This window comes from Acinonyx jubatus, chromosome B4 (genome assembly GCF_027475565.1).
Source record: "Acinonyx jubatus isolate Ajub_Pintada_27869175 chromosome B4, VMU_Ajub_asm_v1.0, whole genome shotgun sequence".
In the NCBI taxonomy this organism is placed as follows: Eukaryota; Metazoa; Chordata; class Mammalia; order Carnivora; family Felidae; genus Acinonyx; species Acinonyx jubatus.
The window spans coordinates 90,529,975-90,818,332 of NC_069387.1; the positions used below are offsets into that span (position 1 = coordinate 90,529,975).

At 41.8% G+C, this 288,358-nt stretch overlaps 1 protein-coding gene, 2 long non-coding RNA genes, 1 other non-coding gene and 1 pseudogene across 11 annotated transcripts; 3 read left to right on the forward strand and 2 right to left on the reverse strand.

The window, feature by feature from the left end:
* Positions 1-616: 616 nt before the first annotated feature.
* On the forward strand, positions 617-42,905 carry CAND1 (cullin associated and neddylation dissociated 1). Of its 2 annotated transcripts, XM_015062449.3 has the most exons (15): positions 617-1,120; positions 12,147-12,290; positions 22,062-22,216; positions 23,990-24,113; positions 25,704-25,960; positions 26,040-26,145; positions 27,979-28,124; positions 31,257-31,549; positions 33,298-33,439; positions 33,773-35,266; positions 35,982-36,077; positions 39,235-39,404; positions 39,485-39,649; positions 41,260-41,367; positions 42,336-42,905. In XM_015062449.3, exons 1-15 carry the CDS (start codon positions 1,053-1,055, stop codon positions 42,558-42,560), a joined length of 3,693 nt encoding a protein of 1,230 aa, XP_014917935.1. In that variant the 5' UTR covers positions 617-1,052; the 3' UTR covers positions 42,561-42,905. The 2 variants fall into 2 exon arrangements, with proteins under 2 accessions (XP_014917935.1, XP_014917937.1); XM_015062451.3 differs by lacking the exons at positions 617-1,120; positions 22,062-22,216 and having other exon boundaries at positions 12,161-12,290.
* Positions 42,906-60,903: 17,998 nt separating this feature from the next.
* LOC106966353 (myelin-associated neurite-outgrowth inhibitor-like) lies at positions 60,904-61,485 on the forward strand (annotated as a pseudogene).
* Positions 61,486-109,565: 48,080 nt separating this feature from the next.
* Positions 109,566-211,827, reverse strand: LOC113602829 (uncharacterized). 7 transcript variants are annotated; one of them, XR_008300326.1, is made up of 11 exons: positions 211,507-211,826; positions 211,182-211,263; positions 202,856-202,938; positions 171,897-172,035; positions 160,898-170,166; positions 153,288-153,393; positions 148,647-149,942; positions 141,462-141,517; positions 136,920-137,137; positions 114,494-114,698; positions 109,566-113,164 (listed from the first exon to the last, which is right to left on the reverse strand). It is a non-coding gene; the product is annotated as an uncharacterized LOC113602829 (long non-coding RNA). The 7 variants fall into 7 exon arrangements; XR_008300322.1 differs by having other exon boundaries at positions 136,920-137,133; positions 160,751-170,166; positions 211,507-211,825; XR_008300321.1 differs by having other exon boundaries at positions 160,751-170,166; positions 211,507-211,825.
* LOC128316424 (uncharacterized) lies at positions 210,142-217,044 on the forward strand. The gene is made up of 3 exons (XR_008300327.1): positions 210,142-210,307; positions 213,200-213,316; positions 215,606-217,044. It is a non-coding gene; the product is annotated as an uncharacterized LOC128316424 (long non-coding RNA).
* Positions 217,045-244,557: 27,513 nt separating this feature from the next.
* LOC113602904 (U6 spliceosomal RNA) lies at positions 244,558-244,669 on the reverse strand. The gene has a single exon (XR_003424434.1). It is a non-coding gene; the product is annotated as a U6 spliceosomal RNA (small nuclear RNA).
* Positions 244,670-288,358: the final 43,689 nt, after the last annotated feature.

The window sequence follows — 288,358 nt, forward strand, 5'->3', positions numbered from 1 at the left end:
CCGCAGACACCCCACAACAGCAAAAAGACCTGCAAGAGGAAATCCGAACCCGCGGCAGAAACCAAGGGCGCGGGGAGCTAAACGTTTTATCCACCACAACTGCCTCGCTAGACTACAAATCCCGGCATCCACTCCTCTCACGGAAGCCAATGAGGAAGCTACAAGTTCCTTCAGCCAATCACATCCTGACTCAGTGTAACAACCCCGACTGCATTCTGGGATTTGTGGTTTTCACGTGGCAACACTATTCCCCCGTGGTGGAGGCGAAGTAGGCCACGCGTCCGATTCGAAATGAAAGCTCCTTTTAATAATTCTTATGTTGGTTGCCACGCTGCACCTTAATTATCAGTACTCTATGGCCTTATACTCCTTAAGAATCGTAAACCTTCCCCAGTACTGTCGTACAGGAAAAAAAAAAAAAATCAAGTTATTCTCCGATTACAGCATGCTCTTCCCCCTCACCCCCCCGTCCTTTAACCGTCGCTTTCAAGTCTCGCGAGAACAGCCCCTTTTGGTCGTTGTCATGCTTTCTGAAAGGCGGGTCACGCGAAGACTGACGGAGTCTTCAGCCAACAGGATTGCCTTTTAACTAGCGTCTCTACAGCGTGCGTGGGGAGACCTTCGTGAACCCTGACCTCAGCTCTCCGTGGCGTCCCGCGTTCGCCGCCCCCGCCCCTGGAGCGAAGGAGGCGGGTTTTGGCCTCTTGCCCTAGGGAGCGAGTGCGGAGAGAGTGGGAGCGAGACGGATCCGAGTAGAGGCGTCTAGCTCCCCGGAGAGGCCCTGCTGTATTCCTCGCTGCCCATGAGCTCGTTCTCCTGCGAGCAGCGCCGTCGTTAGGCCGGCCCCGAAGCCTCTGCTTTCTCCGGGACAGGCCCGCTCCTCGCCGAGGAGGAGGCAGCCTGTCGAGGCGCCTCCCTAGTCCGCGTCGGCGTCGCTCTGCGACCCTGGAAGCGGGAGCCGCCGCAAGCGAGAGGAGGAGCCCCAGCTACAGCGGCGCCGGCAGCGGGCAGCAGCACCAGCAACGCCAGCGGGCGGGATCGAGGCCGTCAACATGGCGAGCGCCTCGTACCACATTTCCAATTTGCTGGAAAAAATGACATCCAGCGACAAGGACTTCAGGTGAGGCCGAAATCCGACCCTGCGCCCACCTTGGGGTGCCCCATCCGCGGCCCTGGCCCTCACACAGGCCTTGCCCCACCCCTTTGGCCTTGGCGGGTCCCTCTGCCTTCCCGAGGTCTCCGGCCCACCACCCCGCTCCCGCAGGCTCCTGTGCGCTCCCACCTTCCAGCCCCCTCCCCCCATTCTTTACTCTAGGCGGTTGCCCGCCGCTGGTCTGAGGCCCCTTCTGCGTCCCCAGACGCCGCCACTGCATTCCCTGCCCCCACCCCCAATCCCGAGACATGATTCTCGCGTCCCAGGTGGCATGAAGGGGCAAAATCACCCGCCGTTGTGGGGAAGGGAGTTGCTCTAGGCTTGGGGACCGGGAGGCCGGGCCTACCGGTCCGCCCGCCTCAGGCACTAGGCCGCCCTGCTCGCTGGGGCTCTGGCTGCTGCCCACTCCGGGCCCCAGGTGCCGCCTCTTTTCCCGCAGCTGGGAGTGGGCCTAGGTGCATTCAGCATCATTGATGTGCTTGTTTTGGGGTGGCTGTTCCTGGATTGGGTTATAAACTTTTTCTTTGGACCATTCCTTTCGGGAAGGTGGGAAGAAGGGGGTGGGGTGGAGGGGAGCCAGGCTGGGGAAACTTGACTCGCAGGGTTTTCCCGCCAGCGTCTCTTGTCATTTTTCCTTGTCAGGTAAAAACTAAGCAGGAATTGGGGATTCCAGTCTCGTTTGCTTATATCCAGAATTACTGCCAGAAAGGTGAATTCCTGAACCTTAAACAGAAGAGTAAAATGAGCAAATGGATCTTACTGATAGAAGTTTTCAAATACGAGGGTGGTGAATATGAAGCCTCATTCATTAGCAGTTCTGTTCCAGAAGACTTGTACAACCGTTTCCAAACCTTGTAGCATGCATATTGAAGAAATATTATATTTTAACGGGTTATCTTGGTTTCTCTCTCTCTCTCTCTTTTATTTTTATTTTTTGCATTACAGTAATTGTTGGATTTCTTCCTTCCTACCTCCTATCCTTACTTATCACAGAATAAATAAGCTCCTGGTCTAAAAACAAGCTTTATATTTCTTTGATACCTGTTTTGTTCTCTAAGGCTCGTTGATTGTGTTTTGTGTGCATTTTAAAGAAAAGAACAGATAGTCTTCTATTAAAATCGTGGCTGAAATCAAAGTCTTAAGGCTATAAGTTATAAGTCTACACAAGTTTTATGTAGATATGAACAGTACCCTTTAACACCTGAAAGCCCATCCAGACCTTACCTGCCAGGAAGAAATTTCCCCATTTGTGAAAAGAGAACCATGAAAAATGTAATGATCACGTTCCTAATTAAATTGATGTGCTGGCGTATTCAGATGGACAGTGAAATCCAGTTCTGGTTCTGTGACTTCAAAGCCAGAAATGATTTTTTAAAGTTTTGCTACCTAAGGAGTTAAGTGTTGCATTTGAAACTTTTTAAACCTGGTTTGCTAATACCGAAGATTTTAGTGTTGTGACTTTTTGGAAGAGACGTGTTTGTTTTGGGTAGTGTAGATCAAAATCAAGATTATTGGAGAAAATAAAAGGTTTTTTTTTGCTTTTTTTAGAGTTAGAATTCTGTTTACTTCCCTTTGGACCTTTGCTTGCTCCCAGTGCAAGACACTGAAATTGAAATACATATTTGGGTGATACGTACACACACACATTTAAGTGTGTGTGTGTGTGTGTGTGTATTCATACTTCCGGCCGTGTAGAGTGTGTGGTGAGATTTGCCCCCTTCCCATTTCTGTCAGTTTGGCTCATTCTGTAAAAGTACTCAATATCATTCTGATTGTATGCAATTTCATACTAGAGGTAGGTAGCACTTTCCTATAATGGCACTGTTTTGGTCAGCCAGTGAGACTTGTGTATGGGTAATATGTTTGGTATAAACAAATCAAGTCATGTGAATGTTGCATATGTGATTTTTGACTGAAGATACTTAAATTTCTTATAAAGATAATACATGCTTTCATGTTTTCTTTTTTAAATAAACTATATGAAAGAAATATTGCTCTGATGTTAAGTTATAGTCAGTGTTGAACTTGATAAGGATTATCTGCCAGTTTCAGCCAGAGTAAATCAAAACACTGCTTGGTGGATTATTTTTCTAAAAGTGTAATATTGATATATTTCTAATAGTTGGTGAACATTATAGAAAGATAAGTGTGGAAACCGTGACTTGAGCAATTTGACATTAAGATTTTTAAAAAAAATTTTTTAATGTTTATTTTCGAGAGAGAAAGCGAGACACACACACACAGAATGTGAGTGGGGGAGGGGTAGAGAGAGAGGGAGACACCGAATCTGAGGCAGGCTCCAGGCTCTGAGCTGTCATCACAGAGCCCGACGTGGAGCTCAAACTCACAGAGTGTGAGATCATGACCTGAGCTGAAGTCGGACGCTCAACCGACTGAGCCACCCAGGTGCCCCTTGACATTAAGATTATTAACTCTGTTCTAAAGACATGTCTTATGTTCAAGCCATCTAGTTAACAGACAAGTCTTTGGAACTAAAGCACTGTGTATATTAAATTACAGATATTTAACAGATTGATTAAAATAGTGAGCACTTGAAGTCAAGTATTTTGAACATTTTTCTGTATAATTGCAGTACAGACATTTGAATGTATGTGTTCTATTTTAAAATTATGCCTTTTAACTTCTCACTTGAAATTTATTTTGGTATAAATATCATACTTTGTTGCTACATGTTTTAAAATATCTACCAACAGAAAGATCTTGAGGACAAAGTTAAAAGTCTGGAATATCAAACATGTGCAAGGGCACTTAGCACTACTTGTGCCAAGGGCAGAAGTAAACAATGCTATATCTAAAAAGAAAAAAAAGATTATTATTCTCATGGTGGAATCCATAGAGAATATGACCTGCTGGTCACAAAATATGGGTTCTAGTCATGGGTTCTAAGGAGTCTTTTCTGTGAACCATCTGTGAAATCTTGGGCAGGCTACTTTATTTAGGATTAAATTTTCACTTTGTACATGAGTGATTACAAAAGGTCCCTAATAGGCCTGAAATTTTAGGTCTCTGGATAACTACATAGTCCGTTCATGTAAAGAAATGGGTATAGGCTTCAAAATTTTCAGATGTCAGCATTTTTAAAGAATCATTTTGTAAGATTTAAATCATGGGTTCAATTGGGGGGGGGTCTGATGTCCTTTTCTTTCGTGTTTTAGTATTCTGTATTCTTTGAAGGTGGTATCTTTTTTTTTTAATGTTTGTTTTTGAGAGAGAGAGAGCGAGCGCACGAGCACGAGCTTGAGAGGGGAGGGGCCAGAGAGAGAGGGAGACACAGAATCCGAAGCAGGCTCCAGGCTCTGAGCTGTCAGCACAGAGCTCCATGTCGGGCTCGAACTCACAAACTGGGAGATCATGATCTGAGCCGAAGTTGGACGCTTAACCAACTGAGCCACCCAGGCGTCCCTGAAGGTGGTATGTTAAGGTTTAGTGCCAGTAGTTAGGTAATTCTGTAGATAACAAAATGAAAACTTTAGTGTTCACGAATCATGTGAATGCTCCACTTATGAATGTTGAAAATTCAGTGAGTTGAGGTAACTAAAGTTTTGCTTTTATTTTCATATGCTTCACCACTAACTGAATTATGGTATTACGAGGAATCAAGAGCTAAAGAAAATTTACCATTATTTTATTTTTTTCTACATAATAGTTAACATTAATGCTTACTGTCGACTTTGTACACTTGATCCTAATTATCTTTATTATGATACTAGTAAAGTGAATACTAACAGTCTCTCTTCCAGTTGAGGAATCTTAGATGTGGTGATATTAATTAAGTACTTGCGCAAGGTGGGTTAGACATTAGATCTGGGATTTCCAGACACCCCCAGAGCATGAACTCTTAGCTACCATGTTATGTTACTTCTCCAGAATTTTGACTAGGGCACATTTAAGACTAAGAACTTAAATTTCAGTTCCTTCTCAGGCTTATGGAATATTTTGTGCTAGAAGATGCTTTTAGTAATTCCCTGAGAAGGACTACAAAATGTTTAAGATCTAGTGCTTGCCCTCAGTAATACTCCATGCTTGTGGAATGGTTAAGACATTTTTATAAAAAGGTGAAGAACCCAGGGCAGTACGCAGTTATTAGGCTTAAGTGGCAGAGAAGATGAAAGCAAGGAGGTTGATGTTCATAGAGTGATCTGAGCTAGGCCTTGAAATTGTAGGTAGAGAAAATGAGTATAAGTATGAAAGCACACTGTACAAAACTCCATTGGGGGAGAGGGAGTAGGTAATTTTGACTGGAGCTGGGGGTCAGTATTGTGTAGGGAACTGATTGAGGGTGGGGACCTTGTTTCACTGAACTGAATCCTGTACTGTTTTGGCCTTGCGGGTTCTTAATAGGTGCTTGTTTTAGTTGAATTGGATTTTAATTCCAGAGTTGAGAGAAAAGCATGTAAGGATTTTGGGAAATGTCTTCCAGAAACCACTGTAAAATCTCCCAATCTTTTTTTTTTTTTAATATCATTTGATACAATTTAAAATAATTTTTTAGTGCATTGCAGAATTTCCTAGCTTGATAATGGTTTATGTTACCAAATTTATTTATTTATGTGTTGTTTTGGACATTAGAAGGTATTTTCTCTTGGAAACTTTAAAATGCTAATTAATAAAAACCTCAGGTCTGGTATGGAATCATAGCCTTTCAGAGCTGGAAGGGACTGTAGAGGTCTTACAGCTGAAAGTACTACATGGGCATTTACAATAATGTAACAATAAATACTAGCTAAGTTCTCTGGACAACTTGTACATGTAGAAAAGTAAGTTTAATCAGAAGAAGTAGATTTGTAGAGGTTAAGAAGGTGATGTCTGGGCACTTTTTACGTACTTTGCTGGTTGATGGCAGTAAGCTACTGGATTTCACTTACGTGATTTTTCTTGATAAAGGTGTACTGCTAACGCTGATTATCAGCAATGATTAAGGCTCACCACTGAAAAATAGAAGAAAGACCTCATTGAGGAAACTGGGAAGAAGAAAGAGTACTAAAAATTAGTCTTATTTACATGAACAATACTAAGACTGTCCTAAATTCATGTTCTAAGGGAATAAATAAGAAAAAATGAGATAGTGGTAAGTTCTTTGAAAGATAATTGGTTCGCTACATGATGCACTTGGCCGGTATTATTTAGCTTTCTTTTGGTAACAAGGGTAAAATTGTGTTGGCCGGTATTATTTAGCTTTCTTTTGGTAACAAGGGTAAAATTGTGTTTGTACATGAGGGGAGGGTTGTGAGAGCTGCTCATTGTGCAATACAAGGGGTCTATTTCTACCGCTGTTTCTACATCTCTACCTTGGATTTACTAGAGATGAATAACTCACCTCAAGGAACTTTCAGTTCAGTAGAATAAGCCAGGTGTTCCTAACTGTTTGCAGAGCCTGGCACGGTTCCTAATGATGGTACCCCCCAACTGCTTATTGAATAATGAATGAAATGGCACTGCCTGTAGGTTACATCCACCTAGGACTCCTGTAGAAGCCTGGAAGTTAACGTTCTAACTTCCCTGTCTCCCGTCTTAAGCCATTTTTATTCTTATTTTGTCCTGTTAGATTACCATCGACCAGATGGCCCAATTTGGAAAACCTTGATGTCACCCTTCTACCTTTCTCTGTCTCATTTAGTTCCCTGATGAGTATTTCTCAAATTAGTCTTCCTGTCTCAGGCCTCTTTTTAATCCAGTCTGTTGGTAACTCTTCCATTGGAGTTTTCTTTCCAAATGTCACAGCTGATCATTGCCTACCCCACTAATTCCCGTTGACTGCAAGACAAACTCTAAACTCCTTAGCTGTTGCCCACCTAAGATCACTGATGCACTTTTCCCCAAATTTCTAACAAGCTCTATGTAACTAATTCAGTGGATATTTTCTTTGTTTATCTACCTGATAGACAAGGACTGTTTACCACTTGTTACTCCTTGAAATTCTCTTGTAGAGTCATCCCTGACACAGGTTGGGTTTATTACCATTACAGTGAGGGAGAACACACACTATGCGAAGTCTCAGTAAAAAGATGTTGGGTCCTATTCATTTGGGTAATTTTGGGAAGGGTCTGAGGAAGTGGAGTTTCACATTAGATTGGATTGTTGGAAAGTGGGGCAATTCCATCATTGGACATCCTAATACACGGAGGGCAAGACTAAAGCAGAGGCAAAACTAATTGAAGAAGAAGCAGCAATGAGTTAGAAAGGGGATGTTCCATATTTTGTGGTAAGTGAACTTGTCTGAGATGGATGTTCTATGAGGTTGTTTATGTACAGGAAAACAATATGTTTTAGCTATAAGCATCAGATTGGTTTGAAATAACATTGAGATAGAGGTATAAGCCTCAGATCAGTTCCTGAAGTGCAGAGCTACAGTTTTTTTCCTTCTCAGTCCTCACTTTTGGCTGCAGGGCATTGATTTATGGTGTGCACACCTTCACTCTTGCCGAGATTTTGTTGATTAGGATTCTGAGGAATGGACATTCAGTGTAGTCTGTAGTTGAGCCAGGTTTCTTAATCCTTTCTCCTGTTGTAAGATGAGTGGTTGAACCATCAAACGTGGCAGTGGCTGTTAAATCACAGTAAGACTCCTGAAGGGGTACATACCTGACTGTAACACCCAAGTCCTGTGGTTTTCCTCCTCCTCCTTTGTCCATTTTCTAACTCATCCCTTACCATCCCCATATCTAATCATTTCAAAGACTTACTTTAACCTTTTAAATCTCAAATGATTGGTTCTTATTATTCTCAGTAGTTAGTACTATAAAGTTACTAGAATGTTGAATTAGTGATTCTAAGCCTTCTAGAAGTACAGTGGTAGGTTCCTGTGAGCCTCTAGTCACAACATTTTCATAGTTGGTTAGCTCATAACCTTGTTTTGTGTATTCCTGTTTAAAGACACCTTATTTAAACTACGTTGTTGATTCATTCACACATGCTCATGACCAGCAGCACTAACTTCATGCTTGAAAGAAGCTTATCTAATATATGTATTTTTTTCTGGAAGATACATCACAGCCTTCTTGTAGTTTGGTAACACTAGACAGTACTTCACTATGCTTGGGGTTCATTTTAAACAGCAAAATTACTAACAGAAAGCACAAACATGCAAAAGATGTGGCAATACATAGAGAAGAGGATACTCTACAGTGTGTGAGCTGAAACAAGAATGCATTTACTCTGCTAATAATGAGGATCGATTGTCCAATTTTCTTCCTCCATTGATTGTCATAACCCTGATTCTGGCTACCATCATTTCTCACTTAGACTGCTGCACGAACTCTCCTAACTGTTCTCCATTCAATTTGGCTGAAGGAAGCTTGGTTCTCTCCAAACTCTTACCATAGTGTATGTAGCTGGAGTAATGTTTCTGAAATGCACATTTAATCATTTCCATAGTCTCCCCATCTCTACCTCAGATGCCTTTCAGTAGCTTCCCATTGCTTTTAAAATAAAGACTAAAATCCTAATAAGACCCCCAAATCTCTTTAACCTCCTGGTCCTTGCTTACTTGGCCATCTCCCTGCTCCCTGCCCAAAAAAAAAAAAAATTCCTGCTCATGCTTCAGGTCTCACTCTTCCCTGGTGCACAACCCCCAATGCAGTCTACATCAGGTTGTTTTGTTATACCATTGAGTTCTCTTTGTGCCATATTCCTTTCCTTCCCTTCTTAGCATTTATCTCTGTTCATAATTACATATATAATTAACCCATATATGTAGTTTTTTTTAATTAAAATGTCTCTATTTGTGTTGTAAGCTTCAAGACTGCAGAACTGTGTGCTTTTACCATCTCTTGTTTATACAGAGCCTAGCATAGTACTTGATACATAATAGGTTCTCACTACATAGTCAATGAGTATATAAATATAAGACCTTTCTTATCCTGACCTCAACCTACATTTCCGTCTTCTTCTTGTTAGATTTCTTTCTATTTGTGTCCCAGCCATTCTTAACTGCTTCTTGGCCCTTCACTCTGAAGCATTACATCCCTTAGCATTGCTGTTGGTGCTACCAACCCCACCCCACACTAACACAGACAAAAAGGAAAATTTTAAATCCCAAACCAGCTTTCCCCATGCAGATTAACACTCAAAGGTGTTAATCCTTTGAGATCCAAACCAATAGTCTGTTCTTTGGTGGGATGATTGTCAAATGTCCTTGAGTATTTTTCAAAATCTGTAAGATTGGGATTTGTACATTTACCTGTCTGCCATATTAGATGAAAAGGTTAAGAGGAAGGGACTGAGTCTATTTTATCATCTTCGTTCTTAGTACCTAAAATAGTAAATGCTTAAGAGACATTTTACAAATTGTCTTTTGAATCTGCCATGGACAGATTTTAAGCTCGTCAAACAACTTTCTTATAAGATGATTTATAGTGCAAATTTTTATATCAAATTAACAGAAGGAAGAAATTCTTAGAACCTTCTGGTTTTGGGATCACCATAAAAAGTAACTTTTGGTATAACTTAATACTATTTCAATCTGTTTTTTCTCATTTGTAAAAATACCTGTTGCTAATTTTACTGGTGCTTATTTCAACTTTAAAAAAAATGTTTAACCATTAATCATAGGTTTAAATTAAAAAATACTTCTATTGAAGTATAGTTGACATACAGTGTTATATTTCAGGTGTATGACATAACGATTTGACAGTTTTAATTTTGTACATTACACAGTCGTCACCATAAGTATAGTCACTATCTGTCATCATACTAAATTATTACAATATTGACTATATTCCCTATGCTTTACTTTTTATCCCTGCCATTTAGTTCATAACTAGAGTTTGTGCCTCTGAATCCCCTTTAATGCCCTCTAGGTCCATATATGCTGTTGAAAATGACAAGATTTGATTCTTTTTTATGGCTGAGTAATATTCCATCATTCTTTATCAATGAGTGGACAGTTAGGTTGCTTCCGTATCTTGGCTATTATAAATAATGGTGCAATGAAGATAGGGGTGCATATATCTTTTTTTTTAAATTTGTTTAATGTTCATTTATTTTTGAGAGAGACAGAGAGAGAGAGGGAGACACAGAATCTGAAGCAGGCTCCAGGCTCTGAGCTGTCAGCACAGAGCCAACACAGGGCTCGAATTCACAGAGTCTGAGATCATGACCTGAGCTGAAGTCAAACGCTCAGCCAACTGAGCTACCCAGGTGCTCCGTGTATATATCTTTTTGAATTAGTGCTTTTGTTTTTGGGGGGCAGATACCCATTAGTGGAATTGCTGCGTCCTATGGTATTTCTATTTTCAATTTTTTGAGGAACCTCCATACTGTTTTTCCTAGTGACTGTACCAGTTTGCATCTTAACCATCAGGGCATGAGGGTTCCCTTTTTTCCACATCCTTGCCAATACTTGTTTTTTCTTGTATTTTTAATATTGGCCAATCTGACTGGTGTGAGGTGATACCTTATGGTTTTGGATTAATCATAGGTTTTTGAAAATGAGTAGACTCCTCTGAGGTCAGGAGCCAAGGTTTATTTACTTTTTGTCCTTTGCTCATAGTCCAGCCTTTGTAGCATAATAGGCAGTGAATAAATAAGTGGTAAATAAAGGAAAGAACCTGTGTACCAGTAGACTCCCTTCAGAACCATAAAACAACTTTTTGCCTTTAGATTATTTGCTTTTTTACCTAAGTTGAAGATTGCCATATTCTCTTCAACCAGATAATAAGCGTTTCAGGGGTCTTTAGAGCGCCTAACTACTAACTACTGACGTTTTATTTCATGGATTTTATGTAAGTTGAATGGCTAAGATGTTAAATGGCTTAAGGTGTGTAAAGTGCCTGCATTAGTATGCTGCTCATTTCGGTTTTTTATTTTCTAGAATATCGTGTGGTTTTAATTTCATTTGTCATCATATAAAATGGAGAGGAGCTTCCAATTAGAACTGTGTTCATTTAAAAAATGCATGCTTACTTTACCTTGTATAATGCCAATTTGAACACAGGCTTTTCTTTATAAGCTGTTTGATAAAACTTGGTAAGAATTGTGCTTGCATTATAGTTTAAAACTTTGTCAAATCAGCATTAAGTGAATGAACATACTAACTCCTTAAATTCCTAAATAAGTTGTTTTGCTAGTCCTTATCCCATAGTTTATTGCCTATATTGCCAGACTATCTGTGTAGTTATTTATCGTTTCAGCTCCAATAGTTGTGTTTTTTAATTGATCTAAACATGGATTTGACATTTCTGAACGTAACATAAAATAACTACACTTTTCCTCAAACTGGATCTGGTTCAAATACAGGAGAAAAGCATTAAGTAATTGTTATTTAAGTAAGGTTATTTCAATAAGTAGAGAAGAACCAAGAACTATGGGAAAAATTCATTTGGCCCTTAAACAGATTTGAGAGGCTTTATTTCAATGTGATTATATATTACTACGAGAAATTACTTTTAAGACCGTTGTTTGGTGAGGTGTATGAGGAAAAAATCTGAACATCTGTTTACCTTATTTTTGTCTCCTGTTAACCCTTTACTTTAAAGCTGAGATTAGACAGTTGATCAATCTGGGTTTTTTGTCAGACTATTCAGTATTAAACTTGTCTGTGGAAGTGGTTTTTGAGGGGTCTGGATGTCAGATGGAATGATGTTCTAGAATCACCTCTTTATCATTTTGAAAATACACCTGATACCTTGTGATGGGAGTTGGGGTAGAGGTGAGAATTTGGATTTTGGAAGTTTCCCAGTAATTTTGTAATGTGTGACCCACCCCCCGTGCCCCAACACACACAATAGTAAACAAGAAGGTATTCTTAATGTTTGTAGTTAAAGGCTTCCTAGATAAAATTCAAACTGCATGCAAAGAAAAAATAAAGGCACCTTTCTCCTCCTGGAAGCAATGATGCTATTAATTAGAATGAAAGAGCATTCACTGTAGGTCCTGTCAGTAACTTAAAACAGGACTAACCTGGAGGAGAATCTTTTTTTTTAAATTAATGCTTAAAAATGTTTAATTACCAATCAATTTAATTTTTTGATAGGTTTATGGCTACAAATGATTTGATGACAGAACTGCAGAAAGATTCCATCAAGTTGGATGATGATAGTGAAAGGAAAGTAGTGAAAATGATTTTGAAGTTACTGGAAGATAAAAACGGAGAGGTACAGAATTTAGCTGTCAAATGGTAAGTGTTTTTTACTTGCTTCCCACCTCCACCACCCCATTAAAAAATTTAGTGTAATAGTTGGTAAATTATCTTAGTCTTGTGCTGTGTCTTTCTGTAGTTTTCTTTAGGGTTTGCAGGTGAGTCGTGGGTGTTTAATGTTTGTAAGTGGTACATACACACTTCTTAAAGTTTCTATATTGACTAGATGTGGCTTTTTTATGGTATTTATTATTTAAAAAAATTTTTAATGTTCATTTATTTTTGAGAGAGAGACACACAAAGTGTGAGTGGAGGAGGGGCAGAGAGAGAGAGGGAGACACAGAATCTGAGGCAGGCTCCAGGCTCTGAGCTGTGTCAGCACAGAGCCCAACGTGGAGGGAGCCTCGACTCTTATACCTAGAGATCATGAAGTTGGACACTTAACCGACCGAGCCACCCAGATGCCCCTATTTATTTATTTTTAAAGTTTTGAGAGAGGGAGGGAGGGAGGGGAGGGGGAGAGAGAGTGGGAGAGAGAGAATTCTAAGCAGGCTCTGCACTGTTGGCATGGAGCCCAATGTGGGGCTCAAACTCATGAACCCTGAGATCATGACCTAAGCTGAAGTTGGATGCTAAACCGGCTGAGCCACCCAAGTGCACCTATGGTATTTTAATTTGCGTGAAATATATATATGAAACTTCAGAAAGAGCGGTTCTTTCACTTGTTTGACTTGATTTTTTTTTTAGCTGGGTTACAAGGCCTCCCTGCCTCTATTCATCTCTGTATGAAAATTTAAGAACCAATGATCAAGGGAAGTAAAAAATAAGAAGACTTCGTAAACAATAGCAGCAGTTAAAGCCATAGTTAGTCCAAATTAACAGTGATGACACAGCAGTTACAAAGAATTGTTCCTAAAAATTGTGGGAATTCCAATTGTCTTTGTGTACAGTGCAGTAGGAGCATCTAATTGGGCATGATATTGACAGTTTGCCTCTTACTTTTAGTAATCAGGTACAGAATTTGAGTTCTCAGTAAATTCCATTAACAAATAGTTTAATTTATGCATATCAAATACTAGAAAACCTTAACAATTTACATAGTAAGTTATTAGAAAGTATAACGTTTAGTTTCATATGACAGATTAGGGAATTTTGTCATTTTGTATGCCCTATGATAATTAGGCATCAGTTTAAATAAAGCATTGTCTCATGATTACTTTTTTATTGCATTTTATTTATAAAGGTTTTAAGTTTGTTTTAGGCTTAGCTTTTACATACTTGCTGTAAAAAACAGGCAAAAATGTGAGAAATCATTGGTCATCATAGAATTTCTAGACCTGCGGTACAATTTTCTTTAACTTGGGACATTTGCAAGTTTAAAATAAAATGTGTCTTCAGAAGATAAGATGCAGAATAATGCAAATGAGTATAATTTACTTTAATCATGATTTTTTATCTTTTATTATTTTTGCCTGTGCTTAATAAAATTAAGTTCTGTTCAAAATATATGCTGAGCATTTACCAGCTTTTGAAAGTAGTGTTTGTCCCAGGTTGAGAGTTGAGAGGTACATAGCTCTTACTTGGATGTATCATTAGGAACCTGAGCTTTTGATGTTTTGAAGACCTTTTATACTTAAAATTAACAGGTTGGGGGAAGAAATGACATATGTTCAGGAAAAAAGAAAGGAATTAAGATGTAAACAAAAGTAATACAGTAGGAGATAAAACCCAAGAGTGATTCTTGGAGGAGGGAAAATCACAGTAGATAAATTACTAAGTAGCCTTATTGAGAAATTGGGAAAATTGTTAAAGAACCTATCACCCAAAAGAAACTCAGGCCCAGAAATCTTTCACACAAGTCTTTGAAAGCTCAAAGAACAGATAACTCCAGTACAGAGAGTTCTAGGACTATTTCAGAACATAAAGTTTGAAAACTTCCCTGTCTTTTATTTAAACCCAACTACTGATAACAAATCCTGACTGAAGATAATACTAAAAAAGAAAAGTACAAACCATTTAAATGTTAAAAGTATAATCCAACAATATAGCAAGTGTAATAGACCACGATCAAGTGAGATCAATCCCAGGAATATGAGGACAATTCAGTATTATGTGCTTGATCAGTATATCTCATCATGTTAACAGATAAGAGGAAGAAAAAACAGTTGTCAATGCACTGGTAAGATTCAGCATTGACAATTAAAAAATAACAACACAAAACACAACACTTAGGTCAACAACAACAACACAAAACAGAACACTTAGTTAGGTTACTTAGTGTAATTAGAGGAGTGAAACACCTTCCAAAGACCAATATCCTACTTAATATGTCATTGGAGTGAAGAACAGGTCAGGTCAGGGATGCTTTATCTGACTAGGGAAAATTCGCTACCTGTTTCAAGGGAAACATTTAATAACATGGAGTTGACGAGACCTTTTTTAGCATTACAAGTACACAAACATATACATTCATACCTCAGCCCAAAAGCCAATAAATTACCAGATACCTTTACACTAAAATCAGCTACAAAGCAAAGATGGTCTCTATCTCCACTAGATTCTCTTTGAAGGTATTAGTCACTGTAGGACAAGTGGGTAATAAAACTGGACACGTAAGAATTGGAAGAGGTTCATGGGAACGTGGGAATAATCAAGTCAGTCAAAAAAATTTAACGCAAATAGGAAGAATTCAGTGAAGTAGTACGATGTGAAAGTAATGAACAAAAATCTGTAGCTTTCATATAAGCAAGCAGTAACCAGTTGGAATATCTCATGAAATCAAATGTTCATTTATTACAGCAACAGAAAGACAAAATGCCTAGGAATGAAATGTAACAAGAAATGTGAAGTGGTGACCTTGAGTAAGGGTATTGTATGGTGTATGTAAGGTTATAGTTTTATCTTTTTCAAAACTTAAGGAAAACTTTAAAATATTTTTGACCGCTAACAAAAATGTACTTGGAATAAATGGAAAGACATTCCATGCCTTTGGATAGGATAACTCAACAAAGTTGTTGGTTCTCTCCAAGCTTAGTGCTAACTTACTTGTAAAAATCAGTTATTTCCACAAGCTAGACAAGTTGATTCTAAAGTATATTTTAATAAGTATTTTTAAATTTTCTTTTAATGTTTATTTATTTTTGAGAGAGTGAGCACGAGATGGGGAGGGGCAGAGAGAGGGAGATGATGAATCTGAAGCAGGATCCAGGCTCTGAGCTGGCAGCATAGAGCCCGATGTGGAGCTTGAACTCATGAACTCTGTGAGATGATGACCTGAGCCGAAGTTGGATGCTTAACCAACTGAGCCACCTAGGCGCCCCATTTTAAAGTATATTTTGATGGGAGAGGGAAGGAGGCAGGTGTTTGCCAAGAAAAGTCTGAAAAAGTATATCAATTGCTGAAGTTGGAGAGGTATTGCTCAGCCCTACTAGATATGAAGAGACTATTATGTTTCTCTAATCACAGTAGTGAGGCATTAATGGACAAATGGAGTAAAATAGAATAGAAACTACGTGATGGGAAGTTGAACTTTTTTTTTTTTAAAGACTGGTTAACCATTTGAAAAAGATAAAATTGTATCCTTATCTCACATACAACATTCCTACTTAAGGTCACCATTGTTTTGTTTACCTTAAAGTAGTTTTGCCTGTTTTAGAACTTCATATAAATGGAGTTATACAGTATGTCCTCTTTTGTGTCAGCTGTTCTCACTCACCATATCTGTGAGATTCATCCATGTTGAGTGTATTAGTATTTCTTGACTTTTTATTACTGATTAGTAGTCCATTGATATCTATTTATGTATTTGGTTTCTTTCTTGGGTTTGGCTATTTTGAATAGAGATAAAATGAACATTCTTGTATGAGTCCTCTTTAGGATATAGGTCTTTCCTTATGGATAAATACCTAAGAATGAAATTGCTGTTGTCCATTTAGATTTTTAAGAAACTGCCCAGTTGTTTCCCAAAGTATTTTATCATTTTACACGAATGTCCCAGTTGTCTCCACATTCTCCTCAGCGTTTGGTTTTGTCACTTTTTAATTTTAGCCATTCCAATAAGTGTATAGGTGTAGTTTTTTTGTTTTTGTTTTTGTATAGGTGTAGTTTTAATTACATGTCCATGATGACAGTGCTGTTTTGTGTTTGTTAGACTTTTTTTTTTTTTTGCTGGACTTTTCCCAGTTGAGGCGGGAAAATATATGCAATTCATATTATAAGCATATATTTTATATTTTCTCCCAACTTGATAAGCTTAAGTTTTTAATTTTAGTTTTAAATTCAGTTTTGTTTGATTTAATTTATAAATTAATTTTAACTTTCATGGTAATTGTTTTCCCTATCATAAGAAACCTTAGTTTTACCTTTTGTTGCAACAATTTTCTCGTTTTTTTCTAAAAGCCTAGGAGTTTCAGCTTTTACTTTTAGTCCTGTGATCTGTCTTGAATTTTTTGTGAAGTAAGAATTGAGGTTTTTTTTTAATTTAATTTTTTTAATGTTTATTTAGAGAGAGAGCACGTGTGCAAGTGGGGGAGGGAGAGAGGGATACGCAGAATTGAAGCAGGCTCCAGGCTCCGAGTTGTCAGCACAGAGCCTGATGTGGGGCTAGAACGCAGGAAATGCAGTATCATGACCTGAGCCAAAGTCGGATGCTTAAGCAACTGAGCTACCCCAAGTTCATTTTTTTCACATAAATTTCCAGTTGCTGAAGCAACATTTCTTGAAACACCTTCTTTTCTCTATTGAATTGCATTGATATCTTTGTCAAAAATCATTGACTATTAAAATGTGGGTTTATTCCGAGGCTCTGTTGTGTCTCTGTGTATTCTTTTGCCAGTACAAAACTGTTACATTAGTGTAGTGTATTAGTCAGCCTTGCCACTATTGACTTTTTGGGCAGATAATTCTTTGTTGTGAAGAGCTATCCTGTGCCTCCTGTGTATTGTAGGATGTTTAGTAGCATCGTGGCCATTAGCCACTATTTGCTAGTACCATTCATTCCTTCTTCCCCCGGGAGTGACAAGCAAAAATGTCTCCAGACATTGGTAGCTGTCTGTTGGAGGGTAAAAATTGCCCTTTGTGCAAAAATGCTGGTATAGATCTGTAGAAGCCTGATGTAAGGTAGTGTAAGTTCTGTAGCTTCATTCTTCCTTTCCCAAGAGAACTTTGATTTTTACTTGTTGGTTTTTGTTTTTGTTGTTTTGAATTTCCATGTAAATTTTAGAATCAGTTTGTCAATTTCTCTTCTTCAAATAAGTTTGCTCAAATTTTGATGGGGATTGTGTTGAAGCGATATAGATTTCTGAAGAGAATCAACATCTTAACAATACTGAGTGTTTTCACAGGGAACCATAGTATCTCATACTTTCCTGGTTAATAGTAGTTTTTGTTAATTCCTTGGGATTTTCTACCTAAACAGGGGTCATCAGTGTCATCGGTGAATATCTTTCAGTTCTGATTTTGATAATTTGTGTTTTCTCTTTTTTTCCCTCAATTCATCTAATTAGGGATTTACCAACTTTACTTACTAAAGAACCAAGTTTTGTTAATTTTCTCTATTGTTTGTTGCCTATTTCATAGATTGCTTCTCTTTTACTATTTTCTTTTCATCTTCTTCCTTTCACATTTTTAAGCATTTAAAGACATATATGTGCCTCTAATTACTTCTTGAGCTACATTCTACAAATTCTGGTGGAAATCTATTTTTTAAGATTTTAATTTTATTTTTAATTTTTTTTAATGTTTATTTATTTATTTTTGAGAGCGAGAGACAGAGCACGAGCAGGGGAGGAGCAGAGAGAGAGGGAGACACAGAATCCGAAACAGGCTCCAAGCTGTCAGCCCAGAGCCCGACGTGGGGCTCGAACTCAAAAACCATGAGATCATGACCTGAGCTGAAGCCGGACGGACGCTCAACCGACTGAGCCACCCAGGCACCCCAAGATTTTATTTTTAAATAATCTCCATATCCAATGTGGAGCTTAAACTCACAGCCCTGAGAACAAGCGTTGCATGCTCTACTGAGCCAGCCAGTGCCCCTAGTCTGAAACATTTTTAATTCAGCGTGATTTTTCTTTGATCCATGGGTTATTAGAAGCGACTGTCAAATGTTTGGAGGTTATCTAGATGTTTATTTTTACTGGTATCTAATTTAATTCCATTTTGGTCAGAGAACCATACTCTTTAAAATTTCAGGATGTTTGTTTTGTCTTCTTGGGTTTCTTTTATGGTTCAGCGTGTGGTACGCCTTGGTGAATGTCCCATCTATACTTGGAAGAAAGTATATTCTGCACTAGTTGGGTATAATTTGTTTTAGAAAGGTCAGGGTAGTTGATAAGGTTCAGATTTATATCCTTTGTGATTTTTTTGTTGTTGTTGGTATTAAATACCGAGGAGTGTTTAAGATTTCCAACTATGATAGTTTATCTTTGATAATCAGTTTTTGCTCCCATGTATTTTAAAGCTATATGACTTAAGTGCATATACATTTATAATTATGTCTTCTTGATGTTTGACCTTTATGGGCATAGAATGTTTCTCTTTAAATATACCTTATTGTGAAATATATTTTCTCTTATGTTATATGGAAAAGCCACCCTAGCTTTTTTTCAAAGCTTTTTAAAAAATGTATTTACTTTAGAGAGAGAATAAAAACAGGTAGGTAGGGGAGGGGCAGAGAGAGGGAGGTGCCGAGGATCTGAAGCAGGGTCCGCACTGAGAGTAGTAAGCCGGATGTGGGGCTCAAACTCAGAAACCATGAGATCATGACCTAAGCCGAAGTTGGACACTCAACTGACTGAGCCACCCAGGCGCCCCCACCCCAGCTTTTTTAAGATTAGTGTTTGCATAATGTATCTTTTTTTTATTTTTCAGTTTAATCTGAATCTGTGTTTTTATCTTTAAATGATGTGTCTTGTAGACAGCAGATAGTTAATTCTTGCTTTTTTTTCTGATTGTTTCATGTTTTTTGCCCTTTAATAGGAGTGCCTATGTAGTCCATTGACATTTATTGTAAATATTTGATTTGTTTGGATTTAGGTGTGTGTCATTCTTCTTATTTTGTATTTTGTTGTTGTTCTGGGTTCTTTTTTTTTTTTTTTTCCCCTGCCTTCTTTTGGGTTAATCAAATATATTTTTAAAAAATGTTTATTTACTTTTGAGACAGAGACAGAGACAAAGAAAGAACAGGAGTGGGGGAGCAGAGAGAGGGAGACAGAATCCCAAGCAGGCTATGCACTGTCAGCTCAAAGCCTGACTGGGCGATCTCAGGACTGCAAGATCATGACCTGAACTGATAGGAAGGGTTGACACTCAACTGACTGAGCCACCCAGGGGCCCCTGGATTAATCAAATATTTTATAGCAACAGTTCTTAAAGTTTGATTCAGGGGACCTCGGAACATCCCATGACCCTGGAAGTGTCAAAATTATCATGTGAATAATTCTGAGGTGTTATTTTCCCCTTGGCTCTCCATTTTCTTTTAAGTGCATGGTTTAATTTTCCAGAGGCCACATGACATGTGATATCACAACAGACTGAATGCAAAATCAGATAATGAGATCCATTTTTTTAAGCGCAAACATATAAAACAGTGCTATTATTCTCACCTTTTTTGAGAGTATAGTTTATTTTCATTACTTGTAATTTTTAATATGGTATAAACATCGACAGATACAGTGCACATAAAGAAAAGCTCTTTGGGATCTTGATTGGTTTTCAAAGTGTCAAAACCACAAAGTTGAGAATTGTCACTCTAGGGGTTATAAATTGCATCTTAAATTTATGGCAATCTATTAAAAGTTAATATTGTACTAGTTGATATAAATTGTATAAAAAGCTTGAAACATTTTTCATTTACTTTCTTCCTTGTATTTGTGCTTTTTTTAAAAATATATGTATGTGTGTCTATAATACAATATTATAGTTTGAAGAAAAACTATATAGTCTTTTTAAATTTTAAATTTATTTACTTGTTTTTTAGTACTCTATACCCAGTGGGAGGGCTTGAGATCAAGAGTTGCATGCCCTACCACTGAGCCAGCCAGGTGCCCCATATAGTCTTCTAAATATAGCCTTTTATTTTTACGCACATTTACATTTCTGATGATCTTTGTAAATCTGAGTAACTATCTGGTTTAATTTTTCTTCAGCCTAAAGAACTTTTCTTTGGCAATTCTTGTAGTATAGGTTTGGTGGTGATAAATTTTCAGCTTGTGATAATAAATTATCTTTACAGTTTAAAGAATAATTTCATTGGATTTGGAGTTCTAGGTAGATCTTTCTCTGGTTTTAGTTACATCATTATCTGGCATTCAAGTTGTTGTTTTCAAAAATACAGTTTTAGAGAGTTGACAGACATTATTGCAGAAGGGTTAGTCCAACAAAACTATTTTGCTATTGTCAGAAGCTAAACTCTTTAAATTCCTTTTTGGAATCCCTTTTATTTTCACTCTCAATGTTTTCATTGTTTCACCTGGGTCTCTACATATATGCCATGTCTCTTTTGTCATTGCCATCATTTTGGATTGGACTGTTGTTGGAGAAATCCAATCTTCCTGATTTTTTTTCGTCCTTCTCCTGATTCTCCAAATTGCACTGCCTTTGACTTCTCTAGTCAAGTAGTTGACAGCTAATTGAGCATCTGTATATGATCTGATATTTATCAAATTAAACTATTTTTATCATGTCACGTGTGCTTGACAAAGTGCATTGGCTCCCAATTTTACCACATCACATTTAAATTTGCTGGCCTGACTTTAAAGGTTTCCATAATGTCTCAGGGGCCTACCTTTCCTGTTTTCTTTTATGTGTATTTTGTATCAAACAGTTCTTTTCACCCCTCATTTCTTTCAGTATGCATTCCACTCATTCTGTTCTCTGATCTTTCCATTTGAAATGCTCTTCTTTTTTTTAACAATATTCCATCAAAGTCCAGTACCTAAAAATCTGTCCCTAAGTTTCAGTCTCCTGTCCTGTAAATGCTAATAACATTGAATTTAAAAGTTTTTTTTTTTATTTTTTTTTAAGAAATTGTGCAGAGTAGTGAATGCCTTCATTTCTCAAGTAGTTGTGTGAATTCCTTACCTTATCAACCAGTGGTAAATGTATGGAGATAGGAGCCATACTTTTCTTATTCAGTATAGTCTTTAATACAATGGCTCTTCAGTGAAAATTCATGCACCAAACAACTACTATCTTAAATTCTATGGGAAGCATGCAAAGGAAGAACTTTTCTTCATCCTCAAACAGTTGACCTGCATGCAAACCTATAATAATAGTGTAAGATACTAATATGGAAGGAATATACAAGGTTCTTTGGGAAGACAGAGTAGTACTAACTTTTTGCAGCAGATTATTTAGTGCTTTAAAAATTTAAACAAGAAAATAAGAGGGATGTAAATTTTTTTGGTTCACAAGATAGAGTTGGTGATGATAGGAGGAAGGAAGGGTTAAAATTGGCAAAGTGAAATATTGGATGGCATTGCTATTTCATTTAAACCGTAGAATCCCTGTTAGGAGCAGACTCCTAATTAGCCTTTTTATTACTAAAAAAATGTGTTGTGTATTTGAAGGGTTGGGGGGGTGGTAAGCATCTTGTTTCATGATACCATGGTAGAAATCAGTGGGGAGATGTGGGAAACCCATCAATCAAATTTGTTTTAAACCCTTATTCATATACTATCTGTGATTCAGGCATAGTGTATTTGCTTTGTGCCGGTAGTTGCTAGGCAGAAGAAATTCTTTTACTTGTCTATTTTTCTGTTTTTGTATTTAATGTAAATTAAAAACTTTATTTTCTATTTTATATTACAGTCTTGGCCCCTTAGTGAGTAAAGTGAAAGAATACCAAGTAGAGACAATTGTAGATACCCTCTGCACTAACATGCTTTCTGATAAAGAACAACTTCGAGATATTTCAAGTATTGGCCTTAAAACAGTAATTGGAGAACTTCCTCCAGCTTCCAGTGGTAAGCAAGAGCACCATTTTCTTCCTAGTTCCTTTTTACTTGGAGGTATTTGCCCTCCACCTTTTTTTCTCCTGGTCAGGGAGGGAGAGCAGTGCCTGTCAAAAGGTCTTTGTAAAGATCCCATTGAACAATCAAGGGAAAAAAAAGCCTGAAGTCCTATTTTTGCTTAAAAATAAATTCAATTTTCAGTTTTAAATGAATATCTTTTGATTGAAGTATCTTGTAGGAATACCAAGATTTTATATTGTTGTTTGTACCATAACTACAGAATAGAGTTAATGCCAACCTATGCAATGAGGGAAAAGATAACCAAAATTTTGAGTTATTTCTGATTAGTTCTCTATTTTCAGTATTAATTTTGCTTTGTATCAAAATTTATGATGTGTAATACTTAACACCATTAAAACAGCTGTGAAATAGTTGAGTTTACTAGTATCTTTAAGGCTGAATCTACAGCTACCTTGGTAATTTAAAACTACAATTAATGAATTTGTCTATTAATTAGATTTTGGTCTCTGGCACAAATATTTAGGTAATGCAGATTTTAGAATTGGTTTTGACTACTAAGCTATCAGCTAAAATCAGCAGGCTAAGGTTTTTGATGGTCTGATTCACAGATGGGGTGAAATTATTACCTCCCTATTTCGTGGAAAGATGGAGACTGGTGGTAATGTAGTCTAAGTGTGTAGGTTTTACTCCTTTACTTAACAAGTATTGATTAATCATTTGCTCTACTAGCTACCATGCTAGATGATTCACGTGTATTATTTCAGTTAGTCTAAAGATCAGCCATATGGGAGGTCTTAATATTTCCAGTTTATTGTTGAGGGAACTGAAAGAAAGACGAGGTTAATTCACCCAAAGTTTTGATTACCTGTTTGGGTAAAGATTCAAATCCTCCATTATCTTTTAATCCAAAGCTGATGCTTTTTCTACTGTATCTTACCAGTTTGTCCTTACTCTTATTAATTATTTCAATAAAATATCTCTTATATTATTACATTAATTATGTCAATAAAATATCTCTTGTATTAGTTAACACTGATAATCATCCTTAGTTCTTTTCTCTCATTGAAACATGTTTTAGTTGGTTTCTGGTTCTAACAAGAATTCTAACCATTTAGATTATTTCTTGTTCCTTTTTTTCTTCCACTTGCCAGTAACAATACGAATCTACTTCAGAATAGTAATAACCTTGATTTATGAGTTCTTTGGAACAGCATTTCTACTTCATAATGAAGTTTTGGGATCTTTGGATTGGAGTATGAAGGATCTTATTTTAGGTTACAGCTCTCTCTCTCTTTTTTTTTAAGAGACCATGTTAGGTATTGGAGATTAGAATATATTTGGTTTTTAGTTCACAGAAATTTTAAAATATCTAGGTTACTAGTAATAAGAGTATTCAAGTAGAAGAATAATCATTTCTGCTTTCCAGTCTAGAGGTGCAAACACTATAGCCATCACTGGCTCCACAGGCGAGTCATTTCTGTATATAGAAGTAGTTGTCCAGGAGAGTCTGTTGAATTGGGTTTTTTTTGCCTATGTCGTGTACTCCTTCTGCAGTTATTATCTCTTATTGTTTATGTCTAATAAATTATTTTATTGGAAAACAATCTGTTTTGAAATACATATTTTTCTGACATGAATCTCTTGAGTCAGTCTTGATTATTATCAAGTTTTGAGTTGTTGAATATCTGGTAACCACCATAAATACAAGGTGGAATCAACATACTTACTTGCCTTGAAATTATAATTGGTTTATTATTTATGCAGGCTCTGCATTAGCTGCTAATGTATGTAAAAAGATTACTGGACGTCTTACCAGTGCAATAGCAAAGCAGGAAGATGTCTCTGTTCAGCTAGAAGCTTTGGATATTATGGCTGATATGTTGAGCAGGTAAACATGCCTGTGATTTATATTACTTGTAATACAAAAACTGTGCATTTATTAAAACGCCTTTTGATAAAAATAAAATTTGGCCTAAAATTGTTCATGTTTGTTTATTTTTAATATTGTTATTTTTTAATTGTTCATATTTAAATTGTGGCTGTTTTATAGATATGTGGTTAGAGGTAAGAGGAGAAATAAGCTAATTATTTATCATGTAATCCTGCACAGCAAGCATTTTTTGTAGTTTTGAAAAGTAATAAAATTTGTCATTTGAATGTTTCATCACAGTTTTTATATTTAGTTTTTTACTCTTATATTTTGAATATAATGATCTATTTAGATAAGAGTTGTGTGGGTAGAAGTAACAAATTTTCCAGTTAAAATAATGCTGGTATACATTTTAGCACCCATGATTATACTGCATGTTTTGAGAGGAGGGAGCTTGACTTTGTACATTTGTTCCGTGTTTGCTTTCATCTGGAGGTCAAACTTGGGAAGATAGGAAGATCTAAGCAACTCTTAGGGGGAATATACCTTAAAAGACCTGTCAATTTCATTTTGTCCCTAATTCTCCAAATCATTATGTCTTCATTGTATATTGTTTTTGCCTAATCCACTGCAACTTGAAAATAATCAAATGCCTTCGTCTGGTACATACTTATAGTGAAAGGTAAGAGCAGTCATCCTGGCACACACAAGAGCTTATATGGTACTATAGGAGATAAGGACAAAAATGACTACAATGTAAGATTGAATGAGACTAAATACTGAAACTATTAAGTGTATTTTTGGGTTTAAAATGGACGATTCCAAGATTCCAAGAAAGACTGGCATTTGAATTTAATTTTGAAGAATGGATAGGACACTGGTGTATGTGCCCAGGCTTAGAATATATTAGCATTAAGTAATCTTGGAGTTGGGAAACATTGTATTCTTGTTTTCCATCATATATGAAATGAATAGAAGAGTAGTAGGAAATCATTTTCATAGGTTGTGGTTATGTTGAAGAGGGTGAGGGATTTATACTTAATTTGGTTAAGTAGGAACTATTCAGTTAGACTTCTTGTCCTGTGACTGGATCAGTTGCAGTGCCCTGGCACATAGATGCTTAACTGCTATTGACTCCCTGAACTGCCCATGTGAAATGATTTAGAAGAGAGGGTTGAATCAACAAGATCAATGCAACTTCGTATATAGATGTGTTGAGGAAGGCCGCAGGGATAGTCAAGAGATGCTGAGATTTTGAGTGTTGTGAACTCCCAAAAAGCTATAATAGAGAAAAAGCTATTAATAGAGAAAACAATTAGAAATCTGGGAGGGGGAGAAAGGGACAAGACCATTGGTTTTTTCATGTATTCTCAAGCTTGTTGGTTGGATAGGGATACAGTTCTAGATTGCAGAAGGGAATTTTGGGATACAAATTTCAAAACTGTGTTTACTTAACTTTTTAGTTGGGTTGGTAGTTACTTGAATTCTGAATTTGAATTAGTGCCTTCTAACATTTTTACTCTTTGACTACATTGGGGTCAGAGGCCAGATATTTAAGTAGTGCTCAAACATTTTGAATTTATTTATTGTTTTCTTTTTTATTTTAAGGCAAGGAGGACTTCTTGTTAATTTCCATCCTTCAATTCTGACCTGTCTGCTCCCCCAGTTGACCAGCCCTAGACTTGCAGTGAGGAAAAGAACCATTATTGCTCTTGGCCATCTGGTTATGAGCTGTGGAAATATAGTTTTTGTAGATCTTATTGAACATCTGTTGTCAGAATTGTCCAAAAATGATTCCATGTCAACAACAAGGACCTACATACAATGTATTGCCGCAATTAGTAGGCAAGCTGGTCATAGAATAGGTAAGAAATATTTAAATACTTTAAAATTTTCTTTAAAGAAAAAAATGAATATTTTTAAGAACCAATATGCTTTTCTTAGGTGAATACCTTGAGAAGATAATTCCTTTGGTGGTAAAATTTTGTAATGTAGATGACGATGAACTAAGAGAGTATTGCATTCAAGCCTTTGAGTCATTTGTGAGAAGGTAAGTCTTAAGATCTCTATTTTTCAAATAAAAATGTTCCCTTAGAGTAATAATTACACTCTAGGTTAGGTGGGTGTGGAGAAATGGATTGTTTTGACAGTCAAGATTTGAGTTTTGGATTTCAGATGTATCTTGATTAAATTATTAAGCTGATCATACAGTATTTGAAGTGGATATCATCTTATATTTCAGAATACAGTCTTTATTTTGAAATGTTTCCATTTCATTCTTAGGACTTGAACTTATAAAGTCATTTATCGTTGTCTTTTGGTTTAATTTGATAATGTGGTTACTATCCTAAAGGGCATTAGGGTAAATTAATTATCTGGCCAAAAATCAATAGTGAATTTTATATCTTTTCAGCAATTGTTGAGGTTTATCACCTCCATTTTGCTAGGACAGTGGATCTCAATTTGGAAACCTTGGTTCTAATAATAAAATCTGCATTTATGTGCTAGAAGGCCATACTGGCTAAGTAGCAGATTTTTTTTTTTTTTTTTTTGCCTTTGGTGAGAATTAAGTTTGGTAGCACAGTGTCTTGAGACTTCACTTGTTATCTGCAATAATCCTTTGTCCCACTCATGGTTTTGAGAAGCTGCTTCATGGTCATACCACATTTTTTTTTTATGTTTATTTATGAGAGACAGAGCATGGGTAGGGGAGGGGCAGAGAGAGAGAGGGAGACACAGAATCCGAAGCGGGCACCAGGCTCCGAGCTGTCCGCACAGAGCCCGACGCGGGGCTTGAACTCATCAACCGTGAGATCATGACCTGAACCGAAGTCGGACGCTTAACTAACTGGGCCACCCAGGCGCCCCCATACCAAATTATTATTTTTTTTTTTTTAATTTTTTTAACGTTTATTTATTTATTTATTTATTTATTTTAATTTTTTTTAATGTTTGTTTATTTTTGAGACAGAGAGCATGAGCAGGGAAGGGTCAGAGAGAGAGGGAGACACAGAATGTGAAGCAGGCTCCAGGCTCTGAGCTGTCAGCACAGAGCCCGACGCGGGGCTCGAACTCACGGACTGTGAGATCATGACCTGAGCCGAAGTCGGATGCTTAACCGACTGAGCCACCCAGGCGCCCCAACGTTTATTTATTTTTGAGACAGAGAGAGACAGAGCATGAACGGGGGAGGGGCAGAGAGAGAGGGAGACACAGAATCCGAAGCAGGCTCCAGGCTCTGAGCCATCAACCCAGAGCCCGACGCGGCGCTTGAACTCACGGACCGCGAGATCATGACCTGAGCTGAAGTCGGGCGCTTAACTGACTGAGCCACCCAGGCGCCCCATCCAAATTTTTAAAATCAGAAATTGTGGGATTTGTTTCTGTTGTTTTAATTATTCCTTTATTGTGGGGCATTTCTATGTTCTGTCTCAGAACATATAGCCAGAGCTAGAACATATAGCATATAGCTAGAAGACCTAGCCTAGAAGAGTGTGCACTGGCATTTTTACAAACAGTCCTAGTTGCTGAAGAGCATGTTCACTTGGGCTTGGTCATCTAGTCATATGTTCAGAAGATAGACATAAATATACAGATTTCTATTCCACCCTAAATTAACCACAGTATATCATTTATTGTAAGAATCATCCTGATTTCAGAGATGTGGAAATGTGAGGGGGAAAGTTCATCTTAAAATCAAGGGTCATTTGAAAAGTAAATATTTTAAAATATGTCGAGTCATTGCTATTGAAAAGGCTAAGAACCACTTTTTCTGTGCTATGTTAAAGGGAAGAAAGAAATCTGGTAATAAAGCAAAATGTGTCAGATATTAAATGAAGGGGAAAAATAGTTATTCGAGGCAGCTTTTATTTTTTTTCTTCAGATGTCCTAAGGAAGTATATCCTCATGTTTCTACCATTATAAATATTTGTCTTAAATATCTTACCTATGATCCAAATTATAATTATGATGATGAAGATGAAGATGAAAATGCCATGGATGCAGACGGTGGTGATGATGACGACCAAGGTATTTCAAATTATATAGAAGCAATGTGTTAAATTTTCATCAAAGAGCCAGTGTTATAGATGGAGAGGATTCTTATCCCCAAATTGTACCATTTATTTATAATAGTGAAAGTGGAAATGACCTCAGTATTCAACAATAGCAAGTTGATTAAATAAATTATGGGGCATCTATGTATTAAACTGCTATACAACATTTTCAGAGTCCTGTTCTAGAAAAATATTAAGGCACAAAAAAAGTGGGACAAAGTTATGTCCCAGTTTTATTTTTTTTAATATACAGAAAAAAAAGATGTTAGTATTTTTCCCTTAGCTAGCAATATAAACGATATTTGTGTTTTGTGTGTGTGTGTTTTGTTTTGTTTTTATTTTTCTTTATTCAAATTTCTACAAAGATTTTGTAAGGAGGGAAATGAATTTTATTTTAAACTGTGATGTAGATATACATATTCAGTTGTTTGGCTGGTTGTATACATACTTTCATGAAAAATCCTAAATATTGTTTGAGGCTCCATTTAACTTTCATAGATAATCTAGACATTTCTCAGGCTCCTAAGATTGATGTCCTCATGCTGTGATTTGTAGTATTTACTCTGGAAAGGGATAGCACTTTTAGGAACATAGATGTTTGTGTTAAGTTGTTTCTGCTAGCATTAAAAGAATCATAGTGGAGATAATTAAATAGGTAAGTTATGTGGTATATGGGTTGGTGGATTTCATGATAGTTTTCATACTTTTGATTTTTGAATTTATGTCCTCTTAAGTCTATAATTTCATTTGTCTTAAAACAACAAGTGACTATAAAAAAAAATCTCCCTTAACCCAATATTACACAGGCAGCTAATGCCCAGTGTCTCTTACAACCGAACTGAAAAGAACGCTCTCCAATTCCTTTTTTCTTCTCTCTTAAATCTAGTCTTCAGTGATGGACAGGGTCACCAGTGATCTCAAATGTTTGCCTGTTACTAAGTTCGGCAGTGTTTCTTGAACTTCCAGGGTACCACACTCTCCTGGGTGTAGTCCTGTTTTTGTGATTATCCCTTTTCAGTCTCTGTGCTGGTTGCTCTTCATAATCCTGACCACTAAACTTCAGAGTATTCCAGGGCTTAGACTTCTCTGTGAACTCCTATTCTTGTTAATCTTACCTAGTCTCCTAGGTTTAATATCCTTAAATGTCATTTAATATCATTATGCTGAAAACCCAAATTTTTCTTTATTCAGATCTTTCCTGTGACTTTTAAGTTCATGTGTACATCTGCTTAATTGATTCACTGCTTAGATGTATAAAATATCTTCTCCCCACTTTTTCCCTATCTCCTGCCTAACCAGTTTATTCTTTAGCCTTTTCCATCTCATCTTAGTCTCTTAGGCCAAAAACTTTGAGGTTATACATAATTACTTTTTCTTGTATACCCCCCTCATTCAGTCTCTCATCTCCGGGCTTTCCTCTTTATTTATTCCTTCTCAGTGTTTTTATTTTCATTGCATTTAATCCCTTTTGACATATTGTAATTATTTTCCACATCTAGGATGTAAGTTTCATGAAGACAGAGAGTTTTAGTCTCTCTGTTGACTGCTTTATCCCAGTGCCTAGGGTAGTGCTTGACACACAGTAGGCACTCAGTAAATGTGTTGTATTAATGAAGGGATTATAATAGAATATCCTTTGAAAAAAGCAGTAGCGATATCTTCCAAGTTTTGATTGTTGGTTTTTAGTGTGCCAGGTACTTATGTTGAATAACTAACCAAGTCCTTTAGCTGTTACATCAGTTTTCATGGGTTATACCTAATGACTGTCTTTGCACCATAGTGTTACTGTAACATAAAAGCACCATAATTTCAGTGATTAGGATATTTAATGTTTTAATAACCCTTTTTTTCCAATAAAGTATATTTCTACAAAATAATTCACATGGGTTGCCATGGGGAAAACTTCATTTATTTGTTTGCTTTTAAATAATCTATTTTGATATAGTACCTTTTAATTTTCAAATATGTATTTGCAAATAAGTCATATGCCTTGGGTTTAGTAGTATTTGGTTAGGTTTTCCTATAATGTGCCAAAATGAAATTAAGTAAACAAAACTTTAATATCATCCTAGGATTTTGTAAGGCATAGCTGGCCACATTTAGCTGTCATTAAGCTAATTGGAATATAAGCCAGTGAAGAGATGACATCTTTTCCCCCCACTGAGGAATCAGCGTCAGGGCTATAATCTTATCTAATAACAAAATTATTGTTAATTTTAGATTGTTCTAAGAACTGCTAGCATTTTTGCCATCCTCCTGACTTTATGTTGCCCAACTGATTCAGTCTGATAGTGTTGGAAGGAAATAATTTTCAGAGATTTCACACACATTACATATGTATGTAATGAAGCATACATAAGTGAGGTGGAGTTGATAATGCTTATACTTGGAATGCTTATTGTTTTAAGGTTTAACAGGAATTTGGAGAAGATGGTGCTTTGTTGTTAGAAGGATTTTCTTGTAATTGAGGAAGTATTGTGTTTTTAAACTGTCATGAGAATACGTTGAAAGGTTGAAAATACACATATTTTTTCCTAAAAGCCCGTCATTAAATGTAGTGAAAACCCTTGTAATCCCAAAGAAAGCTGATGTCAGTCAGGATTCTTTCTCTCCCCAGAAAATTAGTCTACAGCATGTCCTAGGATTGTAACCATGCTTTTTAATATATCATCTATAGTCACAAATCATATTTGCTGGTTTATCTTATTAACGCCTTCTGTGATTGATTGATTGCTTTTCCTATAGTGTCAAGTAAGTAAACATACTGTTTAAAAGGTTGGATGAGAGATTTATGTTTTACAAGTATTTATTTTGGAAAGAAGTTTCATGTGTTAATAATTTAAAAATGATTTTAAATGATTTAAGCTGCTCATTACCCGTAATAAGTGAGAAGATGATTAACGAGTTAAAAACAATTACGATTATTTTCTTTAGAGGTTAATTTATATGTAACTTGGTATAATTTCTATCTGTTAAGTACTTGCTCTTTTAAGACTTGCTGTACTTAAGTGAAAAGTTTTAAAACTGTCTTAGTTTGAATATCGATTGACTTTCTGTATTAAATGATAAACTTTTCTTACCTGTTAACATTAAAACTTCTCTCTAGGGAGTGACGACGAATACAGTGATGATGACGACATGAGCTGGAAAGTGAGACGTGCGGCCGCTAAGTGCTTGGATGCTGTAGTTAGCACAAGGCATGAAATGCTTCCAGAATTCTACAAGACTGTCTCTCCTGCACTGATATCGAGATTTAAAGAGCGTGAAGAGAATGTAAAGGCAGATGTTTTTCATGCATACCTTTCTCTTTTGAAGCAAACTCGTCCTGTACAAAGTTGGCTGTGTGACCCTGATGCTATGGAGCAGGGAGAAACACCTCTGACAATGCTTCAGAGTCAGGTCAGTTTAAAAGTATGATTGAGGGGCGCCTGGGTGGCTCAGTCGGTTAAGTGGCCGACTTCGGCTCAGGTCATGATCTCGCGGTCCGTAAGTTCGAGCCCCGCGTCAGGCTCTGTGCTGACAGCTCAGAGCCTGGAGCCTGTTTCGGATTCTTTGTCTCCCTCTCTCTGACCCTCCCCCGTTCATCCTCTGTCTCTCTCTGTCTCAAAAATAAATAAACGTTAAAAAAAAAATTAAAAAGTATGATTGAAAGTCATGTTCATAAATATGATCTTGTAAAATTGGGTTTTTATATGGAAATGTGAGTCTCAGAACATCTTCAGAGAAGCAGAGTTCTGGGATATACTTCTATAGGAGTTTATGTATACTCATTCATGCTATGTCACTTATAGTTTATCCTGATTGAGGTATTCTTGATTTAGTAGATAAGCAATATTAAAATAATTTTAAGATTCAGTAAAATTATCTCTGATGTTAACAGAGGAATCTTAGGAGTGAAGCAAAGTATGAACACAAGTAGTGTGACTCCACAGCTCTAATTTAGCTGCATGATCCTGGACAAGGTAGTTATTTTTTTAAACCTCACTTTTCTCACGCGTAGTAATGGTTTACTTAGAATTGTCTACCCAGGGAAGTAAGAGATGAGATGATCTATGTAAACATTTAGTGTAGTGCCTAGTACATAGTAAGTACTTACGGATTTTTATTAATAAGAGCTGGCATTGATATTTTTCCGTTTAGGACATCTCTAAGATTCTAAAGATCAGAGCTAGGTAGCTCCTATTGAATGTTTGGTGCACGCTAGGCATTTTCCTATCTTGTATTTAATCCCTACAGCAGCCCAATGGTGTACACATTGGTTCATTTTTATAAATTACAAAACAGATGTTGAGAGGGACTGAACAACGAAACTATGGGAGATGTACATACCGTATGTCTCTTGCTTTCAAGTAGTACAAATTAACAGAAAATTCCTGGTGAACTTAAAGGTGAACATTGAAGAATGCACTGTAGAAGGAAACGAGATAAAGTGTATGGAGGACACAAGCCATTAAATAAATGTATAGAAGTCAGGTAAAATCATGGGACATTCTGATGGTTTGACAAATCAGGTTGTCGTCTTTTGTCTCTAGCCCTCAGATCACTCAACATGGTATGTGTCTGTATGTATCCTCCCACCCAAATACCCTATTTATGTTTTACCAGCTAACAAAACGGTAGAAAGTTTAGAAGCAGATGTCTTTGAATCATAAACTTGCTGCATGTAGCTATATTTTGAAGTGAGGTCTTACTTCATTGTGAGAGCAAACTAAAAGCAAAAATAAAGACCTGTTTAATGGTTTATTTTCCATAGTTTGTCCCTTTTCGTTTAATGCGTATCTGTGCTATTTTTGTTCAAAAAGCCATTTATAAATTATGTTGCTAAAATTTTGGTTGAAAATTTACTATTTGGTTAGATTTCTACTTAGTCTTATGTATTTCAGAATCAAAAATTAATTAAGGAAGACTTCTTGCTCTGTTAGAGAGCTAATGCTAGCTTTTCTCTGTTATCAGTATAAAGCAAATACAGTTCAAAGAACACAAATGTAGTGGGTACAACAAAAGCTGCATCAGACAATCTTGTTAGTAGATAGCGGAATTAGGAATTTGACAAAAAAAGATAAACTGTTCATTGTCCCCGTCCCCTATAATTTGTGGTAAGTGTACTGAGGAAATACCAATAGCTAATGAGTGTGTGATAATTACAGGTTCCCAACATTGTTAAAGCTCTGCACAAACAGATGAAAGAAAAAAGTGTCAAGACCCGGCAGTGTTGTTTTAACATGTTAACTGAACTGGTAAATGTACTACCTGGAGCCCTAACGCAACACATTCCTGTACTTGTACCAGGTATGAAAGATAAATCACTTTGGGGACTTACCACAGACTATTATTAAGTCTTCGATAAGCTTAAATCGTTGTTTCCTTCAAAAGCGTAATTTGTGACAACTTAATTTGCACGTACAACCATCTTGAACTCAAGTTAGAAACTTTCAAGTACAAAGTTTAAAACCTTACTGTAACTTTCTTGGCTGTCCTATTTATCGTAGATTGTGGAGTCTCTACTACTTGAGAGATAGTATGACGAAGTGGGAACTTTAGTAATATTTTAGGGATTAGGTTTTAATTTTTTTCTTTCATGAAACTAAGAATTATTGGACTTTTTTTTTGTTGGCTTTTTAGGAATCATTTTCTCACTGAATGATAAATCAAGTTCATCAAATTTGAAGATTGATGCTCTGTCGTGTCTGTATGTAATCCTCTGTAACCACTCTCCTCAAGTCTTCCATCCTCACGTTCAGGCTTTGGTCCCTCCAGTGGTGGCTTGTGTCGGAGACCCATTTTACAAGATTACATCTGAAGCACTTCTTGTTACCCAACAGCTTGTCAAAGTAATTCGTCCTTTAGATCAGCCTTCCTCGTTTGATGCAACTCCTTATATCAAAGATCTATTTACCTGCACCATTAAGAGGTTAAAAGCAGCCGACATTGATCAGGAAGTCAAGGAAAGGGCTATTTCTTGTATGGGGCAAATTATTTGCAACCTTGGAGACAATTTGGGTTCTGATTTGCCTAATACGCTTCAGATTTTCTTGGAGAGACTAAAGAATGAAATTACCCGGTTAACCACAGTGAAGGCGTTGACACTGATTGCTGGGTCGCCTTTGAAGATAGATTTGAGGCCTGTCCTGGGAGAAGGGGTTCCTATCCTTGCTTCATTTCTCAGGAAGAACCAGAGAGCTTTGAAACTGGGCACCCTTTCTGCTCTAGATATTCTAATTAAAAACTATAGTGACAGCTTGACAGCTGCCATGATAGATGCAGTTCTAGATGAGCTCCCACCTCTTATCAGCGAAAGCGATATGCATGTTTCACAGATGGCTATCAGTTTTCTTACCACACTGGCGAAAGTGTATCCCTCCTCCCTTTCAAAAATAAGTGGATCCATTCTCAATGAACTTATTGGACTTGTGAGATCACCTTTATTGCAGGGGGGAGCTCTTAGCGCCATGCTAGACTTTTTCCAAGCTCTGGTTGTCACTGGAACAAATAATCTAGGCTACATGGATTTGTTGCGCATGCTGACTGGTCCAGTTTATTCTCAGAGCACAGCTCTTACTCACAAGCAGTCTTACTATTCTATTGCCAAATGTGTAGCTGCCCTTACTCGAGCATGCCCTAAAGAAGGACCAGCCGTAGTAGGTCAATTTATTCAAGATGTTAAGAACTCAAGGTCTACAGATTCCATTCGTCTCTTAGCTCTGCTTTCTCTTGGAGAAGTTGGGCATCATATTGACCTAAGTGGGCAGCTGGAACTAAAATCTGTAATATTAGAAGCCTTTTCATCTCCTAGTGAAGAAGTTAAATCAGCCGCCTCCTATGCACTAGGCAGCATTAGCGTGGGCAACCTTCCTGAGTATCTGCCATTTGTCTTACAAGAAATAACCAGTCAACCCAAAAGGCAGTATCTTCTGCTTCATTCCTTGAAGGAAATTATTAGCTCTGCATCAGTGGTGGGCCTTAAACCATATGTTGAAAATATCTGGGCCTTATTGCTAAAGCACTGTGAGTGTGCAGAAGAAGGAACCAGAAATGTTGTTGCTGAATGTCTAGGGAAACTCACTCTAATTGATCCAGAAACTCTCCTTCCACGGCTTAAGGGGTATTTGATATCAGGTGGGTACCTAGATTTTCTTACTTAAAATTTTATTAGCAGTTGGTAACCTTGAAAGATGCCTAATGCAGAAGCTAAAACAATCTTGTGTTATATGTAGAACCTATTGCCATATTCAAGTGACATTTTGTTGTTTAAAAAGCTAGAATAATAAGATAACGGTTAAATGAATCTGTTCTAATTTCCAGTGTTCATTATATTTCAGTGCTACTTTTTAATCTTAAAATCGTGGAAAAGACAGATGTTTGTTGAATTAACGTCTCCTAAGGAGCTTGGTAGTACTAATTATAATACTAAAATTAATGAATTTAGTTCAAAGGAAAGAACCTAGGAGAGTTTTGTTTTCAGATTACCAGTGTCGACTCCTTTCGACCAAATAGGGGATAATAATAGCCATTGCTTTTTTTAGAAACTGCTTTTTTAAGAAATTGTGGGTTTAAACACTTCCCTTTTGTGAGGGCTTAGATCCCCCACTGCTGTTCTTCCAGCCCTTCTCCTTCCCAGAAGACATTATTTCTTTTGAAACCTAATGGGATTATAGTTTACGAGTAAAACTTTGCTTCCCTGAGAACAGTAAGTGTCACCCCTCTGGACCAAAGAGAATGTTAAGGAATTGAAGACACTGGTGTTAGTTGAAAGTGGTTTGAAAATGATAAAGATGCCCGTGGATTTTAGTGAATTTACATACCAGTAGACTTAAAATTTATTTTTAATTAGGCTCATCCTATGCCCGAAGCTCTGTGGTTACAGCTGTGAAGTTTACGATTTCTGATCATCCGCAACCTATTGATCCATTGTTAAAGAACTGCATAGGTAAGTGGAAACAAAGGTGAACATACTGATTAATAATTTCAGTAGCCAAAAATACTACCAAGGAACTAAAATGCTTTTAAGGGTCTGGTAATTATTTCATTAAAAAGATAATTGATAATGTGTGATTATCTACCATCCCTCAGTTTGCAGTTGTTACCAGATAATTTTGCAAATCACTGAAATTGGTAAATAACACTAGGATGTCCTTCACAGTCAACTACATATTTGATTCTTGCTTTATCTGTGGGAACCCCGGTTTTCTGTTATTACTTGTAAACCCTCCAGCTCCCAGGGAGAACTGTGAAGACTTCATATGTAAGGTGGAAACGGTGGAAGAATAAAAAACTGAGTCGGGTAGAACTAAGATAGCCAAGAAAGACTAGGGCTGTCTCTGTTTCTGTGATGTCAAGAATTAGCTTCTAGGATTATTAGTAATGATTTTATAATTTCTTGTGTTGATTTCATCATCATCAGTTTTCTTAGAGTTGGTAAAACTAAAAACCTTTAGAGCTTAGTTTGGTGTTTTCTTGGAAACAGAGCAATGACAGTGACAGCAGAGAGAATAGAGGGATATGGCAAAGAAGCTTTGTAGTTTCGTGCCATTGTGCAGTAGGCCAACAAAGGGAAAAAACACAATTTAAAAGAATTGCAGTGGATTACCTGGTGATCAAAAAGAAGGAAATCTTGTCATTTGTAACAACATGGATGGAACTAGAATGTATTACGCTAAGAGATAAATCAGAGCAAGATGAATATCATGATTTCACTCAGTGGAATTTAAGAAAACAGATGAACATAGGGAAGGGAAGGAAAAATAAGGTTAAAACAGGGAGGCAAATCATAAGAGACTCTTAAATACAGAGAACAAACTGAGGGTTGCTGGAGGGGTACTGGGTGGGGAGATGGGCTGAGTGATGGGCATGAAGGAGGGCACTTGTTGGGATGAGCATTGGGTGTTATATGTAAGTGATGAATCACTAAATTCTACTCCTGAAACCATGATTACACTACATGTTAACTAACTTGGATTAAATAAAAATGAAAATGGATTTTCAGTTAAGAAATGGATTACCAGTTAATAAGAGGGATGCAGGGATAAATGGATGCTATCGCTGGGACCTAGAAATAATTTAAAGAAGGTCTGTATTGGAAGATTCTTGCCTTTGTTCTCACCTGTTTTTTTGCTTTGATATATTTGTTGACATTTTTTGTGTTGTACAAGATAGGACAAAGAATCCTGCGCCACATCTCTAGAGACATATTTCCAAGTTGACAAGTCAACTATTGTGTATCGTTGGTGTAGTTATTTGATCAGATGATTGTCATTCTCTTTGAATTATGATCTAGTTTAGTATTATTTGTGACTAATATGAACATCAGAACCACCTAGGAAGCTTTTTAAAAATTATAATTTTTAAACTGAAGATTTGGGGATCTTTGATCCTAGTCCATGTCATCATTTGTCCATAATAATAGCAATATTTTAGATGCTTTTCTGAAAGCAGATAATTAGAATAAAGTATTATTCTCATTTACTGTCTTAGTAATTCTAAGCAAAGAGAGGGATGAGGAGATTTAGTCTGGTGTATTTGAATTCTTTTTGAATCCAAGGTATCTCCTGAACTGTTTTGTAATCAGAAGTTTCCTGGGGTGTCAGCCTTGAGTTTGCCCCCCAGTGTATGGTGTCTGAAGTATTACTTCCTTTCCATTTTTTCAAATTGCCGTTGTGATACAGTCAAGTGTTGGCACTGCTCTTTTTCCCCATGTATTCCAAAAGATTGCTGATTGTAGGGTTGAGACTGCATAATGAAGAATGGTAGCTCCATAAGAATACCAGGTATGTCCCAGACTATTCAACAGTGTACATGCAGCTTATTCTGCTCATGTAGTCTTAAAAGGTTTGGAATGCTCACTTTATAAGCTGAGAAACTGAGGCTCTCGCCTAAAGTACCTTGCCAAAAGTCATAAAATTGGCAAATGAAGTGATTTGGATCCCCCTCTGTGTGACTCCAAACATCTTTGCACTATAATTTCTTCCCCACGTTTGCAGTTTCTACTTTTTGTTCTGTGTTGAGTTTCAGGTTCCTCCTTCTGTATTCTTTTTTTTTTTTTTTTAATTTTTTTTTTCAACGTTTATTTATTTTTGGGACAGAGAGAGACAGAGCATGAACGGGGGAGGGGCAGAGAGAGAGGGAGACACAGAATCGGAAACAGGCTCCAGGCTCTGAGCCATCAGCCCAGAGCCTGACGCGGGGCTCGAACTCACGGACCGCGACATGGTGACCTGGCTGAAGTCGGACGCTTAACCGACTGCGCCACCCAGGCGCCCCCTCCTTCTGTATTCTTAACCTCTTACCAATTCATACATTCGGCATTAAAGATAGAAATAAAAGTATTTTGAAGGCGCATGTCTCCTTATCATCCGATAAATTGTGTACTTGTTAATAGTGTTCAGTTTATCAAGCAGCGGATCTGTCTCAGGCTAATTATTTTATTCAAACTCAGTTTTTTCTGTTTATGTTGCTTTTAGTGAAAATACTAATTTTGAACTCTTGAGTGCACCATTCGCAATATTTTTATAGCTGCTGGTTCCGTCACTTCTCTGTGCAACCTACCTTTTTTTTAAATTAAGTATCTGTAGGGGCGCCTGGGTGGCTCAGTCGGTTGCGTGTCCGACTTCAGCTCAGGTCACAATCTCACGGTTCGTGAGTTCGAGCCCCACGTCGGGCTCTGGGCTGATGGCTCAGAGCCTGGAGCCTGCTTCCACTTCTGTGTCTCCCTCTCTCTCTGCTCCTCCCCCGTTCATGCTCAGTCTCTCTCTGTCTCAAAAATAAATAAACTTTAAAAAAAAATTGTTTTTAAAATAAAAAAAAATAAATTATCTGTAAACGTAATTGAAGAACTTTTGGGGCTCATTCATTCCATACCCTCTGCATTATATAATGGTGCTAAGAATCGGTTATCATGTCTGAATGTGAATGGGTCTAATTGATTACCTGTTGCCAAAAGAAGTTCTGTATTTCACTTATCGTGTCCTTCTGTCACCTGCATGGAAGAAATAATATCAACATAAACTTAGCCATTTAGAAAAAATATATAATGTATATTGTATTTTAAGCCCACCATGACTATATGATGTTTCTCTTAAAATTTTCAGGTGATTTCCTAAAAACATTGGAAGACCCAGATTTGAATGTAAGAAGAGTAGCCTTGGTCACATTCAATTCAGCAGCACATAATAAACCGTCATTAATAAGGGATCTTCTAGATACTGTTCTGCCACATCTTTATAATGAAACAAAAGTTAGAAAGGAGCTTATAAGAGAGGTAAGTTAGTTACATTACTGTTTATCTAAGCTTGTCCTTTACTTTTAAGTATATCCACACATTCTTTTTTGTTTCAACAGGTAGAAATGGGTCCATTTAAGCATACAGTTGATGATGGACTGGATATTAGAAAGGCAGCTTTTGAGTGTATGTACACACTTTTAGACAGTTGTCTTGATAGACTAGATATCTTTGAATTTCTAAATCATGTTGAAGATGGTTTGAAGGACCATTATGATATTAAGGTAAGATATTTGTGCCTGTTTATAAATTGCTTTAGAGGAAGACTTTGCTATAGTGACTTTCACCCTTGCAATTTACTCTTGTGTATTAAGAAAAATTGATTTGCTTGTCATGATTTAATAAGTGTACTATAAACTAGAATATGCAAAAGTAATAGTAATACAGTGTAACATTACAGGGAAAATCCAGAAACCTCATTGGAGGAGGAAGTCAAGTCTAAGTTATGGATGGAAAATTCTCAAATTCTGTATGCCAGCTTGCTTTAATGCATAGACCAGAGATCTTTCCATTACTTAAAAGAAGAGTCCAGGCAGGTTTTGGTGTTCAGAGTATAAGGAGTGAAATTATTACTACTACTACTATTTTTTTTTTTTTTTTTTTTTTTTTTTGGCCTGTCTTAATATTGGACAGTAATCTTCTCAGGGGAGTTTTTTCTTTTCCTTTTTAGTTTTCCATCAGTGTCTTGGCTAATTCTTTTGTCTGTCTTTAGAGCTGTTCTGTATGATAACTGTTTTACTTACATGAATGGGGGATTTTTATTTTGCAGTATAATAGGCTTAATATCAAAAGTATTGTTAAAGGATAATACAGAAGGACTGTTTCCACATATACATAGCAATCTGTAGAAATTAGAGAGAAATACCCTTCAAAGTTTTAGAGTAGGAACTTTGCATAACTGCTCTTTGTTTTATTTGCTCATGTCCATTTTAAATATGAACTATAAAAGGGTGATTTAAAAACCGTTCATTGTCTCTTCTTCAGGCCCTTTAGTCAAGCAGGGCAAAAGTGGTAGTTGAAAAGTAATTCAGCCATACTATCAGAATTCCAACTTGTTTCCTATGTGGTAGTAACCTGACCCTCCCAAATTCAATGAAGAGAACCCCAAAAGAAGTAATAGGATCCTCCTGTTTTATTCTGTAGTTTATAGTGTAAGAGAAAAAAAAGATTATGAGTTACTGGGCTTTATATGGATAATATAAGGATAAATATAATATAATATATATATTATTCTGTACATATATTCTATATATTATCTGTATATAATATATAGATATATAGAATAATATATATAATCTATATTATATATATAATCTATATATTATAACATAAGGATAATATAAGACTGAATAACCAGTCTTTTTGATTTTTTTTAGGAATATCTGCTAAGACAGTGGAAACTTATTACAGAGCTTTTCTCCTAGTTATTTTCTTGTTCAGTGGTTTCCATTCTGTTACACACAAGGCTTTTTAACAAATACTGTATCTGTGATCCTATCCTGACAGGTTAAGTAAAAATCTCTGGGAAAGGGGTTGAGGAATTGGGCAGATGTCTAAAGCTTTCCCCCGCTAATGTGCAGCCAGGATTGAGAACCACTTTACTAGTTTTGGACTCTAGGACCACATTCTAAGGTCGATCTGCCTAATGCTCATAATTAATATTCCTCAGAATAAAGTTTGAAACAAATTTATGTGATTCCAAATGGCAGATTACATTAAAATGAAACTTGATGGTACATGCTATGCATTTCCTCTTAAAAGCTTTGTCAGGATTTGGAATTTTGTCTTTAGAAAATAATGCAAAGTCTAAATTTTTTGTTTTAATTTCTAATAGATGCTCACATTTTTAATGTTGGTGAGACTCTCCACCCTTTGTCCAAGTGCAGTGCTACAGAGGTTGGACCGACTTGTTGAGCCATTACGTGCCACATGTACAACTAAGGTAATCACTGATAGACATCACCCTAGGCCAGACTTGGTATATTCAAGAATCCTAGTTGATTCCATACTGTAGTTTTCCAAATTTAACCATGCTAACACCCTATGTATTAGTTGGCTTTAAAAGTGAATCTTTTAGGGGCTCCTGGGTAGCTTAGTTAAGCATCTGACTTTGGCTCAGGTCACGATCTCGAGGTTGGTGGGTTTGAGCCCCGCGTTGGTCTCTGTGCTAACAGCTCAGAGCCTGGAGCCTACTTCAGATTCTGTGTCTTCCTCTCTCTCTGCCCCTTCCCCACTCACACTCTGTGTTTCTCTCAAAAACAAACATTAAAAAATTTAAAAAGTTAACCTTTTAGATGTGGATGTTTTAGAAAACGTAGCACCATTAAATGCCATTCTTAAAAGCTTTTATTTAATGTTATAGTTCTGTATCATATGTTGAAGTATCGATTCTGAGACCATAAAGGAGGAAATGGTGTATTCTGGTAGAGGAGGTGGTGAGTGGGAGTCCTAGAAAACTTCATATGAGCACGATGACATATAAAATGGACCTTGAAAAGTTAGAATTATTTTTAGATTCAGAAGGAAACAGGACTTTTCACAGAAGAAATACACAGTTCATGGCAGTACATGACATGTTTGAAGAAAAATGAGTGAACAGGGTAGCTAGAAGAATAGTTTCTTGGAGGCCAGAGTAGGACTTGCTTAAGCAGGTAAGGCTCTGGGTCCCATTCTGTTTTCAACCATGAGGGCTCTGGATTTTGTTTTTATAAGGGGGCTTTGTATAAAATGTTCCCTCAAAGGAAGAGAGCTACTGCTCAACAGTTTAAAAATAACTGTGTTTAGGTATAATGTATCTTTTGGACCTATAAGACAGTGGCTTTGCTTTATTTACCAGAAATTTCTACATGCTTAAATTTTGTTCAGGAGCTGTCTTTATAACCTATAATATAAATTTACTCAATGTTACAGGTGAAAGCAAATTCAGTAAAGCAGGAGTTTGAAAAGCAAGATGAACTAAAGCGATCTGCCATGAGAGCAGTAGCAGCATTGCTAACCATTCCAGAAGCAGAGAAGAGTCCACTGATGAGTGAATTCCAGTCACAGATCAGTTCTAACCCTGAGCTGGCGGCCATCTTTGAAAGTATCCAAAAAGATTCATCGTCTACTAACTTGGAATCAATGGACACTAGTTAGATGTTTGTTCAACACGGGGACCATTACTTTGACCATATGATGCACTGAATTGACAGGTTAACCATAAGACATGGAAAGAGAAGTACTTAAGGCTTCAAAATGTTCCATTTTTTTCCCTCTTCTCATGGAGACAGTTTGGCTTTCTTCCATTGTTGTTTTTGTAGCATTTATTTCAGAAACATGTATTTCCACAATCTCCAGAGGTTGTAAAGCCACTAATGTTTTAGTGGTTAGGGCAACATTTAAAAAATGGAAATTAAAATTTAGGATTGATGGAGATAGGGTCCAGTATCTATTTGCCCTGTAATGTTTAGGATTAAAATGTTGAAATTTTGTGACCATGAATTTCTTTCTTTTATAATTTTTCTTTAAAAAAAAAAATCAAAAAATTTTACAAGACGAAAACCATGTTTTTCTCGTATAACTTTTTGTTTCAGCAACATAAATCGATTTTTAGCTGGCAGACAAGAATATCTGTAAGATTTGTTACGTTTCAGAGGGTTTGGCAGTTTAAAAAAAGATAAGGTATCATTTTTTTTTAAGTGTGGGGATTAACAGTATCCCTATTGTGCACACTAATTTTGCATGAGCAAGTTTACAAATATGTATTGTCTGTAAAGCAGCATGTGCAGATTATTCATAATAACAAAAGTTAAAATAGTATTATTGTATTAGTGCAATTTTCAGATATTTATTTTTGCACAGAAAACATATCTGGAGAAAGAGAGAGAGAGGAGTAAATTTTTGAAACTTTGGTTTTCTTAATGCCAGTGTGAATTTGCAGATGTTTTCAGCAAATCAAGTCACAATAACAGTTTGCCACTTTTTCTATTATAAATTTTCTTACACATTTAAAATTTGAATATTTAAGTACTCCGTTTTTCTCAGTTACCCATTTGTGTGCGTGTGTTTCCAACTTAGAAATTTTTAAAGCCAGATGTTTCTTTCATTCCCTTTGGATCCCTACATTCCTTATTGAAGGATACAAATACTGTGTACACTTTTGAATTTTATTTTTAGGAAAATTCTGAAGCTGTCACAGGTTTGTTAGCTAATATAGTGTTTTCTTTTAGTTGAGTTAGATTCCCCCCCCCCTTGTAGCGCTAATTCACATATTGTATTTGGTAAGTGTTGACTACTTTTCCTGGTTAAGGGGTCTGTGCTGGGGGGAAGCAAAGCTTTGCAGTACCTTATATTGTAGTTAAATTTTTATTTAACATATCCTTCAGTGAGCTCATTTCACACTGTAGCCTCTTCCTTCAAATTTGTGGTGCTCCTGTAACAGTAAGAACTAACTTCTGAAATAAAAGACATCTCCTAATGCTGTGCAAACATAGTTTACATGTATTGAAGGAGGCAGTTGTTAAATCGACCAATTTAAGCAATCAGATATTTGAAAACTGCACCCTTTATTTTTGAAACTGTGAATTAGAAATATTTTTCCTGCTGTATAACTTCCTGCTTTAACATCTGAATATGCAGTGATTTAATTGATAACATACTGTGGTGATTCGATTAACAGCTTGATTTCAAATGTTCAGATGATAATGCATAAGACATCATTACCAGTAAGGATTTTAGTACATTACTCTAGAACGTTACATGAAGTTGGTGCCATTTCAAAATGTGGCAGGTGATAATCTTCTACCATAATTTGCATAAAACTGTAATAGAAATTTATTTTGAGATGTTAGTATATTATGTACTATGCATTACCGTGGTATAGATGTTGTGGATATATTTAAGTATTTGGTTACATGGTTTCACAATAAATTACAATACTGCAGGCTCTAGGACCATATAGGAGACTGACATGCATATGTTGTGTGACTGTCTTAGTTAATTGTCTAACGTTAAATCCAAATACTTCTCATGTATTGGATTTTTTTTTTTTTTAACTTCCAAGATGCATGGTTTTTTTTGTCTTGGAAGACAGCTGATTTTTCTAACAGCTGAAATTCTTTTAATACGAAAGTAGATTACACTTTTTTCTAGTAGATCTGGTTTTAGTTTTTAAAATATATATATTCACATATATATATTTACATACATGACAAAGTTAGTTAACAGAGAAGAATACTCCGATTTTAAATGTTGAGTCAGACTGATTAACTTGGTACTTCTAGTGGCGATGTACTAATTCTGGAACTGAGGTTGCGAGGTGTGGGGTCTGGTCGTAGTCTGCCATTCATACTACTTACTGGTCTTTTACCTACTATGGACAACCATTAAGCAAAACCTCCATAAATATGTAGGTTTCTCTGGAGAGCTACAAGTTAATAGAAAACAGCTGTTTGCCGATTTTCTTGACATATAAACTGTTTAGATCTGACTCTTTAAAAAAAAGTTCAATACAGGGTTGCATTTTGAGGCTATTTTATGAAACCAAGGCAGAAAGGAAATTTGGTATGGCAAGGCCTAACCTAAAAATTTATATATAAAATCAACAGCACTGAATAATTTTTAATTTTGGAGAGCATAAGCAGGGGAGAGGAGATGAGAGAGAATCTTAAGCAGGCTCCATGCTCCACACAGAACCCAACATGGGGCTTGATCCCGTGACTCTGGGATCACTACCTGAGCTGAAATCAAGAGTCAGATGCTTAACCAACTGAGCCACCCAGGCACCCCTGAATGATAATTTGTGAAAAGGTGGTCATGTCTTCAGTAGTGATGGCTAAAACTTTCTGACCATTGGGAATTTGAATGCTTAAAAGATTGAATAGTTACAAAAAATTTTATGTAACCATAATTACTCAAATCAGTTTTTGTTTTTTTTGTTTTTTTTTTTTACATTTTTGTTGGGTAAATGATAACATACGAGCATATCTATTTTAACCATTTCTAAGGGATTTTTGTTTATACCTCGTTCAGGCTCGGGGACAACAAACGAATATGATTATACAGTCATGGTTGAAGTTCAAAAAAATGAGATAATTAAAATCCCTAGTCACTGAAACACTTCACTAGTTAATAAGCCGTGAGCTTTATTCAGCCACGTGACAAAGTATATAGCAATACTTCACAATTAAAATGTTGAAGTAACATTTTCTGCCCACATTAAATTTTACCAAAAATTTAAATTGTTAAAGTTAACTGCCATTCTTTACATATATTATGCTTCGTAAATATTTTGATATTAAAGAGCTTAAAAATTTCAGCATGTTTTGGATTCTAGCTCTATCTTAAATTGAATCCTGTTTTTCAAAGCAATGCCACCCCAGATCCATCTTTTTAAAATCTTATTTAATCTGTAGAATGGAAAATGGAGTAACACTTCATATTACTGTTTGGGAAAAGGATATTCTGGTTTTAAATGTGATAAGTTTTCCTTTGATACCTTTGGTTGTAAATATGGAACACTATGGGAATCTTTGGTGGCGAGCTCCCAAAGGGCTCACCAGAGGAGGCCATTTTCTCAAGCATACACAGTAAAATTTACTTCTTTTCCTATTCCTAGAAAAGATGTTGTGAACACCTATGCTACACATTAGGACGAGATCTATCAGCAACACGTTTCTGCGTATAAAGTTCTAATTGAAAGTGGGATTTTTCATTGGGCATCATAAAAAACCAACTTCAATTAAAACTAGAGGGGATATTGCAGGTTTTACTTTATTTAGACCCTGTGATGTCAATGTGTGTCAGGTTTCAGAATAGAATAAAATTTTTAGTAGAGGGAATCTTTTAATTCTGATCTTAAGTAATTATTCTTGATGATTTTGGCAAATTGAATTTTCACTTAGGTCTTAGAAAAAGCTTACATTCTATCAACTGAAAATTTTCCAGATTAGGTAGTATTGGAATTAGTGTGTATTTAGCCATTATCAGTAACTAAGGACATTGAGTGATCTTATTCTAGAATGCTCACACACACACAGATGTAAAGAATTGTACTCCAGAACTGGTTAATGTATGGCATCATAGTAACCTCATGTTTTAATAGCCTGGACTAATAACCCTATTATTCTGAAAAGCTGTTTTACTTGTTTCACAGACATTTCACTTTTAATAGAAGCCCAACTGCTTTCTTAGGTAAGGGCAGCTAAATGTGTGTGATGGTAGCTTACTATAATCCTAGTGTAGTATTTTTAGAAGACACACAAATGTGTGATTCTGTTTGGAATCATTACCATCTATGAACTCAGTTTAGTTAGGCTTTCCTAAAAGGGCTGGAAATAAACTCCTGGCTCTTTATTCTAGATCTAAAATCCGTGCTTTCCTCCAAGGTTTAGATTTCAATGGAGAAAGACCTGTTCTTTTTTAGACCGGGATTTCTTATCCCTGGCACAATGGACATTCTGGACTAGATAGTTCTGTAGCATGAGGGCTGCCCTGTGCAGTAAGATACCCCTTGCCTCTACCCACTTAGATACCAGTAGTACCATCACCAGCCCCAGCTGTTAACTACCAAATTGTCTCCAGATACTGCCAAATGTCCCTCCCCCGTGTATGCAAAATTGCCCCGATTAAGAAACATTGTGGCAGAGATTTCTTTCTAGCAGCTAAACCCAACCGACAACTGTACACGTAGAAGCTTTCAGACCTTCTTGTCAGTTCATCTTCCTAAGTACTACTTCAGATGAACCTATTTTCTTCCTAATCGTTAAGTTCAAGTCTCATGGTTTAGTGAAAATAGGTTTCCACTCTCTACTGTTCGTGCCTCTGATTGAAATGGGTGGTCTTAAATCCCTTAACACACTTTTTCTCTGGCTGTAAAATGCTTTCTGCACACCTAATAGAAATACAAACATAAAGGGGCTGCTACTGTACAGGGGACATGAAGCAGTTTGAACGCTTCGGGATCAATGCACTGTATACAAAAGCTTAGGGACAGGAGCCATGAGCAACTGGTACGTTTTCCTTAATTCTTACAAAAAGAATAAGATTTGTTCATTTTCTCTTCAGGAGAGTAGTTGATTAATTTACCTTATTGAACTAATGATTTCTTTCCCAGTACAGGCAATTTCCTATTTAGCTAGAATATGTGAAGACCTGCCGAATAGTGCTGTTTTTTGTAAGTCCAAGGCAATATCTATTTGAACCTTGAAAAGCTGACTATAGCAGATTTTTGCTATTTTTCTGGCATTAGTTGATGTTTGGAGACAACAAAATGCTTCCGTATGAATCTTGATACCCACACATGGGATTTTAAAGACAGATGGTGGTAGGCAAGTGGCAGAAAAACGACCACAAGGTTGCCTATTCTTTGAAACAAGACTACTGTGTGAGTCATCTTTCAAGTACCACTTGGGAGAATTGGCATAAGCAAAAATAAGAGTTTCTCTCCTTTTACATGATACTGAAATATTAATGAGGTTATTGGTTCACAGCGTAGGTCCAGAATAACCTTGACAAATCAGTCTTCAAAATTGCCATTTAAAAGATTCCGAAATTTGTTTCAGCATCAGTTGTCTTCTAACATGCAGTCAAGGATTATCAGAGGACCATGTGTTGCTCTCCAGATAAGAGCCCTGACTGATAAGTGTTCGGCAATAGCCCCTACTCACAGAGTTCTACATGTCAAGATTTATATAAAATATACTACCATGCTTCCCTTCCTGTAAATGTATCAGAGGCAAAGCTAATTACCTCCCCCCCCCCACCCCCGCACCTTTCCTTGGTACCTCCTACTTTTTAGTACTATGTGCTTGGTAGTGGAGACAGTACCTACAGGGAAAACACACTGCATAATTACTATTAGTGTTGTAATAGAGGAAATACAAGGTTGTGCATGGTTTGTACCACAGTGGTTCCTGGTCTGGGGTTCAGAACAAGCCTAAGCCAAGGAAGCTGTGTACTCCAATGGGAACAGAACTGGCAAAAGCGTAGAGACAAGGGGTCATGGCATATTCAGAAGCTGAGTATGGCTGTACTTGGCAATATAATAATGAGAGGCTAGAAAGGGCAGATTATATGGGGCCTTGTAAACAGTTTGGATTTAATTTCAGGGATGATGGCAAACCACAGAAAGACTTACAAGCTAGGCAGTCATGTGATCAGATTTGTATTTTTTTGAAATTAGAGAATGGGTTAAAAGGAAGGTCAGACATTTGTTGATGAATTAGGACATTACTGGTATAAACAGGTGAGAAGGAATGCTAACGCTGAACGAATAATGAATATAGTTTGGAATGGAAGTCAGGATGTTTGAAATCAAATGGACAGAAGTATATAAAATAATACTGCAATATGAACAGTCCCCCAAATAGGGAGTCTAGGACAACTTGTTTATTATTCTACAGGTCTACTGTAGATAGCATGGGGGAGTCGCCTTCCCATCTCACTAGGACGCAGTATGATCGGGCTACCTGTCCATTGCTGTGACGGATGGAAAGTGAATCACATCTGTCTCCTATTGCTTGTGCCCAACCATGACATATCACTTATGATCACATTTTGATGGGCAAGAAGTCATGGCCATATGTAACAGCTCAACGTTCACTCTCGAGGCAATTGTGATAGCTGAGTTGTGATTTTTGTTTGTTAGAGGCAAGGGATGTAGAAGAGTTGTCGCTTTGCATGCCCCACCACAACTCAAAATTAGATGTTCCTACCTATAACAAGTTCTTTTCAATCAACATGCCGAGTTTCTCTGAAACTTTTTCTTCACTCAGTGCCAGTGTCTGACTCCTCTCCATCTTTTCTCTTTATCCTCTATGACTACCCTCACCCTTTCCAGAATAAAATTTTACCCGTTTTCAACACTGGCACCCAGGGCCATGGGAAATGGATCGCCTACCTCAAGTCCCCTTCATCCCTCCCCATTTCAAGTGTATTCAAATAAAAGTACCAGCAATGTTGGTTATTTTCTAACATACGTATGTAGATAACCAACCCTATGATCTCTCCTTTTATCAACTTTCATCTTTACTATTTCAACCAACCCTTCTGAGGGATACAGCTTAGATATTTTCATTTAGAGCTATTTGAACTTAACCCCAGATATCCTACTTCAACTACAACTTCCTGTCCATCAAATTCTGTGCTGTCTCTACACTGATCTTGACCTCATAGAGTCCTGCAGTCTGTATTTCCCACACTTTTGTTCTCAGTCCTTCCTGTTTTCCACCCAGTATTGATCTCCTGGTTTGATTTTCTAAATGGCTCACTCATAAAATTATTTGCATTTAAGGATGCTCACTCACTCCCTAAATCTTGCTTTAAGTTTTATGCTTAGCTTTCTTCTCCATACCTACTGGATTACCATTAGTCTAATTTTATCAGTAAAATTAAGGTCATCCTTCCATCTAAAATTCTCACATCCATTCCCATCTTCACTCATACCCTCATCTCAGAGATTGAGTTGTTACCCATTAGCTCAAGACCAACCGTTAGCTCCCAGAGCCCTGCGCTCTCCAGCCTTTCCCAGGTTTTGGTTAAGGGTTCATTTCTTCCCTTTATTCTCAACACCACTTCCACTGGTTCCAGCTGCTGGCCGCAAAAGTACACTGAAGTCTCATCTTAAAAACTTCATTTTGTTTAATTGCATCTTCCACAAGATATCCTGTTATCTATAGAGAATGAGGTTTGCTTTACCAATTTTCTTGCCGCCTTTCCACTGAACATAGTCTAATCTGGCTTTCATCCCTTTATTAGTGACATCTTAGATGCCAAAAGACGAATGGCCTTCGTTCTTTTGGCCAAAAGATGTACTTCGTTCTTTTTCTTAGTTGAATGTATGGATAATAATACTGTTCATCACTTCCTTCATGAGACTACCTGCTGCCTTGGCTTCTAAGACTCTGCTGTCTCCTGGTGTTTCCTTATGAGGTCCCTGCATCTCAAGATTCCCTCAAATATTGTTCACTAGGGCTTTCGGTCCACATGTCTTCTTATATACACAGGTTTCCCCTGCTACCAAAAGTTGAGCCTTCTATCAAAGCTTTCATAAGACGAAATGGCATAAAGTGAAGATGCAACTATCGTTGACTTACATGGAAACATTTCTGAGTGTTCCCAAAGCCAAAAGCTAACCTGCCAGCTTTTCTGACACCTTTGAACACGTCTTTCCAACAGAATAAATGAATGAATGGAGTGAATGAATGAAAATGAATGGAGACAAAGCGCATCTGCCCACAGACACAGTTCAAAGCTATGGCAGCTTGTTGCTGAGCTGCTGAGTGTGGTTCCAGGGAAGGAGTTGGTGGCACCACTCTCGGAGCGTGCACTGCCTCTATTAACTGCTGCAAATCAACCGCTGAATGCTGTTTTTGCTTTCTTTCATAAAAGCAGAAACCCTCTTGGGGTTTCTTTTTGTTAGTGAACACACGTACTCATGTAGGCCTCTCATAAAAGCACAGCGGCGTAACATTAACTTTTGAGAAGTGGGGATACCTGTAACAAATACTTCCTAGGTCACTTCATCCATTCTCATTGTTTACATGTTGGTTTTAAAATCCGTATACTGAGCCCAGTCCATGCCCCTGTATTACAGACTATTATGTCAAACCACTGGCTAGACCCCCGCCAAGGTATGTGAAACACAGCATATCTAAGGCTGACCTCAGCATCTTCCCCGAGTTTTTCCTGTCTTTATGTCTTTGGGGAAGGCCCTCCATTTACCCAACCACTCAAAATCTTAGCACAAGTGTGGAGGCAGAATAATGTCAAGCCCAAGGATTCTGCTGCCAAACATTGCCTGGGTTTGAATGTCAGCTGAATATTAGCTGCTCGACTTGGGTAAATTTCTTAGCCTCAGTTTCCTCATTTATAGCATGGGGATAAAAATAGTAGCTACCTCATTGGGTTATCGTGAGGATGAGTAGAAATACTTGTAAAGCCCATAAGACAGCTTGGTACAAAGTAAGTGCTATGTAATTGTTAGCTCTTATTAGCATCTTGCCCATTTGATTTCCTGAACACGTCTCAGGTCCATCCCAACTCCTCTTGGCTCAAGACCTCACTTTCTCCTTAGCTCGATTGGACTACTGCAAATGCCTCCTAATAGGTATTTTTTGTGTTCATGCATTCAGCAAGCTGATTTATTAAGTGGTTTGCTAGGTCCTGCTGGCCTGCAAAGGCGGGTGAGAGACAGTACCTGATATGAAGAAGTGGGCTCATTGCCACGACAGAACAGACCTACAGAAGCACCACAAAATTCTACTATATAAGGAGGGATAGGGGACTGAGAGGATGACAATGGAGAATATGATCCACTCTACCTGGGCGAGGCAGAAAAGGTTCGTAGGAAAGATGAAATGCTTCAAGGTAAGAGGTCTTCCTTAGCAGAGTGGTTTCAAGTGAGTATGCGTCACAATCACCTGGAGGGCTTGTTAAGACAGGTCGCTGGGCCCTACCTTCGGAGGTTCAGGTCCAGTAGGCTGGTGTGGGGCCCAATAATTTGCGTTTCTCATAAGTTGCCTGGCCCGGATTCTGCCTCTCCAGACCACACTTTGGGAACTACCGTATTAAAATACCCGGAGAGCGTGCATTCCCAACTCCTTTCTGTACACAATTGCCAAAACAGCGGTCTTGACCATTTCATATCCTTGCAGTACATCCCTCAGTGGTTCCCTTCTGCCCATAGGGCAAGTACAATCTCCAGATGTGGTTACTTACTGTCTGTCCCGCTAGCCTTATCATCTGTCACACCAAGGACTGACCTTTATCCTCTGGCAAGAAAGAACTGTTTTCCTGAGCCACCACACTGTTCTTTACCTTCGTATCTTTGCTCAAGTTTAAAAGATGCCTTTGACTAGAATATATTGTTTTCTCTTCCCTTTAATATGACTGGATACTGTCTTGTAGGCTGAGACAAGGAGTCTGGGGAGTTTTCCTTGCTGCTAAGTGACAAAGAGGGCATAACCTAGGGGCCGACTCCCATGTTTGGAGCCTGTCCCATTTCCACACATGTAGTATAGTCCGATTTTTTTTTTTTTTAAAGCACCTCTGTTACCGTTGTGCTGACACTGCTATTCCTCATGCCATTGCCTATGATTGCTGAGTAGGGGAGGACAAAGGGAAGAGTTGACTGAATCAACTGTTCGCAGACAGTCCTTTATGTATAACCTAATACTACCAGCAACCCGGGCCTCCTCTGTACCTAATGTCTCACAGTTTGGAGTCCTCTCTGGGACTTGGCTAGCCTAAAAGGATTCCTGTTTTGTCTGGTTTGTGACTTCCTTTATTCCATTGCCCACCCTGCTTTCTGTCTTCTAGAAATTTGCCAGAATTGCTGAAATACTTGGACGTTCCCTTTTGCTCTCTATATTGTTTGGATTTATATTTTACAAATGTTTGCTATCATTTCAGTAGAATTTTGAAACTGAATAAATAGTACGTGACATATGTCTGCCATCTTGAAGCTTCTGTTATTTCTTGTTCTTTCTAATGGATTAATGGGAAACCTTATGACATAGTTGGTGAAAGCTCAGGCTGTGATCCTGAGTTCAAATCTGATTCTATCTTAATTGTGGGACTTTGGCCAAATTATTAATGTCCTCAGGTCTGTTTCTTCATCAGTAAAATAGAATCAGGCGTACCAGCCTCAAAAGATTGTTAAGGTTAACACACACATACCCACACCGCAGAGGATGGTACATAATTTAGCACTCAAATATATTTTGAGAAATACATTTATTCATACATGAATGACTATGGGAGCTTAATAGTCCACCTACAGATTTTCCTTATATTACTCCCATTGCTGACTAGTTGGATTTTTCCAAATGGGGAGGAAGGGATATACTTTGAGGGGGAACATTTTACACCAAACTTTGAACCTGCTAGTGTGGCTTAATATTTGAAGCCATAAAAACATAAGTCATTATACTAGAAAACCAGAATAATAAAATTATAGAGTAGTTACCAGAAATGATAATAAATATTATCCTGAATGGTGAAACATTAAAACAATTTGATTTAAAGTAAGGTGCTAGGCCATCAGCATAATATAGCGTTTTCCTGGAGGCTTAAAAAAAATGAAAGAAATGGTAATGAATGTTATTAATTAGAAAAGAGAGGGGCACCTGGGTAGCTCAGTCAGTTAAGAGTATGACTCGATTTCGGCTCAGGTTATGATCTCATGGTTGCGAGATGGAGCCCAGCATCAGGCTCTGTGTTGGTCGTGCAAAGCAGGCTTGGATTCTCTCCCCCTCCCCTACTTGTGCTCTCTTGCTCTCTCGCTCTCTCTCTCTCTCTCTCTCAAAATAAATAACTTCAAAAAGAGAGAGAGAGAGAGAGAGAGAGAGAGAGAGAAGAGGGTGGTTCCAGATGGCAATGGAGGAAGATCCTAAACCCAACTCCTCCCATAGACACATTGAATCTACAAGTACACGTGGAAAAATTTGCTCCGAAAAAGATCTGAAAGCTAGCTGAGCAGCTCATTCACATTGGCAAACAAGAAAGGGGACCACATCGGGGGGGGGGGGGGGGTAGAAGAGGCTGAGACATGGTCTCACCATAAAGACCATCCCTGGTGCAGCAATCTACAATTGAGAGGGAAATCACAAATGAAGAACATCTCCCCGAAGAGTGAAGGATTTGTACCCCACATCAGGCACCCAAATTTGTATCTCCTGCACAAGATGACCCCTCAAAATATCTAGCTTTAAAAACCAACAGCAGGGGGCTCCTGGGTGGCTCAGTTGGTTAAGCACCCAACTTTGGCTCAGGTCACGATCTCACGGTTTGTGAGTCCCAGCCCCCAATCGGGCTCTGTGCTGACAGCTCAGAGCCTGGAGCCTTTTTCAGATTCTGTGCCTCCTTCACTCTCTGCCCCTCCCCCACTTGTGCTCTGTCTCTGTTTTTAACATTTATTTAGTTTTGAGAGACAAACAAACCAACAGCATACATGCTGGTGAGACCCAAAGGAGACAGAAGTCTCTTAAAGGGCTAACGCGTTAATTACTCATCCCAAAGATCAGCACAAAAGCAGCCGTTTGAAGGGTCCCAGACATTATTATGGGGAAGAGATTTATTGGCTAATTTTAAAAAATGTTTTATTTTATTGATTTTTGAGAGAGAATGTGGGGGAGGGTCAGAGAGAGAAGGAGATGGAGAATCTCAAGCAGGCTCTCTACTATCAGCAGAGAGCCCCACGTGGGACTTGAACTCAAGAACCGTGAGATCATGACCTAAGCCAAAGTCAGGCATTTAGATGACTGAGCCACTCAGGCACCCCAAGATTCATTGGATAATCTTAATGTATAATCAGTAGGGGCAGGGACACATTGGGATACTCTCTGGGAACAAGAGAAATAGTAAGAGTCAGCTTTTCTTTTTTTCCTTTGTCTTAGGAGGTGCCATCTTCACAATCTGCTTCTGCCACTATCGACACAGTCAGTATATCCTGAGGGAGCGAATGCACAAAACTGATGTCCTGATTTTTACGGCCAAGGCTAGAATACACCACTTGTCACCTGATTCTGAAGAGCAGGGAGGTTAAAATTCAAAATATATAAAGAAAGCATATAGCTCAACACCAAACACCCAAATACTTCAACTGAAAACAAAAATGGGCAGAGGACCTGAATAGATATTTTTCCAAAGAAGACATACAGAGGGCTGACACATGAAAAGATGCCCAATGCCACTAATCATCAGGGAACTGCCAGTTAAAACCACAATGACCTATCACTTTACACTGTCAGAATCACTAAGCTTAAAAAGCACAGGGAATAATACGTGTGGGGCAGGATATGAAGAAAAAGGAACCCTCATGCATTGTGGGTGGCAAGGCCATGTAGTGGAACCGCTGTGGAAAACGCTATGCAGCTTCCTCAGAAACTTAATAGAATTACTGTAGGCTCCAGTAATTTGACTCCTGTGTATTGACCCAAAGGAGATGAAAAACACTAACACCAAGTGGTACATGCACCCATATGTTTCTTGCAGCATCATTTACAATAGCCCAGGAATAGCAGCAACCCACATGTCCAACCACAGTTGAATGGATACAGAAGATGTGGTGTCTGCCTAATAGAATAGTACACAGCCACAAAAAGGAATGAAAGCTTGCCATTTGCAGCAACATGGATGAACCTAGAGGGTGTAAGGCTAAGCGAAATAAGTCAGTAGAGAAAGACAAATACTGTATGATTTCACTCAAACGTGGCACTTAAGACCCAAAACAGAGGAACACACAAAGAAAAAAAGAGACAAGCACAAAAAACACAGTCTTAAATACAGAGAAATATTAATCGTTGCCAGATGAAGGTGGGAGGGGGACAGGTGAAATGATGAAAAGGATTAAGAGTACACTAATCTTGAGCACAGAAAAATGTGTAGGACTGTTCCATCATATTATAAACCTGAAACTAATATAACACTGTTAATTGTACTTCAATTTAAAAAAATCATCAGGAGAAAAATCCAAGTCTAAGTGGACCCACGCAGTTCAAACCTGTTGTTAAGGATCCACTGTATCAACACAGTACTAAAGAAAATCATCAAACCACAAAGGAACAGAGCAAGGGAGAAAGAAAGGAATAGAGAGATACTATGAAAACAGCCAGAAAATAGTCAGTAACAAAATGGCAGTAAGCACATGCCTTTCGATAATTACATTAAATGTAAATGGATTAAATGCTCCAACTAAAAGACAGAATGGCTGAATGATTGGCAAAACCAGACCCATCTGTCTGTGGTCTAAAACAGATTCATCTAAGATGTAAGGACACACACAGATCAAACATGAATGGATACAGAAATATGTTCCATGCAAATGGAAACCAAGAGAAACCTGAAGGAGCTATGCTGCTATCAGACAAAACAGACTTAAATGGGAAGGCTGTTACAAGAGACAACAAAGCACATTATATAATAGTAAAGGGGTCATTCCAACGGGAAGACATGACAACATTTATAAATATTTGTGCACCCAAAGGGGCACCTAAATATGTCAAGCCAATATTAAAAGGCTTAAAGGGAGAAACAGAAAGTGACAGCAGGGGACTCTAGTACCTCACTTACATCAAGGAATAGGTCATCCGTCAGAAAGTCAATAGGGAAACCTATTAGCCTTCAGTGACACATTAGGTCAGATGGACTTTGTGGGTAAATATACAATACCCATCCCAAAGCAGCACAGCATACATTTGCTCATGAGCACAAAGAACATTCTCCAAGATAGATCCTATGTTGGCCCACAACACAAGCCTTGATACATTTAAGAAGATTGAAATGCTATGAAGCATGATCTCAGGACACTCAAGTATGAGAAGGAAACTGGGAAATTCACAACTATGTAGAGATTAAACCCCATGTTCCTGAGCGACCTGTGAGTCAAGGAAAAAATTAGGAAGAAAAACTAAACAAAGCAAAACAAACCCTGAGACAGGTGAGAACAGATTGGCATCATACCAAAACTAATGGGATGCAGATAAAGCAGTTCTAGGAGGGAAGTTCATAGCGATACATGCCTACCTCAAGAAATCAGGAAAATCTCAAACAACCAAAGTTTACACCTCAGAGAACTTGAGAGAGAAGATCAAAAATGAATCCTAATGTCAGGCAAAGGAACAGACTAACAAAGATCCCCATGGAAATAAATAAAATGGAGTCTAACAAGGCATTAGAAAAAAAAAATGAAACTAAGAACTGGTTCTTTGAAAACAAACAAAATTGACAGTCTTTAGCCACACCCACCAAAAAAAAAAAGGGGGGCCTCAAAATCACAAATGAAAGGGGAGACATTCCGATTGATACCACAGAAATGCAAAGGATCACAAGAGATGCCAATGAGCAAGTATTTTCAGAAAACAGGGGACACCATGGAAATGGATAAATTCCTGGAAACCTATAACCTCCTAAGACCGAACCCTCAAGAAATAGAAAATTTGATTGGACCAAGTACCAGTATCAGCTTGCGTCAGTAATCAGAAGCCTCCCAATAAGAAGCCGGGACCACACAGCTTCACCAGTCGATTCTACCAAGCATTCAAAGAAAACAAATACCAATCCTTCTCACACTCTTCCCCAAACAGAAGAGGTGAGGACACTTCCAAACTCACCTAATGAAGCCAGCATCACCCTGATAGCAAAACCAGGGCACCCACAGAAAGAAAAATAGAGGCCAATATCCCTGATGAACAGAGCTGTAACAAATTGTCAACAAAATACTGGCAAAGCAAATTCAACAATACATTACAGTAGTCATACACCACGATCCATGGGGATTTCTTCCTGTGAGACACTGATGGTTCAACATCCATAAATTTGCACATGTGATACACAAATAAAATGAAGGACAAAAATCAGATGCCCCTCTCAGGAGATTCAGAAAAAGCATTTGAAAGTAACCTTCATATCTGGTGATGGCCAAATCTCTCAACCAAATGGGTTCAGAGGGAACATACTATAGGCTGTACATGGCAATGCCAGAGATGACATCATACTCAGAAAGTGCAAATGGAGTGTTTTTCCTGTAAGAGAAGGAACATGACCAGGATGCCCACACTCTTGTCATGTTTAGTCAACATAATGGTGGAAGTCCTGGCCACAGCATTTAAGCAGGGAAAAGGAGGAAAACTCCTCCAAATCAGAAAGGGTTAGGGTAAACTGTCACTATTTGCAGGAGGCATTACACTACACACGGAGTACCCTAAAGATTCTGCCAAAACACAGAACTAGGAAACAAATTCAGTGAAGTTGCAGGATGCAAATTCCATATACAAAAATTCTGTTTCATTTCTACACACCGACCATTAACCAACAGAGTGAGAAATAAAGAAAAGAATCCCACTTACAAGTGCATCAGAAAGAATAAAACATTTCAGAATGAATCTGTTTCAGGAGGTGGAAGACCTGATTATGGAAAACCACAACACGTGAATGAAAGTGAAGACAATAAGCCAATGGAAAGATACTCCTTGCTAGTGGATTGGAAGAGCTAGTGTTTTTAAAATGTCCACACTACCCTAAGTCATACATAGATTGCATGCAACCCCTATCCATGGCATTTTTTTACACAAAGAGAAAAACCCTGAAATGTGAATGGTGGTGGGGGGACTCTGAATAGCCACAGCGATGCTGACAAAGAAGGGATCCTAGTCCCAGAACTCAAACTATATTACACATCTACGCTGATCAAAACAATATGGTGTTGGCACAAAAATAGACCACTGTTCAATAGAACAGAGAGCCCAGATACACCCACAATGATATGACCAATTAATCTATGGCACAGGAGGCAAGAATACACAATGGAGGAAAGACAGTATCTTCAACACATGGTGTTGGCTAAACTGGACAGCCACATGCAAAAGAATGGAACTGGGCTCCCTTTGTATACCATAATCAAAATTAAACTGAAAATGGATTAAAGACTTTAATGTTAAGTCTTGGAACCATAAAAATCCTAGAAATATTGATAGAGAAAATGATGGTAGAGTAGGAGGATCTTGACCTCACCTCCACCCAAGGACAAACTTACGCAAGAACATCATGTAATGCAACTTACTCTGAAAATTACTTCAGAATCAGAGATCTTATACAACTAATGGCATAAAAAGTTTTCATTTAGAATGTAGTTGCTATGAAATGCAGTATAGAATAAAATTCTGCAGTCCAACAGCAACCTCACATGAGAAGGATATCACGGACATTCCCTGAGAAGGAATAGGATTAATACTCAAACTGGACCTGCCTGGCCTTGAGGAAGTAGACTGTGGTGGCAATTCCCTATAATGTCAGCCCTTGAAAAATCAGTAGTGCATAACTCTGGGGGAGCTACAGGGTTAAACCAAGTCTCTGCTGTTAAAGGGCCAGCACTCTATATCACTTGTCCTGAGACCTAGCATGAAGCAACAGTTTGAAAAACAGCTGCAGTGTATGTGAAGGTGATTCACTGACTAATTTAGTATATGTGCTACAGAGGCAGGAATTTTCAAGGATGTCTCTGGGAATGGATGTACTATTTTCTTTCCTTCTTGTTTGCCTAGCCAGATGGCTGCTTACTGGAACTAGTACTGACACGATCTATCTACATTGCTAGCACTGCTTGGCCCACCTAGGTATTTCCCTGTGGACCGAACCCACTCACACTGGCAGGTAGTCCTCCCATGTGGCTCCCTCTCTACCACACTAGCAAGTAGCTTCTCTGGTGTTCCCTCGGAGTGACTACTGCCCTGCCATACTTGGCAGGCAGTCCTTGCTGTCAACAGCAAGTTAGGCACACAGTTAGGTCAACTCCCACCCTGGGGACATGGGGGCAGCAAGCCACATCCACCAGCATGCCTGCTGTAGCTATATCTGGGTTTCTTATTTAGCTGCTCCGGGGCAAGCCCTGTCCATCAGTGCTCCCAGAGTAGTTGTGGCTCATCCACAACAAGAGGGCTCATGCAACCCACACAGGGGATATTTTTTGAATGTTTAGTTCTGGTGACCAGGGGGGATTATGCTTCTAGTCACCACAAGAGACCTTTTATATAAGCCCATTACTTACGAGGCCAGGGGACATAGCTGTCCTACACAATGTATAGTAACAAACAGGATTCAGACAAAAGGAGGAGACAGAGGAATAATATCCAAACGAAGGAACACGACAAATTCCCAAAAGAGTTAAACAAAAATGGAGGCAAGCAACATACTTGATAAAGAGTTCAAAGTAACGGACTTAAAGATATCCACTGAAATAAGAGAAAAGTGAGTGAAATTAGTGAGGACTTCAGCAGGACCTTCAGCAGAAGGTCAAAAATATAAAAATGAACCAGCCATAGTTGATGAACACAAGAACTGAAATTAAAACAAGCTGGAGGGAATCAATAGCATATTAAAGAATGCAGGAAGATGGATCAGCACTATGAAATAGTGGAAAGAAAACCAACCTGAACTGCAAAAAGAAAAAGAATATAAAAACAAGATTAGGCTAGGTTAAGGTATCTCTGTGACAACATGAAGCACCCACATTATAAGGATTCCTAAAGAAGAAGAGAGGTAAAAGGGTAAGAAACTTATATGAAACAATACAATCTGACCACCTCCTTAACTTGAGAAGGAAACAAACATCCAGTTTCAGCATATACAGAGAGCCCCAAATAAGATGAATGCAAGGATGTCCACACCAATACTCATAATAATTAAAATGGCAAAAATTAAAGATAAAGAGAAACTTAAAAGCAGCAAGAGAAAAGCAAACTGTTACATACAAGGGTAACACTGTAAGGCCGTCAGATGATTTTTCAGTAGAAACTTTGCAGGCCAGGAGGAGAGGCAGACTAGGCAGACCAGAGTGACTGCAAGCACTAGCCAGAGAGGCGGTGGCAGAGATGGGGGCCTCCTGGCTCAGCCCACCATTGGAGAGGGCCTCCAGTGTGCTGGCCCCTCCCTGAGCCTGCCCTGGGCTGGTGTGCATTGGTCATTGAAGCCCAAGCTGCCTCCAATATGGTCTGTCCTTGAAATCATGAATCCCATTTATAGTCCTGGTTCTTTTGGGGTTCCCTATGCAAATGTCAAAACAATTATTATCCAGCTGATTTCCCCATGGACTATGGAGCCACAGCTCCTGCCTACTCTCAACATGTACCCTGGAGTGAATCCTACCTTCCAAACAGGTTACATTCCTAACAGCCCTTACAAAGCATCCTGTTCCCCCACCAGCATGACAGTGCCACCATATTCCTGCTCCCCCAACCCCTACCAGACCACTGTATACCCCATGTGGAAGCGCTTATCCCCAGCAGAGTCCCTGTGTACAGCAAGGCCATGTACCACACACAGCCACTGTAGGCAGGACCCCCTCACATCATCCACCACACCATCCACAGCCCAATGACATGTTAGTGACAGTGTACCCTGTTCCCATCTCTCCACTTCGGGGCAGCAGTGTTACTATAGGCATGGTGGCTGGAACCACTATGGCCATGTCAGCAGGTATCCTGCTGACCGCCCACTCCCCAACTCCTATTGCCCCCACCCAGTCACTGTGCTTACATATTGGGCTCCAGGAATGCCCACCTACAGCTAAGTGCTCCCTCAGTGGTGATCACCCTGCAAATGTTCAAGGATGGAGCTATGCAGTCACATCAAGGAGGTTTCACAGCAGGTGCTGCAGACCTACTGCCTCAAACCTGGACTTTCTTCTTGATGGTTTTGACATTTTAGCTAAATGCTACTATGGCCTGGCCCAGCAAGTCCCAGCACCATTAGTCACCAACTAACTCTGTGTATTGGTCTTAAAGCAAATCCTGCCTTGTGGTCTCCTGGTAATTTTTTAGATAAGTGTAATGATAAAAAGGGAGTATTAATGTATTCTGATTCATATATAGTTGAATGCGCATGGAAAACCCGGAAGACTCCACCAAAATCCACTAAAAAACTGCTAGAACTGATCCATGAATTCAACAAAGTCGCAGAATATAAAATCAATGTACAGAAATTGTTTGCATTTCTCTACACCAATAATGAGGCAGCAGAGCAGAAAGAGAAATCAAGGAATCGATCCCATTTCCACTGACACTGAAAACCATAAAATACCTAGGAATAAACCTTACCAAAGAGGTAAAAGATCTATATGCTGAAAACTATAGAAAACTTATGAAAGAAATGAAGAAGACACACACAAAAAAATGGAAAAACATTCCATGCTCATGGACTGGAAGAACAAATATTGTTAAAATGTCGATACTACCCAAAGCAATCTACATGTTCAACGCAATCCCTATCAAAATAACACCAGCATTCTTCACAGAGCTCAAACAAACAATCCTAAAATTTGTATGGAAACAGAAAAGACCCTGAGTAGCAAAGTAATATTGAAAAAGAAAACCAAAGCTGGAGGCATCATATTTCCAGACTCCAAGCTGTATTACAAAGCTGTAATCATCAAGACAGTATGGTATTGGCACAAAAAAGAGACACATAGATCAATGAAATAGAATAGAGAACCCATAAATGGAGCCACAAATGTATGGCCAACTAATCTTTGACAAAGCAGAAAAGAATATCCAGTGGAATAAAGACAGTCTCTTCAGAAATGGTGTTGGGAAAACTGGACAGCAACATGCAGAAGAATGAACTTGGACCACTTTCTTACACCATACACAAAAATAAACTCAAAATGAATAAAAGGCCTAAACATAAGACAGGAAGCAATCAAAATCCTAGAGGACAAAACAGGCAACAACCTCTTGGACTTCAGCTGTAGCAACTTCTTACCTGACAGGTCTCCAGAGGCAGGGGAAACAAAAGCAAAAATGAATTACTGGGACCTCCTCAAGATAAAAAGCAAAGGAATCAACAAAACTAAAAGGCAACTGATGGAATGGGAGAAGATGTTTGCAAATGACAGATAAAAGGTTAGTATCCAAAATCTATAAACAACTTACCAAACTCAACATCAAAAAAACAAATAATCCAGTGAAAAAATGGGCAAAAGACATGAATAGACACTTTTACAAAGAAGACATCCAGATGGTTAAGACACACATGAAAAGATGCTCAATATCACTCATCATTAGGGAAATACAAGTCAAAACCACAAGGAGATACAACCTCACACCTGTCAGAATGGCTAAAATTAACAACTCAGGAAACAACAGATGTTGGTGAGGAGGCAGAGAAAGAGGAACCCTTTTGTACTGCTGGTGGGAATGCAAACTGGTGCGGCCACTCTGAAAAACAGTACGGAGTTTCCTCAAAAAATTAAAAATAGAACTACCCTACAACCCAGTAATTGCACAACTAGGAATTATCCAAAGGATACGAAAATGCGGATTCGAAGGGCCACATGCACCCCAGTGTTTATTAGCAGCACTATTGACAATAGCCAAAGCATGGAAAAGCGACCAAATGTCGATCGACAATGAATAAAGATGTGGTGTGTGTCTACACACACACATACACACACACACACACACACACACTGAACGGATTACTTGGCGATCAAAAAGAATGAAATCTTGCCATTTTCAACAATGGAGATGGAACAAGAGTGTATTATGTTAAGCAAAAGAAGTCAAAGAAAGACAAATATGATAAATTCCACATATGAGTGAAATAATAAGAAACAAAATAGATGAACATAGGGGAAGGGAAGCAAAAATAAGATAAAAACAGAGAGGGAGACAAACCATAAAAGACTCTTAAATACAGAGAACAAACTCAGAGTTGCTGGAGGGATGTTGGGTATGGGGATGGGCTAGATGGGTGATGGGCATTAAGGGGGCACTTGCTGGGATGAGCACTGGGTGTTATATGTAAGTGATGAATTACTAAATTCTATTCCTGAAATCATTATTACACTATACATTAACTAACTTGGATTAATTAAAAAAGTGGGGCGCCTGGGTGGCTCGGTTGAGTGTCCGACTTCAGCTCAGGTCATGATCTCACACACCATGAGTTCGAGCCCCATGTCGGGCTCTGTGCTGACAGCTCAGAGCCTGGAGCCTGCTTCAGATTCTGTGTCTCCCTCTCTCTTCCCCTCCCCTGCTCATTCTCTGTCTCTCTCTGTTTCAAAAATAAATAAAAACATTAAAAAAAAAGTTTAAAAGAAAAAAAAGCCAAAAAAATCTCCGTAGAAATAAAGCTTGATCAATCTACCTGTAGTGACTAGTGAAAAATCATCATATGCAAAACCCAAAGGAGTGGAAAACATTTTACAACCTGTATCACCAATGCACTGTTGTAATGTACGCAGTCTTAAAGTTATGTGTTAACGTGAAAAAAAAAGAACTTTGCAGGCCAGAAGTGAGTGGCACAATATATTCTTTTTTTTTTAAGTTTATTTATTTTGAGAGAGAAAGAGAAAGACAGGCAGAGAGAGAGGGAGACAGAGAAGCCCAAGCAGGATCCACACTATCAAGGCAGAGCCTGACGTGGGGCTCAAGCCCACGAACCGTGAGATTATGACCTGGACCACGATCAAAAGTTGGACACTCAAACGCCCAAGACACCCTGGTGTCCCAGCATGATGTAATCTAAGTGCTGAAAGGAAAAAACCTAACTAAAATATGTTACATAGCAAGGTTGTCAGTCAGAATTGAAGGACAGATAAAAAGTTTCCCAAACAACAGTTAAAGGAGTTCATTAAACTGCCCTGACAAGAAATGTTAAAGAAATTTTGTTCAGTGAAGAGAAAAAGCCATAAGTATAAAAAATTATGAAAGGTGGGAGTCTGGGTGGCTCAGTCGGTTAAGCATCCAACTTCAGCTCAGGTCATGATCTCATGGTTTGTGAGTTCGAGTCCCACATCGGGCTCCGTGCTGACAGCTTACAGCCTGGAGCCTGCTTCAGATTCTGTGCCTCCCTGTCTGCCCGTTCCCCACTCACACTCTGTCTCTCTCTGTCTCTCAAAAATAAACATTAAAAAAAACTATGAAAGGAAAAAACTTAATTGGTGGAAGCAAACGTACAGTAAAGGTAATAATCAGTCATTTTTAAAGCTATCAAGAAGATTAAAAAACAAAAGTAGTAAAATCAGTGAGAGCTACAAAAATTAGTTATGGGATACACGAATAAGATGTAAAATAGGACATCATATACGTAAAACATGGAGGAGGGGGTAAAAAATGTAATGCATTTAGAATGTGTTCTAATTTAAGCCGCATTAACTTAATATAGATTGCTATAAACCAGGATGTTCTGTATCAACTTCATGTCGACCACCAACCAAAAACTTGTGATACATAAAAATTAAGAGAAAGGAATACAAGCATAACAGTTAAAAAAGTCATCAGATCACAAGGGTGGAGAGCAAGAGGAGAAAAGAACAGAGAAAAACTACAAAAGCAGCTAAGAAAATAATGAACAAAATGGCAATAAGCACATAGCTATCAATAATTACTTCAAATGTAAATGGACTAAATGCACCAGTCAAAGGATACAGGGTAACTGATTGGATAGAAAAACAAGATTCATCTATATGCTTCCTCCAAAAGACTTACTTCAGACCAAAAGACATATACACACTAAAAATGAAGGGATGGAAAAAATAGACCATGCAAGTGGAAGAAAAAATTGCTGGGTAGCAAATTACATCAGACAAAAATAGACTTTAAGACAAAGACTGTAAAAAGAGACAAAGAAGGCCATTCTATAATGATAACAGGGTCAATCTGACAACTATATAACAACTGTAAATATCTATGCATATAGAGGTACCTAAATATATAAAGCAAATATTAACAGATCTACAGGAGGAGATTGACAGTAATAAAATACTAGCAGGGACTTAACACTCCCTTACATCAATGGATAGATCATGCAGACGGAAAATTAACAAGGAAACAGTGGCTTTGCAAGACATTAGACCAGATGGACTTCACAGATGTATACAGAACATTCTATCCAAAAAGAGCAGTATACACATTCTTTTCAAGTGCATATGGAAACACTTTTTTTAGGATAGATCACATGTTAGGCCACAAATCAAATCTCAGTAAATTTAAGAAGATTGAAACCATATCCAGCATCTTTTCTGACCATAATGCTATGACTCTATAATTGTAGAAATCAATAACAAGAAAATAAATTGGGAAAAAACACAAACACCTGGAGGTTAACCAACATGCTAGTAACCAACTAATGGATCAATGGAGAAATCAGAAGAAATAAAGTATCTAGAGACAAATGGAAACGGAAACACAATGGTTCAAAATCTTTGGGATGCAACAAAGGGCATGCTAAAAAGGAAGTATAGAGCAATACAGGCTTACCTCAAGAAACAAGAAAAACCTCAAACAATATAATCTTACACTTAAAGAAACTAGTAAAAAAGCCCAAAGTTAATAGAATGAAGGAAATAATAAAGATTAGAATAGAAATAGAGACTAAAAAATTATAAAAAAGATCAATAGAACTAAGTGCTGTTTTTTTTTAAAGATTAAATTGATAAACCATTAGTTAGACTCACCAAGAAAAAAAGAGAGAACTCAAAAGCAGAAATAGAAGAGAAATGGGGCGCCTAGGTGGCTTGGTCGGCTAAGCGTCTGACTTCTGCTCAGGTCATGATCTCATGGTCCGTGAGTTCGAGCCCCACGTCGGGCTCTATGCTGACAGCTCAGAGCCTGGAGCCTGTTTCAGATTCTGTGTCTCCCTCTCTCTCTGCCCTCCCCTGTTCATGCTGTGTCTCTGTCTCAAAAATAAATAAACGTTTAAAAAAAAATTAAAAAAAAATAAAAGAGAAATTACAATAGACACCACAAAAATACAAAGAAATATAAGGTTCTACTATGAAAAATTATCTGTCAACAAATTAAACAACCTTGCAGAAATGGATAGACTGCAAATACAATCTCCCAAGATTGACTAAGAAATAGAAAATCTGAATTGACCAATTACTACTAATGAAATTGAATCAGTAATCAAAAAATTCCCAACAAAAGTCCAGAACCAGATGGCTTCACAGATAAATTTTACCAAACATTTAAAGACGAGTTAATATCTATCCTTCTCAAACTATTCCAAAAAAGAGGAGAAATGTAGGCTTCCAAGTTTAGTTTACAAGGCTAGCATTAGTCTGACTCTAAAACCAGATAAGGACACACACACACACACACACACACACACACACACACACACAAAGAGACAACAAAAAAGAAGTAAATAACAGACAATTACAGACCAATAGCCCTGATGAACAGATGAACATAGATATAAAAAAATGCAAAAAAAAAGCAAAAATATTTAGCAAACTGAATTCAAAAATAATTTAAAAAATAATTCACCTCATTCATGTGGGAATATTCCAGGGATTCAAGACTTATTTATTATCCACAAATCAAAGTAATACACATTAACAAAATGAAGGATAAAAATTATTACGATCACTTCAATAGATGCAAAAAAGCATTTCACAAAATTCAACATCCATTCATGATAAAAATTCTCAGCAAAGTGAGTTTAAAGGGAACACACCTCAATATAATAAAGGCCATGTAAACAAACCCACAACAAACATCATAGTCAATGGTGAAAAGCTGCAAACTTTTCCTTTAAGATCAGGAACAAGACAGGGATGCCTACTCTTGCCACTTTTATTCAACATAGTACTGGAAATCCTATCCACAGCAGTCAGTAAGGAAAAGGAAATAAGAGACATTCAAATGGGTAAAGAAGAAGTAAAAATGTCTTATTTACACATGACATTGTAAGATATGTAGAAAATCCTAAAGACTCTACCAAAAAACTATTAGAATAAATAAATTCAATAAAATCACAAGATACAAAAATCAATATACAGAAATCTGTTGTAAAAAAAAAAAAAAGAAATCTGTTGTGTTTTCATACACTAACGACAAACTATCCAAAAGAGAAATTAAGACAGCAATTCCAATGAAAATTGCATCAAACATAATAAAATACCTACGAATAAATTTAACCTAGGAAGTAAAAAGTTGTACTCTGAAAAATAGGACATTGATGAAAGACACCGAGGATGGCACAAATAGAAGATATTCCATGCTCATGGATTAGAGGAATATTGTTAAAAAGCCCATACTATTCAGAGTAATACCCAGATGCATTGCGATCCCTACCGATATTCCAATGTGTTTTTCACAGAAAGAGAACAAAGAACCCTGAAATGTGTATGGAGACACAAAAAGCTCTAAATAGCCAAAACAATCTTTTCTTTTTTTTAAATTAAAAATGTTCTTACAGTTTATTTTTTGTGAGAGAGACAGAGTGCGAGTGGGGGAGGAGCTGAGAGAGGAGGAAACAGAATCTGAAGCAGATTCCAGGCTCCAAGCCATCAGCACAGAGGCAGACACAGGGCTTGAACCCATGAACCATGGGATCATGACCTGGGCCGAAATCAGACGCTTAACTGATTGAGCCACCCAGGGGCCCCAATAGCCAGAGCAGTCTTGATGAAGGACAAAGCTTGAGGAAACACAATCCCAGAACTTAAGCAATACTACATATCTACAGTGATCAAAACAGTATGGCATTGGTACAAAAATAGATCATAGTTCAGTGGAACAGCATAGAGAGCCCAGATAAACCCATGCTTAGTGGTTAATCTATGACACGGGAGGCAAGAATACACAGTGGGGAAAAGAGGGTCTCTTTAACATACGGTGATGGTTAAACCAGAGAGCTACATGTAGAAGAATGGAACTGGGCAGCTTTTTTACACTGTATATAAAATTCAACTCAAAATGGATTAAGGATCTGAAACCTTAAAACCCTAAACAAAACCAGAGGCAGTAATCTCTTGGACGTTGGCCCTAGCAATATTTTTATGGATATATCTGCCCAGGCAAGGGAAACAAAAGCCAAAATAAACAACAGGGACTACATCAAATAGAAAAGCTTTCGCACAGTGAAGGCAACCATTCCCAAAAGGAAAAGGCAACCTGATTTGGAGAAGATATTTGTAAATTGTTTGGTGTGTTGTATTTGGGAATGGTTACCAAACACCCAAATACTTAAACTGAAAACAAAAATGGGCAGAGGGCCTGAATATGCATTTTCCAAAGACATAAGATGACCGACACGCACATGAAGGATGCTCGATGTCATTGATCATCAGGGAAATGCAAATCCAAATCAAAACCATAATGAGCTATCACTGCACACCAATCAGAATAGCTAGTATAAAAAACTCAAAAAGTAAGCGGTGGCAAGGATGTGCAGAAAATGGAACTTTTATGCACTGCTGGTGGCCATGCAAATTGGTGAAGCCACCATGGAAAACAGTATGGAGGTTACTCAAAAAATTAAGAGGAGTAAAAAAAAGTTAAAAATAGAAGTACTATAGGACCCAGTAATTCCACTTCTGGGTGTTTTCCAAAGAAAATTAAAACACTATTTCAAAAAGACATGCACTTCTATGTTTACTGCAGCATTACTTACAATAACCAAGATATAGTAACAACTTAAGTGTCTCCCAATAGATGAATGTTTAAAGTCCATAAAATGGACTGTTACTCAGCTACAATAAAAAGTATGAAATCTTGCCATTTGTGACAACATGAATGGACCCAGAAGGTATTATCTTAAGTGAAATCAGTTGGACAGAGAAAGACAAATGCTATGTGAATTCAGGTATATCTTGAATCTAGAAAACAAAACAAATGAACAGCAAGAAAGAGACTCATAAATACAGTGGACAAATGGTGGTTTTCAGAGTAGAGGGAGTAAGAGGGATAGGTGAAATAAGTTAAGGGGATTGAGAGGTACAAACTGTGAGTTATAAAATAAAGTATAGCATAGAAAATATAGTCAATAATATTGAAATGAATGTGTGCGAGGACAGTGGTGAACATTTCACAATGTATTTGTTGAATTAGTAGGCTATGCGCCTGAAACTACTATAACTTTATATGTCAACTATACTTCAATTAAAAAAGAAACTTCTAGGGGCACCTGGGTGGCTCAGTTGGTTAAAGCATCCAACTTCAGCTCAGGTAATGATGTCGCATTTCATGAGTTCTAGCCCCATGGTGGGCTCGGTGCTGACAGCTCGCAGCCTGGAGCCTGCTTCGGATTCTGTGTCTCCCTCTCTCTCTGCCCCTCCCCTACTCACACTCTGTCTCTCTCTCTCTCAAAAATAAACATTAAAAAAAATTTAAAAAAGAAACTTCTAGAAGAAAACACAGGCAGTAATATCCTTGACCTCAGTCTTGACAGTCATGTTTTTAATCTGACACCAAAAGCCAAAGCTACAAAGGCAAAAATAAGCAAGTGGGACTACATCTTGCTTATTAAAACTTTCTGCACAGCAAATAAATGAATGCATCAACAAAATGAAAAGGCAATGTATTGAAAGAGAAAATATTTTCACATCATGTACCTGATAAGGGGCTAATACGCAAAATGTATAAAAAACTTGCACAACTCAGTAGCAAAAAAACCCCACAATCCAATTAAAAAATGGACTGAATATTTGAATAGACATTTTCCAAAGAAGACATACAGATGGCCAACAGGTATGTGAAAAGATACTCTACATTGCTCATCAATAGGGACATGCAAATGAAACCATAATAAGATATCACCTCACTCCTGGTAAAATGACTATTATCAAAAAGGCTAGAGATAACATGTGTTGGTGAGGCTATGGAAAAAATGGAACTTCTTTTGTTGGTGGGCATGTAAATTGGTACAATCACTATGGAAAACAGTTTGGAAGTTTCTAAAAAAATGAAAAATAGAAGTACCTTATGAACCATTAATTCTACTTCTGGGCATTTATCTGAAGAAAAGGATATATGTACCCCCAACGTACATTGCATCATTATTTACAATCGTCTACATGTTCATTGATGGATAAGTGAATAAAGAAATCATGAGATACACACCACACACATACATACAGGAATATTATTCAGCTATAAAAAAAAAAAAGAAAGAAACTATTGCTATTTACAACATCATGGATGGACCTTAAGGAATTATGCTAAGTGATATAAGTCAGATAGGGAGAGCTCTATTATAGGTGGACTGTAAATAAAAGGGAAAAAGCATGCACATAGATACAGAGAACATACTGCTGTTTGCAATAGGCAGGTGGGAAAATGGATACATTTTTTGTTTTTGATTTTAGTTTAAATAAAGTGACTTAAAACCTATTTTAACGAAGTAGTTTGTAAACCAATTGTTCTTTTCTTCTCTTTTCGTTTGTTTTGACCACACGAAAATGTCCCTATTAAAAGTTCAACATATTTAGCCTTACTTCATCATCAGCTACCATTCCTAGGGTGTGAATCAGGATCAGTATGGGTCAGACGGTCTCTGCAGTTGCCCCGTTACTGAACTTCTTCCTTACTATGCTCCATCGCCCCCAGTGCTCTGTCTATCCTGCCTCTGAACGATGCTGCAGGCAAGCTGTATAACCACGAGGTTACTGCACTGCCATCCATTTTCCAAAGCAGATTGTCTGCACATTTTCTAATCTAGGTTTTATAAATTATTTTTCTTTGAGCATTATTAATGTGCATTTTTACTAGTAAGTCATTGCTTAATGAAACATTGTTTTCAATCTGAAAATCCTGAGAATGGATTCTAGACCCTACAAGTCACAATTATGCTATTGTCAACCTTCCCTGAGAGTGAGAAGTTGGAGGCCGAATCTGGAGCAAAATACGATCCCTTATTCTCACGTCTGGGTGGCACAGGCAATCCTCAGATTTATAACAGATACCTTGTCTCAGTTATAAACATGTTTTATATTTAAGATTGAAACACTCATTAAAAAAAATTTTTTTAAACGTTTATTTTTGAAGGAGAGATAGAGTGTGAGCAGGGGAGGGGCAGAGAGAGAGGGAGATACAGAATCCAAAGCAGGCTCCAGGCTGTCAGCACAAAGCCCGACCCGGGCTGGGACTAACGAGCCAGGAGATCATGACCTGAGCCAAAGTCCAACCAACTGATGCCCAACCAACTGAGCCACCCAGGTGCTCTGAAAAACTCCTTTAAAATGGTGTCTTGAGAGGACTGGGATATCCTTAGAGGCTAACTCAGCTTTAAAAGACTTTTAAAAATTATACATAATTATATATACATAATATATATATAATTATATATATTTACATATAAAATATAAATACATATATGTTTATTTTTACTTAAGAGCGAGCGAGCGTGTGCACCAGCACGGCAGTGGAGGAGGCTGAGGGAGGAGAAGAGAGAGAGGATCCATGCGGGGGTGGGGTGGGGGGTGGGGGCTCAATCCCATGACCCTGGGGTCGTGACTTAAGCCGATCAAGAGTTAGACTCTCAAACAACTGAGTTGCCAGGTGCCCCTAAAATATTTTTGTATTTTAAACATATATAGTTTATAATGGTAATAACACACACAAGGTGAAAAAACCCAAATATAGAACTGAATAAGTCTCCTGTAGTCAGGATTGGGTTACTAGAGGCAGTAAAAGTCAGTTATGTCTATTTTGCATATTATTTTTGTCATAAAACGTAAGACTCCAGAGATTTAGGTTTTAGATAGGATGATTTTGATTCAAGTGTGTTCAAATGGCCTGGCTTGTCATTTTGTCCACCCCGTCTGGCCCATCTGTCCCTCTGTCCTCCATCCACAACTTCTGGTGTCTTCTTTCCCGGATTTGCTCTTTACATAACTTTTCTACAGTTAACAGTCAAAATATACATACAAGACTAGTGATCTATTTTTTAAATTAAATTTATTAACTTTTTTAAGACTTAGTTGAGTGTTAATGTGTATCTTGTGGTGGAAATTATTTTTTCTTTGGGTTTTCACTTGATCCTTTTGCCTCTACAGATTTGGTGCCTTAATAGAAAAGAATTACGAGTATTTGATGTTCATGGAGTATTGGCTATAAAATTTCTGAACCCTTCCATAGACAAAGAATTATAAAAATGAACTTGTCAGCATTTTACTTTGGTGACTTCTATAATAGCCTTAGGTGTGGGAATTTAAGTACAAATAAGTAAACAATTCTAATTAACTGTGAAGGAGTTGAAGTGATAAATGGGGATAGAAAGGAGTTTTCTCTAGAAATAAATATCAAAAATAGTTTAAGCCACACATTATGATATTAAACACTTGGACTTGTTTTACTAGCAATGAAAATGGGAAAACATTTAACATGTGATATTTAAAGGTCAAAGTGTTTTCTAGATAAAGAAATTGTAGGACATGATAATTATGTGATATTGGTATAATGTTTCAAAGCCTAGGAAATTCTGAAGGCTATCCCAGAATAGCCTTATTTTATAGACTTATAGATCTCTATACAGCTTTTGCTTACTGAAGTTAATTTTTTCCTTCAAGGAAACAATCATGAAAAATGCATATTTAATATTAGGCTTTTAAATACTTACAGGAAAAGAAATGATTTATGAATGTAAAATTCCATAAGATAAATAGGGTTACAAAAAATCTAACGGAAATGAAACTTTGTACAAGGTAATATCCTAGGTTGTTTCATTAAAAATTTTAAGTGGAATTTGAAAACTATTATCAACTATTGATAGGAAGTTGCCATAACTTTCATTTTCAGTTGATAACACTATCAAATTAAATATTCTACTATAACGAACATCTGTATTATCTTTTAATGGTTAGAGGCAAGTTTACATAGGATGTCTAAAATAACCTTTATTCTAAATCTAGTAATGTCATTAAAAATTTTAAAACACGAAGAAAAAAATCATTTGATCCCTTAAAATATAGCATTGTGGTAAGTCGCTTTCCAGAGTTTTCTACGCATAGATTTTTCTTAAACAATTGTCAAGTAGTACATACAATTTTAAACTATACCGTCTATACTTATTATATAGTAATAATTTTTTCTGGTCATTAAAACTTATTTCTAATTTAGTTTTAGTAGTTCATGGAGCGTATGTACCATTGTTTACTTATTGGTCTTATTTTTGGTTATACTCTTTCTGTTTCTTCTAGTACCAATTAAAAAATCTATCATCTATCTAGTTATGGTTAAAATGTGCATGTTTTGATGCCGCTATTAGAATAAATTTCCAGGAGTAAAATTACTAGATCAAATGGTTATTAAACTATTTTTATGTAACTTTTAGAAGTTTATACTACCAACAACAGTCCAATAATACCAACTGTAGATTGAATACTGCTAAATTTGGAATATAGAGACTACAACTCCCACTAAATCTTCAGTTTCACAGTCCATAGATCAATTTCTAGTATTTGTCTTCATTTCAGTGCAAACAATAAAGATTACGCTGCCACCCTACGCAAAAGCTGGTGCTCCCTTGCTATTATCGCTTTTTTCATGGAAATCCAATGAATGTCTATATTTTACCCGCTAAATCTCTTTCATTGCTTCTAGAAGTTTTTATACATTCTTTGTAAATATTGGAAGTTTTTCAGAAGTACCAGGGGTAAAGCTATAGGAGAAACCAAACACGTGTGCTCCTCTCTCCACAGCGTGGGATGGACAATGGGAGGCTGCTGCCCAGCCATGAACTCCATGGCCACACCTACACGAAGAGCAGTTTAAAAATGGAGGAGTTCCTGATGGGGAACTAATCTGGTGAGAAGTGAGCTAGGTGGTGAGAAGTGAAGAAGTGAGCTAGGTGGTGAGAAGTGAAGAAGTGAGCTAGGTTGCTTTGGACCTCTTTGGTTTGTAAGAAGCAGGTGTGCCTTCTCTCTGGTGTTTTCTCCACCCCCCATAAGAAACCTGAGTAGCTGCAGCTGAGCGCTCACTTGAAGCTCAGCAGGGACACCTCCTTCCCCCTCCCCCCTCTCTGCTGAGTAACCCTTCCTCCTGGCAGCAAGGCCACAGGCAGAGCCACCTTGCTCAGCTCAGTCCTTGGGTGCCCCCTGGGACATCCCTGGAATGAGGGGAGCTTGGGAGGCAAATGCTGTCCCGCCAGTGACCAATCTCCTACTCCTGTCCTCTCCTTCCCTTTGTGGGGCCAAACTCCTCTCCACCTGGACACCAAGGACTTCCAAACTTCTGACGGGAAGGTCACCCTGCTCTCCAGTCTCTAAGTGCAGGAGGGAGTCCACCTGTAAGGTTCAGCCCATGGAGGAGGGCAGCACACATTCTAGTCTACTTTTCCAGTTTACTTGAATCCTCTCTCCCTCCTCTCTGTTTGAGAGCCTTTTTTTTTTTGAAGAGGCAGGAAAAAACTGGCTTGGCCACCTCCTATCCATTTTCAAATCTTCACTTGCTCATACTTCAGCCTTTTGCTCTTGAACTTGGGAGACAAGAATTTCTTTGTATTTTTTAGTTTCTTTCTTAATCTATTTCTAAAACTCCTCCTAGTGTTTTGGGGGCCCCGCGTTTCAAAGTCTGAGTGGGAGATCATCATGGGGGTGGGGGGTGAAGAATAATTAATACTTTCAAGTAGTATTCTAGTTCACTTTCAGAAAATAGCACCAGGTTATAGCCTCTGTTCTGTAAGGTGTCTTAGTTTCTAAAATGTCAACAATTTCTTGTCACAATCAATACATACACATCTGTATTCACTTCAACATCTTTATTGAAATTCATTATCTGAATGAAGTCCATTATTTTGAAAAAACCTAAACATCCTTAATTTTAGATATTTAGGGTAGTTCCAATCTTTATGATTAAAGAACACCCTAAACATACCTGTAGTAAATTTTTGCACCTGTGCAAAAATACTCTCTGGAAATGGAATTCCTGGAGAAGACGTTATACACATAGGAAGCCTTCTTGAAACATAGTGTCCTGGCCAGAAAGGCTCAAAACTTACACCTGAACCTGTCTGAAAGTGTCCAATTCCCCCACTCCCACTAATACTGGGTATCATGATCATGGTTAACCCCCAACAACAGGATGCTATTAGATATAAAATGGTTAAGAAGGCAGACCCTGTTGTTAGGAGAACATTTAATAGTATTATAGTAGGAGTGTGATTCTCCCATATGTACAGGGGACTGGTGTTCACGGACTCCAAAAAGGAAGTTAATCTTTCTACTGTAAGTGCTTTAAAGCCCTTTGACCTATCAGAGAGTCCTGAAATACAATACTCTAACAATAGCAAAGGCAGTTACTGTCAGCAAATGTAGGATTAGACCTCATCTTTGCCACTTTCCCTGCCTTCCCTTCTCCTTTGCAAGGACTTGGTCCTATGGTCAGATTTCTCAAACGCTCTATTTTCCGTCATGCTCTCCTGGGAAAAATGATTATCTATGCAGATGATTTGACACCAGAACCCCTCTTTACAAGTTTTGAGAAACGTCACCCCATGTTTGTCCGTAGAGCCTTGGCAAGATAGTCAACATGGGGGGAGATCTCACCTAACTGTGATGTACATAGTATGGGTTGAAGGTTTTCTTGGATTGAAAAGCAAAGCAAAACAGCACAGAACAGTAAAGAGAAGGAAGAGGCATATTTCAGAATGCCTTTCTTTTTCTGCATTCTTTATCTTTGTGCATGACATTGCCACCTACCTGGTCAGACAGTCTGATAATCTCTTACATTCTCATGCATCCGTCTCTGAATAGATGCGATCACTATCAGTTCTCAATTCTACCTCCTAAAACATACTTCTTTTGATTTCCCTCATATCCTCTGGCCTGATTCGGTACCAGTCTCCTAATTGGTTTTTTGACTCTCACAGCAGTGGGGAGGATAGATTGGAAGAAGAAAGAAATCAATGTTGTCTTTCTAAAGTAAACTATTTGGGGTGCCTGGGTGGCTCAGTTGGTTGAGCAACTGATTCTTGGCATCGGCTTGGGTGGTTGATCTCACAGTTGTGGCACTGAGCCCCCATGTCAGCCTCTGCACTGGGCGTGGAGCCTGCTTGGGATTCTCTCTCCCTCCCCTTCTGCCCCTCTCTCACTTGCATGCATGTGTGTTTTCTCGCTCTCTCAAAAATAAACATTAAAAATAATCTTAAAATATTTATTTAACTTTATTAAACTTATTTTAAATTTAAATAAAAATTAATAATTTTTTTAATGTGTAGTTTTGAGAGACAGCAAGAGAGCGAGTGAGCATGAGAGGGGGGAGGGGCAGATAGCAAGGGAGACATAGAATGCAAAGCATGTTCCAGGCTCTGAGCTGTCAGCACAGAGCTGGATGAAGGGCTCCAACCCACAGATAGTGAGATCATGACCTGAGCCGAAGTCGGACGCTCAACCAACTGAGCGACCCAGGTGCCCCAAAATGAACATTTTAAAGTGAAATATTTGATGGTATTCATCTTTCAGTTAAAATCTCTCAGTAATTCCCCATTGCCTAGAGATAAGTATAAATCTTGAGGTTTTCATCGTCTTCTGGTCTTTCCTAAGCGTTCCCCCATCTCCCTGTCCTGTCCCCTCACCTGCCACTTTATCTCCTACTTCTCCTAATCTAGATGATTTAGGTTTACACATTCCCTGCTAGTCCATGCATTTTCACAAGCTGTTACTCTTTTTTGGATGCTCTTCTTGCTATTTCCCCCACTCCTGGTGCATCCAAACTCATCTGTCAGACTTGTTTGAAGTGCTACCTCTCTTTGAAACTTCCCCTAACTTCCCCTGGGAGTTAATCACTGCCCCTATTGTTTTCCTGTAGGCACATTCTTCGTTAACACATGCTTATTGACGTAGTATGTTTAAGGAATTAGGATACAAGGATGAAAAAGACATAATCCCTGCCCTTAAAGAGCATCCTCAGTCTAGTGGGGATGCTTAAACTGAGTCTTAAAAAAATAGTGGACAATTGTGCTTTAGTCATCTAGCGGCCATTTATGCTACTTAGGGTAACAGCCCCCGTTTTTTAGCAGAAGATTCATCCCTTTGCTATTTTTGGTCCTTGTGGTCTGGTGGAGCAATGGGATAGGCTCACGACAAACAGGGTGACCCAGATCTAAGCCAACAAATGCTTTCATTTTCTCTGGGTTTAGCAGTTGGGGCTGGGGTGGTCACATGACTTGAGTCAGTCAGAGCTACTGAGATGCCTGGAAAGAGATATTCTCTCATCCTATCTAGACTTAAGCCTCAAGAATAGAGGCTGGAATTATCACAGCCACTTGCTAGTGTGAGGTCACTGAGAATTAAATCGACACATGTCAAAAAGCAGGGATAAGCAGAGTGATGGAGAAAAACAGAGTCCCCAGGACAAATTTTGAGCCCTTAATCCAGTTATTCCTGAAGCCAGTTTACCCCACAAATTCAGCTCCATAAGCCAACCAATTCCCTTTCTATACTTACCCCAGCTTGGGTTGTTTTTTCTTCCACTTGTAACCACTAGAATCTTAAATCACGTAATAAGATTTTGATAGGTGAATAATGGAAGTACTGGAAAATGAAAATAGCATATGCAGGGGGGATAGACGAATAGAAGAGAAAGCTAAATTGCAGGCTGTGAAAAGATGGATAGGAAAAAGAGAACATGGGAGAAAAGGAAAACGGAATCAATGTTTAGACCAGATGAAAACTGACAAGAGCTAGCTTGACAAGTGCTAACCAGACTAAAGGATCAACTCTCTTGGGATCTGAAGAAAGAGGAGGACACAGGACAAACCACTGTCCCTAAGATTGGAGAGACAGACAAATGCAGGGAGTCACAGCTTACCTGAACAGAGACCAGTGGAAACCATATTGGAAAGCATGGCTGGAAGGAAATTCCACAACTGTAACTGCAAATTGCCGGGAGCTTGGTGCAGACCACTCTGTTAAGAATTCCACGCAGACTCAGTCTTAGGGGGCCCCCACACTCCCTACCTCTAGGAGTTTGACCAGGTTCTCATAGAAACTATTGGTGAAAAATCTTGGGCTTCCAGCAGGGTGAGAAGCCATTTTGAAAGACGCAAGAGCACTTTGTTCTTCTTAATAAGGCCTGCCTTCAGGGGAAACTAATTAACCACACCCTAACGGGTTAGAGTATTATCAGCATCTAACTGACCAGGGAGAATGGAAATACCCAACTCCAGCTGGCTCTAGCCTTCCACACGGGAGGAGGAAAATAGCCAACTTCAGCCCAATCTAGCCATCCTGTCCCACCTGAGAGGGGTGGAACTGAGAAACACCTGTGAAGTTCACAGCTTACTAAAAGACTGAGGCCTAATCCTAGGACTACAAAAATGCTAGGACTACAAAAAAATCCCCCTCCACCTCCTACTAAAAGACTGAGGCCTAATCCTAGGACTACAAAAATCCTAGGACTACAAAAAAATCCCCCTCCACCTCACAACCACATTACTAAAAGCCTACTTACATCAATTCAATTCACCCAGTCCATCGTGTCCAGCGATCAAGAAAAACTCACGAAGCATACCAAAAGGCAGAAAACACAACTGAAGAGACAGAACAGGCATCAGAACCAGACGTGTTAGGGATGTTGGGATTATCAGACAGGGTTTTTTTTTTGTTTTTTTTTTTTTTTTTTTTTTTTTTACTGAACTATGGTTATAACGGTGTTATATATATATATATTTTTTTTTAATTTTTTTAATGTTTATTTATTTTTGAAGGAGAGAGAGACAGAGTGTGAGTGGGGGAGGGGCAGAGAGAGAGGGAGACACAGAATCGGAAGTAGGCTCCGGGCTCTGAGCTGTCAGCACAGAGCCCGACGTGGGGCTCGAACCCACGAACTGTGAGATCATGACCTGAGCCGAAGTCGGACTCTCAACCAACTGAGCCACCCAGGCGCCCCGTATAACGGTGTTATATTAATTATAATGAGTGGTTTGACAATTCCATACCTTACGTAATGTTCACCATGATAAGTACAGTCACCATATAAAATGATTCCAATACTACTGACTATATTCCCTACATTAAACTTTTCATTCCCTTGACTTATTTATTTCCTAACTGGAAGTTTGTACCTCTTAGTAATGCCCTTCACCTATTTCACCCATTCCCCACCCCATCTCCTCTGGCAGCCACAAGTTCTCTGTATTTGTGAGTCTGTTTCCATTTTTTTGTTTGCTCATTTGTTTGTTTGTTGTTTTTGACTCCACATATAAGTGAAATCACATGGTATTTGTCTTTCTCTGACAGAGAATTTAAAACAACTCTAATCAAATGCCAGCAGTGCTAGTGGATAAAGCAGACAGCATGCAAGGATGGGCAACGGGGGCCGAGAAATGGGAATCCCAAGAAAAAAACCAAAAAGAAATACTAGAGATCAAAAACATTGTAAAAGGAATGAGGAATGCCTTTGATGGGCTTATTAGCAGATTGGACACAGCTGAGGGAAGAGTCGCTGCTTGAGGATATTTCAATAAAAACCTTTACAACTGAAAAGCAAAGAAAATAAAGATTGAAAAGGACAGAGTAAAATATCCAGGGACTGTGTGGGACAACTACAAATGATGTAACATATTCATAATGGGAATACCACAAGGAAAAGAAAGAGAGAAAGGAACAGACGAAATCTTTGAAACGATGATTGAGAATTTCCCCCAAATTAAAAAAAAAATTTTTTAATGTTTATTTATTTTTGAGAGAGAGGCAGAATGCAAACAAGGAGAGGCAGAGAGAGAGAGAGAGGGGGGACACAGAATCTGAAGCAGGCTCCAGGCTCTGAGCTGTCAGCACAGAGTCCTCTGAGGGGCTTGAACCCACGGACCATGAGATCATGACCTAAGCCAAAGTGAGAGGCTTAACTGACTGAGCCACCCAGGGACCCCAAGAATTTTCCCCAAATTAATGTCAGACACTAAACCATAGCTACAGGAAGTTCAGAGAACACCAAGTAGGACAAATGCCAAAACAAACAAAACCCCACAAACTACACTTGGGTATATCATTTTCCAACGAAAGTAAATCAAGGGTAAAGAAAAAAATCCCAAAGAAACCCGAGGAGGAAGAAAGAACACCTTAAGTGTCGAGGAACAAAGATAAAAATTGTATCTGACTTCTGCTCAGAAACCATGTAAACAAGAAGAGAGTGGAGTAAAATATTTTATGCATGGAGAGGAAAAAAAAAAAACCCATCAACCTAGAATTTAGAATTCTGTAGCCTGCAAAATTAAACAAACTGATTCTAAAAACTGGTCAGACTTTAACAGGCATCTCACCAAAGAAGATATACAGATGGCAAATGAGCATATGAGAAGACGCCCCAGATCAAATGTCGTCAGGGAAATGCAAATTAGAATAACAAGGCGATACCACTATACATCTATTAGATGGCCAAAATCTCACACAGGAACACCAAATGCTGGTGAGGATGTGAAGCAAGAGGAACTCTCATTTATTGCTGGTGGAATGCAAAATGGCACAGCCACTTTGGAAGACAGTTTGTGGTTTCTTAAAAAACTAAGCATTCTTACCTTATGATGTAGCAATCATGCTCTTTGGTATTTACCTAAATGGAATTGAAAAATTTATTTCCACTCAAACGCCTGCACACGGATGTTTACGCATAGCAGCTTTATTCATAGAGAACCCTTACATGTATATCACTAAGTAAAAGAAGTCAATCTGAAAAGTCCATATATTATAAGATTCCAACTATATGATATTCTGGAAGAGGTAAAATTATTAGGACAGGAGAAAGATGAGTGTTTTCCGAGGTTTGTAGGGGTGAGGGGCAATGAATAGGCAAAGCATGGGGATTTTCAGGGCAGTGAAAATACCCTTCAGGATGCCATAGTGATGAATATGTGTCATATTATACATTTGTCCGAACCCACAGAATGTACAACACCAAGAGTGGACTCTAATGTAATCTATGGATTTAGGGCGATTATGATGTGTCGATGTGGGTTCATCAGTTGTGATGATTGTACCACCGTGGTGGGGGATGTTGATCTTGGGAGAGGCTCTTCTTCATTCCTTAACCTGCTCCTTACCATAGGGACCCTGATCCCTGCGTCTTTCTGGGTTTCTGTTGGTTGCTATCTGCCTCTGTGAGCACTTGGGTTCAGTTTTCTCTCTTCTGTCAGGGCCGTTCACCATGTCTCTATCCATCTTCATTTTCCAAATGCTTGTCAACATCTCTTGTTCATACTCTTATTTTCCTTGTCCTGGAAGCTTTGCCTTGTGTTATTCTTTTACTGTAATTTGAGTGCATTTAGGGGGGACAGAGGAGATAAGTGAATGTGCTCAACCCACTATGCTTATTCCAGAATCTGCGATTTCTCAATTTCTATCTTTATTTAAAAGTAATGCCAATGTTACTTGACCTGAGAATAAGTAAATCTGTGAATTCTGTTTTATGGTTTTAGTATTTGATTTCCGATTGTGGTTGGTGTAATTCTAAACTAGCCCTCATGATTCCTGTCACCTGGTGTATATACCCCATGTAATCCCTTCCCCTTGAGTAGGGGCAGGAGGTGTGAAAGTGATGGATATCATGGTTATCCATGGTTAGGTTATATATGTTATCATATGTCAAACATATGTTATTGTATGACAAAGATGGAGGGATTTTTTTTGCAGATGTAATCAAGGTCCCCAGTCGTTTGACTGAATTAACTGAAAGGGAATTTGTCCTGGGTGGGCTGGACCTAATCAGGTGGGGGGTGGGGATGGGTGGTGAAATCTATAGGTCAGGGAAATTCCAAGCAGCAGAGATGCTCTCCTGCTGGCTTTGAAGAAGCAAACAATCATGTGAAATGCTCCTGGTGGGCGCCATGTGTCAGGGACCTAAGATGGCATGTAGTAACAGAGTAATTCCCAGGCAACAGTCAACTAGAAAGATGAGGACACAGTCCTATAATCACACGGAACTGATTCTACCAACAACCAGCAAACTTGGAAGAGGACCCAGGTCTTGGATGAGATTGAGGCCATGATTGACATTTTAGCCTCATAAGACCCCCGAGGAGAGTACCCAGCTAACATGTACCTGGACACCTAATCCATGTGATGTAATAGTTTGTATTGTTTCAAGCCACTAAATTTTGGTAATTTATTAGATAGTAGTGGAAAACCCCAGTTTGCCATACTTTGTATTCTTTTTCCATGGAGGTCAATTTTTTTTTCTCTCTGAGGCTTTAGAACAGGACATTGGGGTTATTATGGGGGCACACTGTGATGACTGGTTGGTTGTTTTATTTAGTTATGTATGCTATTTCCCCATGTAAAACTGTAGGATGGCTTTACTTTTAGATGCCTTTCCAAAAAGAACATTAATTGAGTGAGTCTTCATCATTTCTGTATTTATGGAGACTAACTCGTTTGGTAATGAAGTAACAATAGGAATAACAATAGCAATCTCTCCTAACATTTATTGAGTGTTCGCCAGGTGGCAAACATCGTGAAAAATGCTTTTTGTGTAATCCTCCCCAAACCCCATCAAGTAAGTATTATTATTCCCTCTGGAGAGTTGAGGACACAAAGTCCCGAGGAATATGCTCAAGGTCACATACTTTGTGATGACAGGCTGAGAATTCCGTCTCGGGCTGCCTAACTCCTCAGCCCGTGCATTTAACACCTACGTAAGGCTGCCTGCAGGAATCTACAGAATGTCGACATTGCTGAAAATAAAACAGCGGACACAGCAATCTTGCTGTTCACGCTGACAGATTTGACTGCTCACAAGCAGCCCTGCAGGTTCATGTGGTTTCACTGTAATGTAATTTCACATCATCTAAATTAGGGAGAGCAGATTAACTGGTGAGGGAGCCCCACCAATCGCCGGGGTGGTTCTCAGCCAATGGCCGTTGTGCTCTCATGCTCATTAAGAAACCCAAGGGATCATGCCAGAGTGGATACGTTTCTCTGTACACTGTAGGGGGAAATTATATGTAGAGTGGAATAAAAGGCAGAGTTCTAATAATATTGAGCAAGGGGGAGATGGATACAAGGACCAGTAGCACATGGGAAACAAAGGAAAGGGGTCACTTCACTGTTGGGGGGGGGGAGACTAGGCCAATATGGTCTCTCAATGGTATACATGAAGGGAACTTTTGGCTTACGTTTGAGACCTCAATGGGACTTCTGAGTTCCTCTCGAGCCTACAACCAAAGTTTGGAGTCTTACCACCTCTGCTTGGTCTCCCAGTAGAGGAGCTCTCTCATCAGTGACCAACATGTGTGGGCATGTGACGGGACAGAGCAAGACTGCTGGGCCCCAGAGGCAGCCCTGACCCAGGGACTATTCCTGCCCTACAGAATGAACAGGAGGCAGAGATTCACCCAAGGGAAACAGCTACCAGAAACATATTAATCAACATGTCCTATTCTGACCAATCAGATTGGCTCCTTCTGTTGAGACTGTCTAGGGAGGGCAGAAGCATGCCTCTTCCTATGACGGCAATTACAGGAGTCTAGAAGGATCTCCCAAGATGTGAGATGAATCGACTGCATGCTATTTATCTTATGGTTAAAACAAAAGCGCTTATATCTTCCCCTATACTCACATGTTGAGCTTGATCTGACTTCTAAGTTTAACGGGAAAAAAATCGCAAGAGCGTGGGATTGAGCCGCAGATGCCTTCCGAGCTGCACTCCCCAGCCTATCTACCCGCATTACAACTTTCATCGCGAGCCTGCCTATGTTGTCACCACAGGCACATCCTAGGAGATAAAATTTAAAGTTGGAAATGGGAGTGCTTTTGAAAGCTATAATTAATTTTGAATTCCTTATAAACAACCCACATCTACCCCCTTTTATTACTGCATTAAAAATGCTTTAGTGTGTTAATATTTTAACATCTAGTTCCAAACCCAGGCTTAATTGCCTAGCCAGCCTTTTGGGATTAATTATAAGTCCAGAGCTGTCATTACAACTGACTGGTTTCTCTGGTCAGGAGCGGCCTGCCTCGTTGTGCGCTTGACTATCTGGTTTGAAAGGTTTTGAAGTTTTGTTGGAAAAGCTGCGCCGCTGCCTCCCTTATGAGCTCATCTTCCAATTTGTTTTGATGAAGGTCACGTGGAGTGCGAATATTGGATTTCTGACCCCAGAACCTGTGGTTTCGTTGTTTACGTGCGCAAAGACAAAGATACCGAAAATAGTTGAAGTGGAAAGAAGTCTAGAGGCAGAAGATAGCAGTGGTTTGAATTCACTCAAACCAGAAAGATGTACTGAGTGTTTCCTCTGCGGTTGGCACCGTGATAGGCAGCGGGGACACAGGAGTGAGCCCGACAACCCCCTGCTTTCCAGGTGCTCATGTTCTCATGGGGAAGAAAGGAGATGATGATCGCAAATTAACAAGTGCAGAGCATGTCAAATGGTGATACATGCTAAGAAAAATTAAAGCAGAGAAAGGAGACAGAGAGTGCTCTTTCATATAGAAGGTTGAAGGAAGGCCTCTCTGATAAGGTGACGTATGACCAGGGACTTGATGGAAGTGAGGCAGCATAAGAGGAGGAAGAACCTTTGGTCAGAGGAGGCAGCAAATACAAAGGCCCTGGGGTGAGTGAGCGAGGATGTTCAAAGAACAGCAAGGAGGCCAGTGGGTCTGGGACAAAGGGAGTGAGGGGAAGTGCAAAAGGAGGTCATGCCTCTCCACTAATTTCTGGCATTTTGCTAGCAGTCTTTGGCATTCTTTGGGCTTCTAGAAGCATCACCCCGAGCATGTCTGTCTCCAAATTTCCTCTTTATAAACACAACAGTCATATTGGAATAGAACCCACCCTGACGAGCTCGTTCTAACTTGATTACCTCTGTAAAGGCTCTATCTTCAAAGAAGGTCACATTCTGAGGTACTAGGAGTTAGGACTCCTACATATTTCTGGGGGGGAGGCCCACTTCAGTCTATAACCTGGGGCTAAAGTCAAAGTGATGGCAGGGCTGCTGTCCCTCTGGGAACTTCACGGGAGAACCCGTTTTCTGACTTTTCTATCTTCTAGAGGTTGCCCACATTCCTCGGCTCATTGCCCTCCTCCAGCAATGACACAGTTCCAACCTCTCCTTCTGTGGTCACATCTCCTTTTCTGACTCTGACACTCTTGCCTCCCTCTTTATAAGGACACTTGTGATTACATCTGGAAAATCAAGAATAATCTACCCCCACCTCAAGATCCTTAACTTCACCACATCTGCAAAGATCCTTTTGCCACGAAGGGGAACATATCCACAGATGCCGGGGATTAGGACTCAGACATTTCTGAGGGGGCAATATCTGCTTCCCTTATTTTAAAGTTTATCTATTTATTTTGAGAGAGAGAGAGAGAGAGAGCACATACCGGGGAGGGGCAGACAGAGAGAGGGAGAATCCCAAGCAGGCTCTGCACTGTCAACACAGAGCCTGATGTGGGGTTCGAATTCACGAACAGCGAGATTATGACCTGAGCTGAAACCAACATTGAGCCGACTGAGACACCCGGGGGCCCCTCTGCATGGTATTTTGAAAGCCATCACCCTGCCTGTCATGTGCAAGGGGGAAAGACTGTGTAGCAGGAGACCCATTAGCAGGCTGTGGCCGTGGTGCTGGTAAGAGATGCTGGTGTCCTGGACCAGGGCAGAGGTGTTGAGAAGTGATCAAATTCCGGAATCATTGTGAAGAATGAGTTGCCCATGGAGCCCATGAGAGGCATAAGACAGTAACAGAGAACTCCTCGTTGTAGCTTTCTCAGGAAAACAATAACTGACATTTGTTTACCCCAGTAAAATGTTCAACATGACTTTGCACTAATTTTCTCGTCAGAACTCCCTATGCCGTTGTTGTGTATCATTTTAATACTTAATTTAAGTAACAGGGAGTTAAGGATCAGAGAGGGGGCTTCTAGTGATTCTCGTTTTATTTCATAAAAGTTATTTTCTTGAAATTGGCTATTTCAATGCTTTGATTTTTTTTTTTTTTTCTTTAAGTAGACGCCATGCCCAGCATGGACCCCAGCACGGAGCTTGAACTCACAGCCCTGAGATCAAGACCTAAGCTGAGATCGACAGTCAGATGCTTAACTGACTAAACCACCCAGGCACCCCAATCCTTTGATAGGTTTTAAACACAGACATGACTACTTAAGCCTAGACTGGTGATGAAGAGAAACAGATGCCATTCGATATCACCAGTGTTTTCTAAATAAGTTTACTAATCACAAAGCCAGAGAGAGTTCCATATTTTTGGTGAGAATAAATGAGTTAATGTACATAAAGAGTCTAGAACATTGTCTGACATATGTCAGTCCTATAAAATGTTAGCAATCATTACAGTTATTACTTGTCACTTAGATTCTGTATTCCCAAAAGATACTGAAAATGTCAATTCAGGGGGGAAAAAAAGCAAAACAAAACAAAGAAACAGAGTAGAGGAAAAAATTGCACTCAAGTAGCTAGAATAAATTAGTTGCTACACTCAAACATTTAATTTAGTTCTGAGCACCCAGGCAGCTAGATCAAAACAAGGAAACACATTATGTAAGATAGTTCTTGGTGATGCGTAATTGAAATCAAATTAGGTGGTCTAAAGAAACAGAACTTTTCATGGACTTCTAATCATAATTTAATGCGTAGATCCTCACATTAGGGGCTCTAGAAACAGAATTGTTTTTTTGTTTTTGTTTTCTTTTGTTTTGGTAAAAGCCATTAAACCTCAGTGCGGTCCTCCATGCATGTGCTAAACCCACATATCCCGCTGTTTACTTCTCGTAAGTTGTTCATCCTCCCTCTTGTTGCCAGAGTGACTTTTAAAAAGGCAAACCTGATCGTGTTACCCCCTTGCTTAAAATTTATCCTTGACACTCACTCCATTGCTCCACAGTGGTGTTTTCAGGCCTATTTTTAGCCAGAGGACCATTTCTTCAAATCAGAGTGTTCGTGGAAGTCCAGTAGGTATTGGACATAGGCTGAGCTGCTCCAGGCGGAGTGGGTGTGGGGGGACCTGTCTGCCTGGCTTCACCTCCTCGCTCCTCTTGCATCCGGTCTGGTCCTCTGAACTGTCAGGATCCAATCAGAGCCCCTCAGCACGGCCTCAAAGGCCTTGTTTCCACCCTCCGGTGTTGCCCCCCAGTCTGCACTTGGGCTGAGCTTCGATAAGAATATAATTTACGAACCAAACTGTTTTTGAGATTAAGTAATTATTTTAAAAATAATTAAAATCATCTGACTTTGGAAACGTTTACTTTTTGATCAACCAATTGGCTTTATCTTATTGGTGGATATATAAAACAATTCCAAAAAATGAGGTTTTATAACAGCATTAAAGCAGACATACTGATGATCTAAATGTTAAAAAATAACATAAGTATAACAATTATTCTAGAAACATTACTGTATTTTATTTCGTTTCTTAGCTGGATCTATGATACTGTATTTCTCCTTTTTCTTTCATTTTGTCAATATAGTTCTAACATTTTCATAAAGTTCCCTATAATATTCAAAATTGGATTTATGGTATATAACTTGGAAGTTTTTGACACTCTTAATTGACTTTTCTCTGAAGATCCTATTTTTAATGAGAATATATTCTCTCTGTGGGCGCTGGGGTACTTAGTAAGCTCAGAGCAAATTCTGCTCAGTTGAAGGTATTCTCAGTTCTATTTTCTTAAATATTAAAGCGAGTAAAAATTTTAGCCCAGATATTTTTGTTTCAATCCAGAATACTTTTCTTTGACATGTATTTTTATAAGACAAAATTCATCAAAGAGGTTGTCTTTATGATTATTTGAAATGGTTCACCAAATGCAAATATTGTAAAAGTCTAAGCTTCTCAACCATATTCCGTTCTATTCTGGAACTGAATGCAATTTCTCTAATTAAAAATAGGTGCTCCATCAAAAGATTTTCCCCAAGTCAAGACATTTTAAAGCATAATTATGAAATTTCAAAATTAAACACTGTAACCATTTTAATCGTTTATTGTCACAGTCGTTCAGTTCCTTGCTTTCATGGGGACTACATTCCCTGCTTGTCTGTTTGTAATGTCTGTTTTCAATAGCCTTAATTTCCTAAAACATTTAGCAGCTGAAGTTTTTTTGGTGCTCCATTTGTTGAATGCCTTGATTAATAAAGATCCCATACTTTCAAATAAAATGCAACCAAAATGTAGAGAATTTGCTTACAAAAATGCCTCATACCGTTGTAGGCTGCTTATGTCGATTTAAAAAGTAATTTGTTTAAAGAATCAAGCACTTCAAAAATCAAACTGATAAAAGGCAGCAGAGAAAACATGCTAAATTACTGTTTTTCAACATCAGCTTCCTCACCTCAGTTTTGTAGTTTAGTTATTTTAACTATGTATAGTGATATAAAATATGTAAAAATCACTCTAATTGGCAGATTCTTCCATAATCATTGGACAGATTTATGTATGATTTGTGAATTACATATTAGTGCTTCCTGGATTTCTTAATTTAGCAAATATTGATTTTACCACAATTTTGGTTTTAGACTCTGGCCTCCAGAAGTGTGAGAAAATGACTGTCTGTTGTTTCAAGTCACCAAGTTTATGGTAATTTGTTACAGCAGCCTCAGAAAACAAATACATATGCCTTTACAATAGTACTTATCACATGTAACTATAGGGTCTCCTACACTAAAACATAAATTTCTTAAAGACATCTTATTTATATCTCTAGCTTACATCATAGTGCTTGGAATATTCGATTCTTGGTTGAATGAATGAATGATGTCAACGTATTAAGCTGCCATTTTTATAGAGCAAGGACTTAAAGTATAAACAGACTTATAATCTTGTTTTAAAAATATATTTGAAAAAGCTTAAATTTATTTTATTAAAATTAAAATTGGCGTAAATCATAAGCCTCCATTTTTACTGGGTAATGGAAAACTCAGTCTTTCGTAGTCTGTTCTGGTTTAAGGCTCCGCCTCTTTCAGAATTCTCTAAGCTTTTCCTCAGAAGAGGTTAAGGTGGCCCAACTTCCTCAGGGCCTGCTATCGACTGACTTCCACAAAACTCTTATGTTAAAACCTAATCACCCCCAAAATGATGGTATTAGGAGGTGGGCCTTTGGGAGGTGATTAGGTCATGAGGGTGGAGACCTCAGAAGCAGAATTAGTGATCTTATACAAGAGGCCCAAGAGAGCTTTCTCACCCCTCCTGCCATGTGAGGACCCAGTGAGAAGACAGCCACATACCAGGAAGTGTTCTCACCAGACACGGAATCTGTAGGTGTCTTGTTCTTGGACATCCCAGCCTCCAGAACTGTGAGAAATTTCTGTTGTTGATAAGCCAGCTAGTGTATGGTATTTTGTTCTAGCAGCCCGAACGGATTATGATAGGCCTCATCCTGGCATTGGAAGTCAGTCCAGTCTCCGTGGAGATGTGGGTCTCCGCCTGGTTCTCAGGCTTCAGGCCTCACGGCCATTACTTCCCCTGAGGGGACTGTGATCCCACTGAGGCATCTGGTTGTCACCACCGCCGCCTTCACGCTGCTTCCCCAGGCAGCTCTTGGGAGCTGTGGGCCAGTTCTCAACCACTTCGTACACTTCTCTGGAAGCTTGGGAGTGAGGAGGGTGGGACTTGCTGGGACCTCCCCCACACCCAACAGCCTACTTATCTTCTCTGTCCATTGCCGCCAGATTAAATGCGGCCTTCTTCCTAAGACTTGTACCCTCCTGGACAATACTCTGGGAAGCTTCTGCTCTGGGATCCCCTCACATTTTCCTGGGATTTCTGTTGTAGTTTCTGTAGTCCTGCCGTCTCCTTGCTCCCAGGATTCGGTCTACGGCCTGGAGCGCTGGGCGTTTCTGCGGGACCCTCCGGCTTCTTTACGCTGTCACAGCCCTTCTGATTCTCCCTTTTCCGCTCTCTAGTCAAACTCTTGTTTTATTTATTTCAGGAGTACGGTAGCAACTCTTGTCATTGCACTGTAGGGGTTATTGTGTAAAGTCTGTGTCCTCGGTCCTTGAGTGTATGATACTTAAGGCCTAGTGTTTTAGAAGTTAGAAACAAAAGACAGAAAATCAGCTGAATCCAAAAAACAAAACCAAGAAGCCATTCTTTCTCAAAGTCCCGGCTTTACAATTGAAAGCCAGGGCTTTTGCAATTGAAGGCAGCACCTGTAGGGGAAACCCTGCGGCTGCCCCAGTGTGGGTGTGGGGCCCAGAGCTGCGGGGGGGGGGGGGGGGGGGGGGTGGGGGGGGGCAGGGACACATACTATAGGTCAGTATTAAAATATTACTCTATTATTATAGCATGGCAAAAGTGTACTATTGAAAGCAAAATAATTACTTGGAGACTTAAAAAAAAAAAAGGCTTTCCTGAAAGGGGATATTTGAACAAAGTGTTAGTGATGAGTAGACCGAAAAACTGACATTATAAAATATGTGCATTCTGACCTTTATGTATCTCAAGTCTCCGCAGATCATCAAAATTGGTGAAAGGAGTAAGCTGACAGTTCATAATCTGGAATATTGAGATCGTAAATAATATTGGAAACTATATGTCAAGTCTGTTTTCTAGCAAGCCTGGTATTTTCTGACATTGACACCAAAGCATGTTAATTTGGGGAGCTGTGGTTTCCCTTGGTCACAGCCTCTTCAGAAGTTAAGAGATTTGCCCGAATATCCTCCTTCTCTGGATTTAGTAATGGTGCCTTTATAGAGTCAGTGAGAAATTTTCAGTATGGACTGATTAATTTCTACACTGGAAACAGAACTCCCTTTATAACAAAGTTGACTTTAGGAGAAAAAATAACGAAGCCTAGATTTTGAGCGAGTTGAGCTGGGAGAAGAGAAAGTTCTGATGTCTGTTCTGAGTCCATGACTAAAAGAATCAGATTTGCATAATACCCAAGTGTCATGGCATGCCTGGCATGGTGCTATGTGCCTGCATATTAGAGGGACTAGTCACATGGGCATGGGTGGCCCATTCATTGTTGGACTTCAGAGAGACGTCGCCGTTCTCCAGGGAAGCCTGGAAAAGCTGAGAAGTTATAAACCACTTCCACGAAAGGTTTACTCCTGTGGGTCCAAAACTTTGGCTGATGGGGAAATGGGACTGTCTAGAACACCAAATAGATGGTAAGAGGGAGAAGGAGGAAAGTAAGTGGTCCTGTCTTCCTGCCTGTGTGAACTGGCAGGCTGTCCGTAGTGTCCATGCAAACATGTGCAACTTGCTTGCTGTGTGTTAGACACAGTCCTGAGTGCTAAGGTAGTCAATGGTTAGTCCTTACCCATGGGTGGCAGGAGGGGAAAACAAACAACTTTACTGGTTTGCAATGGCACCACGATGGAGGTATAAACAGGGTCTTGTAGGAGCGTGGAGGTGAAGGACTCCAGACTCCCAGGAGGAGATAAAGGGAAAGCAACTTCTGAGCTGCAGTTTAAAGAACAAATAGGCATTATCTAGAGGTCAAGGGGGACGCTATTAGAGGCAGAAAGAAGCAAGAGCGTAGGTGAAGCACAGAGACCCGAGGGAACCTGGCACATTTCGAGAAACTTCTAAGTAGTTCTGTGTGCTACTAGTTGAGCTCGTGGTGAGAGACTGGAAGATGAGAAATTGTCTAAACTCAACCCATGAGAGACTGGTGAAATCTACAGGGAAAGGATCCATGGCAATTTAGATATATTTGTGAAATATATTTGTAGATATATATTTGAAATGAATTTGATGAAGGCAGCCAGCCTCTCAGTTTACTTTTATGTAGTCTTACTGTCAGGTTAGCACATGGCTGTCTCATTTTGAGGACAGGATGCAGGAAGTTGAAAGATAATCGCCAACTCGATTGCATCAAAACCTTGTATGTCTTGGTCACATGTCTGACTTCCATGGATTTATCGTTAAACACAATGATGTTCTGCAAATATTCAGCCAGCAAATAGCTGAAAGATGAACGGGAAGTTTACCCAAAACTGCTCAATTGTCAAGGCAACCCTGATTTCATCGTGAGAGAGGAAAAGGAAAAAAAGAGGAGGACAGGACGGACTGTAAAGATTCCAAGAATTTGGTTGTGTGCCAGTGAAGCACTTCGATTTTTTGGATACTTATGAACATTGCACTTCTGACCCCAAATGTGTATTGAATGCGAGGCTGGGATGCTGAACTGTTGTTGAGGGTGTGTGGGCAGAGTTCCTGCCGTAAGAAATTTAGCAGTAACAAAGGGTAATTCTCTTTCTGGCCAGCAGCTTTGGAAAGAGTTCCAAGGTGGTGACTGACTGTCAGGTAACCCTCCTGAGTATCATGTTGCATGAGATACACTGTAAAGAGACAGAACCCAGGAAAGGATGAGGCTTCTTTGTATCCACTTTTCTAACGGACCACCACACTTTTCCTTTCAGTTTATGGGTAGCTTGGGAAGCCCAATTCAGACAACATAGTCAACTTTTGGGGAATAGAAATAAATCTTCTAGAGGTTCCTCACAGTGCTTTTTACAGGGCAAGCCCTCAGGAAAAGTTGAATTAAAAAAAAAAAAAAGGCCTGACATATTTCAATGCCATGTTCAAACCTGCCATCTTTCAAAATAGGCCATCAGGTATCACCAACAAATCACTTTTATCGGTTATGAAGGAGAGGTCCCTTCCAATTCTAAAATCTGAAACCTGTTTCATATTCTACGCTTTGTGAATAAGCATAATGTATATTCAGAAAAGAAGTCAACAATTCCTGGCTACTTCAGGATGTTGGTGAGTTGTATAAGCTGTAAAACTCCCCCAAAGTCAGGATGGTCAGGCAGGATGGGAGAACAATTTCAGGGAGAACAGATGACTCATGAGAATTAACCTTAGAGGCCCCCTCTTTGTGTGACTGAAGCTTGGATTTGGGACTCTGAAGTGGTTGGACTAAAATACTTCTTATTCTACAGTTTTATGATTTTTTTCACCCCCCCTGCATGAGGATATTGATGGAGAAGACATGGTGACCAAAATAAAATTGTGTTTTAAAACAATATTTTAAAGAGTTACACTATGAGCCTTTGTTGATATGTAAACTAAACCTTGAGATATGAAGACTGATGGGATCTTGTGTAGAGTGAGTCAAGCATTTCAATTCATTCGGCTGTATTTGTGCCAAATGTGTGCGTAACTCCAACACCCGCTAGCCTGGGAAGAAGAGTTAATCTGGAAAAATTCTTAAAACATTCATAATGTTTTAAAATCCTTGGCACGGTTTTGCCAAATTCTGAGACTTAAAAAGCAAAGATAAGGATGATTACTTTCGATGCCAAGCATGGAAATCCTTCCTTCGGTATCTCTTTGTGCTCCTGGAGTGCAATTGACTCTTGCAAAATGGGATCTCGTATCTCTTTACTAATGAGAATGCAGACCTTCTCTGGGGACTGGCAACTGGAAAGACTCATCACTCATAGGCTTGATGTTATCTCTCGCTCTCAAATAGCAGACGCTGGCGTTCTGAACATTTGCCTCTTAGCTTTCTTGGTTGCCCAACGTTATGCTAATTCACCTGGAACGTGATGTAAGTATGTCTCTTCAGTGACTGCAGGGTCTTCACCTTTCTTGAGAACTGAAGAAAATTCTCTTCCCGGAAGCCTGATATCCTTTTTGTGTGTTCTTGGTCTTTGCTTCCAGGAGATGGCGATAGAACATCATAAATATCAAATTACACTATGCAAGGGTTTGGCCCCCTCAAGGCCTCCCATTCTAGAGCCTACACTAGTGTGGATAATTATTCAGGATTTGAGCCCTGTGTGAGCTATTTCATTGCAAAATAGGCTCTCTTATCTCTTTGCTAATGAGAACCCAGGCCTTCTCTGGGGACTGGCAACTCTACAGACTGTTCAAGTTGGTATTTGGCCGGCCTCCCTTCTCCGCTTAGGATACAGGCAAGCAAAAGAAACAAAAGGATATTTGCCAAGAAACCATTTCGCATGACCTTGGTTGGGAATGGAAATTCTGCATCCTGCTTGTCCATCCACCAGCGAACTTCTGGTTTCCTTATTAGAAGGGAGAAATTATTCTGAGGTCTATCATCGGTAGCTGCCTGTCTAAAATTAGCGACCTTTCAGAGTGATCTAATTTGAAAATACCAATTGTTTGATTACCTTGGAGGTTTTATTAAAATAAAAATTCCTGATTTAGCAAAACAACTCCAAGAAAAATTGGAATAGGTGAGCAAAAGGGAATCCAATGGAGAATGAAGTACAAGAATCTAGAAGGGGAAGAAAAAGAATCTAGAAGGGGAGAGACGTTGGGCATCTAGAGGCCAGCTCCCAAGGGCAGCTTGGCAACTAAGGATAGGGACTTTCCGTAGGGTGGCCCCGAATGCTTTTTTCTAAGTGTATTTATTTTGAGAGAGAGAGAGAGAGAGCACGAGTAGGAGAGGGGAGAGACAGAAGGAGAGACAGGGTCCCAAGCAGGCTCTGTGCTGTCAGGGCAGAGTCCTATGCAAGGCTCGAACTCACAAACTGTGAGATCATGACCTAAGCGGAAAGCAAAAGTCGGTCGCTTAACTGACTCAGCCACCCAGGCGTCCCCTGAATACTTTTCTATTCACAAAAAAATAGAACCATACTGCAGTACTCCATAATTGAAGAGTGGCAAAGATAAATGCTCCTTTCCAGACCAGTATTTTTGTAACTGCTCTTTTACTGACAAGAAGGGTTCTAAGATTGATTAATTTCTTTTAACGTATATATAAGTGACCACCAAGTGTCTACCCAATTTATTCATGACACACACATTTTTGAGCTCCTGCTATAAGCTGGGTCCTGTGTTAGGAAGTAGGAATGCAAACCTAATTAAATTTGGGTACGCACATATAAAGGAGACAAAGTACTGCTGTCTCAAGATGTTTGCTGTCTCGTAGATGAACAAGTGAACTGACATTGGTAAATAGTACTTTCTAAAATACATGGATTTTTCCGCTTTCAGGGGTCATCTAGGCCAGCTGTATGCTAGACTGGGAAGCTGGGAAAATATCATAACAGCAAATCCCCGGTTTTAAGCCCTGTCTTATCACTCACTAACTGTATGACCTTGGGCAAATTCTTGAAAGTCTCTAAACTTTAGTTTCCTCATGGAAAGTGGGAATAATAATACTTGATGTGGGAATCGGATGAAATAATGTAAGTCCAGCGTTTGGTATGGTACTTGGTTCAGATTCAGTAAGTGGTAGCTACGGTGATCATTTCTGCTTGTCTCCCTTTGGCTGGCTCCCTTCGGCTGGCTCCCTTCCCACTAGTGAGGGCTTGGTGCCCTCTGCTTGCTTGTTGCTGTGATCCTAGGGAAACACCCCCCGCCCCCCGGCCTTTTCAAAGTTGCATGCACACTGTGGTGCGTCCCGTAGGCCTGCTGTCTCCAGAGGCATAGGGTTCTATTTCTAGAACTTATCTCAGACTCCCAGTCCCTGTCTGATACCATCCAGCTAATCTGATGAACTAGCCTGTGCCTAAGAGATCTAGGATAAATGTCACCTTTTAGCTTGTATTAAGGAGGGCTGCTGGGGCAACTAGGTGGCTCAGTCGGTTAAGGGCCCAACACTTGCCTTCAACTCAGGTCATGATCTCACGGTTCGTGGGTTCGAGCCCCACACTGGGCTCTGCGCTGGCGGTATGGAGCCTGCTGGGATTCTCTCTCCTTCCCTCTTGTGCACCTCCCTCACTAGCTCTCTCTCTCTCAAAATAGAAAAATAAAAACTCAAAAAAAAAAAAGGAGTTTGTTTCTGCTGAGACAAACTGTTAGTGTACGTTCTCAGGCTTTGTGACATTTTTTTTCCTGAGGAGGGATGTGTGTGGTCCTGGAACCGTTTTAATTCTGTTTCCGGCGGTAGGTAGGACAGCCCATGTATTCATTATAACATGTTTATGGAGTGGCTCTTTATTTCTAGATGCTGGGTATACAATGGGGGGCAAAGCAGACACTGGTGTCTCACCGAATTTGGAGAGAAAAACGGGACCCAGACATTACACCGACAGACCCGAAAAAAATATCTACAGATTATTGTTGGAGGTAATCCACTACCATGAAGAAACCAATAGGAGACAAAGGAGCCCGGATTCTCATTCAGACTGCGGGAGTGTGTTAATTTCTTAGGGCTGCTGTAACCAAGCACCAAGAACAGAGAGGCTGAAACAACAGAAATTTGTTATTTCACGCTTCTGGAGGCTAGCAGTGTGAGATCAAGGCTTCAGTAGGATTGGTTCCCTTTGAGGGTCATGAGGAGAATCTGTTCAGTGCATCTATCCTATCTCCTGGTGGTTGGCTAGCCATCCTTGTGTCACTTGGCTTCTGGAAGCATCACCCTGATCCCTTCACGTGGTGCACATTTGTGTCCAAATTTCCCCTTTTTATAAGGACACTAGTCATATTGGATCAGGAACTCACCCTACTCTAATATGACCTCATCACACCCAAGAGATAGGGCAGGAGGCTTTTCTTTTAAACCATTTGTAGTTGGCCATTAATGTAACCCTCTAGCTTGGTCTTTCTAATCACAGGGCAGAGAATGGAGATCTGGCCAGTGTGACAGATTCATGTAATTTTCTGTCATGTCAGCGTTGTGCAGTAACTGTAGAAACTAAGGAAAGTATCACCTGAGTGTTCACTTATTCATTCATTCAACCAGTGTATAGGCCAGCACAGTGCCAGCCGATGGCCATCCACTCAAGTGATAGGAAAGGTATTTAATCACAATTGATGGCAAGGCACCAACCCAAATTGACCACATCAGTAAACGGCTGGTATGGGCCCCCAGTGGCAAATGTATGGGGTACCAGCCATGACTATAATAGTCAACACACAGCAACTATCCTAAGTCCCGTGAAGCCGGCAGCTGACTAACAGAAACACACCATGTGCGCGTGTGTAATGTGAAATTCTCCAACAGCTACGTTAAAAAGGAGCAAGAAACCAGTGAAGTTAATCTTAGTCTATTTTATGAATCCCAGTACATCAAAACTCTCTTTTCAACCTGCAACCAATATAAAGATTAAGAATGCAATATATTACATTCTGTTTTAAGACTTAGTCTTCAATATCTGGTGTGCCATTTAATACACTTAGAGCACATCTTAACGCGGATGAGCCACATTTCAAGTGCTCAACAGCGACATGTGGTTAGTGGCTACCATGTTGAACAGCACCGACCCACGGGGTGAATGCAGGGGGCTAGCTCTCACTTACAAAGAGATCTAGATAAGAAAAAAGGTCCTCTGAGGGCACAAAAATGTATATACCAGAGGGAGCATGCAGTGGGAGGAAGATGTTAAAATACTAAATGAATATATTTTTCATTTCTTTTTCCTCCAACTTGAAATCATGTTTTCCTAACAGCCTTTCTGTCAGTATGATTCCCCAGAAAGCCGTGAATATAAATAACACTTTGGGGAGAAGGAAATAATCTGGGGCGAGTCTCCATCAAATAAGACAAAGAAGTAAAAGCAGATGTTTCTGATCTAAGGAGGAGACAAGTAGACAGCAGAGAGGATGAGAGGAAGGGGGTAGAGTGAGACATCAGTGTCTGTGCTTTCTCCTCCTCTCTTAGGGCTGAGGGGTGAGGTATACACACACCCATGTAAGCATGAGGGGACATAATGGAATTGAAGGTAGTGGCCTGCTTCCATGGGAATAGCCTAGGGAAGGATGCAAGCTTCTAGACACCCTGTATTTAAGTGGACACCATATCCAAAAGAGGAGAAAAGGCAGTAAAGTGGAATGGGGTGGGGGACAGGGAGAGAAAGAGAGTGAGACAGAGACAGCCTGAGGCCATGGGGAACCACAGCCTTCAGGAGACCTCAGAGCACCTGTGTGCCCTGATGAAGGGACTTGGAGGTGCTCAGAAGCCAGAGAACCACAGAGGTTTGGGGTCAGAGAAACAGGTGCAGAATTTGAGGACCTGTCTTAACTGGAGGCAAACAGTTGGGATCATAGATTGTAGCCTATTGAGACATCAGCTCAATGCCCCTTAAGGCTTGAAGGGAGACAAGGGACCTCAGAGGATGTTGTGGAGGCCCACAGAAGATCAGCCATTCTTCAAACACCCGCAAAACCCAGAGCACATGCCGATAACCATTGTTGAGGTGTGTTTGCATTGGTCAGGGTCTAGTCAGGAAGGCAGAACCCACCACAGGTAGTAGAGGGTATTTATTAGGGACACTAGTTAGAGAGGTGTTGGGAGAGTTTAAAAGGGGAAAGGGTGAGGCAACCCTGCAATTCACAAAGGCAGGAAGCCACCATTTCTTCCAGGGCCTCACTAGCGCCCTGTAGGGAGGATGTCAACCCAACTACTCAGTATTTCTCTGGCTGGTTGGCAGGGAGCAAGGGAAGGAGAACGGAGGTGTTTGAAGAATAGGAGAGGTTGATAAAAAGAAGTGAGAGTGAATGCAAGGTGTGAGCTGGTTGTTACATCAGGGCGGGTAGTAGCAGCCATGGAAACTTTCGGAACAGCAGCCAAGGGGGCGTGGTCTTGGAGCAGGCTCTCGGCTTGCTTAAGTGTGGGGTGGCCCTGCCCTTGAGGTGCCACTCCACCCCGGGGAGCTGAGGACTTGAGCTCAGTGCTCTCTGCTTATCTCAAGTGTATCTCAAGTGTGATGGAGAGCCAGCTGTGTTTGTTCACGTTTCTAGGAGCCAAGCTACCTGGGAGGCCATTCTTGCCAGTCAAACTACCTAGGGGGTCTGGCAGCAGCATTTCCGAAGATGCTGTGGATGTTGGCAATTCTTATTCTTCTAAAACACTTGTTCCCAGAGGCTACCAGTGAGGCTCTAATTGAGGGAGGGTGTGAAGAAGCTTTGAGGAAAAATTCTCACTGTGCTTTAGAGGAGACTGTGCTTATCACTGGGAAATATCACTGGGGGTGATATTTTAAGAGGAAACGCTGGAGTCTAAAATTCTGGTTTCCCAGTGATATCCTCACCCAACTTCATCTGAAGGGAAAACAATTCTGAGCAAAGGTCATCTGGTACTTTTGGAGGAAACTTTTGATGATTTTATTTTCTGCTTTGAGCTATAAGGATTAGAAGGGGGAAAAAAACCCATTAGACACAAGAGAAACAAAAAAGAAATAGTTTCATACATGGTAATAGATATTTCCCACCACACTGCTATGAAAATACTGTCTCTGGCACTTTCAAAGCCAAGGTCAAAGATTTTATTTCAAGGAAAAATGATAAATGATTCAGAAATCATTCAGCTAATAGATTCTCTATGTCTTTCCATTTCTTCCCCTGTCTCTGCTTTTCCTTTTCTCATTAAGATCTCCACCAGTGTTGGAGTCATCATAATTATGTTCTAGTATCTGTAAAACTGGTTGGCTTTCTTGTTTATCAATATCTTTGATGAAATATTTGAGGTAAGACAGGTTGAGAAAGATGACAGAAAGTAACATCTAGGTTCATAGATGATCTATGATCCTAATGCAAACAATTCCCAGTTTCTGCAAGTCGAATTACTTTTGCAATTTGTAACGCAATGGGTTTTTTCTTATATGAAGAAGAATATTCCTTTGTCACAAATTCCGACTTTAGGGGGAAAAACCGTTAAAGTTATTGAACTATTACAGTTATTACAGTTTTGTGAAATAAAACTTTGGTTTTGGTACTTTGCACTGATCTTTCTTGGAGTCAGAGTGATGGTGCTAAGGGAGGAAAAAGTATAGCCAAAGGGTCTCCAGGAGAAAAAGCGCCCACAGTGTAAGAGTCATCTCCCCCCAAAGAAGCGACACTTAGGAATGACCACCTTGGCCATCGTGCCAATAAGGGCTCCTGTTAATACAATAATTTAAAGGGTATGGGTGCCAAGCCTGTCCTCACCCTAAATGCCTCTCCTATACAACAGGATTTCTTCTGTTTGATTTGCTGCCTGAAATTCTGTCAATGTGTTCTTTTGAATGAACACTCTGGGCTTCCTTTTAAAATGCAAATATCTCTAGATGGGTTAGGCAGTTACTGCCAAATAAGAATTGATTTAACTGGATTGCTTTCCAGCAACCTAAGCCTTCTTGGAGATTATAATGCACATCAGGGAAGGACAGGATTTTGGAGTTTCTGTGCGTGGAGTAGGGGAAGGGGAAGATTGCCAAGATACATTTAGGCAGCATGAAAGAGCAAGGAAGGCAGTTGACTTATGGGAAATTTTGCCCAGAACTTAGCCTGTTGCCTCTTCAAACTTTACTTCCAGAAAGAATATCCCTGATTTGCAGAACAAATAAAAACTTCTTTGGGACTCCCATTTTCAGTTGACTGAATAAATATTATTTTTGAAGCCACCATGAAGGGCTAAGATATTGAGTGAGGCGATATTGGCATTTCATGAGCACCTATTACGTGACATGAGATTTGCATATATTATTTTACTTCATCTCCTCAGAACCCATTTGGCAGGTGATAAAACCTAAACCCAGAGAATGTTCAGCCACGGGGTGGGGAGTGGCAGAGCTGGAATTCGAATCTAGTTCCTCATGTCCTCCACGAGGCTGAACTCTTAGGTATCAAATTTCTGAATTTTTATTTGGTCTGTGTGTCTAGAAGAGAGCTAACGGGATTTTTTTTTTTTTTGGCTTGGTCATAAAACACGTGTGTATCTATTTTTATTACATATACTATCAAAAGCTTTCCATAGTGTTTAAGCCAATTTTCACTCCCACTAACAGGGTAGGAGAGTTCCAGTTGCTCCACATCCTTGCAAATACATGGGATTGTCAGTGTTTATTTTTAAATTCAGATATAATTGACTTTTTTTATCTTATATTTGTTTCAGGTGTACAACATGATTTATTGCAAAATGATTACCACAATAAGTCTGGTTAACACCCATCACCACACGTAGTTACGGTTATTTTCCCAGAATCTTCTTTTTATAGAATGTGTAGAGCTTTTCTAGAAAAAAACACCGAGTAATTACATGAGGGGGAAATACGAAAGGAAATCTGATACCAGGTCTTGTATGTCTCCCTAGGGCAAAATTATCTCCTGTCATAATGTTAGAAGATTTAGATGCAAATAACCTGAGCATGGGACATGAGCTCTCACAGCTCATGGACATACGTGCTGCCACTTAGAAGCATTGAGGACATTCTGTTAAAATATTGAGGAATATATATATTGTTACAAGCAAAAATATATTTAATGAAGTTGTAATGCCGTGTGAAGAATCCATATTTCAGAACAAGCCTGGCAGAAGAGTAATACTTTCTTTTAATTGAAGTAATTTTTTACTTTTTCATGATAATTTTAACGTGTCAGTACACAATAGGAATAACTTTATTCCCTGGCTAATTGGAATGTGTGATTCTGAAAGAGGCATAGATCATCTTAATTAGAAATAAGGTTTATGATGTTGAGATAATGGCATTTGGTTTAGTAATTTGGAGCAAGGTAATTTAGAATGGAAACAGAAGCTTGACCCTGGCTTGCTTCCGGTTCAGGTCTGTTGGTGCACATGGTTTATTCGCCTTCCAAATGAAGCTCCGCTCTGCAGAGCCTGGGCCAGGCCAAGGCAAGACCTTGCAGGAAAGAGGTAGTGGTCCTGTTGCTGAGTCCTCCCTTCTCCTTCGCACCTGCTTCATAAGTATCCCGGGCCTTCAAGGAATCTGTGAGTCTGCCAGTCACTGACATTCGGGGTACACCCTCCTCCTCCTCTTCCTCCTCCGCCTCTCATCCACTCAACTTAAACTCTAACACAGGTATGCTGCTCCTACCTAGTTTGAAAGGAAGGATTGGACTACGCCCAGAACCACAGAGGAAGGGTCAGGGTTTTTGCAGTGACCCAAAATACCAAGCCCAGGCAGAAGTCAAACTGTGCATCACCCACCATGCTCTGCCCCTTTCTTGGCCAAGTGGCTCCATTTTTCCCACTGTGTACCCTGTGGGGACTGAGGCAGCCCATGGGGACCTGTATGTAATTCACGCACCCAGAGGGAGTTTCTTGTTCTGTTCTGTACAAGAGCCCCACATAGCAGGCAGTGGCTCTGCCTAAATTAATTATTATCGCAGTGACATAGACCTTTAAGGATTTTATTTCAAAATGCCCTTATAGACATGATCTCACTTGAAAATTACAATTACCCAGTGACTGAAAATGGGTCAGGGACCATTTATCTCTGTGGTACAGACGAAGAAGGTGCGGTTTGGATTGAATAACTTTTCTAAAGTCCTAGATCTTGATCTTGAACCTCGTGCTTGTAACTTTATTTATTTATTATGTAAAAATGTTTAATGTTTATTTATTTACTTTTGAGAGAGAGAGAGAGAGAGAGAGAGAGAGAGAGAGAGAGAGAGAAAGTACACAAGCAGGGGAGGGACAGAGAGAGAGAGGGAAACAGAATCTGAAGCAGGCTCCAGGCTCTGAGCAGTCAGCACAGAGCCCCACGTGGGGCTGGGAATTCACAAACCGTGAGATCATGACCTGAGCTGAAGTCAGACGCTTAATTGACTGAGCCACCCAGGCGCCCCGAAAGCATTTGAGAATACGGAACTAAAAGTTAATTTCCATCACTACCCCACATTTTCTGCTGTCTTTTTTGTAATTCCTACCACCTGTCCCTCCCTCTCCCTCCCTTCTCTCTCACACATATCCCTGAGCAACCAGCGATCTGCTTTCTGTCACCGTAGATAAGTTTGCATTGACAATTTTACAGAAGTGGAATCATATAGCATGTGCCCTTTCTCGTTTGGCCTCTGTTACCTCAGTGTCATTAGTTTGAGATTTATCCATATTGTGCCAAGTATGCCCCCATTTGGTTATCCCTCTATTAATGGGCATTTGGGCTGTCTTCAGTTTTCGCCCATTACAAATAAAACCTATGAACATTTTTTGGGCAATTTATGGACATTTATGTCTTTGTATGGACGTACGCTTTCCTTTCTTGAGTTAATACCTAGGAATAGAATGGCTGGGTTCAGAAAAGTTGCTCACTCCAGCTGCTGCATGGAAGGAAAACCCTCTGGTGGATGAGTTGTGCACAGCCCATTTTGTACCCAGGCATTGGTGGCAGTCTCTTTAGTCTGAAAGTTTTGCTCTTTGATGATTCTGCAGTGTTAAACTCTCTAACTTTCAGACCCATGCAAATTCAAAATCTGAGAACTATCTTCGGGAGGAGACCAGTTGTATTTTTGCAGCCTCCTTCTTTCCAGTAGGATTTTGCCTTCTATGCAACAAAAGACTGAGGGCAGCCAATGATCCCTGGTAAAACCTAGCCCTGCATTTGGGTGTCCTGTAGTTTTCAGTCTGCTGGATGTGTGTGAACACAAAAAGCTCTGCTGGTTTCACTCTACCTGGGCCAAGCTCAATCACTGGTCTCTCACCAATGGCATTTATCTCTTGGTGAGTGCCCCAAAGGAAGAAAACAGGTGGTTATGGTCAACTCACCTAGGAAGAATTTTCCCTACTCTGGATGGGATTTTTGAGTTAATCTAAACCTCATTGCCTCCAGAAAACTCTAATATCTTAAAATAATGTGGTTTTTTTTTTTTTTTTTTTTTTTTGCAGTTTGTCTTTTGTTTATTGCAGTGGGAATGTTGGCCCTCTGTAACCTGTGACATTCTATTTTACATTTAATAGTGCTGATGCTGGTGATTGGAGACCTACACCTTCAAATTCCAACGTAGTTTACACAAGACAAGGCAATATACTTGCTTAGCCTATGTAAATTGTGTATTAATCTACAACTGAGGATTTAAGGTCTAAATACATTACCAGAGAATGTACAAGAAGACAAAATCTTAGTTTAATCAGCTGCTGAGAATGAAAAATATTCCAAATTCAGTTTGCCATTGGTCACAAAAGTGTACACACAGTTAAATCCAAATTGTATCCAATTCCAAAAGTGTGATTTTTATGAGTGCCTTTTTTCAAAAACGTGAAGTTTGGGAAGCATGCTCTCTAGTCCCTCTCTATTAGATTTGAAATTCAATTTTTAAAACAGGGAAAGAAAAAAAGGTCGAGAAATCATCTTTTGAAGAAGTTCATTCCCTGCTGATTGAACTTCTTTAATTTTTTTTTCATCTTTTCAAACTATTCGTTACGGGGATATAACTTACAGTTACAAAATTGCACCCATTTAACATTTATATTTCAGTGAGCTTTGACAAATGTATGCACCTGGGCAACCGTCCTCACTGTCAAAATACAGAACAATTCTCAGATGTTCCCACCTTTTATTAGTCTGCTGCAGACCTTCTACTGCAGCAAGTACATTTCCTTCCTTTCTCACATAAATTGCTCGTTTCTGACTCAAGCATCTACACAGATCATCACTTACTGCTGCTTCTACTCACCCCTCAAAGACTTTCCTGACTGAGTCCTCTGATCTCTGTTCCCTTCTTTTTGTTGGAGCGCTCTAAATGCTTACGAGACGAGGCCTCGGAACTGTTTTAAGGGAGGCATGTCGGTATGTTACTTTTTAAAGCTGTTCTCCATGTGATTTGTTTTTCTCCACCCTCACGGCCCCTCCAGGAGCCAGAGGGGCTGTTTCTCTTGAAATCCCCCAGAGTGCTCTTTACTATATTTTCTTCTTTCAATGCTATTAATAGAAGCAATTTGCAGAATGTAAATGAACTTCACTTTCCAAAGTCCTAGACATACCCCAGGGAACCTCTGTGGGCTTTATTCTGTGCAGAGAGCTCTGAGCACACATTCGCAATACACGGTGCCGTTAGCTCATCCAACCTTTCAGCGTAATTTCATACCTGACTAGTATGGGATTGTTTTTTACAAAAGCACTGACCCACGGCAGGGGCAGCATCTGTCTACTGGTGTGTTGAACACTAAATTGGAATTTTAATGGCTAATAATTAACTAGAATAATATCTCATTTGGACAGAAGCCATTTAATTCTCTCCTGTGAGCTCAAATATTATTTGGGTAACTATCAAGGCCAGGGAAGTCAGAGGAAAATTTTATTATGATGTTTTAAGTAAGAAAGGTAAAATAAGAAATTAAGATTTTATGAAAATGCTTCTTAACAATAATAACCATTCTGAAATGGTGTTGATTGATGCAAAATGATTTTGCTATTGAAATACTATCCCAGGTTTCTGCTCTTTTTAAGCCAAGCGAGGCTCAAAGAAATAATATTGGCCCTTATTTATACCTATAATGCTACTACACATTCGAGTTTTTGATAGATTCTAAGGAAAATCTAGAGAAATAAAATTCACGAGTTTTATTTAAGCCTAGTACCAATAACTTTCTTTTATAATATCTTATGAGAATGCTTGCTAAGTCCCCTCTTTGCTTTCCCCTTCTGGTAGGGATAGCCTTAAATGAAGAGACTAGAAACTAAGAAAATGACAAAACACAAAGAGAAGGAAAGAGTGTGAGAAAAGATCTGTGCAATCCCTGACCAATGTAATCAACTGATGAATAATCTGGAGTTGGTAGAGGTCAAGGACTTAAAGCAGGACATGAAGATTTATTAACATTTATTAAGAACATCCTAAAGCCAGGGGCTTTCCATGTGGTGTCTCATTTAACTCTTTACCACTCTGTACATATAGCATCTCTCTATAGAACAGGATCTATCTATATCTGTATCTATATCTGTATCTATCAATATCTTATCAGTGTCTATATCTGTCTGTATCTGTATCTATCTATCTATCTATCTGTCTATCTATCTATCTATATTATTTTGGAGATGAAGAAACTGAGACTCAGAGCAGTTTAACTTACTAGATAAAGCCACAGAGATCCAGAGTCAAAACCCTTATTTTCTGACTCAGAGGCTCATGTAACTGCTGCCCACATCCACGTCTAGCTTCTCGCAGTCATCAAATGGTGGCAAGGAAGCAAACGTTGCCTCTTAGCGCCTCGCTCTTTGCCAGCATACATGTGAGCAGCAGACCCAGATATGGTAACCTCACTCTTTTGATATTTCCATTTGCTTGACAAGTTTACTTATCTGAAACGTTTCTTGATCGATTCAAAGAGAAATGCATCAGTCCTCGGAGAGTAAGCACCGTTCCTCCTTCCCTAGGCACTGGCAGGGACTATCACCTTGCTGTGACACCTCCCAGCCTTCCTAATTGTGGCTTTTAGGAAGCTTCCTCCTAAGGTGAGCGTCGAGACTCCAGGCCTCGACGCTGCCTTGAGACTGACAGAGGTGGACTCTGTGGGTGACAGAAACCCAATTAATACACCAAACACACAAAAATGGTCTCTAAGCGCTGGAAACGGGGCCAGGTGGCAATGACAGAGACAGATGTGCTTTGTCTGCCCTCTGGGTGTCCGCTTTGCCCTGTCCTAACAGCTTCCTTCTCACACTGTCACTGTCACGCGCGTGCTCTCTCTCTCTCTTTTCCTTTTCAAGCAGTGTCATTTGCATTCACACCGTGAAAGGCAGTTTTACAGGTTAGGGCATGTCAGGAATACAAAGTTGTGGAGGTGGAAGGTGTGAGTCCAGTGAGATTTACTTTTACTTTTATGAAATCGATTATGTAAAGCAATTTATTTGGTCGCCACTTGGTGCTGAGGATGGAAAGCTATAGATGAGTGCAAAGTTAGGAATGCCCGATGAACGTAAGTTGTCTGTGTTACACGAGGGGCGGTGGGAGTCCTCCTTAATAGCTGTCATAATACTAACAGTTCAAATTTGTGCGTGCTCACTGCGGGCAAGAAATTGTGCTAAACTTATCAGGTTATTTGGTTATAACATCATCTTTTTTGAGGTAGATACTGTTGTATTCACTTAAAGGTAAAGAAACTGACATTTAGAGAGCTTAAGTAATGCGGAGGCACATGGGCACTAGGCGACAGAGCTGGGACAGGAAGCAAGGTTTGTCTGACTTGGGAGTCTGTGCCTTTAGGCACCACACTGTTTCTTTCTGTCATTTTATGGTAGAAAGAGTGTAGTAAGCCAAAGGCCCCCAAGCTTCAAGTTGTTAATTTTCTCATTCTGGGTCACCGGCAGAACCACAGATGGAATCCAGATTTTTGAGCCTTGGTCCATTGAAAGCTAATTGGCTGCTTTTGCTTCTTTGGAAAGCGTTTCCTTTTTCACTGTTTCAGGAAATAGATCCGGAGTAAAACATATACCAATAGGAATCATTTTTTTTAAACTGCGCACAAAATGCATGCTTGTGCCTTTGGTTACTCTATAGTCCACTCTGGTGAGCAGAAATGCAGAATGCCCAAACCCAGGCCAGGCTAGGTCCACCTCAGAACTCTCTTTCAACACCATGAACTCATGTCAACACCACGTCAACACAGAGAGGGCAGCTCAGAGCCCTGGAAGTCTCCTTACTGGTCGTTAGTGATTTTATCACAAAGAGAAGTCTCAGTGGGAAAGCAGGCATACTGGGTTTCAGAGCCCACCCATCTTTCTAATCTTTTCCTCAGCAGTAGGTAAGGCTACCTACTCGTTGCTGCCGTAGGATTTCATGCTTGCTGTTGGTTCCAAAGGCAGAGACATTATCACGAATTCCAATAAACCAAATCCTGTTAAAATTGTGCTGTTCTTGGGTTAGCTCTTTCAAATTTCACTTAGGAACTATGACTGAGAGACATTACACAATATATATTATTTGTCATCACGTTTGTTATAAATGGGATCCAAGCTGTGAACAAAATGGTCGAAGGCCATAAACCACGGCTTCCTTAAGGTCTACCATAACTGTTGGCATTTCTGACTGAATTCACTCAATTTCCACTGCAAGGTTTTGTGAAAAATAATACTGTATCCATTCCTGGGACTTTGAGAAAGCGTTTGAGACTTTCCAACATTCAATTTAGGTACCTAAAGGTTACTTCCAAAAGTGGGTCTCTTTCCTATAAAAGCTCAGTGTAAGCTGAGGTCAAATGCATTTGACTGAACTTTTAAGCCTTTCTTTTGTCTCTCCAAACTGACTGGCTTTGTGTTTAAAAAACCCCACGCATTTCTATGATACAATGACTTTCCTGCACTCTAACAGTGTGTAAATGGCAGAAAAATGTCACACAATTAGATGTTCAGTATGACCCTCACTTTATAATGGATATGGATTTCATTTTTAGAGTGAACATAGACTTTATGGATCTATCTCTATATCCCAGTAAATGGGAGTGAAAAGGTGAGCAATTGAATCAAAGATGATTTTGGTACGAAAACCAAATAAGGAATAGGATTTGGAAAACAGGAACTCCTCACTGGAGATTAGTTCATTAGTTTCCTACTGCTGCTGTAGCAAATTACCACTATCCTAGTAGCTTCAAACAACATCCATTTCTTTTCTTTAAGTTTTGTGGGTTAGATGTCTGGTAGGTTCATCTTATGGTCCCACAGGCTAACATCAAGGTGTCAGTAGGGCTGTGCTCCTTCCTGGAGGCTCTTCGGCCAGAATCTCTCCCTCTAGTCTCATTCAGGTTGTTCGCTCAATCTGGTTCTTTGCTGTTGAAGAATTGAGGTCTTCGTTTTCTTGCTAGCTGCCCACAGGAGGTTTTACTCAGCTCCTAGAGCCACCCACATGCCCTGGCTCATGGTTCCCTTCCTCCATCTTCAAAGCCAACAAGGGTGGCTCAGATCTCATGACACTTCATATCTCTCAGACCTTCGTTCCATCCTGCCTCATCTTCTCTTTGCTGCTTTCTGCTGCTACATCCCACTGACTGCAGCCAGAGACATAGCTCTCCTTTAAGGGCTCCACTGATTATATTTGGCTCATCCAGATAATCCAGGATAATCTCCCTATTTTAAGATCTGTAAATGTAATTACATCTGCAAAGTTGTTTTTTTTTTTTTTCCCACAACAATGCCTAGATTTGTGTTTGGTTGAATAATCTTGGAGGGCCATCTTTAGAGTTCTGTCTACCATAGCAGTGAATATAGTGGAGGTCACCCATTAGTGTCTCCTTGGCCAGATGTGGATGGGTGGCAAGGTTTGATTTAGAATTCCACATCACTGCTGCCTCTAATATTTTTAGTTTGTAAGAAGAAGACCATCAGATGATCAATAAATTATGTAGTCAGTACACAGAAATAGGTTTTAATGTAACCAAAGGGAATTTACATATATACTGAAATGAGAAATCACTTGTGTGTTTATAAAGTCACTGGAAATACGTTGCAGGAGGTCATGGAGAGGACAGGACCAGGGAACTAGACCCAGGCAGTTGGAGGCTACTCAACCCTCCCCTGTCTTTGGAATGTACCTTCTGCCCATGGTTCTTACAGCCAGAGCTGTTTTCAAGGATGCAGCCTTGAGAGAGCAATGTGTTGTTAAGACCATCTGGACAGTGTATGTGACTGGGCCCAGTTAAGGTCTCTGTATAAACTTTTGAGATGTGGCAGGTGGTGTGGAGATCTATTTGTCTTGTGGCCACCCACAAGGAGACTGGTAGGTTCCCTGCTTATTAAAACTGCCACCTACCAATCTGGAGTGGCCTGCCTCTTTCTCAGGTCTCTCCTTACCCTCTGTGTGTTGGGCCAGTTTCAGATTTTACCTGGGAAGCTTCTGAGGTTTTGAACCAACAATATATATACATAAAGTAGAATCCATAGATAATCTTTCTCTGTTCAGCCCAGACGTACCAAGACTCCAAAGGTATCTGTAGAGGGTCAGCATTGCCTTAGCTCTCAAAGTGCTGACTCCCTCATCTGACACAGCCCACTAGGGATCAGGTTAGAGCTGGAGATGGCTTTACTAATGACCTCACGTGGGGCAGTGGGATTGAGAAAGTGATGACTTAGAACTAAGGTCTCCTGGCACGTTGAAGCTGAACCTCAAGGAAGCTGAAAGAATACAGTAGTGGAGAAAGACTCCCAGGGCTGGGAGGGAGGCGGTTTCTCTGTGGTTAGTAGAGGATAAAGGGAGACCCTGAGAAGTGGGGCATTTTTCTGATGTTCCCTAAATTCCTAAGCCAATGTTTTGGACAGATCCCAGTGACTTTTCCATTTGCCCATCTCTGTGTTCACAGTTCTCATCCTTCAATCCACACTAGGAAGGTTGCAAGGGCTAAGGCAACAGAAAAAGCACATTTACAAATGAACATGATGTAAACTATTCTAGGCAAATAAACATTCACATGGTTTTCACTTAGCTGAGGGCTCTCATGAATTACGGATTAAGTACGATGAAATATGGAAATGAAAACTTAGGACACTTTCAGCCAATAGTCAAATACAATATGCTCTCTGTAATCCAGTATATCCCATTAATTTTTTTTAATGTTTATTTATTTTGAAGGAGAGAGAGACAGAGTGTGAGCAGGGGTGGGGGGCAGAGAGAGAGGGAGACACAGAACCCGAAGCAGGCCCCAGGCTTTGAACTGTCAGGACAGAGCCTGACGTGGGGCTCAAACTCACAAACCGTGAGATCGTAACCTAAGCCGAAGTCTGACGCTTAACCGACTGGGCCACCCAGGTGCCCCAGGTATATATCCCATTTAAATTGCACTTTCCTTTTTGGCTGGTAGTTTATACTGAGGTGACTAATGTGTCTGATAATGACCTGGAGACACAACCCATGCTTCTGAATTGCCAAAGAAAGATGAAAACATGCTCAGTTTGGGTTTTAGAAATTATATGCATATTCTTTGGGAACTGACATTTAATGTTCCACACAAATGCTAAAACCTCTGATTTAACTAGAATGTTTGATTCTAGTTTGACAGACTGCCCATCCTCTATATAGTGTGTCAGCTCTAGATTGCTATTGGGTTTTTAGCATTTCCTCTCTGTTTTCTTTGCACGATCCCATGGAAAGATTTTCATGAACAATGGCCATAGCTTGGCCCAGGTTCAGAGATTCAGGACAATCCAATGGTGAAGTGGAGGGCTTGGTCCTGCCGGAGTGGTGTCCCCAGGGCGCATGTCAGTGAGAGATCTGTCACACATGGGTTGAAATTATATATATATGGTATGTAACGTGGTAAAGCATTTTGAGGGATGTATACCATACTACAAGTAGTTGTGGATTTAAATTCTCTATATTCAAATACAGGGTCTATTAGCTTATTAGCTAATGTAATAGCTAATGTAATGTAATAATGTAATAACTTATTAGCTCTGTACATCTGGGTAAGGTTACCTCTCTGAGCTTCAGTTTTTTCATTTGTAGAGTGAGAATAGCACTTCAAAACATTGATGTAAAAATTAAATGACACAAGTGATTGACACAGAAGCCCTCGGTAGGTCTTCGCTTTGATTATTGATGTGCCAATCCATCTACTCAATGCTTGTATTACAAAGGCTTGTGAGTAAACACCAGTAAGGCTGATTGTCTTTGGATAACTAAGTAGAGGAGAATTCTTTTTTGTTTTTAATTTTTTTTTATGTTTACTTATTTTTGAGAGAGCGAGAGACGGTGAGAGTGGGGAGGGGCAGAGAGAGAGGGAGACACAGAATCCGAAGCAGGCTCCAGGCTCCGAACTGTCAGCTCAGAGCCCGATACAGGGCATGAACCCACGAACCGCGAGATCATGACCTGAGCCAAAGTCGGACGCGTAACCAACCGAGCCACCCAGGCACCTGAGGGGAATTCTAATTTAAGCAGATTCAATATAAGAATGTCTTAATATTAAAAACAGTAAAAAGCTATGGTGAGGTTGTCTTGACCCCAAGGGCTGGGATACAACTGTCAGGACGGAAAGGAGAGCAAATCCACATGCCTTTGATCCTTCTGACCACCACCTGGACTGGGCTAGCAAGCTGACTAGTGAGAGTTTACTGAATCCCACTGCGTGTTTGATGACACTGTCTCATTCAATCCTTGCAAGAGCTACTGGGGATACTATTATAATCGATCTCCAATTTACAGATGAAGAAACTGAGATTGAATAGTGTTCACTGTCACAGTCCCAAGCTAATAAATGGTGGGGCTGACATTGAAATCCCAGTCTTCGTCCACACGGTGAGTATGGCATCACCAAGGCATATCACCTCTGACACACGCCCCGGGGGTCACTCCTGCAGGCACTAAGGAAGCTGGGAAGAGACTTCCCACAGGGACAGCCTGGCCATTCTGACCCAAAGGACAAGTTCGCCTGGAGGCCCATAGAACAGGGTTATTCATTTGTAACCGTTTCATTATAATGGCACCTCCTTCATTTACTTAAGTAGTCAGATAAGTTTAAGGCAAATAATTATAATAATAGGCATCAAATATTGGCTTACTCTGTACTAGGTAGTACAAGCAGAACTTTACATATATTTAATCTCCATAATGACCCACAAAGTACGTATCATTATTCCCTTACTACAGATGAGTAGAAAGACTCAGGGAGGAGAAGTAACTTGCCCAAGGCACAAAGTGAGCTGTAGGAATGAGAAATGGTCAGTATCTCTGCAGTGTTCATATAAGACAGTGGGAATCAAGGGATCATCAAAGAGCTATCTAGAAAGCCAGCAGTTGCTGACAAATGGGTCACTTCTGTCCCTCCAAACCTTGTGAATTCAGCCGTGGGTAGTTTGGGAAACTAAAAGTTCTTCTTGTGGTTAGAGGGGGAGCAGATGGCTTGAGAAAACCAAAATCACAAAGGACCTGAATAATAGTAGGTGCTCTATCAGAAAGAATTCAATAGCAGCTGCGTAACAAAATAATATAATAAAAAAATATGCTCACAGTGATGGCATTCTTGTCTCTCACGTTTGATGAAATATTCATGACATTTTCTCAGAAAGGCATGAGCGAGAATCACCTGGAGAGAAAAAGAAAAAAAAACCGTGGCTGTTTTAGGTTCGTTTGCAACTTGTCACCACAGATATTTGAAAGCCTTAAAGCTTTTTCAAGTTTGCCAGTTGACAGAGGAAATGATGATAAAAAAACAAAGTGAGGTTGAAGAGGACAGAACGCAAAAGCTGCTCACCAACACTACGCAGCTCACGTCCCACACCTTTTCCCCCGGGTAGCTCAATCCACACAGATCGACAGCATTTAAACTTTTTTTCTATTTTAAATTGCTCTTTAAAAACCCTCACAAAACAGGCTACATTAATGCTTAATTTAAACTTTCATTACAGAAAATGTATCAATGAGCAAGGTTTAAATTGATTAAAAAAAAACCCCAAACCCTCCAAAAATGATGATTGATCAGTGAACAGCCTTTGACGTATGGCTCCCTTTTGAGATCTGGGGTGGAGTCAGTAGAAAATTGCACATGTGCATGAATGTAGATATTCTGGAGAGTGGCAATTTGTAGGCCTTCTCCTTGCTTGTAAGTTGTCAGGCCCTCCGTCCCATGAATAGGAAAGAGATGTCTCCTGCATTTCTTTCTTTTTCTTTTTAAATGCTTAAAAAAATGTTTATTCATGTCTGGACGACAGAGAGAGACAGAGCACAAGCAGGGTGGGGCAGAGAGAGAGGGGGACACAGAATCTGAAGCAGGCCCCAGGCTCTGAGCTGTCAGCACAGAGCCCAACGCGGGGCTCGAACTCAGGAACCGCAAGATCATGACCTGAGCTGAAGCCGGACACTCAACCGACTGAGCCACCCAGGTGGCCCTCTTTTTTTTTTTTTTTTTTAATGTTTTATTTATTTTTGAGAGAGAGAAAAAGAGCATGAGTGGGGGAGGGCAGAGAGGGAGACACAGAATCCGAAGCAGGCTCCAGGCTCTGAGCCGTCAGCACAGAGCCCGACGCGGGGCTCGAACTGTGAGATCATGACCTGAGCCAAAGTCAAGTGCTTAACGGACTGAGCCACCAGGAGCCCCAAGTCTCCCGCATTTCAATGTCAGCCCTTCTTGTAGCTCTGCTTTAATCACAGACTTTCCAGAACGATGTGCTCTAAGCTTGTCCGTGTGGCACAAAAACCATTGCAAATGGGAGGCACGCTCAAGGAAGCCTTTATTTAGAAACTAGTGGTCAAATCAGAAAAAGGAAGCCTTTGGATTGGCATTATTGTTATATCCCCAACATTATATAATAAGATAATCATAATAATAATAAGAGCAGCTACAATTGGTAGAGCACTTAATATGGGTCAGGCAGTAGGCCAGGTTCTTTAATCCAAGATCTCACTTCACTCTTACCTAACAGATGAGAAATCTGGAGTTTGGAGAGGAGCTGGGTCATGAAGCTGGTGGCTGTGATGTGAAGCTGATGGCCATCAGCTGACGGCCTGATGGTATAAGATCTCAGAACCCAGGCTCAGGGATCCAATGAATTGGGAACACCACTTTTGCTTGTGTAATTTGGACCACGTCATATAACCCGTCCATGTGTCTGTTTCGTCATCTGTAAAAAAAAAAAAAAAGGGTGAAAATAAGACTTCCCTATTGACTCAATTCATGTCAACGAACCGACATCCTGAAGGTTATGTCCTCGAGCCACACACCATGCACCAGCCCCTGAAGCCAAGAGTCTGTGTTGAGAGAGCAAACCATAGATTCTGTTTGAAATTCCAACTCCTTGACTCTTTTTTTTTTTCAACGTTTATTTATTTTTGGGACAGAGAGAGACAGAGCATGAACGGGCGAGGGGCAGAGAGAGAGGGAGACACAGAAATGGAAATAGGCTCCAGGCTCTGAGCCATCAGCCCAGAGCCCGACGCGGGGCTCGAACCCACGGACCGCGAGATCGTGACCTGGCTGAAGTCGGACGCTCAACCGACTGAGCCACCCAGGCGCCCCAAGCGTCTTTCCGTTTTAATACACACTTACATCTGAGGAAGCGCTTCCATTTAGAATGTCAAGAGTAATGGCACGAGGCTCCAGTCAGCAAAGACTATGCCGCACAAGTTGACGCTGGATTTTATTTTCTTCTTTTACCTAAAAATTGGTTAAGTGTTGGGTTTTGGTCACATTTGTGTTTTAAAAATTGAACAAACCACCATAAATTTACTCTTAAAAATGTGGTTTTTTTTAAGTTTATTTATTAGAGAGAGAGAGAGAGAGAGACAGCGAGCATGGGAGTGTGCAAGCAGAAGAGGGGCAAAGAGAGAGAGGGGGAGAGAGAATCCCAAGCAGGCTCCACACTGCAGCACAGAGACCGAGGCAGGGCTCGATCTCACGAACTGCAACCTCAGGACCCGAGCCCAAATCAAGAGTTGGACACCTAACCAACTGAGCCACCGGGCACCCCTCCCCACCAAATTTGTGTTTTAAATGTATGTAAGTGGTATGTATATAAGTGAAATATAATACAACCTGTTGTTAAAAAACCCTCAAAACAGAAAACCATGAAACACAGAAATGTATAAAATAAAAGGCTAATATTTCTCTTTAATCCATTTCAACTCCAACTCCTCCCCAGTCCAGAGGCAACCACTGATAATAGTTTCTTTGTGTGTATCATACAGATTGTTTTCTGAGCATTTTTATGTGGGGATAAATATGCACCTCTGCCTATTCTTCAATCATAAAGGGGATAATATTTAACATAATTTAAGCGGCACTACTAACAATAGCCAAACAATGGAGGGAGTCCACATGTCCATCAACTGATGAATGGATAAAGAAGACATGGAATATACATACAATGGAATATTACTCAGCCACCAGAAAGAATGGAATCTTGCCATTTGCAATGATGTGGATGGAGCTAGAATGTATTATGCTAAGTGAAATAAGTCAGTCAGAGAAAGACAAATACCACATAATTTCACTCATATGTGAAGTTTAAGAAGCAAAGCAGATGAACATACAGGAAGGAGGAAAAAGAGGGAAACAAACCATGAGAGACTCTTAGAGAACAAACTGAGGGTTGATGGAGGGAGGTGGGTGGGGGATGGGCTAGATGGGTGATGGGTCCTAAGGGGGGCACTTGTTGGGATGAGCACTGCGTGTTGTGTGCAATTGACGAGTCACTGAATTCTACTCCTGAAACCAATATTGCACTGTAGGTTAATTAACTAGCAGTTAAATAAAAATCTGGAAGAAGACATATTTGACATGATATTTTCATTTTTATGGGGGCCTTATCAAACGAAATTTAAAGTCATCATTGCAGCAATGAAGACCCTTACTATCCGCTTGCCCCTCCCCCAACATCAACACCCTGACAGGTGCCCTGTCTTCAGGAAAATGTCCCTGTTATCTTCTGAATGAGACCTGGTCACCATCACCTTTATAGATTTGCTATTCTGGGTCCCTAGCCTGGAATGCCTTATCCTATTTTTTCTACCTTTACAATATCGCTCCTTTCTTTAAAAAAAATTTTTTTTAATGTTTATTTATTTTTGAGACGGAGACAGAGCATGAAAGGGGCAGGGTCAGAGAGAGACAGAGGGAGACACAGAATCCAAAGCAGGCTCCAGGCTCTGAGCTGTCAGCACAGAGCCCGACGCGGGGCTCGAACTCACAGACCGTGAGATCATGACCTGAGCCGAAGTCAGACGCTTAACTGACTGAGCCACCCAGGCACCCCAATATCACTCCTGTCTTTAAGGGTGAGCCAAACCCCCTTTTCTCAGAAGGCCTTCTCAGACTGTCTAATCTTTCTGAGATTACCTAGTACTGTCAACCATGACTTATGTACCTTTTGTATTCTAGTTACCATGCCACAGCCCGCTAGAGCATATCCTGTCTCCTCAATAGAATTTTGGTGTTTAGCATGCACAATGGGCACACTTCAAAGACATATTCGAAGACTTGAACTGAATTGTTTTAAAGGAGGGCAGACCAAATAGGGTCTTTGAATATTATGTCTGTGGTTTGACCTGCTTAGTAACTTTCTGTGAGCAGCTGGGTTGCTTGCCGCTTGGTTCATCTTAGAACTGGTTGAGAAAGGAGTGCCTTCCTTAGTGGATCTTCTGAGGGTCTCCTCCATTGCCTGGGGCTGGGTTTTCCTTGCGACATAAAGGAATGTTGAGAATTGCACTGACGTATACTTTCAATATTCCTCAATACATGTCAAGTATTTTTCACTGCTACCGTCTCTCCTTTGGTCAGGATGCATTGGCCCCATAAACACTCAAATCAAGCTGAGTTAGGTGGTTATAGCAAAGAAATTGTGTGGTCCGTTATAAGATCACCACCTGTGACTGAGAAGAATGGTCATCAATTTCAGCCACCTTATGGATAAAAACTTGGTTGTGTAACATAAGGTCCAGCGAACCTTAGCTGGGATGATGCTGGAGCAGTGTGCATCAGGTGAAAACAGGTGAATTACTTAAAATTATTTACGATTTTTGTTTCTATTACGGTATTTTTAAATAATGGAATGCCAGGTTAATTTATCAAGTTTAGCAAACTGCTGGTGATATTGAAGCTTTGGATTTATTGGATTAAACTTATGTGACTATGTTTGACTTAATAGGTTAACTAAAGTAAACCTCCCAGCAAATGTGACATTAGTTAGTCATTTTTACCTAACAGATATATCGTGGTAATCCTTTAAATCCTATTACAGTAACCTTGCTGGGGTGGTGCTAAATTCTTTGGACTGGAATTTAGGCTTTTAATGAGTGGATGGTAAACTGAGCTTTGGAACCCTTTATTTATGGGAAAATTTTGAACCTGTGTAACTTTTAGCATTTTAATTTTGTTATTATTTTTTATTGAGGTATCATTGACATGTAACATGATATTAGTTTCAGGTGTACAATGTAATGATTTGATATTTGTATATATTGCGACATGATCACGGCAATAAGGCTAGTTAACGTCTGTCAGGATACATGGCTACAGAAGTTTTTTTTTTTTTTTGTAATGAGAACTTTTAAAATCTGCTCTCTTAGTAACTTGCAAATAATGCAATACAATGTGACTAACTATATTCTCCATACTGTACATTACGTTCCCGTGACTTATTTATTTTATAACTGGGGTTTGTACCTTTTGAGTTCCTTCACGCATTTTGCCCACTCTCCATCCCACCTCTGGCAACCGCCAATCTGTTCTCTGGATCTCTGAGCTTGGTTTTCTTGTTTTGTTTTGTTTTTAAAATTCCACACGTAAATAAGATCATATGGTATTTGTCTTACCTGTGTGGTTTTTAAAAATCGGTCTTTCCCCTAAAATACCTAATACTTCCTTATATTGTTTTTTGCAGATTCAGTACATACAATTTTTTTTCAGTAACTACTTATATTCTTACCTATATTATTCAATAATTAGAGACTCTTACATTAATTCCTCATATTTATTATAGGAAGCTTTCTTGGTAACCTGGTATTCCATTATAGAAATAAATTAGCTATTGATAAATAGAACCTTCATAACCAGAATGCTGTAGAAACACCTCATAAATTTTTTCTCCTTAGCACATTTAAAAAGCATTAAAATAAATGACAAAGAACTTGCTAAATGTTTATGACTTTGGTTTATGCATGTGGGCTAATGGGATGAAAGGCTAATCCGTCACTTGGCTCTTTCTTACTGCATTTAATTAGCTTGGATCACTTTATACTATACCAGAAATGCCTTATCTCCTTTTCTCTTTTTTTTCCAGGACAAAGTAAAATGAACAGTGACAGGAAATAGTTACCTTAAGTTCAGGGTTGATGTAAATGGTGAGAAATACAAGCTTACCGTAGAAAACGTAGAAAACAACGAACATACAGCCAGCCGCCACTCTGAACATCTGAACGTCTAAAGAGACCACTTCAATTGTGGACCATATTTGCTTCTTTGTGTCACTGGCTGCTCTCTTTTGTCTGTGACATTATATCAGTGATGTCTGGCGAGAGGCAACTGTTAACATAGACAGGTACCCAGTGTTTAGGCAATAAGACTTAAGGATCCGTGTTCTCAGTTTTAGGAAACAACTTCATATTCTTATGTCTCAATTATGCACTTTATATTTTTTAATGCTTTTTAAATCATTATTAGTTGTTCATAAGACAAATTTGACAATCAGAGGGTTGTTCTTGGTGGAGATACATGGCGATAGATTATGTGGAATACGCCTAATTTTTTTTTAATTTCAGCTTTATTGAGATATTCACATGTAAAATGATAAGATATTTAAAATGTACATCATGGTGACAATAAAAAACTTACACATTGCAAAAAGATTCCCCCTGTCTAGTTAATTAAAACATCCATCACCTCACTTTTTATTTATTTATTTGTTTCCTTATTTATTTTGGTGGGGATATTTAAGTTCTCTCTTCGCAAATTTTAGTTATACAATCCAGTGTCATCAACTACAGTCACTATGTTTTACGTTAGATTCTCAGACATGCTTATCTCATAGCTTAAAGTTTGTACCCATTTACCAACCTCTCCCTATTTTCCCCAACCCCCAGCCCCTGGCTACTTTTCCATTCTGTTTTCATGGGTTTGATTTTTTAAAAAGGATGATACATATCTGCGACACCATGCAGTATTTGCCTTTCTCTGGCTTATTTCCCTGAGCATAATGTCCTCAAGTTCCATTCATATTGTCACAAAAGGTGGGATTTCCTTCCTTCTCGTGGCTAATATTCCATTGCGTGTATGTGTATATATCATATCTTCTTTATATTCCATTGCGTGTATGTACATATATCATATCTTCTTTATCAATTTATTTGCTGATGGACACAGGTTGTTTCCACACCTTGGCTCTTGTGAGTAGTACAACAGTTCTATTTTTAACAGAAGAAACACCATGACTGTGGCTTGACAGATGTTCATTAACTGCTATATCGAATTATATAATAAAAAATATAATGAAGGCAGCAGCAAATTACTGCTTGGTTTAGTTTGGTGTCGTAGACACCTAGATTCTAGTTTCAGGTTAGCAACCAGCTGATTGTGTCAATTTAAGAAAGTAGTTTAACTATTGTGGATTCGTTTTAACCATAAAATGAGAGGGTTTTTTTTTCCCCCAGATATCTGCTTTCAACTTCTATACCCTACATTGATATTCCAGGAGCTCTTGGGCTGGGGGCCAGCCAATAGCAAGGAAGGGAGGAAGCCCCAAAGAAATGGGTCTCTAAGACCTTCCTGATGAGAAACTCTGCTTTTTTAAGTTTGTTGTGCCTTTGGGGGCGGGGGTGGGAGGAGTTTCTCTGCTTAACAAATGGGTTGGAAAAACTCTGTCCAAGATGATAACTAGATTTCTTTCTAGCTTTTCATTCCATACGTTGAAGCAGTAGATGTAACTTGCAACATGAATGAAAGATGCATGTAATTTTAAAAAGAAATGCCGTTGGAAGAACACAGTAATTCCTGTCCAATTGTGGCTTGAAATTTTATATATGACTGCGATTAATGGAACACACTGCAGAGGGGAAAGGCAGTCTTGGAATCGACATTCTCTTGGCTATTTGCTGCATATGATATTTATCTCTGTGAATCTAATGAAGTCAGGCAGGCTCTACTTGAAGTGACTCTTTAAATTCAGTTCATATGAGCCTGGGTGGCTCGGTCGGTTAAGCGTCATACTTGGGCTCAGGTCATGATCTCCCCGTCTGTGAGTTCGAGCCCCACGTCGGGCTCTGTGCTGACAGCTCTGAGCCTGGAGCCTGCTTCGGATTCTGTGTCTCCCTCTCTCTGCCCTTCCCCTGCTCTCTCTCTTTCTCTCTCTCTCAAAAATAAATAAACATTAAAAACATTAAAAAAAATAAATTCAGTTCATATAAACAGTTCTCTCAGTTAAAAATGTCCCTATATTGAATCAATTTCACTATCTAATTTAATTGGGAACATTGGTTTTATTAATCACAATTACCAATACGTTGTGTTTTCTTAGTCTGAGAGGTATTTTTTTTTAATTTGGAATTTCCTTGGAAGTATTTTAAAAATATTTTTAAAAAACTCCCAAGGTTTATAGAAAGGGTGAGAGGGGAGGGAAAAAGAAAGAAAAATAAGGATTTAGCAAAAGGAAATTTAAAATATACCTGGGATACAGGGAGCTGCTTGGCATTTGTTCAGTATATGGATAAAGATTCCCTGAAATTGAAGCAGAAGCCAGTTTGAGAATTGCTTCTCTGGTTTGGAAAACTGGTGCTGTGACTTGATCTGGTGCAAAGGGACACCAAAGGGGACAGAGAGAGGGGGGTCCTATTTCATTTTCCTGTGGTCACATCCTCACATCTGCCACCTGTCTTCTCACCCTGCAGGGCTTCTAGGGACCCAACTCTATTTGAACTTACTCGTCTTGATTTCTACAGGAGGTGGCAAGGCATCACGCTGTCTGTCCCCTGTGCTCTCGCTCTCTTCCAAGAAACTTTGTCCTTTAAACCTATTAATACTTTGCCCCGAGAAATGTGCCCCTAGGTAGAGGTGGGACATCAGGGTCAGGATTTTCTGTGCTTGAGCTCAGAAGGGCTTCTGCAGCCAATAGTCAGGAAATGTCACTGCGGCTAAACAGGGACAATAAATCGCCAAGCTACCCAGTAATGCAATCTCCCTCAACATGGAAAAAGGTCAGGCTTGAACTGTAAATAAATTCCTGTCACACAGCAGCGTATGTCTTCAGGTGAGATAGTAAATCTTCTTGGAGATAAATAGCCACAGATACCATAATTCTCTTCCTATGGTCCTGGGCTTCATCAGTTAATTTTTCTACAGTCAGTCTTCCATAAAGCTTGGGTATTAACATTCCCTCGGTGTGTAAAGACCTCCCTGAACACACAAGCTCAATGAGGTGGGGGTGGGGGGCTGGGCTCCAGAGGGTTCTATACTCTATAAACCATGAATAAAATTTATAGAGTATAGGCTCTAATACCCTGAGAGGGAAGAAAATTTTGATATACAGCCTGTTTGTATTTAAAAGAAGATAGGACATAATTGATGCTTCCTTTGGTATATAAAATTCTTCAATTTTTTTTTGTGTCAAACCTTTTCAAATGCTATAAATGGAATATCCAACACATTACAACGTATTACATTCAGTTTTCTTTATCTTAACAGTCCAGAGGTTAGTACTTGGAGTCAAACACCTGAAGTCTCAATTCTGATTCTTTACTCAGTTGATCAGCATTTATGAAGCTACCAAGCTATAAATATACAAAGATGAATGAAGTTGGCTGCCCTAAAGAACTCACAGCCTGGCTGTAGGGGAGAAACACATGCATACACACACACACACACACACACACACACACACACACTTAAAATATAATATCCTAAGTGCTATAACCAGGGTTTCCCCAAAAGGCAACAGAGGAGGGAGCCAGTAACTGGGAAATTTGGGAAGGTTTCACCAAGGGAATTGTATGATCAGTTTCTTGGAGAATGAGTAGTTTTCCTCAAGGTAGAAAAGGAAGGAGAAATACATACAGATCGAGAAAGGTTGTGTACAAAGACCCAGAAATGTAAAAGACCTTGGCATATCTAAATAACTGAAAATTTCAAATATGATAGAAGCTTAAGGTATATGTTGGGAAGTGGTAGGAGGTTTAACTTTGAAAGGTTAGCACAGTTTAGGTCAAGGCCAAAGACATGCACAACAAAGACAAAGGAGGTTGCATCTAGCAAATTTCATCATGTCTCTGACAGCCAAATGTAAAGCAAGATGAGGTCTCTTTCTATACCTAAGACACACCCCTATCTTTGCAAAATAAAAACTTATCCTAGATAGCCAGATGAGCTGTAGTACTTCATTGAAATCTGCTGGCTTTGAACTCTGATCATGAAGGAGTCCTTAAATAGCAGTGCATTTTAGAAGAGCCCTTGTCTTTGACCTCTGCTTTTTTCATTTGGCAGAAGTTAAGAATGACAGTTTTTAGAATATAGGGTCAAGTCCTTTGAGTGATCCAAGAGCTCCTGGAAAAAAGGAAGTCATTAGGGAAGTTATTCGTACTTCTCTTTGTTTCATATTTTGGCAATATTATTTTGTGTTTTTGTAGAGCAACTGACGTTTGAAATATAAACTGAAGTTTTTTTATTGCTCAGCATTTGGCATTTGTTTTATAACTCTTGTGAATATACGCAAAGAGGAGAAGGTCACTAGGGAGTAAGCATTTTGATGTATGTTGACAGAGCACTACCTTGCCAGAATCTGAGTTCTTACTTAATAGCAAGCAGGATCATTACTAATTTCTAAGTCTCACAGTGAAACATGAGTTCAGGTCCATTACAGCCAGCTGTTTGAACTAGGGACTAACATGTTTGCAGTGTCTTAGGAGAAGTGCTAAAACCAGCTCTGAAAGGACACATACAAAGAACAGCAGTGTTTTCTTTCTTTTCTTTTCTTTTCTCTTTTCTTTTCTTTTCTTTTCCTTTCTTGTCTTTTTTCTTTTTTCTTTTCCTTTCTTTTCTTTTCTTTTCCTTTCTTTTCCTTTCCTTTCTTTTCTTTTCTTTTTTCTTTTCCTTTCTTTTCCTTTCTTTTCTTTTCTTTTCCTTTCTTTTCCTTTCCTTTCTTTTCTTTTCTTTTTTCTTTTCCTTTCTTTTCCTTTCCTTTCTTTTCTTTTCTTTTTTTCTTTTCCTTTCTTTTCCTTTCTTTTCTTTTCTTTTCTTTTCTTTTCTTTTCTTTTCTTTTCTTTTCTTTCTTTTTTTAAGGAATTCCAGTGTATGTAAAATGGACTTCTAATAGGATGGCAGATGCTGGAATGGATTTCTAAGAATCCTACTTCCTTGGATATTTTGATCTGAATGCGAGGATATATTCATTTTAAATTTTTTTTCAAATTTTTGTCTAAATTATGGTTAACATATAGTGTGATATTGGTTTCAGGAGTGGAATCTAGTGATCACTTACATATAACACCCAGTGCTCATCACAAGTGCCTTCCTTCATATCCATCACCCATTTAGCCCAACCTCCCCCCCCCCCACACCTGCCTTCCTGCAACCCTGTTTGTTCTTAAGAATCTCTTAAGAATCTCTTATGGTTTGCTTCCCTATCTTTCTTTGTTTTCCCTTCTCAAATGCTTATCTGTTTTGTTTCTTAAATGCCACATGTAAGTGAAATCATATGCTACTTCTCTTTCTCTGACTGACATTTTGTCAGTCTAACTCCATCCATGTCATTGCAAATGGCAAGATTCCATTCTTTTCGATGGCTGAGTAATGTTCCATTGTGTGTGTGTGTGTGTGTGTGTGTGTGTGTATACAAAATCTTCTTTATCCATTATCCATATTTGGGTTCTTTCCATATTTGGGGTATTGTTGATAATGCTGTTGTAAACATCAGGGTGCATGTAATCCTCTGAATCTGTATGTTTATATCCTTTGGGTAAATACCTAGTAGTGCAATTGCTGGGTCATAGAGTAGTTCTATTTTTAACTTTCTGAGGAACCTCCATACTGTTTTCCAGAGAGGCTGCACCAGTTGGCATTCCCACTAACAGTGCAAAGGGGTTCCCCTTTCTCTTCATCCTTGCCAACATCTGTTGTTTCCTGAGTTGTTAATTGCAGCCATCCTGACAGGTGTGAGGTGGTATCTCATCTTGGTTTTGATTTGTATTTCCCTGATAATGAGTGATGTGGAGCATTTTTTCATGTGTCAGTTGGCCATCTGGATGTCTTCTTTGGAGAAGTGTCTATTCATGTCTTTTGCCCATCTCTTTACTGGCTTCTTTGTTTTTTGGGTGTTGAGTTTGATAAGTTCTTTGTAGACTGTGGATATTAACCCCTTATCAGATATTTCATTTACAAATATCTTCTCCCATTCCATCAGTTGCATTTTAGTTTTATTGACAGGTTACTTCACTGTGCAGGAACTTTTCATCTTAATGAAGTCCCAATAGTTCATTTTTGCTTTGGTTTTCCTTGCCTCTGGTGACGTGTCTAGTAAGAAGTTGCTGTGGCCAAGGCCAAAAAGGTTGCTGCCTGTGTTCTTCTCTAGGATTTTGATGGTTTTCTGTCTCACATTTTGGTCTTTCATGCATTTTTGAGTTTATTTTTATGTATGGTGTAAGTAAATGGTCCAGTTTTATTCTTCTGAATATTGCTGTCTAGTTTTCCCAATACCATTTGTTGAAGAGACTATTAACATTGGATATTCTTTTTAAAAAATGTTTATTTATTTTTGAGAGAGAGAGAGAGAGAGAGAAGTGGGGGAGGAGCAGAGACAATAGGAGACACAGGATCTGAGGCAGGCTCTAGGCTCTGAGTTGTCAGTGAGGAGCCTGACACAGGGCTCAAACCTACAGACTATGAGATCATGACCTGAGCCGAAGTCAGACACTTAATCGACTGAGCCACCCAGACACTCCTTTCATTCTTCCTGCTTTGTCGAAGATGGGTTGATCATACATTTGTGGGTCTACTTCTGGGTTCTCTCTTCTGTTCCATTGATCTATGTGTCTGTTTTTGTGCCAATACCATACTGTCTTGATGACTATAGCTTTGTAATATAGCTTAAAATCCAGAATTGTGATGCCTCCAGCTTTGCTTTGCTTTTTCAGGATTGCTTTAGCTATTTGAAGTCTTTTGTAGTTCCATACAATTTTTAGGATTGTTTGTTCTAGCTCTGTGAAAAATGCTGGTGGTATTTTGATAGGGATTGCATTAAAAATGTAGATAGTGGGGCGCCTGGGTGGCGCAGTCGGTTGAGCGTCCGACTTCAGCTCAGGTCACGATCTCGCGGTCTGTGAGTTCGAGCCCCACGTCGGGCTCTGGGCTGATGGCTCGGAGCCTGGAGCCTGCTTCCGGTTCTGTGTCCCCTTCTCTCTCTGCCCCTCCCCCCTTCATGCTCTGTCTCTCTCTGTCTCAAAAATAAATAAACATTTAAAAAAAATGTAGATAGCTTTGGGTAGTGTCAACATTTTAACAATGTTCATTCTTCCGCCTCATGAGCATGGAATGCTTTTCCATTTTTGGGGGTAAGCGTTCAGTAGTTTTCAGAGTACAGATGTTTTACCTCTTTGGTTAGGTTTATTCCTTGATATCTTGTTTTGGGTATAATTGTAAATGGGATCGATTCCTTGATTTCCTTTTCTTCTGTTTCATTATTGGTATATAGAAATGCAACAGATTTTTGTACATTGATTTTATATCCTGCAATTTTGCTGAATTCATGTATTTGTTCTAGCAATTCTTTGGTGAAGTCTTTTAGGTTTTCTACATAGAGTACCATGTTGTCTGCAAATAGTGAAAGTTTGACTTCCTCCTTGCTGATTTGGATGCCTTTTATTTATTTTTATTTTCTGATTGCTGAGGCTAGGACTTCCAGTACTGTGTTAAATAATAATAGTGAGAGTAGACATCCCTGTCTTGTTTTTGACCTTAGAAGAAAAGCTCTCAGTTTTTCCCCATTGACAATGATATTAGCTGTAGGTCTTTCATATAGGATGTTGGGGTATGTTCCATCTCTATGCTTTTTGTTGAGGGTTTTTATCAAGAACGGATGATGTATTTTGTGAAATGCTTTTTTCTGCATCTGTCAAGAGGATCATATGGTTCTTATCCTTTCCTTTATTAACATGGTGTATCACGTTGATTGGTTTGTGAATATTGAACCACCCCTGCAGCCCAGGAATAAATCTCAGTTGATTGTGGTGAATAATTCTTTTACTGTCCTGTTGGATTCAATTTACTAGTATCTTGTTGAGAATTTTTTCATCCATGTTCATCAGGGATATTGGCCTATAATTCTCCATTCTAGCAGGGTCTTTTTCTGGTTTTGGAATCAAGGTAATGCTGGCCTTATAGAATGAGTTTGGAAGTTTTCCTTCCATCTCTACTTTCTTGAACAGTTTGAGAAGAATAGGTACTAATTCTGCTTTAAATGTCTGGTAGCATTCCCTTGGGAAGCCATCTGGCCCTGGACTTTTGTTTCTTGGGAGATTTTTGCTGACTGATTCAATTTCTTTGCTGGTTATGGATCTGATCAAATTTTCTATTTCTTCCTATTTCAGCTTTGGTAGTTTGTATGTTTCTAGGAATCAATCCATTTCTTCCAGATTGCCCAGTTTGCTGAACTATAATTTTTCATAATATTCTCTTATGATTGTTTATACTTCTGTGGTGTTGGTTATGATCTCTCCTCTTTCATTCATGATTTTATTTATTTGGATCCTCTCTCTTTTCTTTTTGTTAAGTCTGGCTAGGGGTTTATCAAGTTTATTAATTCTTTCAAAGAACCAGCTCTTAGTTTCAGTGATCTGTTCTACTAGGTTTTTGTTGTTGTTGTTGTTGTTGTTGTTTTTTGTTTGTTTCTATATCATTTATTTCTACTCCAATCCTTATTATTTCTCTTCTTGTACCAACATTAGGCTTAATTTGTCTTCCCTTTCTAGCTCCTTTAAGTGTAAGGTTAGGTTGTGTATTTGAGTCTTGCTTCTTGAGATCAGTCTCTATTGCAATACACTTCCCTTTTAGGGCCACCTTTGCTGCATCCCAGAGGTTTTGGAGTATCGTGTTTTCATTTTAATTTGTACCTGTGTATTTTTTAATATCTTCTTTAATATTCTGGTTAACCCATTCATTCTTTAGTAGCATGTTCTTTAACCTCCATGTATTTGTGGTCTTTCCAAATTGTTTCTTGTGGTTGACTTTCACTAATGGTTTGAAAATATGCATGGTATGATCTTGATCTTTATCTTTCTGTATCTATCGAGGACTGATTTGTGACCTAGAATGTGGTCTATTCTGAAGAATGTTCCATGTGCACTTGAAAAGAATGTGTATTCTGCCACTTTAGGATGAAATGTTCTGAATATGTATATATATATATATATATATATATATACACATATATATATATTTTTTTTTGAGAGAGAGGGTGCAAGTGAGCGAGGGACAGAGACAGAATCCCATGATGGTGGGGGGGGGGGCAGGGGAGAGAGTAAGGGAGAGGGAGAGAGAGAGAATAAAGCAGGGCTCACCTGGGGCTTGTGTTTTTATCTGAAGCTGGGCTGGAGCTCACCAGAAGCAGAGTGCTGGCTCACCCGAAGCAGGGCTCATGTTCAAATGATGTGGGGCTTGGGCTTACCCAAAGCGGGGCTGGTCCTCACCAACTGTGAGATCATGACCTGAGCTGAAGTCAGATGCCCAATTGACTGAGCCACACAGGCACCCTCCTGAATATATCTGTTAAGTTCATCTGGTCCAGTGTGCCATTCAAAGCCATTGTTTCCTTGTTGATTATCTCCTTAGATGATCTGTCCATTGTTGTAAGTGGGGTATTAAAGTCTCCTACTCTTATGGTGTTATTATCAATGAGTTTCTTTATTTTGCTATTAATTGGTTTATATGTTTGGGTGTTTTCAAGTTAGGGGCATAAATATTTACAATTATTATATCTCGTTGATGGATAGACCCCTTAATTATGATATAATGCCCTTCTTCATCTCTTGTTACAGTCTTTGTTTTAAAATCTAGTCTGCCTCTTAAAGGCAGCATATAGATGGGTCTTGTTTTTTTATTCATTCTGGTACCCTATGTCTTTTGATTGGAGCATTTAGTGCATTTACATTCAGAGTGATCACTGAAAGTTATGAATTTAGTGCCATCGTGTTACCTGATGAGTTGGTGTTTCTGGTGATATTGTCTGATCCTTTGTAGACTTTGTTGCTTTGTTCTTCTTCTTTTTTTTGTCCAGAGTTCCCCTTAAAATTTCTTGCAGGGCTGGTTTAATGGTCACAAACTCCTTTAGTTATTGTTTATCTGATAAAGTCTTTATCTCTCTTTCCATTCTGAATGACAACCTTGCTGGATCAAGGATTCTTGACTGCATATTTTATCAATTCAGCACATTGAATATTTCCTGCCACTCTCTTCTGGCCTACCCAGCTTCTGTGGACAGGTCTACTACTAACCTTATGTGCCTACCCTTGTAGGTTTAGGACTGTTTGTCCCTAAATGCTTTCAGAATTCTCTCTTTATCTTTGTATTTTGCAAGTTTCATTGTGTTATGTCATGGTGTTGACCCGTTATTGTTGATTTTGAGCAGAGTTCTCTGTGCCTCTTGGACTTGAATGTCTGTTTCCTTCCCCAGATTAGGGGAGTTCTCAGCTATAATTTGTTCAAATAAACTTTCTACTCCTTTTCCTTGCTTTTCTTCTTCTGAGACTCCTATGATGTGGATATTGCTTCATTTCATGGAATCACTTAGTTCCCTAAGTCTCCCCTCATGACTTACTAACTTCTGTTCCCTCTTTGTTTCAACTTCATTATTTTCCATAATTTTATCTTCTATTTTACCTCTTCTCTCCTCTGCTTCTTTAATCCTCATTGTCACTGTATTCCATTTGTTTTGCATCTCACTTATAGTATTTTTTATTTTATCCTGACTAGTTCTTAGGTCTTTGCTCTCTGTAGCATGTGTTTCTCTGGTGTCTTCTATGTTTTTTTTCAGGCCCAGCTAAGAGTCTTATGACTGTTGTTCTAAATTCTTGTTCAGCTATATTGCTTAGATCTTTTTTGAGCCAGTCCCTGGCTGTGACTTATTCTTGGCCTTACTTTATGTGTGTGTGTGGGGAGGGCGGGTGGGTGGGAGGGGTTCCTCCATCTTATCATTTGGCTACATCTGTCTTTTGTGTGTTTTAAAAGCCTGTTATGTTTCCTGCACCTGAGAGTACTGCTATATTAAAAAGGCTTCATACACTGTCCAGGGCCTGGAACTTCAGAAAGTGTTTCTGGCACTTGCTGTGTGCACTCTGCTGTTGCATTTTGGCTGCTCTTTCTCATGGTCAGTCCTCTGCAGAGCTCCTCCTTCCTTGCAGTGGTGGAGCGTTTGGACCTTTAACTAGGTGTGCTTTGATTTGTTTGTTGAAGTACCCCTGGAAAAAACATTGGGGAGAAAGCCTGATCCTTACAAAAGAGAAAAGGAAAGGGGACAAAAAATATCAGAGAATCAAAAAACTATAAGGATTATTCCAAAGAAGAAGAAAGAAAAAAGAAGAAGAAAAGAAAAACAAACAAAAAAAGAAAAAAAAAGTCTAATCCAAAAAAAGAAAAAAAGGAAATAAAAAAAAAAAAAACAAATAAGAAACTAGAAGACTGATTCAAGAAGAAAAAAGAGAAGAAGAAAGAAACAAAGCAAAAAGAACTATAGGTGTCATTTTGAAGTTCCGGATTTTCAGTGCACTTGGTTCATGGGGGGTGTTGGAGTCGCTGGTCTTCTAGAGGAGAGGTCTGCTGCTTTGGCTTAGAGTCAGTCTTGCCCCAGTAAATAAGCAGTTGCCAGGCATGGGGGTGAGTGGATTTGGGGTTTGGCATAAGTGGGTTCTGCCTCCATGGGCAACCACTGTGTTGCTCTCTGAATTCCCACCGTGCTGGTATTGGGGGAAAATTGTGCCTCCCCAATCTTGTCTCCTCTCTGACTGTGGATCTCATACACCTTCTGTTCAGACAGACGTCACAGAATAGCGAGGGCAGTAAGCTCACCCTGAGCCACAACTCTCCTGCGTTTTTTCCTTGGTGGGTGGCTAGAATTCAAAACCCAAAATCTTATGGGGCACCTGGGTGGCTCAGTTGGTTAAGCGAATGACTCTTGATTTGAGCTCAGGTCATCATCTCACAGCTTATGACTTTGAGCCCCACGTTAGGCTCTGTGCTGACAGTGGGGAGCCTGCTTGGGATTCTCTCTCTCTCCCTCTCTCTCTGCCCCTCCCCTGCTCATGCTCTCTCTGTCCCTCTTTCTCCAAATAAATAAACTGAAAAAGAATCTTAAAGGACTCCCTCCTCCAGAGTAGGGCCCCTCTATGCTATGTGAAGTCTTCTGTCCCTGAGAAACAGCCCCACACCTGCACAGTGCATGAAATCTATGGTGTAGCACTGCTGAAAGCAGCAAAGGTTATATTCTCTCTGGGTGTGCCTCTGCACCCTGCTGATGAAAGTGCCTGCAGTGTCTTTTGTCCTTGGAAGGCAATAAACCTTCTTCCAAAAGTCCTCCAGGAAGGGGACTATTCTCTCTCAGTGCACCCTTGAGACTGCTACACCCTGCTATGCTCTTCAGGGCCAGCACCCTCCTCCCCAGGAATGCACATACACGGCTCTGCTCCAGAGAAAGTTGCAGAACTCAAACATTAGGGTTTGAGCTTCAAATGCCATTTGCAAAAAAAAATAACTGGGACACTCAGTACTTCTCTGTGGTCTAGAGAGGTTTTCCTCTTGTGCTGACTCAATGCCACACTTTCTCAACCCCTTCTCTTTCTCTCCCTTTTGTCTTTCCACAGAAGGTTCCCTCTCCTCCACAGCACTGCCATTTTTCTCTCCCCCAATTCACTTCCACACACCTCATACCTACCAAGCTGTCTCCCTCCAACTGTGGAGATCCCTCTGTCAGTCCGCAGATCGATTTTCTGGGTATTCCAAGCGATCTGATCTGAACACAGCTGTGTTTGAGGGACAAGGAAAGCCCAGAGTCCCCCTACTTCTCTGCCATCTTAACTTTTCCTTGTACCTGATTTCCTCAGCAATGAGCTGTGACCAGCAAAGCTCACTAGAGACTCAATGTCCAGGATTCTTGCTGGAAACTGGTCACATAGGCTTACTTTCCTTAGCATACACTAAAATTCTAGACTCCCAGAAAGAAAGCAGGTGTTCAGCATAGATCACATGGTTTGCACAATTTTGGAGAGTAAGCCATTAGTATCAGTTCTTGGAATGGTGGGAGTTGTCCTGAAATCCAAGTTCCCATGTGTCAGTCAGAGGGCAAGCTTGGTAGCAGGCCTTTCTAGAAAGCGGCATTTTCAGGACTGCTGTGTTTACTCCTTTCTGGACAGGTAGGTTGCTCTACTAGCATAAACTCTTTCATGCTCTTCCATGTGGCTGGTCCATGACAACCTTGGCCCAGTCTATCAGCAAATTGACTTGCAATATCTAGACAGACATGCAAATAGAATGGCTTTGGCCAGACTGCAGAGTATCAGAAAGGGAGGTCTGGTGTAGCAAGTTCCTGTCTTATATCCATGTGCTAGTCAGGCTTGATGTGGTCTACATGACTCATGTCTCAGCTTTGAGTTGATTTGCATCCCTTGGCCCATGAAACTTGGCTAATCCTCACAAGGTTGTGCTCTTCTAGATGCCCTTGGTACCTTCGAACTTGTATATGGCCCTTATCCTATGTTGTATCACATCACAGCTCTACTGGAGACAGAGTTATTGTTATGTGAGTAGAAACAGTCTTGCTGACTCCCTTGGACCTGCTAATAAAGGCAAAGGACATTTGATTGGTGGAACAGCTTCCAGGCTTGGACTTCACTCATTAAGAAAATAAAACTGCACATGCTCAAAAAAAAAAAAAAAAAAAAGCCAAACACCAACAACAAAAAATCTTGAATGGCTACAAAGGTCCTGGAGCTACTTCTGAAAGAACAGGTCTAGTTTGGGATGTTAGACTAAGGTAAGGGGATTGAGAGAGAGAAAGAAAAAGGTAACTAACCCCTTGCTGGAATTGGGATAGGGGAATAGATTTAAAGGAAGCAGACACTGAAGGGTTTTGAGGAAAGGATCCTTAGGACAGCTGCTTTGGGTTGTACACTGTCAGGTCTGTTAGTTGCTTATTTGAAAGACGTCAGTACATTTATACATTTCTTTTCAATATTTAAAAATTTTCTTAGATGTCATCTGATGTGTTTAAGCGCAAAGCCATTCTGAAACATGAGGTGGTCTGCATTTGTTGCCTGGCTGAGTTTGTTTTTCTATCATCTATTCCCTCAGCTTCTCGAGGACAGGAAATGTAAAGGATACTTTGCACATTTTGGATACTAATAAAGATGTGAAGTAATGAATGAACACACACATACATTATTTGGCAAAAGAAAAGGAGAGTGTTGTTTTGTAATATGCCCAGCAATCAGGATCTAAGTAATGCCAGAAAGGATTTTTTCTGGAAGGAGCAAATTAGTTGTACCAGATGCCAAACCACTCTCTAAATGAGCAAGGGGTAAAGGTGAGAGAGCTGGGGACAGGCAAAAATTTTAGGCATAGTTCTGAAGCATTTCAAATGATATAGCAGCAGGATTTTGAAGAGCTCTAAAAGGACAGCAAATATTCTAATCCAGTATCAAAAGTAAATCGGATGTTTCTGAACAACGCAATACAAGACTTCTCTAAAGCAGTCTAAAGTAAAGTCACAGCCAATTGGCTAATGTAAACTTCGGCAATAAATTAAAAAGGCCTTTATAAAGACCCAACCAAATGATTTTTTAAATTTTCAGACAATTTTGCTATGAGCTGGCATTAAATTTCATTTCACACCTGCTACAAGCAAAGAGATCTTACCAATGCAAAGATATTCTTTCGGTAAGAATGTTTTCTAGGAAAAGAGAATGGCTGGATAGTCTTTGTTTGACAGGAATAAACAAAAACAATGTCTGGTTAAATACCATTTGATTCCTGACAGAGAACTGAAAGTGTGAGTAGCAAGTTCCCAGAAGAGATCTGAGGCTAATTAAAGTTTATCAGAAAATCCTTTAAGCATTTTTATTCAGGAATGGTAATTTTTCCCCAGAAGAATTTGTAAATAATCTTATAAAATGATTTTTGTAATCAGACCACGTTTGGGCATTTTTTCCATATTAATAAAGAACATAGCTGATTTTTTCAATCATATCAGTATTCACAGACACATGTTGTGCATATAGATCTTCAAATGTAAAGGAAGCTGTCATATGTCATCCGAACGGTTATAGTTGGAAAAAGAATGACTTCAGTCACCATAGGGGGAGGGACACGGAACGTCTCTTGTCTCGAGAATATGTCATTCATTATCAAGTGTAAGTAGGCACATTAGGTAGATCCCTTGCTGCAGGTTGCTATCTTTAGAATAGCCAAAATAATTATAAGAAAGAGGGGTGGCTTATGGAACCCAAGGGCTAGAATGCAGCTGGGCCTTGGGAAGGTTGCAATAGTTGCCTGGAAACCTGTGGGAAATCCTGAGTACTCTCTCTGGTCTCTTGCTTCTTTCTGTGCATCTGTTGCCTTCTTTCTTGGGGAACAGCTTTTCCTGTGTCTCAGCCCAGTGGAAGATGGCAGCCAGCAGTTTCCATGTTCACAAGGTCTAGCCACACTGAGGGACCAACTTTCATTCTTGCTCCCAATTTCAGATTTCTAGGAGGTTGGGGCTTCTCACTTGCTCAGCTTGGAACATTCCCACTCCACTAAACTGAGACCAGGGAATTCAGTTGTATCATATAAAAAGGTCTGCTGGGTCCTCCCGATAGATTGGGAAGTTCTTAGAGAAGGAAGAATTGTTGTAAGTGGGGCAAACATACTCCAAAGTGTATGACATTAGGCTTGATCAAAAGCAGGGATTATTATTTAAAAGTTCAATAAAGCAAGACAAAAACCTGTTAACTACTGAGCAGCCCTAGAGAACAAAAAGTTTGAAACTATGGAGTGCCTAGGTGGCTCAGTCAATTAAGTGTCCAACTCCTGATTTTGGCTCAGGTCATGGGCTATGTCATAGTTTACGACTTTGAGTTCTGCATCGGGCTCTGTGCTGGCAGTGCGGAGCCTGCTTGGGATTCTTTCTCTCCCTCTGCCCCTCCCTTGCTAGCGCACACTCTCTATCTCTCTCTCTCCCAAAATAAATAAATAGACATTAAAAAAATTAAACAAAATTTTGATCTTAGCTCTGGAAGGTTCAATAGGATGTCATACTCACAATGGCTCCCAAACCTGGACAATTACGAGAAACAGATTTAGATTTAGATGTTTAGATTTAGAAATAAGTTTCCTGGTTCTCCTTTAAGATTCTGATTCATTAAATCTGAAATCTGCATTTAAAATCTCCTTTACTGATGCTATTAATTAAGTAGATTTGGGGACCACCGATCTACTGTATACTCTGGCTTCTGGATAGCAAAGATCTTATTTAAAGGGTTTTCAGGGAAAGACACTCATCATCTGAAACATTTCTTCTTATTTTTTGACCTGAGAGTCAGAAACTTTTTCTTTACAACCAAATAAAAATTTCCACCTACAATGAAAGGTTCAAAGCATGTTTTGCCTTATATTTATTCTATGCTTATTCTTTCCTAGCTTCTATCCAAATCCTTCACACATTTCCAGTTCTATTATATGTGCATTATTCAAATCCAACTATGTATATCTGGACAAAAACATTTCCCTTTTAAAATATGCTGGAAATTTTGCCAGACCACTGTTCAGTTCTCTTCAGGGCCTGACACCATCCCAGAAGCAACTTCAATCTTACTGGCTAGTTCCAGCCTGGATTTTGTCTGGGGGACATGCTGGACAATGCCTGGATGTTCTCTGGAGCAAATGTAATTTGAGGGGTGAATGCACTTTCAGGGAACCAAGTTCGCTATGAGAGAAGCTATAATATCTGGCATTGGACAAAGTAAGGAGGTCAGAGGCAGCAGCTTACAAGAGATGTCTGATGCTGGAGTCATCAGAACAGGCTAGAAAATATGAGTGTGGGGTGTGGCCAGGCAGGATGGCCTGGTATTGCTCAGGGAACAAAGGAGACTTCTTGGGGTGCCCTCTCACTCAGGCTGGGAAGCAATGGGCAGATTGGCCCTGATGCCAGGTATTAGAAACTTACCATTTGGTTGTCACTTTATGCAATACTTGCTTGATTTCCTATATCTCTTACTGACTTCTGTCCACTTTTCTATTCTATAACTCATGAAGTCTATTAAAAATTCTCTTGGACTTTTCTAGTTTATTCTTCCAGTATCTTCATTCTGGCATGTTAATCCTGTGGTGCACCATACAATGGCACATGAGTCTTTAGTGGAGAGGCTCAGTAATACTAATTGATTTGATTTTTCAGTGCTTTCATTTTTTTTATCCAGGAAGTACAGAGGTACAAATAAGTAGGGGGTGTACAAATAAGGGGAGAGAAAGAGGGGGTCATGAGTATGGGCCTTTTAAAACAACATTTCATTGGGGTGCTGCAGTGAATTTTTGAGCACCATGTTTTAAGAATAGGCTTTGGAGAAAAATGATGGAAACATGTGAAGGACTGAAGAGTTGAGGCCCATGTACATGGGTTAAGAGAATCGGGGTGGTTGACTGAAAAGTTGAGAAGTCTGTGGGGTGCGGTCATATGGAAGCATAATCTGTGGGAATATAGTTTTGAAGGTGGTCTTTGCAAAGACATGACACATCTTCCCAGGGCATCAATTTATGTAAATATCAGTGTGGGGGAGAAGATTATTTTTTTAAGTTTATTTATTTTGAGAGAGACAGAGATAGCACAAGTGTGGAAGGAGCAGAGAGAGAGAGAGAGAGGGAGAGAATCCCAAGCAGACTCTGAGCCACCAGCACAGAGCCTGATGTGGGGCTCAAACCCACGAAGCCACGAGATCATGACCTGAGCCCAAACCAAGAGTTGTCCACTTAACCGACTGAGCCACCCAGGTGCCCTGGGAGAAGATCATTTTTGTGTGACTCTGTCATAGCTATATGATGAGAGTGCAAAATTCTCACAAATTGTTAACATAAAACACAAAAGAAATGTTAGGCTTTCATCTGAGTTGCCATGGTTTAGTTTTTTGAATCCTGGGTATACACATTTAATTTCTTTAGCCGTCTAGAAGCACCCAGTTTTCAATTACAACATGGAGGAAGATGGTGACCAACTTCTTACCAGCTCAAAAGAACTAGAATTATGGGATACACAGAGGATTTTTAACTTCAATACAAAGGAGGACTTTCATCAGGGTGAATACAAACACATCAGATCATCAAGTGAATTTAGAAACAAGAACATACTTCTTACCTTAAAGAAAAGGGTAACGTGGAGCAGACTGGATATGCTGCCCTCCAAACCTTGGGTATCTTCTCTCTGAGATGGAGTCTCACCTGGGGGGTGTGCTTCCTTCTTCTGATGAGCCTTCTTTGCTGAACTGGAATCATGGTGAACACACTTCTTGCTAATGATCTCAGAGGACAGGGCTGAGGCAAAATTTCCCAGAATGTTGTTATATTTAGACCTATCTGGAAGCAAGTTACCAGATTTGAATGGAATATTTTCATATCAAGAAATTCTGATTCCAATTGCAAAAGAAATAGCATGGATTTAAGTGAAAAGTGAATGTCATACTCTTTTTCAGTCTCATCTTCCAAAAGTAACTACTGATAACACTTTCTTATACATCCTTTCAAATATTTCACGTGCATGAATGAGATACATGCATGCGCACACGCACTCATGATCCTATTATTCACATTTCTTTACCTTGCTTTTTTCATTTAAAATGTGTAGAACATTTACTATACAATTTCCTACGGCATCTTTCCTAATAGCTACAGACAGCTGCAGAGTATTCCACCCCGTGGCTGTACCGTTCGTTACTTAAACAATCCCGTATTTCAGGAAATTTACGCTGTGTGACAGATGTAGCAAGTTGCTTATGAATATCCATTCTTTCTGATGAAGACACTCTGATTTTGTTCAAAACAGCAATATTCTCGGGGCGCCTGGGTGGCTCAGTCGGTGGAGCGTCTGACTCCGGCTCAGGTCATGATGTCACGGTCTGTGAGTTCGAGCCCCGGAAGCTCTGCACATGGAGACTGTTTTTGAATTATTTCTGTTATAAATAAAGTTTCAGTCACTGCCCGTTTGCCTGATTATTTCCTTAGACGAAAGAATGACGTGTGGGGCGGAAGTTTGAGAAGTAGCCAGTGGATAAGACAGTGTTTGGGGGTGGGGAGCAGCCATCTTTTTGGGTGTATTCCACAGTACAATGACCCTCCGGATTTTGTTGATAATACAAGTTGACCCAGTGGCACATCGTGCATCGCCAACATAATTCTTGTAGTTACTCATATCCCTGTTTCTTCCTGGCTTCCTTCCTGCCTGTCTGCTCCTGGCATTTTGTGGCCAGAGGTCAGCCTCCTGTCTGTGTCTTTGACAGTCTGGATGTTATTGCCATTTGCATTCCGCCCGGGTCTGTTCTGATTATTTCAGCACGACTTGGTCAAAGGAGAAGAGCAAGCGAAGTCAGTCCCTCTCATGGGGAGACAGTTCATCCAGGCTGCAGGCAAATTTATTTCTGTTGCATCTTGATATCCAAGGTGGAAAAAATTGAGGTCACACATCACAGGCAGGCAGAAAACAGAATTCTCAAACGTTCCGAAGCCATTTCACTTTATTGAAAATATATTGCAGCGCAGGGATGGGCAAGGGTGATCATCAAGATACTTAACAATCATAAAATGTGGATGTTCCTTATCAGAATGGATGCTGGCACTAAGCAACCGGCTGCCCTGGTGTGTACCCACTATCAGCTGGGGGGACAGGGAAATGGGATTCTCCTTTTTTATCCTCAGGAACTAAATTATGAAATTCTTGCCAGCTGGACTTCCCTTCAGCAGGTGCTTATCTCTCCTAACCAGTCTATGAGAAAGAATCTTCCTAAATCCCCCTTAAAAAAAAAAAAATCTCTCTTTGATTATATCATCAGTGGATATTTTTTCTTAAAGGTCCAAAAATTCTAACTTGGATGTATTAGAACTCTTTGGGTTGCAAGCAAGTAACAGAGCCTAAGTCAGATTATATTCAACATAAAGGGGAAGAGTTTTGGGGTTCCATGACTAGCAAGTCTAGGATGGAAACACCAGGTATGTTTGGATTCAGGCTCAATGGTACTGTTAAGACTCTTCAGTGATTATCTCTGTTCCTCTTTGGATGCTGGCCCCATTCTTTTTTTTGGCACGTGGTCTTCTTCCAGACTAGTGGTCAAGGCCAGTCTCATGGGTATGTGACTCTCATGCTCACAAAGGTCCTGGCACTGGAAGGGACCTGAGCACAGGCATGTGAACAAGCCCATCCCCGAGTAACTGAGCCAGACTTGGATCAGCAGAACCCCCCACCTGGCTTATGAACAATAATAAATGCTTGCTGCGTTTGAGTTTGGGGACACTTTGTTATGTAGTATTACAGCAATAGATAACAAATCTAGGTGACTGTTAATACTCTCCCAATGCTTTACCAACCATTGTGAGACTTTTTAAAACAGGCACTATGTGGTATTCACCTTTCTGTTCCCTAGCAGTACTTAGCACAGCACCTTACACTTAGCACTTGGCCAATAAATATTTGTTGGGACAAAATTACCCTCCATTACTTCCTTATTACTCTGTTTCTCTTTTCAGTGAAACGTCCTAAGTGACTTTTCTGTGGTTAAGGACATCATCCCCATTTTACTGGGCTTCTGACCTGACCCCTCCATCGAGGCTGTTCTGGAACTACTCGCCAGTGCCATCTGTGCTGCTTACTGGTTATGATGGTCACCCTTCTTCCCTTCCCTTACTTGGCATCTCCACAGCTTTAGGTACAGTTGGTTCCTTCTTTCTTTAGAGGACACTTTCTTTTTCTGGCTTCTGTGGCACCACATTTGCTTGGTTTTTCTTTTTGCTGGCTACCTTTCTGCAGGCTCCTTTGATAGAGCTTCTTTCTTCTTAATATAAACAATTGGACCTTGGATTTCTTCTTTACTTTTCTTTCTGTTCTTCTCTCCTTTGGTGACTTCAACTATCCTCTTGGCATCAAATACTATTTCTATACTCATCACCCTTAAATACTTATTTCCAGCACAGACTTCCCCAAAATCTGTCTGTTTGCCTGGCGACTCCACTTGGGTTTCCAGATGATATTTTATTTATTTTTAAATGTTTGTTTATTTATTTATTTATTTATTTAGAGTGAGTAGGGGAGGAGGAGAGACAGAACCCCAAGCTGTCGGTGCAGAGCCCAACACATGCCACAATCTCATGACTGTGAGATCATGACCTGAGACAACATCAGGAGTCAGATGCTCAACCGGCTGAGCCCCACAGGGACTCCTCCAGAGGATATTTTAAACCTAATACCACTAAAACAACCATTCTTTGTGGACCTCTTCACTCTGCTCCTATTCCTTAGGTCCCATTGCAGTAAGTGGCACCACTACCCCATCCTGTTGGGCATGACAAAAATCTAGGCATTATCCTTGTTTCCTCTATTTCCTTTACTCCAACATTTATCTCTCGGAAAGATCTACCAATTCTACTTCAAAATCTATCCTGCATTCTTCTACTTTTCTACATCTTTACTATCCCCTAATCCAAGACATCATCATCTCTTCTCTGGAGGAATATAACAGTTTCCATATTAATTCTCTATCTTGTCTCATCATCCATTCTTCCCATTGCAGCCACAACACAATATTAAAACATGGTAGATCAGATTATGGTTATGTTATTCTTCCGACTTAAATACCCTTCTTGTCTGAGTTCTTCTAAAACTTGGGGGAAAAAAATCCAGTCTTTATCCCTTCTTAGGAAGGCCTCATCTTATGACCCTGTGCTCAACTTTTAGCATCTTCACATCAGCAACAACTCTCCAGCCACACTAAGCTTCTTTTGGCTCCCTGAAATTGGTTCCTACTGTAGGTGCTTTGCATTAACATCTTTCTCTGGAATGTGTTTATTATTCCTTGATCTTTGCATGACTGTTTCTCATCACACAGATCAACTTTATTTTTTCTTCTTTTTATTTGAGAGAGAGAGAGAAAGAGAGATAGAGAGAGAGAGAGAGAGCACGAGTTGGGGAGAAGGGCAGAGGGAGGGAGACAGAGAATCTCAAGCAGGCTCCATGCTCAGTGCAGAGCCCCATGTGGGGCTCAATCCCACGACCCTGGGATCATGACCTGAGCCAAATCAAGAGGCGGATGCTCAACCAGACTGAGCCACTCAGGCATCCCCAGTGTTAATTTACCTTCAAAGAGAGGCCTTTCCTAGACCCACTCAATCTAAGTTTACTACAAAGTCACTCTCTTACCTCCTCCTACTTTTGCATCCTGGCATAACATTGATCACCCTCTAATACTGTTCTTGGCCTTGTCTCTTTCTCTGTCATATCCCAAGGCCTAGTATTTTCCCACATTTTCTCAAATGTGGTGGGCTCTCCCTACGTATTTGTTGAATGAAAATGAGAAAAGAAATGTTGAATAGTGTGAAAGGCTGAACTTACCTAATTTTCCTTTCATTAAGAATGGTATTTATAACTCAAACCTGAAAATAGCACTCTGACAGTTTTCCACATAATCCAACATTTTGAAGACAAAAGTTCAGTTTTGATTAAGAGTCTTTTATTCTTTTTTTTAAAATCAATTTTTTAAATGTTTATTCATTTTTGGGAGAGAGAGAGACAGAGAGAAAAAGGGAGATACAGAACTTGAAACAGGCTCCAGGTTCTGAGCTGTCAGCACAGAGCCCAACATGGGGCTCGAACCCACAAAATGTGAGATCATGACCTGAGCCAAAGTCTGATGCTTACCTGACTGAGCCACCCAGGCACCCCAAGAGTCTTTTATTCTTGATGACAATGAGGTGCTGAAAAAAGAAAGCAAAAGAGGGGGTAAAAACCCAATTCACTACTAACTTTAGATAAATAATTGCTGTTGCATATATATAAAATTCTCAAAAATAAAATGACTATTGGAGTTGGCAGTCAACCAAGATTCACATAACCATCAACCTCCTCTCTCTCTCTCTCTCTCACTCTTTTTCTCATCGCCATTTCTTGGGTGGATGTTATGGAATTTTAAAAGAAGAAAAATTATCCAAGTAAATGTGATGCATATGACACCTGTAATGCATATTACACCTGTGAGAACTGTATAAATCAGGAGATAGACACGTATCCATGCTCCCTAGTGGCAGCTAATACGTTAAGAAGAGAACTTCGCTGTGATCAAACACAAAGCAAAACACCAGGAAATACCATAATAGAATTATACCATTATCAGGAAAAGTGTGACTGTGTGGTAGCAGTTGGAGACAATGAAGAGGAGTCACACATTTTGGAAAAGGTGGATGAATGAGTTAGATAATCTGATGACATAACATGCATAGCACAAAGGCACTAAGATCAATAGAAGATGACACCATTTGCTTTAAAAACCCTTTCAGTTCCAACAAATCAGATGTCTTAACAAAAGTCAGATGGATTTTCATACTGTTGTCTTCGCTAGTGTAAGAGCGGAGAATGAATAAAGCTTTCCACCGATCCTTGCAAATGCTCCAGGGGCCCCATTCAGTGCAGAGTAAGATCAGCACCCCCTATAATTAGCCATTTGCTCTGAATCGCAGGCCACAGATAAGCTTTCCAGCAGCCCTTGGAAAGGCACGAGAGCCCTCAGAAAGGTGACCCTGCTGGCAAATTAAAAGCATCTAAGTGGATGTGCACACTTTACTTGAAGAAAGACATAAATTGGTCATGATATTTATTGCAGGACAAAAGAATCCCCAGTTGTCTTCTCTAACCAAATATCTGTCTTGGACTGTTGGAGAAACTGGACAGGACAATGAGTCAATAAACGTTCACACTGCTGAGTGGCCTTTTTGGTGAGCTCCTTGTCAAGAGTTTGCAAAAGGCAACTGAGGTGGGTGATGTCACCACCTGTTTCTCCATAATAGCTGGGGTCTTCAGCTAAGAAAAGAAAAGAAAAGAAAATGCTGGACTCTGCGATTGTATACGCCCTAGTATTTTGGAAAAGCAAGTGTGGTTAAATCAACATATAACTTATTTGCTTTTTTCTCAACCTCAGTCATGACTTTTTTGACTCTTAGGTAAACAGGTCTATTGTCATTTTAAATTGGAAATGCATTCTGAGTTCAGAAATTAAGTGTATTTGGCCCAAGACCTCTGAAATGGATTTAATTCAAATATTCTCTTCTTTCTCAGCTCAGTCTTCCTCAGGCTGGATGCTTCCTGGGACGAGAGGGTGGTTGCTGCTCTCTCTTTATATCTCTTCGTCTGGCTTTTCCTTCTCTCCCTCTCCAGCTTGCCAGTCAGTTTCTAACTCCTCGAGGGTAGCAGGATGGCAGGATGCTAGGGTAGACTGGGTCTTCATGGACTTTTCCACAGCCGGGATCTGCTCTGCTTTCTTCCTCTTCCTTTGGGACAGGCTGGTGAGTCTAGAGCACAGCTGGTGAAGTATGGCTGTGGGCCACATCCAGCATGCTACCTGTATTTGTTAATAAAGTTTTAGTGCAACAGAGACATATGTATTTATTTATGGATTGTTTATGGTTGCTTTCATGCTACAAACAGAGAGTTGAGTAGTTGTGACACAGATCATACAGCCCTAAAAGCCTAAATTATTTATTATCGGGCTCTTTCCAAAACAAGTTTGCTAACTGCTTTGTCTAGAGTTTGAGCAGTCGTTTTTAACTTCTTCTGGAACCGGTAGACATCCAACTTTCCCCTCCAGCTTCTTGCTGATAGTTTTCTTCCAGCACTGCGGAAGGTCCTATTGCTGACCCTACTTTGGCTTTCTCCCATGGCCCACATCTGTCTAAGGGAAACATTCATGCATCCCTTGCCTTAAACTGCAGAACAACAGGCGACCTATTCCTACATTTCTATAGGCTTAAGGTAGAGTCTTGTGGGTAGAGGGCGTGGCGTAGGGACTCATAGTATGTTGCTAGCTCTACAGAGGAAAATTTCTTCATAAATCCTTCACCTTTGCCTATCTTTAGTCGGGCTGAGCATCTCAATATCACTTTTTATATATGGTTTTTATATTTTCTTTAAGTTGGTTTTAAATATTTCCTTTATAAATTCTGTACACTGACAGTGTGTCAACATCGTATACCTACAATATGGAATCCCATATCTATAATATGGGTACTTCAGTTGAAACTTTGGTTAATATGCTAAAAATATAGAATAATCTATACCGCTTGGGAAGTAGATATTCACCTCTGTAGTTAGATTAAAAGAATTGGATAAAAGGGTTTCACCCAAATATTTCCCTGTTATGGGTTGGACACTCTACCATTTGGGACTCATTTCTTTGGGTTGTTATTCCAATATGGCAAGCTTTTAAAGAACATATGCTTCATGTGACATGAATTTACATGAAAGCAGAATTAGCAAAATGTTTCCAAGTTCCAAACCATTTTCAAATTAATTCAAAATCTTAAACACTTCCTTTAAAAAGTTCTCCATGTAGCATGAGAGAAAAAAGTAACTTTCTGAAAAAAAAATAATCTTAAATATTATATTTTTGAAATTAATTTTAAATGTCATAATGCTCAACTGTGTAAAGATACGTTTTACTTTTCTAATTCAAAAAAACAATAAGTGATATGAGGTCTTTCTTTAAATAAAGGTATAAAATGTTACAATATTTTTAAAGTGACATGCTTTGAGTAGACATATTTTTAAAAATGTAGACTGAAATTTAAAAATACAACATGAAAAGAGATGAATTTTGTTTTTCAAAATCTGATGCTCACATTCTTAACATTTGAGCCATAAAAATTAACTGGGAAATTTTAAAATAAATTTGTTTTTCCTGCCATAATTATCTGATAGGACAGAAAGAGTTAGGCTGTTATTTTTAAGCACATCTCTGCAAGTAGCATATTCCAATATGCAAGGTCTCCATTTCCATTAAGTTTAAAGCCAAATTGGGTGCAAAAGTTGCTGCATTTTTTTAACATTGATTTTTTTTTAAAAAAGCACTAGAAACATCTTGATGCAGTATATAACATTTTGATCAGATGCATGTAACGTATGTATCTGATGAAAAGAACCAGGTGATGCACTTGCTGAATTAATATAGTATGATTCTAAGTTGGGGCTCCACATCGACTTAAAGTTCAATGCTTTTTTTCTTTACAAGGGTCTGTTATGGGTAAAAGACAAATGACAAGAAATAAACACTATAAAACTGTACAGCAGTCAAATCCACCACGGTGGCTAGGGCTAGTCACCTTTCTGCTGACAAAACGGTTTGAGTGACTGAGCCTTGAGCTCACTTTATCTGATCTGAAAAAACAGACAAATAAACTCACAATTGGGGGTTTTCAACTGTTATTTTCAAGGTAAAAAAAAAAATCAATGAATTACTCTATTGATTGATTTTTTTTACAAGTTTCATGAGACCCAGGTGGCAAGTTTTGCCTTCTGACAATGGGGTGGCTGTTGGCGGTCTGGGTTGGGGGAGCCAGGGAGAGGCTGGTAGAGGAAGAGGATGGCGGTATTGATGGCATCAATGTGACATGTGCATGTCACCAATGGCACGGGGGTGCATGTGCCCCCTGGAGATGTGGTTCAGAGTCTAGAGAATAAGAAGATTTTTTTTTTTAATTTTTTTTTCAACGTTTATTTATTTTTGGGACAGAAAGAGACAGAGCATGAACGGGGGAGGGGCAGAGAGAGAGGGAGACACAGAATCGGAAACAGGCTCCAGGCTCTGAGCCATCAGCCCAGAGCCTGTGCGGGGCTCGAACTCACGGACCGTGAGATCGTGACCTGAGCTGAAGTCGGACGCTTAACCGACTGCGCCACCCAGGCGCCCCGAGAATAAGAAGATTTAACATAATAGCATAGCAAGTATTTGAGACATTACTTTTACCTGCAGGAAAAAAATATCAAATTCTTTATTAGAACAAATACAAATATATTGCAGAATAGAAAGCTACATTTCTATAGAATTTCAAGGTAAAACGTATCATCCCAGGTCTTCTAGAGGTTCCTGTTCAGTTCAGAGCTCTTTTAGTGGAAAAGGAGAGACTCTCTGAGGAAGGGATTTTGGAGGAGGAATTAATCTGGGTCCAAATTGCCCCTACTTTACTTCCCAGCCAAATGACCTGATCTAAGTAGATCTCAGATTCTTCACTTGTGAATGGGGATGACCTAATTTTTCTCTAGGAAATGCTTCCCACTCCACTCCAACCCAGTTTTAGGTTTAAAGGGTAGAGTCTATAAGGCCAGGGATGGTCTAGGAAGTTTTCCCCTTCACTATGGGGTGACGACAGCACCAGAGAGAGAGAGAGAGCTGGGCTGAAACGTGAGTGAGGAAACCTGGTTCAAGAGTGTAAGAGGGGGGAGGGAAATGGACGCATCCAGAGCCAGAGCACTGTTCTGAAGGCTTAGGACCAGAAATACATAAAAACGTGAAGCTAGCGTGGTTTTGAAGGGTTGGGCACCACTGCCTAGAACCAGCTCATCCTGCAGCTGTTGTGCTAGGTCTCTGGGAAGCAGTAGGTGATTGGATGGACTGTGTCTGAAGCAGATGATGTAAAATGGCGGCCAGATCCAGCCCACATATATGTTTTGTTCAGCCCACAGAGTTTTGTTTGTTTGTTTGTTCTTAATGTTTATTTATTTTTGAGACAGAGAGAGACAGAGCATGAACAGGGGAGGGGCAGAGAGAGAGGGAGACACAGAATCGGAAGCAGGCTCCAGGCTCCGAGCCATCAGCCCAGAGCCCGACGCGGGGCTCGAACTCATGGTCCCCGAGATCGTGACCTGAGCTGAAGTCGGACGCCCAACCGACTGAGCCACCCAGGCGCCCTTTGTTTGTTTTGTTTTTAACTGAACCACTTGGCTATATTAAAAAAAAAAGTTAAAGTATTGCCATGAAAATCAGATTTTGCCATGGTCTCTGCCATTCCCTGTGTCTCCTCACTACTGAGAAGTCGCCAGTTTTAGTTGTGTTTCTACTATTTCACCTTGTTCATTTCCTTTATTTACCTTATTAACCTGTCTGGCCTCAAAGGTATTTAATTTGACCCTTAGTTTATTTATTTTTTATATATTTTTAAAGTTTATTTATTTATTTTGACACAGAGAGAGAGACAGACCGAGAGAGCATGCGCGCACGCAGGGGAGGGGACAGAGAGAGAGAATCCCAAGCAGGTTCCACACCGTCAGCACTGAGCCCAATGCGGGGCTCAAACTCATGAACTGTGAGATCATGACCTGAGCTGAAGTCAAGAGTCAGACGCTTAACCAACTGAGCCACCCAGGCGCCCAACCCTTGGTTTAAAAGGACAGAACAAGAATGGACAGGGCAAATAATCTCTTAGGTTTTCTGTAAAGATTGCTTAAAATAATATACAACATGCCTGGACAGAGCCTGGCAAATGTTAAGTGTTCAGTGAACACAGGATCCACCCCCCTGTTTCCTTCCTAGTCACCATTTTGCCTCAGGTATATTTTGGGGCTGTCGGGAAGTCATAGGCTTGCATGGGGGAGAAGAGAGATTTCTGCCTTTAAGCATATACCACTTGGCATTTTACAGGAGAGATAGGCAATGTCATTGTGTTTGGCTGTCAGAATGAGCTATTAGATTCACAATGATTAAATACTTGTTGATGGCGGGTCAAGGTTCTAATGACTGGGGATATGACATCCACTGGAGTGTGTTTATGCCAGATAAGCTGTTCAAGCAAAACTGTATTTAGTCCCGCAGTCACCTTGAGGCTGTCCACCTTCAGAGGGAATAGAAGGACAAATGTTAAGTGGAAACTCAAACTGCTCAGTCTCACAAGGTACTTTCTGGTTCTGTCATTGGATTTTGCACTTTGCTTGAACCAGAGAAATGATGAAAAGATCACCCTGGGCTCTATGTTTACTATCGAACATGAAATGAGACTGTAATTGGATCTGTCGAAGGAGTCCATTTTACGAAAGAAATAATATAGGGGCGCCTGGGTGGCTCAGTCGGTTGAGGGTCTGACTTCGGCTCGGGTCATGGTCTCACGGTTTGTGAGTTCGAGCCTCGCGTCGGGCTCTGTGCTGACGGCTGGGAGCCTGGAGACTGCTTCAGATTGTGTCTCCCTCTCTCCCTGCCCCTCCCTAGCTTGTGCTCTGTTTCTCTCTCTCAAATTAAGAATGAATGAATGAATGAATGAATGAGAGAGAGAAAGAGAGGGAGGGAGGGAGGGAGGGAGGAAGGAAGGAAGAAAAATGTACTCTACCTCTCCCCCACCACCAACACTCCAGGGACAAAGGAGCCCAGAGACAATCTCAACAAGTGTGCGGTATATTGCCTTTGAGTCTGAAATGTGGTGGTGAAGAGAAGTTTACAAAGTTAAGAGGAAAAAGTGACCAACACCAGTCTGGGAATATTTTTATACCTCTAGATTTTTCTCTTCCCCAGATTACTAAAAGACTAGACCATAACAAAGCTATATCTGTCAGCAGGGCCCATTTTACGTCTCAATTTACAAAGTCTGTAAAAACATAAACTTCATAATGAGATTCTGCTTACTTGATTATCTCTATTCCTGGATAATTCCTAACTACTTTAAAGACAAAACGCAAGACTTTCTTTTGCATACCATATTTGTTTTTGTTTTTTTTTTTTTTTTGTTCTTTCTGGAAATATTGAAAAGCATGGGAAAACTAGTGATTACAATTTTAACAGAATTTGGACACATAACACCTAGCAATAATAGCACATATTTGCATTATTACTGGTTCTCAAACTGTGCTGTACATAAGGATCCCCCGGAGGCAGTGATCTGCAAATAAATGTCTAACAAGCCACAGCCCGGGAGAGAGAAAAGCCCTGCACTGTAGCATTTGCCGATTTTCATGGTGTAAATAGTCTCACCATGGCAAATGTCAGTCTACCAACATAACATCAATTAGCTCACAAATTCCTACTGTTCCTGAAATTTTAACTATTTAATTCTGCTATTCAAAGTTGGTACTTACCAGCGGCACTACAGCATTGTCCCACTGGGGACAATTCCAGCTCCCACTGGGGAGCTTGGGAAGGCTGATATATCCGGACTCCATTTCCAAAGATGCTGATTCAGTAAGTCAGGGGGTGGGGCTGAAGAATTTGCCGGTTGAAGGAACGCCCTGCATCTACCAAGTGGGAGGTGATGCTCAGAGCAGCATTTCCTACGTAGGTTTTGTGGAGGTCTAGTTTAGAAAATGATAATAAATGTTTCAGAGGGAAAATAAATAGACTTCGGTGGTCAAATGTTGGGAAATGGTAAGGCAAGCAAAGTTCAAGAAGTTTTCTCCAGTGCAGGGCGTGTTACGCTCCAATATGCTCTTCTGTAAGGTGATCCATCAATGAGAGGGGACCAAGGACGGTGTTTTGGAACTTTATGTGACCCTAGAGCCTTTTTCCCAGGCACACTGTTCTTAGGAATGATATTAGTATATATGCTTCCATCTGTAGAACTAGCGTTAGATCTCTGAGTCGTGGGATTTTGTAAACAATTTTGTCTTCACAGTATGGGGGGTGAGGCTGTATGCTGCAGACTTTTCAGAATAAAGTTGAAACTCAGTGAGTAGCACATGGGAAGTCCTTTGTATAAATATGACCTTTGCCACCTCTTTCAGTACCAAACTGAGGCAGCGAGGGAATAGATACGGAGCTCTTCAGCGTTCTTGATGCTTGTGGCCGAGAGGAGTTTGAATTATTCAGTTCCCAAATTTTACAGCTAGAAGAGGCCTTAGAGATTACAGTCAGAGAATTTCAGGGCTAGAAGAGATTGGAGAGGTCATCTGGTCAAATCCTCTTTTTTTAAACATACAAGGAAATAAAAGCCCAGGGGGATTAGGTACCTTTCCCAGTGCTGGGGCTAAGACTGTCTGAAGACATCCACTGCTCTTTTATATTGAAATCTCTTCCCTTTCCTGGAAAAAGTTCAAGATTCCAGCCGCCTCTGATGCCTGTGTGAGCGAATGGTTAGGGGGCTCAAAGTCCAAATGCCCTACTCGGAGCTGTTTTGGAATAATCCTCTTAAATTAAACTGGATATCTGCATCCTATGAAATCCTGATTAGCCAGGGGTGTTTGATTCTGATAACCCACGAGGGAGGAAATTATGCTCTGAGGTCCAGCAGCTGCCAGAAGTCAAGCTGTCAGAGTCATACCAGCTCACGAGGTCTCTCTCTCTCCATTCGATCAGCAAAACAGCTAGGAACAAAGGCATGGAGGGGAGAGCTGTATGAGGAAATACCGCAGAAAGCTGGCCTGTGTCCAGCTCTGTTCCTGTAAGGGCAATAATATTTTCTGATGTTACTTAATTAGAGTGAAACAGAAATATCAAACAAAACACCTGTGATGGGTGACAGTAGAAAGCTCCAGATCTGAGTTACCCACGACAGAATGTTATTCTGTACTCATGTCAACAACGCTGTCTGCTTTGCATTTTACGTTCATTCCGCCATTGAAACATGATCTGGAAGGGTGTGGCTGAGTTCACAAAATAGAAGAATTCTCTTAGCTCCCTCTCAATACCCCCCACCACGCTCCCAACCTCATATATAAGCCACAGGTGACTCAGGAAGTACAAAGATTGCTATTGAGGTGACACAGTTAAAATCAACAAGGCTCACTCTTTCCCCTTATTGATTAGACACATTTATTGAGTATCAGGTCTGTGCCAGGTACTGTGCTAGGCTAGGACACTGACAGCAGCATGCCTGGTGCCCGCTGTCACGAAGCTAGGTGTCTGTGTAGGAGACGGTGTAAAAAACAAAAAAATCTATGGGAAACTACCATTCATGATAAATGCTTTGAATGGAAGGTATCTGGTACTATGAGTGGGTATCACATGGCAACGTGACCTTGACCCATGCTTCTCGGACCCTGTGTGATAGAGGATCAGTTTTCCTCTCTAATCTGTCATGGACGATACTCGTATCACTTGGCGCCATGAGAGACTCACCACATGAGTTAGATAACATTTGGCCTGGTCCTTTCCCTTTTCAACAAGATTTGTCTACTGATCGCATGTTTGGATGTCATAATTAAAATACTGTCAATGTTTCTAAATGCTCATCTCTCGATTTCTGCAATGATCTCATTATGGACAGCTTGTGGACCGGCACTGAACTGTGGACCTAGACTATCAAATCAAGGAAGTCTTCCTAGAGGAAACGACTTCTGCTTAGTGATCGGACGAAGGCATAGGCAAAACTGAGATGGGAAGGAGAGTCCATGTTTGAGATGGCAGGAGAAAGCGCATACCGCTGGAACTTGAGAAGGAGTGGGGGAATCAATCGAGATGAGTCAGCTGGAAAATGCCAGGCCTGTTCTGCTTTCTTCCTGGCAAAGGGCAGCTCTGGGAAGGTTTCAACCAGTGGACTGCAGTGTGGGTGGCACATTAGGGGGACAGAAGTGGAGGTCGGGAGATCCAGTAATGGATGGCATGCATTGGCCATCGCTGGCCCTTCAGTGGCCCAGGCAGCTGGACCCAGGGTGGGGGCAGTGGGTGTGTGAGAAGTGGGATACTGAGAAGGGAGGTAGGATTTGGTGGTGGAGTGGGTAGGGGGTTGAAGAATGGCGGGGGGGGGGAAGGTGGATCTTCTGGAAGCTCACTAATCATCCCAATTCTTCACTCTAAAGCAGACGAGGAATATTGTTTCTTTTCTGTTCAGGATCCGAGGAGCCTCTTTACCCCTCTGGCAGTTTCCTGACAGGGAATGGAAGCCCAGTTCCCATGTCCAGAGGCCCGGTCAATATTTTTAGATATTCTTCACAACTGCCTTTCTTTCTCCTTTTGACTGTCCATTTATGGGACTAATCGAGCTCTTCCTTTATATATAAATTCTCTGCAAGATGTTCCCTTAGTGTTTCCCTTAAGGCATGAGTTCTAGAAAATGTAAGTACTGGAGAAAATCGGAATCCCATCAAAGAATACATTTGGGAAACGCTGCTAGGCAGAACCAGACTTTTTTTTTTTTTTTTTTTTTAATGCAGGACTTCTCAGAGCATTTAACATGCTAATGTACATTTTCAATTTCCAAGAGGAGAAATTGAAAATATAGTGTTTTAAACTATAGTCCTAAATATAGTGTTTCCTTATTCAGTTATGGAGTCTTTTTTTTGCCAGGAGCATCTATTAGGCTAGTGTTCTTTGGAACATTCTTCAGGAAAGAATGCTTCCTGGTGACTAGAGAAGCCTTATCCTCAGCACTGGAAGATCAGTTCTGTTTCACATATTTTGAGGCAAGAAGAGTTTTTTTGTTTTGCTTTGTTCGTATCATTAAACAACCTAGGTCCATTTCAAAAGGTGCTTTTACTGCAATTCTAAGTGAGTCTTTGGCATCAGGAATAACTCCTGCCCGGTATCTGACTAAGCTTGTAGTTCCAGCTCCGTGGTGACACTTGCTATGCCAGCTCGAAGGGTCGATCAGGGGCAGCAACTGATGTGTCTGTCGGGGGTGATATGTCCCACCCAGGCAGTGAGTCTGGAAGGGAGAACGTAAGAGTGATGCCCTGACGGACTCCAGTGACATCTGGGAAACAGCAGTAAATTTTCCACCCGAGCCGAATGCAGAGCGACGGTCGCCATCAATGATAGCTATGTCTGCTGAGGCTGCCTTCTCCCTACCCTTCCTTCTTCCTGGCGGCTGAAGGCAACCAGGGAGAACAGCAAAGAAAAGCCTTTAAAAAAACCTTGGCAAATGAGTTTTGTGCACCTGTAACACCTGCATTTGTAAGCAGGTGATCTGGATCAGGACCTCTCAAACTTCAGGGTGTAAGGAATCACCTGGGGGATCATATTAAAGATGCAGGGTCAGATGCAGTGAGTCTTTGTGGGGTCAGAGATTCCACGTTTCTAACGAGCTCCCAAATGAGGCCAGAGCTGCCGTGAGCACCACCCACTTGCAGCAGCGACGATATATATTTCATGCATTCTCAAACTTGAGTGTGCCTGAAAATCCCTTGGCCCATTTTCTACAAGCTGCTTGGTGTCTGGGCTTCACTTCTAGAGAGTCTCATTTTGTAGATCTGGATTTTTATCTTGTCCCTGTACCCTCATTCACTTCAGTGTGCATTTCTTAAAAATAAGATTATCCGTTACCTCTTCCCCCACCCCCCCAAACCTAAATAAATAAATAAATAAACAAACAAATAAATAGATGTAAGTTCTGGCCCAGGCCAAAGAGGGCAGGTGTTTAATACTATCAAATTATCTCAGGCCTAAGATAATAGGATGTGGTGTGAATTGTGGCTCCCCACGGTGGGTGCCACGCCTGAGGCCTTTTAATCAGAGGGTCTTCAAACCACGGCGTAGCCCAAGTTCCTTGAAGTCACCCACACACCCTTTCACCCCTGCCCCCAGCTCCTCTCAGCCTCCTCTGCCCCAACTACAGAGTCCTTGAGGTGTTAGACCTCCCAAACGTGATGCTTCCTGTCTGCAGCTCCCTCCCTTCCCCTAACACAACCACCGTGCTTTGCCACAAAACACAACCACAACCGGTTATTAGGCCCAAGAGGTGATCCATCATCCATTGAGACGGATGTTTAAATGCTGGTTGTGAAGGCCAGGTGACCCTGTGAGCTGTGAAACTTGTGAAGTGGGAGACAAAGTCTTGTCTGAACTACCTGGTTGATGATGCTGGTTTGCATCAAAGATCACACCCGGAAAACTAGGGCTATTGAGAATCTGTAGCCGGTGATAATCAAGTACCATCCTGGTATTCAGGGTTCCCTAGGAAAGAAAACAACAGCCAAGGTCAACTCAATACAGCTTTCCTCAGAGGTGACTAAGAGACACTGCCTTCCTTCAGGAAGGCACGCTCTCTCCCTTTGTGTTTTGAGGAAGTCGGAAGTCAGATGTCTGACTTTTCTGCTAAGTGGAATCTGGGCCATCAAGGCCACCGTAAGCATAAATGAGGACCTTGGTCAATCCCAGCACGCAGAGCAATGCACAGATCCCGCCCCTCAGTGCTGCCAGGCCCACAAGCTCTTACCTGAACCCCTGGTGGCCAGATGTGTTTCCGAATCCAGATGCTTTTGGATTTTAGAAAAGCAATGCAGAGCACATGCCGTGTATTATGCAACATACCAGCAGAATCTGGGGCCGTACCTCATACCCAAATACACTAATATGTCGGCAGCAAAACTATGACTGTTCACGATCAAGTACAGTAAATAAAGACTAAATAGATTTCCTCAGGAGTTCCAGCAAGGGTGTACAACCATGTGACCTAGGTCAGCTCAGATTTTACTTCCAAAGGACATGTGAAAAAACTTGCAAATTTTTACGTCTTTCTGTATTTTGGTTGCAGATAAGGCACTATGGACTGGCTCAGGGATCTGTTACCGTAGATTTTGATCTGTAGTGCTCCATAACACAGATGAAAAAACAAGTGGCAACTATGAAAATTAGGAAAACCAAATGAAAGTTAGACAGGATGATAAAAGGTGGAATACTGGCTTCTTCTGTCCATTATAATAAATCACATCAGGTGGAATGCTTTGTCAGGATGTCAGGAATCGTGTTGGGTGCTCACCATTGATAATATCATTTATTACACTTCAGATCTTTCTGAGGAATGCACTATTTTATGAACCCCCCCCCCCTTTTTTTAATAGACGCGAACACTGAGGATCAGAGTGGTTAAGTAACTTGCCCAGGGCCAGCTGGCTAATAAAGAATAGAGCTGAGAGTAGAACCCAGGGCAGTCTGACTCGAATGGGCTTGAGTCTGTGGTCACGATGCCATTGTACCCAGGCCAAGTTGGAGGGCAGTGCTTTTTGCTTACTGTGCTTGCGTGTCTCGTGGGAATGTAATTAGCCATCCTGAAATATAATCAGATTACCTCTGTGCTCCTACTTCAATTTTCAGCATTTCGGTCAATGCATTGACCCAAAGCCTGCTCTCCCTATCAGAATAACGTATGTTGAGTTTCTGGAGGTGATTCACTGTGTTACACTTCTTTTCTCAAGAGTAGGTGTGGATTTAATTTTTTTTTTTAACTGATATACTGAGGGCTCCTCAAGAAGTTAGCAGCTATTGCCCACATACAAAGTAGCCACTGAGTTCAGTTTAAATGAGAAGGCCATTATTCAGCTCTCGTTTTGTGCCCTGTAGTTAGCTTGTGCTGGAGTTACAAAAACGAGTGAAGCTCTTGCCCGCAAGTCATTCATAATCAGGGGGAAGACAGACAAGTAGATAAGTAACTCTATGACTATGTGGAAAGAGCCATCCCAGGGATGTGAAGCAAGGAGCTTAGAGGAGAAGAGCCATAGAGGAGAGATTGTCACCATATAGGCATGACATACACCAGCACACGGCCATTCCCTTGGTGGACTGCTCATAGTTTTAATGGTTTCACTAAAAAGTAGTAAGAACACACTTTCTTAATGTGTGTGTGTGTGTGTGTGTGTGTGTGTGTGTGTGTGGCAAACCCAGCCTTGATTGTGAAATGAGGAAAATTATTAGCATGTTTTAAAACAAATTTTTTTAAACATTTATTTAGTTTTGAGAGACAGAGAGAGAGCGTGAGCAGGGAAGGGGCAAAGAGAGAGAGGGAGACACAGAATCCGAAGCAGGCTCCAAGGCTCTGAGCTGTCAGCACAGAGCCTGATGCGGGGCTGGAACTCAAGAACCGTGAGATCATGACCCGAGCCAAAGTCAGATGCTTAACCGACTGAGCCACCCAGGCGTCTCTAGCACGTTTTCAATTTAGGGTTATGCTTACATTTCCGAAATGCCTGGCTTAATCAAATCCCCTCTCCCAACCTTATGTCTGTGGCATTACCTTCTCTCTCTCGCCCACTCCACACCAGCCACGTGGATGCCGCAGACAGGCTTTCACCCTGGGGCTTTTGTACTTGCTGTATTTTGTTGGAACAGTCCTCTCCCAGGGAAGCACATGGCTGGCTCCCTCGCCTCCTTCGAGTTCGACCTCAGTGCAGCTTACCCTGATCACTTGCATCACCGGCGATTCTGGTGCTCCTTCCTTGCGTTAGTTTTTTCACTGCCCTCGTCACGATGGGAGTACATTCTGTACTTTAGTTATGTGTTTGTTTACTAGTTACGTTTATGCAACGATAACTAATAGCCCCCCAAGGGCAAGGGTTTGGTCTAATTCACTGCCGCATCCTGGTTTTGGGACAGCACCTGGAGGCAGCAAGTGCTCATTCAATATTCGCTGAACGATTGAATACGTTTCTATGGTCAGCCTGGCCACGGCTGCTTAACCTGGTGTCAGCCAAGAGGTCATTAGAGTTGTCATCCTCTGTTAATAAGAAAGACGCCCAAAGAATGCTAGCATTAGATTATCCTTTAGTGTTTTCCTTCAGGAAAGCCCCTCAGTCAACACTGTCATGGAGAGCACTGTCTCAGCACAATTTACTGACACTGAAAAACAATTAGCTTCGCAGCAAAACAAGATTCAGGACTATGTAAATTGGAAATCCAAGTATGGAAGCCATGTATCTACAGGAGGTATTTCCAGGAGCTAGCTGGTAGAATTACCAGCTTAACAGGTAGAATTGCTTTGGTGAAAACACCCCAACCCGGGACATGCCTCACAGGGTGGGAACCTCAATCTTGTTAATGTCCTAGAGTTCATGAGTCTGGGGGAGGCTAACTCACGCTACCAAATTCAGAAGGGATTGAAGAACATGCCAGAATGTGAGATATAAAGTTCAGAATGAGAAATGGACCTGTTACCCATGCGGACTAGAACTCTCACCCACGCGGCTTAAGTGGCATCTTCGCTCCCCATCGGCAGATGACCACAGGGGCTCAAATGACAGAAGCCGTGCTGGTCAGGGTGGAATCTGGTGATGTGACTGCTAAGGCACTTGAGGTTTCAGTAGTGAGATGGTCCAATCGCTCACTGGGGATTACGATGCTGCCACAGAACCAGGGTCAGGGAACCTCTTTCTCTGCTACATTACCCAAACATGCCTCTCTCGCTCTCTCCAGCTTTCCTGGGATGACCAGCTGCCAAAGGAACACTGTTTTGCTTTGGATGCATCAGTCCCTTCCAACAACACACAGCTAAGTCTTGCTCTGGCCTGTGGACTGCTTTATCTGTTTTAAGGTAACTGCCCATCTCTAACACCTCCATTGCTGATTTGATAATTTGACTCTGGGAGAGCAACCTTGTTTTTAATGTCTTACACAGCACTTCCTCTATGACTTCAAAGTACCCTCTATGGTTCCTAATTAACGTTGCCTCGGCCCCTCCACCCCCCCATATCTTACTACCAGAAAATGCTTCCGGAGAACGACTTCTTCCATAGGGATCGTATGTGTGGCAGCAGAAGGTGGCTTCTAGGATGCATGCACATTCAGGCCAACTGCTTGGCTTTTACACTGTGTCCTCTCTGTGCGATGATCTGTGGCCACCGAACCGATGTCAGAGCACTGTCTTATAACTTTATTGAAGAGACATCTAGTGGGGCTGAGGTAGAAAATTGTCACTCTGAATTCTACACCACGAGGGCTGGAAGATTCAGTGCCAAGAGGGACCTCTAGTGTTCTGCGAAAAGTCGAGCTCCGTAAGGCAGAAGATTCTTTAGATGTCATTTCCTAGTTTCCAGCTGTCAAACAAGAGTGTACTTCTATTTACAGCCTGCCATTCTACCTATGAAATACAGAGGCAAAGCCTATTCAGGATTCCCAACCAGGCATTTTGAAGTGGGTGAATTTAAATACCTTCTCTGTACAGGAAATGTTCTCCACGGAGCTCCAGGATACGCTGTCTCCATCAGCCTATAGTGACACCACATCTAACTTCCTGAGCATTTACGGCAAGCCCTGCCCTGGCACCTGGCTCAGCACTGTCAGCCATCGCTGCTTTTAAGCGTTAACCACACTATTATTTTTCTCCTTGCTTTGCAGGTGAAGAATCGGAGACCTGGGGAGGTCAAGTGACCAACTTTAGGTAACAGTTCAGTGGCAGGGTCCGACCTTGATATCCTGAGTCCAAAGCCGGTCTTCTTCTTTTTTCAACTGAAATATTTTTTCTTGAACAGCTTTATGGAGATATAATCCACACATCACATAATTCACCCATTTAAAGTATACAATTCGGTAACTTCTTATATTTACAGAATTGTAGAACCATCGCTATAATCCTTTTAGGACATTTTCATCACCCCAAAAGGGAACCCTGAGCCCCTTAGCGATCACTCTCTAAGGCAATCAATTTTTTTTAATGTTATTTTATTTTTTAAAGTTTACTTATTTATTAAGAGAGAGAAAGCAGGGGAGAGGCAGAGAGAGAGAGGGAGAGAGAAATCCCAAGCAGGCTCTGTGCTGTCAGCACACAGCCTGACGCGGGGCTTGAACCATAAACCGTGAGATCATGACCTGAGCTGGACGCTTAACCGACTGAGCCACCCGGGCGCCCCAAGGCAATCAATTTTTTTAAAAACTACTTCACTGGGGTAGGATTGATACGTTAAAAAACTGTACGTATGTAATGTGTACCACTTGATGAGTTTGAGGATAAGCAGACACACGTGAAAACATCACAACCATCAAGGCCACAGACATTATCCGTTACCTCCCCAACTTTCTTCCTGCCCCCTTTATTATCATCATTGACACTATCATTATCATTATTATTGTGGTAAAAACCCTTAACATAAGATTTACCCTCTTAGCAAATTTTAAGTATACAAAATGGTATTGTTGGCTCCAGGCTCCAGGCTGTACAGCAGATATCCAGAATTTACTCATCGTGCAAAACTAAACATTTGTACCCTTTGACCATCACCTCTCATTTCCCTCTCCCTCCAACCCCTGGCAACCACCATGGTACTCTCTGCTTCTAGGAGTTTGACTATTTTATTATTTCACATATTTCACATCACAGTATTTGTCTTTCTGTTTCTGGTCAAAGCCTGTATTCTTAATTATTACACTTTTCACACAAATCTGGAGCAGGCTAAAGGGTCACCTTTCTCTCACATTCTCTTCTTCTCTTTCATTTATTCTTTCCTCCCTCCTTCTCTCCCTTTCTTCCTCCCTCCCTCCCTTCTCTCACTCCTTCCAGCATTCTCTTTATTCTTCTAGGCTGGCAAATGTATCCATTTTCCATCAAAAGCTTGGTGACACTTGCAATGGGAGTGGATTTGTTTTTTTCAGGGTTGTGCTTATAATGGCATTTTTTTTTTGACAACCCATGGGAATTGGCATGTTTTTGTCTTGACACTGCTAAATACCCTCCCGCATGAAATCAAAGCAGATCTTTCACGTGTCACTGCTGGGTAATGGCTTTTCTTGGGTGGCGTCCAGTCCAGAGAACGGATGCTATCTTATTCCCCTGATGAAAACGTTATTTGGCTTTTTCCGGCTCTTAAATTATCCTGCCTCAGAATCTCCATCTTAGCTGAAGAGGTAAATCTTTTTTAAAGAACACGCACTTTTTCGCTGAAACTGAGGCATCACGGTTGAGCGAATATTTGTCAGAAGTTGAGCATTCAAAGTCTTTTATGTTGTTACAGCGTCTGGAACCTCATGGCTTCTCCAATCACAAGTGGTTTTTGTCTTCTTTTGTTTTGCTTTGCTTTACTTTGAACTACACCTAGGAGTAAATTTCAGGCCTTTCAGGAAAAATACACGATTGGGCCACATATAGGGAGGTTGTAGACACAGTGCTTGAGGAGACACGACACATAGATCTTGGCTCTGACTCTGTCTGCCCAGCATCTTTCAGTTGGGAAATTCTCCTCCCATATTTGGTGGTCTGTCTCTCACAAGGAGATTTCCCCCGAGGGTTGGGCATCTGAACCAGACTGGATAGTCGTACCCCATCTCTCTAATACAGCAACATGTCCCATGGTGGACATCCAACTCAAGCAGAGCCATTCATTCAGAGTCATATTAGGGGCTCACAGAGAGAAGTTTGCTCCTTCTGAAGACTGCAAGAGCAAAGACCCACTGAAGTCTGTAGCTGCTGAGATAATCTGTGCCGTCAAGTAGAGAAAACTTGCTTAAGGAGGAGTGAAGCAGAGCCTAAAGGGGGAGCTGGAGCAATTGCATCTTAATGACATAATCTGATGTCCTGGATCCAGCCACACCTGAACTGAGACCCGTTCCTCCTCATCTTTTCAAATAGGAGAATGAATAAATTGACATTTGGGTCAAACAAAGTTGGATATTCGTCATTTGAAACTGGCAATGCCTTGACCAATACAACAACATACGCAGAAACTTCTGGTCACACAAACAGGAAGTGAACAAATAGGATTCATTTACCTCCCATACTGGTACCATCCCAAGGAGGACCTCGTGAGGGCCAGTAAGTTAGCTCCTGGTATCAGCTATGAACGAATGAAGGCTTTGCTTTGTTCCTGCTTTTCTGTCATCCATATGGAATACCTGAAAGTTTTAACTCAGTCTCCTGATTCTTCTCCATCCACCTCACGTAGCCATGTCTGTATAACTAAGGACACAGCTGTTGTGACCGCAGTTTTTGACGAAAGTAAATACTAGAGATATCTAATTTTTCAAAATTGAGTTGCACTGCACTGGCTCTCAAGCTATTCAGCACCAAGAACCCCTTTTATTTCTTCTTTGTGTGCAAGATTTTGCTTACCAAAACACTGTACTAAATAATTATGGATTTGTTCTTGCTCTATGAAATAAATCAATTTATAAAAAGCAATGAATCAGAACAGATTGTCATTTGCTAAAACCAGCATTTCTACATCAAACTGATATAATTTCTTTTTTTTTAATTTTTTTTTAACGTTTTATTTATTGTTGAGACAGGGAGAGACAGAGCATGAACAGGGGAGGGTCAGAGAGAGGGAGACACAGAATCTGAAACAGGCTCCAGGCTCTGAGTTGTCAGCACAGAGCCCGACGCGGGGCTAGAACTCACGGACTGTGAGATCATGACCTGAGCCGAAGTCGGCCGCTCAACCGACTGAGCCACCCAGGCGCCCCTACAATTTCTGCTATGAACAGCAATGTTGAGTGTAATGTTATAGTTTAGGATTTTTGTAATATTACATATATTGTCAATATGTTATAAAAATGACACATGAAATATGTGGAGATACACATAGATATATACACACACATATATCTTTACCTTTGGAGACTCCTAATGGAGAACATCTGACGTATTGTGTTGGCACTGCGTTAAGTGCCAGGAAGATGCGCGGCATGGACCCTGTCCTCATGGAATTCTTAGTTCAGCTTTATTCATCCCTCCACACAAAGTTTATAGACTGCTTACCAAGCGGAATTCCTTGAGATACACAGCTGAAGGAGATATGGCCTCTGCTCTCAAGGAATTCGCAGCTTGATTGACGAGAAAGGCAACTACTACAACTCTCAGGCCACGAAAGGCTCTCATAGATTAATGCGTCTCTGACACGTTAATTAGGATTCCATGAGAACACTGCCATAGCCTCTGGCCAACCTGCTGTTTTCAGTTCCTTTTAGCTCCCATGATAATGGAGGCAAAACGGGTGCTACCCGCCCGCGCGGTGATCCCCACTGCGCAGCCGCAGCACCACGGGCATGCGCCGTGGGCCTGTGCAGGAGGCAGGGTGGTGGCGCTGTGCTGGACGAACTAGGGTGATGATGCAGGAGGCACGTTCTGGTACAGGCTGTTTTTCCAAGTCACATAAATTAATAATGTTGGACTTTTGCGTTGATGTGGTCAGGGTTCTATGAGGCCTGTAGGGCACGACTCGAGACTCACCGTAACCTTACGGAACGTCACCATAACACCACCAATGTGAGTAGGTGTCCATAAGTTAAGGGGAACGTTGGGAATCCACGTCCACCAACTCCCTCCCTGTCTGATTTTTGAACGGTGTGGCCCTGGTGAGAATGCACACGTTGCCATTATCGTACTCACTTCTCATTTCTGTGAGATGTATGTGTGAGGGGCTCAGTTCACCAAGCCTACCAAGTCCTCTTTAGGATTCTTTCAGGCACAGGAGGGACCCCACTTCTCACTGGGCAGGGTTAGGGAAGGCTTCCTGGAGGAGGTGATGGCTACACTGACTTTAGAAGTACATTTAGAAAGACAGAGGGAGAAGAATGGATAGTTCCAGGAGGGGAAGCATCAGGTCCAGGAGTGTGAAACAGCAGTGACCTTTTTGAGCAAGGGGGACAGCAAAAAAAATGTTTGGAGAATTAGACGCAGAGTTGTATCTTGGTGTATGTGGAGAGACACTGAAGGATTTACATCAGGGAGCAAGGTCAGAGCTGTGTTTGTGTTGCTGTGACCATCAGTGTGGAGGAAGTATGGTGTGTGTATGTGTGTGGGGGGGTATCAGGGGAGGTGGGAATGATCTGGCAACAAGCAGTGAAACCATTAGAAGGCCAGAGATAAGAGTGATCACATGGTCAGAGGAGAGCCAACAGTGCCTGATCTAAGCGACTAGCAATGAGATGGAGAAGGGATTTGGAGGCAAAAATCAGGGAGAGTGGATCTGGAGTTCAGGGTCCTGAGAGGTCTGAGAAGGGAGCAAAGGCGGCTTTTCCAGAAGTGTGCCATGGAAGCAGCCCGGATGGTTGGTGCTAAAGAAAAATTATTCAGATACTTGTTAAAGACCAAAAGGATGGCTTTATTAAGAGAAACTGTTGCAATGGGAGTTTCACAGTAGGAGAGAGAGATCAAGTTCAATTCCAAATACCACAAGGAAAAGTAGAAATGTATAGCCAAGGAGCAGAGTAGGGGTCAGTGGATAGAAAATTACCGAGAGAAAACATCAAGGCTAGGGCGGTCTGGCCAAACTGATGTGACGGGACTCTGACTGAAGGCAGACTAGTGTGATCAGACATCGAGGGTGTGGGGTGAGGAATTTGATCAGACCTCAAGGGTGATCAGATACTAAGAGTGAGGGATTTTTACTTAACTGACACGGTAGGTTTCTTGTTAAAACTGGGCTAAGTGAGCCAAGGATAGAGATTGGACTTACAGGAGCCTGCCTCAGAACTGGTCAAAGGAAGGAGCTTTGTCAATGGCAGTAAATAAAAATGAATAGGAGAGATCCCACGGAGCCTTCACAGTTCTCAAGACTGGTCAGTTCAGCCCTGTGTCATTCTTACTTTACCTTAGGTGGTAAAGCAAGGTAGGGAGGTAAGGCAGGCCTCAGCCTGCAGAGAGGTTGCTCAGTTCTCACTTAGCGGGGCCACCATTGGCCTTTGAAAGAACAGTTCAGGAGAGAACAGGAAGTAAGGGCAGATTACAAGTAGAATGACCCCCAGAAGAACTTGAAGAGGAAAGCGATGGGGAGGTCCATATTGAAAAGCAATTCTTTACAATGGTCTGCAGTAGACCATGGCGGAACAATTTGACACACAGTTACTGTCAGAACTTTCTATAATACTTGCCATCGTGGGTGTAGAAATCTTAAGAGAATACCCTCTTTCAGCAACGTAAGATCTGTAGCTAGGTACGTCTAATAGTGCCTCTCAGATCTTTAAGATACACTGACTTCAGAGGACATCACTTCCAGAGTAGAAAGTTCATCCTTCTTCCAGAGGAACAACTTGACTCTTCCCTTAAAATCATGTCTTTGTCACAGTCGTGCAGATTTCCAGGCCCATAGATTTATTGCTCGTTCCATTGCCACCCCAAAAGCTCATAGGAAAGTTTTCTCTGTACATAAAGAAATCCTGCTTTGGCAGCTGTATCCTGAGTAATCACTTTTGAGATAGAACTATTTTTCTAGCTGTAAGGGCTATATTTGAATTTCACCAGCTGCTTTCCTAATGATTATCAGAATATTTTGGTAATGGCCCCAGCTGCAGGGACAGTAGTGATGCTACCTAATCTTTAATAAGGGAGATTTTTGCATTAGGCGAGATGACACTTATTGAATGTAATCCAGATACCGTCTGTCTGTGTGTTCCCCAATTCTGCCAGGCTTATAGATCACCCTACCCATTAGCACTCACATAAAAAAATGGCTTGAGACCCCCATCACATGCACGTAAAGGGAAATCCAGCATACATTTCTACTCACTCTCTATGGAAATTCTCAGGGGCTGGGGTGGGGTGGGGTAACTCTTCTAGCTTTTCTGCTTCTACTAAATTCTTGATCTTACTTCTAACTTGCCTCCTGTGGTTTTTCTTTCCTCAATCTCAAACACAGTTATTTTTTTCTTTGATGCCGTTTGTGTATAGCCCATTTTTACAAAGAGTTTGAGACAGCGGGGATTGCATTGCCTCAGAACACAGCAACTTCTTTAAAACTACATATGAGATATCTCTATGGATTTCTAGATTGAGATATTCCCAGCTCTTTCCACCAGTGTGAGAATTTCTCTTGAGCTCTCCTCTCCTGGACCCTCTCCTTCCTGCCTTGCGTCTTTACCTACCTATTTCTTCTATCAACTTATTCTGTCCCTACCATCTCAGTGTGCCCTTGGAAACTTATTTTTTCTTATAATATTGGGTACAAAAATATACTTTTCTTGGGCTTAATGGTCTTCCTTCTGAACAATATTTCAACAGCCTACTTTTCCACAACCAAATGGCTCTTCAAGGCATTTTGCTAAGCCAAAGGTGCTTTCTCCTTAAAAGAAGTTTCATCAATAGCTTTAAAAATAAAATTTTGTTATTTCCTTGATCTATTAAAGTCATGTCCAGATTTTAGTAACTAGCTTATCAGCATTACTTTTATAGTATTGCCAAAGTAAAGCGATAATTTAAAATCACTGAGTCAGGAGACATAAAACGCAGTATGGCCGGATTTTATATTCCTGTTTTGTTTTTTTTTTCCATTGTCTTTGGTCATTTCTACATATTGCCTCCTAAGGCTGAGGGCCTTTCCCATAAGCAGCCTTGCCATCCTCTTATTTAGACTTTTTCTTTTTTTTTTTTTTTTTTTTTTTGGTAATATAAGGCTTTATATCCAGGACGCTGTGAGTTAGCTGGTGATGGATATTAAAACTAAAATAATAGACCTGAAGTTAAATCTAATTGTGCAATAAAGAGTTGGAAAAAGGTAAAATGCTTACTTACTTGCTTATCATTTTTGTTACAGCCAGAAGTTCACACGTGGAACCAAAATCCAGGAACACACTCCAAGATGAAGTTGTTTCTGGCTTTGTGCCGTAAGGGTTTTTTTCTTGGTCCCTCAGTTACATCTTGAGACTAAAAAGCTCTTCCTTCAGATCTTATTTGGGAAATGAGAGTTGATCAGTTTCCACAGCTTTAATGTTGACAGCAGTTCCATAATTATTTGGAAGTGGTTTGCATTTTCTCCTTGATCATTGAATCCCACCTCACCTCACATCTTAGAGAGAATTTGTTTTTCTTGTTTGCATGGGTTTGTTACGAAATTCCCAGGTCAGTTTTGGTACAACATCTTATCATCATGGAAGCCTCCCACTAGGTATCCTTCTAGCATTCCAAAATGGGTGTGATCTGAACATGATTTTATGGGGTTGACGAACAGGGCAAGTCAGCTCCCTCACGGTGCATCAACTGGCATGTGAGCTTCATGATCACCACGTGACTTCACATAGTGACATCATGGCTGGAGCGGTACCTCCAGGGGTGCAGCCGGGACCAAGCCATCAGGGCACTGCTCTAGCCTGACTCTCCAGACTTCAACTGTGAGGCCATATGTGAAGTATACATCTGCTTAGCATTACATTTCTTTCTAGATGTCTCTTGGTTGTACCAGCTAGAATCCTATAAATATGGTAAAATGTTAATATCTCTGAGATCCCTCCTTCTGCATAAGTATGAACTCAGCACCCTTGAAATTGTTCCTAGTCATCTCTGCAAGTTTCCCATGGGGGTTTTACAAGTGCCACAGAGCAGTCATCTGGTGGCCTCCCATGTTTATTCTTTCTTATTCTCTTATTTCAGCCCCCGTCATCACTGATATGTCAGTGGTTTATCAAAATAAAAACAGTAAACATAGCAGAGTCACCTCTATGTACTGGGAATTATCCCATAGCCATATGCGTATTAAGTCATTTTATCCTTACAGCCATACTCAGATGTAGGTCCTGTTGTCCCCGTTTCACAGGTGAGAAAACTGAAGTTCAGACAAGTACCATCAAGGAACTGGTAGAGACCAGAGTCTCTGCTTTAACCACTTTGCTCCTTGCCTGGTGTAGTCATGTTAGGTGTTGACTTTAAACTCTGTGGATGAGAGCACAAGCTTTGACATGAGTCAGACTTGGGTCTGAATCAGCTACTTACTTATCGTGTCATCTTGGCAAGTTTTGTAATTTCCTTGGCCCACAGTATCTTTATCTCTAAATGGGGTTAATACTACTACTTTCCTCGTGAGAGGACTGTGGATGGTCAATAAAATAGTGCACGTGATAACGTGAAGTGGAACCCATGGTGTGTTATAAGCATGCGATGAATCTTACGTCTGAATATAATAGCATTAATCCACTTTTATACTAATATTCTTTTTATGAGCAAACTGAGACTTGGGGAAGTGGAAAACTTGCCGAAGGTTAAACAGCTTTAAAGAGGCCGTCTAGGCTTGAGACTCAGCTCTGGGGCACCAGAGTCTGTGTTCCTTCCACCCATATTGCATCTAACTACATGGCATCACTGCCCGTGAGCTCCATGGGTGCTGAAGACTATGTGGAAGGTTCTATGTGGTTTTGATCAAGAGGTAGTCTCTGCCCCGATCTTACATACAATGGCCTGTGATAAGAGCCACGTGTGAGAAGTTCCAAATGAATGGAATAAATGACGTGAGGCTAGAGTGCTGAGCAGAGGGAGGCCATGTGACTGTGAGCTCAGTCATTTCTGGGTAATCTCAAACCTCTGGCGGAGTGCCTGACTCTTCATTTCACCTCTTGCCGTGGAACTCTTGTTTTTCTTTAAGCCCAAGAGTCCAGCTCCACGTGTAACGTAATATCATGTAAATGAGGGTAATCTTGGAAGGCAGGCTGCTTGTCATACTATAGTTGCTTTGTTGCTGTAACGAAAACCACATGCTTCATGGTATTTTTAGACTAGTTAATATCAGCAGGTCGGCAGCATTTTTATTTAGATATTGCTATTCCAGCTGTGCTACCTCTAGTTACTTCAAGAAAATTCAGAATTTCTACCAAACTGTAAGCTTTCAGGAGAGTAGATTATCAGAAGAAAATGAACAGCACTTTCCTCTGGGCTCTTTTGGTTTCCACATGCAATTTTTATTTGCTTCCCTGAGTCTCTGTGAAAGGAAGATATGGCTGACCAAGTGGCTCGCTTTCAAAGAATGGTGGAACCAATAACAAGGTGGGATAAATGACGGAGAAACAATTTGAGTTCATCCTGGATGAGAGTGAAGTGAATAGAAAAGAGGAAAGAAGGAGAAAAGGGGATGTCTACATACATCCCTGAGTTCTTGATGTTTACTGGCATGGTATGGGTTTTTTTGTTGTGATTTGTTGTGATTTGTTTTATTGTTTTGAGAAAGGAGGGATCATTCCAGTCCATTCTTGAGCCCTCTTTGAAGTCATTTGGATTTCTAAATTTGCTTCCTTCTGAGAAAGTTTTTATTTCTTGGGAAAGGTCCTTAAATTACTTTTCTCCAAACTAAATTGTACCTCTCCTTCTCCACCCAGCATTAAATACCCAAAGTCTTTGTGGCCAGAAAAATAAACATGCCACTTCTCTCTCCCTAGAGAGAAATTGAGACCTATGGGTAGGTCTTTGTGGGTTCAAGGAGTGATTGAAGGGTATACTTTCCTCTGCCCAGCAGGCTGGAGGAAAAGGGAGTAAAAGAAAGGAATGAACTAGGTCCTTCATAACAGTCTTACAGACAAAGACCTTTTTGCCAAGGATCAGGTCAATTTATGACAAGCCTGTGCAAGCAACAACTCAGAACTCTGTCGGTGGAGGGCAGGGCTGATGAAATTTTGCTTGGCATATGTTTTGTTTTGTTTTGACTAACGTATTGTGAATGCATTGCCCAACAGCTACGCACAGGAACCTGCCAAATTATTGCCACCACGACCGCCTTGAAAATGTATGCTGCTCAGTTTTCTTCCCCTGTCCCCTTCTAAAGTCTGGTCCTTTTCACATTAAAAAAACAAACAAATCTTAATTTGATAATTGTGACTCCTCAAGTATTAAAAGACTCAATAGAGTCTAAATCAAATCTTGGATCTCAGATCCAATTCAAAACTTCTCTTGTTTCCATAGCATAGGCCTGACCATTGACTGGGGATCCTGAAATGGGGAAGGATGGTCTGATCTTAGAGTCTGCTTAAGCAATATTCTTTCTGACTCACTCCCCCTCCTCCACTTTCTTTGCTGTTTTTGGTTTCTCCAGGTTAAGGAGTTAGGCAAAAGGGAAAGAAGGGCAAATAGCCTTTTATGTAATTGGGGCTCTTTTTGATTTTCTCTTGGCTGGCACTGCTAAGGTGCTGGGCCCTTTGATACCTTTTTTCACGATGTGCATCTGTAGATCCTCCACTTTGAGACTTTTGCGCTGTACTGGTTCCTGAAATGGGTGATATATTCTTCAGCTGACCTCTTGTGACCCACTTTCTTCCTTCCATCTCAACTCCTGTCCCAGTGGTCTTATCTCCCGCCTCTTATGGGAGGAGTCTCCTCCCATATGGGAGTCTCCTTGCTCTAGCAGGCCACCTTGTAGGGTGGGGTCCTTTTAAGATGTCTCAATACATATTTCATGGTGCCCACAAGGCTCATGAGGACTCATACAGTCATGCTCCACCATCATGAGAACATGCTCCCCTGCTGCTGCTGTCTTTGCCTGCTCTCTTGGGCAGCTTCAGGCAGACTCCTGCCTTCAGAAATGGTCTGCACATGAGGCGGGCTGTGGTCTCTGTTCAACTACTATGTCCTCAAACTTTCAAAGCAAAATAAAAATAACCAAGTGATCTCTATTCCTAGGAATTCCCTTCGATGAGCTCCCTTTGAGAATTTCAAGATTCAAGCACCAGATCAAGAAGCTGAATATTATCAGTACACAAAGCACCCTTCATGTCCCTTTCTAGTCTCTCCAGGCATTTAGCAAGTGTGGCTTAGTCTCCTTTTATATAGTCTGGGTGTGAAAGACCAGGTGGGCTACCTTTTAGTGAGTTTTGGTATCCAGTAGGTCCCTATAGAACTGAGGAAGGAGGTGCTTGCTATTTACTGTTGTCACCTTAGGGACTCCAGCCAAAATGCAGAGAGCAGGAAAAGTTCTATTTGCACCTAATGGACCCCTGTAAGTTGAGGGTTCATAAGGAGTGAACTTTATGTACTGACTCCACTTTGAGATTTCCTCCTGAGTCATTCAGAAAAATGTTTCCAGATTGTGCTATCTCTGGGAATTAGTATTTGTTCTCAGAAGATGCCTGTGAATGTGTTTATGTCTGCTTCAACAATTACTTGCTAAACAGAAAAAGTGATAGACATGTCTACATTAATGGGGAAATGTATATATAGAGGTAGCTAAAATTTATTGAGCACTTTTTCTTTGCTAAGCTCTGTTCTATTAATGTGTTAACTCTTTAAAGCCTCACTACTTGCAAAGTATCACTGTTATTATCATCATATCACAAATAAGGAGGCTGAGGTGTAGACAGGTTAAGAAACATGACCAGGGGTACCTAGGTGGCCCAGTCAATTAAACGTCTGACTCTTGGTTTCAGCTCAAGTGATGATCTCATGGTTTGCGGATTTGAGCCCCACATTAGAGCCTGCTATGGATCCTCTGTCCTCCCCCTCTCTGTCCACCACACCCCCAGCTCTCGCGTGCTCTATTTCTCCTTCAAAAATAAATGAACATTAAAAAAAAGAGAATCGTGACAAAAGTCACACAGCTGGGAAAATCAGAGTCATATTCAAGCCCTGGTCACCTGGGTGCAGAAATCCTGCTTGGAGCCACAGCACTCTCCTACTCTGGGGTCCAGACTTCACTGGAATCAGGATGTTCCCCCATTGCTGATGAAGTGCCTCTGAGTTTCCTTAGGCTGACTGACCCAGACTTAGAGAAATGTATCACTGGGAAGGTGATGGATTCTGGATCAGTTTTGGGTAGTGAGTTAGATTTTTCAGTTTGGGGTCATTGCTCTGCAGAGTGGGAAGAATGAGGCATTTGAAGAAGTGAGAGCCTCTTCGGGAATACGCATGTGCCCATGATGGAAACCCCATGAGAAACATCTACTTATTTGATATTTCTCCCTTAGGCCATAGAAAGAATCATGAGCAGTGTACAGACTTGAGTTTTGTAATAGGAAAATACGTTGTTTGTTTCTTGAATTACCCTAGTTTTCAGACAAGACCAAAATACCTCTACTCCTTTGTGCTGACACAATGTAGAATAGAAGGTCCACACACTTGACTGAGGTGTGGTCAGGCCCACATCAACCTTTTGTCTGATCCTATGAGAAGGGAGAGGAACCCATTAAAGGGGGTTGACTGGGAGTTCCCAGTGGTGATCGGTGAGGAGGGGCAGAGGCCCATGGCAGAATGGGAAGGAGAACAGGGTGCTAAGAAGCAAGTTCCAAGTAGAGAAGTGATGTGAAGTATATCTCCCCTTCCAATATGTTCTTAGAAAATCTGACCTGTAGGAGGGGAAGAGGAAGAAAGGAGGATACTTGAGTTAGATCTTTCTTCACTAAAGACCAATAGAACTGTTATTTAGTCACATGGTTTCAAAGATAGCAAGTTAGAGTGAATCTTATGTAACCCTTTGAGTGGGACTGTGCTATATCAACAAAGGTAGGAGAAGATCAGGCATTGAGCTTTGTTTGGTTGGGGTCTTGGCTGGAGTGTCATAGGTAGGTGGCAGAATGTGTTCAAAAGGAAAGCCAGAAGTCTCAGCTTCAAGGGAAGGTGGAGTCTGGGCTAAAGTGGGGGGGAGGGGGGGAGGAAGGTCTGGCCATGAGGACAACTGCAAGTATTAGCCACAGCAACGTGGAAAAATATCCTGGAGCATGCTCTAATATGTCTCAACTTCTAATGCACTAACTTTCATCTCAGAACCACATAAATAGCAACGGAACAGCATTTACTTTTTTTTTAAATTTTTTTAAAATTTCAATTAATTTTACAAACATATGTTGGATGCATCATATATGTCTTGTCTTGCACTAAGCCCTAGAGATACTATGCCATTAGAAGGACATGGTTTCTGCTCACACAGAGTCCACAGTCCAGGGACATGGTGGAAAATCAATACGGTAGTGTAACAAGTGCTTCGATGGAATATGCATAGATGCCCTGGACTCATAGGAGGGCACACAACTTAAACTTTAACTGGGGGAGGTGACGTTAAAGAAGACTTCCTGGAGGAAGTGACATCTATAAAGAGGCTTGTTGGATGAGAGGCTATCAGCCTGGAAAATGGGTGTGGGGTGGGAGATTGTTTCAGGCAGATGAATCTTGACTTGAATGAGAACCAGAGACCAGAGGGAGCCCTGAGTAGCCTGTTATGACTAAAGAACACTGTGCCCATGGGAAGTGGCTAGAAAACAGAGGCAGGAGTTAGGGACAGAGCATGATGGATTTTATAACCAGCCTATAAGGCAGGTAGCACTGTAATTTTACACTTGTGGCCAATGAGCTCAGTGGGTTAAGTGACATGCCCCAAATCACACAGTGGGTGGCAGAACTGGGATTGGATATAATATCTGCCTCACCCAAAGACAGAACTACCTTTACATTATTCCTCTGCATGTTTTTTTTTTATTTGGGAAAAAGTCTAATTAAAATTTATACCCGAATAAACAATGTCCATCTCCAATAGACCCCTCTACTCCATTTTGACACAGAAGTCATTCCCTCCTCTATGGATTAAACAGATTGAAATGCAGTAAAGAATATTCTTCTCTGATCCTGATGGAGGCAGCAAATCACTGAGAACTCAGCTCAGTTCTCAGGCCTAAATTGTTGCAAAAGCCAGGCTGCATTTGAATTCCAAGTGAGAGTCCAGAGAGAAAAACGCACAGCGGTTTCTTTCATAAACATTTTAAAGGGACTAGTTTGTTCATCACCTTGGTTGATTAGGGTCAGAAACTTGACATGATAAGGCTGAATATATCAGAAAAACCTATGTTTGCTCACTGGCCCATGTTCCTGACTAGTCTTCTCCAGCTCTAACTTTTCTGGATTTAACCCCTGGTATATGCAAGTTGGTTTTGAAGGGTGTGTGTGTGTGTGTGTGTGTGTGTGCGCGCGCGCGCGTGTGTTTTGCTTCTTTTCCTAGTTTGGGACAAAATCCTGCATAATTGTGGCATTTAACTACCATTAAGTGAAAAATAAAGTTCGCTGAAAACAATGAGTGTTGTCATACCTCATAAGAACTCACAGTACTTCCATCCGGATGCCTCCTTCTTGGGTCAAATATCTGCTGACGGTCTTTTCATTTCACCACTGGACCTTGGACTTCAGTCACTCTATGTCTCCCTCCTTGCTGCACTGCAGAGCCCAGCCTGTATCGAGAAATAGGCAAAGAATGTCTTTAGGGCTATCAACCTTCCTCTTCTTCCTCTCTGTGTGGGGCCTCACACCGAGTGGCTTAGGTACCCAGCGCCATGTTGAATGTTCATCCTGTTCCATCAAAATGATGACCAAGAAAGAATCTCAAACTTAATGATTAGAAGAGAGGAAGGAGTGATTATGTTGATAATAGCTTAGGCTTAGTGCATACTATGTGCAAGACACATGGTGCCCAGAGTTTTGTGAATGTTGAGTTAATGAGTTACTCTAATAACTCTCTGCACTAGAGAATATAATTATCCCTCTGTGTTACAGAGAAGTTAGTTTACTTACCCAAGGTGATGTCAGTAGAATGTTGTAGAGCATGGTTTGGACCCACAGAGTCTGGTTTTGTCCACGATCTTAGTTATTATATAAGGAGAATGGGAAAGATTCATTGACCAAGATGTTGAAGGCACTGTGTGAGATACCATAAGCACTATTTTACTTAATGCTCCTAATGAGCTTTTGATATAAAATTTTATAACCCCAATTTGCAAAAAGGAAGGCAAGAAGTAAGTGACTTGCTGAGCTTTCACAACTAGTTACGTGGTGGAGTAGGAATTGGAACGATGGTCTAAATGATTGCAAATTTCATGTTCTGTCCACCGTAGCACTTCAGGATTCAGACCCTCAATCACACACTAAATGTCAGATTAAGTGTCAGACTAAGTGTCAGTCTTTTCAGATTTTGTACTTTAGTATCAGAGTATTAGATTATTGCAGCCATGATCACATGGGGTTGGAACTTTGGGTGGCAACTAGGAGGCAGGACAAACATTGTGTTTGGGAATTGGGGGAGTGGGCACTGAGATAATCTTGGATGTAGAAGTTACAGTTGGTAGGCTGGTGACCACTTGGCCATCCTGGCATGCCAGCTTCACCCAGAAGCTTTTTCTCTTCAGTTCGAGCCTGCTGTATTTGCCTGTGTCCAAGCCAATAGTTCACAGCCTCTCCAAAGGAGCCCTGTCTGAAACTAAACTCACCTTTACATCCTCCCCCAGGTTTAACAGTGTTGCCTAAGCTAGAAATGCCTTTTTTTTTTTTTACCCGTCACAAGTAATGAGTCTTTGAGTTCTATGAATTCTGCCTTTTGCAGACATTTCCAGTCTATTCTCTTATACCTCATCACTCATCTTATGCTTGCAAGGTCACTCATCATCATTTGCCTACATGATCATAGTTGTCTCTCAAGTGACCTCCTCTCTCCTGGTATCTCTCTCCTCTAATGTGCCATCATTGCTGCCCCTGGCATAATTGCCCTAAGATGGAAATCTGATCACATCACTTTCTTGTTCAAAGTCTGTCAGTGATGGGCCCCAAGCACTTATGTAATATTTCCTCAAACTTCAGGCTATGGTCTTTAGTAAAGTGCTCTTGGGGCTGATGGGTTCTCTCAGACATTTTTAAGCATATTTTTTTTTTTTTTAATTTTAAGGACAGTTTAAAATGTAAATAGAGGCATCTTCTAGGACATTTAATGACCACTTGTAATCAAGGAGCCAAGTTGCCCTATTTTTATTGTCCCAGGCTACCGAGAAAGGAAGTGCAGTTGACGCACAGGCAAGGGATGTGGTGGCCACGTGACATCACCACAGTCTCTTTTGATGACAGTTTCATGCTAGTTTGACTAGAAAGAAGGGTTGGAAGAGTTAGTGCATGGTCATGTAGGCATGCTGAATTAAAAATAACACACATGCTTGTAGTGAGTGCCGTGTTCACATGCCAGTAGTCATTTGCTTCCAGTTAAATAATAACATCCGTTGCCTCGAGTGGGTTTTGTTAATTTGAATTAGATTGGGTTTTATTTTATAAATTTGTTTTGGTTTTATTATTGTATCATGGTTATAAACATTGGGAAATTATACCTGGTTTGTGTTTGTATACATCTGGATGATGTTGTAATAAAAATAAGTTGTGGATACATAAGAATAGGTGATACGTTCTCTTTTAGAATATTTTTTTAAGTTTATTTTGAGAGAGAGACAGAGAGGGTGAGAGGGGGAAGGGCAGGGAGAGAGGGATAGAGAGAATCCCGAGCAGGTTCTGCACTGTCAGCCCAGAGCCGGATGTGGGGCTCGAACCCATGGACCATGAGATCGCAACCTGAACTGAAACCAAGAGTCAGCCGCTTAACCGACTGAGCGACCCAGGCACCCCTCTTTTTTAGAATATTGATCAACACAATTTTCCACACCATGTTCAGGAAATAGTGACCTGTGGGATCAAGTGCAAATTCCTTAGAATAGCACACGAGGCCCTTTGTGTGTTCTCTCTACCACTCTTCAGCCTCGTTCCTGCACCTTCCCCCCATACCTGCTCCTCCTTACTTGACTAGAGCTCCTTGGCAGTAGAGATGATTTCTTATTCGTATATGTACCTATATGTGGACAATGAGTGACTGTTTGTAGGACAAATGAATGAACGAACATGTGATGGGAGGTGAGAGGAAAAGGAAGGCCATTCCACAGGCTTAATGGCCAACTTCTAACTATTTTATTTTATTTTATTTTATTTATTTTTAAATGTTTGTTTATTTTTTTTAGAGAGAGCTCAAGCAGGGGAGGGGCAGAGAGAGAGGGAGACACAGAATCCAAGGCAGGCTCCTGGCTCTGAGCTGTCAGCACAGAACCTGACGCGGGGCTTGAACCCATGAATTGTGAGATCATGACCTGAGCTGAAGTTGGATGTTTAACCCACTGAGCCACTCAGGCACCCCTAACCTTATTTTAAATAAGGTTCCTTGTTTGGCTCCAGGCTAGGACACATTGCAGCCTCTCTCATCTCCTCAGCCACAATTTACTGAGTAAGTCATTTACAGGCAGGCAAGGGAGAGAGGAAGGGGAAGGAGAAGGAGTGATGGGGGAGGGAAGGGGAGGAGAGAGAGGGTGAGAGAGAGAGGGAGAGAGAGTCAAAACTAACACTCATAGGGGAAGGTCAGACGCAGCCCGTATCCCGAGGGAAGGAGTCATCTCCACATGGTGTTTGCAACTTGGAAATTCTCAGAGGATCAAAGAGAGACTGTTCACATTGCCAGTAGTCCCAGAGCATATCAGCTGCTCTTCTCCCTCTCCTTTTTAGCTTCCAAAAGAAGAATGATTCATTTAAACAGACTTTATGTGTACTTTATTTTTAGTCCAGGAAGTATTTGCTTTAAATATTGGTGTGTGGAATGTGAGTTGAGATCAGCTGATAGTCAGGGGCAAACAAGTGCCCGCAGAGGGGCGTAAGTAACTTAGCAAACAAAACTGCATGGCTTAGTATGACCTCTAAGGTCTCTGTCAGTTCCAGAATTCTGCTTAGTCAGTTCCTATTTACTGAGTGTGAGTCAACTGCAGTGGGTTTCTGCCATAACATCATTCTCATAAGGAGGGTTTGGGTGTACTGTGTGGCCAATGTCATTCCCTACAACAGAAGAACTTTCTTCTTCCCTTTCCCTCCTTCTTTCTTTTCACCATTCAATAATTGCTTCATGTGCCAGGCACCACACTAAGCCTGTCTAGCCATGGATCCTGATCAGACACAACAAAATTATAAGACAGGTTCTTCTTGTATCTGCATACAACTTTATGTAGAGATAATGGGGCACCTGGGCAGCTCAGGCAGTTAAGTGACTGTCTCTTGATTTCAGCTCAGGTCATGGTCTCATGGTTCACGATTTTGAGCCCCGCATTGGCCTGGGTGCTGACAGCAAGGAGCCTGCTTGGGATTCTCTCTCGCTCTCTCTCTGCCCTTCCCTGGCTCACTCACGCTCCTCCTCAAAATAAACAAACTTAAACAGAAATACACTTTACGTAGAGATAATTTGGTTGTGACAAAAGAGACTGTCAGTCTTTGTTTGTTCCCTAGAAATTTGCCTTTTGATGCTGCATCTGGAGATGAGGACACCTGGGTCCTCCCACCTCCGGGACCTAGAGCAACTCGTTCACCTCTTTTGACCTCAGATTTTTTTCCTCTATAAAATGATGGTGGAAAAATACCTGCTCCTTTTTACATGAAGGGCAGTGATGAGGATTCCAATGAAAACAAGACGATCTGTATGAGGGAGCTATCAACTGCATCAGGCACCGAACAACCTCATGGGAGGGTTACTGTTCCCAGCATGCCTTTCCCCCACCCCTCTCGTTAGAACACTGCATCTTCTATAAGTGAAGTGATTGACAAATAAGGCATTAACTCCATACTGTTAAGTAGTCATGGTGAATATCTTCCCTTATTCTACCAAATAAAGGTACTCAGAGAGAAGGAGGCTAGAGCAGGGACACCTCTGGACAGAGGGGGCAGGCCACCACTGCTCCAGGAAGAACTGGCCCGAGGGTGTGCACCGTGAGTGAGGGCCACCGTGGAAAGACCCATTTCTCCTTCGTCTTCTGAGCTGCACGGATAGATGGGAAACAACCGAACGAGGGCTGTCTAGGCTTGCTCGTGTCCCTTTCCTGAGCACCTTCCCGTGGACAGCAGTTGTTCAAAGGAACGACACAAACTCCCAGAGAGTTTTGATTAGTTATATTTTCTCACTGCGCCCAAATGGTAAGACAAAGCCAGCCTCTGTGTCTTGGGGCTGTATGTAAACACTCTGTTCTACATCACAGTGATAACTCGGCGAGTTTGTAACTCCGTACTGCCTGGCCCCCAGCCCGCTCCCTTCCCATCCCAGCTTCACAGCTGCCTTCTGGTGTAGAAATATTTCCTCTGGGGAGGAAATATTAGTGTTTCAATGTGGAAATAAAGGGCTTTCCCTTTGATGTAAATATCCACTTGGTTCCTTACTGTTAGGAAATGCCTATTTCCTCTTCAAGGGAAGAGACCTACCCTACTGGTAATGGAAAGTACTTTCTCATTGCTATTTTGAACCTCATATTCAGGCTATTCCATTCATTCAGTCATCCCTTCATTCACTCACTCGTTTACTTGTAAATTGAGGGCCTACTATGTGCCAGATGCTGTTCTAAGTGCTTGTAATAAAGTAGTGAATAAAAGAGACAGGGTCCCTTCTTTTATGAAGTGGGAGGACACAGTCAATAAAACAAACAAGCCTGTGTACAAAACAGCTTCACACAGTGAATGAAGGAGAAAGAGTGACACGCTAGAGAATGACCAAGGAGGGGCATACCTAGGAAGGCCTCTCTGCAGAAGTGCATTTGAGCTGAGACCTGAGGACAGGGGGATCTGGGACAGAGCAGTCTCTGTTAGGGGAACTCAAGTGTGAGGGCAGAAAAGGCCCAGCTCACGTGCTGAGAAATTAGTGCTGTTTCACTGACATTGAAAACAGCTGGGCGTACAGACTCCCAGATGTTTTCTGCTCCCTAAACCATGTCACTTAAACCTGTAGGTTTAAGAAAATGGGCTATCTGCTTCGCTGCTGATTTTCTCCCCTTTTGCCAGGCTTTTTCTAACAAAGGGAGTAACACAGATGGTCTAATGGGCTTCAAGTTACTGCCTTTCCTCAATTACCCCTATTTCTAGCTAAGCTCCCTAAACCTTTGCAGAGATCTCTGTCTACAATGCTTACTGAAGCCAAAATTGGTATACAATTTTTCCTAACTCTTCCCCCACCTCCTCCTCTACTAGACATTGTGACCTTTAATCTTCAGACATAGACCTCAGTCTGGGAACTTTTAATGGGATTTAAGAATGCCCATTTAAGAAAGGATACCTGTGAACAGACACCAGCCTCCTGGTTTGTATTGATGGGCTTTATCAAGAAGAATTGGGAGTGAAAAAACTCCCTTTATAAGTCAGTGATGTAGGAGAAAGAGAAGCAGCCTTCAGATAGGAAAATTATTTGCTAGACGTTAAGAACTATCTTACTTGCAATGTAATGCCCCATGAGAGCATTCTTATACAAGTGCCCCAAGATGCCTAAAAGAAATTGCCTGGTTGACGTGGCCTCTCTCTCTCCATCCTTTTTCTGTTTATGTGCCCATCAGTCCTGGGAATATTTAAAATACATAGCAACCACTTTTTCCCACAGAGTTAAATTAAAAGATATAAGGAACCAGGACACCCGGGTGGCTCAGTCAGTTGAGCATCCAACTCTTGATTTCATCTCAGATCATGATCTCATGGTTCGTGGAATCAAGCCCTGTGTTGGGCTCTGTGCTGACAGCATAGCATGGAGCTTGCTTGGGATTCTCTGTCTCCTTCTCCCTCTGCCCCTCCTCTGCTCTCTCTCTCTCTCCCTCAAAATAAATATATAAACATTTAAAAAAAAAGGCATAAGGAACCAAAGAAAATATTCTACAACTCATATCACACAAAGTGGGTGTTGCAAGTGCATGAGATTTCTAGGCCAATTCAATTCCAGAGGCTCATTCATCTCATCAATAGGTAATGACAGAGTTCTCTCTGCCTCCTTGTTAAAACCTGTCCCTGAAGTCCACCCAAGGGGCTGACTTTGATCTCCAAGTTCTGTGCTGTGTACGTCTTTGTTAGGATGTGTTGTTCATTCCTACTTTAGGACTACTGCATACATCATTCACTGATTCATATTTATCAAGCATTTACTATGAACCTGCAGTGTGCAAGGCTCAGACAATACCAACCTACCCACCATTACAGATGAATAAATATGGCTCTTACTCAGAGGAAGCTTGAAATTTACTAAGAGGCACAGGCCAATAGGCAAGAGTTACATGGGGTGACAAGTGCTTTAATAGAAGTAAAACAGGATGTGTGGGGAACACAGAGGAGGGAAAGGAGGGATGCTACTATTTTGAAGAGGGGCAGAAAAGCCTCTCTGTGCTTCTGCCAGTCTCCTCTTCTAGGTGCTTCCATTGCCTTTCCTTCTTTTTTCCTGATTCTGCAGACCCACAGGCCACAAATCATTACTGCACATTTGGTTGACTCTCTAGGTAGTTTGAAGACATCATCTTTTCACCTTTCCTGTTCTGTCTGCCTCATTTTTGCCAAACCAAGCTTCCCTCCTAGCCTCCTCTGGCCACCCCACAACAAATGACCAATGACTTCCTGTTTATGGGAACACAGGGATACTGTCTCAGTGGGACAAGGATTTAGGGTTGTTTTCCCAGGAGTTATGATGCCTCATGTTCCTTCTGACATATCTAGGTTAAGGGCTTAGGTTTTATGGCTATGGGGAAAATTCTCTCTCTGAAGCTAACAAGCCTGTATGGGAATAAAATAAGCTCCTGAGGCTTCATTAGATCTGAGCTCTAACCAGATGATATAGGGTAGAACTAACAATAATAAATCAACTATTAAAATGAGGAGATTTGCATGCATTTCCAAGCCCAGGACCTGGTATACTTACTAGAATTTTAATAATATAAGCTGTGACCTTCAGGACTCTTATTACACATTGACTGACGATACTAAGTAGGGAAAATGCATTAATAAAGTCTATTAGATACTTCTGAGGAGAGAGCGAGAGTTTTTTCAAGATGAATAGTATTTCTGTGACAACTGTCACAGTTCTTCTCTTATTCTTTAGGATTCTTACCCAGCCCATGTCAAAGGCAATGAATGAGGAGTTTACACCTTTGCTGTATTCTAGAGACCGTCTTCCTTTTACAGAATCAATTACGTTGCTCAGTCACCCATTGGTCACTCATCAGCTTGAGACTAAATATTTTTATTAGGTTTTGATGTTATTTCTTCCTCCACCCACACTCTAGGGGCAACTCTCTCTGTATCTCTAATTTAGGCTTCCTCTGATAAGTGAGCACAATAGTGCTGATTGAACAGAAATCTCAGATGAGGGCCCGAGTCATCCTAGATAAGGGCTCCAGTGGGGTAGAGCTCTGGCCGGGGTGCCTCTTCTTCCATCGAAGTGCAGGGTGTCCTCAAAGAACCCCTGGCCTCAAAAGTCTCCCATTGATCTCCAGAGGCCAGAATTATTTATTTTATATATAACTCTTAGTAGGGGTTATTATATTATATAATATAATAATATTAATATTATTACTATAATAATAATATATTAATATTAATATTATTATATTATATTATATAATAATATTAATATTATTACTATAATAATATATTAATATTAATATATTAATATTAGTAATATAATATATTATTATTAATATAGTTATATATTATATAATAGTTATATTAATATAATTAACACAATCAATACTACAATTATAATATTTATATAATTATAATTAATAATATAATTAATATAGTTATATTAATATAACTATTAATAGGGTTTTTTCCTGTAATACCCCAATAATATATGTTCTTTATAGAACAGTAAAAAATAAAGGCCAAAAGTATAAAAATTAAAGAAAATTCTTAATTCCAACCTTCTTAGATTATAACAAACATGCTTGTTGACATGTATTCTTCTGGACTATTCAGTATGCATTCTACCTGAGTAGGTGCACACATTTTAAATGTCTACTATATACATGTTGTTTGATTATTTTTTCTCTGTTAATTCCTTATTATGGACTCTTTTTAATATTATTACATGTTGCTCTATGTCATTTTAATGGATGCATAATAATTCATTATGTAGAGAGATTTAATGAAACCACTCCATTGTGAGATAGAGTTTCCAATTTTACAAAAGTCTATAATAGACATTTCTCACAGAAAAATCTTTGCAAAGCGTGTCTAGATACTTATCTTTAGGAACATTTCCCTGAGTCAAGGCAACTTGGATGTTTTAGCTCATTTTGGCTGCCTATAACAAATACCACTCTCTGGTGGCTTATAAACAAATTTATTTCTCATAGTTCAAGATCAGAGTAACAGCATGGTTGAGTTCTGGTGACAACCATTTTTTGGGGGTGGGGGGTTGCAGGCTACCAACTTCTCATTGTATGCTCACATGGTGGAAAGCAGAGGGCAATAACTCTCATGACTCTTTTAAGGGCATTAATCCCATTCATGAGGTTTCTGTTCTTATGACCTCATCTGATTACTTCCCAAAGACCCTCACCTCCTAATATCACCACATTGTGAGTTATGGTTTCAACATGGGAATTCTAGGGGGACTCAAACATTCAGTCTATATAACACTGATTCATCTATGACAAGAGAGATTCATAGTATAGATTCTCAAGAAGAAACTCAGTGATCCTTTCTTTGCTGAAATGTGAAAATAATAATACAACGTAATTTAACTTTTCCCTCCTCTCATATTTACTCCTGCAAATCAATTAATGTTTGAACAGCTCCAGGGTTAGGTACTCAGTATGTTTACATACCTCCTTATAACTCACAAAAAATTTCACGTACAGTATCTTATGTTAGCCCCAGAATAACCTATACAGTAGAACAGATATTTTTATTATCATTTTTTTTCAAATAAGAAGGCTGAACTCAGAGGGGATGAGTGACCCCTCTAATTTCTGCTGCTGGTACACGGTAGAATCTTGGTTTCTGAATTCAGATATGTGGGGGAGTGGGGGGTGTAGGTGGGGGTGGGAGTAAAGGTCTTTTCGCAAAGCTCTGCTGCCTGCCTAGTATGTTATGTCACTCCCTTGGTCAGGAGAGACCAAAGCTAGATGGCCTTCACTTGTGGCTAGATGGGGCACATCTATTATTTCATTCATCAGTTAGTCCTCCCTGACTGTCCTTGAGGAGGTGAGTTTAGAACTGGGGATGAGGGAGTAGGATAGAGGCCATGGGATTTAGATCAGGAAGAAACGGCCCTAGGGGCACAGCTTAGTGTGAGGCAGAGGTGTGTGTAGGGGGAGGAGGGAAATGATGATGAGGGTGAAGGGTGTGTTGAAATACACCTGGCCCTGCCAATTGTCACTGCTTGATTGGTGCCATGGCGGTTCCTGACTTTGGGCTGGACACAGATAACTGTGATAAATGTACTTCCGTTTTATCATGCTCTTACCATTAGAGTGTCAAGAAAGTGAACACACATAGATCACGATGGAGAGAAGTCAACCTAGATGTATTCGTTTTTTTCCCTTTTAAAGTTTTGCTTGCTTTCCCCTCATTTGAAACTGCTTCTGTGATGTCACAGAGATAGCATTTGCCTGCCGGTCGCAGCCAGAAAGCTGTCACTGAAGCAGCATTCTTCAGGACACAGAGCCTTTGCTTTTATGAGCACACACTGTAGAGGGCAAAGACCTGCCAACCATCTGGGAAATGCCGAGCACTGGGTTTGACGGAAGGGTGGCAAAGACGCCCTCTGGTGGAACTCTACTCATCCTCTAATCTGCCTGACAACAGGCTATATTTTGTAGCTCTAAACCAATAGTTATTTTCTTTCCCTGAATTTGTGTTTGAGGGTATTCTTAGAATATTCTGAGTACAATTCCTAACTGCTTTTAATATCCACCATGAGCTGATAATCTCAAGTCAGTGTGCAATGGAAAAGGTTGCATTATTATTTTTTTTTAAAGGGTCAGATTAAATGTGAATTGTCTCCCACACTGACATGTTGGTTAATTATTTTCATATTTTTGTGCAAAGCCTCACAAAGTATGGTTTTGCAATGAGCCCTTTTTTAAAACCACCTCTCCCACCTGGGTGGGATTTAAGTAAAGCTCGGGCAGTTTGGGGCTATTTTTAGTCCTGATTAATTATTAGGCCAAGATAATTCCGAGTTTAGCAGCTTACTTGAAGGAGTCATGACAGCTGGGCTCTCGGGGCAGCCTCCGGTCAAAGCCGACATCTTTATGAAAAAATGGTGCTTTCCCTGCTCGTAGGGGGAGTGCAGGGGCAAGGGGAGGGCACATTCTGTGAAAAGTAGTATCAGCTTTGCCAGCTTGGAGCTAGTGAGTGGAGGAGAAACTGCTGATTCAGGGGCCTGCAGACATGGCTGGTCTCACTGCATTGAAACTAGGTCACTAATGACACATGGCAATAAGCCAAAAAGCCTCAGCCAGGATCTCTGAACCGTCCACTGGTGGCAAGATCCATTTTGCTGGAACTCCAGAAAGAAAGCAATCTGCCTGAATTTGTTTAGAACAACCACAGGATTGCAAAACACACATGCTCAGATTGTGATCTCACTCCCCCTTCCTTTATTTTCCGAAGCATTTAAGTTGCTTGTTTTACGGTTTCAGTTTATCCTGTTTCTATTCCCATGCGCTGAAATAACTCTGAAGCTCCTGGTTGGTTGGTTGGTTGGTTGGTTGGTTTGTGCAGCCGAGCTGATATGGTTGGTCTTTAAAAATATCTTTTTAATGAAATTTAAATTAAAAAAAAAAAAATCGTCTCCACCGCTAAGTGGCAGGGAGCAGAATGGAGACGAGAATGACATTACCCCCGTTGATTCCGTCTATGATGACACTGAAATGGTTCTGACTCGTCTAGTCCATACCACAACAATCTTCATGAAGCTGTCCATCTCTGTGATTCTAGCGGGAAGGGTCTGGGGTTGCCATTACATGATAAAACAGCATTCTACTTTATTTTGGGTAGTGTCACTCTGGGTTGGTGTTTTCCATTTCTGTCAGGAGTTCCCTGAGAAGGGGAATTGTGGACAGGAAGTCTGGGAATGGTTAATGATTCAGTGCCGAGCTTAGGCCAGAGAATCCCAAACAGAAATGAGCTCTGTCGTCTCCTGCTAACACCCAGATTGCTGGGCCCAACGTCCCAAGTTCTGATTCAGTAGATCTGGAAGAAGGGCTCAAGGTCGTGTATAGGCTGCTTTTAGGCAAACAGACTTGAGGGATGGAATGTAGGCAGGGGCCCATAGAGAACCCCTGGCTGAACACAGACAGGCCCATCAGGTGACCCACCTCAAAATACCCATAGACCCTAACTGACCAAGGGGCTACTGACAACCAGACACAGTTATCAAAAAAGGGGAAATCCCATACGTTGCCATATCCCCTCACTTTCCTCCTTTAGATACAGCCCCCACCCACTAGCACATTGCAGATAGCCTCTCCCTCACTGTCCTGCCCGCTGCTCTGCTTGTGGTGGACTCAAGAAACTTCTATCTCCTTTGTTCTGATTTGGGTGAATTCTTTCAGGACCCGCCATCGACTTCCATCCAATTGTCACCCCACAATTGGGGGTCCCCATTCAATTGGAATGGACACCACAGGCTGTGAATTTCTAAGCAGTTCCCAGATGACCACATTACAAGAAGCACTAGCTCGGGCAGGTCAACTGTGGCCTCAACACTGTCTGTGCATAAGCAGTTTCCATGTCCTCGAGCTTCTTCCACTGTGCAGTCTGAGGGCAGAGACCATGCCTCATTCACTATCAGGTCTCCGGAATCCAGCATAGTGTCTGACACAGAGAGAGTGCTCATTAAATTTTTTTACAGCTTATTTCTTTTTGAGAGAGAGAGATTGGGGGAGGGGCAGAGAAAGAGGGAGGGAGAGAGAATCCCAAGCAGGCTCTGCACTGTCAGGACAGAGCCGATGCGCAGCTCGAACTCACAAACTATGAGATCATGACATGAGTTGACACCAAGAGTCGGACACTTAACCGACTAAGCTACCCAGGTGCCCCTAGAAAGTAGTCATTAGGGGCGCCTGAGTGACTCGGTCGGTTAAGCATCCAACTTCGGCTCAGGTCATGATCTCACAGTCCATGAGTTCGAGCCCTGCGTCGGGCTCTGTGCTGACAGCTCGGAGCCTGGAGCCTGTTTCGGATTCTGTGTCTCCCTCTCTCTCTGCCCCTCCCCTGTTCATGCTCTGTCTCTCTCTGTCTCAAAAATAAATAAACGTTAAAAAAAAAATTAAAAAAAAAAAAAAAGAAAGTAGTCATCAAATGCTTGTTGAGTTAATTAATGACTGAATCCTACCAGTTGATCTTAACACAGAAGCAGGTTTTCTAAAGGCCTGGGACTGCCTTCAATGGGTTGCACTGATTGTAAATCATTAAATTACTAAGATTTATATTAAAAACACAATGGAGTAAGGAGAATTTAGGCAATATACTCTTTCCAGGCCTGCCCAGGTTGAACAAAAAGAGCTGGGTTTGAGGAAGACACCGAGCAAAGATGAGCCCATCACATTTGATAAGGTGTTTTACCCATAATTTGTAGTTAAGGACAGAAACCTTCCACGCGTGTCAAGCAGGTGACATGGCAACTCCCCCGTGGAGCTCTCCTCCACCCATGTACTGAATCTCATGGGGCAGGGTATAGAATGGTTCTTAGAGAAGAGTTTTTAGTGTGTTTTGTGTCTCAGGGACTCCCGTCTATGCTGGGAACAAATGGGTAACCCCTGGAGATCAGCTTCTGAGACTATTTGAAGCTGTGTGTTCATTTATTTCGATGGCAACAAAAGGGAAAATAGAGTTTGAGTCTGGTTTGGTCACAACCCTCCATGCTCCATGACCTTATTCTAGCTGCCCCAACTTGTCCTCTACTCTACCCTACCTCACATTTTGCCCTCTATCAACACCATTTTGCTGGGGTTTTCTAACATAGACCGTGTTGCCCTCCTGCTTCTACCTCCCAAGCATTCCCAAGTCTGGGTAACTCTGATGTTGCATTTACGACTTCACTTAGCAGCCACTTTTTACGGGAGGTCTCTTTTGGTGTATCTTCTCTGCATTCTCATAATACCCTGTGAACATATCCATCACTCATTTAATTATCTATTGAGTTACTGTTATGTGCTAGACATCAAAGACGGACACGACACTTGTCCTTAAGTTCCTCATTATTTAGTAAGGAAATATGTAAACAAGATACGTAAACAAGTAACTATACTAGAAAGTACAAAGTCCTAAGCTATGATTGCTATGGAAATATATAGAAAAGGCACCTAACCCTAACTTGAAGTGTTTTTTTTTTAAGTTTATTTATTTATTTTGAGAGAGAGAGTGTGTGTGTGTGTGCAAGTTGGGGAGGGAGAGAGAGAGGGAGAAAGAAAATCTCAAGCAGGCTCCACACTGTCAGCACAGAGCCTTATAGAGGGCTCAATTCCATGAACCATGAGATTATGACCTGAGACGATATCAAGAGTTGGACGCTTAACAGACTGAGCCACTGAGGTGCCCCCTCACTTGAAGTGTTAAGGGAAGCTTTCCAGATGAAGTAACATCCTAGTCAAGCTCTAAAGAGTTGAATAGAATTAGCCAGACAAAGATATGGGAGAAGAGCATACCAGGGAGAAAAAAAGAATTTGCAAAGGTCATTTTCTGCTTATATGATTATAGACCATAGATTTTGGAGGCTGAGACTATATTTTGTTCATTGGTCCAGCCCTAACTCAAAGCACAGAACGTGGCACCCAAACAGATCTCTAAGAAAATGTTGGTTGAATGAATGAATGAGTAAATAAATGACTTAACCTCTGGTAAGAGGGCTGGTGAGGGTACTAATTAATCACAGAAAGTGAGGACTCTTAGAAAGTACACATTTGCTGGCTTAATGGTTCTCTATTCTAGTTCTTCTATGTTCCTTCCTGTATGCTTATCAACGGGTTAGCAGACATTATTAAAATTGCACAGACTCCCTGTGCAAGTGGATTTCATGTCCTGAGTATGATCGTTGACATGGTTTCCACGTGGCAGCAAAATGTTCCAACCCGATGCTTTGAAAACAAATGGGCAATTTCTGTCGAGATTAACGCAAACAAGGTTAGAACTGATTGTGTATTTTAACGCTGCCCGAAATCTAGAGAAATCAAAATTTGTTTTCAGACATAGGCTCTCTATTTTATCATAGCTGGACAAATACTCATTTTCGTTGTTGTTGGCATTGCCAGTTACCTCTCAAGGTGTATTCTGCCATTAATGGAACAGTGAAGTGTGTCCACAGCCCCCCACACCTGCTCACTCACTTTCAGGGAGCTCTGAATTTCTGAATCACCTTGGGAAAATGGAAAATGATTAACTCAAAGCAAAAAGGTGATTTACGTTTTCTGAATGGATGATAGTGATTGAAGTGCTAATTGCTAAGAAATTTGCAGAGGAGTTCATGAAAGAACAGAGAGCACCCTTGTGTTTTCAGAAGTCACTTGAATGACAGGAGCGCTACCTTGAAGAGTAGGAAAGGCAAAAAAAAAAAAAAAAAAAAAAAAAAAAAAGGCAGAAAGCAGTGAGTGGGGGAATTTGGATGACTTGGAGATTCCTTGTGCTACTTCTCCGTGCCATGATTGCATGCACTGACATCTGGATACACATAGATGCTCTCAGCAAGGACTCACGGCTACCATGGCTTAGTGGTTCCTCACAACTGCGGGTGCACATTAGAATCATTTGCAGGGGGACACCTGGGTGGCTCAGTCGGTTAAGTGGCCTCTTGATTTTGGCTCAGGTCATGATCTGTTTGTGAATTCGAGCCCCATATCGGGCTCTGCACAGAGGGCTTAGACCCTGCTTGGGATCCTGTGTCTTCTTCTCTTTCTGGCCCTCCCCTGTGTATGCTGTCTCTCTTTCTTAAAGATAAATATATATATTTTTTAAATAATGTATTTTAAAAAATCATTTTTTAAAAAATTTTTTTTTACGTTTATTTATTTTTGAGACAGAGAGAGAGCATGAACAGGGGAGGGTCAGAGAGAGAGGGAGACACAGAATCTGAAACAGGCTCCAGGCTCTGAGCTGTCAGCACAGAGCCCGATGCGGGGCTTGAACTCACGGAGTGCGAGATCATGACCTGAGCCGAAGTACCTGAGCCGAAGTCGGTCGCCCAACCGACTGAGTCACCCAGGTGCCCCTAAAAAAAATCATTCTGCTGCTAGAGCTTTATGCTAAGGTGTAGGATAGGACCTGACATTAGGGTATTTTTCTTTAAGTTCCCAGGTAATTGTATTCAAAAACTAGGGTTGAGATTAACTGGTTGAAGTAGATTAGGAGTGCCTCAAGCCAGCTAGGGAGTGGCTCCTTGACTGACAGTCATTTCCCTCTGTGATCTCTCTGCAGGCACACTGGCTTGGAAAGGAGAAGAAGCAGAGGAATAATTAAGGGTTTAATATGATCCTTTAAAAATCCCAGGCTGAAGAGGCCTTAGGAAACACAGGTTACATGCACTTTGGTTGGTATTATTACCCTCGGAATCAAAAAAATATGGAAAATGAAGAGTTAGCTGAATTTTTTAAAGTTTATTTATTTTTGAGAGAGAGCGAACACAAGTGGGGGAGGGGCAGAGAGCGAGAAGGAGACACAGACTCTGAAGCAGGCTCCAGGCGCTGAGCTGTCAGCACCGGGCCCCACTTGTGGCTCGAACCCATGAGCCATGAGATCATGACAGGAGCCAAAGTTGGACGCTTAACCGACTGAGCCACCCAGGCAGGCGCCCCTATCTTTTTAAACGATGGGACAGTGGGTTTCCGGCAAGATACTTCCAGGAGGTCTTGAAAGATGTTAAGCAAGAAACTCACTGATCAGATACAGGGATCTATAAAGTGAAATTTGACGGGAATGAAAGTACTGGCGGGGTGGGAGTCCGAGCTAGATAGATATCAAGAAATAAATGGCTAGAACTTTATCCGGAAAAAAAAAGAAAAGAAATTGGAGACCTCTCAGTGACGCCTAGGAGAAAACAAGGAAGAGTTCTGGGATAATAGTCATAGTAACAAAACTCAGATTTTAGTTTAGAGAACTGAATATAATTTTAAAAGTTATTATTTTCAGTACCATCAAAACTGTTAGGGTGGGATGTATAAGGAGGACACTGCACCAGAGTTCTGCCCACTAAAGATTTCCACAGGTGTAAAGCTTTCCAACATTCATATATTCCACTCAAAGCTCTGTAAGTCTTTCAGAACCATACTATAGGACTCTTGGGAAAGTGTCTTCATAGAGGACATTCCAGTACCCATTTTAATAACATACCACCACGTAGTTGGAATCTGTGCTCATCTCAACGTCACATTCAAATTCACCTATAGAAAACTCTGGTCAGCCCAACAGGACTGGGTCTCTTTCCTTGACCGTTAGCTATTCTGAGTTTCCCTTTGGCCCCTCCCTGCTGGAGCCGTTATTAGATTTACCAGAGCCCCAGAAGTAAGAAGCCTCACTGGCTCCATCCTGGAAAGCCCCCAAGTTCTGTGGCATAAAGAAAACTGTATCTCCCTGGACCCTGGGGATCTCACAGGGCTCTGACTCCTTCAAGGATGTGTAGCATTTTGTGGATGAAGCTACAAGAGGACAGCAGTCCTGAAAATAGTCACCCAACACTACCACCCGCTACCGTTGTCATATCCTGCTTGGCATGGTGGGCCCAGAGGTGAGAGGGTTTTTGTTGATTATCCTTGTACCTCACATGCACACTTCCTAAAACTTGTATCTCACTGCCTAACTTAGGGCCAGAATCTCTGATTTGCAAACGGGATATTGGATCCCATGGAGTTCAAGCTTCTGCAGCAAAATTGAGCCATGTTTCAGCATCTTCCTGAGACAGTCCAACTCTGAAGCTCCCCATGTAGGTGTCAGTGTGTTTAAACTAAGGGATTTAAAACCAGGTGCTATCAGCAGATACTAGTCAAGAACCTGGTTGAAAAAGGGCCACTAAGGCTTTGAGCATCTGCCTGTAGGTCTTCCCTTACCAGAGTTCAAAGACTTCCGCTCTGGCGTCTCTTTGTCCACGGATGCCTCTTCTGGCCCCTTTTCTTTTTAGCTTGGGCCTGATATTCCTGGGTCAGGTCAGAGAAAGGGTTTGTCCCAATGGCATGGCTACCCTCAAATCTCCTATAACATCCACTAAGCCTCTGAGTTCTTTGATTCTCCAAGATTTGTGGGAAATGGCCAATGAGTGTTAGGAAAGATCCACTCAGGATATGCCCGTACCTTGTTATGATGCTATGCATCCGGTGGAGCCTGTATTTGAAAATGGACAAGTCAACCCTGATTCTTCCAGGCAGCTCTGAATCTGGGGGATCAGAATTCCTGTGCTCCTGAGGCCTTGTAAAATATGTTATTATCTAAAGAAATCAGTACTTCCGTATATTTCATATCAGCATCATCCTTTCTATCAACCCCTTGCAAGTATCAGGAGCCCCAGGATATCTTGTGAATATCACTTAAAACTGAGGCAGCAGTTACGTGCCTCAGTTATGTGAATATCACTTAAAACCAGGCAGCAAAATTGTCTTTTCCTTGTTCTTGGTAGCATCTGGGTCTGATTCTGTTTGCTCCTGAAAATTGGCTTTAAAAACTGTCTCCGGTAAGCAGTGTCGGGCATTCTCGACCTAGGTTTCGGGTTCGGGTCTCTTTTGGTGTCTCTTTAGAAAGCAATAGTCTACCCAAATGTAACTTTTATCTGAATTTTTATTCTTCCCAACGCACATGCGGTGAGGCTCAGAGCTAGTAGCTGCTATCTCTTATTCTCCTCAGAAAGTGCAATTCCCTAAATGGTCAGGAGTTTTGTCTGTCGACTCTAGATTGCTCTCAGCTTAGGAACAGTGAACCCTGCGCTCGCAGAAGGTCAACTGACTTGACCTCGGCTTGGAACCTCCTTATTAGCCTCATCTGCATTTCCTCAGGTAAAACAACCGAAACTTTCCATCCTCTGAGGGATCGGTTTGGGACACTCTTGCGAGAGGAAATGGGACAAGCCAGCGCTTGAATATTTGTGTAGCTTTCTGCACATGGGGTGTGCTTAAGGATAGCCATGCTAACTGCCCAAATATGCTGCCTATGGGTCTGGACACGTACAGTAAGCATGCTAGAGCCGGCCCTGTGCACCCATCTACCTCTTGCAAACATCCTGCATTTGCCGTGTTCTTCTCTGACCACCACCCACTCCCACTCCTTCCCTGTCTCTCACGTATATGAGTGCTGGGAGGCTTCTGCCCTGCGGCCGCAGAATCCAAGGCCAGGATGTTGGTGCAGGTGCTGGCTCTGGAGTGTCATTAAAGACTCCCTAACTAGCAATGCTGAGATCCAAATCTCTCCTCTCTTGGCAGCCTTTTCTGCTGGGCCTTTCCAGATCCGGGGGACTGAGGGCTGGAGGTTGTCTCCAGCAAGAGCCTGCTCCTGGAAGGCTGGAAACGATGCACATCCTTGGCTAATTCATTGTTTCCCAACCTTCTCCAAGGGGCCTATAACCCTGCAATACTGAAGAAAGGTTCTCTTTCAGCTACAGGTCTTTGTCCCCTTCCTTTCCACAGCGATTGAATGTCACGGGATCGTCTTTTTCTTCCTTCAGGTCCTGCCTTGCTCCCAGGACTACGCTCTCCAGTGTTAGCAGTGGGATCCTCGAAGCTTTGCCGGGGGACGCTGCGCTGCGTGCTCCAAAGCGTGTAGGTCGGCAGTGGGGTGAGCCATCAACACCCTAGTGGGGCCTTGTAGTTCCTGTATGTTCTGACCCTCCTTTTCCTGTTTATGTTTGCTAATGGGAAGAAACATGGGGCTATCTCTGGCCTGTCAGCCACAGTTTCTGCTGCAGGGTTCTCTTCAGAAATTACTCAGGACCTGCCCTCTAGCTGTTTTTTCTCTCTGCTGTTTTTCTGCCACCTTCTAAAACAAAGTTTCCACATTCAGCTTCTAAGCAGAGGGTATTCTCCTTCAATATCTGGTTAGAAGAGCGCCCTGCACAGCCTGTGGCTGCTCTCCCAAAGGCTGGCTGGAGAGTCTTCACAATTCTGCCCCTGATGGGAGGCAGCGTTTGCCCTGGGGCCATAAGTGACCTAAGACAGCAGGCACTCAAGGCTCTCCACCGGCTTTCTTCCCCCCTTCCCCCCTTCCCCCCCCCCCCCCATCAGGCTCCCGCCATTTTGCATTCTGGCAGCATCTCAGCGGTGTGTTTCTGCCACAGTCGGAAGGTGCCCTCCACCCCACCCTATTCCACCTCCACAGGGCTGGAGCAGGGCTTCCCCGAATAGGTTCAGTTTGTAGGAAGTGCCAAGTCGCTTTAACAAATGAGCGGCCCGCACCTCTGAGGCTTTTCAGCAAATTTTACGTGCACAAGAGTCGACATATAAGTATACAGCTCGACGAATCTTCAAAAGATGGATATCCCTGTGCAACCAGCGCTCAGATCAAAAAGCACAGTGCCATCAGAAGCCCAGAGTGCCGCTCACATGCCTTCCTAGTCTCTCCAGACTTCCTAGCAGAACGGATTAGTTTTACTTGTTTGTAATCTTACACAGATGGAAACACACACGAGACGCTGTTTTGTGTCTTTTTCGTTCGGCGTTCCGTCTGCGCACTTCATCCACATGATTGCACGGGGTCATAGATCATGCATTTCATGTCCGGTGCGGTATTCTACTCCGGGAACATAGCACATTTTCAAAAATCGATTTTCCTGTTTTGCTCCAGATTTCGGCCACTGCAAACAGTACTGCTGTGAACATCGTGTCGCCTGTCTTTCGCAGGGGCACTCGTCGACCTTTCAGCTCTGTGCTACCGGTTTTTCAACATGTGTCAGAATTCTCCCCTCCCCACCCTTGCCACGGTTGGCGTTTTCTGTATTTTCGTTTTAGCCAGTGTGGTGGGTGTGTGGTGATATCGCACGGTGGTTTCAGCTTACATTTCGTCTTGCTTGGCTTTTGTGGAAGCCTCAGGTATGAAGTTCAGGTATCTAATGAAAGAAGTCACCATAGGCGCGTGCCTGTTGTAACTTTCAAGAGACGCAACACACAGCGAACCCTCTTAGGAAGTTCACGTTCTTGGGTGGACAGACAGACAATAAACAAGAAGTAAAATAGCGTGTTGAGCAGTGACCAGGGTTATTGAGACAAGTAAATCAGCGAGCGGGAAGGGCCGGCACGGGTTTAAATGGGATGGTGAGGGACGGCCTCACCAAGCTGACGTTTGAGCACAGCACTCACACTGACTTGGAAACAAGGAGTGTGGGTATTGGGGGAAGAAACTTCCAGGGGGATCCGCACACGCGCAAATGCCCTGAGGTACGAATATGTTTGAGGAACAGTAAAGAGGCTGTTGGGAACAGGGTGAACAAGAGATAATGGGGTGTAGAGAAGAAGGCGGCTGCGTTGGGCCTTGTGGATAATTCTGAGTGCTCTGGTTTTCCCTTAGCTGTGACTGAAATGTCCTCAAAAGCTGTTCTGGTCCCACCTCTATGAAGCCTCCCAGTATCAGATCTTCCTTCCAACTGGGCCCACTTGGTTCTCCTCCCACCACCTGGGATGGATCAGGTTAGTGTCTCCTTCCTCTCACATCTTTCCTAGTAATTTAGAGGTTACGTGGCTGAGGCCACAGGAAGGAGAAAGACCAGATGGAATTTGAAGACACTAATTTTTCTGTGATAGAATGCACACAGGGTTCAAACATTCCTGAGGGAATCCAACAGGCTGTAATCCCAACTGGGCCTCAGCAGAACATGAGTATTGGCAGGCACAGTAACAGTTAAAATCAAAGGCCCTTGGGGCCTATCTTTCCCATCTGCATCGTAGAAAACCAAATCCTACTTTCAAGGTCCCTCACACCCTGCCCAAGTGTCTCCTGGGGCAACTCTAAGGGGGAATCCAACATGTGCTCTCGATTCCGGCCAACGTAGCTGTGACTTTTCTGAAAGGAAATAGGAAAGCAGGGGTCTTGGCATCAGAACAGACTGATCAGGAGAGAAAAATCTAGAAAAAGAAAGTAACAGGAAATGATAAAGGGAAACGTTATCAATGTATGGTGTTGGAAAAACTTACTCAACCACTGGGGGGAAAAGTAAACTCTTTGCTTTATAGCTAATACCCATATTAATTTCCATAAAAATACTAACTTCCAAAACAATACTATGAATAGTTTTTGTGTTTTTTTTTAACGTTTATTTATTTTTGAGACAGAGAGAGACAGAGCATGAACGGGGGAGGGTCAGAGAGAGAGGGAGACACAGAATCTGAAACAGGCTCCAGGCTCTGAGCTGTCAGCACAGAGCCCGACGCGGGGCTCAAACTCACGGACCGCGAGATGGTGATCTGAGCCAAAGTTGGACGCTCAACCAACTGAGCCACCCAGGCGCCCCTGAATAGTTTTTTTTTTTTTCACAACATGTATAATGGGGAAAGACTTTCTCCATCATCCAAAAAATAACCCATCATCATTATATGACACTCTGTGTCAAAAACAATTCTAAAGCTTTATCTGTATTAAGTGATTTAATCCTCACAAAAGCTTATAGGTACTTATATGTACTTTTCCCGTTTTCTCAATGATACAGTTGAGCCATAGAGAGGTTAAGTAATTCTCCCAAGATCCCCACAAGTAATGGTGCCAGGATTCAAAGCAAATAATTGTGACTTCAGGGTCCATATTCTAAATTACTTAACGGCAAAGGAAAATACGGAGAGATTTCAATACATGAATTAAACAGTGTATGGAAAAAATCATGCAGAGTAAAAGACAAACGGTAATACGGAAAAATCATGCCACATACCTAACACATAAAACATTAATATCTTACATAGAACATTTTCTCAAATGTTATTGCCCAGAACACTCGTGTCCTGAATGATGCCAGAGGGTATTCTGTCAGGGCGGGGGGGGGGGGTGGTGGGCAGGGAGAGAAGAAGAAGGAGGAGGAGGAGGAGGAGAAGAAAATGTTTGATGGTCAATTAAGCTTAGGAAATGATGTGTTAAATCTGACCGTGGAAGTCTTTTCCTCCCCTCAACACACCTATTAACATCTCAAAGTGCAATAAATTCCCTGAAATACAGTCTAGAAAATGTCATCTTTGTGTGTAATGAGTTCCTACAATCAGGAAGGAAAATATGAATATCCCAAAAGAAAAATGAGCACGAGAGAATAGACAATGCAAAAAAGAAAAAAAAAGTACGAACAGTTATTAGCATATGAAAACCTTGTTAATAATAATAATAAACCCCACAAACTTCTCAGGGATGATGACAGTGTAGGAGGACCCTAAGCTCACCTTGTCCCATGGTTACACCTACATAACACCTACATCAGAAATAGGTGCTGACCCAGAAAACAACCCAGACACTGGCAGAACAGACTCTCCAGAGCAAAATGTAGAGAAGAGGCCACAAAGAATGGAGATACAGTTGGGAACTAAAGGGACCCATGGGACTGTCTGCTGGAGGGAGGGATGTCATGTGCCAAGAGAAGGGGGAGGAGCATACCCCACCCCAGGCACCCCAGGCATGGGGAACCTGCATAGGGACAATGAACCACTAACATTTGGTTTTGAAAACAGAGAGTCTTAACTTCTTGAGTTCTTATAATCCAGTGGGGCTTACCACGGGGAAGTTTAAAAATCAGCGGGCTTATCTCTGTGAGACCAGGGATGGTGAGAGGAAACTGAGTCCCTGTCCTTAAGGAGCAAAACAAACGGTCTGAGAGAGATATAGCTTAGAAGAAGCAATTTGAAAAATACCTGGGGTATACGGGAGGGAGATTTACTTACCGATCTAAGATTTGTGTTAGAGAGGCAGGGATCCTTGGGAGACCTAAGAACAGAGGAGCTGGCAAGTGCCATTTCCCTCCCTTACCCCCAAGCCTAGATACACAGACACCCATGGGAACCAGCTTAGCACAAAAACTCTCCACCTAGTTTGCTAACGATGTGTTCTGCCCCTGTGTTCTCCTGCAGACTGGCCTCCTCCCTCCTGGCCTCAGCAGGAGTCTTCCTGGGTGACTGCAGAACCCCCTCCATAGCAGACCAGCATGAACCTTGCTGGCATCACAGCTCTGACCCTGCCTTTTTTCTATGGACCTGCCACTGGCAGGAGTCTATCCAAGTGGTGCCGTAAGACTGGCAGTGTGCAAGCAGCCTCGACAAGGGTCAGCACCACTCCAAAATGGAGAGGGGAAGATAGCCACACACACCAATTCAACTGTAGCTCCAGCACTGGACTGGGAGAAGACATGTGGTCTGACTCCAGGTCATGGCCACCAATAAAAGCTTCTCGGGGGGATAACCCAGGGAAAGCATCTAGCTCTGGCAAATGCCTTTTCTGACTCAACTCAAGCCCAAGGGGGCAGCCTCGGACTGGCCTACTGACAGCACAGGGACCAAACCCTGCCAATAGGCAAAGAGAGCCTTTGTAGATGACTGGGCTGAAGGAAAACGTGGCTCAGCCACACTAGTAGGGTGCACACAACACACACAGGAAATGCTCCTGAAGTGCCAGGCTCTGGTGAACAGGGGACACTGTACTGCAGGGCACTACAGGAACTTCTTCTTTTCATAAGGCCACTACTTTCAAAAGCAAGCGACATAGAAACAGACACAGAGAGTGAGACAAAATGAGGAGACTGAGGACTATGTCCCAGATGAAATAACAGGACAAAATCCCAAGAGAGCTAAGTGAAATGGAGATGACTAATATGCCTGACAGAGAATTTAAAGTAACGGTCATAAAGATACTCAATGGACTGAGAAAATAGTGGAGAGCCTCAGTGAGACATCGACAAGGAGATAGAAGACATAAAAAGGAACCAATCAGAGGTGAAGAACTCAATAACTGAAATGTAAAATACACTAGAGGGAATAAATAGTAGACCAGAGAAAGCAGAATGAATCAGCGACCGGGTGGAAAGCAATCAAGCTGAACAGGTGAGAGGAAAAGAATAGTAATAATAAATGAAAATAGACTAAAGGAACTCAGCAACACCATGAAGTGTAATGATAGGGATCCCAGAAGGAGAAGAGAGAGAAAAGGGGCAGAAAATTTATTTGAAGGAATAGTAGTTGAAATCTTCTAAATCTGGGGAAGGAAATAGAAATCCAGATCCAGGAAGCACAGAGAGCCCCCGACAAAATCAATTCAAGGAGGTCCACACCAAGGCACATAATAATTGTGGGGCGCCTGGGTGGCTCAATCGGTTAAGCGTCCGACTTCAGCTCAGGTCACGATCGGGCGGTCCGTGAGTTGGAGCCCCGCGTCGTGCTCTGGGGCTGATGGCTCAGAGCCTGGAGCCTGCTTCCGATTCTGTGTCTCCCTCTCTCTCTGCCCCTCCCCTGTTCATGCTCTGTCTCTCTCTGTCTCAAAAATAAATAAACGTTAAAAAAAATAATTAAATGACAAAAGGTAGCGATAAAAAGAGAATGTTAAAAGCAGCGAAAGAAAACAGTTACATGGAAAGGGAATTCTCCAAGGCGATCATCTGAGTTTTCAGTAGAAACTTTGCAGATCAGAAGGCAGTGGCATGATATATTCAAAGCGCTGAGAGAAAAAAAAAAATCTGCAACCAAGAATACTCTATCTGTCGAGGCTATCATTTAGAAATCCAAGTATATCACTAAAGAAAGCCAAGAAACCATGGGAGAAGAGAGCGAGAGAAGAAAGAAACAGAGAAGAACTACAAAAACAACCATACGAGTAACAAAATGGCAATAAGTATGTAGCTATCAATAATTACTGTGAATGTAAAGGGACTAAGTGCTTCAATCGAAAGACATAGGGTGATAGGATGTATAAAAAAGCAAGACCCATCTACATGCTGCCTACAAGAGGCTCATTTCAGACCTAAAGACACATGCAGGTGAAAAGGGAACAGACAGAAAAGCATTTACCATGCAAATGGAAGTGCAAAAGCCAGAGTGGCAATACTTACATCAGATAAAATAGACTTTAAAACAGACTGTAACAAGAGTCTTTCGTCTTTCTTTAGAAAGACAGTACGTAATAATAAATGGAACGATCCAATAGGAAGATATAAACGATTATCAACATTTATGCACCCAAGATGGAGGAACCCAAATAAATAAAGCAGCTAATAACAAACAAACAGAGTATTATCGATAGTAATAAAATAATAGGGGACTTTAACACTCTACTTACATCAATGGATGGCTCATTCAAACAGAAAATCAACAAGGACACAGTGACTTAGGTTGAGAGGGAATAACACACCTCAGCATGATAAAGGCCATATATAAAAAACTCATACCTAACATACTCAATGGCGAAAAACTGATCAGGAACAAGATAAGGGTGTCTACTCTGACCACTTTTATTCAATATAGTACTGGAAGTCCTAGGCACAGCACTCAGACAAGAAAAAGCAAAAAAGGCATCCAAGTTGGTAAGGAAGAAGTAAAGCCTTTACTATTTGCAGATGATATGGTACTATACATAGAAAACCCTAATGACTCCACCAAAAAAAAAACCTTCCAAAACTGATAAATGAATTCAATAAAGTTGCAAGATACAAAATCAATATATAGAAATCCATTGCATTTATATACACTAATGATGAAATAGCAGAAAGAGAATTTAAGAAAAAAGTCCCATTTACGATGGCACCAAAAACAGTATCTAGGAATAAACTTAACCAAGGAAGGGAAAGACCTGTACTCTGAGAACTATAAAAACATTGATGACAGAAACTGAAGATGACCAAAACAAGTGGAAAGAAAGTCCATGCTCGTGGACTGGGAGAACAATTATTGTTAAAATGTCCACACAACCCAAAGCAATGTACAGACTTAACACAGTCCCTATCAAAACACCAACAGCATTTTTCACAAAATTAGAACAAATAATCCTAAAATTCGTGTGGAACCACAAAAGACCCCAAATAGCCAAAGCAATCTTGGAAAAAAGGAACAAAACTGGAGGTATCACAATCCCCGATCTCAAGATATACTACAGAACTGTAGTAATCAAAAATACTATGATATTAGCTAAAAATAGACCCATAGATCAATGGAGCAGAATAGAGAATCTGGAAATAAAACCATGATATTATGGTCAATTATCTTTGATAAAGGAGACATGAATGAGAAGTGGGAAAAAGACCATCTCTTTCCCAAATGGAGCTGGGAAAGCTGGATAGCTACATGCAAAAAAATGAAACTGGACCACTTACACCGTACACAAAAATAAACTTGCAATGGATTAAACACCTAATTGTGAGACGTGAAAAATCCTGATAAAAACCCTAGAAGAGAGCACAGACAGTAACCTCTTTGACACTGGCTATAGCAACATTTTCCTGCATATGTCTCCTGAGGCAATCCAAACAAAAGCAAAAATAAACTATTGGGACTTCATCAAGATAAAAAGTTTCTGCACCGAAAAGGAACTAATAAACAAAACTAAAAGACACCCTGCTGAATGGAAGAAGGTATCTGTAAATGACATATCAGATAAAGGGTTAGTATCAAAAATATATAAAGAATTTATACAACTTCACACACACACAATTTAAAAATGGGCAGAAGACGTGAACAGACATTTCTCCAAAGAAGACATACAGATGGCCAACAGACACATGAAAAGATGCACGGTATCACTAATCAGGGAGATGCGGATCAAAACCACAGTGAGATATCACCTCACAGCAGTCAGAGTGGTTAAAATCAGCAACACAAGAAACAACAGATATTGGTATGGATATATAGAAAGAGGAACCCTCTTGCGTTGTTGGCAGGAATGCAAAGTGGTGCAGCCACATTGGAAAACCGTATGAAGCTTCCCCCCAAAATTAAAAATAGAATGACCATATGATCCAGTAATGCCACTACTCTTTACCCAAAGAATACAAAAACACTAGTTCGAGAAGATACATGCACTCTTATGTTTATTGCAGCATTGTTTACAACAGCCAAATTATGGAAGGAGCCTGAGTGTCCATCCATCCATAGAACTGACAAATAAGATGTGGTATATATATAATAGAATGTTACTCAGCCATAAAAAATGAAATCTCGCCATATGCAACAACATAGGTGGATCTAGAGAGTATAACGCCAAGTGAAATAAGTCAGAGAAAGACAAATAATGCATGATTTCACTCATGGAATCTAAGATACAAAACAAACAAAAAAGACACAAACCAAAAAACACTCTTAACTATGGAGAAGAAACTGATGGCCACCAGAGGGGAGGCAGGTGGGCGAATGGGTAAAAGAGGTGGAGGGGATTAAAAGCACAGTTGGCATGATGAGTACTGAGTAACGTATACAAGTGTTCAATTGCTGTATTGTTCACCTGAAACTAACGTAACACTGTATATTAATTATACTAGAATTAATTTTTTTTTAAAAAAAGCATGGAGGTACCATTTTTTTCCTCTCTCAAATGAGCAAAAATTTTAAAAAGACCTATTTTACTTAGTATTTGTGAGAGTTGGATTTTAAAAATGCACCCTAGGGGCACCTGGGTGGCTCAGTCGGTTAAGAGTCTGACTTCGGCTCAGGTCATGATCTCGTGGTCTGTGAGTTCGAGCCCTGCATCGGGCTCTGTGCGGACAACTCAAAGCCTGGAGCCTGTTTCAGATTCTGTGTCTCCCTCTCTCTCTGACCCTCCCCCGTTCATGTTCTGTCTCTGTCTCAAAAATAAATAAACATTGAAAAAAAAATTTTTTTAATGCACTCTAAGGAAGTCAGTGAGGTTGAAAATGAGGCCAAGTTTTCTGAGGGGGGAGACACGATTTGGCATATGTGTCAGAGGCCTTGAAAAAAATGTATATGATCTGACCTAGCAAAGTTTGTTTATAGGAATTGTCACAAGGAATAGACTAGTGAGCAAGGAATGTGTGTCCAAGTTCATTGCAGCAGTATGTGTAGTAGCAAAATATCCATTGTTATAGGTAGATTAAAGCATGTTAATATTTTGCAGTATTCTGCCCCTCTTAAAAACAGTGACATTTATCTATTCTATTTTCATCTAACATCCAAAATGTAAAAAAAAAAAAAATCAAATTATTAAATTGCTTGTAATTTGTGGGGAAAAAATAATGAAAATCATAGACATTAAATGTTAATGGTGGTTAGTCTTCTCTAGTGGTGGGATTTGGGAGGATTTTTTTTATCCCAATTAATTTTCTTTTGCATTGATTACTTACATTGAAAATAAGAAAGGCTAGGACCATTTTGAAACATGAAATTTTTATTATTCTGAAATGGTGACTCACAGATTAGGAAACTAAGAGGATTTCATTCTCCAACAAATATGAAGGTCTTTATTGTGGTAGTAAACTCAGCCTCAGTCTAAAAACTAACCTCGAAGTGAGGGTGAGTAGGATTCATGAGGAAGAAAAAGAAGCTTAAGAAAAAATCTGGAATCTGCAGACATAATAGATCTTTATAAAAGGGGATTTGGAGAAAAAGGGGAATTAACCTTTGCTTGGTGTAATTGCTGCACTGAAGCACAGACTTGTCGGAGGAAGAACCCAGACAGCTGAACGGTCCTTTTTGTATCAGGTGGAGAGACAAGTGCACCTGCAGAGCCACCCTCCAGCAATTTCTGAAGGGAACGGCGAATCCTTGCTCCTGAACGTGTGAAACAGGATCTGGGCCAACCCCTTCCCTTTTTTGACTAACCAAAAATGAACTCCTCATGTGAAATCTGGATCAGTGCCAACACACCCAGGGCTCAAGGTTGTCAGCCAGCTGTTGGTAGCTCATACTAATTCTCTTTTCTCTTAAATGATGCAGAAATATGTTGCTTTACGCACACGGGGGGAAATGAATCAAAGGACCTAATTGGCAAATAACCTAAAACCTCCTAAAATTAGCCTTATGACCTGGTCAGTGTTTACCCACTCATTCTGTTGCACTAATCTGTGTTGAGAGGGGAGGGGTCACATGGAGAACTATCCTCTTTACTTCTGAGATGGAAGGGGGCTTCCCCAGCAAATTTCCCTGGAAAGGACGGGGCATGAACACTAAGGAGGAACATGTCTGCTTTGCCACTTTCTTGCCATTAGCCAAACTCTCCAAAAGCTTACTACCTGTCAGGACTTCTCAAGTGGGGGTCCAGGGAGAGGTGACAGGACCAGTTTGCTGTACGGGACAAGCTGCTAGGACCTCCATGCCCTGAAGGGGAGGTCAAGGTTCATGGCTGCTTTCACTAGTCCCTTAAAGAATCAGTTTTGATTCTCATGCCTTCATGTGAGTGACCGAGGAGACCCTTCCTCATACACATTTGTACTAAATGAACGTATTCGCCCACTTAGAAGCTGAGTCTTAAACCACCTGGTAGGCCAGATTTTATTTTACTCAGGGGGGGAACCTTTCAAGTCCTAATGAAAAGTACAGCTTCCTGTATTTATTTAAAGTAGAATCTTTCATAAAAATATATTTTAGGGAGTAGAGTATTTGGGGAAAGTAGTATCTTTATTCTCGTTAGGAGGGAGCATTGTCCGGTGGTCAAGGTCAGAAGCACTGGAGTCTTTGTTCCTCCATCCATGAGATAGTTGGGTTGTCGTGAGAACGAAATAAAACAATGTTTTGGAAGTACACACTGCCGGCTTGGCACAGACCAATTAATGGTGGCCAGTGGTAAATACCACCACTGCTGCAGGGTCACAATCCACCTTAGCCAGCACCTTCCCAGAATTCTTTGGGATTTAGAAAGGCCGGCATTGGCAACTTTTGTTGTGGTGGTGAGCTGTTTAAAAATACTCTGCCCATCCAGAAACCCTACAGCTTGTTGTGTTACGGGGTAAATTCCTCCACTCCAGCCCCACGTCCACTGACCTACGAGGCTGGGTCTTTCCCCTTCACGAACGCCTGCCAAGGGGTCAACGGGTCCAGTTTGTGAGTGCTGTTGGACTGTGGACAGAGGGCCGGGCACGTGGGGGGCAGTTCGGGTGGGCTCGGCAACTGCCCAGGTCAGGGGAAGATCACGTGGGATGGTGGGGACATGTCCTGGGAGGGCGGGAGGCCCCCCATGCAGCCAGGAAGGGAACCAGTTGGGGTGGGGGGGAGCAGGAAGCCTGCCTGGAGAGACCACCACTAATCTTTGTGGATATAAACGTTGAAAAAAAAATTTTTTTAAATGCACTCTCATGAAGTCAGTGAGTTTGAAAATGAGGCCAAGTTTTCTGGGGGGGAGACGCGATTTTGGCATATGTATCAGAGGCCTTGAAAAAAATGTCTATGATCTGATCTAGCAAAGTTTGTTGATAGGAATTGTCACAAGGAATAGACTAGTGAGCAAGGAATGTATGTCCAAGTTCATTGCAGCAGTATGTGTAGTAGCAAAATATCCATTGTTATAGGTAGATCTGTGATCTGTTAGGTGGACATAAAACTTCTGAACACTAACCTTTCCTTCCAGCCTTCCAGTCACAACATTAGTTCTTCTGCAAAGTAGATACTTCTGCCCACTAGGGGAAAGGTCAGGAAGTGCTGGAAAGAAAGAAAACAACAGTGATTAATATTTCAAGGTTTTCTTAACTTCTGTGTAATTGTTGGGAAAGCAAGGAAAATAGAGATAACTGGGGGTGTGGCCTCCCTGGGAATTTCTCTGGATGTTATCTTATCTCTTTGTCTTAAAGGTTTGTCTCTTTATTTTTAAGGCATCTCTGTACCCAACATGGGGCTCTAACTTAAACCCCTGAAATCAAGAGTCACAGGCTCCACCGACTGAGCCAGCCAGACGCTCTGGAGGATGTTAAATTAGGAAGCCAAAGAATTCCTGCGAAGCTTTGAGGGGGTGGGAGAGGTAGGGGTGATGGGGACAGGGGGAGGGGGACAGGGGCGGCCACTGTGGCTCTCTTGCTTTCTCCATGTGCTCAGTGTCCCTAGAAAATGCCACGCTTGGCACTGGGGCCTTCCTTTTCCTCCCTGAAGCCCTTTCCAAGTCCCAGGAGAGCCAGGAAAACAGTGGCTGGGACAGCAGCTGTTTTAAGCAAGACTGAGTCTGTTAGCGGACTCCCCTGCCATCTCCTGCTAGATGCGAGGTGGGCATACTGAGCAGTGGTTAAGAACTGCTATACTTTAAGACTGGGCCTGTCTCCAGTGTTTCTCTGATTCACGGATTAAAGTGGAATTTTCCAGGAAGGCTTGATCTAGAAGGAATCCTTCTCTTGGGTCTACAAGTTCTCCTTGTGCAGCAGGAAAATCCTACCCCGTGACCATCTGCGGGCAGGGTCTGCTCACTCCGCCGACCGTTTCCTGAACGAAAGAGAGGAAACACCGTCCTGAGCAGAAAGGATCCCCCAGGCACAGTGTGGTTTTCACACTGTGACAAAAGTCAGAGCCACAGGCTTATTGATAAAATGTGTATCGGGCTTGGAGTTTTCAATTTTTATTAAATTTATTTGATTAAATAAGAACCTAAAAGGAATTTTGGAGTATAATTACCCTGAGCGAGTCACTTAATCTCTGTGTCTGTTTTTTTTTTTTTTTTAATCTGGGAAATAAAGGGTTGTAAAATTTTTTTATAGCCATCCTCGCATTAATGCTATTCTTTTTTAAGAAATATTCTAGGGGCGCCTGGGTGGCGCAGTCGGTTAAGCGTCCGACTTCAGCCAGGTCACGATCTCGCACTCTGTGAGTTCGAGCCCCGCGTCCAGCTCTGGGCTGATGGCTCAGAGCCTGGAGCCTGTTTCCGATTCTGTGTCTCCCTCTCTCTCTGCCCCTCCCCCGTTCATGCTCTGTCTCTCTCTGTCCCAAAAATAAATAAACGTTGAAAAAAAAATTAAAAAAAAAAAAAAGAAAGAAATATTCTAAAGTGTCAAATACGTATATGGGGTGTTCTAGACAAAATTTTTCCATTAAAAAAAAAAAGCTCCAGGAGCGCCTGGGTAGCTCAGTTGGTTGAGCATCTGTCTTCGACTCAGGTCATGATCTCACGGCTCGGAAGTTCGAGCCCCATGTCGGGGTCTGCAGTGACAGCAAGAAGCTTGCTTTTTGGGTTCTGTCTCCCCCCACCGCCGCACCTTCCCCACTTGCTCCCTTTTGCTCTCTTTCAAAAATAAACAACCATTAAAAAAAAAAAAGCCAGCTGACAAAATTTAGCCGTTGGAGTATTCATATCTTGCTTGTTTTCTAGATAGTGGTGAGTGTATTTCTTAAAGGTTAGACTAACCTGACTGGCTTCTTGAGTGCCTAGCAATAGGATTTACAATTACATTTCAGAATGCTTAATCCCTAAAATGTGGTCACTGGGACACAATACTAAGTGAGACTTGAAGGTCAGAACCCAGGAAGGATATGAAGGACTCTCCATTACTGAGGGACGGAGTAGCAGATCTTGAAGAGAACCCTGGGAGCGGGAACACTGGCTGCAAGATTTGTCGGAACTCTTGAGAAACCAAGACTTTCCCAACTGTGGGGAACGAGCGAGCACGGCCCACAGTGGCAGCTGTCATGTTCATTTCCCAGCCCCTCCCTTCAGGGTTATTTCTGTAAACAGGCAACCACTGTGGTTGGAGCAGGAATGGGAGGGATTCAGGGAAGGATGCTTTGGTGTCTTTGAAGTGAATACCTCAACTTGCTGAAAGGGAGGTCATTATTTATTTGGTTTGACTTGTTCTTCCTATTCAGCAAAACCCACCAGGAGGACCTACTACTCACTTTCTTCATGTCACTCAGAGTCAAAACACTGGGGATGAAAACCTAGATCTCCACTTGCAGAGGTTGATTGACCTCTTCTGTCTGCCATACGACCAGTGTGCCTTGAGTGGCCAGATCTGAATATACCAGAGGGCAGCCCATACGTATTTAGAAGGCACATGGTCACAGGCATCACGAGCTGTGACATCAGTAGACGGTAGCAGTAACATCTATGCTCATAGGTCCTGTGCCATTGATGGGGACCTACTGGTCCAGTTTTGGATGCGAGGGAGTCAGTAGCTTCTTCCTCCTGCACCCGCACACCAATATTTCTTCCCTTATTCCAGAGCACCCTGAAGAAAAACACAACCTTATGCTCATTCTTAACCTAGACTTACCTCATTTCAGACACCGAGAGGATTTTTATTTCCCATCCTATCGCTTCCTCACAAGACTCCACTCATGCTTTCTTCATCCCAATCTTGGGCCTTTTGCATTAATGGGCCTATAGGAATCACTTTGTATCATCCCCACGAAATATTTTCCTGTCTTTATTGCTGACTCCAGGGCTCATTCTACTTTCTGGCTTTGATGATTTTTCTACTAATATTGTCAAAAAATTTTTTAAAAGTTATGTCCCCTAGAAACTTAAAGCCATATTATGACAACTCTTTTAATGCGTTTAAAAAAATTTTTTTTTAATGTTTATTTTTGAGAGAGACAGAGACTGAATGCGAGCGGGTTAGGGGCAGAGAGAGGGGAAGACACAGAATCCGAAGCAGGCTCCAGGCTCTGAGCTGTCAGCACAGAGCCCGACGCGGGGCTCGAACTCACAAGCTGTGAGATCATGACCTGAGATGAAGTCAGACGCTCAGCTGACGGAGCCACCCAGGCGCCCCTCTTTTAATGCGTTTGATAGGAGTAGCTGGTAAAATATTGAAGACACCCAACCATCATTGTCACCAAAACAATATACACCTCTAGACTGCACATTAATTATATTTTGTCTGGAGGGAGTTTACACTCAAACATACAACTACTGTATTGACAACAATGTATTTAGCCTACCAAGTTAGTGCCAAATATTCAGGATTAAATATTCTCACCGGGGCACTGGGTGTAGGAATAGTAGGGTGGAATTCTATCTCTACACACAGTTCATACATGTGCATGTCAACTGAAGAGTTTCTTAAACTAAGATTACCTAGTGAGAACAGTAAAAATTTAGTCTCTAAAAATGATATCCATCACCAATTTAGAGAAATGGCAAAGCCCCTTTTTATTAACACTCAAGTTTCAGGGTATAGATTCTGGTATAATAGTTGTGTCTCTTGTGATTCACGTTCTTCCCTTTCAGTTCGATTGAGCCCCATTAAAACCAGGTTACAATGAACTGATATCTTTTATTTTATTCCATCCTGTGAGATCAATGTGTCCAAGCAGACATCTGCATAATTTAAGGTAAGCCCACAGCTACCTCCTCTGAGTGGGTAGGAGCTACATGAACCCATCTCTCAGAGATATGGTTAGCATTACATATTTATTTGTTTGTAATTTGAATAGGATATATGATTTAAGCACACTGTAAATTAATTTAAATAGGCCAGTTGTTAGAATAGGATTTTCTCAGATTATCAAATTTACGTTTGCCGCCTGCAGGTGCCTGGAATTATTGACTGGCTCTGAGGATCACACGTAGGCATTTATTCCAAGGCTTCTGTTCACTTTAAGAAACAATACACAATTCTGCATTCTTGGTCCTCCTGCAGGCTTTTCATCATGTAGCATGGAAAATCATGTAGAAGAGAAACTCACAGACCAAAAAAGCATAGCAAAGATTTTTTCTCTTTTTAAATATCAGGAAGGGAGAGGGGAAATTCCTGAATGTAAATGGCAGGGTCTAAAAGTCAGAGTGGAGTTTCCAAGGTCTATTTATAGTGGTGTAATCCTATCATGGGAATTCGAGACTGTGTACTTGTCGCAAGTGGCTGAAAAAATGAAAAGAAAGCAAAATGTTTTTCCCACGTGGAAGACTGGAAGGTAAATCTATCTGAGAAATAAATATACCTTAATTTTTCTCAGGATCCAATTAGTCACCCATTTCACTCTCCATTCTGACAGTTGTTTATCGATTTAATAATATTGGACAACCCGGGAGCTACTCACCCTGATATCTGCCAGGTGCACGCTTAATTTTTGCCTGATAATCTATTTTGAACTCATTTCCATGAATTTATGTTTTTTTTGTTTTTTTTTTTTGGTGGCCATGATGGCACCATCAGATGGTTACTGTCATTTTTAAATAAGAAGACATCGGGGCGCCTGGGTGGCTCAGTAGGTTGAGCGTCCGACTTCGGCTCAGGTCATGATCTCACGGTCCCTGAGTTCGAGCCCCGCATGGGGCTCTGTGCTGACAGCTCGGAGGCTGGAGCCTGCTTCCGATTCTGTGTCTCCCTCTTTCTCTGACCCTCCCCCGTTCATGCTCTGTCTCTGTCTCAAAAATAAATAAACATTAAAAAAAAATAAGACATCCAGAAAGAGTCTGAAGGAGTGTACTCACGTAGCCAGATGTATATAAAGGGGCAGGTGACAGTCGCAAAACTATTTTGTTTTCATTTCTCCCCCTTCAAGCTAACAAGCTCCATCTACTCTCTCCCCGTTGTGAAGAAGGGTTTCTGCCCCCTCTGGGCTGCCTCTATGCATAAGGCAGTGCGGGGTTGGTTGGCACTTGAGACAAACAGAGGCATAGCTGATGGAAAGCAAGGACAGTTTTGGCACAAGGGAAGGTATCTTTGTCACCTGTCAAATCCCTCTTCTGTTTCCTCTTTGCCTCCTTGCACTTGTGGCCGCCCTAAGATGGGACTGAAGCTGTTGTCTGCTACCTGCCCAAAGTTAGGCAAGAGTCTGAAAAGGTCTTGAAGGTTTAAAGGACTTCTTCCGCAGAGGTAGCAGTCATTTTAATTAGGTAAGGGGACGTGTTTGAAATGGGTCAGTTTCTTAAGAACTTTTGTTGGCAGTCTGCCTAGAAGCTGGTCTTTCCTGCACCACATCATAGGGTGGCCCCTCCTGGGAAGCGGGACCTGAACAATAACACACAGAGAATTATTGATGGCCAGTATGGATCCTGTGGTTATTGGAGCCTGGGGTAAATGTTTCGTAGTCAGTGAAGTCATTAACTTGGCAGTTGCTTGGGCAAGTTTGTGGTGTTAAAGGACCCAAAGACCTTAGACTTACTTTAAGGGGGCAGGTGCCAAAGACAAATCACTACCTTGAGAAATGATGCAAAAAGCACAGTTAGAGGCACAGATTCGTTATCTGGTTAGGGTTGCGCAGGATAAATTGAGCCAAGTGAACCTAAATGAAAGATATCACGGACAACGTGTGTGACATTCAAACAAAGAGTTAGCCAGAGATATTTCTCAGAAGTGTAATTCAGGTGAGATTTTGCAGATACAAAGACAGACAGAGAGAGAGAGAGAATTATAGCAGCAACAACACCCAACCCAGATAGGGCAGAAACTCCAAGTAATGCAAGCTTAGTGTGAGAAAATCCGAGGGGTGATACCTTTCTGGAGGTGGGGCAAGTCTGTTTGAAGAACAACCGATAACCCAAAGACGAACATGCTGCAGAGGAGGTAATTTTTAGGTGACACTAACACTACTGCTATGCACATGTGATTATTTTGGGCGTCTATTTAATACAGCTGTAGTTCGAAGATGGCAAATGCATCCTTCGTGTCTCCCCCCTCCACCGTTCAGAGCCCTCCGTGAACCTCCCTGATAGACCACACCACCACCAGACATGAAAATGGCCTCAGAGCCATTCTCTATGCAGGATTCGGTGATGCGGGTTGGCGTGGGAGGGGAGATCTATTTGCAGTCTCTACGGTGTTTTCGGTCTTTTCCATATGTTTGTTTGCAAAGCGACAAATAAGAACGCGCTATTCAGGGTTGTTAAAAGAGAAACTCCTAAACTGGGCGTCAGGTTACTACGTTCCTGGACAAAGTTTCGCAGCACCCAACACTGCACTGCCATGTTATCTGCGTTTACAAAAATGGCACCAAGATGGAACTATCCTGGGAAGAGTGAGTGGATATCACCTTTCAGTGCGTGTGAGAGAGAAAGAGACAGAGAGGAGCTCTGAGCCTGGGGGATGGAGGCGCTACAGTTTTTTGGTTTTGTTTTTTTTTTTCAGCCCACTGCAATTCTAAATCCTGCCTCCTTGGTTTCTGCTATTTCACCTCAACACCAGCTCCTGTTTTCTTTGGAGGATATAATGGGATCCAGTGTCAGCCCAGCCATGGGGGACTCTGGTCCCCAGGCCCATCAGCTTCTTTCGGGTGCTGAATAATAGCAGAAATGTACAAAAGTTCATCTAGGAACTTGTGTAGTTCTGTCTCACGTAACTTCGGTGAGAAGAGGGACAAGGTAGCCTCACATAAGCGCGTGGGTGCAAATATAGGACGCGGCCGTATCCCAGGGTCCTACGATGGGATCTTTACCTTAGGGGAGACTGTTTCCCTGTAGGTCACCCACTGCTTCCTGATGTTGCTCTTTTCTTCTTTCTCTCTCAACAGACCATAATATGGCTCTGAGAGCTACCTTATTTATTGAAAGAATTCAGGGGCTTTTTTCCTTTACTAAACTTAGAAGTTGAAAGTTACAGTTTATCATTTGGTAGGCCTAATATATAACTCTTCCCATTCACCTCGGAGTCAGTAAAGAACCCAACCTCTCGCAAAATTGACAGAAAATTTAGCAAACTGTGTACTAGGAAGGTTCGTTAGTTGTTTCGGTTTGCTCCCCCTCCCCCCCGCCTTTTAAGTTTCTTGGTACCTTTTCTGTTTTCAATCTAGGAAGTTGAAATACTAAGCCTCACATAAATGCAAACAAAGTGTTCAGAGCGCGGTCCGTGAATTATTTCTTTTCATGCCCCAAACATCAGTCTCATTGGCCACAGTCTTACACACTCATAGCAATAACTGAGGTCAGGATTCAATTCTTGAGCAGAGAAGGACGCTAACAAGTTAGGAAAGAAAGAAATAGTCTATTTGTACAGTGAACACAACAGCCATAACTTCTTCCGGGTGAACACAACAGCCATAACGACCATTTAGAAAGCCTCCACTATGTGTTAGGCATTGCAGTGCAAGAGGGTATCCTTTTAACTCTTGCCATAGCTTGGTGAGAGTGGACGTTGTTTTCTTAATAATACAGGTAAGAATATCAAGCCTTTAAGAATTTAATTAGCTTGTTAAAGTTCATACCGCTAGAAAATGGCTAAGAATGCATGCTCCCAGAATCCTCTTTTTATATCTACATGAATAAACTTGGCTATTGATCAATGGATCTTCTTAATGACGGTTATTTCCCCCAGCCTGCCCCGCCCCCCCAGTTTACAAAGCTGTCATATACATCGTTTCCTCTTATTGAAGCCTCACAACAATTCTGTGAGGAAGTGATTGTAATCCCACTGCACAATGAAAAAACTAAGGCCCAAATTCAGGAAACTGTGAAAGCAAATCAATCCTAGGGGTGTTTGTGAGTATACTCTGGCTAAGCACTGATGCTCTATTTCCTAAGGGGAAGCTGATTGAACAGGCTCCTCTCCAGAGGGGATTCTGATTTATCAGATAGGAGCAAAATAAAAATAAGTTTAATAGTCTCCACAGCCTATAAATTCAGTGAGAAGGAAGGAGAGAGTCCCAGGCCAAAGGAGAGCAAGGATTGCTGTTTTCAGAAAGCTGGGCCGGTGCACACGTAAGGCTGGAGTGTGTGTGCGCGCGCGTGTGCACATCAGTGTTATCCTGGCAGCCTGAATGCCTGAAGAGTGCCAAGGTCTTTCTTATCCCATCAGGACAAGGAAAGGCAATCTTATCGGTGGGTTATTGCCAGGACCAGAGTGTGCTTCTTATCGTCTCAGACTCTGTGATTGAGAGAGACTCATCATCTTCTTCCGGGGCCAAATTGGACCTTGCCAAGAGCATCCAGACATTTAAGATACAGCGTTCACCTACAGATATCCACCAGATCCAATGGTCTCCCCCCAAACCTTCACACTCTCTCAATTCAAACATGGCGTCACGCTTACCTTCAAACTCTGCATTGTGATGCAATTGAAGGCTTTTTTCATAATTCAGGGCCTGTGGGCTACAGCTATGTTAGGGAACTGCCTGTGGGCCAAAGAGAAAAATACTCATTATAAGGTGGCTTTTGCCAGAGGCTTTTTCTCTGAGAACAATTATCAATAAATCCGAACAAAGAGGCCACCCCTGAATCCGCCCATGGCGCACGTGGTCACTGCACTCTTTCCTTTTAGGTGTTATTGATTCTGGGCAATCTCTTCAAATCCCTGGGCCATAGTGTTCCTCTTTATGATATCACAAGAACTCGCCCATGGAATAGGAGATCTCCACAAATCTGCATTTACGCCAAGGGTCAAAGTGGTCAAGGTAACGTTGCATTGGGGCTGCGCTGAAATAATTAGACAAGTGTAGTAGTTTTTTCCTGGCCTCCGTCCCTTCCTTGTGACGCTGTACAGTTGTTTAAGGAATTGGCTCCGTGTGATGGTCCTTAAAGCCAGAGGTATTGTCTGTGCCGCGTCTCAGAGACATGTTTCCACTTGACACGGTCTTGGTTGGAGGGAGGGGCAGGCCTGAGTGTGGCAGCCCGGGTGTTATTGTTAGTACCGTCTGGGTCAGCACGGGCTGCATGTCAGCTTGTTTGTCACATGTCACTGAGCCTCACCGGGCAACCACTGGGATAATAGCCCTAATCCAGCCCCACAGAGAAAGCTGGAACCCTCCGGGAGCTGAGTGCCTTTTCTCTCTCTGTCTAACTGCAACTAGGCGTTTACATCCCAAGTCAGCCTTTACCTAAACACATTCTATTTTTAGAAAAAGGAAGAAAGGCATCCTTGAAGGGTTACCACCAGTGAACGGTTAGGAACTTAAGAGATTTTCCCCCCTAACGTATTTTAGAGTTTAGGAAAACCTAGAAATGAGATACCCTTAAAAAAAACAAAACAACAAAAAAAAAAACACCAAGTTTCTCTCTATGCTCCCAAATCATCTTTGTATCTTAAAAAAAAAAAAAAAAAAGTGTGTGCAATCTTCAAGGGAAGGAGAATATATATACCACTGCTGACTTCCTATTTCTAAAGATAGTATCCTAATATCTATAAATCAAACTCACTACTTTGACTTTATATAGCAAAAGACAGAGCTTTGAAATACTGCAGTTCTGAGCCCATCTGCAATCCCCTCTTCTCATCATTTTTAGCTTTCCTAAAGTATAGAGACCTTTGGAATCCTGAATTTGGGACTCACTTTTTTTTTTGGAAGCCTGGTTAAGTTTACCTTTGCCTCATCTGTCTGTAGCAAGTAGAATTTACGAAGTAAGAGGATAGTAAAAACTCATTTTGGGATGATTGCTTCATTTACTAAAGAAAGGGTGTTTTCATCACATTTTAAACAATTGTAACATCATTTGTTTGAAGGCAAACAGTGAACAGATTACAAAGCAGTATTTCAGATAAGGGTTTTTTTTTTTTTTTGAGCTTCCTCGAAAATACCAAAACTTTTAAAATCCTATAATTTCTCCCTAATTCACACTAGGCTTCCCTCCATTTATTCCAAATGGGTGAGATTTTACTGAGCACTGAAAATGGGACACTCCTGGGAGAATTCCCAATTAGGGTAAAGCCTTGGCTAGCTATGTGGGTTAGCCAGATGGTATAGCAGAGGTGGACCCTACATTCATGATCTCATTCATTTGGGCCGTAAATATTTTTAGCACCTCCAGGCACTGTGGTATGTGAAGATAATAGAAAATAGAATATACACTTTGCCTGGACTTGGCTCCACAGCACTTATAGTCCAACGGAGACAAGTTCTCTTCCAATACGTGTCCGATGGGTGTTATCAACTGAACGGTGTCCCACCAATTTTCGTGCTGAAGCCTGAACCCCCAATGGACTGTTTTTGAGATCGGGCCTTTAAGGAGGTGAGGAAAGCTAAGTGAGGGCCTAAGAGTGGGGCCTTCATCCTACAGGACTGATGTCCTTATGAGAAAGAGAGACACCAGTGCATTCTCTGCATTCACGCACAGAGGAAAGGCCACGTGAGGGCACAGCAAGAAGGCAGCCGTCTGGAAGCCAAGGAGAGAGTCCTCACCAGAAACCAACAGTGATGGCACCTTGATGTTGGACGTCTAGCCTCCAAAACTGTGAGAAAATAAGTCTCTATTTTCCCAGTCTATAGGATTCTGTTATGGCAGCCCAGACAAATTCAACAGGAGAAGTGTGGGGTTCCTGGGGGGCAAAGGGTAGGGACCCCACAACCACATCTGAAGCAGCAGTGTCTGAGTTGAGACCTGGAACAGCAGCAGGAGTTGGAGAGGGGAGACGAAGCGGGGGAATGTTTCATGTGGAGGTTGCAACGTAGGTGAAGCCAGAGGTAAGGAGAGTACAGCCTGAGATGTGACACAGAGGAAGAAGAAGTTCAGTAACCTGGAGCATAGGGGGCAAGCGTGCAGGTTCCGGAACAGAGGAAGCTCTGTAGGTCCTGAAGCACTTAGAGCAGGATTTCTCACAAATGTTCAACGCAATCCAACACCTCTTTTCTCTCGAGATTCCTTTTTTCCCCTTTGTTCTTTGGTAGCACCCTGTTCTGGTTTCCCTTCTACTTCATTGGTCACTCTGAGTCTCTTTGATAGCTTCCCCCCTGCTCAACTTCTAAATATCTGAGTGCCCCATGGCACCATTTTGAGCTCTCTGCTCTTTTTACAATCCTTCCGATGTGGTTTCGTCTAGTCACGTGACTCTAAGTAACATCTATATGCCTAGGACCTTCAAATATCTATCTCCTGCCCTTATCTCTATTTCCAAATATAGATTCACATGTCCATTTGTTTCCTTCATAGCTCCCTTTAGTTGTTCAAGAAGCAACTCAAACCTAATATTCGATTAGATAGGATGTTAGTAGCTGTGAGCAACAGAAGACCCCAACTTAAATGGTTTAAATAGCAAGGGCATTCTTAGAGTATGGTTCCTGACCTGGTGGGCCATAGAGATGGTGCTGTATGAGAGGGGAAAGCCTTTCCTGCACTCACTTAGGTGGAGTGACTGAGCCCTGCAAATTAAGTTGACAAAAAGACAGATTAACAGGTGAAAAAAAAATGATTTACACACACAACGTGGATACACGGAGGCATGCTTGATGAGAAGTTACTTAAAGGGGTTAGAATTGGGGCTCATACACCTTAATAGGGGAAAAAGAGGGAGAAAACGTTTCTATGGAAAAAGAGAGGTTTTTTTTAGGATAACAAAGTTTTAGGAGAATAAGAGAGATTTGTGATTTGTGATGCTGGTCTATATAGGAATGATGCTGTATATACGCTCTTTCAGGGCCATAAAATTTCGCTAGAGAGAGGATTTATGGTAGGTTTACTCTTGGTCTCTGTTCCAGGAACAGACCCACCCCAATGAGGAATTTATGGTGGCCTGATTTCCCAGGAATTTCTGCTTTTCATCAGATAAGCCCCACGAAACCACCATTCTGCATCTGTTGAATTTCAAATGTCTTCAGTTTAAAACAATTCTGATATCAAAATGGCATATTTGGGGGTGGCATATCTTGGTCTCTGGCATTACTGCATTCTTTCAGTTGGTCAGAGTTACATAAAGCGGTCAATCCAGTATTCTGAATGAGGTTTTAGGCTAATTCTAGAATTACAAGTCACCGAAGGGCCTCGGTTGGTAGGATTCTTAGCTGTAACCCAGCCACTTTTACCATTCTGTTCACCATATGATTTAAATTCAAGTCGAGAGACTCATTTGATGTCTAACAGTGCCTACCTTGGCCTTCCCCCTACAGTTGTTTCCTTCCATTCTGACCTTGAGCTCATCATGAGACTTGCGTTAGCCGGTGGACCGTTAGCAAACGTACCACAGCCAGTGGCTTCAAAACTTCTTACATGTGGGGATTTACTTTTTTCCTCTCTTCAACCCACATCATCACCATGAGAATGAACCCAGGCTAGCCTGGTAGAGATAGAGGGAAGTTCTCCTAGCTCAGGCCATACTAGGGCAGCCCGCTTCCTGACGATTAACCAGTCAACCACAGATGCATGTGTATGCCCAGCTAAAATCAGCTAAGTCAAGCTCGAATCAGCAGAACTCCCCAGCCAATCAGATTCATAATAAAAGACAAGTGCAAGCAATTTTAAGCCATTAGCATTAGAGGTGGGTTCTTATGTAACAAAGCCTAATTCGTATGCATGGAGAAGTCCTAACTTTTTGAATGGGGAAGATGAGGGGACACTTTAAGAGAGGGGGGAATAGGAATAGGGTTCCCCTAAATCAGGTCTTCCAAGTCTGGCCATTTTTATTCCCAGATTTCCTGAGATGGGAAGTTTTCAGACTGGGCGTTCTTCCCACAGAACATATTGCCATGGCCCTCGGGGAGTAGTTCTCTGATAGGCAGAATTATATCATTGTCAACTTCTCATCCCTAGGTGTGGAAGACTGTAGTGCAGCGTGGAAGAAGTCTGGTCACTGCTTTGAGACGTGTGGAGTCTATTAGAAGAGGCCGCACAAGGCTGTCCCATTAGCACAGGAGATAGGGTCTTTAAATGGGAGCAATCACGGCAGTATACGGAATGGCCCCCGTGGAGAGGGATTTCCAGCAAGTTCTTTGGCGTTAGCTTTTCTGTCTTCTTCAGATCCTGAGGTTATGGGCAAGCCTCCAGCCAGAGCTTCACACAATGGCTGGTGACTGCTCCCAGGCCACAGTGGTGCCCTTCATTTGCCAAAGGATTGCCACCAACCCCTAGTTGCCCACTAATCTTTACCTTCTGTGTCCTCCACTGTGTCCTCGGACACGCTATCAAACTTTAACATCCAGCTTGGTGTCTTTTGTTATTTTTCTGTAGGAGGTCGGGTGCCATCATTTAGACATCTCTTGACACACACATAGAGGTCACACAGAGAGGCCCTCAGGAAGAAAACAACGCACATTTCCAGTATGCTTGATACAGCTCTCATTGGTTGAGTGGCTGCAGCATGGTGAGAAGGTGCTCACTGATAGACGGATCTGCCAGGCTGGATCTCAGGGCGTGAGAAGATAGGATAGTTCTCAGAGTATCAGGAAAGTATATATCAATGTCATGCACTGTATTACTCCACGAGGTGACTATTTCAAAGTTCAGTAGTGCTATAACAAATGTAGCTTACTGGCTAAGCATGCAGCCTTTGGAATCAGACAGACCTGGATGCATATTAGGATTTGTGATTCACTAGTGCTGTCATTGTGCTCTGCACCACTGGACAATGAATAGCGCCCATCGCCCAGAGATGTTGAAAGGATTAAGTGAGATACAGCATGTAAAATCCCCAACAGTACTCAATATCTAGTAAGCACTCAGTGTAGGTGATGATAATGATGATTACTTAATATTCCTCAAAATATATTCCACCCAGGAATAGTGCACTTGGGTATGTTAACAACTATAATGTGGGGGAAAAGTTTCAGAGGTCACAGAGAATATCAACATACTCACAGCTCTGTGGGGTTGTGCAGTAAAGCGGTCAGTAGAGTTTTGTGTAACCCACCTTGTCCCAAGTTTATTTGAAGATGGAATCTATTTTCCTCTTAGAACTACTAATCTCACTAGCGTGCCCCAGAGCACTGTTTCAATGATGCTCATTTGTGAAAATAATTCTTAGTTGTGTGACTAGTTAATCAGAATCTACTGTTTTAACTGCTGGCTTCACTCTGAAACAGAAGCCACCCAGGGGCGCCTGGGTGGCTCAGTCGGTTAAGCGTCCGACTTCGGCTCAGGTCATGATCTCACTGTCCGTGAGTTCGAGCCCCGCGTCGGGCTCTGTGCCGACAGCTCGGAGCCTGGAGCCTGCTTCAGATTCTGTGTCTCCCTCTCTGACCCTCCCCCCTTCATGCTCTGTCTCTGTCTCAAAAATAAATAAACATAAAAAAAAAATTGAAACAGAAGCCACCCAGACCTCTAAGTGGCACCTCCATCCCCTGAAGAAAAGGCCTGAGTTCTGCACTAGCCTCACTAGGACCACCCAGGCCAAACACTGACTCTCTTTTTGTTTAAAAAAAAATTTTTTTTTCAACGTTTATTTATTTTTGGGACAGAGAGAGACAGAGCATGAACGGGGGAGGGGCAGAGAGAGAGAGAGACACAGAATCGGAAACAGGCTCCAGGCTCTGAGCCATCAGCCCAGAGCCTGACGCGGGGCTAGAACTCACGGACTGCGAGATCGTGACCTGGCTGAAGTCGGACGCTTAACCGACGGGGCCACCCAGGCGCCCCATGACTCTCTTTTTAAAGTCAGGAATGGCCACACATATTTTCAACTTTTGTTTGGGTTCGTTTTGTAGGAAACCACATGAAGTGTCAAACAAGTCAGCCTAGGCTGGTCTCAGTGTAGAAGAAGCTCCACACAGTGATGCTTTTGAAGAGGAAAGTTACATTTGTCAAAGAACATAGGATGGATTCCTAAAACAAGATGACTCATAAAGAGACCAGGGGTTTGGATGGCTACCCCTCTTGAAAAACAGCTGGCTGGCTATTCCTACAGGATTTTTTTTTTTTTAGGGGGGAGGTTTACAGAGAGTTACAGAAAGCATGTAGGAGATCCAAAAGGCAGAAAAATAAAGGTCATGTTGTTGTAAGGGTAAGGTACATTTTTTAAAAATATTGGTGTTTAACGTAATATTAATTTGATATAATGTTAATACAGAGCCAATGGAAGGGAATTTGCAAGGGAAGGAAACACCAGATTACTTTCGTAATGACACAGTCTATGTATCTTGCCGCAAGAACACGTTTGGTCCCATGCTTTATGAATCGTCACATGGCACAGAAACACGGCATGCTGACCAACCCACTTTGTGACGGGCGCAAAACAGAAATACCACGTTTTAACAAAGGTCCCACAAACAGACCCTCCTGCCCAAACCATGAAAAATAAAACCCTCAGACAACTGACACCGACTTAGGAATCCAAATTAAAAACGAACTGGAATACTAAGAAATTACATGCAGCAGCATCTTTGAAAAGACTACAATCTGACCAAGTAAGATTTACCATGGGAATGCAAGGAATAGTTTATTAATAGGAAACCTATAAATAAAACACTTCAATAAGTCAAAAGAAAAATTATATAATCATCTTAGCAGATGGTACCCATTTAGGATTAAAAATATACTAAAGTGGAGTTAGAGAATAGTTTCTTAACTGTAGCTAATAGAGATACCAACTGAAGACCTGGGCAGCATTCTTGTCAGAACTAGAAACAGGATACGGATCTCCAGGATTACTTTTAGGATTTTATATTTTTCTGGAAGCTTTAGCCACGGATAGAAGATAGGGAACAATTAACCATGTGATAGTTAATTTTACACATCAACATGGCAAGGCTATGGTACTGAGACATTTGGTCAAATATCCGTTTAGATGTTGCTATGATGATTTTTTGAAGTGTAATTAATTTAAAAAAAATTTTTTTTAGATTTAATTTTGAGAGACAGGGTGAGACAAAATGAGAGTGGGGAGGGCAGAGAGAGAGGGAGACACAGGATCGGAGGCAGGCTCCAGGCTCTGAGCACAGAGTCCGATGTGGGGCTTGAACCCACAGATCGTGAGATCATGCCCTGAGCCGAGGTCAGACACTCAACCGACTGAGCCACCCAGGCGTCCCTGAAGTGGAATTAATTTTTAAATCCACAGACTTTGAGGGGCACCTGGGTGGCTCAGTCGGTTAAGTGTCTGACTTCAACTCAGGTCATGATCTCACAGTTCATGAGTTCAAGCCCCACTTTGGGCTCTGTGCTGACAGCTCGGAGCCTGGAACCTGCTTTGGATTCGGTGTCTCCCTCTCTCTCTGCCCCTCCCCCGTTCACACTCTGTCTCTCAAAAATAAATCAACATTGAAAAAAAAATTTTTTTTAATCCGTAGACTTCAAATAAAGCAGATAACTCTCCATAATGTGGGTGGGCCTTATCCAATCAGTGGAAGGCCTTCAGAGAAAGGCTCAAGTCCCCAGGGAAGGACAGATTCTGCTTTTAGACTGCCTTTGAATTCAAGACCTCATTAATTCTTCCCTAGGTCTCCAGTCAGTTGGCCTGCCCTGCAGATTTCAGATTTGCCAGACCTCACAGTTGTGTCAGTCAAACCCTTAAAGTAAATTTCTCTATGTGTATAACACACACACACACACACACACACACACACACACACACACACCCCTTATTGGTTCTGTTTCTCTGGAGAACTATGACTAATACAAATAACCGCTAACACCTACTAAAGACGTTAAAAAGTGCCCGGCAATGTTTTAAGGGCCACACCTGGCTGTATTAATTCTTAATCCTCATAGTAACCGGAAAAGGAGGCCGATGTTTGTCCCTGTTAGAAACTAATCAGAATGACATATTCTGATGACTCCTATGAATGTTTCTGGGCTAATTCAAGGAGAAGAACCAAAAGCCTCAAGTTCCTGCCCTTTTACTTTTAGGCAAAGGACTCCAGCTGGCTCTTTCCGGGTAAGATAGCAGGGTTCCGAGACCACGCAATGGTGGTGAAATCAACCCCACTGTCCTGGAAACAGCCAACTAAATTGGACCCAGGCTAGGAAACAGTGGTGTTCAGGAACCACTGCGGGGACTTGGCCTGCACTTGACTTGTACTCTGACAATCCCATATTAGTTTCCTATTGCTGCTGTGACAAATTAAACAAACGCAGTGGCTTAAACAACACAGATTTGTTGTTTTACAGCTCTGAAGGTCAGAAGTCCTAAAACCAAGGTGTCAGCATGACTGCATTCCTTCTGGAAGCTCTAAGGGAGAATCTATTTCCTGGACTTTTCCAGGCCCCTATAAGCCACCTGCAATTCTTGGCTCATGGCCCTTTCCTCTATCTTGAAAGTTAGCAGCATAGCATTTTCAAATTTCTTTCTTTCTCTCTGACCTCTGCTTACATTGTCATTACCTTCTCTGATTCTGACCCTTGTTCTCCCTCTTCCAAAGGCCTTTGTGATTACTTTGGGCCCTCTGGGATAATCTCATTATCTCAAGATCATTAACCTAATCATATCTGCAAAATCCTTTGCCACAGAAGGGAACATATTCACAAGTTTCAAGGGCTAGGGTATGTACATTTTTGGAGGATCTTATTCCATCTACCATACGTTAGATGAAAGACCCCATCATATCCTTCCTATGGAGAAGTACACATGCTAATGGAACAAAGAGAAGCTGGCTTCTCAACTCCTATTACAATCATGAAACATGTCGACTTTCAGTGTTTCCCTGTTCCTGGTTCTTTAGTGAGAAGCCTGTTGCACAACCAGGATTTGGACAAACCATACTGCAGGAGAGGGGAGTATCTTTGCAACACTGCTTTCTAACCTTCCCATACACACATAACGTAAGAAACTTTTACAAAACTAGAAGGAGGGGTGCCTTGGTGGCTCAGGCAGTTGAGCGTCTGACTCTTGGTTTCTGTTCGGGTCATGATCTTATGGTTCGTGCGATTGAGCTCCGTGTCTGCACTGTCAGTGCAGAGTCTACTTGGGATTCTCTCTCTCTTTCTGTCTCTCTCTCAAAATAAATAAACTTTAAACAATTAAGAAAAACCCCACCAAATTATAAAGAAACATGGATCCGTTACTTTCTCACTTTATTGAGGGCAAGGCTATCCCAAACATAAAAACAAAGACTGAATTCACAGTGGACAAGATTAATAGCTAGGACTTACTTAAAAATTAATATCTTATACAGGCTTTTAGAGTTTACTTATTTGGAGAGAGAGTGCACACGTGTGTGTGAGCAGGGGAGGGTCAGAGAGAATCTTAAGCAGACTCCATGCTGTCAGCAGAGACCCCCCAACACGGGGCTCAAACTCACAAACCGTGGGATTGTGACCTGTGCCAAAACCAAGAGTCCGACGCTTAACTGAGTCACCCAGGCACCCCGCAATTTATATAGGCTTTTAAAAAGCAAACAAATGTCCAGTTTCTCATCCCACATGTAAATAGCTTGGAGGTTGCCACTCCATCCAAACCAGCACAAATCTGAACTGAAAAACCAACAACTCTTCTTGGATTCATAAGAGAGGGGAGGACACAGGTCAGACTACTGCCCCCAGGATGAGAGAAGCAGGGAGTCGCTGCTTACCAGGGCAGAGAATCACGGGTGGAAAAGCCAGGCTGTGAACACCTGATGAATGTTGGATGCCCCAAGTGGATGACTCTGAGAGCCAAAAACCCTAGGGAGATCCAGTCATAGAAGGGACCCCACAGTTTTGTGGGATTTACCTCCTGGAGCTCCAGTAGGTTCTCATGGTAAATAGCAGAGAAAAAGTTCATGTGCCCCCAGGAGGCTGAGATGAAGAGGATCCATCTTGAAATCTGCTGGCGCCCTCCGTTCTCCTTAATAAGGCCTTCCATCAGCAGAAACGAGTTAACCGGCACCTAGCCTGCCGGGATATCATCAGAGCCTAATTAACCCCAGGGGAAGAGAAATACCAAATTCCAGCTGGCTCCAGCCTTCTGCCTGAGAGAAGGAAATACCCAGATTCAGCCCACACTGGCCATCCTGTCCCACCTGATGAGGAAAAAAAAAAATCTGAGGAACACTTGTGAAGTTCACGGTCCAGAGGCATGGGCTCCCTAAAAGAGTGAGATCTAATCACAGGACTATAGAATGCTTCTCTCCCCATCCGTGCCATCTCCATACAGCAGTTCAGTTTACCCAGGCCATCATGCCCAGCTACCAACAAAAAATGACAAGGCATACCAAAAGGCAAAACACACAATTTGAAGGGACAGAGCAGGCATCAGAACCAGACATGCGAGAGATGTTGGAATTATAAGAGAGGGAATTTAAAACAATAACGATCAATATGCCAAGAGCCTGGTGGATAAAGGAGACAGCATGCAGGAACGGACGGGCAGCGTAAGCAGAGAGATGGAAATTTTAAAGAAGAACCAGAAAGAAATGCTAGAGATCAAAAACACTCTAACAGAAATAAAGAATGCCTTTGATGGGCTTATAAGTAGATTGGACACAGCTGAGGGAAGAATCTTGGTGCTCAAGGATATCTCGATAGAAACCTCCAGAACTGAAAAGTAAAGAGAACAGCCTCCACCAAAAACACTAGAATATTCAAGGACTGTGGGACAGCTACAAATGATATAACATATGCACAATAGGAAGACCACAAGGCAAAGAAAGAGAGAAAGGAACAGAAAAAATCTTTGAAACAATGATGACTTAAAAATTACTCCTCAATTGAAGTCAGATACCAAAGCACAGAAGCTCAGAGAATGCCAAACAATATAAATGCCAAGAAAAAAAAAAACAAACCCACGCAACACAAAACAAAATAACCCAACACGTAGGCATATCATTTTCAAAGTACAGAAAAAGAAGATATAGAAAAAAATCTTGAAAGAATCAGGAGAAAACCAACACCTTACCTACAGAGGAACAAGAGTTATGCGGACTTCTGCTCAGAAGCCATGCAAGCAAGGAGAGAACGGAGTGAAAATTTAAAATGTTAAAGAGAAAAAACCCCCGAAAACCTAGAATTCTGTACCCTGTGAAATCCTCCTTCAAAATGAGAATAACAAAGGCTTTCTCAGACAAAAATTGAGGGAATTTGTTACTAGTAGACCTGCCTTGCAATAAATGTTAAAAGAAGTTTAGACTGAAGGAAAATCATACAGGTCAAAAACTCAGATCTACCTAAAGAAAGAAAAAGCTAAGAAGGAATAAGTGAATGTAGAATAAAAATGCTTATTTTTCTTATTCTTAAATTTTTGAAGTTTATTTGCTTATTTGGAGAGAGAAACAGAGCACACAAGTGGGGAAGGGGCAGAGAGGGGGGCGGTGAGAGAGAGAATCCCAAGCAGGCTCTGTGCTGTTAGTGCAGAGCCTGATGAGGGGTTCAAACTCACAAACTGTAAGATCATGACCTGAGCCGAAGTCAAGAGCTGGACACTTAACTGACCGAGCCGCCCAAGAGCCCCTATTTTTCTTATTCTTAATTGATCTAACAGTTAACAGTTTATTTGAAATAATAACAACAATGTGTTCTATTATGTATGTTCATATATAAGCATGCATATATGTACAGAGTGAATGAATGACAACAAAGATACAAGGGATAGGAGGGAGGAATTAGGATTATTTTGTTATTTTAAGGTATTTCTACTATCTGTGGAATGGCATAGTGTTATTTGAAAATGCACTTGGATTAGCTGTGGTGTATATTGCAAATTCTAAAGCCACCACTAAAAGAGGTAAAAATATAACCGATATCCTAAGAAAAGAGAGAAAATGGAATCTTATGAAATGCTCAGTTAAAACAGCAAAAGGCAAAAAAAGAACGGAAGACAAAATAAAAACAAAGAACGAAGTAGAAAACAGTAACAAATATGGCGGACATTAATCCAACTATATCAGTAACCCATTTGAACATTAATGGTCCAAATGCACCAATTAAAAGACAAGATTGTCAGAGTGAATTAAAAAACAAGTCAACTATGGGGGCGCCTGGGTGGCTCAGTCGGTTAAGTGTCCGACTTCAGCTCAGGTCATGATCTCACTGTTGGTGGGTTCAAGCCCCATGTCGGGCTCTGTGCTGACAGCTCAGAGCCTGGAGCTGCTTCAGATTCTGTGTCTCCCTCTCTCTCTGCCCTTCCCACACTCATGCTCTATCTCTCTCTCTCTCTCTCTCTCAAAAATAAGTACACATTAAAAAAAACCCAAGTCAACCGTGTATTTTTTACAAGAAACCCACTTTAAATATAAAGGCACTTAATCCATATAAGTACATGGATGGAGAAAACCATATCATGCTGATAAGAGGAAAACAAAAGTAGCTGTATGAATTTCGTAGAAGAAAACAAGGAAAGTTATCAGGGACAAAGAAGGGAATTACATAATAATTAAGGGGCCACTTATCCAAGAAGACATCAATCCTTGATGTGTATGCGCCTAACAAATGAGAGGCGAAACCTGATAGAACCACAAGGAGAGATATGTGAATCCTCCAGCACAGTTAAAGACTTCAACAACCCTCTATCAGAAATGGATAGATCCAGCAGGCAGAAAATCAGTAAGGACTTAGTTGAACTCAACAGCACCATCAATCAATTGGATATAATGGACATTTATAGACTACTTCATCCAACAACAGCAAAATACACATTTTTCCTGAGTTCACATGGAACACTCACCAACATAGACGACATTCTGGGCCATAAAATACACCTTGACAAATCTAAAAGAACATAAGTCATGCAATGCCGGCTCTCAGACCACAGAATTAAACTAGAAATCAAGAACAGAAAGGTAACTGGAAAATCCTAAAACCTGTGGAGATTAAACAACATACTTCGAAATAATATGTTTTTCCAAAAAAAAAAAACCAAAAAAACAAATACAAAACCCAGAAACAAAGTTAAAAGGTAAACAATAAATTAGAAAAATATTTACAAAATGTATAACAAAGGGTTAATATCTTTACTATATAAAGAGCAGTTACAAATTAATAAGGAGAAAAGGCAAACACATCAAAGGCAAAATGGGCAGAGGAAATGGACACTTGACAAAAGAAGATATCAAATGGCTTATGCACATGTCAAAATGTTTCAGCTCATAGGTATAAAGGGAATTTAAATAAAAATAACTTGACAAATATGAAAATAAATGACAACTAATGCTGGAAAACATGTGATAAAGCTTTTGGGGCACCCTCCCGATTGCAGGTAGGAGTGTGTATGGCACGGCATTGCTGGGCATCCGCTTGGCAATATGTATTAAAAACTTAAAAATTGTGTACACTCAATGACTCAGATATTCCATTTAAAAGAAATTTATCTGAAGGAAATCAGGAGTACATGCAAAAATTGATACATACATATATGACAGCAAGATATATATATATGTATATGTACATATATATATAGCACAAATATATGACAGCAACAGAAAGGAAATTAGATATCTGAAGGAAAAATGGGTTAACTATACTGTGATCAGCTGTAAAATAAAATACACTTCAGTCATTTAAGATCCATTTGATCTCATTTATTATCAGATTGAATATCAGATTGTTTCCCCTCACTGCAAAATGAGGGCAGGGACTCTTTCTTTAACTGATGTACCCTTAGAAACTGCCATGTACTCTTCTAAATGTTTGCTGATTGGCTTAGTAAGAAACATGTTTTCAAATAATATAATAGCATGTGAAGCGCCCACAATTTAAAAGGAAAATAAAATCAAGATTAAAAAATTTATGGAGGGCGTGATGTAAAAACAACAAAAAAAAAGATGAAAAGGAAACACATCAAAATGTTTATACAGATTCTCTCTGGATGATGAGATTGAAGGTGATTTGATTTTTTCCCCTTGTACATTTTACAGTTTCCAACTTCGCCACAATGATTGTGTGTTAACTCCATAATTAGAAAAATTTCAATAAATAGTAAAGACGTGAAAGACGAGTAATAGCGTCTTTTGTCAAAATCGCGACTTGTCCTCCCTGATCTTTTCGAAACTATTTATTCAACGTGAGCTCTGCGGGCCAACCGAACCCAAAACTTATTTGACATACAGAATCTTCTGCCTTGCCTGACTGCTATGTCAGAATCTGAATTTCATCAAGATACTCAGCTAACATACGCACTGATGCTTGAGAAGCACTGTTTTCGGGCACTCTCAGCTGATCGTTTCATCACTGCTGTTTCATTACTGCATTCGCTTGGCTAATTACTATCGAGAGGTAGCATTTGGCATTCTGTGCAAGGAGGTTAATAAGACTACAAGTGCCTTTCTGGCGTTGAAATAACTGTCACGCGTTTTTAGTAGTTAGGATGTGAATGATTCAGAAATACCTGTGTGAAACTTGCCATTAGATTGGCCTCTGTCTTAGCCCTTGCTGCCAGCCGGTTTACCCTCTGAGTCAGCAGCCGCTCTAAGCATTCACTGCTCTCTTTCCCTCACCTCATTGTCTCCATTTACTCACCCCTGCACTCAGTACCTAATTCAGCTTTGGTTCACCTGCTCAGTCATGCTCATCTACATGCTTCCGTTCAAAATGGTAAAATACGCTGTCACTTCTGAGATTGCCCCAACCAAGATTTGAAGTGTATTGATCACACCTGGGTAGAGATTTCTTTCTTTCGTTCACTGAACATTTACCAGGGGACTGATTGAGATGATCCGTGACCTTAAAGCCCCCTCAGCGAAATGGCAGGGATGGCAGGAGTGGGGGAGGCATCATCTAGAAATTCCATGCAGTAACCCGATGGGATGATACTTGCCTTCGAGTAGACATGAGAATGAAAGAGCGACAGTGGCCTCAGGAAAGCCAGGAAGGATTTGGAGAGGAGGCGGCATCCTTCTGTGACCCCCAACCCCACCCAAATGAAGTCACTCCCATAACAGATACATCCTCCGGAAGTGCATATGGCACTCTTTACTTGTCATCTTTCCTGGTAGACCGATAGCTCAGTGATGGCTCAAAAGTGGGTGCTTACGCCATATTTGTTGAATGAAGGGATATGATCTGAATCTTGGAGGGAGGGTTGAGCTGGGCCTTGGGGCCAGGTAGACGTGCTCAGGGGCAGAGGAGATACAAGGCAAGAGGGAGAAAACAACATAGCTGGCTATAACTATCGTTAGCATGCCTTCCCCAAACCATGTATCGGTCGATCAGGGAGACATCTCCACTCTGAAGCCGACTTTTGTGGATCTACCCTAGCTGGAGGCTATGGAGGTTAAAGCCTTCTGGCCGATCAGCTGTGGCAGACTGAAAGGTGACCTGCCAGCCACAAGCGCATGTCAGAAGGTGGTCCCCTCTTTCAGAGTGTGCTGAAGTCTGCCCACGACTCCCCCCGTCGCTTTACTTATGGCTGTCCCCTTCAAAGCAGAGTGCAAATGTGCTCCGGATGAGCAGGCAGCACAGTGCAGAGTCTGGGCACCTAGAACCTTCCGAAAAGAAAGCAGAGCTGGAGGGCTGCCAAGGCAGTAAGCTGTCTGCTGCACGACCAGGAAAAGAAAAGCTGGGCTTCTGCCTCCAGCTCCTCCCCACCAATTTCTCGATATCCTTCGGCATTTGAACAGGCTGCTGTTGCTTTGGGGGAGAGTGACGTGCACAGTGACATTTGTTTTAATACCTTCCTGATGACTGCCTTCTGTTTACCAACCCATAGTACGAAAGTGGAATCTGTTCCAGAAAACTTAAAGTACATGTGTGCTAAGGGCAAAGAACGCGCCAGGTTTACAAGATGGGTCCTACGGCTGCTGGAAAGGGACCTATCACAGGTCCCTTTGATGAGACCCTGGTCTCATCAACCATTTGCCCTGTTGTTGGGGGCACTGGGCAGGCGTGATGGGACCGTCCAGGCCAAGAGGAGGCTCTCCCGGTGAGTGAGTACTGTGGCGTCAGGAGCCACAAGCTGGAGGTGAGCGGGCCGAAGGGGAGCCTGCGGGATCCTAAATTGCTGGTTTCAGAACCCTGCTCCCTCATGGAGGCAGCCACCCCCCGCGACCATGCCACCCTGCTTCGGGCTCACGGGGCTTTGCCAGGCATGAACTCCAAGTCACCCAAGAGAAATCACACCCTCAGCTTCGGGAGGGGGTCATTGTCTCTGCACGCTCCGGCAGGAGGGTATGAAAAGGACACCCGGGTTGTAGGAATCTGTGTGCTGAGCCCGAGGACACTGCACAGCTGTTTGCCTCAGTCCCAAACCAGCTTCATTCAAACCTCTAGCAAAAGCGGTTCCATGTTTTCAAGGTAAACATACCGTCAAAGTCTGACCGGCACCCGGATGTACGGAAACCACGGTAGGGAGCAAGAGCTTTCTCCCTTATTCTTCACCCAGAGCATAAACTACATTTTCTTGCTTCTCTTCAGTACACCTGAGCGCTTATACTGTTCAACTATTTGGGGGGCATGCCTCCAAGAACTGGGTCCTGGACCGCAGGGAGCTGAATAGAAAAGCTCCCTTTTATAGCAAAAGTTTTACGTGCTCCTGAACATTTTTATGCACTTGTGGGCTCCTCGGAAAGACACAAGCCATCCTGTGAGGTGCCCAGGATCCACGTTGTGTTCTTTTGATGTATGTGGAACAAAGAGAGCTGTGATGGACCCGCGACTCCAGATTCTGGTGCCTCCCCCTGCACCACAGAGGACTTGTCTTCACCCCTTCATCAGAGGCCTGGAAGGGTGCTGCCTTCTGAAGAAGGTGCAGACAGCATGGTTTGGCAAATTCACTTCCTTCTACATCTGGTACTCACATCGCAAGCTTTTTGTGGGATCTCGGGTGCAGTATCTTTCTTCGTTTGGTTTAAATATAATCTTCAGTAGGCAAAAGAGGAATGCTTAGAAAGCACCCAACTTGCTGATGTCAAGGGGAAAGAGATCTAATTTCTATAGCATATAATTCCGCTTTTATACCACTCATATTTGTTTATTCAGTTGCCATTGTCCTAATTCTCATCTGCATACCGCCTAAAATAATTAATCTTTGGGTCTGCAGTAGCTTCCCCTTTGGTAATCTTGCCAACATATTCCTGGAAGAATCCTATTTCACTGGCTTGCAGTGGAGGATGGCAAGGCTCTGAACAGAGCTCAATACAAAAGAAACGTCTGCGTTCTAGGGAAGGTTTTTTTGACAGGGGCTGTTGTTCCTAATTTGCACAAAAGCCCCCAGTGGGATAATAGTGTCTCTGCGAAAAGGAGAACTCTGGCCCATGCTTTATAGATATTATTCCTTGTCTCTGAGCATGGGGTTTTGAGGAGAGAAAGCCCGTTCTCTCTGCAAATCCCAGCCGCTTTTAATCGTTAAAATATTATAACAAACAGGGGCGCCTGGGTGGCTCAGTTGGTTAGGCAACCGACTTTGGCTCAGGTCACGATCTCGCAGATTGTGAGTTCGAGCCCTGTGTCGGGCTCTGTGCTGACAGCTCAGAGCCTGGAGCCTGCTTCGGATCCTGTGTCTCCCCCTGTCTCTACTCCTCCCCTGCTCACGCTCTGTGTCTCTCTGTCTCTCAATAATAAATAAATGTTAAAAAAATTTAAAAAAATATATTATAACAAACATTCTAAACAGTTTTGGAAAAACTGCCACAGATATTCTTGCATATTCTGTTGCTTCTATCCATATGTAATTTGCATGTTATATCAGAATATAGTCACAATTTTTATGCTACCTTTTTTGGCTGACCATTATACCGTAAGCACCTCACGTTTTCTATGGGTTTTTGATTTTCATAATTATGATGTTGATGCTACATAATTTCCACTGAAGGTAGGAATGACAGTGAATTTAACTACTCCTCTCTTGTCGGACTTTAGCGTTGCTTGCGGTGTTTTGCTTTCATGGCTAACACCTCTGTAAGCATCAGTGGATCTATAACTTATTCTTCTTTTGTATTTGAATAAATTCCCAGGAGTGGGGTAAAGCATAACTAGTTTCATGGCCTTTCATGTGTGTTACCATGTTGATTTCTTAACGGATAGTAAAGGTTTACATGCCGTGGATTCTTTGTGATTGAATAACGCACAAGCCGAGGCAGGGATGAGATTCAAAATGTATCAACTAGTTGAAGCACTGGTACTGACTGACCTAAACTGAAACCAACTGGTCGGCCTGCCTGGGCACACTGCCTGAATATTGGCCCTACTTGGGTGGCCAGCTTAGTTACCTCCAAGGTATCCTTCTCATCGGTTCTCTTTTCTGTCAGCCTGTGTCTCGTTCTCTAGTTCTCTTCTGCTCTTTTAGCAAGGTAGTGATCATAACGGCAATAGCTGATACTTTGTCGAGTATTTACTCTGTATTCACATGAATTAGCCCAGTTAACGCTTGGAACAACCCGATGCTGTGAGTTTCGTCCCATTTTCCAGACATGAACACTAAGGCTTGGGAGGTTAAGTTACTGGCCGGGGCACGCAGAAATGAAACAGGACGCGGCTGAGATTCAAACCCAGTCTGGCTGGCTGGCTCCAAAGTTCTCAGCCAGGAGGCTGCCCAGCCTGTAGGGTGTTGGGGTGGCTGGGTGACAAAGCAGAAGAGAGAGAGAGAAGTTGAAATCATGGGGGGACTGAAGGTGGGTTATTTCCGTTTCCTCTTTGCTCTTTTGTTTCCTGCCTCCTTAAACTATTTGATTAGCTTCTCCTGGTATCATATTTATTTGCAGCTGTTAAACATTAGAAGACTTCAGAGGGGGGATTTATTTAAAGCATAGTTATTAAAATGTCTATTTTGATTTAAGGATTTCTTCTGCTTTGTATTACTCAGTTGTCTCATCTCGCTTTAATCTATAGTCATTTCTAATAAAGAATGTTCAGAACCTACGAGCCAAAGCACTTTAAGTGATTCTTGCCAAGTCTCATTTAAACATATTATCTCTCAGCCGAATTATCACTCAGCCATATCCCTGTCCTTTTATCATTTATAAACTTGGCAATGTGTCCATTCAGGTCCATTACAAAGTCATTTATGTATTTCGAGACTATGTCTTCCTTACAGTATCCCATGTTCTCTTGACTGGAAGAGATCCCTGATAATTTTTAATTTTTCCCTATAATGTGCAATTGTTTTCAGTTAAATTTCCATGAGTTGGGCTAGATATCAACCTTTGAAGCAGGGATGGATGATAGATGTCTTGAAGGAGTTAAGGAAAAGCTCTGTTTCCTGTTGCAAACTTCATAGATCTTGGGAAAAAATTAGAAACTGGAATATGAGGGTGGCATCTCCTGGGTGTTCTCTTCAAGAGCCTTGAGCCAGGACAGGGAACTGTATGTGTTTGGTAGGGGCAGAGCTTGCTGGTAAATGAGAGGTAGAGTAGGCAAATTCCCTGTCTTAGTTTGAGTTCCCCCAAAGCAGAGGCCGAAACAAGGAATTGAGTGAAGGCAGCTTATTTGGGAGGTGATCCTAGGAGGCAGGAGTGAGAAGGCAGGAAGAGCAGGGAAAGAAGGACGAGTTAAGATAAGGGTATGTGCCCCAGGTCACTGACACAGGCCTTGAACTGACGTATACTCTGAGAAGTATATAGAATGCCTTTTAGAACCTTCCATCTGAAAGGAAGCTGGAGCATTTGTATGACTCCAGTCTCCTATTGGTTGAGGGTTGCCCCGGTGTCTAATACCTCCAGCCTGCACTCCCCGTGAGCCTGTCTGTAGGCCAAGAGGACTCTTTTGGTACTGGAGAAGTAGCCCCAGGCGAGTGAGCTTCTGGGAACTGTCCACCACAGTCACAACTGAAATCAGAGGTGAGTCAAAGGCAAGTAACACAGGCATCCGAGCTTTCCACCACATACCCACAAAGTGAGATTTAAGTGTCTGATTTCAAAATATAACTGGAGCTTTAGCCCTTCTCCCCACCTTCACCATGACTTCATCTTAACTGGGTATATTTGCAATGACCCTTTCTCCAACGTGGTCACATTCTGAGATCCTGGGGGTTGGGACTTCGCCATAAGAATTTTCAGGAGACGCTGAGACCAATTAAAAGCGCATCTATGAAACTATTGCTACATTCTCGTAAGGGGTTACAAAGTGTAAGATTCTGTGTTTGTCACAAATGATCACATCTTAAAGCATCTAGTAACCTATTCGTTGCACCACACGGCAAGAACTTAGCTTGGCACAGATTAGACAGTTTGGGGGAACGATGCTAACAGAGCTTGTCCAGGGACTCTTTAAAGCAAGCGCTCTGTTGGGTTCTAAATCTGTCCTCGGTAATTGATTGCTTTAGCTCTGCTAACAGAGAAAAATCCATTCTGTAAAGAGTTACTAGATACATGGGGTTTGTCCAGGCCACCTTCGTCTCTCACTTGAACCTCCGTAAAGCCTCCCGACTGGTCTTCCTGCTTCTTTACTTGTCTCCTTACATTCTTTTTGCCTTATGCGCCCCTGAAAGCACATCATCTCATTCTTCTGGGAAAATTTTTCCACTGGCTTCCTATTACCCTAAGAATATCTGGTCCATGGCTCCTCAAGCTTCATTCTGAACGACTGTTCCACTTGCTCTCTGTGCTCCAGCCACACAGACCTTCTTATCCTCAACAGTGATTGTCCCTCCTTCCTTTCTTTCAGCCTAGCGTGATCTTCCTTCTGATTTTCACTTGGCCCATGGCCTCAGTGCTGTCTCCTCAGTGTGGACTTCCCTTAAAACTCTTCCTAAATCAAAATCTCATACTCTCTAACTATTCTTTTTTTTTTTTTTAATGTTTCTTTATTTTTGAGAGAGAGAGCACAAACAGGGGAGGAGCAGGGCGGGGGAACAGAGGATCTGAAATAGGCTCTGTGCTTACGGCAGAGATCCTGATGCGGGGCTCCAACTCACGAACCATGAGACCATGACCTGAGCTCGAAGTTGGACACTTAACTGACTGAGCCACCCAGGCACCCCTCTAACTATTCGTAGTGATATTTCTTTGTCTTCATAGGACTTCTCACCACCTGAAATGAGCTCGTATGTTTACAAGAATAAAATTCCACAAAAATTCAATACTCTATCTCCAGTATCAAGAATATTCCCTAGTGTATTATAGGTTGTCAATAAAGATTTGCTTAATGGGTGAATAAACAAGTGACTCCAGAAGCATGACGTCTCCTCTAAATTCTCCCCGCAGATGTTCTCATTAATGTGATCACCCCAGTGATACAGGAGGGTGCATACTTCATCATTTATATCAATGCGGTGAGAATGTATTAAGAGCCCCTATGAGAACAGATAGCCTGAGGTGGGCAGGAAGTGGGTGGTACTTCCTGCCCAGGAATGTGGGCAGGCAGGGAAGCATGGGCAGAGGGCCAAGCTTCAACCACTTACCAACCCATGGTCTGTTTCAAACCTGGCCCACTGGGTGGATTGTGTGAGAGCCAGGGCTGATACTGGCAAATCGATGCTTCTTGCCTCTTTTCTAACTCTTTCCTCAGGAAAGACACCCCCTCAGGAAATGACAAAGAAGGAGAAGCTAGACCATCTGGGGCCGTGGGAAGGTCTGGCAGAGAGAAAGTACTTGACAGCGAAAGTACTTGGGAGGCCTGACTTCATCTCCTCGTATCCAGGGACTGACTGAAACAACACAGACAAGGGCCATTTATGGAAGTGAGTATAACATTGCAAGAATGTGCTTTTGGGAATTTTGACCAAAAAAATCTGCATTTTGAAGGGGATAGGGGATTTTTGTTAGGACACAGAGTCTCTCTTTGTTCCCCCGCTTCTTTGCTCACCTGCACACCAGATGCTCCTCTTGCCAATACAAGGGGAAACTGGCATTTCCTCAAATAATGCCCCAACATCCACATTTTTATGTTCAAAGCTTACCTGTCCCCCTTAAGGCTCTGTTCTTCTAATGTGAAGGCCAGCACCCTATTCTCCTACTCAGGTGACAATGTAACTGGAGCATTCTAGAAGCAACACCTCCAACTTCATCTTCTAGGTCAAAGAAATGATTCTCAATATGGACTTCCAGGCTATTGGGAGGAAAGGATGGGCCACTGGGGAGGATAGTTTGTCACCTCCAAGACATTATGGTGTTGGCAGTTGTCTACTTTGAAGACAGGCCCTGAGACCTGACTCCCAAAGTCCAACCTGCCATTTGGTTAGTTGTGGGACCTTGGAGGTTTGTTCCATCTTCTGCAAAATGGGGATAAGCTGGACCTTCCTCACAGAGTTGGTGTGTTAAATGATAATAACTGGACCTTTCTCATACGGTTAGGGTGAGCACCAAGTGGGTTTATGGGTGTGCAAGTGCTTAGAAAAATACTAGTGCACGTTGAGCTTCAGAAATGAAGGCAATGATGATTCCGTGGAACTCACAAAGAGCCAACAATTCTCACCATTGGCTTTGCCTCTGCAGAAGTCACTTCCTTGGTTTCCCTATCTCCAACAGTGCCTCCAAACTGTTTTGGGCATGGAATTCAACTTCCATCACTTTCCTAAAACATCCTGTGGCTTTTTGTTGACTAGAGAATGAATTCCCATGAATTCATGAATCCATGAAGGCCCTTTCTAATCTGTCTTCAGCTCTGCATTACAGGAAAAAATTCAAACTGGCTAAACACGTGGGGAATGTGTCATCTCCTGTATCTGAAAAGTCAAGGGGCAGATTGTCTTAGACATGACAGGATCCAGGTGTATAAATGTGTCGGCCTTTCTCCATGTCAGGCACTCTCCTCAGAGAGACCACGATTCCAGATTTTCCAGAAAATTCCAGATTTTCATTATTCTTTAGAGCTACTAATCTCATGGAAGGAGAATGTTTCTTTCCAAACTTCCAACAAAATTCCTGAGATTTCGCCTTGGGACATTGGATAACTTGAGTTGTGTACCCAACTCTGAAGCAATTGCTATATCCAGGGAGATAGAAGGCAGTGATTGGTCAAGTGATGATCACTCTGGCCCTGCCTTGACTCGCGGAGTAAGGTCAACTCCACTTGTTAGATACCAAGAATAGATGGGTTCCCCCAAAGGAACCATTTACCACTAGGAAGAGAATAGAGAGTGGATATTGAGTAGGCAAAAGTAACAGATGTCCACCACAACCTACTCTTCTTGTGTCTCCTATCATTCTTTGAACACGCTGCAATCTTCCATTTCCTGCCCTTGTACGTGATGTTTTCTTTGCTTGAAATGCCTGTCTCACACCTCTACCTATCAGAAGTTCAAAGTACATTTTAAATTATGCTTCCTTTCTGTAGCCTAGCCCTTGAAAATCATAATTTCTTACCTGTATTCTAGCTTTTAGCATCATCCAGCTTGTATTATATTACATTGTGTTCATGTCTTTCTTTTTTGGCTGCACCGTAAGCTTTTGAGGGGCGAAAATCATGCCTCAAAACAGATTGCACACGTGCATATTATTTGGACACCGATGAGCATCCTCCCCCACGTAAAGGGCTTGGTGTCAACTCTAAAGTACCATAATAAAGATTAGGTGTTGTCATCACCATCGTTTGTCAGTACTATGTCTTCTACATTGCAATTTTCTAATAAATATTTGGTTGCATTACTAGAATACCTAATAGTTGTCAGAAGTGATTTTTAGCAGTCTCAAAACTCTCCATATTCATTCCAACGCTTTCTAAGCCCAAGATTAACATTATTCAGGTGCAGAAATGTGCCTTCTTTCAAGATGCTTCAGGCATCTGGGCCAAGCAAACAGAATTATGATTTTATTACGTGTCTGCGTTTAGATTAAATTCTTTGGCATTGCTTTGGTTGTATTCCTTAGCAGACTTTTGCATTTCAATACTCTGCCTTGTAGCTTATGCACCTCAATCACACGCAAAGCTTCGAGTTTTTAAAGAGCTTTCCTAGGGCCAATGACTGTATCTTTCCTTGCCCCTGGATGGTCTGACAGCCTATAAGGTTGCCTGGCACCAACAGGCACTGGTCCAGTGGTACCAAGGCCTGCAAGCTTGATCCAACTTGGGTGTCACTGGCTTCCCTCAGAGCCTGCAGCCCATTCACCAGCCTAGCGGGTGAGTGTTGGGTGTCGCTAGGCACAGGAAGCCTGATCCCTGGGCTACCACTCCTCCCTTGTCTTCCCTTCTTCCCCATCGTGTACACTCCTCTTCTTTCCTAAGAGATGCCCACAGTCTACCACCCTCTTGCTGCTCGGGGCCACATTTGGGGAGTGCCGTTTAAATCTCCGTTTTCTCATGATGCTTCCTCCTCATTTGTTCATAACAATTCCACTTTCTTTGCGGGGGGGGGGGTCAACAGTCTTTTATTAAATTACTTATAGTTACTGGTCGTAACCAGCGAGTCATGGCTGTTAGTGACTTGATCACGTCAGTCCTTCCAGATCACAAATTGAATTCACACTTTTAGTCAGACTGGCTAGACACAACGCTCCATTCGGAGAAAAGACAAAAATGAGATGGATCGCAGACAACAAATCAGCTGTGGAAGAGGCTTGGAGATGGGCTGGCGTTGGACAGGACAGGGTGGGGTATGCATTTAGCAGCTCTGTTAAATGAGCATCTGTGATAAGAGCGAGCAAAAAATAGAGTACATCCATCAATACTCATATCAGAGCCTCACTGAAAACAGGGGTTGCTCAGTCCTCCTGGTAAGCTAATGCTACACCCTTATTCATATTTTAAGAGGTGAAAACCTAGGATCTGCTGACAAAAAATCCAGTGGGGGACAACACTTTGGGCCAGCCTGACTTTCCAGCATCTTTTTTTGCTAGTCTTAATAGCTGCCACCAATCCCATCCAAACAGGCAATTTAAAGAGTTTCTAACTTCACGTACACAGGTCTGTCCATAACTGACTTATTCATCTGTAATGCGCAGTCACTGGTTTTTGAGCATTTCTGAGCATCTACGACGGACAATCACTGTTGGATGTTGAGGATACCAAGATGTAGCAAGTACCCTGGGAACAGCGAGGGTGGAGCAGTGAGCCGCTACGCCTGGGGGTTGGTGCATCAGAGGTGAGTATTGAAGGAGGAGGGAGTTTGCCAGACACAGAATGGGAGCAACAATGCTTTCGAAAGAATCATATTACTTCCCTTTTGGATTCTGAGAATATGCCCAGCATAAGAAGGCAAGCATAAAGTGTGCCGAATGGGCCTAACCTTGTAGTCCCCATACTTGATGCCCCCAGAAGTGGACTGCGAGCTCGAGGAAGTGGGGGAGGGCAGTGAGTGTATCTGGGACATGACACAGCAAGGAACAGTGTGGAGAGCCTGGAATCTGCAGAGGGAAACTAAGAAACAGTAATGGAGATTTGGCTTTTGTAAATAGAGTTTGGGGAACATTGGGGAGTAGATTATAAGGAACATAATTTAGGTCAAAACAATATGGAGGAGGATGTAAGCGAAGCAAAGGCCCTTAGGCAGAGGGGTAAGGGAGATGGTCCTGGCTGATTTATCTTAAAAAAAATTTTTTAAACGTTTATTCATTTTTAAGAGACAGAGAGAGACAGAGCACGAGTGGGGGAGGGCAGAGAGAGAGGCAGACACAGAATCCGAAGCAGGCTCCAGGCTCTGGGCTCGAACCCACAAACCGTGAGATCATGACTTGAGCCGAAGTCAGACGCTTAACCAACTGAGCCACCCAGACGCCTCCTGGTTGCTTTATCTTAATGAGAAAAAATATATTGGTTTCTACAAAGTGATATTAGTCAGTGGTACCCAGAGTCACAAAACCAAAAAATTCCAAATATTTAATTTTTTTTGTAACGTTTATTTATTTTTGAGACAGGGAGAGACAGAGCATGAACAGGGGAGGGTCACAGAGAGGGAGACACAGAATCTGAAACAGGCTCCAGGCTCTGAGCTGTCAGCACAGAGCCCGACGCGGGGCTCGAACCCACGGACCGCGAGATCATGGCCTGAGCCGAAGTCGGTCGCTTCACCGACTGAGCCACCCAGGCGCCCCATCCAAATATTTAACCATAAGAACAATGTTAGGTAAAGTTTGATGTATCAATTCAATGGAATCTTATACAGCCGTTTGGAACTGAGTTCCTGTGTAGGAACATGGAGGTTGCTTACATTTAAGCAGCACAATACAAAATGATATCTCACTCTAAGTATCCTCGGAACCATACGATGCTATACAAAAATGAAAGTGGTTGTGTTGGTTGGTATCATTATTTTTCCTTTTCACAATTTAAAAGGGAAAGATTATCTCAAAGTGATTTTTCCGAGGTTCTGTCGTTACAGAGAGTAATTGTAACCATCAATCGTTAAACACAGTCTATGTTCCGGAGAGGGTTCTGTTTCACGGATTATCGGGTTTAATCCTCATAGCAGCCCTACCAGGTGAGTATGATTATTTGCTAAAGGTCACGGAAATCTCTTGTCTAAGACCTCACAGTGAAACCCAGAACATACAGCCAGGCAGCTGAACTTCAGGATCCCTGCTTTTGACCACCATGATATGCTGCTTCCCCTTAACGACAAGGTCATTTTGGCCTGAATGGCCCTGCTAGGTAAAAGGTGGCCTAATGTCATTCTGAATTCCCGTTCAGGGCAAATGATGTTATAAAAGTCACCCATTAAGAAAGTACACGCATTTGGGGTCAGTGGGCATAGCACAAGCCTGCACATTAGAGAAAAGCTGGATTTTCTCTTTAGTTTAACCATGGAACAGCCTGGCTAATTTGGGAAATTTCTTCGAATCTCTGCCTACAAGCAATTATTTAATCTCTCGACATACTGCTGTAGCTCCTTTTATATACAAACCCCATGTATCTAGTAACTCTTTACAGAATGGATTTTTCTCTGTGAGCTGAGCTAAAGCAATCAATTACCGAGGACAGATTTAGAACCCAACAGAGCGCTTGCTTTAAAGAGTCCCTGGACAAGCTCTGTTAGCATCGTTCCCCCAAACTGTCTAATCTGTGCCAAGCTAAGTTCTTGCCGCGTGGTGCAACGAATAGGTTACTAGATGCTTTAAGATGTGATCATTTGTGACAAACACAGAATCTTACACTTTGTAACCCCTTACGAGAATGTAGCAATAGTTTCATAGATGCGCTTTTAATTGGTCTCAGCGTCTCCTGAAAATTCTTATGGCGAAGTCCCAACCCCCAGGATCTCAGAATGTGACCACGTTGGAGAAAGGGTCATTGCAAATATAGCCAGTTGAGATGGAGTCAGGCTGGAGTAGGGTGGGCCCCTCACGCGATACGCCTGGTGTCCTGATACAAAGGAGAAATTTGGAGACAGACCTGCGCACGTGGAGAATGCTACGCGAACATGAAGGCAGCGACCGGGGTGGTGCAGCAGAAGCCAAGGAACGCTGAGGCCTGCCAGCAAGCCTCCAGAAGCTAAGAGGGAGGCTTGAACAGATTTCTCCTTCACAGCCCTCAGCAGCAAGGAACCAGCCCCTGCCCACAGCCTGATCTCGGACTTCTGGCCTCCAGAACTGTGAGACCATAGGTTTTGGTGGTTTAAGCCACTCACGTTGTGGCGCTGTGTTATGGCAGTCCTAGTCTCCAAAACTAGTCTCTGAAGACAGGTACATTATTATTTCCCCCCCCTCGTGTAAGTAATAATCAACACAGTTCAAAAAAGGATCAAGCACTTTCTTTTTTTTTTCTTTCTTTCTTTCTTTTTCTTTTCTTTTCTTTTTTTTCCTTTTTAAACTTGCACCCAAGTTAGTTAGCATGCAGTGCAATAATGATTTCAGGAGTAGAATCCAATGATTCATCCCCTATGTGTGACACCCACTCCTCAGCCCAGCAAGTGTCCTCCTTAATGCCCATCACCCATTTAGCCCGTCCCCCCACAACCCCTCCAGCAACCCTCAGTTTGTTCTCTGTATTTAAGAGTCTCTTGTGTTTTGTCCCCCTCCCTGTTTTTCTTTGCTTTTTGCTTCCCTTCCCTTATGTTCGTCTGTTTTGTATCTTAAATTCCACATATGAGTGACGTCATATGATATCTGTCATTCTCTGACTAATTTCACTTAGCCTAGTGCCCTCTAGTTCTATCCACATAGTTGCAAAAGGCAATATTTCATTCTTTTTGATCACCTCGCATGATCTCGCACTCCATGAGTTCCAGCCCCGCGTCGGGCTCTGTGCTGACAGCTCAGAGGGATTCTGTGTCTCCCTCTCTCTCTGTCCCATCTCCCACTGCTTGCACCCTGTCTCTCTCTGTCCCAAAAATAAACATTAAAAAACTTTTAAAAATTAAAAAAATAGTAAATAAATAAACTTTAAAAAGATATAGAGGTGCCTAGGTGGCTCAGTTGGTTGAGCGTCTGACTCTTGATATCATCTCGGGTTGTGATTTCATGGTCATGGTATAGAGCCCGGCATCGGGTCCTTTTGCTGGGTGTGGAGCCTGCTTGGGATCTCTCTCTCCCTCTTTCTGTGCCCTTGCCCTACTTGTGCTCTCTCTGTCTCTCTCTGTCTGTCAAAAGAAATAAACTCAAAAAAGAAGAAATTGATCTATTAAAAAATAAAAAAATAAATAATAAACATCAGACAACAAGTAGCATGTGGAGAACAATATTAGAAAAAACACTAATGTTAACATCACCCAACTTAAGAAATATAATATTATGGGGGCACCTGGCTGGCTCAGTCAGTGGAGTATCTGTTGTTGATCGATTGTTGAGTTTGAGCCCCATGTTGGGTGTGGAGATTACTTAAAAATAAAATCTAAAGAAAAAAGAAATTTAACATTATGGATACAGTTGAAACCTCATGTGTATCTTTCCCAATGACCTTTACTTCTTTATAACTTCACCTGCTCCCCAGAAATAACTAACTTACCAGTACTATTCGGAATTTTTTATGTATCATTCTTATGCATATCTTTAGGCTTTTACTATGTATGTAGGTATTCCTAAACAATATGGTGTGGTTTCATATGTCTTTAAACTATATAACTGTTACTATATACATTTAAAAAAAATATTTTTTTTTTAATTTTTGAGAGAGAGACAGGGCACGAGTGGAGGAGGGGCAGAGAGAGAGAGGGAGATACAGAATCTGAAACAACTCCAGGCTCTGAGCTGTCAGCACATAGCCCGATGTGGGGCTTGAACCCACGAACCGCTAGATCATGACCTGAGCTGAAGTCAGACACTCAACCAGCTGAGCCACAGGTGCCCCGTAACTGTTATTATGTTGTATACATCTTCCAGCGACTTGCTTTTTTGTTTGACATTACATTTGTGAGCTTTTTCCATGGTAATATATTATCCCTAGTTCATTCATTTTTGCTGTAGTTTTGTATTCCATTGGATGAATATGCCAATACATAGCTACACATACTCTCATTTATAGATGCTTAGGATGTTTCCCATTTGCCATTACAAATAAGCCTACAGTGAATATTTTCAAGCATAAGTTGAGAAAAGTAGGAGAAACTTCCTGGTGTATATATTTTTGGGTCACAGGTATGTGTATACTCAGTTTTACTAGATATTGCCAAATTGCTCTCCACAGAGTCATGCCCACTGTGTAGGACAGTTCCAGTGGCTCCAGATTAACTTTTGATATAAGTGTACATCATCCTTGCCAAATTAATAGTTGTGAAATGATATTTCATTACAGTTTTAATTTGCATGTGCCCACTTACTAATTATATGCTTCTTGGCCATTCAGGTGTCTTATTCTGTGAATTGCCTCTCTTTGCATATTAATTTTCATTTATTTTTTTCTATTGACTTATCTTTTTCTCATTGATTTCATGAAGTTCTTTATTAGTTCCCAATACTATACTAGTAATCTTTTTTCCATTATTTGCTTTATAACTATCTTCCTGAGGACTGGGGCTTTTCTTATCTCTTTTTGGAGGTTTCTTTGCAGAGAAGTTATAAATTATAATGTAATCAAATTTATCTACATTTGAAAGACTTATTTATTTTTAAATTGAAGTCTAATTACCATGCAGTATTATATCAGTTTCAGGTGCACAGTATAAAGATTCAACAATTCTATGCACTTTTCAGTGCTCATCAGTTCAAGAGGACTCTTAATGCCCTTTGTCTTCACCCATTCTGCTATCCACCTCCCTTTTGACAACCACCAGTTTGTTTTCTGTATTTAAGAGTCTGGTTTTTGTCTCTTTTTTCTTTATTTGTTCACTCGCTTTGTTTCTTAAATTCCACATATGGGCAAAATTATATTGTATTCGTCTTTATCTGATTTATTTCACTCAGCATTATACCCCCTGGATCCATCCAAGTTGTTGCAAATGTCAAGATCTCATTATTTTTTATGGCTGAGTAATATTCCATTGCATATATATACACACTACATTATCTTTATCCATCCATCTATGAATGAATACTTGGGTTGCTTCCATATCTTGACTCTGGGAAGTAATGCTGCAATAAACATAGGGGGTGCATATATCATTTCAAATCAGTGTTTTTATTTTCTTTGTGTAAATAGTAGTGGAATTACTGGACCACATGGTAATTCTATTTTTAATTTTTTGAGAAACCTGCATACTGTTTTCCACAGTGGCTGCACCAATTTGTATTCCCACCAACAGTGCACGAGGGTTCCTTTGCCTCCATATCCTCTCCAGCACTTGTTATTTCTTATGTTCTTGATTTTGGCCATTCTGACGGGTGTAAAGTGATATCTCATTGTGAAGTTATAAATTGAAATGCAACCAAATTTATATACATTTTTATTATGGTTTGTACCTTTTGGGTGTTAAGAAGTCTTTCTCAACACTCAAACTACAGAGATATTTTCTTCTAAGAGTTCTAAAGCATGTTTTTTTACATTTAGATCTTTAATATACTTGGAATTGATTTTTGAGTATGATGTGAAGTAAGGATCCATTTTCCCCTATTGAATAGCCTATTGTCATAGTGCCATTTGTTTAAAAGTCTATCATTTTCCCCATAGAGAATCTTTGATGCCTCCTCTGTCATGGTATTTTAATATCATGTGAGTTTCTTTTGGATCATAATACGGTCTAATTATTCTCTTTATTGCTACTTTATTGCTATTCTCTTTATTGCTACACCAATATCATACTGAACTCGTTCCTATAGCTTTATAATAAGTTGACTTCTGGTATGGTAGGTTAATTGCATTGATGGGCATGATCAATGGCCTCTCTGTATTTCTATCCTTACAATACAACTTTGCAGGTCATTGCATCCAGAAGCTGACTATTTCTCCACCCTTTGAACCGGGACTGGACTTACTACTTGCTTTGGCCTGGGAAATGTGGTGGAAGTGACAGTGTGCCAAACTGAGGCCTTCAGAGACCTTGTACGCTTCCATTCCTCTTTGGGACTTTTGCCTTCACTATAGTAATAAGCTCAAGCTAGTGTGCCGAAGGATGAGAGAACACGTGGTACAGGGTGGAGTCGATCCAAGCTAAGACCAGCTTAGACCAGCCAGTGCCCAGCCAATTCACCAGCTGCCCTTATGAATGAGCCTAAGCCAAATAGCCGAGCTTGGCTTAGATCACCAGAATGGCACAACTGACCCATGAACTTGTGAGCCAAAACGAATGCTTATTGCGTTCTGCCCCTGAGGTTTATAGCCGTGGGTTCCACAACATAATAATGCAAAAAGATAACTGACGTGTAGGGCAAGTCTCCTATCTTGTTCTGTTATTTAAAACCATCTAAGTTGATCATAGTCTTATGTGCTTCTCCGTATAGATTTTAAAATTGGTGTCAAATTCCGTGGCTCGGTTTAACCTTTTTATATATAACTCAAGTTCTAGGACAGTATCCTTTGCAACAGAGAGCCCTTTCCAAACTTTCCCCTTAGATTATCCCCCAAAGTGAAGCTAAGTAAATCATTTGTTACTCCATTTCTGATAAATTGTTAAATTATTTGTATTTGCTTTATCATATTATAATATCATTATCATAAGATGGTAATTCTGTTGCCGGGGCAACCAAATGTGATATATGAGCTTGTTGCTTTAATTGAAACCTTAACTCTCTTTGGCTACATTCCATAGGCTTTCTTGGCTCCCTTCATTCCTGAGGTTGAAAGAATGGAAGCTATTCCACAATTCTGTTAGCATCTTACGTTTTATATCTGTTTCCACCTCCACACTTATTAGCATATATATCATTCTCTAAATTTACTATCTTAACTAATTTCATTTCTACTATTTGTCTCTGATAGCTCCTCCCATTCAGTGTAATAATGCACGATATTTATTCAACATATATTTAATGATCACCTACCGTGAGCCTGGCACTGGAGTTCCAGCAGTGAATGAGACAGATACAGCCTGGACCCTTCCAGAGTTTATCAAGTTAAGGAGGCAGGAGTATAATGGATTAGCACATGAATATTTAACCAGCATGGTAAGTGCCATGAAAAATAAGTACAGGCCGACAGGTGGGGGCCTGATCTAATTTGGATCAGTGACCATTTTTGTGAGGAATAAAATTTAAGCTGGGACTGAGAAATAACTTGGAGTTATCCAGAGACGGAAAGGGCACAGAAGGCCTGGGCACAATGCATGATAGAGCCTTGAGGTCTCGGGGAAGAAGGAGGCCAGGGTAGCCGAAGACTAGTATGTAAGAGTGACAGGAGCTTGAGATGAATCCGGAGAAGTGGGCGGAGGCAAAAATCACAGTGGGCCTCACAGGGTACTTGTACCATCTATTCAGAAATCGGGTTATAAAGGTCTGAAATGGTGAAGTCCAAGAGGAGTTCATTTCACCCCATAGCCCATGGTCATGTACGGAACAAACAGTTTTAGAGATGCACGGTGTGTTCCTTGTCCTCCGCGTATGTATCCCAGGCCATCTCGGGGCTGGATCCATGCCGCTTCCCTGCTGAAATGGATGCAAGACTCCCTCCATCCCCTCACGGGTTTCTCTGGTGCTGTACCCACACCAGAGAGATCAGAAATCAAGCCTAGAGGCTTGGCTTAGCACCTTTCCCTCCAGGGACCTCATTCCGCAGGTAGCAGGTAGCAGGTCCTTCGAGACCATCCTCACGGGAACTATTTTGGATGTGGAAGCTTCACGAACTTGCGTGTCGTCCTTGCACAGGGGCCCTGCTGTCCTAGCTGCATCGTTCCAATTGTAGTATATGTGCTGCCGAAGTGAGCACGTCCCTGGAACGTTAGGTACTGCAATAGCGCCGGACCCAAGTGCACAACCAGCAGATCCCTGACTTCAGAGCCCGTGACTGGTGCAACAGTAGATGACACGTCCTTACATGCAGATCATTTAATCAAGGATCAGGTCTGGGAAAGACTTCGTTTTACTCTTCCCAGCGTCTCTGTTTGCATCTTGTCACTCTTGGTATCCTCAGGCTTATTTTTTCTTTTGTCAGGTACCCCATTTTTTCTTGAACTTCCGGTCCTCTAACAACACACGTACTCTCCGGAAATGGAGTGTGTGAGAGCATGCATGTAAATGTTGACCATAGGGTGTAGCCTAGGTAGGGGTTTCTTGGTCCCAGTTTTCAGAGCTGGGGTCTAGGCCAAGGGTCCATGGCTCCCCTACTCACGTGATATTCGGATGTCTGTGTGGAGGTGTTTTTAGTGGACACCGGTAGGTTTCACCTGCCCAGCATCGTTTCCTTCTCCTTCAGTAATATCAAGACCCTAATTACCCTTTTAGGGCCTTGATCGCCTCTGAATATTGTTCTATCTTGGTGGCACTTGCAGTCAATAAACTTCACTTCTTTTAGCCATGGCGGGGGAAGAGGGAAGGGTCTAATGTAAGCCAAACAGAATTCCTCTTGGGAAATCTTTCTTGCAACAAGGGCGGGGGGGGGGGGGGGGGGGGGAATGGCTTATCGGATTCATTTTGCTGACAGCACAGAAGAAATCATGCCCACTAGGAATTAGTTCCTGCTTTCTAGATCCCAAAGCTTTCTAGACCTATTTCCTCTCCCACTCCATTTCCTTCCATTAAATCCCTCTGTTGCTTAAATTAGCCGCAGCAGGCTTCTACTGTTTGCAGTGGGAGAAAAGTCTAACTCACATGGAGTGCCTGTCTACATCTTTCTGAGCTGCAAAACTGAGGTTCTCAAAGGCATCCATCATCCAAAAAAAAAAAAAAAAGAGCTTAGAATCACTAGATTAGGTGGTCCTTTCTTTCCCTGAGAATCCAGGGAAGAATTGGAGACACCCATCTTGCAAATTAACAGATGGTTGAGTCACTGACTGAACTAAAACTCAAAACTGTGGATTTCCTGGCATCCTTTTGCAAAGTGGAATTATTTTTGGCAGGATGGATCTTGCTCGGGAACTCACGAAATAATTGTCGATAGTCCCCGAATCAGAAGACCAGCCCTGGCTTTGCCCACAGTTGAGTTTTATTTTCTGGTTAAAGTCATCATTCCTTTCCTACCACCCTGGCCTGTACCTGTCCTTACAACAGTTTTCCTTCTAGTCAAAGAGCTCTCTCTATGCATGGAAGAGTTAGGAGCAGCTGCGGGAGTCAGGGTGGTACGTATTAAGTTTGTCTCTGGGCCAGCATTCCTCTAAGACCCAGGTAGGATGCTGGAAGGTGTTCAAGGAGGGCTGGGGCTCCAGAAACTCTGTCAGTCTTAAAGAATTTTTTCTGTCTTTCTTTAACTCTTGAAAGTTAGTAGAAGCCAAGTCCACAGTTAAGTACAAATTGGGTGGTTGCTTATCACCATTCTAAAATGAAAGGCTTTCCAGAAGAAAAAAGAAGGAAGAGACAAGTAGAACCACTTTGGGGTCCAAACCACTAAAACCAGAGACAGTTCCAAGATACATCCAATTTTTATCCATGTTCCATCCCCACTTTCCTCTTGGCCACCAGCAACTTACTTTAGCGTTATGCAAGGAACGCCATTTTAAATTTGGGGTGGCTGTTGTAGTTATTGCTATTTAATCACAAGCACATGCATACACTCACACATACACTCGCTCGACTGAGCTCCCCTTCTGTCTTTGCTTATCATTTAAAATGGGGTGAGTTCAGGAAACTGTTTGTTGGTCCTAGTCTGCTTCCCACGAGAACTGAACTGCCATTGGTTCCTTGAAGAAGATCCTAGTGGATGTCACAGCAGGCATGTGGGAAACTCAGCTGGCATCATTGAAAGCTGTGTTTGAATAAGGACTTGGACCCAGGGTAAAGACAATGCTCATTTCAACAGAACTCATGCTGGCAAACAGTGGAGAGGGGTCAGAGCAGAGTAGCGTTCAAACACCATCATTTTACATGAATGGGACGCGAGGTCCCACTGAAAGTCTCACTGACTTTCAGAACGAGAGCATGATGGCAGAAGTCATTTCGGTTTCCTTGCCATCTGTCCTGACTCACAAGGTTAATCATCAATGGTTCTCAAAATCTATTTCACGGGGTGCCTTGGTGGCTCAATCGGTTGAGCGTCCAACTCTTGATTCGGCGCAGGTCATGATCTCATGGTTCATGGAATAGAGCCCCGCGACAGGTTCCATGCTGAGTGTGGAGCCTACCTGGGATTCTCTCTCTCTCCTTCTCTCTTTGCCCCTCCCCTGCTCATGCTTTTCTCTCTCTATCTCTCAAAATAAATAAATAAACTTAAAAAATCCATTTCACGGTTCACCAGAATATTGTCCTTCGTATAAACTTGTCATTCAAAAATCTACTGAGTACTAAGCCAGTACCCGGGCACTATATTGGATGCCATTAGATGATAACGATGGAAAAATACCCATTCTGGTTTGATGAGCAAAAACTTAGCCAAAAAGCAATTTTATTTTGTAACTTATAGTGATAGTAATAAAATCAATTCTCATTTGCTTGGGCACTTGGTATATTCTCAGGACTATGCAAGGTGTTCCACATTTGTGAGAGCTGATCCTCCCAGCAATCACAGGATGCCAGCTAGGCGTTACAGAGAAAGGTTTGTGCTTCTGTAGAACACTATGCATTGTTTAGTGCACACTCTTTCCAGGATCAGATTCTGATTCTGATTCTGAGAGGGGGGGGCTCTGAGCCTTTCACTGCCTTTAAGCGATTTTACTACTCTGCACGCTATAGATAACTGATAGCAATGCAAATGATTCTTGTCTGCGGATACACAAATACGTACTCGCTGGATGGAATTACATTGGCTTCTCCACCCACTCAACCCTCATTGGAAAAAGCCAGTTTCTGTCGATGTGTAAACTCATTCCAACACTTCTTAACACCATATAAATTTATGCGTCTTTTATTTCGCCTTTGAACCAATTTAACATTTATCTGTTAAATAAAATCCTTAGCATGTGTTTATTTTATATCTGTATGGGAGTCATGATTTTATCTTTTCTTAAGAAATATCCTTTCATGGGGCACCCGGGTAGCTCAGTCGGGTAAGCGTCTGACTTCCGCTCGGGTCATGATGTCACAGTCTGTGGGTTCGAGCCCCTCGTCGGGCTCTGTGCTGACAGCTCGGAGCCTGGAGCCTGCTTTGGATTCTGTGTCTCCCTCTCTCTCGGCCCGTCCCCTACTCATGCTCTGTCTCTGTTTCTCAAAGTAAATAAACGTTAACAACAACAACAACAAAAAGAAATACCCTTTCACATTATTATTAACCCCACTCTGCAGAGGAAGCTACTGAGGCTCAGAATCAGATGACTTGGTCAGGACCACTAATGATTATGTGACCTAGCTAGGGGTTAAACTGCTGCACTTTCTGACTCCACAGCTTATGTGCCTTCTTATAATTTTGCACCTGCTCTGTACCTGGCCTGTTTTAGGCATGTGCAAGTATCCTTTGAAGTCATTGAGCTATTAATAGGCTCTTGTATACTGGCGCTATGGGGTTATAAAATATTCATGATATAATCTCTGCTCGCCAGATGATAATCAAGGTGCCTACACACACAAAAAAGAAGGAAGATGCACGATAGATGAGAATGGAAAGGAAAGGAAAGGAGTGGTAAGAATACAACGGGATTAGTCTTGAAAGCTTTTAGGAAGTGATAGTCTTCCAATCTCCATTGTGGAAATGGAAGGGGCATGAAGAAGAAGGTTGTAGGTTAAAGCCAACAACCTGTAAACCTGGGTCCTGAAGGCTCCAGTCCAGCCACCTGAATGAGCAAACCAGGAAACAGGATGGTGCCATCGCCTGCACATTTGTTATCTAACACCGGGGGCAAATGTGGCAAATAAGACAAATTCTAATCTCGTAATTATTTTCACATATAACTATTTTGCATAAAGTCTCTACTGGCCCAAATTTGAATGAGTTGTGCTTAAAACGGGTTGTTATAGCTCTTCCATGTTTGTGGGCTAAACTCTGAGCTCCTTCATATCGTACGGCTTTAATGTGGCCTCTGCCCACTTTAAATCTCTTCTGATATCCAAAAGCATTGCTCTCTACTAGCCTTCTCCTCTCTGTCTCCCCGTCTCTGTCTCTCTTTCTCACACACACAGCCCACAGTCTAGGCTTCTGACTCCCTAAAGTACTGGCAATCCCCCACCCCACCAGGCTCTTTTGCAGCTCGGCTTTTACTAAAGCTTTGCCCATAGCAGCCCTCTTTACACCCCTCCCCACCTTGGCAAGCATCGGTGCATCACTCAACACTCAATTTAAAGAGTCGCCCTCTTTATGAAAGACCACTCATCTGATCTGTGAAAATCACCTTTCCCCCCGAACATATGTCGCGGCCAGCGTGCACCCTTGGTCGTGCCTGTTTGTTTACACACTTGCTTCCAGGGATGGTGCCTGGCCTGCTCTGCCTTGCCTTCTCTCCCCCGCGTCCCGCATTGCCTGTTGTGTAGATCGTGCTCTATAATTGAACGCATCATGCATCAGTGAATCAGTGGATTCACCAATATGCTAGGCGGGGTGAAGGGGTACTGGAAGGAATCAGAGAGCTCAGGGCATTCAAACCCTTCTCTCCATCGCAGGGGAAAGCAAGGCCGGGAGAGGAGAGGTGAAATCTACCAGCAGCCCCCAAGGGAGAGCAGGAAGTACTAAGAGAACCCAGGGCTCCCTCCCCTGAGTTTCAGACAAGCCAGGCTGCTTTTCGCTGCGGTGCAGTGTGGGGAAGGAAAACTGCTCTTGGAGAGAGGGATGATTTGTGCCTTGTTTTGTTTTTGTGGCGCTTTCATAATTTCGGTAAGGATATTTTTAAGCCGAAGCATGGGGCGGTTCAGTTTTCATTACCCAACTTGGCATTTTCCTCTTGTGCGCAGAGCCGCTCGGGCCCTTATCATAGCGCTGTAACCACATCCCCTGCTGGGCCTAACGCTAAATCAACACTGTCAGTTGAAAACAAACACTAACAGGTGCGCGGCACACTGAGCGTGGGAGGGTATTTATTCTGAAGCGAGGGCTAGTACACTGGAGGGGGTAATAAACCCCGACCCGATAGGGCCACTCTGCCCACTGCTCCCCAGCCCGGGGCACCGGGAGAGCTGCCAAAGCCTTGCAAGGGCTGCAGCCTGGGCCCCCCCGAAAACCAGGCCCGTCGGTGAGAAATGCGATTTTATAGTTGCAGGAGAAGCTCCCATCAGGCGCTTCTTAAAGCCCCTGTCTCAGGAGAGGCCCAGACCGGTGTGGCTGATGCACGTGGCTCCCGAGTGTCCTTCCCAGCAGCCCCTGGTAGGGGCTGGAGACCAGCAGAAGTCTGTTCAGGACAGGAGCACTCATAGGACCTCGCTCGGAGGCGAAGGAGGACTTTGCAAACTCTGCCTCGGCCTTCCGTCCCGATCCCAGAAGCGCCGACTGTGGGCTGGACTACAGCGTTATCGGATCCGACCCCCCCCCCAACAACCCCAAGAGGCAGATATCACTATCAGCATTCCCTCCTCTTGACAAATAAGGAGAAGACGGACAAAGGGATATAAAGTGCCCCAGGCTGTACAGCTGTCAGGTTCCTGGTGGAGACATGATTCATTTCAGGCAGTTGGTTTCAGAGTGTGTGCTCTCAGTCCTTCACCGTCCCGCCTCAGCTTTGGGTGTTAATCAGGTGGTTCCTGACCCCGGCTGGACATTGGAACCACCCATGTCAGAGCCAACCTCCAAAGCTCCCGATTGGTGTGCTTTGGGGTAGCTGGGTATTTAAAATACCAACAAGTAAATAAGTGTGTGTGCCCGCGTGTGCAACCCCATTAGCCCCAGGCACTTGAAGGGAGCAGCTGGCAGAGGTAGGAGCTCCCACCACGCTGTTCAAAGCCAAGTATCGAGGAGGACGGGCACGCAGCGCTGGAAGGCCCGCCAAGGAAGGTCTGGCCTGGCGCGGCTCGGTGACTAAGGCGTGGGGAAGACTGCCAGAAAGGGGGCAGAGGTGACCAAAAGGGGTGCCAGAGAGACAAGAAAACCAACAGGCCTATTTCTCTGTCTGCCAGGAGCGGGCCGCGGGGACACGCCAAGGGAGAACACCACGGAGGGTGAGCCCCTTCATGCTGCACAGACAGTTCCTGGAACTTACCAGTACTGAAAAGAATGAAGGTTCCCGGAAAGGTGTTTTAAGAGAGAAACTTGCCTTGTAAATCACACCTGTTGGAGCTACACAGGGGAGCATTTAAGGCTCTGAAGTGCACAGTACGGGAATCTCCTCAAACCAGGGTCTGGGGGTTTGGGATGTAAATGCTGGGAAGTCAGGGGGTTCCTTCACCCCTTCCTTCAGTGGCCGATCTGGACTCAGCCTGTATTTTAGTTACAAGCTATTCTCATCCTGTAGGGGCTGTTTACATTTGAGACACAGGTTTTAAGGTTATAAAATTCAGGGGTGCCTGGGTGGCTCAGTCGGTTAAGTGTCCGACTTCGGCTCAGGTCATGATCTCCCCGTTTGTGAGTTCAAGCCCCATGTGGGGCTCTGTGCTGACAGCTCAGAGCCTGGAGTCTGCTTCCGATTCTGTGTCTCCCTCTCTCTGCCCCTCCTCCGCTCACATTCTGTCTCTCACACACTCTCTCTCTCTCAAAAATAAACATTAAAAACTTTTTTTATTTTTATTTATTTATTTATTTATTTTTAATAAAAACCTTTTTAAAAAAGATTGTAAAATGTATATCCATTAGAGACAAAAACGTTTTAAAATAGAAAAAGATGTCACTCATAATTTTATTACCTAAAGATAACAATTATTATTTAGGCTATTCCTTTATGTTGTTTTTCCTGGACAAAATTTTTTCAACACAATGTGAATCATAATAAATGTGCATTATTATAACCTGCTTATTTCACCTAAAATAGCATAAAGCTGTTTATTCCTTGCATCAGGTTCTTTATTCCCTTCATAATAATTATATTAACGGTGATGAGGTATTGCTGGGATTCAGAAAACTGAATAATCTATGAATTCATTCCGTGGGGGAGAAAAATTGAATAAGAATTCTTGTTAAGAATTGTTTCTACTTTTGCTGAAATACGTATACCCTAAAACCAGGTATCAATGTGTCTACCCCTCACAAACAGCCCTGAGCCTTAAAGTCTAATCCAAACGGGTCTTTCGGCGAATCTAGGATTTGGCCAGATTGGTTTTTAAACGATGATGGAAAGGTAAACATAAATGCGAAAACGTTTCATAGAGAACTTCCAAATAGGAAGATTTATCATCAGACCCCTGCCACTAATTTCCTTCTCGAAGGGGCTTTGCCAGAGAGACTAAACCATGTGGCATAATCCCTGAACACACATTGGCATATGCAGGAGCTCGGTTTTTGCAAATGGATTCTTGGAGCCAATCAGACTAGCTTGGTATTTCATCTTTTGGCCCAATGCTGTATACTGGCACAAATAACACTACCCCTGCCATGCACAGAATAATGTTCAGAATAATAAATCAGCCACCCTGTAATTATATGGGGAGAGCCAGCTTTATTCTCTCGGTGAGCAGATTGATGTATCTGTTTAGACGGGATGCCTAGGGCTCTCTGGGAACCTGGGCTGACTTCCTAGTGCCCAGGCAGGCCCTGCCCCACATCCCTATATGTAGAGGTGAGTTCCCACTGGGCAGGTCTGCTGGGACTAAACTGGTTTCTAAACCTGTTTGGCTTCTCCCAAAGGTCCATAGCTGTCAAAAGTGAAACAGATCCAGGGGCTGGGGACAGCAGAAAGGCACAAACTCATCCGTCAGGCTGTGCGAGCAGAAAGGCCGTGGAGGCTGAGACAGAAAGGCTTCCTTAGCTGCAGGATCCTGGATGGAAGTTAGCATAGTATTTGAGGACAGTCCCAGACAGAAAATGTTGGACCAGGTAATCTGTTTGTCTGAATTCATGCCATTCCTTCCGCAGTTGGCAGAAAGGAATTGAAGCAGCACACACAAGTGGACAAAATAAACCATACAGGAAGGTCATTTCACACGGTCAAGAAAAGTGACCACTCCCTTGTCCTGCCTTGGTTCAAAGCACATACTTAAAAGATCATGTGACCGTATTAATGCAGGCGTAGGTGGGTGGGTGAAAGGAGGAGGCATACTCCTAAAGCCTGCTGTAAAAATTTACAAGTCAATCACATTAGAATTCAAATGCATCTTTACATTATAGCATCAAGCCTGATCAATACTTCATCAGTACATTCTGAGACTTGCCCAGGAGTGTGAAAGTTTCCCCCGTGGATGCGTTCCCTGCCTGACCCTGAATGGCTTCATTTGGCCCTGCATGTCTGACTCATATGCCTTCCCCACATTTAATTAGATGGTTTATTTTCTGAAATCAAGTTGGCTATTTTGTCTTCATGGCTGTATCTCTTTGCTTTTGTGGTTTTTCTCCGCCGGGAGTCCTCTAACCCTGGCTTGTTGGCATGCCTGGTGTCTTCCATTGCTCAGGCCTTGGTTCAAATTTCTCCTCCTCAAAGAGGTCTTTCCTCCCCTCCCTCCACTCCTAGCCACTCTCGGACACAGGTCTATGTTTAATACTGCACACTCTTTATAAATATCCCATTTAGCTATCTCCTTGTTTATTTTCTGGGCTCCGCCATCACCCACGTATGGATCTTGCACTGTTCTCCATTGCACCCCCAGCAGTCACAACAATTTTTTTTTACCGTTTATTTACTATTGAGAGACAGAGAGAGACAGAGAGTGAGCAGGGGAGGGGCAGAGAGAGAGGGAGACCCAGAATCCGAAGCAGGCTCCAGGTTCGGAGCTGTCAGCACAGAGCCCGACGCGGGGCTCGAACTCACGGACCTCGAGGTCATGACCTGAGCCGAAGTCGGCCGCTTCACCGACTGAGCCACCCAGGCGCCCCGCACTTACAACAATATTGAGCATACAGTGGGCATGTGTGAAGCCCAGGAGGCAGGTCCTATGCTTGTCTCTATTTGATAGATGCCCAGTTAGGATTTAAGGACAGCACCGTGCTCTCAACAATAGCCTTATGTCTTGCCTCTCTAGCTTTTTTGCTGAATAAGTAAACGAGTATCTGTCATCACCATTCCCTAAAGACTCATAGGTTCCTCCTAAGCTCTAAGTCCAATAAACACAAATATCATGATCTTAAAAACAGGTCGTAAATATATGACAGATACCACACAAGGTTAAGAGTCCTGAGGTTTAGGGGGCGCCTGGGTGGCTCAGTCGGCCAAGTCTGACTCTTGATCTCAGTTCAGGTCCTGATCTCAGGGTCATGAGTTCAAGCCCTGCCTTGGGCTCTGTGCTGGGTGAAGCTTACTTAGGAAAAAAAAAAAAAAAAGTCACTAGATTTAGGATGTCCCTGTTTTTAGGGGAAATGGGGATACAGACTCATTTTTGGTTCCTAACCCTCCGGAGCTGGCTCTGTAGCTTTGGGTAGAGAGTAGGAGGTTAAATCCTACAGTAATACTGATACCACAAAAGGCCAATATTTTTCTCTTTAAGCACTGCCACTGAAAGATTCGTCAGGTGGCTGGGGGTGCAGGGAGACTCAACAGCGTTGATGAATCTTGGTGGGTTTTACAACTTGTTGCACCTGTTGGAGTTTTTATTATTATTCTTGGAGCTTCACCTCAGAAATTTTGGTTTTAAGTTCATATATTTTAAATCAGTATAATAAGCATCTGTACACTTATTTTGAAAATAATGTTTATTTTCGAGACAAAGCATGAACAGAGGAGGGGCAGAGGGGCGGGGCGGGGGGGGGGGGGACAGAGGATCCGAAGCAGGCTTTGTGCTGACAGCAGTGAGCCCGATGCAGGGCTCGAACTCACAAACCCTGAGTCCGTGACCCGAGCCAAAGTGGGAGGCTTAATCTACTGAGTCACCCAGGCGCCCCATACACTTATTTTAAAAAATAAATATATTTAATTTGCACACACACTTGGGATGTTCTTGAGGATCTTGGAGACATGGACAACAATAACTTTTTTTTTTTTAAAGGATTTCACCTTTATCCTCTCATTGTGTTTCAAAACACCACCGAAGTAGGCAGAGCCAGACCAATGTTATTCTCTCTAGCTAGCTGACTCCCAGATCACCAGTCTGGACTCTCGGGTTTTCTTCCTGCTTCTGTGGCTGCTTTCTCAAATGCCCTGTGCTGGTTCCTCTTCATCTTCCAAACTTGGAACATTGGTGTGATCCAGGATTCAGCCTTTGGGCATCCTTCCTCTACACCCTCTTGGTGGCCTCATTCACTCCTTTGACCTTAAATACAATGTTTATGCTAATGAGGCTCAAGTGTGTATTTCCAGCTCAGTTTGATCCCTTTAGCTCAGCGCTGTTAGTCTCTGACATTTCCACTTGGTCATCTTACGGGTATTTCAAACTTACATGCCCCAAACTGGGCTTCCAAAGTGGCTCCTCTCAGTTTTTCCTGCCCGAGTCAATGACCACTCCGCGTTTCTCCTTACCAGGCCAATGATCTGGGGCCACCTCCGCCCCCACTGTCTCTTACACGTCCCATCTGATCTGTCACAACTCCTATTGTTTCTACTTTTAAAGTATAGTAAATCCAGAATCTGGCCTTTTCTCTTACATTCCACTGTTGCCACGCTGGCCAGACCCCTGTCACCTTGTGCCTGATTGGTCTCAGGGGCCTCCTAACTAGCCTCCCTGCCTCTTTGCTGCCCTTGGGTCTGTTCTCAGCACAGCAGCCAGAGCAATTCTGTGGTTGTCAGATCATCACCCTCCTCTGCTCAAAACGCTCCACGGACTTGCCCTGTCACTTAGAGTGACTCTCGCCCTGTCCCTGTAGTCCTTATGTGACCGTCCATGCTCTGGCTCTATTCTGCTGTGACAAGTCCCTGACTATTTTCCTCCTCACCTTCCTGCCTTCCCTTCAACACCCTCCCACCTCAAGTCCTCTGCACAAGCCATTCTCTAGGTCTACAGTGCCCTCCCCCAGAGAGTTCTGTGGCTTCCTCTTCACTTCCTTTATTTCTTTATTCATATGTCACTTTCTAAGCACCCAGCTCAGTGCCTTACTGCTGTTGTAGATGCCTGATACATTGCTTTTTTTCCTTTCTAAGTTTATTTATTTTGAGAGAGAGCATGAGTGGGGAGGGGCAGAGAGAGAGAGAGAGAGAGAGAGAGAGAGAGAATGCCAAGCAGGCTCCACACTGTCAGCACAGAGCCCGATGTGGGGCTCGAACTCATGAACCACGAGATCATGACCTGAGCCGAAACCAGGAGTCAGACGCTTAATCAACTGAGCCACCCAGGCTCCCCGCTGCCCAGTACATCGCTGTTTAGCAAATACATGACTTAATTAGCAGAGTCGGTGTTTCCAGACTTGTCTTTGTCCTGGAGAACGTGCACGAGTGAGGGACGGTGTGGCTCTGAGAAGATGCCTGTGCTCGCTCCCAACTGTTAGAGCTGTTCCAGTAGGTCTTGTGTTAGAAGTGATCTCAGTCAATCTGACTTCAGAAACGTTCTGAAAACTAGGATGGGTTTCCTCCGAAGAGAAAGCTGTTACAGAGGAGCATGACCTTTAAAGCATGTTCAGCAATAATGCCTTCTGAAGCATTGGTGCAATGAGATGTGTTTCATTAATCGTGTTTTCTGAGCGGAGCAATTTGAAAGAACACGCTCCCCGTCTGCCTCACTGCCATGTTCTCGTCAGCCCTTTCACAAATTAATCTGAATAGAAGCAGCTTCCCCTCAGCGGTGAGTTAAATAAGCCACTGTTCACATGATTATTACTTCATTGTGCTTTTACGCACATTCCTTGGTGCTTTTTAATTATATATAATTACCAGGGAACAGGGAGTAAAATCTGTTTAATCTAAAATGAAACATGCTAAATAGATAATGTTCCCAGTTCCTGCTTTTTTTTTTTTTTTTTTTTTTAAGGTATTGCTCGAACTCAGGAAGACCAGGTTCAAGAGCGTAGACCCAGATCTTGCGGGAAGTGGAAAGCATAGCCTACGTGATTAAACATTATTTATTTCGTGTGCATGCTCTGGCTTTTTAAAAATTGTCACTCAACTTGGCGACTCAAGTAGTGACATCTGGGGTGCAATTATTTCAGATGCCATTTTTTTTTCCTCCTCATAAAATAATTGCAACAAGAGTTAAACTTGATGGTAGCATATGGTGACTTTGATATGACGACATGTTTTTCCTGCAGGTTTTGTGGGTGTGTCTGATGATGCACCGTTTTATCAATGCGTGTCACAGTGATCATATTAAAATGCATGACACTGGTCAAGAGGCAACACAACTCAGTGCTGAAATCTCAGGCACTGAGACAGATTTCCTATACCTGAATCTTTTGTATTAGTGATGCCGTCTTAATTTATATAACTTCTCTGTAGCTCTCTGTCTCATCTGTGCCATGAGGATACAAGAGTAGTCGTCTCAGAGGGGGGTTGTTAGAATTAAATGTGTGTGTATCAAGTGCTTAGACTAGAGCACTCAGTGAGAGTTTATTATTGTTACCAGTGAGGAAAATTAAGATCAGGCTGCAGCAACAGATAACTGCAAAATCCCAGGGCCTTGACATAACCAAAGTCTCTTTTTTTGCTCAAGCTACATGCCCCTCATGGAGCAGCCATCATCTCAAATGTTGCCCGTGGCTGTGGCAGAAGGAAAGATGATTCTGGAAGGTCTGGCACCAGCAATTAAATGCTCCAGGCTGGAAGTGGCCCTGCCACTTCTGTTGCTAACTCATCGGCCAGAATCAGTCGCATGGCCACCCTCGACCACCTGCCTAGGGGACGTGAGAGAAGACAGTGTCTAGAAGCCAGACACCAAGCATTTTTGGCAAACGGTACTTAGGACATCCATGGTTTCTGTTGCTGTTCTGCTTCTGCAGTGAAAGCATTTGGCTTTCTCAGTCTGAGTGACCTTAACCTTTTTGGTTGCTGGCTGTCACTGTTGGTTAAGGAGAATTGCAGGCTTCGGGGAAGGGCTTCAAGAGTGTCTTGGAGCACAGCAAGCTGAACATAAGGCTCTATTTAGCTATTTCATGGCATTCTGGGGCACCGGACCATCTGCAATATAAATGACTTATAAATGTGCTCCATTAAAAATAAAAAAGACCAGTTCTAACACTTTAAACATGTCTGCTCAAAGACAACATTGGAAATACTGAAATACTGTCCATATGCCCCATGGATGTCCACCTCCTCTATTCAAAGCTCTGCATGGTTTCCGAGGCCTAGTAGCTCTTGGATGTGGTTTTGTTTAGACATCCCCAGGCCAACATTTGTTTATTTGCCTTGAATCCCTCTGGGGCCAGCCAAGTGCCAAAAACAAATGACTTACGGTTAGTTCTTGATTATCTTTGCAAATGGTTGGTGATCTTGAGCAATGCGTATTTGCCCTTCATTGGGCTTCCTCTCCTTCTGTGGCCAAGATCCCGGCCCCTCACCCTTCCAATCATCCTGAGGCTCCTTATACAGAGGAAGGGTAACCCACTTTATTGCTCTCGGTCTCCATTCAATCCTCTCTCAGATGGACTGGGCTACTGCTGGGGGATGGCTGGGATGGTGGGTGAGGGCTGAGTTTTTTGTTTCCTTTTCAGCACCAAATGCCTTGATAATTTATTCTGGGCTTTCCCACTGCTGTAGCATTGGTGGCAAAAAAAGCAGTGCAGTTCAGATTTTAGAAGTCAAGACTGGCTGGAAGAACAGGAGAACAAGGTGGACTCTTTTTATAGAAGAATATCACTGGGAAGGAAAAGTCCCAAAGCTATTGTCATTCCCGGAATCCCCCGAGCCTCAATGAGAACACATGCATCCATATTCCCCCACTGGCCTGCCCTGGCTGTGAAGACAGAAATACCTGTGCTCAAATTGTAGGCCTCCCATTCGTCATTGCTGTATGACTTAGAGGAAGTACCTCAACGGCTCTGAACTTCCATTTTTTTCATCTGCAAAGTAAGGTTTAATAACACCTAACACGAAGGGCTGTTGTGACAACGAGATAATATGTGTCAGTTCTTGGGACAGTCCTTGGCACATTAAAGTTCCAAATCAATTGTAGTTGTAATTAGGCAACACCCAGATTAGGTTTGATCTCTTCTAGGAACTCTGACTCTATTACTTGAAATCCTTCTGTACGATGTATTGGTCTTCGACTAATTAGAGTAGGCTAAACTCGAATAACAAATAGACTCAAAGTATCCTGGCTTAAGTGTAGTCAAGGTTCATTTCTCCCATTATAGTCCAGGGAAGAAGTTCCAGGTTGGGGGTGGGGGTGATGCGAGAGGGTTGTCCCTGATCTGTACGGTCAATTAGAAACTCACAGTGATGTCACTCTGCTGCCCTCAACACATGGCCTCCAAAGTCACCCTAGTCATTGTCTGTCATCACACCTCCAGGCAAGGGAGAAACACGAAGGAACGCGTGTAGAATATCGTACAACCCAGGCACCCCTACTCTGTCATAGTCCGCTGGAGAGAAATTAATCACAGAGTCACAGGTTGCTGAAAGGGAGGCTGGGAGTTGTGCTGCAGCCAGCCTTCCAAATGCCCCACTGCCATGAGGAGATCAGCCACCTGTCCCAGACTCAAGCCCATTTAGATGTGTTAGTAAGTTCTTTCCAATTAAACTATCAGCTTCTTGAATTAGAGACATTGTTTTAACCTTAACCTACAAAGTCATGTTCAGTGACAGACATGCAAGAATGTTTTTTGAATCAATAGTAGTCCTAAATGAATAGGGGTGCTATTCTCTGGCTAAATATTTCAGATTTGGTCTCCAATGCATCTGAATGCAACTTCTTAGTTACTGTAAAGTAGAATGAAATTAAGTTTTAACAGGTTTGGTTAGGGATTACTTGTGTTGAACAATTCATCCTTTGTAACAATTCAAACAAAGACAGCCACAACAAAAATGTTGAGGATTTTCCAGTAACAGGATGATTCCAGAGCAATTACTATATTTATATGTACTTATCGTTAATAATAACTATATAAACTTATTCATTATAATTATTTGCTGACACATTACAGAGTCCATTAGGTTCTCAGTGTTATCTTTCAATCATTTAAAATTCTAGATTCTTATGGGGCACCTGGGTGGCTTAGTCGGTTAAGTGTCCAAGTCTTGGTTTCGGCCCAGGTCATGATCGTCCAAGTTCTTGAGTTCCAGCCCCACATCAGGCTCTCTGCTGTCAGCACAGAGCCTGCTTCATATCCTCTGTCTCCCTCTCTCTCTGCCCTTCCCCTACTCATTCACTCTCTCTCTCTCTCAAAATAAATTAAAAAAATTTTTTTAAATAAATAAAATTACAGGTTCCTATATATTCTTTCCTTGAAGATAAAAAGCATTTATGAAAATAAGTATAGTGGATAAATCATCATTTTGTAGGGCTTCAGAGTGAAAAATCTGGTGTTCTGCTTTTAAAAAACACCCCCAGTTTTAATCTAAAGGTCTAAAAAAACGTATTTGGATCGGTAAATCAACTTTCTTACCTCAATTATGAGTAGGAGAAAAACCCAAAAACATGCAAATAGGAGCCAAGAAAAGTATAGAGACAGATCACTAGCTTGGGTATAAGTAATGATAAAGCCAAACAAAATATTTTAATTTGTCCCTCCTTTAGGCACTTATGCCGGTTCAGTGATTATCTCTTAACCCTAACACACCTTTTTCTTTATTGCGATGTCAACCAGGGCAGACTCTCTGCAAAGCACTTCCTGCTTTGCCGGCTGCTTTCTGGTTCGCCTCCACCAATGGCAGGTGCTGGATGGAGACCGGAAGGAGGGAGGAGGGACTTCCTTCTTCCCATTTGTTTGCAGTTCTTGTCAGATCGCCCTTGCAAAGCGTTTTGCCATTGCAGTAGCAGCAGTGGGCTGCAGGATGTAGGTTTCCTCACGCCCAGAACCCGCCTCCTCACACCTTTCAGAGGTGTCAGCAGCAGCCTGGGGATGCCTTTCTTCACGGCATGGGTCGCAGGCCCTTGGAGCCATCCTCCGAGCTTAGAGAAACCAGCACCCGCCATGCAGCGGCCCTTCTGAGATGTCCCAGCTGAGCTCCATGGCACCAACATCTTCTCTTTGTTCTTCCTCCTGGCCTAGGAGGGTAGCCGCTTCCTGCCACTGCTGCTTCCCCAGCAGCATTCTCTTTTTGCCTTTTCGGTTTTTCAGTACCTAGTTAACGATTTCTTATATTACTTTCCCTTGTTAAAATTATTGGGGTGGTTTCTGTCTCCTGACTGGGTTCCATGTGATAAATTAACTGAAGCTCGTTCTTTCAATGGACAGGACCACCAGAATGCTAGCTGTTTGAATCTAACTGTAGATTTGGATGCTTGAAGGTTCAGTTTAATGATAACGCCCTTTAACTAAAAGCTATACTTAAAAGAAACAGCGAAATGAAATTTGCTTCTGCATTTGGTATTTGGATGAAGACTTGAGAATGAAGAGATTTTTTTGGATGAGCTATGCAATTGATTCTATTATCTTGGAGCCGAATGTTTCTCTGTGCCTCATTTCTCTTTAGCCGTACTAAGGGAAAATAAGCAAATGACTCTTGCACACCTCGAGACAGGTGAACTATAGATCATATTAACGAAGTGACTCAGAGATGGGAAGTCTTCTGAAGTGCTGACATTTTATAGTGGTGATTTGATGGACATGTTTCTAAAATACCAAACTTACTTCCTTGAATTTTTAAGCAGATATGCTTAGCATATTTAGAAAACAATTTTTTTTAATTAACTCAGAATCATAGTTTTTACCCAGGACTGTACTGCATCAGAATGTATTTTTCTTCTTAGGAGAAGGAGGGATGTTTCAAAACAGCCCAAAGAGCCACCGACTAATTATAAACGAGGGAGGTAATGACACAATAGCAACAACTTTGGTTAACAGTTATTGAACTCTTACTGAATGCCAGGTGGTCTTCTAGGTCCTTTTACACATTATCCCATTTAATCCTCCTACAACAACCCTCTACAAGGGGTATTGTGATTATCTCCTCTTTATTGACGAGGAGATGGAAGACAGAATTACTGTCCAAGATCCCATAGTGAATATGGACAGGGGCAGAATTAAAGTTTTTTTTTGATTCTAGAGCCCACCATCTACTTCGCTGTGTTTTCCGTCATTTTTGTTTGTTTACTTGTACTTCATAAGTTTATTTGTAAAACTAATTCGGGAAGCCATCCGTCTCAGAACTGGGCGAGTGACTAAAATGGGTAGCACGTAGCCTCCTCTCCCAGGAATTTATAGGCTAGCAAGGCTAGGAGGTTAAAAAAGTGCTAAAATACTAAGGACAATACTTAGGAGGCAAAAAAAAGTATCCCAAGAACGGTAGAGTGTCTCCAGGAACACCCCAGAGAGAGGTTTACCCATCCACGGTGACAAACCATGGAGAAGAGTCCCAATCTGCCTCCGTTTCCCTAACTCTCCTCTTCCCCAATATCAAACTGAAAAAGTGAAAAAGCATGTTGGTGTCAGACACAAAAGTACTTCTATTCAAATCGAGAACTGCAAAGTCATTTGCATTTTGCTTTGCCCATATGCTATGGTAAAAAAAAAAAAAAAAGTGAAGGCTTTAGAGCTTATTTTGCATCTGTACAGCAACTCTAAATCTAAATCCAATTTTCCTTCGTTGAACCAAGTAAGCACTATTTTTAGTTAAAGTTAATTTAAGGCCTCTGAATAGAAGACCAATTAAGAGCACCTTTAACCGTGCTCAAGTAGACGCTGGAGGCTCATAAAAAAACGCCCTTGGTTGCCCATGCTTGGCACCACCTAGAGACGAGAAGACTTCCGGGCGAAGCCCGTTGGGCCCTCTCGTGCGATCATCCCTCTTGACTGCATCCACGCTGGATCCGCTTTTCCCATAATCCTGTAGAACTCCCTGGAAAGCGCGGGAAGGCTCCAGGGCACTTCCGGTGTGACCTCACCACTCTGTTCGTTATTTGCTAATCTATAGCTGCTGCGCTCAGCCTTACCGGATGGAAACGCAGCTAAAAGGTTGTCCTTGTCTCCCTTCACTCAAGCAAAGAGGGATGAAGTTTTAAACTGATGATTTCTTTCTTTTTTTTTTTTTTTTTATTTAAATAACTCCACTTTGCAAGCTTAGAGCTCATAATACTCTGCTGAGTGTTGTTTTACCTACGGGCCTGCTGATCTGGTATTATGCGAGCTGCAAACTCTACTCGAAGGGGAGGTGATTTAAGGATACTGCACTGACCTACCCTGCAATCTGAGTCAGCTCACTGGTTCTGGTGGGCCCGAGACAGACTGCTAGTGTCTTGTTAGTGTGCAGAGGAACTGAGGCAGTTTGACAGGGAGTTTGTTAATTTAACAGGGATTTCGCAATCCCATTGGCTTCCTGCCAGCCCACTCATTCCTCCTGAGTACGTAAGTGGGTTTTTTCTCTCTAGCCCCTGATTTTTTTCGTGGTCATCTGAGAAGGTCGATAGTTGGTGAGTCCAAGGAAAATGTGGCCTAAAGAGAAAGTACCCCAACTTTGCCACCGTTACACCAAAGCAGAGAAAATGATCAGTGAAGAGAGAACGGCACTTGGATGAAAGCAAGAGGTGTTATGTGGAAAGACAAGTTTAAGACCCGGAAAGAGACAGACTGGGAAAACTGTGTTGTAGTAACTGTGGTTCTTTAGTTGCCAATGGCAGAAAGTGATTAGTTCGGCAAAAGTTTAAAAAAATTAAATTACGTGTATATATATATATACATATATATTTTAAATGTTTGTTTATTTCTGACAGAGAGAGAGAGACAGAGCATGAGCGCGGGAGGGGCAGAGAGAGAGGGAGACACAGAATCCGAAGCAGGCTCCAGGCTCCAAGCTGTCGGCACAGGGCCCGACGCGGGGCTCGAACTCACAGACCGTGAGATTATGACCTAAGCCGAAGTCGGCCGCTCAACCAACTGAGCCACCCAGGTGCCCCTAAATTATATTTTTTGAAAAGTTGAATGGAGATACTGAAGTATGTCACAGCACCCAAGAAGAATTGCTTGAGAGAGTTGCCCCTAACAGAATCTAGTTCTAATGACTCACTCTCTCGGAATTTCTCATGGTTTTCCTTCTTTGTTTGTTTGTTTTGTGACATGTTAAATGTTTGTTTGTGTATTTATTTATTTTGAGAGAGAGAGATAGAATGAATCCCAAGCAGGCTCCACGCTGTCAGTGCAGAGCCTGACATGAGACTCGATCCCACAAACCATGAGATCATGACCTGAGCTGAAATCAAGAGTTGGGTGCTTAACTGAGCCACCAAGCACTGCTTTGTGACATTGTTCTAAATGGTCTACATGGGATCAAGCCTCCACCTGGATCCATCAGCCGTGGCCAGGGTGCAGGAAGGTCGCATGTGTTAGGTCTGGCTGCTGAGGGCCCACCCCTGGGCTCAGGAGAGATCTCAAAGGAGCTTGGAAGCCATCCTCAAATATGTCTAGGACATGTCTTTCTGGGTTGGCTTGAACATTGAATCTTCGCAGCGTTTTTCCGGAAGAGTTAGTTGCAATGAGAAAGCGTTGTCATTTGCCAACTTTATGACCCAGGCTTTACTGTGCCCCTGTTTCCTAATCTGTAAAATATGGACCCTACTTGCTTTACGGGGGCACCGTGAGGATCCAAGGAGCTCACAGACACGAAGCGTAAGCCTCGTTATACGGCGCAGTTCTGGAAGGAGTGCTGATTATTTGGGCTGCCCAGTCTGGGCACCGCGGTTCTGGCTTCACTTGGCAGTGGGGCCTACCTACTTCAGACATCCATCTAGAAAAAGTCTGATGAGATTATTGGCCTCGGGGGTGTATGAAGAAAAACGACTCTTAATCATTCAGAGTGATTGACCCTCAGCTACGGAGTAAGAACCGCGTCAAGTTTACAGCCACATCAGCATGACTGTAGCGATACCACCATCATGTATAACCTGCTCCTTTAGCCTCCTTCTCAGGAAGGGGGTAATAATGCGAATAGGTTGGATTTGGTCCAGTTTGTGCCCTTCTCTGCTTTCCACCATCTAATTCACTGATAACACTCTTCCTGTGCCCAGTGCCGTTCTTGCATGCCCTTTTCTCAGGTAGGACTTCCCATAACAGCTGGAAAGAATTCTGTTTCATTTTACTGTGTTAGTCTGTTTAGGCTGCTACAACAAAATACCGCATACTGGGTGGCTTATAAACAGCACCGTACTGGGGGCTGGGAAGTCCAAGATCGTGGTGCTGGCAGATTCAGAGTCTGGCGAGCATCTGCTTCCTAATCATAGACGGCTGTCGTTTTGCCGTATCCGTACATGGTGGAAGGGGTGAAGGGTGGTCTCTGGGGCTTCTTTCATAAGGGCACTAATCCCATTCAGAAAAGATATGCTCTCATGATCCAAGGACTTCCTAAAGTCCTCACCTCCAAATACCGTCACCTTAGGACTTAGGTCTCAACAAATGAATTTGGAGGAAACAGAAAGATTCAGTCAATAGCAAAAATGTAGCTTTCTGTTAGAATTTTTACCAGTTTTTTTTTCTTCTTTTCTGTTTTTCCAGCTGCTTCTGTTCTTAGTTGCACTGAACTTGGGAGATTCCTGTTCCTGTGATGTGCTGTTTGGAATGTATGTTGCTGGTAACTAATTGTTCTGGGTATGACTTCTCCAGTTTGGGTGGCGTCCAGTTCTCCTTCCTCCTCTACCCTGAGCCAACTCTGATTTATATGTCTGTGAATCTCTGCAGAGCTGTGGAGGTGGCTGTTGGGGGGGGGGGGGGGCTGGAGTAGGAATGCTCTTTGAAATAGTACGGTTTGCCTTGACTTCCAGCTCAAAAGAGAGCCAGATTTTGGCTGCCATTCAATGGCAAAATTTAGGCAGAGGCACAGAATTAGGTCTTATCGTACACCAACGTGATTCGGACTAGAATCCATCGGTTCCCACTGGCTAAGTCTGAGGCTGTAAAGAGGTTTTGAAGTTGGAAACATGCAAACCTGAACATTCTCTGGGGCCTCATTGACATCTCTCAGAGTTGGCATTCAGCCCTTTGGGGGATGGGCAAGTCACTTGGAAGCAGAGGCAGGGCACGAAAGGAGCCCTTCCCCTGAAAGTGGGGTTTCTTTGCACCTAATCTTTCCAGACCCAGTGGTGTTTCAATTACAGTGCCAACTCTCAGAAAGTTCGGTGCCTTACAGGGTGACTGCCACAGCAGCGTCTCTAAACATGCTTGCATTCATGAGGCATAAGCAGCACCCGTGGTTGGAGGAAAGGGGATTTGGGCAAGTTTCTACCGGCTTCCCACATCCCTTACCTTTCAGCATTTCCCCAAGTAAATCCCATTCTTCACCTTCCCACACCACTTCTGGCAACCCAATGTTACCATTTCCCACAGAGCTCTGGTCGGGCCCACAGGCAGGAATTGACAGAGATGGTCACATGTGAAATGGTAATGCGGACAACGGCACGACAGCCCATTCTGTTGCCAGGACTCTTGTGTTAGTGGAGGGAAGATAACACTGAAACCCTAAAACTGACTGGGTACAAGACAATTTGAATGCTTAGCTTCCCCCCCAAGGATTTATCCTCTTCCATGTTGTTTTCATCCTGGGACGTGGCTGATGGAGGAGTATCTATCAGGAAGCATTAATGGTATTGTTACAAAGGGGGGGAAAGGCACGATGAGCCACTCACTGACTCTTACTGCCTTTTGCATAAGTGATACTTGTCATTCCTACTTGCCTTTCACTGACCGACACAAGTTATATGGCTATGCCTGAATTCAACAAGATTTGTCTTACCTTCCTGCAGGCAGGATACCATTAGGAGGGGCTCTAAAATACTTTGCAATGTTGTGGTGCTGCGATCCATCATACTTAAGTGTATAAAATATTTAGTGTGTGATGAAAATACATTTCAAATTACTGAAGAAATGCATTAAAAAAAAAAAAGTTGTCCCGGGAAAATTAATTATGTGGGAAAATGAATTAAAATGAGATCATTATCCCATGTCATACACAAAAATAGAATAGATTAATGCTAAAGAATTAGAATGCATATAGGGGCGCCTGGGTGGCTCAGCCAGTTAAGCGTCCAACTTTGGCTCAAGTCATGATCTTGCGGTCCGTGAGTTCGAGCCCCATGTCGGGCTCTGTGCTGACAGCTCAGAGCCTGCAGCCTGCTTCAGATTCTGTGTCTCCCTCTCTCTCTCTACCTCTCCCTCGTTCATGCTCTGTCTCTCTCTGTCCCCCCCCCCAAAAAAGAATAAAAACGTTAAAAAAAATTAAGAATTAGAATGCATATAGATGAATAATTCAAAATGTTGGATGTGGGAGCCTTGTGTATGTTTAAAGTCAAAGGTAGAAACTATAAAGACCAACACTGGTAGAGCTTACTATCTATACAAAAGGAAAATCCTTCAGTAAGTAAAAGATATTGTAAGCAGAACTAAAAGGTAACAACAAGCCAGATAAAAGTATTTGTAATTTAAGTGGAAAAGGCGGTGTTATGACTGACAGGAGAGTTCTTACTCATGGCATCGATGAAGAGGTGCGTTCCAGATGGTTGGCCTGGAGGCTGGTGTCACGAGAAAGTGCTCTACCCAGAACTGCCCTCTCTTTCCTATTGCCCAGACCCATTGTTTTTGTTTTTGTTTTGTTTTGTTTTGTTTTTGTTTCATTTGTCAAAGAACTAATAATCCATGCCAAAGAGGGGAAGAAAAGAAGACGCCAATTCCCTCTCCCAGAAAATACTTTAGTGAAGCCTCTGGAAACTTTGTCCCCACCTCTGTAATATGACCCAGATGAGCAATTCTAACTCAGAAGAAAGGGTGGGACCTTCACCAGAAACCTTTCCTGTTTTCCTCTTCTCGTTACCCAAGTGACTCTTTCATATGTCTGGGAGAGTGGGATGGATGAGGGAGAAGGGTAACTTTAGCCCCAGAATCCTCGAATTCCCAACGTTCATCCTTCTGCCATAGATTTGTTTCTCCCAATTAAAAAAAAAAAAATTATTGGCAAAAGATCCCTAAGCAAATCTTGCCTGCTATCTCACGAAGAGGTCTTAAGAGTGGTCAGATTTTAGCCTGGGAGCTTCCCAAGAACATATTTTCCTCCATTCCATGTGCTATTAGAGTTGTTACCCACCTCTCCTGGGCAGAATAGAAGTCATAAGCAAAATGCTTCTTGTATTAACATTAGCATCCTCCAGCAGATGGCAAGTGCTTTCAGCCTCAAAGGAGGACAATGGCCTCAGGCAGAAATACAGCCAGATGCTACCTTTTTCAGTGAAACGTCTGGAATCCTTAGACATACTCCAAATTCCTCTGCTGCGGCCTTCATAATTTCCCCCTTTCTTCTCTTAAATCCTTCTCTCCCTGCCCGCCCCAACCCACATGGATTCTGGATCCTAGTTTCTGTTCAGCTAACCCATTTCTTTGGTCTGCAGTTTTCTGGTTAAATATTTACACACACATTTTGTGTGGTTAATTCTCTCCTTTTGTGAACTTTAGCCAGTCTACCTGGTTGGTATTTCTATTAACCTGTAAGAATCTTGAAGGCAGAGAGTGGTTTTGTTCTCTGTCACCGTTAGTGTCTAGGACAGTGCCTAGCATTTAGTAGGTCAATAAATAATAAATGAACTCGTTGCTAAAAGTTTCCTCACTATGAGGCTGAACAGTGCTTTGGTTAGAGCTGGACCATGACATTGGTGGACCAGCAATTTATTTTTTTATTTTTTTATTTTTTAAATGTTTGTTTATTTTTGAAAGAGAGAGAAAGAAAGAGAGACAGAGCTCGAGAGGGGAAGGGCCAGAGAGAGAGGGAGACACAGCATCTGAAGCAGGCTCCAGGCTCCGAGCTGTCAGCACAGAGCCCGACGTGGGGCTCGAACTCACGAACTGTGCGATCACGACCTGAGCCGAAGTTGGACGCTCAACCAACTGAGCCACCCAGACGCCCCGTGCAATTTCTGATTATTGAGGGCTGGGCACCCTCTTCTTTTTTTTTTTAAATTTTATTTTTTAAATTTACATCCAAATTAGTTAGCATATAGTGCAACAATGATTTCAGGAGTAGATTCCTTAGTGCCCCTACCAGTACCCTAACTGGGTAAGTTAGTACCCTAACTGGGTAAGCCCAGTTAGCCCATCCCCCCTCCCCAAGCCCCTCCAGTAACCCTCTGTTCGTTCTCCATATTTAAAAGTCTCTTATGTTTTGTCCCCCTCCCTGTTTTTATATTATTTTTCTTTCCCTTCCCTTATGTTCATTGGTTTTGTCTCTTAAAGTCCTCGTATGAGTGAAGTCATATGATTTTTGTCTTTCTCTGACTGACTAATTTCGCTTAGCATAATACCCTCTAGTTCCATCCACGTAGTCACAAATGCCAAGATTTCATTCTTTTTGATTGCTGAGCAATACTCCATTATGTATATATATACCACATCTTCTTTATCCATTCATCCGTCGATGGACAATTGGGCTCTTTCCATACTTTGGCTGTTGTCGATAGTGTTGCTATAAACATGGGGGGCATGTGTCCCTTCGAAACAGCACACCTACATCCCTTAGATAAATACCTCGTAGTGCAATTGCTGGGTTGGGTGCCCTCTTCTAAGGTCTTCTCTTGGGCCCTTCTGACAGCCAGGATACATTGGAAACACCTATAATGAGAAAACTCACTTCCGTGATTACTGCACCATAGCTCTATGTCTTAGAAGATGCCCCTCAGAATGCCACAGGTGCCCTTAAATGCAAGACAGCCATGGGTTACAGGGTGAGGGTCGAAGGTCCTTGGAGTCATTGGAGCCCCACTCATATTTAGCAGAAGAGATCTGTCAAAGTGAGAGTAATCAGGTTTGATAACTTTGCCTCTCCGTGCCTCGGTTTCCTCATCCATGAAGTAGGAATAATGATCTTTCATTATAGAGTTGCTATGAGCATTAGATGAGATAGTAGGGGAAAAACACCCGGTGCCTGCTACAGTGAGCTCTGTAGAATTGTTAGCTACCGCTGGGAGCATGTGACTCACCAGTGTGCCTTGTAGTGTCTCCAGGGGTGTGCAGCCACAGGCGATTACCAGAAGCAACGCATCTTACCAATAGCGGATCCTAAACACATGCCCCAAATCCCCCAAAATACGGTTTAATAGGTTTGTGCTTGTTGAATCTCCTTTCAACCGTGCGCAAAGTGAGACACGCTTTTGACTTCCCTCTCTGTCTTTGGCTAAGACCGTCTGCCACATCCCAGCTCGACACTGCATCCTACTGACGTCTCAGATGACATCCTATGTGGTCAGGGCTCAGAGACCATTATTTCAGGCCTCCATTCTGCATGGATGAGGCGGAGTTCCCACAGGCTCGTGTGGGAGGAGGCCAAGGGCTTCCGGACCTGAACACATCTCACCATCGCCATCACCACCATGCTCTCCCTCTGGACCCCTTCAGTCCCTGCCAAACAGCCACTCCACTTCTATCCTCGCCTCCCACAATGCATTTTTCCCACAGCACTAACTCAACTCCCAACGCTACTGTGCTTAGAACTCTCTAGCGGCTCGCGGGTGCAGTTAGAATGGAATCCAATCTTTATCTGGATTTTACAAAGCCCTGTGTGACTCGGTCCCCAGCTAAGTCTCTGAGCCATGACACCCCCACGTACTTTGCAGGCTTTCCATTCCATTGCCTCAAATGCAGACGCGTGTGCCTGCCTCCAGAAGCTGCCCTTTCTCCCCAAGGTTCTTCTGCCTGGCATCTTCACACAGATGGCTCCATTCTTACATGTCCATGCTCAGAAGCCATCCCTGGAGTGTTATTTAAGCACCTCCACCTTTCCCCACTCCTTTCGAGCCTCTTCTAAGGTTTTATATTCTTCATAGCGGTTACTGCTATTCCGTGTTATTTCTTTGTGGTTTCTTGTCTTTCTCCTCCCCCCGGAGGGAAAATTTCATACTAGGGGCTCATCTGTCCCCATACCCAATACTACATTTCCAGTGCCTGGGACATAGGAGGCATTCAGTAGATATTTGTGGAATGGACGAATTCCTCAGAGGATGGCATCTATTTAACAAACCTTTCTTTTGCGATTGTCGACAGCACAACTTTGATGGCTTGTTGTGCTACAAGACCTCCTCCTTAGCAGGAGAGAAAGAGGGGTGTGAATGTGTCAGAAAAGCCAATCTTTGTCACAGCTAGAAGTTGATGTGTCTGTTCATTGTCTTATGGTATCCACCGGAAGAAAAGATGTTTAATAGGGCAGGATGCTGTGTCTCCGACAAGAATGCAAGTTCTATTTCAGAGACGCCTGAGGTACGATGATGCCTGGTTACTTTTCAAGGGTGTCATGTTTTCTCTTGGCTCGGGCTTATACCCAGAAACCTGGATAGAATCCTACACAGGACAGCCTGATAGTTGGCAAAACTCCCCAACTCGTAAGCCAGCTGACTGCCACACGTTGAAAGGAGACCTTTAAAAAAAAATTAAATTTAACACATAAATGCAAATAACCTAAAATTCCATAATTCCACACCATCTTGAATTAAGGGATCTGCTTGGTAGAGTGAGAAAAATACGGAACACGGACCCAAAAAGCCGGGATTTGAATCACAGTTTCACCCCCAAACAAGCGAGGTGACACAGGAAAACTGATTTTCATTCTCTAATGCCTCAGTGTGGTGACCAAGGAAATACACCGTTCAGATGTCTTGTTTCAGGGACATAATTGACAGTTGCCCTGTTTCCAGCCCACTCCCCAGTCACTGGATCTACCCCCAGCCAGGGGGTCTCTTCCCAGCCTGTGACCTAGCACAGTAACACATCAAGGCAGCCCCATTCGGGACACACCTGTGACTCCTCCAGTGGGCACCCTCCTTGGCTTGAGGACCCTCCTAAACCTGGCTGTGCCCTTCATGTATGTGTGCTACAGGCCTAGACTCTTCCTACTTGACCCCCTTTCTTCTCTCTCTCCTGGCTTCACAAGAGCCAGGTCTGAAGGCTCTGCCTGCCTGCTCCTGTTTTTTCCCTTAATAAATCACTTGCGTGTCTCGCCTGTTTTGGCCTCTGCTACTTGGTGGATTCACCAACATGCTTAGTTTTCTTGTTTGTAAAACATGGTCCGCCGTTTAGGCAGGAGTTACCAAACCCTTTGATTTGCTCTCACTTGCGTGGAATGGATGGAATTGGTCCCCAAATCACCATAAAACTGTATTGCTAGGATCAGCAAAGGCGATGTGCAAATTTGCTGAGTGTGGCATCTGGCAGATAGCTGGCACTTAATAAGGGATGGATGAATCTGGATAAACGTCTTCTACTTTCAGGCAAGTTCCTATGAGGAAAACCTCTGCCTGGCATGGCCTTGTTACTTCGAAAACAGAATGTGTGTGTGTGTGTGTGTGTGTGTGTGCGCGCGCGTGCGTGTGTGTGTGTGTGTGTGTGCGTGTGTGTGTAGGGCGCCAGTAAGTCAGAGGAACAGTATCTTTTCTTTTCAAATTATTTGATATCAGGGGCGCGTGGGTGGCTCAGTCGGTTAAGCGTCCGACTTCGGCTCAGGTCATGATCTTGCGGTCCGTGGGTTCGAGCCCCGCGTCGGACTCTGTGCTGACCGCTGAGAGCCTGGACCCTGTTTCAGATTCTGTGTCTCCCTCTCTCTCTGACCCTTCCCCGTTCATGCTCTGTCTCTGTCTCAAAAATAAATAAACGTTAAAAAAAATTAAAAAAAATTATTTGATATCAGAGTGGGCAAAAAAAAAAGGACTCTTTTATATTTATTTTATGGCTTAGCATTTTTTATTTAAAAATTACCTCTTTGTAGGCTTCTCAACATCGAGGGCCTCCACAGATCTTAATTGGTTCCTGTACCTTCTCTGCCTGGGACAGGCCCCTTGAATACAATGCTCAGCTGTAATGCAGCCTCTGCTGGGAAGACTGTCTAGCTCCTGGTGCTTTCTTACTTGGGTACTTTTGATCATGTTGGCAGACAAGGGGGCGAATTAAAAAATTCTACCATGCTTTGAGTCATGATTGGAAGGCTTCTAAGAGAGCCCTAGCGCTGCTCTCTGAGCAGAGACCCTGCTCTTTTTGCATTTATTTTCCCTATTTTCATGCAGTGAAGTCACAGTGCACAAGCACAGAAGTCCTAGGGGGTAAGGTAGATAGGGACTCCTCAGAAAACGGCTCCAAGTAACCCCGGCTCTGATCATTCTTGGGACAGCAGAAGGGCTGACTATGGTCATGGGGATTATCTGGATCTTGACCTTTGTGTCTCTGAACATTGCCTGGGCACACCCTTCCACAAGGGAATATTCCTTGTTTGTCCATATCTAAGAGGGTGTCGCCAACATCTTCTGATTCATTCCTTAGGCAATAGATGTAATTTGTCTCCGAGTCACTGAAATTCTCAGCGACAAGGACAACAATATTTCCTCCAGCAGGTCTCCTAAGACTAATTAAATGCTCTCTGCATTTTTAGGCATTTTTGAGACTTTTAATTGACTTTTCATGGAATTAGAAGTACTTGTGTTAAGAATACTCACTTAAAAAGAGACAGGAGAGTCATAAGCAAGAGAGAAAAAGGGACAACAAAGAGGTAGAGATTTTGCATGGCAGTTTGGGAAAAGTAAAGGAATTGTAGGAGAAATAATTCTAAGTCTTACAGCCGAGGGTTCTTGGTTGACAGTGGAAAAGACACTATTTCTGCAGAGACTGAAAAGACCCCAAAAGTGGGGGCAAATGGGGAGAGAGCCAACTTCCATGGAAAACTTTTGTCTTGTTTTGTTTTTCTTCTAAGAGTGAGGCTTCCTTTTGTTTTATGAAGATCCTAATGCTGACATGGCGGCTATTGAGACATTAAAGAAGCAGTGAGAAAGCAAGAGGACCAGGGGACGTTTAGAGAAGGAAGTTGGAGGTTGCCTTTTAGTGCACTCATTTCTGCACTGGCTGACAAAGCAGGCCCTGTCTGCAGTCCAACCCCGCTTCAGGCTCAGAAGCTAGAAGTGGCTCAGCAAGACTCTGAGTGGGAATAGACAATCTGCGGTTAGGAAATCTAGAAAGCACTGAGCATGGGGATTGGGAACTGGACAGGGTGAACTGTTACTCAACGTGCAGTCAATTATGACCGCTTTCCGTTACAAATGAGCATAGGGAGCAAAAGAGAGAGAGAGAGAGAGGCAAACCAAGAAACAAACTCTCAACTACAGAGCACAAACTGATGATTACCAGAGGGGAGGTGGGTCGGGGGGTGCGGCGAAATAGGTGTTGGGGATTAAGGAGGGCACTTGTGGTGAGCACAGGGTGATGTATGGAAGGGTTGAATCACCAAATTGTACGCCTTACACTATGCATGCTTACTAACTGGAATCTAAATAAAAAGTTAAAAAAAAGAATGCTTTGAATGACCTAAACACATTTACCAGAATACCATGGAATCTGTAGTAGGGGTTTGGTAGCATTGTGGAAAAATCAGGGCTTTAGAGCCAAACAGACCTGAATCCCAGCTGTCCTTGTTACCGAGAATGACCTGTCATTTGGGGACAAATTCCAGTGTCCGGTGAGAGTCAGTCAGAAAGTTATGGGCCCCCTTCAAGACCACGGGCAAATAAGGGCTCACCCTGGAGGTTGTACCGACCTTAGACAAACGTGGTTAATATAACCGTGTTGACCTCAGTTTCTTTAGCTGGGAAATGGAGATAAATGAGATAACTTATGCATAGCACCTAGTATCAAAATCAGAACCCATTCATGCATTCCACAAATGTTTTTCAATACCGGTTATGCGCCGACAGATACATCAATAAACAAAATGCACAAAATCTGTGCCTTTATCGACCTACAATCCAGTGGAGGTAGATAAACAGTAAATAACATAAGACAATTAAGGGAACGCATCTGACGACGAACATGAGAGAGGACAGGGAATGAGAGCTGGGGTTCTTAAACACTTGTAAACAGCCTGGTCAGGGAAGGCGTCCCGGAGAAGATGACACTTGAGAAGGGATGGAAGGGAAGAGTGGTGAGCTGTGCAGGCGTATAATGGAAGAGTATTCCAGGCAGGGGAAGAGCAAACGCTAAGACTCTGAGGTGTCCTGCATATCTGAGCGAGCCCAGTAGAGCTGCACTGGCGTGAGTGGCTGGAGTGTGCAAACGATGATGTGGGACAAGGCAGTTGCACAGACTGGTCAGGCTTTTGCTGGTCACTCTCGAGACTTTTTTTTTTGAGTCCTTCTTGTCACGGGATCACTCTGATTGCTGCATGGAGGGCAGACCAAAACAGGGTAAGAACAGAAGCCAGGGGGCCAGTTAGGACGTGGTTGCAAGAATCCAGGAAGGAGACAAGAGTCATTTGGGCCAGGGTGGTGGCAGTGAAGGTGAGCCTTGAAATCCCACAGTATTATTCATGGAGGGGGTATGAGTTGTGATAAAAAGAGAGGAGGGGGCCTGGGTGGCTCAGCCGGTGAAGCATCCAACTTTGGCTCAGGTGACGATCTTGTGGTTTGAGAGTTCGAGCCCTGCCTTGGTCTCTGTGCTGACAGCTCAGAGCCTGCCTCGGATTCTGTGTCTCCCTCTCTCTCTGCCCCTCCCCCGCTCACACGCTGTGTCTCTCTCAAACATAAACATTAAAAAACTTTTCTTAAAAAATAAAAAGAGAGGAGTCAAGGATGACACAAACAATTTGGGCCTAAGCAATGAAAAGCATGGGGGTGCCCTTTGCTGAGATGGGGCGTGGAGCAGGACGGTGGAGGCAAGGGGCAGGAGAGTTTAATTCTGTAACTGCGTCTGAGATGCCTACTCAATGGACATGTACGTGGAATTGTTGACAAGGTGGTCAGATATATGAAATATATACGGTTCGCGTACAGTTCCAGAGAGAGAGCCAGGCTTGAGGTGGAGTATATTTGAGAGCCATTAGCATGTGGATTTTGTAGGCAGTGAGGAAAGAGAATAAAGAAAAGAGGTCCCCAAGCCCAGGAGACTGCCAAGGAGTTGTCAGTGCCATTAAAGGGAAACCAGGAGAGTGAGAGAGGGGGTGTCTTGGGGGTCTGGTGAGGAAACATTTCACGGATGGGGCATGTCAGGAAGGCCAAGTAAGATGAAGGGAGCCCGGACTTAACAAAGAGCGGGTCCTGGATGATCCTGACGGGAGTAGTTCCAGGGGAAAGAAAGGGAGTAAATCCCAAATGGAGTGCGTTCAGGAGAGAATGGCCACGGAGGGGTGGAGGACAGCAAACACCGATGATCCTTTCAAAGACTTTTGCTCAAAAGCGGCGATCCTTGAAGGGTGGTGCCCCGAGAAGCAGCTCAAGCACGGCCTGGGACCTTGTTAGGAATTCACTTTCTTGGGCCCCATCCTGCTAGGTCAGAGATTCCAACGGTGGGACTACCATGAGGGTTTCCCGGGGGCGGAACTACCAAGGACAAAACCACGACTGCTCTAGGAGTCACCACCTCTCCTGGAGATTTCCCATAATCTTCAGACCAGGTGGTCCTTCCCATAAAGCTTCTAATTCAGCAAGCCAGGAGCTTGAGAAGATGCATTTGTAACAAGTGTCCCGAATGTGTTGTTGTTGTTTTTTTTTAATTAATTTATTTATTTTCGAGAGGAAGCGGGGAGGGACAAAAAGAGAGGAAGAGAAAGAATCCCAAGCAGACTCCGCACTGTCAGCACAGAGCCCGATGAGGGGCTCGAACCCATGAACCGTGAGATCATGACCTGAGCCAAAATCAAGAGTCAGACACTCAACTGACTGAGCCACCCAGGCGCCCCCCAAATGGGTCTTGAATGAGGAAACCTTGGGGAGCTCTGTTCATTGGACCCACAAGTGTGAAGGACCTAGCCTGAACTTGTGACCTGACACAGAGGCCAACAAGCACTCAGAATCTGGAGTCCTTTGATCTAGACTAATTTAGGTGTGGAGCTGGTTTCTTACAGTGGTTTCCTGTTTCAGTGCTACGATAAAACACCTGATGTGAAACAATATAACAATCTGGGTAAGTCTGGGGCATGGAGCTCAGGAAGAATTCAATTGAAATATATTTATCAGCACTGTAGTGTAGGCCGTCCCCAAATGCAAAACCTAGGCTTGAAAATGGCCCTGTGTACAAACAGTTGAGGTCGTGTCTGTCCCATCCCCTGCCCTCATCTGGGAGTTGCTGATGCCCTGGAAATTGCAGGAGTAAAGGAAGGAGACGGGTGATAAAATGCCAGAGCAGCTGAGGACGGTTGTCTTGGGGGGACGGGGTGGGGGGGTAGTTAGCCCCTTGGCCATACCCTCATGTGCTACTCTGCTGAAGGGGTTCTCTTGCTGGTACTCTTCTAGAAATATCATTCCTACACCTATTTAAGGGGCTAGCCACATTCTCACTATCATGTAAATTAATTAGGTTGGATATGGATTTCTTATGCTTCAGTTGAGGTCAGCAGCAACATGGATGGGGAAGGGGCAGAAGGAAGGAGGAAGGCCATTTTTTACTGAGACTGTCTGGATAGGCCAGGCCAGGTGAGGGGATATGCCTTGAGGCCCCAGAGCAGCGAGAAGATAGAGGGCCCTGGGGAATTGCAGAGGTGAAACAGAACATGTGAAGAGAATAAACATGAATGTCACATTTCCTAAATTTATGCTGAGAATTTGTTCCCTGTATGGGGCTGGCAGTGGGTGTGTGGGAGAGACTAGGACTAGGAAGTCTGGGACAAGATGAGGAGACTTGCATTCCAGTAGAGAATTAATAAATAATCAATCCATTACAGACTGTGCTCATGTTATGAAGGGAACAACCAGATTGTGTGACAGAGTGTAGAGGATGGGGCACAGCCACTTTCGGTAATGTGGTTAGGGGAAGCCATTGGAGTGATATTTGAGCTACAACTTGAAGGACAAAAAGGATCCAAGTGAATGGTTAGGGATTTGGCCTTTCTGCTTGCGAGAACAGCATGTGCAAAGGCCCTGTGGAATAAGGAAGCATTGTTCCTCTGAAGAAGTATAAAGGAAAGCCAGTGTGTCTGGAGCAGTGAACGCCAGGGGAAGGCTCTTACAAGCTGTGGCTAGCAGGCTAAGGTAGGGGCTAGATGACACAGAACTTTGTAGGCAAGCTTCAGGATTTTTCTCTTTTTCCTAAGAGCCATAGGAAGTTATTGGGGATTGTGACTCAGTTACATTTGGGTTTCAGAAAGTTTGCTCTACGGCATGGAGAATAAGCCAGAGAGGGCACGAGTGAAAGTAGGGAGATGGTTAGGAGGCTATTGGAGTGTTTAAGTGATAGCTTGGCCTAGGGGTTAGCAGTAGAGACGGGGGAAAGGGGAGAGGTTCGAAGTATTGGGGCAGCACCATCCACAGACTTGATGATGGACCCAATACGGAGAATGATGGCCAAGGAAGTGCCAAGGATAACTCCTGGGTGTCTGGACTGGGTAGCTGGAGAGACAGTGGCTGCACGCCTCTGTTTACTTTTAATCTCTCCCCTCAGATGTGTTCTGTCTCATTTGTTTTTATTGTCTGACGAGTTTTGCTTCAGTAGTCCTAGAGGTCCTACACCCATAATTCAGCAGTCCGGCTGAATGATGCCACGCTGTGACTGGGGTAATAAGGAGGAGGGGTTGAGGCAAGGACAGGTCAGACGTCACACATCATACGTCAGCTTCCATCAGCTTCTTCAAAACAGCTTTATTAAGATACACGTTATCTAACATAAAATTCACCCATTTAAATTGTACAGTTGAATGGTGTTTAGTATATTCACGGATAGGTACAACCATCAACACAGTCAATTTTAGAACATTTCCGTCGCCCCCCCCAAAGCAATCCGATATCCCTTCTATCCCCCCGACCCCGTCCTCAGCCCTAGGCAACTGTCAATTTAATTTCTATCTCATAGATATTCTCCTCTGGACATTTCAAAGGAACGGAATCATATGGTCACACGTGGTCCTTTGTGGCTGGCTTCCTTCACTTAGCATAATGCCTTCAAGATTCATCCATATGGTAGCATATATTAGTCCTTCATTTCTTTTTATAGCCTGGTAACATTCCATTGTCTGGATATACCATATTTTGTTTATCCATTAATCCGTTGATGGGTATTTGGGTTGTTTCCACCTTCTGGCTATTTTAAGTAACGCTGCTATAAACATCCACGTACAAGCCTTTGTGCGGACACATCTCTCAGCATTTTTATAATCTGCCTGAACTCTCTGATCACATCCAGGGGAGAATTAGCAGCAGGGTGTCGGACGGGGTGAGGGAGCCCCACATTTGCCTGGCGAAGGAGAGAGATTGCAGTTTTATGCCCATGAGCCACAGCCTCTTGTTTGTTTTGCTACAAAGAGTTTCTTTGTTTTACTCCCACTACCTCTGTGCCCACTCACCATTTTCTCCCAGCTGATAAGAAAAAGGAGGAAGAGAGGGCAATTCAAGAACCTGCATTAATGGGGCGCCTGGGTGGCACAGTCGGTTAAGCGTCCGACTTCAGCCAGGTCACGATCTCGTGGTCCGTGAGTTCGAGCCCCGCGTCAGGCTCTGGGCTGATGGCTCAGAGCCTGGAGCCTGTTTCCGATTCTGTGTCTCCCTCTCTCTCTGCCCCTCCCCCGTTCATGCTCTGTCTCTCTCTGTCCCAAGAACCTGCATTATTTAGCCATTTCTAATAATAAGTCTAAACTTCCCTCTGTCCACTACCCTTCCCTCATTCCCATGGATACCCTCGTGCTGTATAAATGTTCCTGTCGCTCCTGGAAGCTTACAGGTATTTCGGATACTATGACTGTGCTCACCCTCCCTCTCCGTTTCCTCCTCCCCTCGAGGAGACTTGAGACTTGACCACCTGCCAGGCGCACAGCAGAGCACCTTAATTCCTTCAGCACACGTTCAAGGGGGGCTCCTGTGTGTTCAGCTCGGGGCATAACTCTGGCCAGGGCTGGAGGACCGCAGCTGCCTCTTGGCTTTCTAGGGCGTTGGGAGGGGGTGCAGCTTTGGACTTCGGATTTCACCCCAAGTGCAGCGGAGCCTTAGTGACTATCTACATTCTCATCAGACTTTTACCGCATCTTCTGCCTGAACCACCTCCTGCAGGGCTGGGGCCTTGAACCATGTGACCTCCCAGGGTGCTCGGAGGGGTGGCCCCTTGTGGAAAAACTGGCCTGGGGCCTCCAGAAGTTAGGACCCTACAGCTTGCTGTTCCCGGTGCTCTAGCTACCGGTTCTCTTCCCTGCCGGCCTTCTGCATTTCTGGAACTCCCACGCAGACTGCCGTGCTGGGGCCGGTTTGTACCAGCTCCTGAGAGCCCACTGCGCTGTCTCTTCCCAGTTCTGGGACCAGTTGTGTCATGTGGTAGCCTGAAATCGGCCGAGATAAGGGCTTGTGCTACTGAAATTGGCATGTGCTGTGAATCAGGGCTTTTGTTTTCCTCCTGGAGAGCCGGTTGTTAAATATTTACCAACATATAACCGCACACAGGTCCTTGCTGCTTTGGCGTGGGGGGAAAAGGGCCATCTCCCTAGTTTGGATGGGCACCTTGGAATCTTAAGTTCATAAACACTGGGAGGAAGGTCAAGAGTGTGAGACAAGAAGGACGAAAACAAATTTAAAAAATCCTCCCCACGGAGTTCCTTCCTCCTTTTCTTCCTTCCTTTCTTTTTCCCTCCTGCCCCCTCTTTCCCTCTCCCTCCCTTCTTGACTTAGATGCTTTAGTGGTTAGTGATAGATAAATAAATAAATATGGGCTCCATTTGCCCATAACCAGCTGGACTGTTAAATGCAGGACAGACTCCTCTCCTCTCTCCTGCTCTCTCCTTCTCTCTCCTTCCTTCCTTCACTGCTTCGTTCCTTCCCACCATGTGCCCGGTCCTGTGAACTCTGGGATACAAAGCTGTGTAAATTGAAACACTGATCACATCGCTTCTTACAGTTGTCATCTCATGCACCCACGTCTTTGCTCATGAATCTCTACCTCCTGCACTACCAGACTAGTGATAACTGGGTCTCTGAGATGCTCGTCAGATCCTCACTCTTTGCTCCTTTTCCTGAGCCACACAAGCAGCCTGACTCAGGCCATCCCGTGAGTCACTGTAATACTGTCTCGTGTGAATTAAAAAGCTACTTTTCTTTGCTTTTCTTTCATCGTATTGTCATCTCGTGGGCAGGGCCTGTTTTATTCACCCTTGTCGCCTCAACTGTGGCCAGCATGCTGTAGGGAACGCATCTTGCTGAACTGGACATTCAAGGCCCTTAAGAAAGGGAGAAGAGGGGCACCTGGGTGGCTCAGTCGGTTAAGCATCCGACTTCGGCTCAGGTCATGATCTCGCGGTCCGTGAGTTCGAGCCCCGCGTCGGGCTCTGTGCTGACAGCTCAGAGCCTGGAGCCTGTTTCGGATTCTGTGTCTCCCTCTCTCTCTGACCCTCCCCCGTTCATGCTCTGCCTCTCCCTGTCTCAAAAATAAATAAACGTTAAGAAAAAAAAAAAAAGAAAGGGAGAAGAGAAATTGCATCTATAGAGCATCTAGAGTGTGCCGGCCATTGGGGTAGGCACTTTGTGTTTTATTAAGCTTAACTCTTAGCAAAGCGTAAGCACCCTGGTGGGCTCTTACTGAACATGAGAGCTATGGAAGCCGAGAGAAGGCACACGTAAACCAGACATGCTCAGAGAAAGCTTCCCTAAGGAGACAATGCTCTCCTCCTGAGTGAGCCAACCCACAAAGGACAGGAGAGAGCAGAGAGCAGACGGATGATGAGTATTAAAGCTCAGAAATGTGCAATGGGCCAGTGAGCCTTGAGAGCTGGAAGTGGCTGCAAGAAGCTGGAACAGAGTGTGGAGAGTGCGTGCATGGCGTGTGAAGCCTGTGCCAGCACGTCCGGAGACTGGGATGGGGCCAGGTGGGGGTCTCGTACTCAGCAGAGTCTGGGCTCTATGCAGATTAACTGCCTGACTCCGCATCCCAATCCAAAGGCAATGCTCTCAACCTTCTGAGTGGGAAACTCACAGAACACAGCTAGTATGGCATCGTCTGCCAACACGTTTCATAATTCTAAGACCCACCGTGGTTTTTATCTCCGTGCTCCAAGTCTGAGAACAGAGTGCATCTTCCGGTTGTCGGTGCAGGCCCACAATCCCTGCACCTGGACTGAAAGTGAGGTCTTCCAGGGAGGGCTTGCCTTTGCTGGGGCGGATTATTGAGGGCATCACCGACCCCAAACCTGTACCTTCTCTGCCTCAGCATTTGGGGGCTACTTTGGCAGTGTAAATTCAGACTGCAAAGCTGCCTGAGCAGTTTGTAGTTCAAATTCTAACCGGGGAGATTTTCTTGCTGCCCCGTCGGCAATGTCTCCCCCTCCTTTCCTAAATGAGATGTCTCATTTATGCTTGCACCGGAGATATAACTGTTTGGTCTCCCAGCTTTATGGAGGGGCTTCCTATTGACCTCCATGGAGGGGGCATTTTTCTTTTTCTTTTTAAAAGAAAAATTTTTTTTAATGCTTATTTATTTTTGAGAGAGAGGGGGACAGAGCGTGAGCGGGGGAGGGGCAGAGAGAGGGAGACACAGAGCCGAGCTGTCAACACAGAGCCTGCCTTGGGGCTCGAACTCACGAACTGTGAGATCATGACCTGAGCCGAAGTCAGAGGCCCAACCGACTGAGCCACTCAGGTGCTCCGGGGGCATTTTTCTTTCTTAATGGCGCCTGTATGTTTTATAATCAAAAACATCCTAGATTGAATGGAATAGAGCACTTGGCTCGTCAGTGGATGCTCTCCTTAACACCCATGCTTTTCTGAAAGGAAAGTAAATGCTAAGGTGCTGTTAACTGTATACTACCATATCCTTCTTTACCTGTGGTAAAACAGGGCTCAGTCTGGATAAAGGGTTTAACATGGACTTAAGGGGTTTTGTGGGAAATCTGAGGGTGCAGAAATCAGCAAAGGTGCCTCTAGAGGTCAAGGTTGTTGACGCTGTTGATCTCAGGCAGGAGTACCTACGCAGGTGGTTGCCTGGAAGCTGCTGGAATTCTTAGAAATCCTAGAGGAGCTTCAACAGTCTCAGTCTGCTGCGGCAAAGCAGATGATTCTGGAGAACTCTCTGGAAGCCCCTGGGAATCTCCTCTCTGCCTCCACACCAGCCTACAGCCGCTTCTGGAGAATAGGCGTGGCTGTGCGTCACTTCCACTTTCCAAATGTCTGCAAGTTCCTCTCGTGGGCAAGCTCTAAGCTGGGCCGTGTAGAGAAGGGAATTTGTGAAACGTGGTAACCAGACTTAGAGGGGTGGCAACGCTGAGGTGACAACAGAGCGTCCAGCACACGGGGTAACTTATGCCTTTTCCTGAGAACAATCTGTCACTGTCATCTGAAAAGAAAGAAAAAAAAAAAGGCTGTTGGGGAGGGGGAACGTGTGCCTTTCACAGGTCCCACCAGCCTATTTCTGCGTTTAGGTTTTCCACCACCACTGTTGGTTAATGAGGACGCATGTGATTTAATGTTACAGAATCACGAAATGTATCTGCTTATGGGCCACGAAAACAAAATTCTGAGGCTCTCCAACAAGTAAAGCGTCTCACCTTTGGGCTTAGTTCCTGTCGGGCATGGGAAGTGGTGTGCGAGGAGGTAGGGGGAAAGGTCAGTGAGGGCTGCTGAGTATTAGGACCTGAAAAGGCCCTGAACGATCAGTAGATAAATAGCAACAGGGTTGGGGGCACCTCCTTCCAACCAGCGTTTCTCGAGCACCCTCTCTGCAGACAGGTCTATGTTAGCCTCTTAAAGGGTACAAGAAAGAAATATGCCGTATGACCTTGCCCTTCTAAGGGTTTATAGTTGAGTGGGTACAGGAAGCAATCCTGCCTCTGTGTCTTGCCTCTTTCTTGAGGAGCACCCTTCTGGTGATCTGGCCAGGAATATCGGAGGGAGGCTGGCACATCAGGGCGGGGGAGCCAGCCAGGAGGGTCTCCATAGCTGGAGCCCAGGGAAAGCCAGTAAGTTTCTCCGGCCCCAGAAAGGAAAGTCTGTGATAGAGGTTGATGCAATTGTCACAGCCACGCCCCCAAACCTTAGTCAGATTTCACATGCTACAAAAGTAGGAGGGACCATATGACTGGAAACCTTCCTTAACAAGACACTTGCTATGACCCACTGCAAAAGTAGAGTCCTCCCTGCCGTGGTTAGGCATCGATATATTTAGCATTGTCCTAGGACTGCAGAGGTAATCTGTACCCTGAGCCCCACTATTATTTCTATTTGGTATTTATTTTTGTTTTTGCCTGATTGGGTTGCTTTTGAAAATCACATTTGGTTTGGAGATTCGTGAGCAAGGAGAACAGAGAAAGAAGCTGTGCTATTTTTCTATCTCCTTACCTGTTTTCCTGATCACTTGCAGAAATAAATAACCAGAGGCTCTATACCAGGAGTCTGCAAGCTACGTCCTGTGAGGGAAATCTTGCCTGCCACCTGCTTTTATAAATAAAGTTTTATTGGAACAAGCCAGGCTTATCCATTTACATACTATTTCCACACTGAGTTGAGTAGTCATAAAAGAGATCTACATGGCCCACAAAGCCTAAAATATTTACTGTATGGCCTTGGATAGAAAAAAAAAATTGTCATTCCTTGATCCTTAGGAATGTAATTTCTTAATACAGTAAGTCAATTGCAGTTAAACAATCTTCCCTTTTAAAGGTTACCTTCTTAACCCCTCACTCTTTTTCTTGTGAAATTCATCTTTTGACATTGATTTTGATCAGACTTGGGTCCTAATCACAAGTCTACATAGGACATCGGACCACAGCTGAACAGAATTAAAAAACAAAAATGTATTTACAGAATCCACAGAATTCCTTCCCCTAATTCGCTTCCCCCAATATGTGCTAACGACTGAACGTTAAACATGTTGAGTTTTTAACAAGAACCCACAAGGAGGAGAATCAGAGTAATTGTAAACCAAAATCATACTAGTGCTATCACTTGTAAATCTCAAATGCATAACCTCGTCAAAGTGGAGAGAATTCATTTCACGGTAGGGAACACGGCTCCAAGTTGCAATTAAGCTAATTGATCATTTCAACTGTTTAGTCTACTCTGCTTGATGAAAACAATAATGGGAGAGATTACCTAGCAGATGTGTAAGTTAATCATAAATGTCTCCTGGCTTCCCATTTTCTAAGGGCATAGTGTGCCTTTCTGGTTGGGTACCACATAGTAGGTGATTTGAGCCTGCCATCAGATTGTGCAGCTCTCTTCCAAGAGCACACAAGAGTATAGAATGCTTTTTCTGCTTGAAAGTCAGACCAGTGCTGTCTCATAGACACTGGCACTAAAGGGTATTGTTTGTGAACGTGGCAGGTGGACATGTTCCCCGGGTGTTCTAGCCCCTGCTAGACCTCTGACCTCATTGCCCACCGCTCGCTCCGGTCACACTGCTCTTGATGGCAGTCCTCATGAGCATGACAGTGTGCCCGTGCCTTTGCACTTGGAGTTCTTGCGCTCGTTACTCTCTTCTTAAATATCTGCCTGGCTCCCTAATGCCTCAAGTATCTGCTCAAATGTCCCCTTAATAGAGACGCTTTTCCTGACCATCCGTCATAATAGATCATCCTGCCTTCTCTCTATCACTCTATTCTCCTTAATTGCTTTTTCTTTCCTAGCATTTATTGCCATGTAGCATTTATGTGTTTGCTTCGTACTGTTTCCTCCCTTGAGAGCAGACACTTTGACACTTGGATTTATTCACTGACAGATTACTAACTTCTAGAATTTATACTTGGCACATAGTAGATACTCAGTAAAGGTTTTTGAATGAATGAACATGTGTTTGTGTGTGTAGTGAAGCTTGCTTTTTATTCAGAGGGGGAGAACAATAGGTAGCATCTGGTCTTATGCTTACTAAGTGTTCCAAATGGAGATGTGTCAATCTCCATTCCATCAACAGCGCGCAATGAAGCTATTAACAACACACATTCGGTTCAAAGATAGACCTGAGTTCAAGTCTTCACCCTGCTTCTTCAACTCTCCATTTCTTCATCTGTAAAATGGATGTAATAGTATTAGCCATTTAGAACTGTGGGCTGAAATATTTGTTAGGATTAAATGAGACAATAAATGTAAAGCGCTTACTTGACAGATAATATGTATTTTAAAACTCTACCTTCATCATTTCACACATATTTCAATAATGCACATGTTTCAGTTCAAGGGGACTATCACCAGATTCCTGAATCTGGATCAATATTGTATAACTAAGTACTGATATGGAATCTTCACTATGGGTTACAAAGAAACGATTACAGGGATTAAATGGTAAATCACAAGTAATATTATGAGGCTAGGAGCAAACCGGGAATCAGTGCGGTGGAGGGGGTCATGTGTTTGGTATTTCTGCTCTACTGAGAATTTTTAAAATATATTTAGCCAAATTAATCAGCCTTTTCCCTTATGACTTTCAATTTTTGATTCATACTTGAAAAGGCTTTTCCCACTCCAAGAGCGTAAGTACATTAATATATTATTTTCTCATAAAATTTTTATGATTACTTTTTGCATTTAAATCTTCGATCCCTCTAGAATTTACTTTGATAGGTGAAGGGTTTTTTTTCTTCCCAAAATAGCTATCAATGTATCCTTAATTAAAAAGTTCAGTACTGCAGTTTTGATAATTTGGGGTATAACAATGCCTTTCAATATCTAGTAAACTTTTTTTTTTCAGCTGGGAACAAGCCTTTGGTGGCTTCATTACTACCATGTTGATTTTACAGAAAAAATTTTATCATTACACTATCAAATCCTTCTGCCTATGAACAAGAACTATTTCTTTTTATTTGGCTACTTTTGTGCCTTTAAGAGAAGTTTTAAAAATATAATTTTTTTAAAAATTTTTTTTCAACGTTTTTTTATTTATTTTTGGGACAGAGAGAGACAGAGCACGAACGGGGGAGGGGCAGAGAGAGAGGGAGACACAGAATCGGAAACAGGCTCCAGGCTCTGAGCCATCCGCCCAGAGCCTGACGCGGGGCTCGAACTCACGGACCGCGAGATCGCGACCTGGCTGAAGTCAGACGCTTAACCGACTGCGCCACCCAGGCGCCCCTAAAAATATAATTTTTTAAAATTATAGCCAGCGTTTTGTGGTTGCCAACTAGAGAATCTAATTGCAGCTAACTTAATCAAATCATATATTTGATTAAGTTCATGTAGTCAATAGGAAGACCAGAGAATCGGGGTGGAAAATGAGGTAAGACCACGAAAAAATTACATGACTGTTAACGGTATCACGGCTGGAATGAATGAACCTAAAAACATTTTCTTTTGTCTTCGTATCATTCTTTTCAGCAATGTCCTAAGAGAACGTGATTGGCTAAGCTTGGGATACATGCCTTCCCCTAGGAGGCCTGAGGCGGTGAAAAGAAGGAGCGGGTAAATCAGATCTCAGGGCCTCTTTGAGAGGGCAGAGTGCCTGGATTAACCATGTCACCAAGACTGAACACAATTTTAGGGAGAAAACTTTCACAGAAGAAACAGGATTTGTAGAAAATGGAAGTTGCCCACTCTCAGGAGAGAACAGACATGTATCGAGATGCTGCGTCGGGCTGATGAAATATAATTTTGTTTAAAAAAAAAAATTTAATTCTAATTGTTTTCCTTTGAAGGTATTTGAATCCCCGAGGAGACTGAGATTGTTAGGAACATTCAGTGATGTGCCCAGTTTTACCCAAGTATAAAATGGTCGCTGTGGGATTAGAAGCCAGCCGTGCTTTATTCAAACCTTACCCTATTTGTCTTTCTTGCAGGGACAGGTAACCACCAAAGGCTCTACAGTGGGAATAAGAACGCAGTGAACAAACAGTGAGCAGGAAGGAGGTTTGGCAGCAGGCAGTGAGATCCATCCAGCTAACAAACTATAGCGCAGGGTTGGTCTCCAATGCTAGAATATGGGGGTACCAAGTATTGATTCACTAATATATCCATTTACTAAACAAATGCATGCTGATTCTTGCTATGCGACGCCATTATATTGGAAGGATAGGTCTAGACATTTGCTCATTTTTCGATTTGCTCAACCAGTATTATTAAACAGCTACTATGTACCACATACTGCTTTCGGTTTGGTATGGAAAGTGTATGGAAAGTGTATGGAAAGTTGCCCGGTAATCCCGGAAATGTACCCTATCTGCTCTTTGGATGGCGCTGTAAACTGAATTCTCTCAAACGCTCAAAATTCATAGGCTGAAGCTCTAAGCCCTAATGTGATGGTATTTGGAAATGAGGCTTTGGGGAGATAATCCAGTTTAGATGAGGTCAAGAAGGTGAGGTCTTCAGGATGGGATTAGAGTCCTTAAAAGAAGATGCAGTAGAGAACTTGCTCTCTCTCTCTCTCTCTCTCTCTCTCTCTCTCTGCCATTAGTGAATATATGGAGAAGGGAGCTGTCTGCAAATGAGGGAGGGAGTTCTCGACAGACACTGACTGTGCTGATACTTTGATCTTGAATTTCCAGTCATCATAACAGAGGGAAAAGAAATTTCTGTCATTTAAGCCACCCGGTCCATGGTATTTTGTTATATAGCATCCTGAGCTGACGAATGTAGGTGTTGGTCTAGTTTTTTGCTTGAAGAAGGCATATCTCTAAAATCAGACATTTTGCTCATTGATGAT

Excerpts from the sequence above, each read along its gene's own strand:
- CAND1 (XM_015062449.3), top strand. The coding sequence starts at position 1,053 with ATGGCGAGCGCCTCGTACCACATTTCCAATTTGCTGGAAAAAATGACA. Across the intron at positions 12,291-22,061 it reads CAGAATTTAGCTGTCAAATG|TCTTGGCCCCTTAGTGAGTA; the intron begins GTAAGTGTTTTT and ends TTTATATTACAG. Across the intron at positions 39,405-39,484 it reads GAAAGGAGCTTATAAGAGAG|GTAGAAATGGGTCCATTTAA; the intron begins GTAAGTTAGTTA and ends TTGTTTCAACAG.